The following is a 243,888-nucleotide window of genomic DNA, read 5'->3' as shown; positions in this document are numbered from 1 at the left end:
AAAATTCAGTTCAAGAGTCCGAGTCTGATGTCAGAAGATGTAACCAAAGAAAATAAACAAAATGACAATAATACATAAATAACAACAGACTACTAGCAGTTTACTGACATGCCAGCTCCAGACTTCAATTAAACTGATTGAAAGATTATGATTTTAGCATATATCAGGCACAATCCTTCCCGTTAGGTGTTTTGTATCATACCATCATAACATCTATAATACTAAAATTACGAGGTCCAATTTGTCAGCCGTCATCACGTAAAAACGACGAATCACAGAATTCAACTTTATATATAACGAATATAGTACAAAGGTGTAGATTAAAAATTACACCACTCCAGGCCCTTTTGTTTTCCACGTAATTAATATTGCCAATAATTAAGAAGTTCCGGGTCGAGTCCGCTACCGATACCAATAGTATATTCACCTGTTACCTATTACCTTATCTGTACGTTCCGCATCTGACAGGCGCACCACCAAATGTGTATTCAGGATTAATATGCTATATACACGGGTCATAACCACAGGGTTGACACTACTAAATTGTCAAATTGTTACCGATTGTAGTATTTTAATCAGTAAGACTTTCTAAGATAACAATACGAATACTAAAAATCTGGACTAAAAATAAGGCGTATAGGTACAGTTTTCAATTTGTTAGTGGGCATGACGTAAAACAGCGAAGCAAAGAATTCAACTTTATTTATAACTTATATAGGACAATGCTGTTGATTAAAAAATACTTCATTCCAGGACCTTTTGTTTTCCAAATAATTAATATTAGTGTTTCAGTTCGACGGGTTCAAACAGAAAGACTTGAAAGTAGAGAAAAACTGTGTATCTTATAATCGGCATGACTTTATCAGATGACAATACGAATACTAAAATAAGGCTTGCACATAGTTATATACTTTAATTCATTCACGGACCCGTGATATCAGGGGTGTCTTCTAGTATATGAGAAGAACATAACCCGTGTCATGCCAACAACTGGTTTTTGAGTAAATGTGTTTAGTTCCGATGCAAAAACCCTATAAGTGAATCAATATTAACGCCAAAATATGTAATCTTTAATGACCTGACAACAGTATCGTAACTATATCCCTTCTTAATTAGTCTATTTAAAGGTTTTGTTAGTTTCTGAGGTGAATACTGACATTTTTGTGCTTTATAAAGAATATTTCCATAAAAAATTGGATGTGAAATATCTGAAGGTATAAGAAGTCTGCATGTTGAGCTATATTTACGAATGATGTCCTTATACCGATGATAAAATTTAGTAAATGTTTTGACTAGTTTGTGATATCGAAAACCCTGGTGTAATAATTTTTCAGTAATACATAAATATCTCTCGTTAAAATCTAAAACATTGTTACATACACGAGCGAATCGTACAAGTTGAGATATATAAACACCGTAAGATGGTGACAAGGTAACGTCACCATCTAAAAATGGATAATTAACGATAGGAAATGAAAAATCATCTCTTTTATCATAAATTTTAGTATTAAGCTTTCCCTTAGTGATATAGATATCAAGTTAAGTCGGCCTCATATCTTGACTTACATCTAGAAATTGACAATGAGGGTCGATTGAAAACGAAACTTTACGTCAATAGAGATGAATTCAGCTTTCCAATTGTGAACTTTCCATTTCTAAGTAGCAACATTCCAGCAGCATCTGCATACGGTGTATATATCTCCCAATTGATACGATATTCCCGTGCTTGCAATTCCTATCGTGATTTTCTTGATAGAGGGTTGTTGCTCACAAGGAAGCTAATAAATCAAGAGTTCCTAATGGTGAAGTTGAAATCATCTCTTCGTAAATTTTACGGACGCCATCACGAGTTGGTTGACTGTTATGGAATAACCGTTTCACAAATGATATCGGATATGTTCCTTACGTCGTAACTACAACCCCCTTCCCTTTCATAAATGTGACCTACCGAATTAGACTATTTACCGGATATGTTATCTTATAAGCAACACGACATGTGGAACAGGATCTGCTTACCCTGCCGGAGCACCTGAGATCCACCTTATTTTTTGATGGGGTTCGTGTTGTTTATTCTTTAGTTTTCTATGTTGTGTCATGTGTATTATTATTTGTCTGTTTGTCTTTTCATTTTTAGCCATGGCGTTGTCAGTTTATTTTCGATTTATGAGTTTGACTGTCCCTCTTTTAATAACAATTGAACAAATATCACGTATGTCAGACTAAATATCAATCAGTACACATTCGACAGGTTGTATTACCTTCAAGGCAATACGACACATACTAGACAGACATAAATTCTTTACAACAAATGAAATGCTACCTGAACACTTCCAAGACCTTACAACATATGTATTTACCGGAGGAAATTATTCAGTACATAATCCTGACAACTTCATATAAACACTGACCATAAAAATGTGGTCACTGTTATACACTATTCACTATTGTCAGACGAACTTAAAACTTCTTTTAACCAATCCACATGCCAACTATTGTTGACCGATCTACGAGTAGTTCCAGGAACATACTGCACAAGAGGGACGAAAGATATCAGAGGGCGAGTCAAACTCATAGATTGAGACACAACATAAAAAACTAAATACTAAGCAACACGAACCCCACCAAAAACTTGGGGTGATCTCAGGTGCTCCGGCACATGTGGTACCCCTCGTGTTGCTTATGTTATTACAAATCCGGTAAATAGTCTAATTCGGTATGTCACATTCGTGAAAAGGGAAGGGTATTGTAGTTACGACATAAGGAACATATCCGAAATCATCTGAGAAACGGTTAATCCATAACGGTCAACCAACTCGTGGTGGCGTCGTAAAATTTACAAAGGGATGATTTCAACTTCACCATGTGGAACTCTTTGTTTAATCGCTTCCTTGTGAAAAGCAATCATCTATCAAGGAAATCATGATAGGAAATACAAGTCCGAAAATATCGTATCAATTGGAAGATAGATGCTCCGTATGCAGGCGCTGTTGGAATGTTGCTACATAGAAATGAAAAGTTCACAATTGGGAAGCTGAAATCCTTATTTTACTTACATTCAATAACAACACACTGCATATTTCTAACAAAACAGTTTCGGCCATGTTCACTGAACATTTTTTGCTACTTTAACAATTTCTTGCTATCTCGACATTTTCTACAAATACAAAGAAGATTCAACATTTTAATTCAATGGCAATCCTATAAAAGCCAATTGACTAAATTGGGCATGTTTTCTTATTGATAGACCTGTTGATATAAAAACTGGCTGCTCTACACCGAAACATCAGGTTGCACTTCAGAGTATGTTCTAAAAACAATTTAATAAAAAAAAATCGAGGACAAATACTCCTATAATGAATCAATTGACAAACTTCGTTCTTACTCTAATTGGTAGAACTTGTTTAGCTGAACATGTTTGCTGTTTAAAATTTATCTTATCTATAATAGTTTTCAAAATAACAACCAAAACTGAACAATTTAATAAAAAAAATATTTCAAGGGCAATTACTTTAAGTTGTAATGTCTTATTCGTGTGAAAATTCCTCAGTTATAATTCTTGACCTGCTGATCATTTTGGTGGTTTTCATATTTTATGTTAATAAATGCATCTAATAATTTCTAAATTTACAGTTTTCAATGTAAAACCGCGTTACCAAGTTAAACCAGTCAATTGTTGAAATACTCTCAGGTACACATTTTGTCTCTTATATCTTTCTTTTGAACATTTTTTTGGTCACAAATTAAATTATTTAGGAAAAATTAAGTTAAATGATTGCTTCCTTTTGAACGTGCATACCATGAACACGCTGTGATAATAAAGTTGTGGTTTTGTATACATTCTCAGTCAGAGCTTGGAAATAAATGCTGGTTAATTGAGCAAATTCATGTCCCCTTTTTTGTATATTTTTTTGTATAATTATTTGAGCACAATTAATCAATATAATACATTAGTGATATGCGTAAGTCCAATTGATTCTAATCATGCAACTACAGATCATAACACAGAGCATTGTGTGCTTCATTCTAGTAGTATCTTTTTAAAGGAATTCAAATATTGAATTGCACAAGAGCAACCCCCCCACCCCCGAAAAAAACCAAACAAAGATCAAGCAAAAAACTATCATATGCAACCATTACAAAAGTTGAAATGCCATGCCATGTCATTGAGATTGATAAGATATACACTACGACTAAATTTTCCAATTACCCGTGGCAATATAGCTTTTCTTGTACCTCAAACCTAAAATCTAATATTTTTTATACAATATACACCATACTCGTTGGTGTTATTCCACACACATTTGGTAATATTTTTTATACAATATACACCATATTCGTTGGTCGTTATTCCAGTGGAGTAGGTAATAATTTTGATACAAAGCTCCTGATAGTGTATGTTAGATTCATAAAACCACTTATTCAGTTGCATTTGAATCTGTGAAAATGCATCGAGAAAGCTAACCTTTTCTACTTCCTCATATTGTTTGATTATTGAGTGGTTGTATACTTCTATTCTTTGTATTCTGACAGTTGAGTTATTTTGCTCTTTTACCAGTATCCAAACAAGGGAAAATCTGACCATATTTGTCCAAATGAGGAGCATGAACCTGAGGTGAATTCTGGTGTTTTGTTTGTGTTAGTAGTATTCAAAATTCATTCATTGACAATAGCAACGACCAGGGTATTTTTGATTTGAGGTTCTCTGTTGAATATACATTACATGTACTAAAATCAGACCAAGGTAAAAGTGACATTTGTGAACATACCCTTGCTATAACGTAAGCCTCTATGGCTTCTGAATTTGGTTGGATGACAATGTTCAAGTAAAAGTGATATTGGGTAAACCTGGAAGTAGCTCTTTAGTGTTAAAGTATACCTAGGAACCAATATTTTAAATATGTGTGCTGTAATTTATCTTAAACTGAAAGTGACATTTTGAAAACCAGTAGTAGCGAATTACGGCTTTAATTGAAAGTAAAATACCAGGCATATATTAATCTAGTTTATATGTCTCTGAAAATACATAGAAACCATGTTTTTTGATGAGTGTAAAATAAGCCATTGAGTTTCCCTGAATTCATTGAAAATGTACTACAACTTAAGTATTTTTGAAATCAGTATTAGAGCAGATGTCTTCTGACTTTGAAAGTGATTTTAAGACACCCTTATAACTATTTACCAACCACACTTACTCATCAAAAGATCTTAATTTGAGGTGGAAAGACCTTAAATTGGTTTTTATTTGTTTTACCTATGTTCTTGATATTTATTCATGCTCCAGTAGTTTGCGTGGAGACATGTAATCACATAACAATAAATCATAAAATTTCAATCCTGGTATCTATGATGTGATTATTTAATGCAAAAAAAAAAGACTTTGTTTTCAAAATTCCAATAGGGAACATACTTAATATAATTGTATCAATAAACCAAATTTTTGAGACGTTTCGGTCATTGGCCTTCTTCAGTTCTTTATTTTTATTCACAACTACATGGCTGACATTACATTTGTATTTCCTTTTTCAATCATTTTTTCAATAAAAAAAAAGAGGCAACAAAAATACCGAACTCCAAGAAAAATTCAATTTAGAATTTCCCTTATCAAACAGTAAAATCAAAATAATGAAAAACAACTGTCATATTTCTGGCTTGGTACAGGCATTTCATTATGTAGAAAATGTTGGATTAAACCTAGTTTTCTACCTATTAAACTAAACCTCTCACTTGTAATAGTATCATGGCTGTCATAGAATATTCCATTATGTTGACAACAATGTGTAAAAAAACAAACATGTTGTATAGTGTTCACAAATTATTAATTAGTTGTAAAAAGAGCTTTCCATTCTCAATTTTATTCAGTAAAAGTTCAGAGCAGCACCAATCGGAAAAGGTTAAAAAATCACTAGGAAAAAAGGCACAGGGCAACAAATAAGAAGGGCATGTGATGTACCCATTGATAATTGTCTAGAGAACATATATCCAAATTTGTTTAAATCTGCCAGGAGGGAGTTTATTAAAATTTCAAATATTTCAGGACTGAAAATTTATAAAATATACAACCCATTCCATAAAATAATTTTTACATGATGGAGACCTGTCTCATTGACAATTGTACCACATCTTCTTAATTTTTATATAAACCGTAATATTTGTGACCACTATGAATAATAAAATACTCCTAGGGTGAAGAAAAGTCGAGATAAAAAAAGACAGCTTTTATTTGCCTTATCATTCTAAAAATAGTAAAAACTGTTTCAACGTCAATCAATCTCTTTCAGATCTCTTATCCGTCATCATGCAACATTCTTGGAACTGTTACTAACAGAGTTCTTCTTCCTTTATTTGGAAATTCCATCACATATCTGTGTTTATGTCAATTTATTCTTACATTTGTCATACAAAACACTGTCATGACTCAAAAATCCATAAAACATTTACACCTGACATTCCAAGGTTAACTCTCCTGTAAGTAAAAATAAGAAATAAATAAAACATATTATTTTGAATTCCTATCAATAACAAGATCGTGTTTTTTTTTCTGACTGAATGAAGTCTGTACACTAAATCCATTTGATGTTGGGTGTGTTCTGATTAAGAAGTAATTCATGCAAGCCATAGATTTGATGGAAGTTTTCACATGGCCTGGGCTGTCATAATCAAATTCAATCCCATGCTTTTGGCGTATATCAGGCCATTAGTTTTCTCATTTGAATTGTTATACATTTGTCATTTTGGGGCCTTCTACAGCTTGCTATTCACTGTGAGTATTACTCATTGTTGAAAGCCATACTGTGACCTATAGTTGCTAACTTCTTTGTCATTTGGTTTCTGGTGGAAAGTTGTATCATTGGCAAATCATGTGACATCTTTTTTTCTTATTATTTAGATGTCATTAAATGATAGTGATATCAATAACTTTTTACTGGACCTGGATAAATATTGCTTGTTTACTTCTATTTCATGTTACACATTTATAAATAATTACCCTAACATTCCATGTTCCTTTGTCTTAATGTGATGTAAAAATAACAATACTGCCTGGAACATGTTATTTCTTCCCTGAAATAAAATGATATTGTAAAGCAAAGTATTTAAGGCAATAGAGATAGCTATAAATAATTAACATACTGTTTAATTCTCATCCGTCAGTTAAAATTTTATCATTCAAAAATTATTTTTTTACTGAAAATACTGACACCATGGAACAAGAAGACTGATAAGCCCATGCTTCAAGTTACAGGACAGCACATCCATGGTGCATTAATGGCCTTGAAAGAACACTGGGTATGCTGTGTCAACACTTGTCTACCATCACTTGAAGAAATCTAGTAGACTTATTCATTGTGGAATGACATATACATGTACTTACTTTAGGTAAATTGTGCATTGTTTTTCCTATAACCACTTGGAAATGTGGTGGGTTTATAGCTGACTGATATATACATAATGTGTCTTCTTTATCTAAATCTGAAAGATATAAAATACATATAAATAAACTGTTTTTTCAGTTCTATTATTTTTCAAGTAAAGGATCTTTTCTGAATTTACAAGATCCATATCTTGTATCTAAATTGGTATGATATAGTCTAACAATCTTTATTTATTCAATATTATAATGCTTTGGTGTAACTAATAACATCTATTTAAGTATGGTGCAGCCAAACAAATATTATTCTGAAATAATACTATCAGGAAATTTAAATAGTATGATTATAAACATATCAGACTTATTTATTTGAAATGTATTCATGTAAGAGTTTACAACATATTGAAACATGAAGTTGTACAATTTGTCATACCCCCAACTCATAGATTAAAGTATATGAAAGCAGGAAGTATGCAACGGACAGACCAGAAAACAGGAAAAGTTATCACAATTAAGCTGCAGACCAAATATGGAGATTTTTTGTTCAGAAAATTAAAATTCACTTAAATAGTCATTATACCAAAATCTGTTGATGCAAAAATGAGATAAATTATAAATGTTTTCAGTTTTCAAACCATATTTTAAGACATTGCCTACTTAAAGACCTCTTATGTTAGTATACCATTACTCTTTTCTCATTGGATCATTGCCTTCTTACTTGGTTTATCTGGAGTTTTAATGAAATACTGTGAGGTAAATGTCTTTCCATCAGGATATTTTGGCTGAGCTGGTAATCTTGTATCAAAATAAGTACACAACATATGCATTATAAGCTAAAAAATAAGAAAGACAATCATTAATAATATTTGCTATTACTACAAATAAAAATCAGAATATCCAAATATATACTTTTAAAAAGAGAAATAATCAAAGAGCTGAAAGCTCTGAAGAAAAATGACGCCACTGTCTCTAATATTGGGATAGTTTTTATGCAAGTCTTGATTTTCACATACCGTAATTAGTTTAACAATGCAACATGTTTCGTAAGCATATAATTGATATTCGTATATGTGTGTGTGTGAAGTGAAGGTGCCAACTGGCTGGTTTTTTTTTTAAGACAAATGAATAGGTCAAGACTACCTGAATTGTACAAATAAATACCGTAGAAAGGCTTCTATATTTCTCACTGGTACATAGGCTGAATCCGGGTCCGTTCGCGCCCATTCACGTTTGCGCCAACTCATGTTCACCCCCTTTCACTTTCACACCCTACATGTTCGTAACTAATCTTAATTGGTTTTGTGTTTAATAACTCTGTAAGCAAGTGTTTTCTTATAAGTATAATTGTTGTCATTGTCTCAAAATAAAGTGAGACAGCATTTTTTTTTTGTGTTGAATAAATCTTAATCATGTTTTGGATAGCGTATTGTTAAAGATAATAATAATCCTTTCTAAATAAAGTGGTATTTTGTCAACGTTTTATTTAGCGTTGAATAACTCTTAATCATGTTTTGGTCAGTGTATTGCTATACTTTGTTTCATTGACCTCTTTCATAATGAAGTGAGATTCTGACTAATTTTTTTTCTGTGTGTTTAATTTTATCATGTTTTGGTTATAATAGTGGATTGCTATATTTTGGTTCCTATATTTTATTGTTTCAGATCAAAGGGCTTAAAAACAATTATCTTTTGTGTTTTCCTTTAAAATCTTCAATGTTTTACTCATACCAAGCTATAAATACATTCAGTATTTACACCAAAGCAATTTAAAACAACAATCATGATTTTCCAATTATTCAACTTGAATTTGAATTAAAATTGGGCGCGAATGAGTAGAGTGCGAACGGACCTTGGGTGTGAACGTGCGAGGTGCGAAAGTGTATTGGGCGCAAACAGACCTGATACCACATAGTCTGAACCCCCTTCTCCCACAAAATATGAAGTAAATTAAAAACAAATTGTTCAGAGAACAATTGAAGTCTTTCCACTAGAAAAGATCTATTTTTATATTGAAATATGAAAAATCAGTTTAAAATGTTAGTTTCTTATGGCTTTATGACGTGCTATTAACCTATGACCTTGACCTCAATTTCAAGGTCACAAACCATGGACCTTGAATCAAAATATCCTAGGTCTTTAATATGTTTGGTTAATGAGTACTACCACTTGACGCGTAATTTTAAATGTAAGATGGACAAAAACTCCCTTTTATTGTATGCGCAGCCTTTCAACCAAAATATACAAGTAAGGACATGTAAAATTATTTGTCAAAATGTCATACGGTATTTGAAAAGAAGTGAAAATAAGCCAAAATCAAAATTTATAATATGACCTTGACCTTTGACATTGACCTCATTTTCATTTTAAGTACCAATGACCTCATGAAGACCCTAGGTCTCTATCAGTTATGGTTTACCAGTTGAAAATGCATATCGCTTGAATCAAATGAAAAAGGGGGAATAACTCTCATATGGAGTCCCCATAGAGCTATGGTTCAAACGAATATTCTTATCCTTAATATGTAACGAGCAATTTGGTAAAATAAAATCTTTTACGGTTACGAAGGAGAGGTGGCCACAAGAAAAACAGTGTTTGGGGAGATAACTCTTACAACGTAATGTATTTTGTTATAATTACATTTGATATATGTTTCATTATAATACTAACTGCACATCACATGTTATTCCTCAAGCAATTGCATCACTCAATAAAACTTTTCATTCATGATAACACGTGGTCCCACAATAAAGTGCACAGATGAATTGAATAAAAAAGTTATAAAATTCGTGTTTTCATGATCCTAGCTAAAAAAAGTAATTATAAGTATTGAATGTTTCTTTTTGTAACCTCATAGGGTTGCAAAAGCATTGACCGTTTGCACATTTTTAGAATGTAGCGCTTACGCTTACGCGCTTCATACAAAAAGTACTTCGGTCAACGCTTTTACACCTCAATGAATTTACAAAAAAAAAGCATTCAATACTTAAATGCAGTTGTAAATTTTTAAAGCAAAAAGAGTTAATACTAATTATATATAACTTTCACTTTTTTGGATGTTCATGTACATTTTGTATGTATTTATTTTTCTCAACTACATGAATTTTTTGGTGTATTTTTAATGATATATATGAGTAGTCAAAATAATTATTACGTCTGGCAAGGCTTTTTAAATTTTATTCTGGGACACCTTCCTATGACCACAAGGCTATGTTAATTTTTTTCTGGGACGCCTTCTTAGGAAGCCTTCCTACGAACGTCTTAGGAAGGCGTCCCAGAAAAAAATAAAATAGCCTTGTCAGACGTCATTATTATTTGGACTAATACATGAGATATTGGATATTTTTATGCATTATTTAACCAGTTGAGTCTTTTACAGGATTGTTTGTTTAATGCTGTTTAAACATTACTGAAAAAAAAACACCTTAAATTTGCTAATTATTTGGCATGAAAGTTTGATTTATTGAAAGGGACTCATAGTTTTCCATTTAATTTTAATAATTGTCTAATGGTTAAAACAATAGCTTCGTTGTTTACTTTTATACACAACAACATATTCACTTTGGTTTCGTTGTTTACTTTTATACACAACATATTCACTTTGGTTTCGTTGTTTACCTAATATTCACTATGTACTTGGTAACAGTTATTAATTAATTGAATAGAAAATATTATAATAAATATTATTGGAAGCCAAATTGACGTCAAATAGGTGCCGATTTGACTTGAAGCCAATTTAACCAGGTGCCGACTTGACTTGTACGTTTCAATTCCTCTGCGATCGTTTGCGGTATTTTCTTGAGAAAACCTATTTTCCATCATCAAAGAGAAGAAGAAACTGCTTGAAATGATTCCCGAACGCTTCGTGATTGTTAAAATAAGTTTAATTCACTCAAAAAACAATTTTAAAACTTGCGATGTTTAATTCTGTATTCTGTTTAAACAGGAAGTTTCAAAAGCACGTGTAAAAGAAGAAATTAACCGGTGAGAGTGGAAATCCGTACATAACATATATCACTATAGTACGACTTTTAAAGCAAAACAGTTTCATCCTTTTGTAAAACAGTCTTTAATATACCTATCACATTAATGTTCGAAGGGTCTTAAGCTTATTCAAACCATATAAGTCGGTATGAAACACCAAAACGGAATGATAATAACCGATTACGTTTTGTAGTTTACAAAATTCTGGACTGGTTCCTGTCAAACTACAACACTTTGTTCGACTGTAGTGGAATACAAACAGAAACCAGTTAGTTTGTAAACTGGTTCCTGGCTGATTACTACACAATGCTCATGCATAATGATAAGGAACACAAGCACATTCCAGTTTGTATTGAAATTAGTAAATACGAAACCAAGCGCGGTAGGCAGAGAAATCAGGTCGGCAGTTATGGAACAATGACTGCGTCATTTTCCAAAAACTGTAGTTTAAACAAGTAACTAAATATTTAAAATAAGAATAGCCGTTTGAAAAAAAATCTCTTATAAACTATTCCATGAATTTTCAGCTTACAATTTTTAATATACTTTTAAATGTTTATTCATTTATTCTTTAACATCAATCCAATAAAATTATTTGTCTTTGAAAAGCAATAATGACATAATTTTTCTTCAAAAATAACTTCAGAGAAAATGTCAAGTTGGATTAGAGAATTTTTCTTCTTACAATAGTAGTTACATTTTGTTTACTTTGACTTAAAATAACATGAAGGAAACTATCAGTGAGTATATTTTATTACATGCAATTTTGTTTAGCATATGATTCCTTAAAAAATAGTACTTCAAAAGAAACCAATAGATATAGTTTCCAATGACTTACACTAGCATCATTTGGCAGATGTTCTCCCCAAGTTTTTCCATAATTTCCTCCATTATTCCACACAAAGTCACTCATACAACCATCTCTCCCTAGATCTGTAAAACATAAAATATTAAATCAGCCATTGTAACTGATTGCCTGTCTTTTTCTTTTTAAAGCAGAAAGTACCTATTAAGACTGAGGTATAGAATGTAGTAGGACTATACTTCAGGTCCTAATTTTTCATTTGGCTTACCTCCCTTTGAATTGTCTTTCATTCTCTTAGTACAATAATTTCTTTGACTAATGCCTTTTGATTGCCACCTTGGTATTGTCTCTCTTTCTTATAGTACAATATTTTCTTTGACCCCCCTTTTTTTTTTAATGTCTCCCTTTTTCATAATACATTAAAACTATTTTTAACACAGAACATTTGATCATCATATGTTTCATTATTTATCATTAATTCAATTAAACTGTTTTTGTTATAAAGCAATGCTAATAAAAAAAAATGTTTTTGGGCAATTTTTTTTTATTAATTTAGAACAATGAACAATAACATAGATGGTTTTAAATTAACAGTCCAATACACCTAGATCACATGGTATTTATGTTATCAAGGCAGTATTTCCCTTCCTTCTCCTAGGATATGCCCAAAGCAAGCATTTTTTTTCTCAGTGTTGAAAGCCTCATTGTGACTTTGAGATAAAGAACAGCAATAAAAGAACTGTTCCTTTGCTTGTTGTGTGTGTATTTTTTTGGCGGCATTAACTGATTTTGTGTCATGTATGGATACTCAATATCCTTTGTTTTTCTATTTTTAAATATAAAGCTTACCTTTTATTCTTTTAACCAGGTATTCTTGATTAGAAGAGAAATCTAGGTATGTCACCACAGTATTCAGTGATGGAACCAGTGCTCCTTTGGTGAAGGCTAAATGTTTTAGTGTTGACACACTCACCTCTGAAAACAACAATTTTCAATGTTATGAGACAAAACATCATGTTCAATTTAAAGTCATGAAATTTCTATCAGCTAAAAATATTTAAAATGTTAATGTTTTAATAATTAAAGATGCATAAAACAAATTTATAGAAAATAGTTGATTTTAACAGATTTAAGAAACTGAGAATTTTAGATGATAAAAAGACAAGTTATTCATAAGAACATCAATACTGTACACAAACTTATTTTTGCAGGTGCTCTTGTTTCGTGATTGGTCCTTTCTAGCCCAATACATTGTGATTAAATTCCTCTATTTTCAAATTTGCTTGATATACTTAAATAATAAGGAAAGATCATAGTTTTACATATTCATGACAATATAAATTCGCTTATTATTCTACTCACGAAAATTTTCACTCATGAAAACAAGTTGGTTTACAGTTTATGGTATAAAAATTTTGATGCTTGAAAAAATATCTGGACAGAGCTATATTCTAACTTATACTCTTTTAATATCATTATATACATGTATCATAGTAATTCAACTGAAATAAAATATCTTTAGCTTCCATTATCACAGAAACATGCATAAAAAATTAAAAAATAACTCTTATAAAAATTTGTAAGGGTTCCGCGGAACCCAGTGTCTCGCCTATTTTTGCTGTAAATCACAGGCTCAACAACAATGAGGAAAAAAATCAATAAAAATATTCCTCTTGTTACTATTTTATGATTGTAAGAAAATCTAAGTCCATTTGAAAGTAAATTACTCTTTACACAAGTATTCCACATTCCAAACTAAAAGACAAATTGAAAGAGTTGGTATTACTTTGCTTCATAAAAAAGAATGGCCAACGTAGATACAAGTATCTTGTCTTAGGGAGGGATAAATCATACTTTGTAAAGAATCACTCTGATTCAAACAAAAAATTCTCTGAAACCGATATTATCAAGATGCTTGATTTCTTGATTGACAACATATTTGTAACGTTCGGAGGACGTGTTTTTCAACAGACTGTCGGCATCCCAATGGGAACAAACTGTGCCCCTCTACTTGCCGACTTGTTTCTTTATTATTATGAGGCTGACTTCATGCAGGAACTTCTTAGGAAGAAAGATAAGAAGTTAGCAATATCCTTTAACTCTACTTTCCGCTATATAGATAACGTTCTCTCACTAAACAATTCAAAATTTGGTGACTATGTGGAACGCATCTATCCCATCGAATTGGAGATAAAGGATACTACAGATACAGTTAAGTCGGCTTCATATCTTGACTTACATCTAGAAATTGACAATGAAGGTCGGTTGAAAACAAAACTTTACGACAAAAGAGATGATTTCAGCTTTCCAATTGTGAACTTTCCATTTCTAAGTAGCAACATTCCAGCAGCACCTGCATACGGGGTATATATATCCCAATTGATACGATATTCCCGTGCTTGCATTTCCTATCATGATTTTCATGATAGAGGGTTACTGCTCACAAGGAAGCTATTAAACCAAGAGTTCCAAATGGTGAAGTTGAAATCATCCCTTCGTAAATTTTACGGACGCCATCACGAGTTGGTCGACCGTTATGGAATAACCGTTTCACAAATGATATCGGATATGTTCCTTACGTCGTAACTACAATCCCCTTCCCTTTCATGAATGTGACCTACCGAATTAGACTATTTACCGGATTTGTAATCACATAAGCAACACGACGGGTGCCACATGTGGAGCAGGATCTGCTTACCCTTCCGGAGCACCTGAGATCACCCCTAGTTTTTGGTGGGGTTCGTGTTGTTTATTCTTTAGTTTTCTATGTTGTGTCATGTGTACTATTGTTTTTCTGTTTGTCTTTTTCATTTTTAGCCATGGCGTTGTCAGTTTGTTTTAGATTTATGAGTTTGACTGTCCCTTTGGTATCTTTCGTCCCTCTTTTAGGTGTTATGGTAAAATTTTACCTATAGCTCAACCTGTTTTTAAAATTGTCAACACAATAGGGACATTTAAATTGACCAGTTGGTATTGTTAGATTTAAATATACCTTGATTCTACCTGTACAGATTTTTATTCACCTAACCCAAAGTTTCAGCATGCTTTTTTCCTGAAGATTTTCTTACCTAGGATTATTCTATTAAAAATTGATAGGGAAGAAAATAATTTGGTTTTCATTGTTTTAAATCCCTGATATATTTGATTTATCTATTTTTTTACCTAAAATTCTAAATCAGTAAAAGATTAAAATAAATATGTATTACTATGTTTGAAAATTTAAACTGTTTTTACACCAAAATGCTTCTTTAAAATTCGAACCCTTATACATAGTATTGTCCAGCTGCCAGTGAAACAAGAAATAGCTGTTCAGGGTGTTTACAGTTTAAATTTTCAGAGGGATATGTTGTTTTTTTCTTCACATGACCCTTCAAGATTCTCATTTTGGATTATTATTTGCAATGTTTTAAATCTTTTGGTGTCATTGTGCATACAATATTGGATTTATTTTATTTGAATTCACTACTCAGACTTTTTATAGCAATTTTGCTTCTTAAAATGTGATGTGTTTCTTTCAAGATTTTATTGTCATGAAGGACATCAAGGAGGAAATAATTCATTCAAACCGTTTTGTGGGGCTTACATATGATGTTGTACATGTAAAATTCGAAATAATTTTGGAGTATACCTTGCTGTGTTTTTTCTTTGAAATCTATTATAATCTATATTAGTGGGAGTTTTGTGCATAAAATGCTGTGTTCACTAAAGGAATTAAATTTTTCATACGATGGGATTTAGTTATGTCAAAGATTTAAAGATTTCAAAACTGGAATTCAAGTAGGAGATATAGTATGAGTTCATCCAACATGTTTCTGTGGCTTTAAATGTGATTTTTGAAATATTCATTATTAATTTTGGGATCTATTACAAATTTAAGATGATTCCCTATTTAAATGGGATCTTGGAAATGAAATAAAATGTTAAAGTAATGCAGTGGATATAGTCTAATCTAGTGATAAAGTGAAAAATAAAAGTAAAATATTCTAAAATATTCCTAACGTGAGGAAATGTTTTTTAAAAGTGAATGTGAAATTGGAAATAGTCATTATAAAATTCTGAATCAAATATTGTTTGATTTGGAAATTATTATAGGAAATGAAATAAAATGTTGAAGTAATGCAGTGGATATAGTCTAATCTAGTGATAAAGTGAAAAATGAAAGTAAAATATTCTAAAATATTCCTAACATGAGGAAATGTTTTTTAAAAGTGAATGTGAAATTGGAAATAGTCATTATAAAATTCTGAATCAAATATTGTTTGATTTGGAAATTATTATAGGAAATGAAATAAAATGTTGAAGGTATGCAGTGGATATAGTCAAATCTAGTGATAAAGTGAAAAATGAAAGTAAAATATTCTAAAATATTCCTAACGTGAGGAAATGTTTTAAGTGAATGTGAAATTGTTAATAGTCATTATAAAATTCTGAATCAAATATTGTTTGATTTGGAAATTTATTATAGGAAATGAAATAAAATGTTTACTGTGGATATATTAAAATCAGGTGATATATAGTAAAAATATAAATAAAATATTACAAAATATAAGTGAGGATAACTTTTTGGAATATAGTAATGGAAATGATTCTGAATTATGTATAGATTCTGCACCTGTTAAATTAGGATGTATATAATTGGAAGTTAATCAGAATTTATAATATGGATTTAGAAAAAAATCTAGTGAAGTAGTGAAAAATGAATAAAATTGGGAATTATTTAAAATCATTGGAATTCTGGATGAGATGTCAAATATTAGTGTAAATAAATTAATGAAATTGTTTATTCAAATATGATTTTGAGGTTTCATTAAAGTGAGTGAAATATTACGACTGGATTATTTAGGGTATTAAACACTGCTAGTAGTGGCTATGCAAACATTTAGATGAAATGTAGTGCATTTTAGGTCATGCAATTTTAAATTACATGTAACTGCAAGAAAATAAAATATATGATATAGTCATTCTTGTTTGGCTTGATCACTCATAAGATTTTGAATGACAGTAAAATAAAAATTTCTCAATAGAATAATCCTAGGTAAAAAAAAGTTCAGGAAAAAAGCATGCTGAAACTTTGGGTTAGGTGAATAAATTTTTTTACAGGTAGCATCAAGGTAGATTTAAATCTAACAATACCAACTGGTCAATTTAAATGTCCCTATTGTGTTGACAATTTTAAAAACAGGTTGAGCTATAGGTAAAATTTTACCATAACACCTACAAGCAACTCACTGTAAGACACCCTTATAACTATTTACCAACCACATTTACTCATCAAAAGATCTTAATTTGAGATGGAAAGACCTTAAATTGGTTTTTATTTGTTTTATCTCTGTTCTTGATATTAAGTCATGCTCCAGTAGTTTGTGTTGAGACATGTAATCACATAACAATAAATCATAAAAGTTCAATCCTGGTATCTATGATGAGTTTATTTAATGCAAAAAAAAAAGACTTTGTTGTCAAAATTCCAATAGGGAACATACTTAATATGACCTTCTGCTGGTTTTTTTTTTCTATGGTTGGGTTGTTGTCTCTTTGGCACATTCCCCATTTCCATTCTCAATTTTATTAATATAATTGTATCAATAAACCAATTTTTTTAGACGTTTCAGTCATTGGCCTTCTTCAGTTCTTTATTTTTATTCACAACTACATGGCTGACATTACATTTGTATTTCCTTTTTCAATCATTTTTTCAATAAAAAAAAGAGGCAACAAAAATACCGAACTCCAAAAAAAATTCAATTTAGAATTTCCCTTATCAAACAGTAAAATCAAAATAATGAAAAACAACTGTCATATTTCTGGCTTGGTACAGGCATTTCATTATGTAGAAAATGTTGGATTAAACCTAGTTTTCTACCTATTAAACTAAACCTCTCACTTGTAATAGTATCATGGCTGTCATAGAATATTCCATTATGTTGACAACAATGTGTAAAAAAACAAACATGTTGTATAGTGTTCACAAATTATTAATTAGTTGTAAAAAGAGTTCAGTAAAAGTTCAGAGCCGCACAAAACAGAAAAGGTTCAAAAATCACTAGGAAAAAAGACACAGGGCAACAAATAAGAAGGGCATGTGATGTACCCATTGATAATTGTCTGGAGAACATATATCCAAATTTGTTTAAACCTGCCAGGAGGGAGTTTATTAAATTTCAAATATTTCAGGACTGAAAATTTATAAAATATACAACCCATTCCATAAAATAATTTTTACATGATGGAGACCTGTCTCATTGACAATTGTACCACATCTTCTTAATATTTATATAAACCGTAATATTTGTGACCACTATGAATAATAAAATACTCCTAGGGTGAAGAAAAGTTGAGATAAAAAAAAGACAGCTTTTATTTGACTTATCTTTCTAAAAATAGTAAAAACTGTTTCAACGTCAATCAATCTCTTTCACATCTCTTATCTGTTATCATGCAACATTCTTGGAACTGTTACTAACAGAGTTTTTCTTCCTTCATTTGGAAATTCCATCACATCTCTGTGTTTATGTCAATTTATTCTTACATTTGTCATACAAAACACTGTCATGACTCAAAAATCCATAAAACATTTACACCTGACATTCCAAGGTTAACTCTCCTGTAAGTAAAAATAAGAAATAAATAAAACATATTATTTTGCATACCTATGAATAACTAGATCAAGTTTTTTTTTACGGACTGAATGAAGTCTGTACACTAAATCCATTTGATGTTGGGTGTGTTCTGATTAAGAAGTAATTCATGCAAGCCATAGATTTGATGGAAGTTTTCACATGGCCTAGGCTGTCATAATCAAATTCAATTCCATGCTTTTGGCGTATATCAGGCCATTTGTTTTCTCATTTGAATTGTTATACATTTGTCATTTTGGGGCCTTCTACAGCTTGCTATTCACTGTGAGTATTACTCATTGTTGAAAGCCATACTGTGACCTATAGTTGCTAACTTCTTTGTCATTTGGTTTCTGGTGGAAAGTTGTATCATTGGCAAATCATGTGACATCTTTTTTTCTTATTATTTAGATGTCATTAAATGATAGTGATATCAATAACTTTTTACTGGACCTGGATAAATATTGCTTGTTTACTTCTATTTCATGTTACACATTTATAAATATTTACCCTAACATTCCATGTTCCTTTGTCTTAATGTGATGTAAAAATAACAATACTGCCTGGAACATGTTATTTCTTCCCTGAAATAAAATGATATTGTAAAGCAAAGTATTTAAGGCAATAGAGATAGCTATAAATAATTAACATACTGTTTAATTCTCATCCGTCAGTTAAAATTTTATCATTCAAAAATTATTTTTTTACTGAAAATACTGACACCATGGAACAAGAAGACTGATAAGCCCATGCTTCAAGTTACAGGACAGCACATCCATGGTGCATTAATGGCCTTGAAAGAACACTGGGTATGCTGTGTCAACACTTGTCTACCATCACTTGAAGAAATCTAGTAGACTTATTCATTGTGGAATGACATATACAGTACATTCCGGTTATTTGCATAGCCTATTTGTCAGATGAAATTATGCAATAAAGCGGAGTATGCTTATATCCGAAATGCCAAAATACGGAGACAAATAACATTGATAGTGCAAATCAGTAAAGGAAATCCTGAAGAAAGATGAACGTCCATAATCCACTTACAACATGAATGATTATTTATTCTAATAAAAGTTATTTGTCTAGTGTCATGCATTTTATTTTATTGTTCATTCTTTCAATAAAGTTTATGAACACATTTAGTTTTAGTTTATTTATGTACCGACTTTTCCTTTACCTGAGATACGAAAATAAAATTGTTCTAAAAATAGATTTGTTTCTATGACCCGGATGTACAAATTATATTGTTACGCTTTGATTAAAACAAACTGTTGAACAATGCTACACAGTTTATAATCATTTGATACAATAAATGTGTAATGAACTGCCTTTAATATGCAGTATTTACTGATTGCAGCAGTCATGTAACACTGTTACTTTAACCTCGTTAGTTTCGTAAATATGCAAAGCAGCAGGTAATGGGGCCCTACACAGGTTATTTGCTGGACACGAGTGTTGAAAGTGAGAAAATATAATAATTTTAAGTTAATGTTTTTTTTTTTAAATATTAAAAGTGAAAGATTGATGTATGAAATTCTTCAACCATATATAAATGCCCTGTAATATTTAACATAAATGTAGATCACCCCTAGCCAAATACGAGATTGCACATTGGATAATGATCGATAATTAGCAGGCGTTAATGTTTTAAAAATACACCCAAAATGTAATCTATGAACAATGTTTGAAATGCAATCAATAATTAACACCTTTTGAGATAGAAGATCATAGAATGATTGTGTTTTTACAACAATCAGCTGATTGACATTTTTATGACCTGGAGGCTTAAAATAGAATATGGGAAACTTTACCTGTGTACATATCGAGGCTTTTTTATAATCATATAAACACGAAAGAAACTGTTTTAAAACTTTATTCAAATAACACATAAGTAAATTTGAAATAATATAAAAAATTATGATGCATTCAAGAAAAATATACTTACAAATTGCTGTTTCCGATCAAAAATTTCGTTAGATTTAACTAAGCATATCTAGCTGGCAATTCTTTTCTATGCAATTAACCGAAATGCCACTTGTGGGGCTATGCATATAACCGTACAATTTAACATTAGATGAATGGGAAATGGTTTTGTGCAGGAGAAAAGTATGCAATTAACCGAATTATGCTATTAAGCGGTATGCAATTAAGTGGAATCGACTGTACTTACTTTAGGTAAATTGTGCATTGTTTTTCCTATAACCACTTGGAAATGTGGTGGATTTATAGCTGACTGATATATACATAATGTGTCTTCTTTATCTAAATCTGAAAGATATAAAATACATATAAATAAACTTTTTTCAGTTCTATTATTTTTCAAGTAAAGGATCTTTTCTGAATTTACAAGATCCATATCTTGTATCTAAATTGGTATGATATAGTCTAACAATCTTTATTTATTCAATATTATAATGCTTTGGTGTAACTAATAACATCTATTTAAGTATGGTGCAGCCAAACAAATATTATTCTGAAATAATACTATCAGGAAATTTAAATAGTATGATTATAAACATATCAGACTTATTTATTTGAAATGTATTCATGTAAGAGTTTACAACATATTGAAACATGAAGTTGTACAATTTGTCATACCCCCAACTCATAGATTAAAGTATATGAAAGCAGGAAGTATGCAACGGACAGACCAGAAAACAGGAAAAGTTATCACAATTAAGCTGCAGACCAAATATGGAGATTTTTTGTTCAGAAAATTAAAATTCACTTAAATAGTCAATATACCAAAATCTGTTGATGCAAAAATGAGATAAATTATAAATGTTTTCAGTTTTCAAACCATATTTTAAGACATTGCCGACTTAAAGACCTCTTATGTTAGTATACCATTACTCTTTTCTCATTGGATCATTGCCTTCTTACTTGGTTTATCTGGAGTTTTAATGAAATACTGTGAGGTAAATGTCTTTCCATCAGGATATTTTGGCTGAGCTGGTAATCTTGTATCAAAATAGGTACACAACATATGCATTATAAGCTAAAAAATAAGAAAGACAATCATTAATAATATTTGCTATTACTACAAATAAAAATCAGAATATCCAAATATATACTTTTAAAAAGAGAAACAAAAACTGTAGTTTAAACAAGTAATTAAATATTCAAAAATAAAAATAGTTGTTTGAAAAAAATCTCTTATAAACTATTCCATGAACTTTCAGCTTACAATTTTTAATATACTTTTAAATGTTTATTCATTTATTCTTTAACATCAATCCAATAAAATTATTTGTCTTTGAAAAGCAATAATGACATAATTTTTCTTCCATAAATAACTTCAGAGAAAATGTAAAGTTGGATCTGACAGAGAATTTTTCTTCTTACAATAGTAGTTACATCTTGTTTACTTTAACTTTAAATAACATAAAAATGAAGTAAACTATCAGTGAGTATATTTTATTACATACAATTTTGTTTTGCATATGATTCCTTAAAAAATAGTAATTCAAAAGAAACCAATAAATATAGTTTCATATGACTTACACTAGCATCATTTGGCAGATGTTCTCCCCAAGTTTTTCCATAATTTCCACCATTATTCCACACAAGGTCACTCATACAACCATCTCTCCCTAGATCTGTAAAATATAAAATATTAAATCAGCCATTGTAACTGATTGCCTCTGTCTTTTTCTATTTAAAGCAGAAAGTACCTATTAAGACTGAGGTATAGAATGTAGTTGGACTATACTTCAGGTTCCTAATTTTTCATTTGGCTTACCCCCCTTGATATTGTCTTTCCTTCTCTTAGTACAATATTTTCTTTGACTAATGGCTTTTGATTGTCACCTTGGTATTGTCTCTCTTTCTTATAGTACAATATTTTTTTTTACTTATCTCGAATAAGCTCTCGCCCCGATATAACTTTTTGTGCTAATGCGGTGTAAAGCAACCAACAATCAATCAATCAATCTTTGACTTATGTTTTTTTTTATTGTCTCCCTTTTTCATAATACATAAAAACTATTTTTAACACAGAACATTTGTTTCATTATTTGTTTCCTTATTTATCATTAATTCAATTAAACTGTTTTTGTTATAAAGCTATGCTAATCAAGAAAAATGTTGTAGGGCAAATTTTTTATTAATTTTGAACAATGAACAATAGCATAGATGGTTTTAAATTAACAATCCAATACACCTAGATCACATGGTATTTATGTTATCAAGGCAGTATTTCCCTTCCTTCTCCTAGGATATGCCCAAAGCAAGCATTTTTTTTCTCAGTGTTGAAAGCCTCATTGTGACTTTGAGATAAAGAACAGCAATAAAAGAACTGTTCCTTTGCTTGTTGTGTGTGTATTTTTTTGGCGGCATTAACTGATTTTGTGTCATGTATGGATACTCAATATCCTTTGTTTTTCTATTTTTAAATATAAAGCTTACCTTTTATTCTTTTAACCAGGTATTCTTGATTAGAAGAGAAATCTAGGTATGTCACCACAGTATTCAGTGATGGAACCAGTGCTCCTTTGGTGAAGGCTAAATGTTTTAGTGTTGACACACTCACCTCTGAAAACAACAATTTTCAATGTTATGAGACAAAACATCATGTTCAATTTAAAGTCATGAAATTTCTATCAGCTAAAAATATTTAAAATGTTAATGTTTAAATAATTAAAGATGCATAAAACAAATTTATAGAAAATAGTTGATTTTAACAGATCTAAGAAACTGAACACTTAAGATGATAAAAAGACAAGTTATTGATAAGAACATCAATACTGTACATAAACTTATTTTTGCAGGTGCTCTTGTTTCATGATTGGTCCTTTCTAGCCTAATATGTTGCTGTTTAAATTCCTCTATTTTCAAATTTGCTTGATGAACTTAAATAATAAGGAAAGATCATAGTTTTACATATTCATGACAATATAAATTCGCTTATTATTCTACTCACGAAAATTTTCACTCATGAAAACAAGTTGGTTTACAGTTTATGGTATAAAAATTTTGTAGCTTGAAAAAGTATCTGGACAGAGCTATATTCTAACTTATACTCTTTTAATATCATTATATACATGTATCATAGTAATTCAACTGAAATAAAATATCTTTAGCTTCCATTATCACAGAAACATGCATTTTGGGGCCCTTTATAGCTTGTTGTTCGGTGTGAGCCAAGGCTCCGTGTTGAAGGCCGTACTTTAACCTATAATGGTTTACTTTTTAAATTGTTATTTGTATGGAGAGTTGTCTCATTGGCACTCACACCACATCTTCCTATATCTAATTACAAATCTTATTAAAATAGTGTAAACATAAAAAATGTCAATTATCATTAACAGAGTTATCTCCCATGTTAAGTCCTTGAAATGTCACATGCAAGTATGTGTATTGTTTACCTCCTATTTCAGTTTCTTCTGACCCTATTCTTCTTAAAGTGGCATTAATTTGTTCTATTTCTTTTGCAACTCTTGATACAACTGACAAACATATCCACTGTACAAATACAAAGAAGATTTGTATTGCATTATTTCTTGATCTTATTTCAAGGAAAATAAAATATTTTCCACAAATACATAGAAAAAAGGTATTTATTAGTTAGTAGTTTTATATATATAAAAAAAAAGTAATCAAATGAATCCTCTGAACTGAGACAACCTTAGTTTATGGACAGAAATGTAATTTCTCAAGAAAACTTGCAAACAACACTTGAAAACATTAAGTGCAGCTATTACCAGTAGTTTCAAGACTTACGGGGACCTTAAGTTGTAAAACTTTTATGTCATTCCGTCTTTGGTGGAGATTTGTCTTATTGGCAATCATACCACATCTTGTTTTTAATATTATTATCTGTTTATGGCCAAGAACAGTCTACTCACCTTTCTTACTCTCTCTGTCCATAAATATAATTCATCTTCTGATACACGCCTCTTACCCCATATCTAAATAGAGAAGATAAATATGGCTGCTATATATCATTCATGATTTTGTATATTTTTTGGTAAATAAATCAGGCTGTTATTTTTCTCATTAGAATTGTTTTACATTTGTCATTTCAGTATCTTTTTTTAATTTGCTATGTTGTATTGGTTTAGCTCTTTGTTTGAAGGCTGTGCAGTGACCTATAGTTGTAAAATTACACATCTTTTGGTCTCTGGAAAAGAGTTTTCTTATTGGAAAGCAAATCACATTTACTTATTTTTGTATTACATATTCAAATAAAAAGATCAAAGTTCAATAAGTCATAGTTTGATGTTTTGAAATGCAGCATTTGTTTGAATTAATAGTCATGTATCCAGTGGATTTCTTAAATAATACATGAAACAAGATAGTTAATATATAAACCTGCATTTTACCTCAATTTTCTTACTAGGTCAAAATGAAACATACTTTTCTATTATGAAACAAATTAGTAATATATATCAAATGAGGGTCTGGAAGTGTTCCTTCGTTTCTTTTAAGAAATCTATTCTTCATTTATCTTGATCTTATTCTCTATTCTTAATATTGCAAAACCCCATTATTCTCTATTTTTTGGCATATTTTTCTACATTTTTTTATATTTTTTGCCCTTAATTCTGCACTTTCTGACCATTATCTCTTATTCTTTACACCCCATCCAGACCCTCTTAAATAGCATTGCTTACATCTTCCCCATTGTACAATGATGATTGGTCACTATCATAATGTCTAGACATGGGTGATTGTGGTGACCTGCTAGCCAACTGGTACATATACTTCTTTAATAGGTGTGTACAATCCATTGCTGATCTTCCATAACTCCAGAATGAGGCTCCAGCTGAGGTATTGTCAGGTGAACCTTCAATGTTTTGAAATAGTAAATCTGTAGTTTATTCATCATTATATAAAAATTTCACTAGTCTATTCATTTTTTCTAGTAAAGTTATAATTACGCATCAACAGTTCTCTAAATATAACATAAATTGTCTAATTAATATTCTCTATACACTTATTCATGTACAAATGCAGCAGTCTTCCATTGCATGATTGCAATAGAATTAAACTTGAATTTACCATAATTTCTTATCTGTGATCTGACAATATATTCATTAGTTATGAGTTAACTGGCATTAGAATATACTATTGTTTTATAGGCAACAAAAGAAGAATCAGCTATCAAGTTATGGCAGAAATCAGAAAACTACTACTGTTAAAGTCAACAAAAACTTTCTTACTCAAAGCTGATTTATATTCTCTTTCATCTTGTTCTTTCAAATACTGGCTGAGAGAATGCAGGTCTGTGATCCTATCAAAGGATGTTGATGCTAAAAGTAGAACAGTAAATAGTTATTGAAATGGTGTTGTTTTTAAATAATACCTCCTGGCATTTGTGATTTCAATGTCAGTATCATATCCACCCGACTACATGGGTAGTTTTTTTTTGTACATAATAAAACAAAAGTAATTTTCAAAAATGGTGAATGCTTTTAAACAAGAGTGCACACGCTGAAATGTCTCGCCTTCTATACTAATCATTGATATTATGTTGATAGTCCTAAGTATAAAGCTAAGCTTTATTACAACTGTCACATAAACTTAACATTAACCAAGATAACTAATCAAAGACCAATGAACCTTGAAAATGAGGTCAAGGTTAGATGAACCATGCCAGGCCGACATGTACAGCTAACAATACTTCTATACAACATATATAGTTGACCTATTACTCATAGTTTAAGAAAAATAAACCAAAACACAAAAACTTAACACTGTGCAATGAACTGTGATGAGGTCACGGTCAAATAAAACCTGTGCGACTGACATAAAGATAATAAAATATTTCCATACACCAAATACAGTTGACCTATGGCATATAGTATTAGATAAAAAGACCAAAACACAAAATCTTAACTTTGACCACTGAAACATGAAAATGAGGTCAAGGTCACATGACATCTGCCCGCTAGACATGTACACCTTACAATCATTCCATACAACAAATATAGTAGACCTATTGCATATAGTATGAGAGAAACAGACCAAAACACAAAAATTTAACTATAATCACTGAACCATGAAAATGAGGTCAAGGTCATATGACACCTGCCAGTTGGACATGTACATATTACAGTCCTTCCATACACCGAATATACTAGCCCTATTGCTTATAGTATCTGAGATATGGACTTGACCACCAAAACTTAACCTTGTTCACTGATCCATGAAATGAGGTTGAGGTCAAGTGAAAACTGTCTGACAGACATGAGGACCTTGCAAGGTATGCACATATCAAATATAGTTATTCTATTACTTATAATAAGAGAGAATTTTCGTAACATGAAGCATCTATATACAAAGTATGAAGCATCCACCTTCTAAAATATAAAGCTTTTAAGAAGTGAGCTAACACCGCCGCCGCCGTAGCCGCCGCCAAATCACTATCCCTATGTCGAGCTTTCTGCAACAAAAGTTGCAGGCTGGACAAAAACTACTTCTAAAAATATCTTTCTTTTGTATTTTAGGTAATATCATCTCATGTATCCCTTTTTTCTTCCTTTAGACATTCTATTTTTCGTCTTTCTTCCTTTCTTTCGTCCTTTAGCCATTATATTTTTGTCTTTCTGTTAAAATTAACTTTATAAAAACCAAGTGTTTAGTATATTGAATATAAACCTTTTTGGCGATATCAATATAAAGTATTGAGAGTTATATATACATCTTCATTTTACCTGGAGAAGCCTTGAATGAATTAGACATGGACCTCCTTCCTCGCAGTCCACTGGAATCAAAACTGTTCTGCATTCCAGGTGAAAAGGAACTTCCTGGTGAGAACGATGGATGATGGGTAAATCCTGATACATTAGGAGACATGGAGGAATTGTGAGCAAATGATGTACCAGGACTAATACTGCTGAGATTCTGAACCTTAAATTAACAGATTTGGAGAATCATTAGCCCATTATATTGAGAACAACTTAATAATTAAATGTAAGAGCTTTTCAGTATTTAAATAACATAGATATTTAAAATATCTTAATATTTTCAGCTTTTATCTGTCATGTTTATATTAAAACTATGTTTGTAATTACATGTAGTGGATAATGAATAATTCAACAAGAAAATATTTCCTCTCCCCAAACAGGTAAACATACCCCACTAATATTTGCTGCTGGTGAACTGTAAGTTGAATATACAATGGAGTGATTACTGAAGCTAATGGGCCCAGACATATTTGTAGGTGTCGTCTGTCGCTGACTTGCTGTACTAGAGAAACTAGAATGAGCTGAAGGTGTACTAGACAGCATTAAACTTTCTTCTGATGATAAATTCAATTTCCTTGGTGAAACACTGAATCCAGCATCTGAAAAATAGAATCCAAGCTGTAAGTCTTGTAATAAATAAAGTATAGTGTAAAACTGTAAATCCACTTGTTTTGAATCAATCTTTCCGTATTCCTTTTTAGGGTTTTTGCTTGTTTTGCATGCTTTTAGCCTTGATTGTTAGTTTTTAATTTTTTGTTTTAATATTTATTTTAGTATTGACCTTTTATCTTAAGGTAGGCATTTTTGTTTTATTTTTTATTTCAGTATTTGAATTTGACACAGAATGTACAGTGCCTTAAGAGTAATTCTTTTTTTTAAATAGGGCCCTTGATAAATTTTCATTATCATTATTTTTATTATTATTATAAATCTACAAAGCAGTGTTCTTAGAAACATATCTAGATGCATTGGTGACCCACAATGTTTAACAACACAAGGTTTTGTTTAGTTTTATTATGCATCCTTGAATGAATAAATTTATAACATATAAGTTTAGTTAAAATACAGTTTAATGATTGAGTCATTCTTAATTTCAAAATTTTAAAACAGATTCAGTACTATTCCATACAGGTCCAAGGTTTGTTTAATTTTTCAGTAATATATTTTACTTTTCATTTTTTTTTTCATAATAAATTTCATCTGCTACTTCACATCAATATCAAACAACTTAACCATTCATTTACCTATATCTCTGACAGCTAGGAGTTTTTTCTGCCCTGGAGTCATCATTACAGACTTGGTAGATACGTATGGTTTAAGGTAAACAAAAAAGTTGGTCACACTGTTTAATAAAAATATCACAGCCAGAATACATTCTGAAAAAAATACAATATAAAGTATGATTTTATTCATTACTTTTTTTATTAGTATCCTTTATGTCATCATGCATATGTCATGGTGCAATTGTCAATGTTAAATTTGCATTGTACGGTCTTCGTCTCAGGTACTACAATTTATAAGCAATAGTCAACTTACTTTATTGGGAATCTACATCTTAATAAATTTATCTTATATCCATCAATCTGAACTATATATCTTAGCACGCTTATTTGTGAGCAATGCCTTCAATAAACATTTTTTTTTCTAAAATATATATTTAGTGTTGTTTCTCAATCACTACATGTGCTTTTTTGTCTATAATTCTATAATACCTGCATTTTTTCAACACATATTTTTTGCATGTTAACTCTTTGTATGTATTTGTATGCATTTCTTCTCAAGAATGGTATTTTTCACAAATACACCTGAAAATGATATTTTTGTTCATTTCTAAAAAAAACATGAATAAGTGTCTGCCAATTCATTCTTTTAGTGTAACTTACCAAAGTACCATAGTACAGGATGTGTGATGTTTAAACTAGATCCTATACTGTTCAGCTGCCTGTAAAGAAAAAAGTTCAAAAAATTAATAAACAAATCATAAAGGCCTTCAAATAAGTGTTCATTGTAAATTTAAATTATTTATTTACATTCTCCCTTATATAAGTCAAACTATTTGATATTTTAACATAAAGTTTTGACCTACAATTTTTTTTACTTACAATGGTTTACTTTTACAAATTGTGACTTGGATGGAGAGTTGTCTCATTGGCACTCATACCAAATCTTCTTACATCTTTATCTCATTGTCATTTCCAGTTGCTATCACAAAGCTAACATTATTGGTTCATGACCTTTCTCATATTACATGTTAATTTCTCTATAATGCTGCAAACTAAGACACTGTCATTGACTGGACATTAAATACTTCACCGCATTTAATCTAAAACTGATATCATAAAGTCTTATTAGAGATTCAAATATTTAATTTAAAACATGTAAAATTGGTTCTTACATTTCCATGTACATCACTATAGCCAAAATGATATTTACACAGCACCAGAAGGAACTCTTTCTTGCCTGTTTCCATGACTGCCTTTTATTCCAAGTCTCATTGACAACTGGATCTGTAACTGTACCAATCTTTGTCATCCTGCTACCTACAATTAACATTATATCAATTTAGTTTGCTCTATTGATCTTTATGTCATCACTAACAAGATATTAAAATTTGAACCATATTAGTTTAACAGTTAAATGTAAATGGTAATTATGACACAACAATGCATTCTTTAAATAGAACAAAAACCTGTGAGACAAGGATAAGTAAACTTCATGAAAGTCTGTCTGTCTATCTAGATCTATCTAAACTATATAGGGGGTCTCATTGGGGGGTTCCAATCCCGGATCCCGCTTACTGTTTTGTCAGATTCCTGTATCCCGCTTACACTATGTACGTAAGCAATTCTCATTTTTTTGTCATTTCCCGGGTCCCGCTAGACCTCATTTCCCGTTTTCACGAAACAATTACTTGACTTTCACATGTCACGCTTACAAAAAAATCGGCAATCCCATGTCACGCTTAGACCCCAATGAGACCCACTGTATACACAGTAACCTTATCGCTATTTGGAAATCGGTCCCCCTTGACCTGAGAATCTGTTCTGCTTGAACTTTTGACGTCATACAAAAATCACTTAACCATAGTAGCGGCATATTTTTACAAGAATTTTGTGATGTCCAGTAATGTCAGACAAATATAAAGCAATAGCAGATTTAAGGTGTATTGATCTGACTGTCAGACATAACTAGTATGTCAAATTGATCTTAATTTGTCAGACCAGGAACATATCAATAGATTACTGTTCCTAGGTCAGACTTTAATCTCCTTATCAGGCTTTATATGACAGAATAAGATGATGCTTTTTCACACAAATTTATACCTGGTCACAGTGTTCGACTGTTGGTCGCTGTCAAAAGTGTCATTTAGTTACAGAATAAAAACTATAAAAATAAAAAGGGTGTATTTGTTTTCAATAGGTTTTATGAAGGACGTATTCTAACAACAATCAATACCAGACGATTTATGTCAATCGTTGTTATTGTTAATCAAAACATGCCGCCTCGGCTTCTTCAAAGTAAACTTCCGGTATAAATCGAGTCGTATAAAGGCCAACTCGTCCCTACAGATTTCGCTTGATAACTATTTTATATACAATCAATGTATTTTAATGACACAAATGGGAATAATGCAAATTAAAAAAAAACAACTGTTTTTGAAGGGATCAATCTATTAAAATAGTTTAATATGCAAAGGCGAAATTGGAAAGTCCCGTTCAGAACAAAGCTGTGGTACGATTAAGTACCGAAAACTCATGTATGTTAAATTTCGAAAGATTTTGATGCAAAAAGTTATATCAGCATAATAAATTTATGATTTCATTATTAAGTGGTTTTATTCTAGCACAACATACACCCTTTATACGCAATTACATTATTAATGAATAAACACAAAATGAACTTAGATTTTGGGTTATAAGATCAGACCAATAACTCGAAGATGGCTGATGAACAAGAGCAGGTGCGTTTGGACGACCAGAAAATTTGTGAATTATGTGTTTTCGAAATTTTACTAAAGCTGTTACACATAAAAATGTTCAAATTAATCAATCAATTATTTCGAATTTCATTTAATTCTCAGTATTTCTTTATTCTAAATGTCTTTTCATAAGAGTTTAGATTGTTGACTACTGAAATTGATAGAATTTGTGACAACTCGCCCCATATCTAACATGTATAATCGGCCCAACAAATACCTGCTAACTCACCAACTAGTATTCACAAAACATCTGTCAGATGGTGTTGTAATTTCTGCTTCTTGGTACAAAAAATGTATGTTTTTGTATAGTTTTAAAGCCAGCAAATACGAATTAACTCATAAAACTCTCTCTCTCTCTCTCTCTCAGCATTGGTAGCGTGAATAAATAATCAATAGTAAAAATGATGCCTGTATTAAACTTCTAGTACAGCAGATATATTTCCATACATCCATTCGAAAAACAATATATAATTAACATATGGGGCGGAGGTACTAAAATAACATTCTTTCTCTTGTATTTTTGTACGGACCAAATGGGATTATCTTAAATTCTACACTGACAATGTAAATAAATGCAAGGCATACAGCTATCTGCGCTGCTTCTTACCTCTAAACTACGACCCATATTCATAAGATAAACGGCAAACATACACCTAAATACGCTGCTTCTTACCTTTAGGAACCCCCGGGTGCCTTGCTGTAAGTGAAATGAAAATACATCAAGGAATGACGAACGTGACATTACACTGTTACTTATTTGAAATTACCGGAAGTAAATATTCTAAGCAGGAAGAAAAACATTACGTCCAACATTGACATAAAATATAGGAGTCTTCGACTCAAAATTCTTGTAATAATTAACTCTTATGAATAAACAAATCTAGACATATTTATTCTTCCAGTTAAGAACTCATACAATGTAAATGTACCATTTCTGGTTCACGCTTTAATAATATGGACTCAACCGTTAGGTTCTGAACAATACATGACAAAGTTGCGCCATACATTTTTGTACATGTATATGACGTTATCGATACAGCTAATAACATAAAGTAAAATGTACATTATTTACTCCTTCAATATATATACTAAACACTAGAAATAACTTATGATAACTTTATTAACTCTCTTAATACAATAGTCACAACATTCCTTTACTTGGGAATACCCAGTGCACACATTAACAACAGATGGGAAACACAGGTTTTGTTTGCTGTAAGCACACATACTTCTCATAGACAGTAGTCCAAATAATTGTGGAGTACCACTTATATAAGTGATTTCATTATTACCTATTTCAGTGGTTTGATAATATCTGTTATCACCTGTTGGTGTTTCCTTTAATCTTGGAATGTATATATGTAACTTTCATCCATTTTCTATATTTTGAGAAATTTTTCTTCAATTTCTCTACATACATCAATTATCCCTTTCTCTTGTACCGGTATATATAATTTCAGTTGGTGCACTTGGTCAGTAATTAAGTGCTCTAAAGCTTTTAAAATTACCCTTGGGAATTTGTCTGTACGGGTAATCAATTATTCATTACTACTCTTACAAACAGACAAAGGTAAGCATTTTAAGTAACCTGATTGGTCTTTTTTCAAGTTGGGCAGCAATCATTTACCTTCAAAAAGAAGGGGGATATATACAGTTTGTTGTTTGAGCCAGAAAATTTCAGTTGAAAGTCCTGAACATACATAAGATTCAGATATTTGCCACTGGATATTGAGCAACGTACAGTGAGTCAATCAGGCCAAAATATATAGATAACATCTATAAATTTGACACCATTAAACTGGAAGTGGCTCCTTTACAGGCCTTCCAAAAAATATTTGAGCCAGCCGGACATTTGATATCTGATTCCGATTTTAATCCCTTAAGACTTAAAAGGCAATTGTGGTAATCAGATGGCCATTCCAATGATTGACATTTGATTAGAAAAAAAAAGCATTTTCAACTTTACTTTGATATGAATTTGATATGAAACTGTTAATTTGGCAGTGCATCATTCAAAGTGTGCACATCAGCGTGCTCATATCTGCCTTACACTCTTTATTTGTGCAAAATGACATTCAGTGACATTATTAAAGGGAAATCACACTATTGTTTATACGCATCGCTATCGGGGCCGCTATAGTGTCGTAAAGTTCTGTATTATGACGTCGCCGTTTTCGTGTCCGTCGTAAAGCTAGTTCTTATTTTAAAAAAAATAGCGAGCCGCTCGAAGGGACGTTCCACTAAAGCAGGAGAAATGATAATGAACATATGATATTTTTTACAACTGTTATAATTAAAATAAAAATACGTGTCCATAAAAAAGGGTCTGATTGTATTGGGGTAAATTTACGGAATACAGAATAATGGGCAAATACTGCAGAATAAAAGACAAAAAACAGAAGATTAGAGAATGAAGCTTAAATATAAAGAATAAAAAATATTGGAAACACTAAATAAATATTAATAAATGAATGACCCTCTATCCAGACCCTTATGATTAAAAGAACATATCAATACAAAACACATAATCATCATGCATAATCACCACTAAGAACGATGGAAATTCATAGCATATTCAATATGATTTAGTACCCTCTCGGACCATTTTCTCGAAAACGAAGTCGGTGACAAATACTTTTTTTTGGCAGCGTATCGTCGCGATGCGGTATGTAGAGTTCATGGTATATTTTCGGGGGGGGGTGGGGAGAGGGGTACAAATAGACCAAGAGTAGCAGCATGTAAGCGTACACTTCCGGAATCTGTAGTTTTCAGTCCAACAGAGGAATGTAAATAGGAACAATGAGTTTCGACCGTTTTCTCATATAACATGCATGAAACGTCATAACTATAGTTTTCTATACTACATGTATAAATAATTCATCAAAAATCTCATTTCACATTTATATTTATCCGGTGCAGCCTGTCGGGTTAATACAAAGCAGGGTCAAAATTAATATGTTCTAGTTCTGAATACTAGTATGCATTAAACTTGCCACTGGACGTAAATTATGTGTGACGTGCTATTTGAAATCGTAATTTATTTCACATGTGACGGCAGAAATTATCCAAGTGTCGTCCATCTTTCCCGAATGTTCCTTTGACATCTAATGCCTCTCACTTTTTTTTTGGGGGGGGAGGGGGGGGGGGGGGTATGAAAACAAGTGATTTGTAGAGTAATCATATTTATTGAAATATTCAATTAAAAACGTTAATAAAATAACGAAAATCATCCAAAATTTTACATCAGTTGCTGGCTGTCGAAATCAAAGAAAATTTAGCACCGTATTGTATTGTACATAATTCTCAATCTCTCTTTAATGCTTTGTTCAGGCTAACATAATTTGGGCACAAAAAAAATCATATTTTGTAGTATTTCTTCAAACTGTTGTTAGCGAACTGTAGGACCAACAAGTTAAAAATAAGGCCGCTAGACTTCAAATAATCTGGGAATATCAAACACTATGCATAGTTATATATTTTGGTACTATTGATGACCTACACCAACAACAATAAAATGCTTCGCTGAGCGCAGCCTGATACGCCCGCAGAGGTTGAACAGTTTTGGCACGTTTGGACACAATACCCAAGCTTGATATATATACTGAATTTGGACTGTGATCAAATTTTTGACACAATATAGGTTTCTGACACAAAATAAATATGGTCGAAGGTCTTAAAAATTTATTGTGCAATTGGAGATTTCTTCTTGATATATTTCAAAAAATTTGAAATTTCAAAAATTTGCAGAAAAAATTATGACCCCCGCCCACCCCCTTCCTCTTGTAGCAATTACCCCCACACTCAATCCAAGCCTTCTTTTTGTGGTGTGGAACCTTGTAGTACAATTTTAGATAGATCCATACACTCAAACACAAGTTATTGTAAAATAGTATAACTAGTAAAATGCTTGTTTTTGAACCCTAATTCCTGAACGTTTGGAGCAATTACATGTACCCCCAACCTCAATTTGTGATATGAAACCGTGTGGTACAATTTCAGAGAAATTCATTACTTCTCAATGTCATATAAGAAATTAATATATATCAAAACGGAATTTACATCAACAGATATAAACAATTCATCAAAGTTGTATGAAAATTGGTGAAAGCATCTTAAAGTTATCGTACGAAAACTGAAAAATCGCCCCTTTTTAATGAATAAAACCCCATATCTCGGAATCGTAAAATCAAAAATCTATAAAATTATAAAGGGAGCTTACATCAATCGATATGAACAATGCACTAAAGTTTCATGAAAACTGCTGAAAGCACTTATTGAGTTATTGTCCGAAAACTAAAAAAAACTTTTTTTAATAGTAAAACCCTTTAACTCGGAAACATAAAATCTAAAATTCATAAAAGTCGAAAGGAAGCTCACGCCAATAGATACAAAAAACTCACCAAAGTTTTATGCCAATTGGTTGAAGCGTCCGACATGTTGACGAACAGTCGATGGACGGACAGACGGACAACGGTATACCATAATACATGTACGTCCCGTAAACGGGCGTATGAAAATTTAACACGTACTAAACAAATATTAGCTTTAAAAGTCTCCATCAAGAGAAAAATATTCAACACACACACACATGTATTTATGTAGAGTTACATGTCTCACAGAGTACTGCTTAACTGTAACCAACACATTAATGGTCCGTCTGGTGAAGGAATATTCCACTCATATAGACAAAAGTTTTGTGCTGATGATCATGTAATATTCGCCACTGAAAATTTTGCAAAATTCATGAAAACAATGAAAAAAACTAGTAATGCTAGTTCAGATCACATAATGTGATCACTTGCCTGTCGACAGTGATACAGTCAGATTGTCGGATTCCGACCATGACTGAAAAGGACAACTAGTTTTTTAATACAACGGTAGCTGATTAACCTCTTATTCTTTGGTTCTTAAAAAAAAAAGCCAATATGATATAGCAGAGAGTGCTTAAATTGACACACCGATTCAATCAGTTATTTTCAAATCAACTATCATTAATCAGTATTGGCAAAAAAAAGTACATATACTATAATGAAAGATAAATGTGATAAAACAATATAATTTCAAAGAAAGAGAGTTGCACCAACAGAAAATAGAAACTGCAATATGTCTTACTCTTAATTTCATCGGATCTCAAAATGTGTATGTACTCTTTTCAGAATTTTTACTCTATCTAACAGTATAACTCGGAAGTTTCTAAGTGTAACTCTAGCTTTGACTAGAAATCTTATTGGAATAAATGTTCGAAATCAATATAAAACTCGAATTAAAAATTTACCTAGCTGGAAGTCGAACTTAATTTGGTTCAATTATAAATATATATATATGTATATTGAGCGTTGTGTAATTACGGAAATGTTAACCAATTTCAAATTTCTTCCGAAAATGGTGTCATTAAGGGCTTTTTTTTTTTAAAGGAGCACTAGCTACGATATATATAGAAAAATAAAGTATGATTTTTTTTAGATCAATCATTAATCAAATTGGAATAATCAAATAATAATTTGCTTTTAGCAATCAATTTCCTTTAATTTTGTTGAAATAAGCGATTAAACATAATTTTTGACTGATTCACTTGCAAGTGAAAACGTCATCATCATTCTAACCGGTATTCATGTGAACTTCAAGTTAACCCCTAGCTAGAGATTGACAACGCATGCATTGTACGTGTACTGGTTATTTAAAGAAAAAGAATGTCAACAATGAAAGTGAAACTACGGTAAATCATTTGATTACTAATTCGATGCACATAAAATCATTCGTATATGGTTAAAAACAATGAGAAACATCTATTTTTAATCTATAAAATAAAATCAAACAGACCTATAAAAATCCAATAGCACGTGTTGGTTTAATCTATTCGTATCTTTATTTTTGTTTACATCTTTATTTTTGTTTACATCGCTTATATCGTCATCTGAGGTCAAATCGATAGTTAATTAGATGGCGTCTGGACTAAAATACACACGAAACAAACCTATAAATTATCTACCCCATGCTCTGTAAACTGTTTATTTTAGACTTTTGATAGTTTGGATAAATATTTTACCTTGTTATAAACCAAATATGAGAATTTGAGTCAAATCGGTAACAATGAATTTGACAGCTAGTGCCCCTTTAAAGTGCTGAGTCTGTGGATTTTTAAACACGGCATATCAGGTTTTATCTTCCCGGTGCGAATATACAAGTTAGTGAATTCATTATGTTTGTAGTCTAAATGGAACGTGTTACTTGCAGTCTTCCGAAGTAGAAGATTCTTTATCTGCAAGCCGTAAATTTTTTCTTAAATACGGCACGAGGCAGACAATCGTTTTCCCTATACAACGAATGCAATTAAAAAATGTAGATGACTTCAACTTTGACAATTACTTTATAATAAACTGTTCCTGTATTTAATGTTAAACGTTTCGATATATTGATAAAAATATCAATGAATAATCGAAATACCCTGAAAATTTTTTATTATATTTTGTAGTGAAAAGGTTTAGTTCAACCCAATAGTTCCAAGCATTGCAAGAAATGCTCCTATGTTAGCAACGTCGTTCTATAACGTTAGTATATAGTTCCCCCCAAAAATCGATAATAAGATTGTTTCCGTTTTAGCGGATTTAAAACATCGGTGACCCCCCATTTTTATTTATGGTTTTAAAATTTCCCCTAAAGCTGCAACTTATGCAGAAGTTTGAAGGAAAAAACATTAGTAGATTTTTTTTATTTCAAGAAAAATCTATAATAAATCGAAATTAAAAACGGCGGGAAATGTTCAAAGGCCCTGAAAAATAAGAAAACTGAGAAAAATAAATGTGTATAAGGTAAAAGTTACAATTGACTGTTTTAGTTTTATCAGTAAAACATCGTTGTTCAATAATTTTGCCTTCAATTAGCAACTTAGAGTGCTTTTTCTTTATTTCGGTATAACGCGATTCTTTACTTTTTGATGACGTCATACATGTATCTCGAAAATAACATCGGTGACCCCAATTTTTTTTCTCGACTAAAATATTGTAATAAGTATGATATGTCTACATGCAAAATTTCAATGATTTATTATTAGTAGTATAAATAGTGTGATTTCCCTTTAAACACTTTACTTTCATTTTTAAAATGACATTTTCCTACAACTGGATGTTGATTTGGCAATGGTAAAACATGGACCATAAAAATCTGTGTACGTTTAATTACAAAGCACAAGTCTACTGAGTGAAGAAGCTCTTTCCACGTTATTTCTTCAACAAAAAACTTGAAATGAAAGTTAGATATAGGTATCAATGATAATTTGAGCATTTTTGAAGAAATGTAGGATGCATAATTAAATTTCCCACCTGTGTACATGTACATGGCACACATGTTCTATTTCATACAAAGTAGTATTGAAGATTTTTCATTTAAAACCTTTTTAATTTTTTCATCAAATCATGTTAATAAACTAAGTTCTTATAATTTTAATCTTTTGGATTAAATCAATCAGATACAAACCGCTGAAATGTAAGAAAATAATTGTGAATAGACCGATCAATTTATACGATGTCTGGTACTGAAAATAGTTTACCTGTCACCTGAACAGGTAAATTTCAGCTGTCCAACAACTAATTAGCCTTGATTAAAATTAGAAAGTATTGAAGTAGGGGTTGTTTTGATAGTAATTAATCATCATGTCACTTTTATGACTAGGAATTTGTGGATGTTAAAGACAAAAGGTTGGGTCAACATGGTCAAGAAGATCATGAATTATGTTAAAATTACGGAAAAAGCCTTGAAAACTAAAAAGTAGATGACCGTTTCATGCTTTGCCCAGCTGGACTTTTACTGGACATTATACAAATGTCCGGAATATATGACCGTTTTTGGAAGCCCTGCTCCTTTCTATCAATTATTTTAGAACTTTAAAAGGCTTTCAATTGTTCTCTAAATAGTTGTTTGGTAATTATTAACTGGATTTACAAAGATAAAATCAGTTATTCATTTTGTGATTTATGGAGGGCAGGGGCTGCCATACAGTGTATGTCATTAACATAAAAAAGCTGTGACAAAATATTTAAATCTGTTGTTTTCTCCAACTAAATAATGGTCAAGTTCAATTTTCACGACTTTAACTTTCTCGTTGTTGAGATTTAACTCTTTCAGTATCCAAAAGTGATACTTATTATGTGATTGAGTTATTTATAATTTATATTTACATCTCTTGTTCATCATCTATACATAATATGTCTCATAATTCTTGTTGTTTTCCTGTTTTAGGTAAAGATGGCATAAAATGCAATCAAAACCTTATAGGACTGACTTGATATCTAAACGTCCAAGGCTGATCACTACCTTTTTGATAAACAAAATATATAGCATTGATCATAACATTCTATACAATTACATCCTATCCATGAACATTTTCAGAAATTTTTCAGGTAATTGAATGTACCGTTATTGTATATGTCATGTATGTGTTTTTTATTTTAGCAAGTACCAGTGCAAAATGTGGAAGAGCCACTTGATCTTATTAGACTGAGTTTAGATGAAAGAATTTATGTCAAGATGAGAAATGAGAGAGAACTTCGAGGAAGGCTTCATGTAAATATCTTTATAAGTATTATTATACTCACACTATGTTGAGAAAAATATTTATAACCTATCTAGTAGTTTTGCAACTCCAAATTAATGCCTTGTCTGAATCTCCACTCCTAATTTTCTAATTTTGTTTGTTATTGTTTTTGGGTAAAGATTGCACCACATTGACATGACTTGATATCTACTTATTCAAAGGTTTATCACTAACTTTGACAGATCAAACTATAATAGTACAGTGAAGTGATCATTATATAGATCCTATCCAATGTCTTGCAATTAATTGATGATAAGTTATACTTTGATATTTAAGTTACAATGTACAATATAGTGTGTTTTTGAATTACCATTCCTATCAAAAGAAATATTTTTTTTCATAAAAGATTACATAAGTAATTCATGGTGTATTCACTTGTTGTAAGAATAGGTTCAACTACAAATGAACAATCATAATCAATCATGAACAAACAATTTGAATTAGAGATTTACCTTCTTCAGAAACACTAAAACTAGAATATTTTAAAGCAAGGATTTATAAGAATCCAGAGACAGTTGATACATGTATTACCCAAAAAAGGTAACACATTTAAAAGCCTAATCAAGATTATCATTTATACATGTATTCCCTAATGCCAAATGGAAACTTATTTACAGTGGGTATACAGTCAATTTTACATGTATAATAGTAAAAAGAATAAACATATGGTTTTCTTTGTTATGAAGAAATTTCTTTATATATTTATAGGCATATGATCAACATTTGAACATGATAATGGGTGATGTTGAAGAAACTGTTACAACAGTGGAAATTGATGAAGAAACTTATGAAGAAATATATAAAGTAAGTTTTTTGTTGAATATAAATTCAATGTATTAATAGTTTTATCATTTACAACTTGTTCATCAACTTCCAACCTCTAAAACTTGTTAGTCGAAGAGAATTGTAAACAAACAATGAAAAGGTACACACCAGTCTACAAAACACTATATAATAATATAGAAAACTAAAGCTTGAGAAACACAAATCCCACTTAAAATGTGACCATGGTCTCAGGTGCCTCAGAAGGGTAGCAGATCCTGCATCCATACATAAATTACATTTAGAATATGCATTACATTTCATTAAGATTACATTTAGTTTTTGCATGATACTTTTAGATAGTAGTCAAACAACTTTTAGTCAATCGACTTGACCCTGCTGTCAACCGACACCCTACTGATTTAAGTGTTCAAATTATTCTCATATCATCCTATCTACAAATTGTACCTATTGTTTAATTTTTTTTTGTATTTGCAAGAAATTTGATTTGTTATTCTATTTTTTTGATTTCAAATCTTTATTTTTTTTGCAGTCCACAAAGAGAAATATTCCAATGTTGTTTGTTCGTGGTGATGGTGTCATCCTGGTGTCTCCACCTATGAGAACAGGAACATAATGTTTTTAATTATGATAAGAAGACCAACAGAACTGTCAACTTTTTTACTTAGTACATTGTCTCAAGATGAGATGCTAAATGTATGTGTTCAAGGATAATGTAGATATCTAAAGTCATTGTATTGCCTTTCTGTACTGAAACAGTAAGATGTCCACATTCAAATATTTACTCATTGGTGCAGCTGTAATGTTGAAATAAATTGCAATCTTTCTTCACTGTATTTAGTTGTTAATATGACAAAACTGCCAAAAGAAGTTCTGTATTGGAGCTAGATTAAAATATAAAGTGCAAAATTCATCAGCACACCCAGACATATGCACCCTAAAAATTAAATATGAATCGTACTGTATGCTTTGGAGTTATTGGCCCTGAGATACTGATTTTTTTTCTCTCAAAACTTTAGCAGTTGTTTTCTATTATCACAAAAACTGCAGGAGCTAGGTTAGAAGCATACACACAAAAAGGATCAGCAGACTTTGATGTATTTACTCTGAAAATTGAAAATAATTTGCCAATCTGCTCTGGAGAATTTCCCCTTAAAAATGTACAATTTTTGCAGTTTTTCACTGTTTTTAGCTCACCTGGCCAGAAGGGCCAAGTGAGCTTTTCTCATCACTTTGTGTCCGGAGTCCATCATCGTCCGTTGTGGTTAAAATTTACAAAAATCGGCTCCACTGAAACTACTGGGCCACAATCATCAAGGTGTTAAATCTGACATGGGGTAAAATTGTTTATCAAGTGAAAATCTATCTGCCCTGAAATTTTTATAAGAATCAGACAACCAATTGTTGGGTTGCTGCCCCTGAATTGGTAATTTTAAGGAAATTTTGCTGTTTTTGGTTATTACTTTGAATATTATTATAGATAGAGATAAACTGTAAACAGCAATTATGTTCAGCAAAGTAAGATCAACAAATAAATCAACATGACCAAAATGGGCAGTTGATCCCTGAAGGAGTTCTTGCCCTTTATAGTCATTTTTTAACAATTTTTTGTAAATTTTTGTAATCTTTTACAAAAATCTTCTCCTCTGAAACTACTGGGCCAAACTTAACCAAACTTAACCACAATCATTGTTAGGGTATCTAGTTTAAAAAATGTGTCCGGTGACCCGGCCAACTAACCAAGATGGCCACCATGGCTATAAATAGAACAATAGGGTAAAATGTAGATTTTGGCTTATAACTTTGAAACCAAAGCATTTAGAACCAATCTGACAAGGTGTTAAATTGTTTATCAAGTCAATATCTATCTGCCCTGAAATTCGCAGATGAAATTGACAACTGGTTGCAATTGTTGTGTTGCTGCCCCTCAATTGGTAATTTTTAAGGAAATTTTGCTGTTTTTGGGTATTATCTTGAATACTATTATAGATAGAGATAAACTGTAAACTGCAATAATGTTCAGCAAAGTAAGATCTACAGTTAAGTGAACATGACCAAAATGGTCAGTTGACCTCTTAAGGAGTTATTGCCCTTTATATGTTCAGCAAAGTAAGATCTACAGTTAAGTGAACATGACCAAAATGGTCAGTTGACCTCTTAAGGAGTTATTGCCCTTTATAGTAAATTTTTATGCCCCACCTACGATAGTAGAGGGGCATTATGTTTTCTGGTCTGTGCCTCCGTTCGTCCGTCCGCTTCAGGTTAAAGTTTTTGGTCAAGGTAGTTTTTGAAGAAGTTGAAGTCCAATCAACTTGAAACTTAGTACACTTGTTCCCCATGATATGATCTTTCTAATTTAAATGCAAATTATAGTTTTGACCCCAATTTCATGGTCCACTGAACATAGAAAATGATAGTGCGAAGTTCAAGTTAAAGTTTTTGGTTAAGGTAGTTTTTGATGAAGTTAAAGTTACATCAACTTGAAACTTAGTACACATGTTCCCTATGATATGATCTTTTTAATTTTAATTCCAAATTAAAGTTTTGACCCCAATTTCACGGTCCACTGAACATAGAAAATGATAGTGCGAGTGGGGCATTCGTGTACTATGGACACATTCTTGTTAACAATTTTCATTAGTTTTTACAAAAAATTTTCCTCTGGAACTAAAGGGCCAAGTTCATTATAGAAAGACGAAATTGTAAGTAGCAAGAATGTTTGGTAAAGCAAGATCTCGAAACACTTCAACATCACCAAAACACAATTTTGTCATGAATCTATCTGATGATCTGTTTTCTTTGTTTGATATGCATATATATACCAAGGTGAGCGACACAGGCTCTTAAGAGCCTCTAGTTTTTATACGACCGCAAAAATTTTAATTTTTTGGTCGTATATTGCTATCACGTTGGCGTCGTCGTCGGCGTCCGAATACTTTTAGTTTTCGCACTCTAACTTTAGTAAAAATGAATAGAAATCAATGAAATTTTAACACAAGGTTTATGACCACAAAAGGAAGGTTGGGATTGATTTTGGGAATTTTGGTCCCAACATTTTAGGAATTAGGGGCCAAAAAGGGCCCAAATAAGCATTTTCTTGGTTTTCGCACTATAACTTTAGTTTAAGTGAATAGAAATCTATGAAATTTTGACACAAGGTTTATGAAGACAAAAGGACGGTTGGGATTGATTTTGGGAGTTTTGGTTCCAACAGTCTAGGAATTAAGGCCCAAATAAGCATTATTCTTGGTTTTTGCACCATAACTTTAGTATAAGTAAATAAAAATCTATGAAATTTAAACACAAGGTTTATGACCATAAAAGGAAGGTTGGATTTGATTTTGGGAGTTTAGGTCCCAACAGTTTAGGAATAAGGGGCCCAAAGGGTCCAAAATTAAACTTTGTGTGATTTCATCAAAAATTGAATAATTGGGGTTCTTTGATATGCCGAATCTAACTATGTATGTAGATTCTTAATTTTTGGTCCCGTTTTCAAATTGGTCTACATTAAGGTCCAAAGGGTCCAAAATTAATCTTAGTTGGATTTTAACAAAAATCGAATCCTTGGGGTTCTTTGATATGCTGAATTTAAAAATGTACTTAGATTTTTAATTATTGGCCTAGTTTTCAAGTTGGTCCAAATGGGGGTCCAAAATTAAACTTTGTTTGATTTCATCAAAAATTGAATAAATGGGTTCTTTGATATGCCAAATCTAACTGTGTATGTAGATTCTTAATTTTTGGTCCAGTTTTCAAATTGGTCTACATTAAGGTCTAAAGGGTCCAAAATTAAACTAAGTTTGATTTTAACAAAAATTAAATTCTTGGGCTTATTTGATATGCTTTATCTAAACATGTACTTTGATTTTTGATAATGGGCCCAGTTTTCAAGTTGGTCCAAATCAGGATCCATATCAAGTATTGTGCAATAGCAAGAAATTTTCAATTGTACAGTATTGCACAATAGCAAGAAATATCTAATTGCACAATATTGTGCAATAGCAATTAATTTTCAATTGGAGTTATCTTTCTTTGTATAGAATAGTAGTTGATAATATATGTTGGAAATTTGCCAGACATGACTATGATGTCATTTTCTATTTTTATTTGCCAATAACTTTATGTAATAACTTCATTGGAAATTTGCCAATATAAAATGTTGCTGATGAAGCTTTTTTTCTTTATCTTATCTAAAATGTTTTTAGATAATGTATGTTGGACATTTGCCAGACATGACTATGATGTCATTTTCTATTTTTATTTGCCGATAACTTTATGTAAATAACTTCATTGGAAATTTGCCAATATCAAATGTTGCTGATGAAGTTTTTTTATTGTTTTATACAATAAACAATGTATATTCACTTTTACTACCAACCAATCTTTACCATTCAGTGATAACAAGCACTTTATTTTACATTTTAATATTTTATGATGTATTTAAAAGAGTAGTTATTGTTGCAAACTCCATTAGAAATTTGAATTGATATCAGTTTTGGAAAAAGGGAAAGGGGGATGTGAAAAAGAATGGGGGGGGGGGGGGTGGGGGTTAAATTTTTCTCATTTCAGATTTCATAAATAAAAAGAAAATTTCTTAAAACATTTTTTTGAGAGGATTAATATTCAACAGCATAGTGAATTGCTCAAAGGCCAAAAAATTTTTTTAAGTTCATTAGACCACATTCATTCTGTGTCAGAAACCTATGCTGTGTCAACTATTTAATTTTAGATTTAAATAAGTTTGAAGAAGAAATCTTTAATTGATTTGTAAAATCTTGACATTTGTTTTGTGTAAAAAAAACCATGTAATGTCAAAAATTTGATCACAATCCAAATTCAGAGCTGTATCACGCTTGAATGTTTTGTCCATACTTGCCCCAACTGTTCAGGGTTTGACCTCTGCGGTCGTATAAAGCTGCGCCCTGCGGAGCACCTGGTTAAAAAATATAGGAGCTTCATTGAAATTTGTCCTGCAGTTGTATTTGCCTTGGCACATTTCATTTAAATTGATGTCTTTTGCCCCTACCCATAAATCACTGTCTATTGACTTTAAAGCTTTTGCTTAGTTTACAGGTTAAAGTTGTGACTTGGTCAGTTTAAGAGGAACCATAAATGGTAAACAATGAGATTTTGTATTCAATTGTATAAGCATTAGAGCATCTTATATTCATGGAGATTATATGGCCTCACCTTCTCTTTCAGGGTCTATTAACTTTGGAATTTGCATAGTTAATATGACAAAGCTGTGATAAGATCAGTTACAAAAGGAACCACTTATGATTAGTCAATGATATGTATCAGCATTTGCATTACCATGCAGATTATTTGGTTGGTACCATCAGTTATGGTTAAATGCCTTACCATGTTTTGAAAAGTTTTCATATTAAAGTTAAGCTATTTAATTTTCAACATTAAAAATATCAAAATTACCAACAGGCTGGACACATCTCTTTCTTTATCAGCTGTTTATTCTATAAGATATGATTAAAACAGAAAGCACTTTGAATAAACTGCTTATGTATGAGTTGTGTGATTATGTACAGTATTTGAATCTTGAAACATAGGAGTGTTATAAATCCCAATGAGAGCAATAGGGTCAAAACCATTGAAAGAGACAGCATTGGAATATCTCATTAAACTGAACAAAACATTTATAGACCAACATAGAGGATTTGTCTACCATAGACTTGTGTCCATACCATATGTCTAAATAGATCAAACAGGTGTATATGATTCAATATACAACTTAAATCTGGCATCGACATTTTTTTCCAACTAAAAAAAGACAATAATATAACTACTTATTGGATATCTGACTTTGAAAGCATGATCACAAAACCTACCAAAAACTGAGATTGAACCTAGATGCTCTGGAAGGTAAGCAGTTCATATTTCTCTAGAAGCACCCATTGTGTTGTTCATGGTAATTACAAATTAGATAATAAGTCACATTTGTTTTTTTCACAATCAAAGGAAAGGATCAGGATTTTTGTTTTGAAACATATTCTTGGTCATCTGTGACACAAATATTCCGTTATATGCAATCAAATCATGATTGCATTTGTAAAACGTTCTAAGGTACTGTTTCGACTTCAGCATTTTGAACCACATAGCTTCCATACAAGCAGTAAACCTCTCCCACGGAAGTTAGGAAATGTCGTATGAACTGAGAGATGTATACTCGATATGGAGTCACTGGTAGAATGTTGCTTTACAGAAAAGAAGAGTACACAATGAAAATATTCCAATCATATCTTTTGTCAAGAAGTCAGTTATATCTCAACCAACTCACAAAAATTATTTCTAAATGAAACTAGAACAATATTATTCTCTTTTTCAAGTTCGTTTGTGTGTAAAGATGTGTTCAACAGTCACCAAACTTTGATTTATCCAGGTTTGAATCATTCATATAGACGTATGTTATTTATATTGAATATACCGAAAAGTTTTAAGAGAAGTCAACCTCGTGAGATTAAAGGAACGAATCACCAAGCACAGTTGAATCCCATAGGAATTCCGATTGCATTGAAAAACTCGTTCAAACAGCTTAAAGCAGTACCACCAAAATATTGCCAAGAGACATCATTGAAAAAAACGTTAACATTTTTACTAAAGCTCTGAATTCTAAACTGGCTTTGGCTTCATTTCGGCGTCCTTTTCGGTTTTATCATTTGTTGGTTTTTCAAACCAGTTTCGGTTTTTCAAATATTTTGTCAGTGAGCATCACTAAAGATATATTTATTGTCGAAATGCGCCTCTATGGGAAGATACATCGGTACTGTTGATGTTATCACTATAAACAAGGTCAACGTGCTATGTCAGCTGATATAGAAAAAAGTAAAATAACAAATACACTCAAAGACGAGAAAAATTCTTAACATAAAGTCCATAAGCAAATGGCATAATCAAAAGCTCAAACACATCAAACGAAATGATAACAACTATCATATTTCTGAAATGGTATATATATTACACCTTCCTGTGGCTTTTGATTGCCACTTTTCATATCTTCTATTTCATACACATTTCTGAAGTGTAGTCTCCTGATTTTACAGCTTCAGCGGCATTGCAGAGGACTGAAAAACAGTTTCCCTTCTCCCTGTTCCTATGCCAATAAGTTTTATTTAGCTAAATAAGCTAGGTTTAGCAAGCTTTATAAACAGGGTTAATCCACCATTTTCTACATAAGAATAAGTCTGTACCAAGTCGGGAATATGACAGTTATTATCCATTCGTTTGAATTTGCCATTTGATAAGAGACTTTCCTTTTTGGAATTTTCCTCTGAGTTCAGTATTTCTGTGATTTTACCTTTTAGCTATCGCTTCTACCAAATACCTGTCTTCACATTTATAATACAAACTGACAGAGGATCGAAAACGATAGACACCCAATACACAACAGTGGAAATATAGCACCTATGTTCCATTTGTAGTACTGACTGCCATGTTGTTAATTGTACGATATATACTGAGATTACTATAACACAATGTAATCAGTGCAGTAGTACCTACTATAATTACGATAAGTTTATTTACAACCACTGGGTCGATGCCACTGCTGGTGGAGATTTATTTCCCCGAGGGTATCACAAGCCCAGTAGTCAGCACTTTTTGTGCTGACATGAATTGTCATTGATATGGTTATATTTATAAATTTACTGTTTACAAATTTTTGAATTTTTTGAAATACTAAGGCTTTTCTACCTCAGGCATAGATTACCTTAGCTGTATTTGGCAAAACTTTTAGGAATTTTGTTCCTCAATGCTCTTCAACTTCGTACTTTATTTGACCTTTGTAACTTTTTTGGATTCGAGCGTCACTGATGAGTCTTTTATAGACGAAACGCGCGTCTGGCGTATACTAAATTTAGTCCTGGTATCTATGATAAGTTTATTTACTAGTTACTGTAAACATATTTTATTTTATCAAGTTTGATTTACATTAAAAAAAAGTCAAAGGTGAGGATATGGCGAATAATCGCGATAACTTATAATTAACTATCTGGAAAGGCAGTAAAACTTAGAACCCTTAACCTGTGAAATGTGTTTTAAATAGGAGAATACGATATCAAAAGCGACAATCGAAAGCCTTAGTCGTAAAAAACAGACCACCATGCACACAATGATAATAAGAAAATCAACAACAAACCACAAAACACAAGACAGATATCTATAGATTGAGCAGCCTTAGCTAAACCAAAACTCGGGTTTAACTCTGATGTAGAGTAGACATGCAGTCTCTTGTTCACCTTTTGGCTAGTTGTGTTGCATACGTATGCCTATATCATCATACAAACCAATAAAATAAGAACAAAAATCACATACGTCGGAAGGAATCGATACCAATCACTCGATTGGATAATATCCGGTTAAAGCATTAAATTACATGCGAACAAATGAGATAACAGAAAGGTACGCAATCGATTTCCCTCGATGGAGCGACAGAAAAAAAAATAGAAATTTTTTTTCACACATTCACAGCCTTAATTTCTTGTCCGGTTTTAGCTACATTTTCTGTTATTCATAAAAAAACGGACTGATATCAGGTGTTTCGGAAGAGTAATTGAAAAAAAACTGGCATAAAATAAAAAACGAGATCACAAAATAAAGAGAATTAAAAAAAACCACACTTTTGTGTATTTCTCAGTCCTGAATGTTCTAACATTTATTTGTACTACAGTCCTGTCACATAATGTTGTCGTATTAGTGTTATATTTAACATTGCCATAAAAGTGTGAGGTTTCACTAGCCCCAAAACTAGGTTCAACTAACCATTTTGTCTTAAAAATGTCCTGTACCAAGTCAGGAAAATGGCAGTCGTTATCTTATAGTTCGTTTTTGAGTGTGTTACAATTTTTGTTGCACTTTAGTGTTTCTGTTGTTTCGTTGTTTTCCTCTTGTAGTTGATGTATTTTCCTCGGTTTTAGTTTGCAACCCGGATTTGTTTTCTCTCAATCAATTTATGACTTTCGAACAGTCGTATACTACTGTTGCCTTAATTACCAAGGGCTAGCATTGGAACAATTCAAACATCTAATGTGCATTGGTTGATGCTGAGACTACTATAACAAATAAGATTTAGTAGTCTCAGGTTGTTATTTGATTAAATCAATGGAAGATTAAACATCTTTGTACCCGAGGATTATGTTTTTGTTTGTATCTACTTTATTTTGATGTCATTAAATGATTTGGATACACTCACCACAAGAGGTTAAACAATCCATTCTTTACCTGCCATGTAGTAACATTAAATTGTTAGTTAAGTTCTTTAAAATATAATTTACCTTTCGTGTAAAACATATTCCTGTAATCATGTTAGTCATTAAAGAAAAACATTAACAGGTTGGTAACACGAAACGACAATTTATAAAGATAAGCATAAATGAAACTTTTTTGATTTCCTTTTTGTAGCAATTTGCCTGCTGAAATAAATTGAATATATAGAATTAACTACCTTAATGGTTCATAATGATTCATTGACATGTATGATATCTCCTTCAATACATACACCAATCAACTGAAATTTACCTGAAAACTTGTATTTATCAGTTGCCAACAGACTTGTGGCTCCATTTGTTTTGGATTTTTTCAAATTTTCGATGAATGTTTTATTTTTACTATAGCAGATATTTTGAAAAGCATTAATGTAGTGTTTGTTTGCAATTCATAATTTAGTTATTGATTCGGAGAATATAAATTGAAGTATTCAAGATTTTCAAAAAAAGAAAGAAAAAAGAGAAATGGAATATAGAATTAAAAGGAGTCCAACAATGGAATTAAGGTTCGTTATTATTTTGTATGCAACCCTAAAGATATTAGAAACATAATGATAAAAGGGATCACCATTGTTGAATTTTGTAAAATGCACAATAACCAACAGTAATGTCCAACTGTCATGTACATTGGGACATGTTTTTTTCTTGGAAATTCACATCTTTTAACTGAATAGACATACAGTCATGTATATCCATAACCTTAAAAGTTATTTTTTAAAGTAAGGCAAAATAAATAAAATACTTTACAAACATAAGACTTAGCTTTCAATTTTCCCTATCTCATTTTAATTAAGGAATTTTCAAGCATGGGAAGATGATACTGATTGAGAGCTTCAGTTGACCCTTGTTATATTTTAAATGACGAAATTTAAGATCGCGTTTGTTTATCGATTTTAGAAAACACTTGCTCAGTAATTCTAATTTTCAAATAAATATACAAGATGTTCACTGTCGGTATTAAAAATGTGGACACAAATAAATTGATATCTCCATTAATAAAATAAAAGAATTAACTTCCTGTATTTACATATTGTATGAAGAAAAGAATAAACGTCATTCACATTTTGACAGCTTTTTTTGTTTAACTTTTGACACATTGACTTTTAGATTTCAGATAAATAAAGACAACAGTAGTAAACCACTGTTCTAAAATTTTAGAATATTGTTTCATAGAACATGTACACTTTTTAAAACAAATAATAAAATCAAACCAGTAACAATATAAGAATGAAAAAAAGACTGATATGTGGGAATTGGTCTTACAATAAATGCTGATAGGGAAAGAAGGACATTTCAGGTACATACTGTAAGTTAAATGACTTATGTATACATCAACTATATAAAAACAGTTCCTTTTGTACGATAGTGTTTCCAAATCTTACACATTTACAGAAACAAGTATATTTGAAGTATAAAAGACAACACACACACACACACACTCCTTGATTTAATTAAATATCTTTTTTTTCTATATAATTTTCTTGGTCTCTAAAGATATTTTGCAAATTATTATTGTTTATTTAAGAAATGTATGTAAATACTTAACCTGTCAGTTACCGGGGTAGAAAGTTCCATGAACTAAGCTTGATTGATTAATTCAGAAATGTCTTGTATGATCAAAGATCTGTTTGATTAGCGCTTTAAAATACAAGTACCTTTAATAATGTAAATATTGTGTTATTAAGCTTGACATGGAATAACAACATTATGATGAATGCTATCCAACCGGTCGTTAACGTATTTGATTTTCAAATATATATATCTGATCGGTACAGGGGTGGATCCAGCCATTTTCAAAGGAGGGGGAGTCCAAACACAGAATAAAAATGATCCAACTATATGTCCCCATTCAAATGCATTAATCGTCATAAAGGAGGTTCCAACCCCCAGAACCTCACGTCAGTACTGTTGTTAGATTACACGAAATTTAGAAAATAAAAGGTTTTTTTTTACTTGCATTAGTTAACAAATATATATCTATTACTCAGACAAGCTTATTGTCATATTGCAGTTGTCTAACACTTCTATCAAACTGTCCCTGGTTCTTCTTGGTGTTTCACATTACTTGTGGTAGAAAGATTGATATTCAATATTTCAAAGAAATCCACAATATAATCAGCACACCATCCCTTTCACAAATTTTATTGAAGGCGTTAACTATGTAGATTATGTTTAAAGTTTCGTACGAACTGCACCTGCTTCTGGAATGACCTTCATCAGGTACTCTCAAGGACATAACTTTGGAAAATCTAAAATACTAAACGTATGAAAGCATATGTTAATGAACCAGAAAAGTATAACCAAATTCTTTAGAGTTCAAAGGTACCGAAGTATTATGATAATTTGAATGAAATTATTACGAAAAACGGACTTGCAAAAGATACTTAAGTTATAATTATGTAAGTCTGACCCGAGTTGCGACTTCATAATTTATCTGCGAATCTTGTATTAAAACAGTTAGGAAACCGAATCGGAGGCGAAGTTGGAGATAATCTAAAATCTAAATTCTAAGCATTGTTGTGTCATCAGAGGCTGAAGCAATAACATGGGTAGGAAAAACAGTAAAACTCATAAAAAATATCAGGTTTATAATTTGTGTACGCTAAACGTACGCTTCGTCTACAAAAGACTCACCAATGACGCTCGTAACAAAAAAGGCCAAATAGTATACTAGTATAGATATTGAATTGTAATGAAATAGCATATATTAGAATATTCGACATTGCAGTTCTTATTTAGAAAAAAACCCATCTATTTCCTTTAAGACGAAAAATGTCTGTTATCCAACACATTTCATGCAATTTTCATTAGCTTATTTCCTAACTATAATATTGTTTGAAATATTTTATTTACATTTTATATCATTTAAACAACGGATTGCATCTCCCTCATCATGGAAAACTCTGATTCTTTTTATTCGGATTAAATTATGCTTTATGTACTTTTTGTTTTGTTTAATCAGCTCTTCGACGCTTAAATCAGGCTTTTGATTTTCAAGTATTTTGGCTTCGACCACCACTGAAAAGAAATAAAGTTCGTTTCTGTTTGTGTTGCACTGTCTTTTGTTTTTTGTTGCACTTCAGTGTTTCAGTTGTTTCGTTGTTTTCGTCTTATAGTTGTTGTGTTACCCTCGGTTTTAGTTTGTAACTAGGATTTATTTCTCTCAATCGATCTGTGACTTTCGAACTACTGTTGCCTTTATTTATGTTTTAAATTACATTCTCAAAAGTCGGACCCAAAACGACCATGCAAATTAATATGATTTGATTTCGGTAAAAATAAAAAAAAATTTTTTTAGACAGTACATTATAGCAACTAATTGCAGCCATTTTCAAATCAAATATAACTCAAATTATTACTTGCTTAAGATTTACTGATGATTTGAAATTAGGAAAACTAATATTTCACTTTTTAAAAGTGGTATTATTAAATTAAATTGTTTCTGACAGTGGCAATGTAATACCTGAAATTATATCAAAGGTATGGATAATAACATTATCGTGCAGTTACTATAATGTGAACAAGATTATAACTTCCTCTTGTTGATTAAGTTGAATGTTACATTTCGTTTTAAGGCATACATCACCGGGGAAAATGCATCAAAGAACCAAGTCACCTATTTTAATGTCCATTTTATAGCAAAATAATGGTTTAAGATTATAGATTTTCTGACTGAACTTTTTACACATGTTTAACAATACTCAGCAAATTCTTAATGTACTTGGATGCAATAGGCAACAGTAGTTTATTGATGTTCAAATATCGTAAATAAATCCCTTTTGAATACCGTATACCAATAAAGAAAAAAGAAAAAAAACCAAGATGGAATCGAACGATATTATACGTAATGCGCATGCAGTATTTAGATAACAAAACATTGGGAAAAGGGGGGGGGATATAAGAGTGTGTTTCATTAAATCAAACAACTCTCCTTGCCAATAAAGATTATGATAGTTTTACTCCTTGAATATTATACTGTATGCTATAATTTTTTCAGTATTTTTTTAAGCCATACTAAAAAGCATGATATTATAAATAAACTCATCATAAAAACCAGGATTAAATTTTGTACTTACGCCAGACGCGCGTTTCGTCTATAAAAGAGTCATCAGTGACGGTCGAATCCAAAAAAATTTAAAAGCCAAATAAAGTACGTAGAGCATTGAGGACCAAAATTCATAAAAAATTTCCTGAAAGCTAAGGTAAACCATTCTTAACTGTTCGTAACAAAAATAAATCCCGTTCGGTTAACTGTTGATAGCATATGACATTTAATGTTTATCTACAAAAAACATATAAAAATAAGATTTATTGTCTTTTGTATGCGTATTAAATCTTGTCATTGTTCGCTTCCATTATAAAGTAGAATTACAATTAAGTTACTCAAAAAAATGAAAAACAAAAACTTACTATTAATGACAGAAAACAAGTTTGCACTCAATGCACATTTAAGAAATACATCTAAGGAGCTTATTTAATAGGTTGTACTACATGGTTAATAAAATAATTAAGAAAAAGAACTGATTAAAAAAACACTGAAGCGACATTCGTGCGAACTTTATGATTCTGATTTCCATAGCTGAATGGTACTGTTATTATTCGATTATCAAATAGTTCAGTTTTCTTGCTTAACAATCATATTGCTAACCGCGAAAACTTGATAATGACAATGGCATTTGATTGTTGACAGCAAACCACAAGTTGACATCACATTACATAACCAATTGCATCAAACGTCACTCTGTAAGGGCCTTGTTCAATTCACGAGTGACACATTTTGAAAAAAAATCTTCTTTTATCTTTTGATGTTTTTTTAAATTTTGTTTGAAAGTTATATTACTATAACTAGTTTACAGCAATGAATGAATACACTTATCGTGCAGTTGCTATGATATGTTCCACATCGCAATTTCCTCTATATAGTTTGATGTTCTGTACTGATTTGAGGCATAATGCACAACAATTCTGATCAAAGGACCAAGCCACACATTTCCTTCTTCGTTATATAGCAACATAATAGTTAAATCCTTAAAATTCTCTTACTAGAATTTTCACACATACGATCTACTGCTTAGACTGCTTTTGCTCTTTTATTGATTATTTATATTTCCAAATAACAGATCATGCAAAGTATCTAATGTCGAGATGTACATGTATTAAAAAGTAAATCAAATGATATGCTTTAATATATTCATGGCAACACTCAGATTATGCAAATAACGTTTGACGATTTGCATTTTAATATAAAAGAATATGTTAACAGCATATCTACTGGTGATAGTATGAGTATGTTGTAAAACAGTTATACGATTCCAAACTAACTATCTAAAAAGTCTGAAATCAAAAGCAAGAATGAAACTTTAAACCAATAAATAGCACAGACGTACGTGTATGGACCAAAAAATACATTTCTGAAAAAAGAGTACACAAAACTAATGTAAGGGAATATTAAACTATTAAAAGGGCATTTCATATCAAATAATTTTCTGAAGATTTAATTCAGCTGAAATAGAAATAGTTTATGAACAAGTTAGAAGAAAGTCATTTAAAAGAGATCATGTCAAGTCCACAGTATTTAATCGCACACGATACCCGGTAGCTGAAATAGTATCTTTTTATTGTATCGAATGGTTTTAGCAGACCTCCATATTTCCTTGTTTATTGTTCCTTTTTTTCCCTCTTAGTGTTGATGTGTTTCCCTCGATTTAGTTTGTAGCCCGAATTTGTTTCTTTTAATCAATTTATGGCTTTTGAACACCGGACATACTTCTGTTGCCTTTATCTGTAAACAGTGATATTGAAAGTATAAAGTAACTGAATACTTAAACGTAACGCAGGCTTTTTAAAAAAATAAAAACAAAACTATTTTAATTAGGATTTTTAATATAAGCATGTAAGCCAAAATAAACCTCCGTACACTTATCAATAGTTTCAGCCAATAGATATGTTCATATCTGAGAAAGCCAATGTTTCTGTGGAAATAATTGAATGATACAAATGTAAATAATGATGAAACCCAATCAATTATATCCTAAATATCCGGACTTGTATTTAGTTTCCTAACAATAAAATGCAATCAACAAACAAAGGAACACCCCCATTGCTCTATTATCCTCGCCCTTTGAAGTACATGATATTGATAAGAATATGTCGTAAAGGATACACGAGTTAAGTGAAACATATACTTAATAACTGTAATTAATTTGTTATACTTCACTGCCAATGTGTTAAAGAATTACAAAATTACTCTAGAAAATGTGAAAAGAGCAGATATCAGGACATTCCAGGTTTTTTTTATGGATATGTTAGTTACTCATGCATGATTGAATAGACAGGCTTGTCAATAAAAAAAAGAAGGGAAAACAGCAACACAATAAAGGTAAGCAATTTCTATTAAAGAAAGGGACAATCTTTCTGGCAACCAATTTCATATTTTCCGTCGATAAATTTGGGAATTATTGAAAAAAGCTTTCCAACTCTCTAAGACTTTGGTAAAGCAAATAACACATACAAAATAAAAAAATCAAATGGTTGTGTCATACAGCATTGATGATTTTTGCAATTTGTGGTAAAAATTCTATTCCTGTTTAAAATCAAAATATGTATACTTTTTGTTTTGCTTTCATATATAGAACAACACATGTTTTAACAAGATGTAAATCGTCTTCAGGTCAACATTTTACGGCACATTTGTATTAGTTACAATGATGTGGCTATTGTTTTCCAGCAACAAACGTCTGTTACAGGTCTCACAAAATATATTTCGACACGGAATTTATTTTTAAGCAACAAAGTTAATAAAACAATTCTTGGTGAATTCAATTATATAACAAATCTTCATCTTTTACTTTCGATAAAGCACTCCCAAAAAAAATATAACTTGGAGAGTGCACTAGTAAGATTTCATCAGAGCACAAATATTTTGATTTAAAATTAACAGAATACTTTCGGCATTCATGTTGCACTATATTACAAGATGGTATTGATTTGTCTTTGCCCTCTGCTTTTTTATGTTATAAGATCCATTTAGTAAATGTAAAATGGTTCAACTAATTGAACCGTTTGTGTGATCAAAGCAACTTTGTGGCAGTTAATTAAGCATCGAATAACAACACCCTTGCTTAAAGGGGTATTACCTGTCAAAATTATTGTTCAACGATTTGACACTCAAATTCTCATATTTGATTTATAACATACTAGACCGTATATCCTAATTCTATAAAAGTATAAAATAAACAATGCTTGGACTCGATACTATGTATCCGCATTTCGTGTGTGTTTAAGTCGAGACGTCATCTAATTAACCACCCAGGTGTCCTCCGAATACTGCCAACGGTCGTAAAACCCGATACAAACATAATGTACATACAAGTAGATAGCTAACTCCTACAATTGATTTTTTTCTAAGTCAGTTTGTTTTTATATTATTGGATAAAAAATATATGTTCATCATCGTTTTAAAAGAGGGACGAAAGATACCAAAGGGACAGTCAAACTCATAAATCCAAAACAAACTGACAACGCCATGGCTAAAAATGAAAAAGACAAACAAACAACAGCACACACGACACAACATAGAAAACTAAAGAATAAACAACACGAACCCCACAAAAATACTAACCTGTATAAGAATGAGTTTTTGTGGATCGAATCAGACAATCAAATATGGTTTACTCCTGTTTTAATTTCAATGTTGACAGTCTTTTCCTTCTATTTACTGAACACAAATTAAGCATGCTTACCCCATATCGAGCTAAGGGGTAATATTGAAGGTCACATTATTATGGATTCATGAGGATGAATTATTCACTCAAAATTGAATAATTTATTAGCGATGTTTATTGTCTTATTTTGACAAAATCGAACCAAACGGATTGCCAAAAGCGAATTTTTAATTCATTGTTTTACTTTCATTAATGATTCGTATTATTTATATCGTAGCTAGTGCGCTTTTTAACTAAGCAGTAAAAAGTTGAGTTGTGGTCTTGAATTTAAGGAAAGAAGTAGTTTTTTGCTTTGTTTTGGTAAAATTACAGATTTGCATATATCATTGATATTGAATCTGAAAAATATTGTGCTGTAGAAAAGACATTTAAAATTATCTCCATCATATTTAACTGGTTTTTTTTTATTTGTTGTTATACTCTCTTTTTTATTTTTATTTCGGTAATAAAATGAATTTGCTGGTCTACTGGAACATTCAGTTTGACCTCAGAATACGATCGATTGTTGGTACTTATGATTTGAACCTGTTTGAATAGTAAATGACTACAGCCGATGGTTTTAACAAAATCTCAAATCCTCATTTGAAAAAAAATGTCTTTACCTTTACGGAATCAATATAATGATATTTAGAAGAATAATAATCTCTGGAAAGCGCTCCAGGTTTCATGCCTACTGTAGTGATTTTCCAAGAAATATAGAATTCAGAGTTACATATTGTTCAACTTGTTTACCTGCCAGGGAATCCACACAGCATTTTCCAAACCTTGTAATGTTACGAAGTAGTGATCTTAACTCAAATTCACATCGATTATGACAAAACCCATTTATAAAAGTAATTTTGGACAATTGTACACAATGTTCGTTTTGTATTGGAATTTTCTTTCGTACATATACTGTTGTAACTGTAGAAATTGCTTGTATTCAACTATAAAGTTTAAATTAAGTTCAAGAAAAAGTTATATTTTTATATGAATACGTGGAAGTATGAATGGCTGTCATAAATTTTCTAATTTCTGTATCTTTAAATCTGGTTTAGCCTGGCAAATTAACTTAACAAGTATCTATTCCATCAAATAAGGTTTCCATATTTACCTTTCTGTGTAATGTTTTTTTTACTGTTGTTAATCGGCTTTATCTGTTTGTCGTTTTTGCTTTCCATTTGTTCTTGATGTGATCTGTTTGTCTTCAACTGTTATTATATATTGTTCAATTCCTAAGCTTCTCGATTGCAAGGTCGACGTTTGAATATTTTAAATAATTTAATGAAAGTCTACCTGCTAAGTTTAAATAAGGCGGACACTTTCCAAAAAAATAAAATTCATTATTACAATGTTAGAGATAGGATTATCAATTTTTGTCAAGATGCATATAGCAACTAAAACATTTATTTTCTTTTGATTGTATCTTCAATTTTACTATTTAATCGCAATCTGTCTTAAAACAAACTAAACCTTCGAAGCCTACTTCGCTTACCCGAATTCACTAGAATAAATCAAGATATATCTTTTCTTGTTTAAGTAATTTAGAACATATATCTACCTGCAATGCAGTTATTTTATATTTATATAGATATCATTTTGACATACACAGTTTAAATCTTTTATAATTATTAATTCTGTTTTATGAATTTTATTGAAAGCCTCAAATCTATTTAAACTTTACTGTTCTTTTGATAAAAATGCATTGTTTTACAAAAATCAAGTGTTCTTTATACTACTTAATGTAACTTCAAATTTTCTTGAAGGTGACTTGATACCTATTACAATTTGCAGGGGTCCAAGTGAAATGCTTGAACAAGCATTGTAAAACCAGTCAGAGAGGTACTCAAAATATATTCTTAATTTGATAATATAAATTCAAGTATAATTCTTGATCGCTTCGTGTTTTTAGAACAGCAATAAGACTATATATATAAATCTCTTTTTTCAACTCACATGGACTACAGACCAGATGAGCTTTTCTCATCACTTGACGTCCGTCGTTATGTCTGTTATGTTAATAACAGACGACATTTTACAGGTGTTTCTGCTCTTTAATAATGAACATTGCTATTTTTAAAACTATGAAGCCTATTATCTTGAATAATATAATAGATAGACAGATACTTTAAATAGCAAAATGTGTCAGCTAGACAAGATCTACAAATAATGCAATCATGACTGAAATCTTCAGTCTACTCTTTATTAGAGTTATCGCCCTGTGTTGACAGTGTTTATCAGTTTCCTGCGTTTTTGCAATGTATTTAAAAACAATATTAAAATGACAGGAACTTTGAACAGCACCAGATTACAAATGAGTCAACATGTCTGAAATTGGTAGTGATTCCTTATTGGAGGTATTTCCCTTGAATGACGATTTCTCTTGTTTTTATGCCCCACCTACGATAGTAGAGGGATATAATGTTTTCTGGTCTGTGCGTCCGTTCGTCCTTCCGTTCGTCCGTCTGTTCCGCTTCAGATTAAAGGGTTTGGTCAAGGTAGTTTTTGATGAAGTTGAAGTCCAATCAACATGAACCTTAGTAAATATGTTCTCTATAATATGATTTTTCAAATTTTGATGCCAAACTGAAGTATTGACCACAATTTCACGGTCCACTGAACATGTAAAATGATATTGCGAGTGGGGCATCCGTGTGCTATGGACACATTCTTGTTGTCTATTATCTTTAAAACTGTAATAGATAAATAAAAGATTTAAATAGCACAAATGATCAGCAAGACAAGATTAAAGCAAGAATGGCCAAAATCTTCCATTGATTTGTTATTGAAGTTATAGACCTTTAATGGTAATTTCAACATTTTTTAGCATGTGTTTCCATTGATCATGGAAACTATAAGAGGTCAAATTCAAAACTGAAAAAGGGAATTATTATCAGCAAGATAAGCTCCACAAATATGTCAACGTGACTGAAATTGTCCGTTAACTCTTAATAGAATAATTTCCCTTCAATGATGATTTTTACTAAACAGAAATGCCATTGTTGAATTTGCAGATGAGTGAAACAGACTCTTTTATGTGGCATCTATTTTTTTACTTATTATACACGATTAGAATGAATCTTTGCTTTAAATTATGTTTTCCTTAATTCAAGGGTCTATCAATTGGTTGTTTCATATCACCAATCACCAATAGTTCTACTGGGAAGGGAGGTATATAACAACATTAAAATCTTTGTATTTATGTTTATATGTAGTTTTAGATTGCATATATATAAACATAAGTCCGTTTTAGGTTGGACATGGTGTAGAATTTCTCCTATTGAAGTATCTATCAAAGTACTCGTCATGCCGTGAACACGCACAAAACAAAATATACCATGTTATTGTTTTTATTTCTACAATGATACGGGAACATTGATATACTGGGTAATTTGGGTTATACCTATTTGCTGTTTCGAAGCACCCAAGGAGATATCATCCATAAGTACCGAACGGAAAGTTTACTTAACACCTCGCTTCAAACATGTCTTACATAAAGTAAACACTCAAGCTACCAATAGTACAAAAAATTCAATATTAGTTCTTGAAGGTTGATCAATACGACAGTAGGTATATATAAAGGTGCTAATGACTTTGTACACAGATTACAGTGTCACCGGACATATTTTACATGTTGATAGTAAAGATATTTTATACCTTACCATGAAGCTCTTTATGTATATCAGAAAGGCTTATATTAAACCAAACAGAGTTTGAAAATCGATGAACTATTTCATAATTCTTTTATTTTAATTTTTCTGTCATCTCATGATAGATTATTGCAATATCCTTATTAGACAAACATGTGCATGTAACATGGAATTAATAATGTAAGAGTCTGTATTTTATGTTCTATACGTACATACACTTGCATTTTACATAAATCTATGCCAGTCCCCAGGATTCTGCGATAAGGCATGAAAAGGTTAAATCTTTACTTTCTTTATTCTATAACACCTTTGATTATTCATGTAAAATGCATGAATATCCTAACACAATTTGACATTATAATAGAAGTGGCAGATTTGGGGAGACGGATTTTGCAATTTTAATGGATTTATATACAATTTTATTATCATATTCAATTTTTGAAAGACTTTATATATTATTTTCCATTAGCTATCTTAAAAATTATTGATTTGTTTATAATCAATTTATATATCAGTGTTTACAGCTTCAAATGAGGGTTTATAAATTTTAATCTCTTGGAGATATGGATTTATTCAAAATCTTAGTTCATGTCTTTTGATGATCCGAGTTGTTTGATTGATTTTTGGTGTTGACTTTACGCGCCCTTTTTTGTCGTATAAATGTAAGTGGTATTGTGGTATTGTTATATAGGTATATAAACTAATAGAACCGGAACTCACTAAAAATATGATCTTTGTTTGTCTTGAAGAAAGGTTAAACTTCAATTAATATGAACTTAATAACACTGTTTGTGTCTTTTGTGAAATGTAAAAATCAGTTGTTTTAATAAGGTTTAAAATGAGAGGAGGGGTAAAATCGCCTACAGAGGACTTAAGGTTAGATTTCGTTGTAAAATCGGAAATAAATGAGGATACACTTAATTTACCGGATATTCAAAAGAGGCACCCGAGGTTGTACAAAACAAAGCGGTGAGTATAGATTTTAATTAAAATTATTTATTTTAACTCTGTAATATATTTCAAAGTTGCAATACGTTATAGAGAAAAACAAAGAATGAGTGTGCGAGGGTAGTCACTTTAAAACGATGATAAAACTAACATAATGTCTTAGGTGTTGTGTGTATGTGTAATGTTTTATATTATAGTAGTTTGACGTCAAAAAAGAACCTCGACATAGTGTAACAATAATAGATTTTTTAGAATCAAGCGATCAAATATCCTCTTACATAAAAAAGGGGGGAGGGGTTGAATTTAACATCAAACACACTTTGCCATGCTACTTGGATGAACAGCAATATTGTTATTGGTCATATTATTAACCCGGCTTTAATGTCATTCTCAATATATTTCAAATAGGAGGTCCTTCAATAAAATATATATCGAACTCTAAACCGCCCCTAGCCTAGAAAATATAATTAGGAATAAAGATCTCGAAGAATATCAGAAATCTACAATAACTTTCAAATTCTCTAAAGGGCAATACATCTTATTTGAATAAACTTAGACAATTAACAATTCCTGAGGTTACAGACTTGGAACAAGCACGTGAGAATGTTAATCTACATTTGTTTGTATAAATCTGGATCGTCCTTCTTTAGAAAGAGATCAGTCGGATATGTGAGGGAAAAAAGAGCGCACAATACAAATAAGTACAAAATGCAATTGTTTTAAATACAGGCATAAAAAAAGAAAATAGATAAAACAAAAACACACAATAAACAACAACACAAACAACCGAAAACAAAACAAAAACTTAACAACAACAAACACATGCACCATTAAACTAATCCAATACGAAAGAATACTCACAGAATCTGAAAATACTTAACCTGCTGATTTGTGCATAGTACGATGTTTTTATAAATATTGATACTGTAAAATATCAATCCCGATAGTGACGTTATGAACCTTTTTGGCCTCGAGCAAAAAAAAATCCCATTTAATCCTTTAATTTTTTTGTCTAACTTGTCTATATTTAGTGTATGTATGCAAGTTTTATCAGTTAAAAGGTTATCGAAACGACTACAAAAGATAAAATGCATATAAATAAGGAGGTAATATTAGAAAATAATATAACCTCTTTGATATAAAAAAATCGGGAAAGCAGGAATTTTCAATCCACTGGTTTAATAATGTTTTACTTTGGATTTATTTTATTGATTCTGTTATACGGATGGGTTAAGATAACACGAGAACTATGAACATGCTATGAAGTGACTAAATAAAATCAGTTTTGATTTTATATAAATTCTTTAAATATAAGAAAACAACAAGAAAACTTCAATTGATTGTGTTTTGGTTTATGTATTGAATAAAATATATTAAACAATCCGTATATGTCTTTTGAAAGCAGAGCAACAACATATATGTCACAAACTATGCAAACAAAATACTTTAATCAAATTTTTCACAAAAATAAGGTAAAATAAATTGCCTAGTTGTTAAAATTGATTTTTGAATGAAGAGCAAATGACCAGCAGGGGCATTGTAACCGTTTGATTATTTGAATTTGAAAATAAAAGTGAAGTAATGGAAAGAAGGATAAATTTAAAATAAACGTGAGATATTTTATTTATTTTGTGTTGCATACTTTTTTATGACACGAATTTAAAACAAACATCGTCTAAATGGGTAGTTTAAATAAAATAATATCTTGAACATACACATGATGAGTGTCATGGCATACACGTTAGTGATCATACATAATAAATGTCAAACCTTTTCAATAAATCTAATACCAATCATTTTTAAATAGTTTCTATTGTTTTAACGCATTCTAAATCTTCAAAGCGTAATAAAGAGACATAAATAGAAGTAGAAGTAGAAAACGCCCAGTATGTGAAAACAAGGGGAAATCATTGTCCAAAGAAGAACAGTTCAGTGGTTGTCGTTGGTTCATGCTAGTCCGCATGGTTTTCCTGTTTGAATGGTTTTACATAAGTTATTTTTGAGGCTCTTAAAAGCTCGCTGTTCAAGTGAGTCAAGGCTAAATGTGTTGAATACCGTACTTTGACCTATACTGGTTTGAACTATTATCACATCTTCTTATATCTATATATTTATTTCCCGTAATCTGTTTTGTTATAAATAAGGTCTTTGGTTTTCTAAATTGCATTTTTCATATTTTGCGTATCGGGTCCTTTTATCGGTATCGGATTTCCTCATTGTTGAAGGTCGTATAACTGCCTACAATTGCTGACGTCCACTTCTGCCGGCATTGGAACATTAAAAAACCACAGGTGAAACAAAATATACAGAGTAAATATACAGTAAACAAATAGTACAGTTTACAAGTGGGCATACAGGAACACGAAAAAAATTCAAAATAAACTGGGGGATGAATGAAAACACTTTAAATGAGAACTGCATAAACAGGGAAGATTACGAAACTGGTCATATTGCTTCGCCAGACGGCATAAGCCGTGCAGTGAGTTAAATTCAGTAATGATAAAAATCAACAAGAAGCATCGCTTACGAAATATTTCTTTGGTTATTTACGTGCTTGCAATTTATTTACATTTTAATGTTGTGTAGTTGTTCTCCTCTTATATTTAATGCGTTTCCCTCAGTTTTGGTTTATTACCCCTTTTTTGTTTTATGTCCATGGATTTATGAGTTTTGAACAGCGGTATACTACTGTTGCCTTTATTTGCATCCTTTAAATATTGTCCCTAAGGTGAACACTGACTCTTAAACAGCGACTATTTGTATACATACAAAATTCCATTCTAGTTAAAATACAGATCCTGTCAAAGCACTTTAACGTTTGTGTGTAAGTCTCTCCTGGTCACATAAACCTTTTAGTCAAATTAACAAACTCGAAAAACGTGTGTATATAATTTCTCAGAAAAGAAATTCTCTTTTTGAAAGCTAAAATCATCACGTTTTTGAATAGTTTGTCCTAAGTAAATACCTGGCATATATAAATGTGATCAAATCTAAGTGTGGCTGAGCTGATCTATTTTGATTGTAGTCGTAATTCTAAGATAGTGAAAGAAAGATAATATACAAAGATAAAACTGTTTGGCACACGTCAATGAAATAAGACATTTAGTGATCGAAATAAGCTAGACTGTGTTCGGACATTACCTTGTGGCTGGGTTAAACTTGTGCTCAACACTCCCCTTTTATCTCGAGTAATAAAATATCATAACATACAGAAAAAACTCACAATCGAATTCTTAAATCTATTATATATGTATTGCTTAAAGTTACGAAAGCAGTCTATAGATATACGACATTTGTGTAATAATCATAGTAAAGTCTACAATATTTCAAAATGCTTATTCTATTGACATTGTCTGAAAAAATGTAAACCAGAAATACTTATCGTGAGAACTGAACATTTCTGTGAACACACCGAAGGTGAACTTTACACGAGTGATTATTTTTATATACTTTACTACATATTTAACTTTTTTCAGTTTCCATCATTATGATAGTGTATTTTTATTTTTAAAGCAAGGCGTTACATTTTATATTTCTAATTTCCTGTCTATAAGGTAGATCCATAACCGGTACAAACTCTACAACATTTTCATTGCTTTCATACAAATACATGTTCGTCCCCAAATCATATTATTCCATACATTTAAACGCCTATTTCCCATGCACTAATACAAATCAGTAATACAACAGAAAAATCAAAAAGTCAGAAAGATCAAAAAGTATAATGTGAGTTTATTAATATGAAAATATATTGAAAGCCAAACAATATGAAGTATATTTTCCCTATTCATATAAAAAAGTGGATTATAACTATAGTAGCCCTCGAGTATTTTTGGAATCGTATTAAACATCAATTATTCCTTGAATACAAGTTTTGTTGCATTCTATTGATATAACATGTGCCAGTGTCAAGATTGTTTTAATAATTATTTTTGCTGGTGTTTTTTTTGTGTATAGATATGTAGTGTTGATGACAAATATTTGATTAAGACTGATAATTATTTAAAAATTCAGTAAGATAGCGATCGAATTAAATCCAGGGTTAACACCCATTTATAGCTGAAACATTGCATGTTTAGTTCTTTTTTCCTGATTCTTGGCAACCATGTCTTCCATTTGGAAAATCCTGGATCCGCCACTCTGGTAAATTCCCTAACTCAACTCATGTCATATAAATTGGTGAAACATGTTTTAAATAGATATATTTTATGGACTATATTTCTCATTTCTATGGATTAATTGGTGTATTATTTGATAGACTAAACACTCCATTTTAGTTGAATGAATTAACGTTACATTGGAACCATTATGTCTGATAATACGATGCAAAATTATTCAATACATAGGCTACTTCAAAATTGTACAAGACAAACACTATTTATATTTTTGATAGCACATTTTAAAGTACAAGTCAAAGTAAAAGTAATTGAATTTTTACAAGGTATACTTAAATGTATACTTTAATTGGAATAGTTCATTAAATCTATAAAAGAATAACGAACTCACGGCCGACACTCGGCTAACCGAGAGATTGGTCGGTTAATCTAATTTGAGTATGCGGCTATATCGGCGGTTGGTCTGTTAATCGGGTTGGCTAAAGTCTGTTAATCAGGTGTTATCGATAAAATCATTGAAAGTTCAGCATGTTTCAGCGGCTAAAATATACGAAAACAACACATGAGCAATGAAACATGACATATACGGAAACAACACATGAAATTGAAAATTGATAAAAATGGTTTCAAAAAGTGTAATATTAAAGTAATATTAATTTCTTCCAAGAATGATCGCATATATCATGTTGATTCTGTTTAATTGTCATGAATGACACAAATTTGTCATCGTTAACCAGTATATAAATCAGAAATAAACGTGGTAATGTAACTAAACATCAGTAAGTAAAATATATTGGGATGACAAAATATGAAAAATTAAAGAACCTTAGTGAGCACGCTCACATACCCCACGTCCCCACATTGTCATTGGAGAAATTAAATAAGTATAAGAAAAAAAAAATTGTATAAGAAAAATATTGAATAATAATTTCCTGTCAATATACACATCTACATAGTATGTCCTTATTATCTACAAAATTTCATGAAATTCTGTTGTGTGTTTTCAGAGGAGTTGAGATGACAAACTGTTGCAGAAGTACATTGAAGCAAATAAGTTCAAAGGGGCATAACTCCTAGAAATAAAATTGAATCGTAATTTCCCGTCGATATGCACAACTACATAGTATGTCCTTATTATCTAAAAAGGTTTCATGAAATTCTGTTGTGTAGTTTCAGAGGAGTTGCGATGACAAACTGTTGCAGTAGTACATTGAAGCAAATAAGTTCAAAGGGGCGTAACTCCTAGAAATAAAATTGAATCGTAATTTCCCGTCGATATGCACAACTACATAATATGTCCTTTTCATATAAAAAGATTTCGTGAAATTCTGTTGTGTGGTTTGAGAGGAGTTGCGATGACAAACTGTTGCAGTAGTACATTAAGTAAATAAGTTCAAAGGGGCGTAACTCCTAGAAAAAAAAATTGAATCGCAATTTCCCGTCGATATCCACAACTACATAGTATGTCCTTATTATCTGAAAAGGTTTCGTGAAATTCTGTTGTGTGGTTTGAGAGGAGTTGCGATGACAAACTGTTGCAGTAGTACATTAAAGTAAATAAGTTCAAAGGGGCGTAACTCCTAGAAAAAAAATTGAAACGCAATTTCCCGTCGATATGCACAACTACATAGTATGTCCTTATTATCTGAAAAGGTTTCGTGAAATTCTGTTGTGTGGTTTGAGAGGAGTTGCGATGACAAGAAACAGGAATGACGGACGGACGGGTCAAAAACATTTTAACCTCCGCAACTTCGTTGCGTGGGGTATAATAAAGAAAGAATAATGAGTAAGATAAATAAAATGTAGACTTAAAAAAATGACATAACCATTTAAAGAATACAGAAATAAACAATACCCCCAATCCGGACCCTCATGGTATACACGAGAATCTGGATGGAAACGCAAAATATAGAATAATATATAAGGACAGTAGAGAGTGATACATTGCTAAAAAACAAATTCTAGAAGTTTACATGCAGAAAACTATGGTGGCAGGTTAATGCCATTTTGCGTTTTAGCGCTTTAGCGTTTTCGCCTTACATATTCTATATGGCGAAAACTCGAAATTGCGAAGTCGAAAACGCGAAAACGCGAAACCGATTTCTCGTTTTCGACTTTGCGTTTTCGAGTTTTCGACTTCGCGATTTCGCGTTTTCGCCCTATAGAATATAAAAGGCGAAATCGCGAAAACGAGAAATGGACTTCACCGGCCACCATAGACAACTGTAGTTCTCCTCTGCATTTATGTAGAAAGGAACTAAACTGAATAAAATTAATTGAAACTTAAAATAACCAAATGTAGCTGCATTCGCTTCTTTCCGTTTACTTTTTTAGAGTGATTTGTAAACAACATATGATTAAGTAATAGAAGAAAAGAACCAATTGGATGATGCTGACGAATTAGGGTTTAACGCCCAGTGACAAAAATCATGTTCATATGTCAACGAGAACACGTTATATGTACCCTGTGTTGTATTAGAAAGACACTTTCAGTCGGAATTGAGAACGTGCTACTTCGAACAGACACAAAAATTAAGGCTGATTGAAAACGTCATTAAAAAATTCATGCATATTCCAGAGGCCAATCCGTATCACGCTATATTGAAGTGACACACCCTTCAATAAAATGCAAAGAAAGTCAAAATAAAAATGCTCTTTCTAGGATACTGTGGCACCGTATTGTCATGTTTGTTTACTCAGGAACATCTCATTCTTCAATTTTTCAAGGGGAAAATATAAAGGTAGTAAAATTATTGTAATGGCTAAATAACTCTTAACTGACACAATTTCAATTGTCCAACCCATTAACAGACTTTATTCCCATACTTTTCAATAAAACGTGGTATTATTCACGTTATTTTACAATTATGAAATATTTACTAATGTCAATTTATTTTTTAGAACCACAGTACCATTTTTTTCCCTTTAAATGATATCTAAATTTGTTTGTTTCGTCTTTTATTAAAAAATTGCTATGCGTATAAGCATAAATACTACATACTTGCGCGACGCCTTTTAGTTTTACTGAAAAATGCGCAGACTAAGAAATGTTTTTACAAGTGCAAAATGTTCTATGATAGCTATCATTTTGTCAGACACTTTTCTTTTTTTGATTTGGTTCTTATAACATGCCAAAAATCTGTATATTTAATAGAGTTTAACATTAAATTAAGCGTTTTACTCTTAACAGACGTATAACCAACCCGATTAACAGACCAATCGCCCATATAGCCGCATACTCAATATAGATTAACCGACCAATCTCTCGGTTAGCCGAGTGTCGGCCGTGGAACTATATTTTTAAAGCTTAAACATAATGCATTGTTGCGTATTGACCGTTTGTGTTGAGATCTAGAAATCGTTTCTCGTTGTCCAACTACTTCCCTGACTTATATTCGTTACCTCCTTTTATTGAAAATAAATTAATACAATTCAAAACAAAAAAATCTAGAATGCAGGCTTAAGTCTATAAGCCGTCGAAATATAAACACGATTTTATGAAATATATGAATACATTGAACAGAAAGCACCAATGCTCTGCTTTATTGAGTAAATAACAAAACAACAACTAAAAGCGAAAAAAAAACCCAAAACAAAGATATAACATCAGATGCACTGTGCCAGTGGTGAAGTTCCTGACCTGACCAGCTACAGTTAAAAGTTGGGCGGTACTTGTTTTATAAGATCTCAATCATCTCCCTTTTAATACTAATCAGTGGACTAACTTGGCAAACCGCCCAGAAAAGAACAAAAATATAACAGGAAAAACTCCCATCTCTTAAATAACGGTATAAAAGATCTATAAAAATACAAAATGGTAAACAATCGTATACCTTATCAACAATGACTACTGAAACCTTACTCAAAGTACCTTACTTTCTGGAAAAAAATATATGCCATCTTCTGTCTAATATTCGTTGCTGTACTGCTGTACTTGCATACAACAACTTCAAAAATGGTACAGGAGGACAAAACCTTGTGAAAACTGTGTGGTAGTTAGTATTAATTACTATGTTGTTTTATGCAAGTCATACAAATAAACCATGTGGTACTTTCAAATTCGTGTGTCACTTGGCACCCTTTAAATTGTTATCAAATATTTATAATCATAATTTAGAAATTTGAAAAGATGCATTAAGCTAATATTAACAAACCATATATATTAAAACAACGCAGATATATACAAAGCCATGTGTGAATCTCGCTGTCAAACTAAATGCATCATGTGGTAATAGATTACTTTTTAAAAGTTTTCTTTAGACGAAATTATTTATTCTAAAACGAACAAGTGTGGACACAGATTAGTGTGGATAGTATGTTTGGATGTTTGACAGTGTTTTGTATGACATAAGAAGTTCTATGTTTTTCCCATATTATTAACTGTGTTGCACAATATGACAACCAACCTGAGAATTAGTAGAGTTGTTTATTTAATATTTAGTTTTTTTATGTTCAAAACCGGCATGGAAGAGACCCTAATTGCATTAATTGCCAAATGATTATGATAGAATATTTTCCACATCTTTGATTTTGGATACATTTTGAAACTAGGAGAGGAACCATAATGGGTTCATTTTTTCATGATGTGATTTTTTTTATATGGGAGATGGTATCCGAGAACATGTATTTGCTTACTATTTGTATGGTTCTATTTATATTACTTTGAGGAGGATCATCATGATCATAAGTAAAAGATTTCGTTTTAATGTCGAAATTGTTTCTCAGATTAGAAGACATTTTCTTGTTTTAGGAATTAATATACTCAGTTTAGAAGACATTAGTAATGACAATGCCTGACATGATGCTTGGGGCTAGATGAGCTAGGGAGTAAACTTCTGTTTTATTTTATATTAATTATATGAAAGTATTTCCTCCAAAGCAGGTCAAATAAAAAAAAAAGATTGGCCAGCATGAAAATGATATCATCAAAAGAACCTTTGTGAGCATGCAGTTGTTAATGTCTGTGTCATTTTGGTCTGTTGTGGATAGCTGTCTCATTGGCAATCATACCACATCTATTTTTTTTATATTCAAAGAATCATAAAAAATATAACTGCTACAGAAGTCATCTCATAAAATTTCAAGTGGATATGAACATCTACTTAATATGTCTAAAGATCTAAAAAGTTATAGTATTCAATTTGAAAAAAGTATTGCAAAAATATTTTCTTTTCAATTCATTTTGTGATATGGATACAAATATAGGTAATACCAATACAGTAAGGCAGTTTTGTTGTGGTATGAAAGTGTATTTTAGTAATTGATAATTGCTGTTAATTCAGAAAAATTGAGAAATAAACAAATGAATGATAAATGTTGAACATGTACAATGAAATATAGTTTTAGAATTCAATTAGGCCAAATAGGCCTTATATTTTTTTTATTTTTTTTAACATACTGGATGACCATTTACACTCATGACTAAGGTGTCATGTAGGCAGTATAGATGTATAAAATAATTCTAAAACGAACAAGGGTGATGTGCTTCTTCTGAGGATTTTTGATAACTGGAAGCGAGGAACAGTTCGGTATTCAATAAAATCTCTTTGAATATTATACACAAGGGGTGGACCATGGATACATGCCAATTTCGACTAGATGATGAAAATGAAGAAAACAAAGAGTAACAATATTATAACAATGTGGGTAGGCTTATACTATTTTCAATTCACATCTCAAATGTTTTATGAATTTGTTTTAGGAAGCATTATGCACAAGTATATTTAATGAAAAAGGTGAAACAAACCCAGGTTGAATTATTTAGAATATTTTAATATTTGGTTTGATTAGTATATCATATTACAAACTCATCTTCAAACTGATGAAAGATACGACCATCGGCTTCCACCTCCCCCCTAAAAACACCCAAGTAATGTTCATGCAAGCACCACAATCTAATAGTTTATTATTACAACAATATAAAATTATGAAAATGTGGTATGATTTCCAGTAACCGCTGTTTATCCGTATGCGGGTACTGATTTCAGAAAGGACTATCTTCTAGAATCACTTTCATTAAGTGAACTTTAGTTCAAGTTACACAATGAATGAAAGAAAATAATAGCAATGTTTATTTTAACTACTGCCTCGTTATTTTTATCTATTAAAAAACAAGCTACATGTACATTAACCATGCACAAACATGTTATGAGTGCGTCTACTCAAAGTTGTTTTCAAGTAGTTTCAACAGGCGGAGCGTTACTTTCAATAAGACCAACGCTAGCGTAGTAACGTATAATGCATTTCAGTTCAAACAAAGAGAAGTGATTCAAAGCGGTCTATGGGTTCATAATCTGATACTCTCAGCAAAGAATAAAGAAATTTTACTATCTCAGGAATTCAATAGCAAACACAACCACTTACTACCACTTTCAACTAATGTATACTCAACTTTACGGACAACTAAAGATACCGTTATTAACCCCCATTTGAAATAACATGACACTATTAAAGATAACATGTTGTCCATTCAAACTCACAAAAATATAGAAAACTTTTGATCTACTATCAGCGTTAATCGTTTTATTATCGATTCACCAAGGCTTTCGTTTTATTTTATTTTCAAAGTAATATTTTCTTTTCAATTGTTTGAAATTGTATTTTAAATTCACTTGCACAAAGAAGGATTAATAAAAGTTTTGTTTGCAACTTGAAATATTTGGACTCGATTGCGACCTACTACTAACAAAGTTTATAAAGGGATTACAACACAAAGTGCTTTAACATGTATTGAACTTATTTACATTACCGCGATAAGTATATATTAAATAGTGTTGAAGTTAATACACTACCTTGAATTGGTATCTTCTATTATTTAATATAAATATTTTTAATTGGAGTAATTAATTATAATTGGGATTTCGAACTTGCAGATAATAAATGTCACAAAGAACCATTGTTATGACTCTATCTTAGGTTATATCTTTTACGTGTGGATGTTAAACAGACATTCGAGCCAAATAAAGTACGAACATATTTTTTATTGTATTTTTTTAATTAGATTTGAATAATAAAGTTAAAATGAAATTGAAATAGTGACCTTTTTGACCGACTATACACTTACAGACTGGTATTGCATGGTATCTCCACCACATGCGATACACAATTAAATTATATGAAGAAACTGTCAATAGGTTTTATTATCGTGGGATTATTTATAATCAAATATGGATTATAATAGTAGAATACTTCGCCAAAAAGAATTACAAGACATCGTGGTAAAATCAAAAAACTATTGTTCAAATTTAAAGTAACTGTGGAATTTACATGTGGAATTATATGAGTTCATATGTAAGATATGCGAATATTTCAAGTTATATATAATAAAGTGAAAGGAATATTTTAAAAGAGGAAACTATATATATAATCTGTTAGAACTCAGTCTCAGAACCATCATGAGCAATCCAAAATACTTCCATGTAATGATTAAACCACGAATGGATAGAGTTCATCTGGAACTTCTGTTAGAATTTATCAGGTATGTATAGAAGATTTTAAGTGATCAGGGTACCTAATAGAGCCAGCCTTGTGGCATTTCTGACTGGCGTATTTGAGTTTAAGACATTCACCGACAACTCAAGTTTAAAAAAAAATGTTTTGATGTAAGAATTTCAAGCCATATGACTGGGAATCATATGTATATTTTGTTTTGATTGTTTAAATGTGTTTCTTTATTTCACAAATCATAAAACCAACGTGTTTTTATTCATCTTTCTAAAGTTGCAATATCGACTTCGTACTTATCCTTCTTATTCTCGTCACTTTTCTGAATGTTATTACTTTTTTCTTATCTTGACCTTTATGAACTATTAGGAAAGAATATCGTTTATTCATAACTGTAAATGAAGAAATGAACAGAACGAAGAGATGTATGATTCTGCTTCAAAAACATGTATTTTAAGGTACACAAATTGAAAAAATAATTTGCCTTTTGTAATTTGACACAGACCATGCATTCATCTTTTGTGCATAATGTTAAGAGGGATATGTATTTTTTTTCTTTGTCAACCGAAATTTAAAAAAAAAATCGCAACTTGGCAAGATTTCATTTTTTTTAATATATCAAAGGTTTCCGTCTTCTTAAACGTTCGTTTTCCTCTAAAAAAAAATGAAGAATAAAACATTTGAAAAAAATATATCAATACTTTCCCATTTCAAAAAAAGAAACAGTGAAAGAAAAGTGTTGTACAATAAGAAAAGACACCGTTACTTCTTTAACTGGATTACAGTCGTCCTTCGAACATTTGTTTTCTTTGCCTAGCCGAAACTGACTTAATCGCTTTACTTTTAAAAAGGTCATGGACATTTCAAGGTTGTTTAATTCAATGGAAGTCATCGAGAACAAACTTCAAAAAGTAAATAATCGCTTTAAAGAACCGAGAACTATTTTCCAAGATCTATGGAATCTACAGAAATCCGTAAAAAAAACCATTTGAATTGCACTCATTTGTAATGTTTAAAAGAACCAACTGTTTGTTATATGATTAGAGTTTATATGATTTTATTTTTATCCTTTTAAGTATTCAATTTTGAAATATAACAGAAAACCAAATTTTTGATCACATAACAAAATATTCTTATTACGCCACGAAATTAAGAAATGGTTTATATTAGCAACTAAGAATGTGTAAAAGTTATTAATTCTACAAAAAAAAAATGTTTTTTATTATATAATGATTGTCTATTAAATAAAAACTAAAGGTTTCTTATCTCCTTATTTTCAGTAGAAGTATTAAACTTAAGCTTATATGCAGACTTAACCATTTCCAGAATATACTAGTTACATGTATTATGATATGAAAAAGACTTGAGAATAATAAACTATAAGCCTTTACGTCGACATGGCTAAACTGGTGGTATAATGTTGTTTTCTATACTGGTGTACGTATTCTGTTATTGATTAAATGAATCAGTGAAATACAATTCGATAGAAAATACTTTAAATCTGTTTTTCTTTTTACAGAAAATTAAGTAGGTTTAGGCGCTCTGCAAAGATTGTTCTTTTTTAATCTTCCACTTGTTTCTTGGGCTCTTGTGCCACCAACTATTATGCGTTTACACATTTTTATAAATGTGCGGTTGTTGTATAATAAATAACTTCAGTAAAAGTAAAATAGAAATATATGAAATTTAGACACAAGATAACTTAAGTATTAGTAAACAGAAATCTACGATATTTTAACATAAGGTCTATGGCCACATAAGGAGGGTTGGGATAGATTTTGGTAATTTTAGTTCCAACAGTGTAGGATTTAGGGGTCAAAAAACAGGCCCCAAATAAGCATTTTTCTTGGTTTTTGAACAATAATTTTAGTATAAGTTAATAGAAATCTATAAAGGTTTATGAGCACAAAAGGAAGGTTTGGATTAATTTTGGAGTTTTGGTCCCAAGGAATAAGGGGCCAAAATTAAACTTTGTTTGATTTCATCAAAAAAATGAATTACGGTATTGTGCTTCTTTGATGTGCCATATCTAACCATGTCCAAATTCTTAATTTTAGGTCCTGTTTTCTAATTGGTCTACATTAAAGTCCAAAGGGTCCAAAATTAAAATAAGCTTGATTTTAATAAAAATTGAATTCTTGGGGTTCTTTGATATGGTGAGTCTGAACATGTACTAAGATTTTTGATTATGGGCCCAGTTTTCAAGTTGGTCCAAATCGGGGTCAAAAATTATTATACTAAGTATTGTGCAATAGCAAGAAATTTTCAATTGCGCAGTATTCTGCAATGCGCAGTATTGTTCAATAGCAAGAAATGTTCAATTGCACAGTATTGCACACTAGCAAGAAATCTCCAATTGCACAGTATTGTGCAATAGCAAGATATTTAATTGCACAGTATTGCACAATAGCAAGAAATATCTAATTGCACAATATTGCGCAATAGCAAGAAATTTTCAATTGCACAGTATTGCCAATAGCCAGAAATATTCAATTGCACAGGATTGTCCCGTTTTCAAATTGGTCTACATTAAGATCCAAAGGGTCAAAAATTGAACTTTGTTTCATTTCAACAAAAATTGAATTCTTAGGATTCAAACGCATTGATCTCAGCAATTTCTTCACTGTCGTTCCCTCAATAACTGCATTAAACAGTTTCTAATCATTATTCATTCAAAACCATTTTAGTATACCAATGTCTCACACACAACATATTATAGTATACTGTTGTCTATCAGTCCATCATCCACACTTCAGACAATAACTAGAAAACACTTCCCCCTACTTTCAAGAAACTTTGTTGAAATGTTTATATCTATTGACATTAGCTCCACATCGATTTTATAAATTTTAGAATTTTCATTTCCATGTTATGAAGAGAGATTTTATCCTTAAAAAAGAGAGAATTTTCCAATTTTGAACAATAACACAAAAATGCATCCATCACCTTTAATTAAACTTTGGTGAATTGTTTACACTATTGACCTAAGGTCCCTTTTGATTGTAATAAATTTCAGATTATACATTTCTGTGTTATGAATTTTTATATATGCTAAAAAAAAGAAGGGATTTTATAGTTTTTGGACACCTATAATTGCAGGAGTTTCTGGCTACATTGAAAACCCATTGTTGTCTACTCTATGGTTGGGTTGTTGTCACTTTGACACTTTCCTCATTTCCCATCTCAATTATTCACATAAACACTTCCACATCATTTTATAAAACTTGGGTGAATTGTCTATGTCTGTTTGTTGACTTCAGCTGCATTCCAAAATTTAAAACAAGATTAACAACTACAGGTCCCCAAATAGCCTTCAACAATGACAAAAGCTCATACAGCACAGTCAGCTATAAAAGACCTTAAAATGACAAATATAAAACAAATGAAATGAGAAAACAAATAGAGTAATAATTGTACAAAACAAAATAGTTCAACCTTTAAGCAAGCTTAAAAGGAATCAAGACATATCATGCGCTTACAGTGCAGCTATTTATTAACAAACTCCATATTCAAACACTCAAACAACTAATTCATAGAGAGGGGTGGAAGTTGAAGCCCCCTTTTTTTATCAGTCAATGCATTTGAATGAAGACATGTACACATCAACTCAATTTGTTAATACACATTTCCAGTCTAGCTTTCAATACATATGTAACGACCTTTAACCCCACTGACAATTTGCGTCTGTGTCCATACTTGTTGTATAATAAAAAAAAAATAGAAAACACTATTTTTGATTGTTTTCAGGACATGCAAGCATTTTGTGTTACGATACCATCTAGTATCTTGTATTCTCTTTAAAGTGTTTTGCTTTTGACCAATTTTCTGTGAACTTATTTTCATAACCAAAGATAATTTATTTGGTTTAAAAATATTTTGTTACTCTTTTTATCGTGCTGCATGTGGTTTGAAAAAAATATAAGTACAGTTGATATTATAATGTTAAAAGGTATGGCTATCGGATATATTGCTTTTTATTAAAAAGAGATTTATAAGTTACTCTACGCTAATAACCAAGTAATTAGTTTATAGGTTAAAGAACTTAAATATGTTAAACTGTAACATTGACCCATTTTTAGTTTTAAAGGTAATATCGAATGGTCTTTTGTAGTTCTTTTAGAAGATTGCAAACAAAAATGCGAAAAAGACTGAGCATGAAGTGCTTACATTTTTATGTATCTGCCTGTCCCAAGTCAGGAGCCTGTAATTCATTGGTTGTCGTTTGTTTATGTGTTACATATTTGTTTTTCGTTGATTTTTTTTATATATAAATAAGGCCGTTTCTTTTCTCGTTTGAATTGTTTTACATTGTCTTATCGGAGCCTTGTATAGCTGACTATGCGGTATGGGCTCTGCTCATTGTTGAAGGCCGTACGGTGACCTATATTTGTTAATGTCTGTGTCATTTTGGTCTCTTGTGGACAGTTGTCTCATTGGCAATCATACCACATCTTCTGTTTTATATTACATTATTTTGTGATCAATTTATGCGATGTTACCACAATTTGACATTTTTCCACACTATGCAAAACATTAACTCCAAGAAAACATTGCTTTGCATGCAAATTTTAAATAAAAATACATTTCAAATGTTTTAAAAGGTTATTCTACAATTACATAAGCATTTAATATTTTAAATGCAAGCTAAATTGGCAAGATTCACTCCCATTGTATAAAAATTATGTATTGTTAATCATTTGTGATAACAACGTTAATATACCAGCATATTAAAGGTATGAATAATATATCTCTTTAAAACCCAATTGTCACCCGTACCTGACAATATTGATGTTTTAGCATTTGTTTTTTCTACATACTAATAATTACATCTACTTCTACGATTTAAGTGAGCAACACACGGGATTTACACCTGCTCGGTCGTTTAGGGAATACATATAAAATATGTTTGTGTCGTGTCATGGCGGAATTATTTTACATTTATTTCATCAATTGGTTAGTATATATAACATATACAGTATTCTATTAAGACTTTTTATTGCAAGCAAACTTATTTTTTTAAATGAACTAGTAAAAATAAATAAAATAAATGAAGCGTTTTTTTCTATTCACCTTTTTGGTTTGATTGTGTTTATAAAAATGTTATTTCCAATGTTCGTGGATAGAAAAAAAAGCTTGCATTTTGTGGATATTTCATATCGTTGTTTTACCAAAGTCGTAAATAATTCAGAAGATATGTAATTTGATGGACAATTAAAATTGTGGTTCCCCCTTAAAATTCCATAATTATGGGTCTATACAATATAACAACTTCACCTGCATATGAGATATACATTTACCAATTTACTGGTATTCGGTATTCAAGAGCTTAGAACTCCTTCTCAGACTTTGTAAAACGTCACCAGTGTCTGAGCAAAAGGGTGATGAACCAGGTGTATGTCAAAAAACGTATCTTCCTTCTAAAAAAAATGCATCAGAAGGTACCAAGACCTTGTTGGTAAATATTCCGTATGAACTTCTTAAATAATACACGATGGTCTTGAAGTATAGATTCTGGCTACTGCCGTTATTTATTATCTTAATAACGGGTTATTATTTTCTTTTATTTGTCTTTATGAATATTACTTCAAGTGTTTAGTCTGTTTTTAGTGATATAAATTTGACGTGTTTTTGTACCTATACATCCCGTCATTGTGTTGTTGTTCTATGGTAAAGTTTTGTTTTCTTGTCTTTCATTTCACTAATGTGCTTTGCCTATATGCCTTAATGTGATTCTTTGATACATATGACGTGGCTCTGTACTTATACATCTCGTCATTGTGTTGTTGTTCTATGGTAAAGTTTTGTTTTCTTGTTTTTCATTTCACTAATGTGCTTTGCCTATATGCCTTAATGTGATTCTTTGATACATATGACGTGGCTCTGTACTTATAACATCCGTCAGTGTGTTGTTGTTCTGTGGTAAAGTTTTGTTTTCTTGTCTTTCATTTCACTATTGTGCTTTGTCTGTGCACCTTTTAGTATTTTTTTTTTAAACATATGACGTGGCTCTATACTTTTGCGTCCCGTCGTTGCCTTGTTGTGCTTTGGTATCTTTTGTATTCTTGCCTTTCATTTTTGCTGTTGTGCTCTTAATGTATGCCTTTTTTTGTACTCCTTTTTACATGTTTGTTTGTATTTTGTAGTGATTGAGATCTTAACACAATGTTGACTGCTGTACCCTTGTTTTTCACATTTTTGCCTGTTGTGGCTTGTTGTTTTGTTCACACATCGTTATCAATGTAATGGATGTTTTTTTGCGGCTGTCATACAGGTGGGAGGTTTAGCTAGCAATAAAGGCGAGGTATAATATATTTTATACTTTGGAAAATGCTTGTAAATAGTAAGGAATCGGAAAGATGTTTGCCATTCGTTTGATCGAGCTTTTGATTTTGCCATTTGAGTAGAGACTTTCCGTTTTGAATCTTCCACAAATTTCAGTAATTTGGTGATTTTACAATATTTAGTAGTCCTAATTTAGTAATCAGTAAACTAAAGAACTCTTAGTTCGGTACTTTTTGTCGGTTTTATAGTTGTGTCTTTGTGCATAATATCGACCTTCAGTTTATCCCTTTGCAACTGATGTTGACAGCTTGATCTCTGGATGAACTGACACACCACTTTCCATGTAGTGTGTCGATAATCATCTAATTTAAAAGAAATATGTCAACCCTTTCATATTCTGTATGCGTCTTTGTCAAGCAAGGGTCCCGTAATCCCTAGATTGTTTTTTGTTGCTGTCTGTTATTATTCTTTTTCATTTGCTTTTATCATAAACCAGGTACATATTGGCCACCTGATCAACTGCCTAATTATTCGCAGGCTCTTTTGTTGATAGAACGTCGTCTCATCGGTAATTATACCATCTCTCTTTTTCTTTGTATATAGTCTTAAAGACTTGTTGTGCTTACGAACTTCTATTATATACATACTCATTGATTGATTGACTAAGATGAAATGTACATAGGATCCTTCGCCTGTAACTGATACAGGGAAAGACACAACACACTGAAGATTTGATCATCTGAAGCTTTTCTGTCCTTCAGTTAAAAATCATGACATGCATCAAATGTCAATAATTGAAAAAAGTTCAAAATAGATCATTTAATCATTAAATCTTATATAAAATGATAATGATTCCATAATTTAGGAAATTATTTATAGGTTCTCTTTTTAACAAGGTTGATAAAAAGCATATCAGTCATTAACCACCTTGTAAACAGATTTTTAAATTTACATCTACTCGTGTCCCTGCACTATTAGAACAGAGCTATTCTACTAATTGAATCTTTAAAATTTGAATGAAGCCCATTAAATCTCGATATAGTATAAAATTACTTTCTTTAAAATTTCTATGCAAGAGAGATGAATCAAATTATCTATCTCTGTATGATTAAAGATAGTGACATGATAAATTGGTTCTTATTAATATTCCATATTCTGTTATCACCTTTTAACGATGACCCCTATCCATTTTACCTATACAAAATATTTCAAAAGTCACTATAGAAGGTTTATTTACTTCTAATATGCGTTTAAAACCAATTTAAAATAAATTAATTGAATGTTAACTGTGTAATGATAGCCTGGGAATTTCGTATGCAATGGGTCTTCGCTGTAATTCACTACCAGATATAACGTAAGTAAGAATTTCATTAAAAGTTGGCTTGAAAAGATAATTAAACGTTGATCGATATATTATTTACAACCACTTGGTTGATGCCACTGCTGGTGGAGTTTTATTTCCTCGAGGGTATCACCAACCAAGCAGTTCGCACTTCTGTGTTGACTTGAGTTATCATTGAAATGTACATAGTTATAAAATAACTGTTAACAAAACTTTGAATTTTTGAAATACTAATGCTTTAAATTTCTACCTCAGGAATAGATTACCTAAGTTGTATTTTGCAAAACTTTTAAGAATTTTTGGTCCTCAATGCTCTTCAACTTCGTACTTTATTTGGCTTTTTTAACATTTTTTTTATTTTGAATCTTTTGTAAACGAAACACGCGTATGGCGTTTACATAAAATTTCAATTCTGGAATATGTGATGAGTTTATTTAGAAGTACATATATCGAAATAAGTTGACCTAACTATAGCTACCACCACCAACAACAAAATGGGAATTCAAATTCGTTGCATGAATATTGCGTGTAATAATATTTTATATCTAAAAGAAAAAAGTATAATACTGCTAAAAATAAATGCTTCTCTAAACAAGAAAACATTTGGAAACGACAATTTCTTCTCAAATTTGGCTAAATATATCCTGCAGTCAGCTAACTACTGTATAAACATCAGGTACAAACATACATGTTTGCTTTATTTTTGTACTTCCACAAATAAGTCTCCTGTCATAATCCGCTTCCATAGTAGCAAACGGTTATGTGGATATGTCTTTTTGTGTAACAGGTCTTTTTAGGATCCCCTTCGCCGTCCACGTTTAAACTATGCCGATCTCTTTGGCAAATTAGAGACATTATTTGGATATACTGACGTGCAGGATGCAAATAACAGGATAAAAACAATATTCATATATTGCCGGAAATTAAAAAAAATGTATTTCTATCCGCTACGAAACCGCAAACGGCTCCACGAGTCTCACTTTTCATCCTGTTTCTAAAGCTCATATAAATATTTTATTTTCATTTTCCCACAGTGTACATATATTACATATATTACCGGGCGTGTATTTCCTATCATGATTTCCTCGATAGAGAGTTGCTGCCCACAGGGAAGCTATTAAACGAAGAGTTCCAAATGGTGAACTTGAAATCATCCCTTCGTAAATATTTCGGACACCATCACGAGTTGGTTGACCGTTATGGAATAACCCTTTCACAGCTGATATCGGATATGTTCCTTATGTCGTAACTACAAACCCCTTTCATTTTCACAAATGTGACATACCGAATTAGAATATTTACCGGATTTGTAATAACATAAACAACAAGACGGGTGCCACATGTACAGCAGGACCTGCTTACCCTTCTGGAGCACCTGAGATCAACCCCAGTTTTTGGTGGGGTTCGGGTTGCTAAGTCTTTAGTTTTCTATGTTGTGTCTTGTGTACTATTATGTCTGTTTGTCTTTTTCTCTTTTAGCCATGGCGTTGTAAGTTTTTTTTTTAATCTATGAGTTTTGACTGTCCTTTTGGTATCATTGGCCTCTCCTTTATAATTTATTAGATACTATCAGTTTTCTTTCCAGTTTTTGCTTATTTTGTTAGTGTTCAAGTTTCTATTATTGTTACGTTCGTTTTACCAGCATATTGAATGTAGCACTACTGCAGTACCTTACACTGATTAGAAAGTATTGCAAGGTTTAGCAGAATTAAAAGGATCTCGAATTGTATGTGTTGGGCTTAAACTATGATAGCGAATTCATTTTTTTCTGAACATTGACTGTATTGAGAACGTTGTTTCAATATGTTTGGATACTTTTGAGTTCACAGTTGCATTTTAAGATAATGAATAGTTTTTATTATTTCGAATTGCAATTTCGTTATCAAGTAACTATCAGTGACAGCGCCTTTGGAATATGTGCCTTTTCAACACTTTTTCATCGTCACTGATGAGTCCTATGTAGACGAAACGCGCGTCTGGCGCAAAAATAAAATATCAATCCTGGTATCTATGATGAGTTTATCTATATCTTTAAAAATCATATTTAAATAGTAAAAGACTTCTATCTTGATGTCAACGATTATGAGATGTTTTGCCTTTTTTTTATTACATTTATTGAAATAAAAATGTAGAAGGATTTAAGATCAGAGCTGAAAGTACCTCTTAAGTTTTTAATTTACTCTACATAAAAAATTGACAGCTATATGTTCAGTTGAAATTCAATTATGTTTTCACTTTCGCTTTTAAGCAAATGTAAAGAAATGTATATCTAAACACTTATCGCAGGTTTTATTGAAGGTTGATAAAGTCACTTGGCTCAAGTACTTTTAAAAATCAAAATATTTTTTGTCAAATATTTGTACATTAAAGTATAATGCTTTATAAAATATACTTTTGTAATGAAAGTATCTCAATGATCAATGATTCTCACTCCAGCGGTCCTTGATACAGATGAGGTTTAAGAAGCTAACCTTTAACAAACAATGATTCTTGTGAACAAAATAGGAAGAAATAAATAACGTATTTGTCATTGATATCAAAGCACAATAGATGCTACTTATGACGTAACTAAATATTAAATATTTTTGAGTGACAATTGAAAGCATACAATGGTTATTAAGAATTTTATGTATACACATTGTAACACATTATCACATCCTCTAAAGACCATGATTTTGATTTAAAACCGTCTGAAAGAAAGAAATATTTGGTACATCGAACACGTGTTTGTGTTGCAATGGTTTGTGGTATTTTTCGGACTTCCTCATTTATGTTCAATGACGGTGGGTACATTGTAATATTAAAACGTAATACATTTCATTTTCAAAACATAGTAGACCATTCAATAGACATTTGATTCTATTTCATGAATCAATTTAAATGTTACTGCATAATAAAGTGCGTTAAAAATGGTGTAATAAGATTTTTATTAATTCTCAAATAACTTTTTCACCAAAATTAAGTAACAGTATACTATGGTTTGACAATCATATGCCCGAGTTATAAATTGTTTCATTAATAATTTGATTTTTAAATTTCAATAGTTGTAAACAAAACCAATATATGCAAACATGACAACCAGTTTTCTCTTACTTTATATTGTTCTACAGACAAAGACATTTTAATAAATAAGTAACTTTAACCGTTTATCTGGTTCTATACCATTTCACAAATAAACTTGTGTTTTTTCATTGTTTTTATTGTCATTTTAACAATGCACTGAATAAGAGAACATATATATTTAGTTGAATGGTATGAGATTTTTTGAAGATAGATTCAAATTAATGAGGCAAATATTACAGATTTTAAAAGATATTTTATTGACATGAGCAGTAAATTTCAACATATAGTAAATAGTGTGTGCTTGTGTTGCAATATGTAAGTAGTTTTAGATTTTTTGTTTTATTTGGAAGTCACCATCGTTTCATTACGCACATATTATTTTGCTTCACACTCTACTTAATTAGTTTCTTATCAGCTGAAATTGTAACTACAAAAGCAATGTTTTTGTATATCAATAACGCTGTAAAACATTTACCCGGTGTTGTTTATATGTAATGGTTGCATATTAATATCATAAATATGGAATAACTTATATTGTGTTTTAACGGCTTTGAATTTTGATAATGTATCTGGCATTATTTAGAATCAAGAAGAATGCAGTAAAGTGATCCTAGATTTTTATAAGGCATTTAACCATTTTACGTGAAAATGAGATGAGATAGTGTGACGTGTGGATTTATTGTGTATTGGGTGACTTTTCTACATGAGGTACAAGTGCATCCTGTTCATTTCATTTACATATGGCGTTTCAATGCATTCGGAACCAAATAAATTGCTAAATCACGCCGACATAGTTAACCGTTCGATATGAAATTATTGTTATTTATGAATACAGCAAATCGTTGTGGTTATTACGCAAAAAAAAATAAAATTTGAAGAGTACCTTAAAACCCACCATCAAAATCGAAAATACATATTTATCTGGTATATATTTTTTTTATTTTTCAGTCGTGACCATGACATGGCGGATTTAGATGATCCTCATATAGTGGAACTAATGCGGAAAGGAACAATCCCGCCATCTTTGTCACTAAGAGCGCCACCTACACACATTGGCACAACACATCACCGGAATGATACTTTGGGTATATCAAAAGAGGAAATCTCCAAAAGATACATCATAAAGCTTCATCGAGATAGACTTCGAAACAATGAAGCTGTTTACAAGTCTTTGGACAACCTGCCAATTAAGATAAAGTAATTGACCTTTTTATTGATAGACATATTTACACACCTATCGAATGTTTATAAAGAAATGTGAGGTTAGTCCAAAATTGATCTGATGATCTTTCTTTTTATGAATTGGTGGGACTGTGAGACGTCCATGAGTGCAGCCCATAAAGAAAACATTGAAATTACCCATTCATACTGGAGGTGACAAGTATCAGTCTTAAAATCGCCATAGACCCATTTGAGGAATACAAATCGAACATCATTTGATCCTTTATGATAATTTTTTTTGCACACATGGATACCTTCAAATCACGTACTCCCTTCTAATGGGTCAATAACAAAAAAATGTTATCAGCCAATTCTACATTTTCAGCGATGTAACCTCATTTTCTAAAATATATAACGGTCTAAGAGTTGTTTTCTCACAGTTCTTGTAATAATTGGAGCTAATTGAATTTGATGCAACAGATTAGTATACGCAATATCTTGTGGCCGATAGATTGGATATCGTTTGTGTATGCTTGGGTCCAATGCAAAAATTTATTCCCAAATTCTTTACACACGGAATGAAAAAAAAACTGCAGTTACAATTAAAAAAAGGAAAAAAAACAAAAATATGGAAGTTTGATTAAAAATAAAGCCTTTGCTTGTGCTACAGGGGATATTTCGTGAAAAGGAGGTAACCATTCCTGGAAACATTTGAATACGGTATCCCATGATGTATGATTTATCTTCTTGAAATGAATCTAAAACGATTTAGGGTCGGTAATTTCATGTTTTCTGTATGGCTGGCGCCTGCGGTCCAAGCAAATTCTTAACAAAATAACGTCAGATGTAATTGCCATCTCTGACTAATGTCAGAAGAACAATATTACGGCACAACACATTTGTAATAATGATAAATCCAATACCTTTTTATCTTGGTTGGTATACTTGATATGCTAAATAAACTGAATAGTCATACTAGCCTCTTCGAAATTTAAAAAAAAGAGTTTACATTGCAAAGAATAATATTTTTATGCCCCACCTACGATAGTAGAGGGGCATTATGTTTTCTGATCTGTGCCTCCGTTCGTCCGTCCGTCCGTCCGTCTGTGCCTTCGTTCGTCCGTCCGGTTAAAGTTTTTGGTCGAGGTAGTTTTTGATGAAGCTGAAGTCTAATCAACTTGAAACTTAATACACATGTTCCCCATGATATGATCTTTCTAATTTTAATGCCAAATTATAGTTTTGACCCCAATTTCATGGTCCACTAAACATAGAAAATGATAGTGCAAAGTTCAGGTTAAAGTTTTTGGTCAAGGTAGTTTTTGATGAAGTTAAAGTTACATCAACTTGAAACTTAGTACATATGTTCCCTTTGATATGATCTTTCTAATTTTAATTCCAAATTAAAGTTTTGACCCCAATTTTACGGTCCACTGAACATAGAAAATGATAGTGGGAGTGGGGAATCCGTGTACTATGGACACATTCTTGTTGAATATGCCCATATGTTCAAATCTATGCTACAAGTGATTAACCATATTCCAAAGACTAAATTAACTCTTGTAGATACCAGGCTAAAAGGCAACGAAGCGTCTTTGTTATGTATGCGAGAAATAGAAAATCAAAATTTTATAGTGATCCAAAAAAAAAAATAACGGAGTCAGAAATCCAAACAGAGCATCTATTAACCAAACAGAAAAGATTAAATACCCTTCTACGACAAAATTACAATAACAAGAAACACTTCGTACGATTTTGTTTCCTGACTTTTTATATGTCATTAATATTATTGTTTTGTTATAGAACACAATTTTATCTTAATTTCACATTTCATAAACATCCTTATTATTACTTTATTTTAGACAAGTTGCACAAGATTCCTTTGAAAAAAGTTCCAGTGCAAGAAAGTCTTCTCCTTCAAGCTTTCGGAGTAGAAAAAGTTCACGATCTGTGCATCTTCGGGATGTACGAAATCATAAAAATCAAACAATCACAAAATCACTCGATTCTCCATGGAACAAGAGCAATGCCATAAATCCACGAAAACAACGTTCAAAGACTAAGTTGTTACCCAGGGTTACTGGAAGTTCGGAATCTGAGAAATCCAAAAATGATGACGAGGCTAAGCACGTTAGTTTTGAACCAAATGCTTTTAATATGCTCGAGTCCGAAATGCCCTATATCTTTTCAGCTGGTTTCCAAGGCTATCAAAATCGTGTTAAATTATCAAGAAAAAAACCTATAGCATTTGGACAAACAATAAACACTACTGGGTCCAATATCAACAATGGTATTAACATTAACAGCAATCAAGAGTTTCAAAGACGATATCAGCGGATTTTAGACGCTGATAAGCAGCCTCATTTTGTAAAAACGTCCCTCATAAAGGGACAGCGTGTAAACAATACTTACAATAACAAATACAGAAATATGTTTAATGAAGCTGAAACTGAAACTCAACGAAGTGAGGAACTATTTGCAATAAAATCAGTGCAACGCATCAATGAGCCATTTATTTTTACATCTCCAGCGTCCCCTACTCGTGTTCCAAATCCTAGTCTTTATTCTGAATGTCAAAACTCTGAAGTGGGTATCAATATTCGTACATCCCCTCCTTCCAGAGCAGCTTCCAGTATTCTCGCAGATGTGGACTCTCGCGAGAATTCGTCTTGCGGTGACCCAGATAATGACTTCCAGCAAAATGATCAAAATTACAATTTCGAACCTGTTGCATACGAAGAAAATGATGAAAAATCATATGACATAGAACAAAAGATTCCTACTTTGTCATTAGAGTTATTACGAGTCCACGAAAGTACTACTTCAGCACAAACGAAGAAGAGCATCGCATGTAATCTAACGGACATCACAGAACGTGATGAGAGCAATCTAACGAAGACAACAAGAAGTGAAATTGTTCCAGACATGAAAATTTCTGTAAAAATCAACTTTAAATCAACAGAAGATGTAATTGAAGAAAGCAACAGTGTCATATCAGATTCATCGAAAAGAAGTAAAGACAGCCTTACTCCTAGACAACCACGACATAATGCAAGCTCAGAATCTAAACGGACTGCTAGTTCTTTATCAGAAACCACATTAGATACAATTAGAGTGGAAGGACACCTATTTGGTGAGCATTCAGACATGGAGAAACGTAAAAGTAACCGCGAACCAGTTCAAAATACAGTTAACACAGAAAGAAGTGATCACAGCTCTGTGGATAAGGAGGAGGAAATTCCTCAGATAATAGTAGATTTGAATACGTTAAAAACAGTTAAGACACCAATAAAGAAAAACAGGAGTCAGATTAGAAGTTCAAAAGAGGAGAGCAAAGATCATAAACATAATAAAACAATTTCAGAAAAAAGTAATGAAAGACACACAGACGTTTCTCCTTCAGAGGATAATAATGGTTTCTTCCTAACTTATGAAAATGAACACGATTCAGCTTTATCCCATTATGAAGAATCTTCGAAGATTGAAGAACTTCGTGACTTTAATTGCAATAAGGAAAATACTCCACGGACGGAGGTTGATGACAGTGGAATCTCGATTTCTACTTTCGAAAACGAGACAATCAAATGTTAAATGATTAGACAGAGGAGGATGGTATTTAAAGTTAAATCGTGCATAGTAAAAAACAGATTTTACATTTTATTATATAGTCATAGTATGTACAAAAACCTCTTTACCTCGCACAAATTAAATTCAGAAATAATGTTAAGGCATATCATTTCCCCTAGTACTATTTAGGGTAAGACACAAGACTAAAATGAAAGAGTATACTAGTGAACCTGAGGAGGATTAGGGTAAATGTTTTGTCGGTAGTTGAATGCAGACTGATCTCTCTCTTTATTCAAATAAGATCTTGTCATATTTTATACATGCATTTATTTATTCAAACAATATTGCTACACCAAGGTATGCTACGTTGATTTAAAATAATCATTTTGGCAGTACTAAATAATATGTCCAATTGGTATCGAAAAAAAAATGAAATGAAAGTTTATGATAGACAGACTAACGTAACATGAATATTCATAAAATGGTTTGTAAAAAACAAGTAAACTTTTAACATAGATGAAATGACTAAATATGGTTATAGTCATTCATATATTTCTGTATGTTTTCTGAGTTCTGTGCTAACATAAGCATGAAACACAGATATCATTTTCAGAAGCATAAAACAAAGATGAGCATTTTAATAGCCAAGTTTACACAAGATAATGCCCATTCAAGTTGGTTATATTTTTGTCTGAATGACAATAAATTCATATTTTGATTTTTTTTGTATATTTAGGTAAGAATTATTTTATTACACAAATCTTTTGCCTGTTTAAATTAAACGTTACTTCGTTCTTGAAGTCACGTGATGACTGAAGTCTGAGATTCATTTCAAATATTTTATGACCGATAATTCTGAATCATTTGTTATATATTGCATGTATTTTGATTTTATTATTATTTTCAGCATAATTTTATTTATATGTCATCAAGAAAATTATGAAAAAGACGTGTTATTTTATTGAAATCCATTGATTTTTGTTATGTTCATTACAAGCATGTTATTAAATACATCACTGTTAATTGTTTTTCCTTGCCTCTCAAATTTTTTGTTCCCTTAGTCGTAGCCACAATTTATCCTTCATTTACTCGTTTAACATCATCACTGATAATGACCAGAAGTTATCTTTACTATTCTTGAATTCTGGTACCTTTATACTGACTACCAAGTCGATGATACCGTCGGGAATAAACAGTCTCATCGAGCCAACAGTAGAAGCCTTCATTAGAAACACACAAATGTTAAAATGAAATTAAAAAAAAATATACAGAATTTATTTTAAAAGAAGAATAACAAAAATACAGAACTCCGTGGAAAATTCCAGACGGCAAGTCTCTTATCAAATGGCAAAAACTCAAACACATCAGACGAATGGATAAAATCTGTCATATTCCTGACTTGGTACAGGCATTTTCTGATGTAGAAAATGGTTGATTAAACCTTGTTTTATATATGACTTTTGAACAGTGGTATATTACTGTTGCCTTTATTGATAGCTAGCTAATCCTCTAAATGGTGTGACATCCGTATAAAATTCCATGATGTTGACATCCAATTGTGAACAAAAAAAACCCAGACAAAATAGGTACATATGTCAAACTTAGAGGTACATCTGTCAACATTGTTATAATCTATAACCCTATAAAAAAGGGGCATGCCAACTAAGAAAAACAAAAAGGCTTATAATCGGATAAGCATAAACAAAAAAAGAATACTTAAATTATACATAGTACAATACCACAATGACGGGATGTTAAAGTACCGATCAACGTCAAATGGATATTACAAGAAATAGACTAAACAGTAAAAGTAATAATGTATAAAGACAAATAAAAAAAACCCACTATGACACATAATTAAGATGACAAAGAATGTCAGTATCTAGAATCTATACTTCAAGACCATCGTGTATTATTTGTGATGTTGTCTGAGATGGAATATATATCAACAAAGTTTTGTTAGCTTTCGATGAACTTTGTTTTTTAAAAATAAGACGAGAAGTTCTTGAACAAGACCCTGGTTCATCAATTTTTGCTCAGTCACTGGTGACGTTTTATAAATTATGAATAGCAACTGCAAGCTCTTGAATACCGGATGAGTTGAGAAATGTACATCACATATCCAGATGATGTTGATATTTTGCTACCTAGGTGGGGGAAATTGACAGTTTCAAAATTAAAATCGTCTCGTTTATCATAGATTCTGGTACTTGTATGACTGCATATGTCAAATTCGATGTATAAGTCTTAAAATGAGACAGAAGAAGCCGTGATTGTATCTTTAGTCTCGGTGATATACTAATGGAACCCAGTGAGGAAATATTGGATTGTTAAAGGAAAAAACATCATCAATATATCTGAAAATGAAACTAAATGATCTGGCCTATTTGATCTTCGTGATGTTTTATGGGTATCTGACTGACTCAGACGCAAATAAAAAGGTCGGTAAGAAGAGGAGCACAGTTTGTTCCCACAGGAATACCGAAAATTTGTTGAAAAGTATACCTCCAAATTCAACAAATGTGCCACCAATAAGAAACTCCAGCATATTGATCACCTGTTCCTCTGTGTAGATTTTTTTTACCTTTTATACATAAGTAAAACCGACTCGAAACAAAATAAAAACAGAAGTTTTGCAGCGCATAAAAGATTGAAACCACTTATGTATTTAAAATCATTCTATCCCATTATTCTTTCTGAACTTTCAGATGCTTACTTTGTGTTTGGTATTATCCTTCTGGGCTTTGGCCTGTTGAAATATATATGTGCGAAATCCGACAAAAACCAATAACCACTGAAAGTGCTATATCATCTCTCAATTTGTTGACTATCGACAAAAAAATGTAATGATTTAGGACTTCGATCAACTGAAATAAAAATAAATCATAGTTATCTTTCTTTGAACTATACATGGAATCCAAATTATAATGCTCGATACAAGGGAGATTTTATAGTCGATAAAGTAAAACTCACCTGTAACGATGAGATTGATACAGTAAATATACTAATCAGGTACCACAATTGAAATTGTGTACGCCAGACGCACGTTTCGCTTACAAAAGACTCATCAGTGACTCTCTCATCAAAAAGTCTCTTAAAGTCCAAGCAAAGTACAAAGTTAAAGAGTATGTTTCCAAACTTTTTGCCAAATACAGCAAAATAAAGTTTATTTCTGGGGTAGAATATCCTTATTATTTTGAACAAATTCAAAGTTTTATAAACAGTTAATCTATAAATATCACTATAATCAATAATAACTTAATGTCAACACAGAAGTGCTGACTACTGGGCTGGTGTAACTCTCAGGGAAAATAACTCCATTCACAGTGACATCGACCCAGTGGCTGTAAACTTACTATTCATTGATACCAGGACTGCAATTGTGTACGCCAGGCGCACATAATGTCTATAAAAGACTGACCAGTGACGGTCTCATAAAAAAGGCCAACAAAAGTACAAAATTCAAGAGTATTAATCCCTCTCTTTTTTGAGGACACACCTAAAAGTTTTGCAAATACAGATAAGGTTATTGATTCCTCGTGTAGAATTTCCTTAGATTCGAAAATTTCAAAGCTGTTTAAACTCGTACTTGATTGGCCTTTCAACAATTTTGACAAGAAACTGATCTAATGAGTCTTTGTAGTCGAAACTGGTGTCTAGTCTTCCTAATTATTAGCCTGGTATCTTAGAAGAATTAATACAGATCTATATAAAAGAGGTGCAAAAGATATCATAAAAGCATTCAAACTTAGAGATCGAAAATAAACTGACAACGCCATGCCTAAGAAAGAAAAAGCATTCGTGGATAAAGTACGGGATTGTAGTAACGACATAAGGAACATACCAATATCATATGTCAAGTCAGTTCTTGTCCATTCGTTTTTGATTCGTTTAGTTATTTGATTTTGCCATGTGATTATGGACTTTCCCAATTGATCTTCCTCTAAGTTCAGTATTTTTGTGATTTTACTTTTTATATGTACACGTGAAACGGATATTCCAAAACGGTCAACCAGCGTCCGTTAAATTTGCAAAGAAATTATCTCAACTTCACCATTTGGTTTAATAGTTTCTTTGTGAGCAGCAAGGAAATCATGATAGGAAATACAAGCCCGGTAAAATCGTATCAATTGGGAGATATATACTTCGTATTCAGGCGCTGCTGGAATGTTGCTACATAAGAGTGGAAATATAAAAAAGAAGATGTGGTATGATTGCCAATGAGACAACTCTCCACAAAAGACCAAAATGACACTACTATAGGCCACGTACGGCTTTCAAAAATGAGCACAGCCCATACCCCATAGAAAGCTATTAAAAACCCGAAATGACAATGTCAAACAATTCACAGGAGAAAACTAACGGTCTTATTTATGTACAAAAAAAAAACCGAAAAACAAACATGTAACACATAAACGTACGACAACCACTGAATTTCAGGCTCCTGATTTTACAACTAGGAAGCTGAAATCATATCTTTTGTCGTAAAATTTTGTTTTCAACCGACCCTCATTGTCCTTTTTTTAGATATAAGTCAAGATATTATACATGTAACTTAATCTATCTGTTGGATCCTTTATATCTAGTTCGATGGGATAAATGCGTTCAACATAGTCACTAAATTTTGAATTATATAGCAAGAGAACATCGTCTTTAAAGCGGAAAGTAAAATTAAAGTATATTGCTAACTTCTTTTCTAACTTCCTTAGAAGTTTCTATATCTAGTCAGCCTCATAAGAATGAAGGAACAAATCGACAAGAAGAGGGGCACAATTGGGCCAATTGATATGCTGATAGTTTTTTGAAAAACACGTCCTCCAAACGTAACAAATATGTTGTTAATCCAGAAATCAAGCATCTTGATAATGTCAGTTTTAGAGATTTTTTACTTTGAACAAGGACGTATAACTAACATACGTCCTTGCTTTGAATCGGAGAGATTTTTTTATAAAAGTATTTATCTCTCACTAAGACAATATATTTGATTATACGTTGGTCATTCATTTTAATGAAACAACGCAATACCAACTCTTAGACGAGTAAATACAGATCTATATACATATACTAAAATATGCCCTAAATTTCGAGAAGTTTTCGTATAAAGAGATGTCTGGAAACAATATGTTTGTTAACTGGTTAATGAGTTTAAGAACTAAAATTTATCAACATACGTACATTGAATGCTTTTTAGGTTGCCATCTTGGATTGTTAAATAGCAGTACACCATATGGCTAGTTTTTTTGCTTCAACCTGCAAATATTCATAGACAGATTTGCGATTGATGTGTAAGACAGTTGGTTTGAATAAAGAAAACGGTGATTTATAACATTATCCAAACTATTAAGACAAATACCAAATATAGGTGTTTTTTAAATCAATTTTTCAACTTAGCCATTTAAGGAGAGATAATTCTAATGGAAAAATTCATACTTGAATAATGGCATTTTTGTTTTTACTTGCAGCAACAAAACAAGATCGGTGATTTTTTATCACATTTTTGGAATGAAAGAACAATAAAATCTTCATTTTAGCAAAGTCTAAGAAACATTCTTTTTGCGGAAATATATACCAATGCCCAATCTTAAGCATTTATATATATAATAATAGATAAAGAAAATACAGAATAGCATGCAAAAGATTTTTTGTCCTTCATGTGTAACTAAAGATTGATCAATGATTAGTCCTAAACTATCAATTTGACATTTGAATGAAATGATGGCATTAATCTCTTACAAGACATAGAAGACTGGATGTGTCAAAGCGACACGAATGGCCCCGTCCAAAAAGTTGAAAAATTTGCAATTTGAATAACACATGTGGAAACAAACATAATGGTAGTCTCACATATCAAAAATCAGCTAAAAATATGGAGGTGTATAGAAAAAAAAGTCCATATAACTGTGATTTTCAACAATTTATCAAAATCCAAACCCCGCAATTTCGGTAAAAATTAGCGGAGCGGAACAAAACTTAACCTTGATCTTCCACTCATCAAAATTAACTCACATACCAAAATCAGCCCAATATCTGAAGGCATTTAGAAAAAAGTCTGTATAACTGTGATTTTCAACAATTTATCAAAGTCCAAAGCCCGTAATTTCGGTAAAAATTAGCAGAGCGGAACAAAACTTAAACTTGATCTTAAACTAATCATCGTTAACTCACATACCAAAAATCAGCCCAATATTTGAAGGCATTTAGAAAAAAAGTCCGTACAACTGTGATTTTTAACAATTTATCGAAGTCCAAAGCCCGTAATTTCGACAAAAATTAGCGAAGCGGATCGAAACTTAAACTTTATCTGCAACATATCATGGTTAACTCACATACCAAAAATCAGCCCAATATCTGAAGGAGTTAGAAAAAAACCCGTATAATGGTTTGTTGCGGAATGACGGAATGGCGGAATGACGGAATTTCGGAATTACGGAAATAAGGAATTTCGGAATTTCGGACAAGGGTAAAACTATATGGCACCGACAACTTCGTTGCGGGGCCATAAAAATACCAAAGGGGCAGCCAAACACCACAAGTTAAAAAAGAACAGGCAGAAAACTGGAGGTTTGGCGACACGAAACTTGAACAAAAACAGGTGTAAGGTCCAGTGCTCCGAAAAGGAGGTTATTAGAAGGGTTTTTTCTTTTTTCTTTATTATAGGTATCCCTTTATCTTACATATAATGTTAACATCGAACACTTAATTCGTGAATACTCTTAAATCTTTCATAAAACTGAACTACGAATTTCATTTTGGGGTTGCATTCAATAAAGAGAGACAGAATGTATCAATTAGACAAAAGATATAACAAAAGACTTTATAAATAATGCATTCGACGCGCTTTTCTTGATTTTACCTTCAGCAGGAACACCTAAAGCCAATGATCTCTAATTAAGAATCAAACAGTTGAAGAGCTATATAACCAAATAGACATAAAAAAAAATAATAGCAAAAATCAATCTAAGTATAATAAAAGAAGATGTGGTTTGATTACCAATGAGACAACTCTCCACAAAAGACCAAAATGACACAAAAATTAATATCTATAGATCACCGTACGACCTGAGGGTGTTGAAACCTAAGTTCCTTTTTAATTTCAAAATTCGTACACGGACAATTTTAGAAACGTTCCGTTTATAAATCATATAAGTATTGAAGTACGGACTACTGAGCTGATGACACCGTCGATAACTGATAGTCAACCAGCAGAGGTATCGGCCCAGTGCTGTTAAAAATGAAAGCAGTAAGTTATACCGTATAGCGGGTTATTTTCGCTGGGTGTACATTTTCGGGTATTTTTGTTTATAGAACAAAATCGCCAAAAAAAATCCGCAAATTTTAAAGTGTACATGCAAAGGTACTGATAAAAGTTTGGAATTCGCTAAAATTATAGCCGCCATAATATTTCGTACATCTTATTCAATGAAAATCGCGAAATCTGCAATAAGTTATCTATCACCATCACAGAACAACATTGCAGCAATATTTAAAAAATATCTTAACTTTATACAACTATATCTCCTTTACAATGAAGTCAAATGGACAACGACATGACAAACACCATCTTCTTGTTAAAAGAAAAATGTATCTTATAAAACGTCATCAGTGTCTTAGTAGAAAATCATTAAACCCGGGTTATGCCAAAGATCGTCTCATCTTTCAAAAAAGTTCATCGGAAGATACTGCGACCTTCTTGATAAGTATTCTGTATCATCTTCAAAAATGAGACATGGTCTTGAAGTAATATCATAGTGATTTTCATCTATGGTAATTTGTTATATTCTTATTTTTCATTTTTGCTGATGTGCTTTTGTATGAGTTGTCTTCTTGCCATTTTGTTTATACTTGTTAACATAGTTTTTTGTTTACAGTAATTGAAAACATAACAGTTACACAATGCGGACTCACACATTGTAGTCAATATAATGAAACTCTATGCGACTGCCATACTAGTAATAGATGTAGCTAGCTATATAACAAGTTTTAATCCACTATTTTCTATGTAAGGAAACGTCTGTACCTAGTCATTTTCCATTATTTTGATGTGTTAACTAAGGATTTTCTATCCCAGGAATAGCTAACCTTGGCCGTATTTGGCACAACCTTTTTGGAATTTTGGGTCATCAATGCTCTTCAACTTTGTACTTGTTTGGCTTTATAACTATTTTGATCTAAGCGTCACTGATGAGTCTTATGTAGACGTCTGGCGTATTTAATTATAATCATGGTACCTTTGATAACTATTAGCTTTTGATTTTTCCATTCTGATAAGGGACTTGCTGTTTGTCTTTTCCTTGCAGTTCGGTCTTTTGTTACTTTGTTTTTTTCAGTTTCTAGAATAGTAAGATAAGACGACTACAGGTCCAAATTTCTCTTATTGCAGAATATCGTGTCTTCTGTGATTGTTTTCTTATAATTATACAGTGTCCACTTTATCAACCGTATTCTAAACGAGAAAAAGTTAAACAATAACTGAATGAAACATATTGTATAGGGTCAAGGGTTTAAAATTGGGATTACCAACCTGTAAAGATGGTATGTTTGATAGTAGCGGAAATTGTACCGTAATATAAGTTTTCTACAAAAGCTTAAAGAAGAATCATTACAAATGACGTTTGATAAGACGTTTTACGAACTAAGAGAGAGCTGATCTAGAATGTCGACCTTATAATAATTAGAAACTATTGAATTGAGTATCCACGTGTGCATCTGGGTCTCCGCTTGGTTGGTTGGTTGTTTTGTTAGTTGATGTCATATGTTTGATGAAAAACGGGATAGAGCTAAGAGCTTGTTTTATTGTAATACGTTTTTTTATAAATGCACTTGATAAGGGCACCCTTTCGCATTCTTTAAATAATAAATAGTTAGAGCGAACGAGTTCTATTTGTTTTTATATAGAATGATATAGATATTGCATCCCCTACATACACAAATACAAACAGGTTATCAACTTCCAAAAAATCTTTGTGCTTTCAAACAGACAATTAAATTTTTTCTATAATTGTAGGGTCTTCCCCATTCCAAGCAGTGCTGAATGTCTAGTTTGTACGCCAACGCAGCAAAAAGGACACCCATCATGACAGATCTTCCTGTATGACTGGGAACTCCGCTTTTCATATTTTTATACTTCAGTCATACAAACCCTTGGGTATCATGTAGTGGACATGGAAAAATTTGTTCCTGCAACTAAATAAAAAGTTAAAAATATAATAACTTTTTAGAAGATGTCAATTTCAAATAATATTTTATTATTTTAGTTTTAAAGTAAAAAAAAGTATTAATTGTAAATACTCTGTGAAACAAAGGTATTCGATCATTTGATTGATAAAATTATGACACTTTCAAAATGCAAATCCTCCTAACCAAAGGAAGATACCATCAAAAGTCCCGACTGACGTATTATTATATAAATGGTTTAAAAATGCTATCATCGAACGGCAGAAATCTGAAACTGGTCTGCGACAAACGGACGTAATCCGAAACTTGTCTGAAAATTAATTATCAATGGTAAGGTGCATCCTTATCTTACAGTTATCAGACATAATGTTTTAACCTGTCAAAACCTCATAATTTGTAAATAGATATTTAGTCAATCATGCAATAAAACGTCTTGATTAAGATAAGGGCAACATGAACTTATACATACAATGACAACTAGTCTTTGTTTTGTTTTAATGAATTTGTATCTGCTTTTTCATCAAACATTTCTAAAAGTTTAAAAACAATGCCTTCAAAACGTTGCATGGAAGGTTTCTTAAATTACTTTTCAAGGGCGTTAAAGTGTATATGATTTAATGATATATTTAAAATTGAAAAGTTTAATATATTTTATGTTCAGTATATTTTAAATGCGACCAGGGTTTATTTTAAAATGTCAGAGAAAGTGTGGAAATGGCAACCAAGGTTTGTTTCGCCAACTTTGTTACTAAAAATGAAATATGCTGAAAAAGAAAATAACAACACTGGATACGAAGATTTAATTCGACAAAAACCAACTATTCCTGAAGATTACAGAACACCACCACGCAATTTAGGACCTGAATTTATTTATCAAAAGAAATTTCAAACAAGTGAACTGACAAGTCAGATTTCTTCTTTGAAAAATGAACGACAAGAAGATGAAAGGAACATGAGCCAGAATGTACACTCTCTCCCGGTGAAAATTAGGTAAGTGATATAAAGAATATAGATTCACATTTTGTCGGGATATTTATATATTTTAGTTGACTATGTGGTATGGGTTTTGCTCAATATTAAAGCCGTATAATGACCCGAAGTTGTTTAAATCCGCTTCATTCGGACTGTGATGGAAAATGGTTCCAATTACAAAAATACCACATTTCCTTATTCTATATTATATTAACTTACTACCTCTTAATTTAGAAAAAAAAAAGAAATAAATATCCTAAAATTCAACAGAAAAATCATTTTTTAAAGATGAACCCTTTGAAAAAAAAACATCTCCTCAATGTGTTAGCTTGTCGATGTGTTTTATTTATATCCATATTTTGGTTTGAATCTCCTAAACAGATTTGGTACAAATGTACCTGATATGGTCATTCCAGAAACAAGGATCAGTCGCATTGAAATCTAAAGCATTCATTTATTTTTAAAAAGTTATTTATTTTTAGTGATTTTTTTTTACAATAATGATTAAAACAAAACTTTTATAGTAACGAGTGTTACTTTACTGTATAATGCGAATCCCAGAACTTACATTCTACGTATCACAATGAACTTCATATCATAAAATGATATTTATGAACGACTGAAAACTTTAATCTAAGACTCAAATCTCGAAATTTTGACTTCAACTTGAAATTTTGACTTTTCAAATCTCGAAATTTTGACTTAAACTTGAAATTTTGACTTTCTAATAACTTAAAATTTCGACATTAAACTCAAAATTTCGACTTTTTAAAATCTCGAAATTTCGACTTTTCTACTAAAAACTGTTAATCTACTGGTTTTTCTAGAAGATAGATACTTAAAATCAAAGTCTTCCTACATTGAAAGCTATTGGATAACCACTTAATCTTACATTTTTATATAAAATTTCATTAATCATTATTTTTCATGATTAAGAAAATTCGCGTACTTTTTCCAACAATTCCGTTATAACCTCAGGAAAGTTTTAAAACTGCTATTTCTTTCAATCAGGTTTCAAAAGAGTATAATTTTTCCATCGGTCAGATGTTTTGGAATTGGTATGATTTGTTTAAGTTTTCAGAGCACACAATATTAACATGTCCACAGACATTATACGAACAAAGTTTCTTTTATATATATATAACAGCAATAATTAATCGTATATACTGTAACTATGCTCAAACTTAAAATGCCGAATATGTATTAAAAACCAACAAATTAACGAAATAAAAGAAAATACTTTTAACTTTGGTATGAAGCGACATTCAAATTATGACAAATGATTTATTGGAACTGTAATTGAACCATAGACTGACATTTAAAACTTATATAAGCTGTGGTTTCATAAAACTAGATTTTTTATGGCATTATTGTACAATAGAAACAATCAATTATATGTAAAAAGGACACGAATCCAAAAGTATAACCTTTTCGGTCATTTTTTTCTTTCTATCAAAATGCTACAACAACATAACAACAAACAAACACAAATAAATCAGACACATTTAACGTTTCCACATTTAACAGCATTTTAAGAACCGAGTACTGTTTCGAAAAGCTCTGGAGATTTTTTTTTATATCTATGCGCTGTCCATTCAATGCAAACTTATGATATGAAAAAGAATATGTGGTATGATTGCCAATGAGACAAATTTCCACAAGAGACACAGAAAGAACTATATGTCACCGTACGGACTTCAACAATGAGCAAAGCCCATACAGCATAGACAGCTATAAAAGGCCCCGAAATGACAAATGTAAAATAATTCAAAACTAACGGCCTAATTTATTTTAAAAAAAGAACGAATATGTTACACATCAACAAACGACAACTATACTTAAATACAGGCTCCTGACTTTGGAAAGGCACATACATATATACAGAGTGTGGCGGGGTTAAAATTGTTAGCGGAATCCCAATCCTCCCCTAATCTGGTACTTAACTCATCAGATGGATACAAATAGAAATACATCTAACACAAAAACAGAGTGGACGTGGTCGGGTACTGTTAAATCCCAACATCAAAAAGCCACTAAGAATTGATCCGAGAATACTAAGAGTTACTGAACGCTAATAAAAAAGCATGCATCTAAGACTAAATGAGTTTGTCCGTTAGTACGAAATTCATAAATCAACCAGTAATAACACATTTTTAATAGTTCTAACCTTGTTGCAAGTAATTTGTCACTTGCATTGGGGATTAACACATGAACGTGAAATCTAGCTGTAAAACCTTGTACAGAATCAGCTTAAAATGCAGAACATCAGTTTAATTAGAAATCGTCCTAAACATCTCTGAAATATTTGACAATGGACATTAAGTAAAACAAAAATCATAAATACTATCAAGAATCGTCCTAACATGCATGAAATACTTGCTTTTGGACGTTAGGCAAACAAATTTAACAACACTATTAAAAATCAGTCTAACTTGCACGAAAAACTTGCTACTGGGCGTTAAAAATATCAACCCTATCAAAAGATCGCCCTAATATGCATGACATACTTGCTACTGGACGTTAAGCAAACAACAATCATCAGCCTATCAAAAATTGTTCTAACTTGTATGAAATACTTGCCACCGGACGTTAAGCAACAACAATCATCAATCTTATATTTTTGAAATAATGTTGTTTTTCTTGTAAAGAAAATTTAGCAGTTTCAAAACCACTGTCGCTAATGCAAATTAAGAGGAGCAAATACAAGCTCTTGTTTAAACATGCTAAGATTACACAATGTATAAGACAATTTACCTTGTCCAAAGTTACATTGTCTTATTTCATATTCCCGAAGATTGAAAAACCTAGTTTACCAAGGTGGGTTTGATTCAAGGTTTGTTTATTTAAAATGAGACGGAAAAGTGTATCTGCAGATGTGATAAACTATTGTTTATTTCCGGTATATTTTATGAACAAAGTTTTAATATTGAATTGCGTCGTGAATTTTCGTTTTATGAATGGATATAATTAAATGCGTGTATTTTTTTAAAACCTTTTCTTCTTTTAATAATAAAAAGAAGGAATGTGCATATTCCTTTGGTTAAATTTATATCACTTGATCCATATTTGTTAGCCTTTTTGATTATAAAACAATGAACCATTAAAATTTAGTACCCACTATTGTAAAACAAAACATTAAAGATGTCAACATTTTTTGTTGAATCATTGTTTTCATACTATGATAAAAGGATACAACAATATATTATTGAACTAAACCATACAAGCTTCTCAGTGCTTGTTAACCATTAGTTCTCATATTTTACTGATATAGAGTCAGTCAATTTTAAGCATGTGCTATACCTGCATGTATCACTTTGAACTGCCTTCTGGTGAGTGGAATACAATTAACCTTAATGTTTTCAGATTTCAGTGAAAATTCAGACAGTAAATAGATTTTCTTTCCTAGTAGAATATACATAAATATTAGGCTTCTGTAATAAATCAAAATGTAAATAAAATACGTTCTGTCGATTATACAATATAACATGATTATTTAGTCTCTCAATACATGTATTTACATTTTTTTAAGATGACTTGCATAGTGTGTCAAATGTTTGACATGCCATTCATCGTATATTCTAACACCTAAAAGTTTCTTTTCAAATGCATGTATGACGAGTTTTATATTACAAACGTTCTCCTTGTAATTGGTTTGAGTTTAATAGAGTGTTAAATTATAAGGATTATAATAATTGAGACCTCAATTTATCGTTGGTCGTTGATTTGTCAAAATTTCATTGTCATTAGTTAAATATCACAATTTTAATCGTCGTAAGATAAATACTGTCTTGATATAAAAGATTTATCTGGCAAACGGTCCATACTTTAATTCGTACGACGTATTCATTGTTACAAGAATATAGACCACGAGTACGAAACTTGCATTGAAACAGATTCTTTATGTGAATATTACAATGGTGAAATGGCATCCTTTTCAGGGATTATAATTGTAGATGTTCATTCTGTGAGCAATTTTTTTAACACTTGACAATTGATAATACAAATATTTTATATTTTATATTTTTGGTCAGATAGGCCAGAGAGGATTATATTTTCTTAAGATGAGAATTAAATATATATATATACGTTAAAACTTTAAGAAGATTAATTTGAGTTTCTACATACAACTTAACGAATCAGTTTTTAACTGTGACATTGATTAAATAGACTAGAAATTTGGATATGAATAGGTCTACAATGAAATAAATGTAAGTATATTTTCATGGATTTTTCATTCACAGAGTTACATATTTAAAATATTTACCTTTTAAATTTAAATTATTTGGTTCAAAATCGTCGAAAAGTGTAAAATTAATTTTTGATCATGAACTTGCTTGTTAAACTTCCATAAAAGATTTAAAAACATCGTTAATTCACCCAACAGAGCGAGAAATGATACTTTGGATTTTGATATATTAACTTTTCACCGTTCATGGTGTTTAATATAAATAATACGTACAGGAATAATCCAATGCTAGCTGGATAGAAAACTAGGATTGGAAAATGTGTTTCCACGAAGGTAAAACCTCAATTTAAAATGATTGAAGCATGCATGTTACATTGTATCATAGTTTTTAATTTCCGTTTTTTGATTTTGTATGTAGTAAAATTGTTGACAAGAAAACCTGACACTATGTTAATACCACTATCACCTCAAACAGACTTGTACCATTGAAAGGTAACGGTTACAATGTAAATCAATCTTCAATCGTGAAGCTCAGTTCTTCTGTGATGTACATTTCTTAACTCACCAAACTCACAATAATTTGCCATAAGCTGTCAATTTTTAACGTCTTCCTGTCATCAAATCCACCACTCGGTATCTTTATGTTTGTTGTTGGGTTTTTTTTCGAGGAAAGGGGGAAGGTGTTGTTATTATGTTTATCATGTTTGGTAAGTTGTCGATCTCTTGAGTCAATACTTTTTCAACTGACTTTTACAGTATACCTTAAGTTGTGCTGTTAACCCAAACTATTATTGGGCCTAGCTGTCCGAAATAACGATATTGAGGCCCCTGATGGGGCTTCCAAGTAATCACATAATCACAATCTTTTTGCCAATATAATCACATAATCATTGAAACCTATGGATATATGAATACGTAAAAAAGCTGTACTACCGACTGTTTCTTTACTTTCTGAACAAAATAAATAAAAGGAGATGTAAGCTTCATGTACTACATATTATAAATGGTAACACATCTTGTCTGCCTGCACATTACCATCGTGAATAAAAAAACGGATGTAGTTAGTTGGTTCTCTACTGACCTCGCTTGTAGACCGTATATAGTAGAAAGCATATTCAACTATACCATGAGGTTTCTATGAACTAATCGCTTCCTTCATTGGTAAAATAAATGTCATTCCTGGTTCTACATCAATTTTGATACGATGAACCCTACAAAATCTTTCATCACGACATTGCAGCTTGTCTTAACCAAAATATTAGATGCATTGTACTAACGCATCCAATATGCTCTTCTTGGATTATTATTGGTTGAGTTGTGTTAGCTTCCTAAGATTTATTTAGACTCAGACATTTGACCATAACACTAGTTCTGTAGAATCATTGTTTTTTGCTTATAAAAGTGTACTGTTTTTTTGTAAATGAACTTTCAAAAGTCATATATTCTCCAAGCCATTCAATATTTTTTTTCTGCAAGCAATTAATGTAGATAAATGTGTTTTTTTCCTGCAAGCAATAGATATAGGTTAAGCGATTTTTTTTCTGTGAAATAAACAATTATCAGAAACGAGACAGACTGTAAAGAAATAGATTACGTCAGGTATGACTGGCATAAATAGTACGACAATAATTCGATTTAAAGTTATTGTTGTTTATTTTGATAGTTCTACATTTCTCTTTTTTTATTACCATTTCGAGTCGTTATCGGTCTAAATCATGCTAAAGTTACCATAATCTTTTATTTACGTTAATTTTTAAAGATTTATATCCGTCTTTATGTTCAAACATTGCGCAATAAAGAATATGTTGATAATTTGACACATAGTGAAAGCGACTCAAAAGGAAAGAATTTTTGATTCGTAATCCCCGCTTTCTGGAAGCGCGAAATAAGATTAATTGGTAACATTATATTTTGAACTGGTAATCTTACTTATCATTACTTTTATCTTTTTATATTGTTATTCGATTATATTGAGATATTCGAAATTTTCGGATATGAATAAAATATGTAAACTTACCCACGAAAGTCAAATATAACCGAACCAACAAACAACCTAGTCATATCTATGTCAGGAAATAAATAAAAAAAATGTCTTATGATATACCTGAGAATTCAACGTCCTGTTCTACTTTCACGTCTTTTAATACCAATTATTACTTCTTGTTCGATTGGAAAAAAGACTTTGCTAATGTTTTGGTGCGTTCTCTTTTGTTATTGTTCTAAAAAAAAAAAAAAATTGGCAACTAATGATTCCTTGAAATTTTGGTAAATAGGCAAAATTATTGTCACTAGTTTGACCAGGAAGTCTTCAAACAGTATTATCTGTTATATCCCGATCATTACCTTTCGAGAATTTACCAAGAAACCATGAAAAGTAATACAATTAGAGGTTCCCAATTAAAAAATTTTATCTCGAATTTAGCAAATAAAAAAAGATTTGTCTTCCATTATGACAAAACATTGTAAAGAACGAAAGTATGAAATAAATGAACCCTCAAGGCAAATACTCATAGTAATTACACTTGAGTCAATGCGTCCTCCTTTTGATCCGTCCGTGTACTAGCATCATGAAAATGTACAGCAAATGTACATGTTTTCATACGTTCATTACTTTCGCCAGGCAATGTTATTTAAATGAACTGCCATTACGATAAAATTGTATAGATCGAAAGCTGGACATAAATGGGCATATAATTGCAAGTGTTTACTGTGTTGCAAATTTTTATTGAATTTGAAAAAATAATAGTTGACATTGTAAATATTAATAATTAATAGAAATATGAAACAACAAGTTATTATCCTTTGATATTTAAAAAAATGAAATTAAATGAATATTGTATAAACTATCTACATTACTCTGAAATCTGCGTCTCCATTATGCAAATTTCACCTATACAATTAATTGATTTTACGTGAAATGATACTGCTTACATATTTTTTGCGGAAGTTTGTGTTAAAAGTTTTACTTTCAAATTCTAAATGTTAATAATTATTATATCTAATTTCAATATTCTATAAAAATTAAATAAAATGCTATGTATTTTTTTCGAAATGTAATCAAGCGATAATCACATTTTATCATGGCGTTTCCGCGTTTTCGCGCTTCATGCAAAATTTGAAAGTCGCTTGATTTAATTCGGATTTTTTTCACACTAGGAAGTGACCTTTTTAATGTTGTTTGTTCAATTAAAAAGTGGTATTTAGATGACTTAATTGAGACTCTTTGCATTCTGCATAAATCAAGGGAAAAAAATCTTGCAATTTTCATGGAAACGTTGTGACGAACATCTTAAATAAGGTCATTGGTGTTGTTCTCTTTTGGTATGTTTCACATTTTCAAATTTGTCCTGTATTATAAAGTTTTTATACAGTTTAACTGTAAATGCAGCGATGCCATGCAGTTGTAGCATCGACAGTGTTCCTACTATGCTTGCATTACCCGTCATGCAAACATAATTTGAAAATAAAAATATCGGGAGAGTGAATAGAGCACAATCGGTAAATACATCTAGCAGTTGAACTACACCACGAAATGTTGAGAATAAGAGAACTTCCATGACATAGTTCATCAATAGTCATCAATATAGTATATTTCTTACTAAGTTCCTGCTACTAGGGTTGTACCAATTATTAAGCTTTCCTGCTTAACATGAAAAATCAGGTGTCAGAGGCAGTTTCTGGAGCCTTTATGTAAACTAACTTTACGGTTGCTTAGGTTGCTTATACTTGCTTTCGTCCACTGTATTTAAACTTTGGTGGATAGTTGTCTCATTTGCATTCATGCCACATCTCCTTATTGTTATATTGTTATATTTGGGTCTCATCTCTTTTAAAATATATGTTACCATAATTGAAATATGGATTCCTGGTTTTGTCATGCTCAATGACAAATGCTTCGACATAGCACGCGAATTACGACAAATCTGAATTTTAATCAGATGTGTCCGTTACTGACTTGATCCGTCGTCTGCCTTTGCATATCTACCAGAAGTTATATAATCACCACATAAGCAATTAATCGTTTTACCTAGTCTTGCATTGCCCCTTCTGATTTTCAATTTCCGTGTTAGCTGTAATTATTCTCTGAAAACTAATATCATGCATGCATATGGTACACATGTACTTTTCGAACGATTTCGTAATTATATAAGTTTGTTTTTTATTCCTTGATTAGAAGGTATTATCTCAATATTCTACTGTTTACTGTTTGAAATAGTATTTTAAATTTTATAAATCTATGTTGTCACGTACCGGGTGTTTAGTGCACCCTTTATTTAATTGTTCTCTGGAACGAAGCCAAACAAACTTATAAACATAATCTAATTGATCATATACAAATAAGCTAATAAAGGAAAGTGAATGGTTCAAAATAGAATTATCTGTTATTTTCGGCAAAAACAAATAAATGCCGAAGATCGGTTTTCTCCGTAGTTAAACAAGTAGTAAGATGACTCTCTCTTGTGACCTCTTTTTTTGTAATTGCTTTTTTATTTGATGATTCGGAGTACCACTACCAGATTGTGTTAACCCCACTTTCACTTTGTATAGTTTTTTTATCTGCGCATGTGTTTTTAGTTAAAATGAGAGTTCATTGTAACTAGATTAAAATGTCTAAAAAAGAAATGACATAAAAATTATCTGAAGATAATATATAAAAGTAATGTTTTACCAACGTCTTTGACAGTATAAAGTTTATTGGTTACGTTTAGTCAATTACTAATTTTTTATTATCTGCACCATCTTAACCAGTTTTTGTGTATTTTACTGTTTCTTAATAATTCAATCCGCTCTGAATTCACTGGTGCTGTTGACAACACAAAATTTAAATTTAATTTTTTTTAACCATTTGATTTAAATGTATGAAGATGCATCGTTTGATGAATGTGTCATTTATAAATTGACTAAATGAAGGATTGTGTCGTTTATAAGTGAACTAAATGACTTACAAACGATTTATTCAGTACACCAAACAATTTATTTAGTTCACCAATACCTCTCAAAAACAATCTAATCAATATCCGTTATATAACCGCAATCCTCTCTTTTCTCAATTACTTTTTTCCGTCACTGGTATCAGGCTTGTTCATTTTTCACATGATACACACATTTGAATAATTATATTAACAACAAAGTTTAAGTTTACTTTTGGTTAGTTAAATCTCAATTGAAGTTTATTGAAATTTTATTAAATGCTAGGTACATATCGTAATTATAAGGTCCAAGACGTTTGAGATTATTAATATTATTTACCTAGTTTATTTATCAGTTCCAAGCCTTTGACATAGTACGGATACAGTCATAAAAGCAAGGCACGTTGACAATTGTACATTTAAACTATAAAAGCATTGTTTTCTTTCATTCTATAGTTTCAATATATATTTACCACGGGACATGTATTTACGGAAGGTCTCTCCTAGTTTCACACGTTCTCTATCTTTAAGGAATGCTTATATAAATGTTGATAGTTTAAAATTTCTCAGGCCTAAGCTTCTGTGGATATGTGAAAGTTTATTGAGAAAATTTATCAAAATATTACTGCATCATCAATGAGATAGGACGACAAGTAAAAACCCATTTATGATGTTCAGGATTATGATAGTTCATAAATTTGATAAACATTTTCAATAGATAACTGGACTAGAAGAAAATAACTTTGAATAGTATATAACTTTTCAAATTGGATAAACATGGCACTTCCTCTTATAACGAAACGACAAACGTAAGTACAACAATAATTACAAAGTCCTTGGGACAAGCATTTATTACTGTTTGAATTACTTTTAAAAAAGAAGGATTTCTGTCATGAAATTAATTTAGCGCTATTCATACTTTAAATACATGATGATTAAGCAATAAGTTTTTTAAACATGTAATTTCAATTATATCATTTTATTTTCGTTTTGATAACGTGACGAAATGGGGAGGAGATGCAATTTATTTCCTGAACAAAAACCATCTCCTAGAACTGCAATTGATTCTTCTGGTTATTGAGTCTCCTTCTCTCAATATCATATGAAAGAAAACAATATAATGCATTTTGACATTTGTGGGAATAAAATGCGTCCTGCTCTGTTCTATTCTAGTGCTATCTTACTGCAAGTCAGTTTACTTAAGACATCGAAACTATAAGAAAGTTTGTTTTTGTATAGTAAAAGCCGTTAGAGTTAAAGTGAAACCTTGTTCCCATTTTACTGGTCCTGTGTCGCCTTTGAACTTCGACAGGTACTGATTTTAAACACTATGATCAGTGTATAGCACTCCAGTGATATATTACGTGTTACATGGTAATAAAAGAAATCAGTAAAATTATTTGAATCTATATGTAGCTATTAGGGTTTTTCCACGTCTTAGTTTTTTTTGTTTCCCAATACTTAAAATAAACTTGATTCGGCCTTTTATAGCTGACTATCCGATATGGACTTTGTTCATTGTTGAAGGCCGTACGTTGACTGATAGTGAACTTGTTTCTGTGTCATTTGGTCTCCTCTGGAGAGTTGTCTCATTCGCAATCATATCACATCTTCTTTTTTATATTGAAACTTTTAGACAATGTGAAAATAATGAGATGTGGTATGATTGCCAATGCAACAACTATCCACCAATACTGAACTAAGGGTGAAACTTATTTTTGTCTTTGATTCAACAATGATGTATTTTTATTCGTATGCAAGATAAAACAATATCAATTCCATATTTTTCAATCAATACTATATTAATAAATTACAAATATACATTTAAAGATCAGCCCGGGTCATTACCGACCAAGCATTTTATTATGATCGTACGGATACCTTCAACACGTCATAACAAATCACTTATATAATTACATTTTATCAGATGTATCTTTATTTTGTAAATAAAGGTAATTGATTTAATTTGAGGATAATATTTCCATATTTAATGTTTTTAGTCATTATAGAATATTTCTTTACAAAATGAATTAAATAAATCGTAACATTGAATATTATATTTCATAAAATGATAATTTACAAATGTATGTTTATGTAGTCCCGTGGTTTTTTGAAATCTTAGAGCCATCCCTACATACTGTGCGTTATTATATTCATCATGATCAACCTGTGCTTGTTAATTCTTATTTTGAGCTTTAAAAGTGCACTAGCTACGAGATATATTAAAAAACCTAAGTATGATTATTTTTTGAATCATTAATGAAAGCGAAATAGTGAAATAATAATTAGCTTTTATCAGCCAGTATGGTTCAATTCTGTCAAATTAAACTAAAAAAAAACATTAATGATGAATTGTTCACTTGCAAGTGAATAATTCGACCTCATTGAATCCGTATTCATGTGAACTTCAATTTTATCCCTTAGCTTGAGATTGATATCGCATGAAATGTGCGTGTTCGGTTATCTAAAGGTAAAGAATGTCAACATTGAAAGTGAAACAAAGACAAATCATTTGATTGACTGTTACGATCCACAACAAACAATCATTCTTATACAGGTTGAAACTTTGATAAGCATACATTTTTATTCTATAAAAAATTACACAGACCTAGACAAATCCATTTGCACGAGTTCGCTTTCTATTTATGTCTCTATCTATGTTTATATCGCTTTTAAGACTTAAAAACACACGAAACGAAGCTACATATTATCGAGCCCTTGTCCTGTAAATTGTTTAATTTTGACTTTTATAATAAATATAAATGTTTAACATGGTTATAATTCAAATATGAGAATTTGAGTCAAATCGGGGAATATGAATTGACAGCTAGTACCTATTTGAAGAAAAGAAACCAGTACAATCCGTTTTACGATAAATAATGAACTGTTTGAATGATGTGTACTCTTTATATTAGATGTTTTGACTTTCATTAGAATATTTCTGTCGCTTTATCAAACTACAAATCTTTTAAGGAGAAAATACAGAAATCCCAACCATACTTATACAAATTCAGTGAATTTCCAGTTTTTATATACATTATATACTCGTGGAGCAGTCATCCTCACTTTATGGTTTGATTCATATAGCTCAATCTTTACTGAGCAGTGTTTACGTCAGTTGATTGTCTATAGATATAGGAAGATGTGATATGAGTGCCAATAGTCTTTTGTCTTGTCAATGGTTATGTTTGCCTTTCTTAAATTTCTAGTTTCAATGTACCTTTTGGTATCGTTTCCCTTTCATATACTTGTACGTTCTTCAGTATCACATTGGGGAAGAGAAATATGGTTGCATTTGGACGTGTTTCGATGCTTGGTATATATATTTAGTGTAGATTCTTTTTGGGTGCTTACGGACGTGTCAAAATTATCTAAAATGATATTCATCCCCAATAAGGTTGTATAAAACAGATTTATATGTAAATCGACCTGTGTTTATGAAATAATCTTCATCGTATTCGCTCGTCACCAAAATGTTTATGCTTTACGAGTATATAATGTATATACAATTCGAAATTAACGGTATTTGTATCAGTGTGTTTTATGATTTCTTTATTTTTCTCTCCCTGAATGATTTGCAGCGTGGGATAATAGCGAATGAAATATTATTATGAAAGTCAAATTTCACCTAAAGGGTGACATTTAAGAGATCATTGGTTTTGGAACCTAAACTTTAAATGTTATTTGTTGAAATATGTTTTACGTTACTTTTAGTTTAGCTCATATTTTTATATTGTATATAATGTTTATTTCTATTATGTAAGATGATGTCTTACTTTACAATGTACCAATTTTAAGTCTGAAAAAGTTATATGAATATTTTTACTTGTCTGTATTTATTCATTGCATATGCTGTTAGACGCATTTGTGGATACCCCATCCGCAAGTCTCCCCGATGTAAAGGGGTAGTTTCTTAATAAATATATATATATTAACCTTAGTGTATACACATATATACAATTTTATAACTCATAAAAATAAAACTTTCAATTAAATTAAAAATCATTAAAATCCTTTGAGGGAGGCACTGTTTACTACATATATGTTTTGTTCTTGGACTGAGGGTTTCATTGGCATACCCACCATCTCCGTTTATCTATATTATCATCAGAATATACCAATTAATCTGTCAACGAAGGCCAAATATAGTTCAGATAATCATGTATAGCGTTAACCAATTTCAATATTTTGTTTTTGCTTTCAGTTAATCTTATTTATCAAGATTAAATTCTCATTTAACCCTGTCAGATTTTTTTTATCAGATTTGATTTACTGTTTCTCATATAATTGGTTATATATCGATAATCGATGGTCTTTCAATTAATAAAATGGTGAAGACATTCTAATATGTTATTGTAAGATATCACATTTAATGTTTTCATTTTTTATTGTTGTTAAGAGTTTTATTACAGATGGAAAATGAAATTCTAGAAACCACGAAACCTACTTTGTGCACTGATATAATCTTTTTAATAATAACCATTGAAAACAATTAATAGAAGTGGAAAATTAAATGAGATCTCTAATTCAGAAAGGAAACTGCCTTTCACTTGCAATCATTTTGATTGTTTCATTGTTGTTGTTTTTCTCTGCTTTCTATGATTGTCGTCTTTTGGATCCTTGACCTTCTTTCTGGTCTTTGTCTATACTTACATTAAAGGATTATACTGATGTACGTGTTATGAAAGTACTAAGTTGTGCATAAAGGTCACTTAAAATCTAGAACTAATTCCTTCATATTGCTTTTTACCGTTGATATCATTCTGTAATAAGTAGTTTATTATCGTCAATGGAAAAAAGTTCGTGCACTCGATAACTTTTCCTTATGGGTGATGCATCAAATACGATAAAAGCCAATATCTAATAACAAATCTCCCAACTCGGACTATGAATAGACAACTAATAGCTTAATCATGCTCCACAATTGTGCTATAGGTTTTACCTGTATGAGCCTCTTCCGACACTTATTTTCTTCTTTGGAACATTTTCCGGACCAGAGAGAAAGTGCTATTGATTTAACGAACTCCGGCAATCTCCTATTAATTATATCTTAATCAAGTTAGAAGTAAATAATTGTTGCAAAGTTGTCCGTGAAAGTCAATAAAGACAATTTTTCACAAAATGGTGTCGACAAAGGCGATAAAATTAAATTGATGATACTTCATATACACTTGATTTAATATGAGAGCATTTAATCAGTTTGTGCAAACATTTAATTTAGTGATACAAAAGTAAATTTAATCAGTTCTAAAACTAAAACTTGTGCTTTAAAAGGCAATTTAAAATATCAAGATATAATATGGAGTTAACACATAGTCGACTAAGGTAAGTGTTATCTTCTCAATAAAAAGAACAAAAGCTTTTAATATAAAGGAAGAATATCATATTATGGATTCCTCGTGTCATTCTTTCTCGCTTAATAGTACAGATTTGCAAATTTGCATTCGGCAATCGTCTATTCTTAAATGTCAGTGGATTTTGTAATGTTTGTGACAGTCCTCTCTATTCCCAAGAAGACTTAACTTTTTACGGATTTTTTCTTCCTTGTGACAATCACCGATTCTTATATTTCTCAACGTTTAACCCCATATATTTTTTTCCGAAGAAGTATAATTGATTGGTTATCATTTTTCTTAACACAGTGGCAAATATTTCATGTATATCCAGTACGATGAATAGTTGTAAATAAGCGCTGCAGTACAAATTGAATACGATTAGATGATTGCGATATACATTCTATTCGTAGACTAACGCCAGATCGAATTTACCTCTTTTCCAAACCTAAAGAATAAGAAAAAATGTATTTAGATAAAGTACCCATAACTTGTTTCCTGAAAGTGTATTTACATTTCTTGTTTTGTAGATGTAGTTTTTCATGTACTGAAAGCATTAAACTCAAATCACACTAGATTTCTGATCATGTCTTCCAATGGTTTACTGTGATCAACTTATGGAGACATCCATTTTGTTTTCAATTCTAACTAGAACGTATTGGGAGGGATTTCGTTGATTTTTTTAAAACGAGTCTATATTTTTCTTTCAGACAAATGACCTATAATGCAGCTGAAGATAAAGGGAGTATGAATAATGGTTCAACGCCAAGAAATAAAGAGCGTCCCATCCTCGAAGAAAAATACTGGAGTACGGATATTGTCAAACAAGTGGAAACGTGGATGAAGAACCAACGATTTTCTGAACAATATGCTCCAAGTTCACAAAGGTCACAACAATATACACCACCAATCCAATCTGAACGAAGTCTAAAACGTAGACGAAAGAGACAGAGTCAGAAAGACGGTGAATCCGGCGGTGCATATACGGAAAGTATTAACTACACTGATTCTGAAATAGTGAGCACTGCGGAAAGTAAAGCAATTCAAAGAAAATTTATTGAAAAGGAAGACAAAAAAATCATGAGAAACAACGGAGTTAAAGTTTATCCTTCAAGAGTCGAGAGTGGACATACAAATCGTGAAAATATGTACAATAAAAGCATTGAAAGACCAAGTAAAAACTCAAGATTTGGTAGCATTCACGACGAAATAGAATTCCAAAAACGCTATAAACGAATATCCGATCTTCAAAATCATTTACAGTTTGTGAATGGAAGTTATCTATCAGGAAAAAATATATTAGTAGAAAAGAAACTTGCTCCTGTTACAGATAGTACTAGAAGATTTAAACAACTTAACCCATCAGAAATGTTTGCAATATCACCTCTTGAACATTTAAACATTAAAACAAAATCAAAACAGAAACATTTTCTTCAAGCAACACAAGTGTCACATAACAATAGATATAAATCAAAGAAAAAGCCATTTCCATGGCAGAAGTTTAAAAAGCTTCCTGATATTTCGCCTGACTCTAAGCCGCCGAATAAAGCATTAAGTGAAAGTGATGTACAATTGGGTGATGAAATAGGCAGAGATACGGCACGGTCTGGATATGTTAGTAGCTTATTGAGTCAGGATGATACCAAAGACGAACGTGCTAAATCTGTTGTCACAAACAGTTCGTACGGACCTTATCAGGAAATGAAAGTTACTATTCATATTCGATACAAAAAACCGCTATCCTCTCCGATAGACAAAAGCGAGGATGAATCTGTCAGTGAAACAAGTTCCGTTCAATCTTCTGAAGACAATACATCTCCTGCATATGATGGTCGAGTGCATTCAGTAAATCAAGAAAAAACTACGAGTCTTGAAACCAAAATTACAACTCTATCACAGAATGATCAAAATTTGGTGCATAGCACAAATTTTCGTGGCTTATCAAGAACAAGCAATATGTCAAAATCAAGTAAAGAAAATTATAAAAACTATGAAGGTGGGACTCTTTCGTCATTAGTTATATCCGATCCCGTTTCTAAAATACCGAGACATTATGCTGGCAAAATAAGGGAATGATATGCAATCACATTGTTATTTATATATATAAAATGTTACATGTTAATGTGTTTTTATTTTTTTAAATAATTGAAAACTCTAATTTTTTTAACATTTATCTGTACCAAGGATTTGTAAAGTATACACATCCTGTCTGTAAATATAGAAATGTAGTTCTATAAATACTTGAACTACGGTCTTCGCGGCAGTATCTTTGTATTAAGCATTTCTGAATTTGATTGTCCTTTTTAACATAATAGAGGCATGCAGCAAGCCTGTCTAATAATGATATTAAAAGTTAGTAAACAACACATGGATAATATTTTAAGACTGTATTTGCGCTAGACGCACGTTCCGTCTACAAAAGACTCATCAGTGACGCTCGAATAAAAAAAGTTTAAATAGCCAAATTAAGTGCGAAATGAAGAGCATTGAGGACAAAAAAATTCTAAACGTTTTGCCAACTAAAGCTAAATTAAATTATATCTGAGACAGAAAGCCCTTAGTACATAAAAAATAGGTTAGTACATAAAAAATAGAAAGGTTTGTAAATAGTTTATGTATAATTATGACAATTCCTGTCAACACAGAAGTGCTGACAACTGGATTGGTGATACCTTCGTGGAATAAAAAAATCACCACCAATGGTATTGCCCAAAGTGGTTGTAAATAAACTCATCATAGAAACCAGTATTGAAATTTTGTATTCGCGCCAAACGCGAGTTTCGTCTTCAAAAGATTAATTAGTGACGTTCGAATAAATATATAGTCCAAAGTTGAAGAGCTTTGATGACCAAAAATTCCTAACCGTTTTGCCAAATACAGCTAAGGCAATCTATTCCTGAGGTAGAAAAGCCTTAGCATTTCATAAATTCAAAGTTTGTAAGCAAGATGACCTATAACATTGATAACGATACAATAAACTCATCATAGATACCAGAATTTAAATTTTGTATTTGCACCATACGCTAGTTTTGTCTACAAAAGACTCATCATTGGCATCGACCCAGCGGTTGTAAATAAACAGATAATTGATTTCAAGATTGAAGTTGTGTATTTGCGTCAGACACGCGTTTCGTCTACAAGAGACTCATCAGTGACGATCGAGGGGTAACACATGGTTTGGACAGCTGGATCAAAAATAATTGTTTCTAGTATGAAGTTACACAATATATTAAACAAACAACTATAGCTATAAAAGCGGAATTAAAAAAAATCATACTTTTGTAAACAGGAAATCTATAAAAAAAAAATATAATAACAGGCTAAACTCACAATAAGTTGTTAAGGTAGAGATATCGCAGGCATTCAAAATCATGTTGGAGTCAAATAGTGGTAGGTCCAGCTTTAGGAAATAAGGTCAATGTTATACGTAAATATATATTTTTAGGTCTTTCCACCAGTTTTCGGCGTTTTTATTATTCACAACAACTACTGTATGGTGTAACAGCCCTCTGCATATGTGTAATTTTGTTGTCACTAAATACTATTGTCGGTACACTTTGTGTTTAGTTGAGATATAAGCATCTGTCGCATAGAAGTAACTGTATGTTACACAGCTTTTGATGAAGGATGTGTTTCAACATGTGTCTGGCGTACAAAACTATAATCTTGATATCGTTGATATTTTTTTTAAACAACCACTTGGACGATAACACTACTGGTGGACGTTTAGGTGTCTGCAATTTTGTGTTGACGAAAAATCAATGCAATGTTCATTTTTCTTTAATTTGCTGGATATGAAATGTCGAGTTATTCGTAACACTAAGCTTATTCATTCTGAACCTACAAATCGTCTTCAATGAATTATCTGTATTTGAAGCCCCACAACTTCGTATTTTGGTTTTGCCAATCAACGTTAACTATCTTAATAAGAGTGCCACCAACGAGTCTTATGAAGACGAATCCAGAGTATGACATATAAAATTATATGTGTGGTATCATTGGTGAGTTTTTACAACCACTGGGTTGATTCCGCCACTGGTGGATGTTAAGTCCCCGAGTTACTATTAGCCCTAGTGTCAGCAATTTGTGTTGACATGAAATACAATTGCTATGTTCAATTTTCTATAATTTTCTGTGTATGGAATGTAAAATTAATCGCTACACTAAAGTTTTTCTTTCCCAAGTAATAGATTGCCTTCGTTGTATTTTGAATTTTTTGACAGTTTGAAGCACGTCTACTTTGTATTTTGGATTTATCTACTAACTGTCTTAATTAGAGCGCCCCTTATAAGTCTTATGTAGACGAAACGCATACAGAATTATAAATGTGGTATTTTTGTGAGCTGTTTTATTTTTATTTGGTGTATCCCTTTTAAAACATCTAGTTTTTATATAGACTAATACCGTTATTTGTCTGAATACTTATTGTGGTGGTTAACAAAATTCTTTTAAAACGCCTTAGCCACGATGAATATGGTACAATCGTAACAGGTCTTTTTCTCTCTACAATGTAAATGCAATAGAAGCCTTTTTGCATAGAAAGTATGTACACATCTTTAAGTCTTACTTATACTGGGTTAGCAGGTATAACAAAACCAATGAAATAAAATGCATTTACCGATACTTTGTTACAAATATATAGAAGATTTACGGACTACACAATGGCTTAAAAGTAATCGATCAACAAACAACAGCAGTTCACAATCATAGAAACCAAAAACTGAGCAACACAAACACCATAAAATCGGAGATGGTGTCCCGAAAAGGTAAGCAAATCCTGCACCACATGTGGAACCCGTCGTTTTGCACATGTTAGTACAGCATGTGGGACATATCTGGTGTCATCTGTGAAACGGATATTCTATAACGGCCAACCAACTGATGGCGTCCGTTACATGTATGAAGGGATGACCTATTGTATCAATTGGTTTAGTAGATTCCTGTGATCAGCAACGTTCTATCAAGAAATCATGAGAGGAAATACAAGCTCTGAAATATCGTATAAACTTTGAGATTTATACTCCGTTTGTATACGCTGCTAAAATGTTGCTACATAGAAATGGAAACTGAGGATACGTTATTGAAATGTTTATAGGCATTAATTAAGCACTGTTCAACTATGTTCTTGACTGACACGCTGCGTCAGAGTTTTACTGGGATATCACAAAGGAAACAAACATTACACAGGAAGATCTTTTCCGACCAAGACGCATATCATTCTGACTCTCAGGCGACCAGTCTTCGTCCCATTTTAAAAACGAAATGTGCTAGGCGAAAAAGCAACAGATATCAATTTTAAAGTCATTAGTTGACCAGTTAAATTCACGACCTCCCCACATTGAAGGCATTTGATGCATGCGCGCAAACACCATGCCATCGTGTAAACAAACATGAGAAAAGACAAAAAACTATTTGCGTAAATCCAGTAGACTATTTTTTGAAAACTAATTTTGTAAAAATCATCATTTAAGAATTTTTCATAAACTGATTTTTTGGCATTAATTACTGTTATTTCAAGAATTATGCACAGTAAATATTAATCTGTTCTGTCAACATTGTATTTTAATAGCGTCATCTACTTTTCTGCATAATTATTCTTTGCAAAATATATATGGGAAATTCCAATTTCTGGAACAATCAAGAATATCAATATCTTGTAATACTCGCCAAAACTGTATTGAAAGAGAATATGCAACGTGTCTATTTTGTATGATTTACTAGTGACTATGACAGGATTGTTATTTGGGTCGTCCCGGAACGTATCTGTGTAAAATTGATATGAAATATAAATTAATTAAATATAAGATTCTAATGTTATGATTACTTTAAAATTCTAACATTGATCACTCACATTGATTTCGCAAATAAAATACATATCATGTTCTTACTACGTATTAATGCCAACTCTAATATATCTTTGTACAAATGAAAAACAAATACTTCACGATGAAAGAACGAACATTATTAAATTAAAAACAAAATAAATATCATTGTAATATACAAATGCACATTCATGGCTCTACAATCTGTTGATACCTGTATATTGGTATTGCACAGGTCATGTCTTTTCTGACTGTCTATTACGTCTTTTACTAAATCCACGGGATGTTGGATGTGCACTGATGATAATTTAGTCTTATATGCATGATTTTTTTCATTAGTTGTTATTGGCTTTGCACTAGATGTCAGTAGCTGAAAGTACTCTCAGATCTGTACTAAGTACACAGCCACGTCAACTCTGTGTTTCTGTTTAGATTTATTTCTATTTGTATTCATCTGATGAGTTAAGCCCTTTTCAACTTTTTATAGTTTGTTCTTATGTTGCATTGTTACATCACTTTCCCAAGTTCCTAAGTCAGGAACCCTGTTATTCAGTGGTTGTCGTTTGCTGCTGTGTTACATATTTGTTTTTCGTTCATTATTTTTTACATAGACTAAGCCGTTAGTTTTCTCGTTTGTTTAAAGCTGTAGATGTTAACTTCTGCGTCATTTGGTCTCTTGTGGAGAGTTGTCTCACTGGAAATCATACCATATCTTTTTTTTTAATATTTATTCGGTGTTAATTTCAATGCAGAAGTTTAAAGTCTGTCCATAATAATATAAAAGTTTAAAGATGTTCATAATATGGTCTCCAATAAACAATCATCTCACCAATATATAAAGCTGCAATATGCCACTGACATTTGCTACCTGCTGCTTTATAATTGATTGATGAATCGTTGATGTCGCATTACGTTATAGTCCGGACGACAACGATATATCCTGATCAAGTCCATCCTTTTAGGTAAAAAAAGTCTTTTCTTTCTCACTAGGCATCATTGGTATATTTACTTGATGATAAGCACAGTGATGAAAACAACTGAAATTCATACTGAGTCATCCTCAATCCTGAGTAACGGATGCACGTCTGTTACCAGTTTTTAGTTTTATTTCCGGTAATCCAAACATAGTCGTCTTTGTTAGTCTTTTACAGAACATGGACTACATAATTTTCAATGATATCTTTTCCTTTACATTCCATTTTTCATTTTTTCAAAATTTGTCTCTTGAACAATGGTTTCTCTTTGCGATAGTTCTTTGGTAAGCATTTCAGTGTAATTTTATAGTAGATGCCTTAAAAAAAAGAAATCCTGATTGTATTGCATTAACATCTTACGAAAACCCATCTGCCTCTGTTATGGATTAATAATAAACTCATTATAAATACCAGAATTTAAATTTTTAATGACAAACTCGCGTTTCCTTTCCAAAACAACATGTATCTAAACACACCTTGGCCATATACTGAACTTACTGTGCACCACTTTTGTGTTTTTCTAGACAATGTGACTAAAAATCAAAACAATCAATCTCTACCTCAACATTGTCACAGATATTCAATGTGACAAACCCTTAAATCTGTATTGGTTGCATTAAATAACGAGGCATAATTTTTTCCATTAGATCCATTCACGAGAACTGTAACTTGTTATGTTGTTATCCATTAGTTTGATGTGTTTGGACTTTTGATTTTGCCATTTGATTAGTCTCCTTTAAGTTTCACATTGTATTGTTATTTTTGTGGCTTCGATAGTACATTGTAGGGCAAACAGATATTCCTTAAATAACACAAATAACTCGCAGGCTTCCAGACTAGTTTTTTAAACAATTGAGACACAAGTTTTGGAATTTATTTTGTTAAAAATTATAAGTTACTTTGAAATGAACATGTTTAGAAGGTATTCTTAACTCAAAGCAATAGCAATAAAAACTTTTGATAATTATTTGTTTTAAAGTATCTTGAAAAGTCTCAATTTCCAAATTCACATAATAATAACCAAACAGTCATTTCTGTTTAAAAATAGAAAAATGGGACACATATTTGCCATCAATAATACTCTTCACTTGTTTGGGAAAGTAAATAAACAATTATTTGCTACCATTTATATTTATTAATCAATGAAATTTATATACATATGATTAAATACTAAAAATATTAATAGATGGTTGTTAAATAGTATATACATGGTCAACATGCTGAAAAATCTTATTTACACATTCAATGATAAAATTGTGTAAAGGTGAAACTTTGCATGATTTATGGAACAAACAGGAATCTTCTTACAAATTTAATCATTTCTGTAAATACTTCATTTCCATTATTAAAATGACTAACTCTTTACAACATTTTAAAATATCCATTATATTGGATCACTCATTCTCTAAATATTTCAAATATTTGTTTAAAAAAAGCATAGAAATAATAAAAGGTATGATGCCGAGGGAGACAACCAGTGGACAGGGATATTCAAAAAATAAGTTGATGTACAACCTTCAATAATGAGCATAAAAACATATCCTATATCAAGCTATTACATGTCCTGTCAATTTTTCTGCAATTATTCTATCTTTTTTATTACTTTCTAAACATGTATTTGAAGTTCAATGTTTACAATTATTTCAGATAGATGTTTTCAACTACTCATGAACACAAAATAAATCAAAATTCAAGATAAATGTAAAGTAACAAAATTATATTGCACCTGTGTGTAAAATATTTAGCAAATAGGAGAATATATATATATATCCATTGTTTGTTTTTTCTGATGCAACATATCACTTTGTCCTCTATCCTATTCAAGTTAACCAGTCTGTAGAAAACACAAATGCATGGTTGATATATCTTTTTAAAGAAAACTATAAGATGAGATTGCAACTTAATATAGTGGCTTACTATGTTGCCTACAATTGCTTACATCAACTTCATTTCAACTTCAGTAGATAGTTGTCACATTGGCAATCATAACACCTCTCCTAATCTTAAGCTTATATTATTGAAAAAGCAAAAAAAGGGCACAATTGTCAAATACATTTTTTTAAATTCATCTGCATACATAAACAAAAAATATTAAGATGAAGATATAGGAAGATGTGGTGTGAGTGCCAATGAGACAACTCTCCATCCAAATAACAATTTATAAAAGTAAATCATTATAGGTCAATGTACACATTCAAAAGCACTTTTTATCATTCTATACCAAAGGTTACAAGGAACATATTAAAAATTAACAACATAGAATTTTGGGATTCTCAAATGCATGTTGATGGTGTTAGGTTAATCAAAGGGGTGTAATTCAGTCTGGCAATGACAAAGCAATTATAATAGGCCTCCCTGAGCCTTAAAGATAAAAGTAATAATGGGCTGTACCTTTTTTTTCTTGTGTGGTAGTGATTTCATGCCATGAGCTGAATCACTATATCCTTTCTTTTCCATAAATATTTCAAGCACTATATAACAGTTATATAACATATTCAATTTGAAAATATCAACAAAGTTACAAATCATTACAAGTGTTAATCGATAGCAACATATTACATATAGAAACAATTCTATTAACTAAAACTACATGTATCAATCCATTTGTTGCTCACATAGAGATGTGAATATCTTGATAAACCAAAACTCTTCAGGATACAAAACAAATGGAACTCTGATGTAAGTAATAATTTGTCGAAGGAGTAGGTCTGGTAAGGACTCATTTTGGCCTCAAATTTCAGTTTCATCTGACGAAAGATTTTGACCACTTTTTAAACACTTAAGTGTCCATTTCACTTGATTCAATTAGTTTATGTGAGAGATTTTAACTGATAAAGTCATTAAAAACGATCGGATTGAAGCTCAAATATGAAAAATCTCTCAAATATGCCAAAAAAAGTAACTTTTCAGATTGTTTTTGTCAAAAATGAAAGTGGCCGCATCCGTGTTCATCCACAACCTTTATATATGTTATGTATTATCATAAAATACAACTTACATTGCAATATTAAGGATGAACACGAATGCGGCCACTTTCGTTTTACACGGAAACCATCTAAAATTTAACTAAAATGATAGAATTTTGAAGATTTCAGTAATTTAGCATGACTTAATGGTGCTACAACCCGATATATGTGCATTGCATTGTCAAAAACAGCCCATATTTATGTAGCAGAAGCATTCAACTGTCCAATAAATAAGTAAAAGTTTACATTTTAACAATTTTGTAAAACTGTTATATTTTTGGGCCAAAAAGGGGCCTTACCGGACCTACTCCTTTAAATTACTTTATTCTCTACTCTTAAGCATGCATGTTTAACTGTTGGAAAAAAACAGGCCTAACAAATTTGACAGAGTGTAGAAAATTCCATTCCCTTATCACAAAAGAACTCATCTAGTCATTATCATATATATGTGTGCATGTGTGTGATAAAATTCTCTTTTTTATATGATCCAAATTTTAACAAAGCTCCATAATACAATGTTATTAAACCAAAGCATTTACTGGAATTCTTATACCTTAACACTTGATTTTCATCCCTTCTGACTATGACAGGCTGAATAAGAATGCATAATCATTCCCATTTCTCTATCTAAGTTAAACCAAATTATCAAACAACAAAATTTCCTCAGTAATCCAACAGGCATTGTGTTCAAAATCTAGAAAGACATTAAAATTTGTCACTACAGTTAAACCTCTATCATCAATTCATCATGTATATGTATTTACAGTATAAAACTATTTACAAAATTACTGTGGAGATATACTATTAACAAAATCAATATCACTATAAAATTCTGACTAAATTGACAAAAGTTTCTTATATGGACTTTGTACAAATGAATAGTATTTTTTTCAATGAATTTAATACATAAATGAAGGTGATGATTTGTGTTTGAAAAGAATTAAATGAACTTTAGTTGTGAAGTTTATGAATTTTCTACTAAAGAGTTGATCAAATGATGAAGTACAAGCCATTTAGTTTTTTTTTCTAAAAAAAAGGAAGTCATAACATAAAATGATCACTGTTCTTTTGGTAGTTGGTTTTTTGGACAAACGTTTGCATAAATATGACAAAAAATTAAAATGCACCACTTTGCCTTTCAGCAAGGGAATAAAATTCAATTGCTAAAATAAATTAATTAACAAAAATAAAAAAAAAAGTAATAAAATCATGGATTTTAAATCAAGTATAAAAAAAACATACAGAATAAATATGACTAAAAATTTCTTCAAAGTACAAAATGTACAGTAGTAAAATTCTATTTCATTGTCATAAAATATAAAAATGAAATTATTTAATCTAAGCTCAAAGTTTTGTAATTTTTCCACAACCAGTTATGGTAGTCATTCAGTTTATGGTCTCTAGGTTGTACCTGAAAAATAACAAAAAAAGGAAAGTTAAATGAAAGTTAAATGACTATGGTAGACTATGAAATATTTTTCAGTGTGTCCCAAGATCTCAAATTTTTTTCTGTTATGAAAGAAATAATTTTACTTTACCTTAATTTTCATCATATTTTTGATATGACTGCTAAAACATTTTAAAATCATTCTTAACATGATTTTTTTATTATTCTAAACGACTAAATTTGGTGTTAATTCAAATGTATGATGAAAAAAATCAAATAAGCACAATAACCAGACAAGATTTTTTTATTTTATTTCAGAATAGCAAAATTTTTTGAAGAAACAGAAAAACAGGAGGTTGGGGTTTGGCTGATTTCTGATAACACTTTTTTTTAATATGCCATGGAATTAAAGAAACATGCATTAAATCAATCAAACAACATCCCTAAACAGAACAAAGATGAACTTCCAAAATCAAATTTTTCATTTGCAATAAAGTATGAATATTTTAGCATCCATTATTCCCTCTTCTTCATTTGTTTGCCAATTTAAGGTAGCACTACAGTCTAACAATGATTTTTTTATCATATTTTTTTTATCACATTATTTTGAAGTAAGTATTATTCTGCACAGTTTGTAAAAATCCCAAGGTCATTATCACATCACAACAGGGAGTAAATTGATAATGAATTTATGTAAATAAAAGCACATGGTAATTAATCTAAATATATAAGCATTTGGGAGGGGCTAATATGCCAATCATCTGTTGATACCAGTGTCCAGCTGTTAATCCCTGAGCACAAGATAAATATCGTAGTCTTATCTCATTGTTTTGCAACAAAATATATTTATATAACATGGAAGTGAACAAAGAAAAATAAAAAAAAAATAAAGGGAAAAATCTACCAAAAAGGAAAAAAGTACTATGGAAAACAGTGGGGAAGTATTTTTGAAAGCCTCTGACTGCCTGTATAAATTTCTTCTCTTTTGTCTTCTTCATTTAAATACAGTTTTATGATTTTAACTTATTTTCAGTTTATGTGTATTTTTTTTCAGTCCCATTAAATTAAATGTATTTTCATTTCATCAAGAAAAGGGTGGTCTTATTCTTTTATGAACATGTTTTTTTATGCACAATTTTAATGTTCTAGCTAATTTCAGACATAGTTTATTTCTTATTTAAAATTCAAATGAAAATTATTCTTTATATATAGAGAATAATGATGTTAAACATTTATTAAATGCAGCTGGTCAATCATGTTTTCTCTTATCTGAGACTGTCTGGAAAGAGGCGGAGCTTTGTCTATATTTTTAAAATTACATCATCACAGATGTTGGTCATATCTGTGACGTCAAACTCCCGCCATATGCCAAGTTAGTGTTGGACAGTTCACATATAATGCAAAATTTACTGCATTAGAGCATCAAAGACACAAAGTGTGTGGTTCTATTGATATAGTAATGGTACCAGAACACTCCTGGGGTGTTCCCAGTGGAACGTTTGTATTTACATTGACATTATAGGGGTTCTAAGGGGGGAAATTCAGTTTTTAGGTCATTTCTCAGAACAATTTTTCATGATAATTGTAAGGAAAAAATGAAAATAGAAACTTTATGGGTACCCCCTTTGGTTTGACTTTGATATATATGATTGAAAGGTGTATTTTCTACAATACCGTGTCCCAGTTTTTGGATAATTTGTTTCTAAATGAATTTATAGTCTCCAAAGATGAAAGGTGAAATGAGGTTTGGCACCCAGCAGTTAAATCAATATATCTTCTTACTGGAGGCATATATCAAAAATCTGAGACACGGTTTGGGAGATTGTATATGCTTGATTAAAGGGATAAAAACAAATTTTTAATACCATTTGACATGAATGTGCCATTTTCATCCAAGTTGGAAGACCACTTTTTTGGCAATTAATGAGCTATATTTTGAGATTAATCAAACCAAAAATAAATTTATATATAAATTAAGAAAGAGTTATATTTCAGCTTTAAAATGAGTTAAAGATTTTCAAAATCCATTGAGTAGTTTTGGAGAAATTAATCTTTAAAGACTGTTGATTGGAGTCAGAAAATTCTGACTGTAGTGCTACCTTAACTGTTTCATTTATGATGATCTAGATATCTTAATTGATGTCATCAGACTATTGATTTTTTATAAGGCCAACTAAAATTAATTAGTAGATCTTCATCCAAACTTTTGAAAAAAATGGGGCGGGTGGGAGGATTTTATTTTTTAATTCTTATTTTATATGAAACCCTCTTGTGACAAGTTCTGGGGAGGGGTCCTGATCCCGAAATCCCGGGCTTAAAAACATGAAATCCTGAGATCCAGACATCCCGAAATTCGAAAAAAGAAATTCCCGATCCTGAAATCCTGAGCTTAAAAACACCTGATCCTGACATCCCGAAAAAGGGTCTGCCCCCCACTATCATGTATACACGGGTATGAGGAATCTTACATTAGTTTTCAAATTCTAAAATAAATGTCGCTAATTGCGACTTTAGAAACTAAACAACAAAAACATCTAGAAATGCTCTCTACAGTTGGACTACGTACACCAAATGTATTTGGGTTTCTAAACAATGGTTTGTAGTCCCTATAAAATGAAGCAAATGCATTGGGTTGCAATACAAACGTACTAGTTAATATTATCAATTATTATGAGTATAGAATAAGATGAAAATATAATTACCATGTAAAACGTGAACTTAATAAAAAAAAAAAAAAAAAAAAAAGAAGTTGTTGTTTAATGACTCTTTTGAGGGTATTGGGACATTTGCTGTTTGTCAACAAGAAAAGACAGCCATGGGTAAAATCCTAGAGCTTGCATACATAAAAAGCGTATGTTAGTCAACTTTTTAAACTCAATATACAGTCATAAATCTAACAAGTTTGTGCTTGTGTTTCAATATCTTTAATCCAGTCATGTTTTCTGTACCAATGGGTTCCACAAATCTTGCGCTTTTGATATCATTCACAGTTTAAATTTCCTGACACAAAGTCATCGCATAAATAAAAACAATCCACAGTTTTCTAATCACAAAGAAATTTGTGACATACCCCGATTTGTGGTCTTGGACACAGAGTTTTTCTCATAAAACAAATATATTTTATGTCATTCTCGTAATCAATCTTTATTCTCTGAAGATGATGTTGCCATCATAGAGCAGCAGAATATGTTGACTTTATCATTTTGGTTAGATTTACTCAAAGTACAAAACCGAAATTTGAAACAGGAAGTTTAGAATGAAATGAAATTCTAACAGTTACCGGTAACGGAAATGAACAAAATCCGGAAATGGTAAATTTTATAAAAAAAAAAAAATTGGGGCGGGACGATTTCAAAGGGGCGGGCGGGGATGAAAATCTATCAATCAATTTTAATTGGCTTAAAGAAATACCAGTTTAAAGTGATTTACCTGTTTCCATTCTCTCACACAAAATATTCTATATGAATCATTCCCATACTTCCCAATACCATGTAACTCTTCTGGATACTTCCATTCTTTACATAAAAATTCATCTACAAATGCATTTAAGAATGTGTTACATGTGTTTCTAGTTTTTACATTAAAATTCATATACAAATATTTATGAGAATGAATTTCCAGTCTGTACATAAAAGCTAATCTAGAAATGTGTTAGAAGTGTTATAATTAGACAGTTCATAGTTAACCCCAGTTTGACATGCTTTATCTAGTAATCTAATAAGTATAAGGATATTTCATAAAGTACTACTTGAGTCATCAATTTTGATTTTATACATTTTACTGTAAATATACTTATTTTTTTTTCTTTAAATAGATTAGACTGTTGGTTTTCCCGTTTAAATGGTTTTATACTAGTAATTTTGGGACCCTTTATAGCTTGTTGTTTGGTGTGAGCCAAGGCTCCGTGGTGAAGGCCGTACATTGACCTATAATGGTTTACTTTTTTTAAATTGTTTTCTGGACATCTTCCTATATCTAATTTAATATTTTTGTGGCACTCAATTTTCATTGTTTTGTTTTTGACAGCATGTATGCAATTATTTTTCAGTACTATTACATGTACTGTCATTGTAATTACAGATTTTCATTACTGCAAAAAAGATGATATTAGTAATCGCCTCAAAACTGCAATACTAAAAAATAATAGAACTGATTATCAAAAGATAGCTCAGTGATGACAATGATTATCATTGCATTTCAAATTCAAATAAGATAACTGTGATTTCTATGGCACATATAGTCTATATATTATAGACCAGACATCTTCTTTCAGAAAATCAGTTTTAGTTCATTGATAAATCTGAGAATTTCATTTTTAAAATTTCAAATATTATAAAATTTCTATGTATCAATTTGAAAAATTGAGTTGATACAAATTAATTCAGAAGCTTAATTTAACAATACGTTTTCACTTTCATTAAGTATATAAAAAAATAGGGATAAAATTTAATTTCATTCTTCTGTTCAGAAATCAAAATATGGTACACATGGTACAACAATGTCTTAGTACCTGAAAACCTGATTATAATTTGAGCCCTTTTGGTATGGAGACCAAGTGGTGTCAGAAGCTTAGATACTGCTGCAGGGTCAGCTCTCCTTGCTTCATCTGGGTTTGACCATTTGTTGAAAAATTTCCATAATAAAGGAATAGCTGCCGTCCCTGAAACATTCAATTATATACAAATTACCCATAGTGTCATATCAATTATATGCAATAACAAATTCAGATTTTTAAACTTTTAAAGAATAAAGTGTCTATAAAACTTTTTTTTGTGTTTAAATCTCATGAAAGGTTTTATTTTGACTATACACTGTATCATTATATATTCTGAATGGCAACAGATATATTATCTGTTGGAAACAAAGTTATGTAATCTAAATACATCTACAGGATTCTGATTTATGATAAGCCAATGTTATTTACAGTTACATTAGCAATGTATATTATTACATCTCATTTTCATAATGTTTTTTATCAGTATGGTTAATGTATTGTTTGAATGTTTAAGTTTGCCAAAAGGCAATAAAGCTTAAAAATCAACTGATTTGATTATGACTTTAAAAATTTGATAACACTCAAGAGTTGCTTATTCCTGTTGAGTTTAGAAGGCAAATCTATGATGACAATTTTGTGCCAGTTATTATTTTTTGGCCACAGTTATATCCAGTTGTATCATATATTTTCCTGGGTACCAATTTTCATGAATTGAGGAAATCTTGCATTTTCATGGATATTTGTTTCGTGGTTTTGTCAAAGTCTGCATAAAACAAAATAGAAAAAATTTAATTTGTTGAAGTTTGAACTTTTAAATTTGTGTTTCACATGTCCCGATATACAAATAAATAAAATACCTGTTGTTCTATTAAGAAATATGGTCCCTATCAGGAGTTTCCATGGATCATGATAAAGGCTCTCCTGAACCAAGTTAAATGGAGATTTTGGTGGTGTCCACTTAACATCTCGATGTAATTCTGGTCGTGGCATGAACCTGCCACTAGAAAAGTATTTGCTCATGACTTCCTCGTTTTCAGTTGGCTTAAATTCTGCTTCCTGCTCTATAATGAAGAAAGTGATTTTCTTTAAGTTCAAACAAAAAGTCAAAATAATTAAATATTGATCTCATAACATGATTGAAAGCATAGATAGTTTTCAATGATTTGCAAGCATTTCACCACATTGAAAATTCACTGAATTGTTTTCAATTGCAGACTCAAATCTTTGTGGTTTATAACTTAGTAAATGGTTTATTATATGTTAGGGACTATAACTCTTGAGAGAGAAAGACCTATCTGAAAATCATTAAATTAGAAAATAGAAAGTTTGCTATGTTCTGTGAAACACGTATTCAAATATGGATCTTGACATGGATTCTGTATATCATCATAACGTAAATGTGTAAGATTTTAAACAGTCAACATAATCAATGCCTTTAACTAATGTCTCGTGAACACACAAAGCCTATTTTTTTTTAATAAATAATCAATCATTTACATGTATGACATGAATTATTTTCAAATCAGAGTGGTTAAAATAGCTTCTTTTCAGTGTCAGTAATACATGTATCTCATGTATGTCAGTCAGTGTATGTAAATATCTTGCAAGATATAAAGTCAATAATGTAAACTTTGATTAATTTTCATCCTTTATCGTTTGATCTATAACCGATGTATGGTTGCCAGATTACTACATCATGTACATATACATGATATACTTATGTAACACTCAGAAACGTGTCCTTCCCCCCAAACGTGTCCGATTCCCCCAAACGTGTCCACATAACGTCACTGAACTGTAAAACATGTATAGTTGCAAAAGGGCGCCAAAGGGTGGCATTTATATAGACGCCCAAACGTGTCCATTTTTCAACTAACCCACAAACGTGTCCGATCCTCAAAACGTGTCTATGTCAAGCGTTATTTGGTTATTGCAATTTCATTAACGAATACTAATTTTACTATGTCATTAAAAATATAGATAAGGTACGTAAGTACTTTTATAAGCAAGCAGTATAAACTGTGTAAAAGTGGGGGCGTCATTCCGGCTATGTCGTATGTAAATTGTAAGCACACATGTTCAGTTAAACTGTATAGTTACCGGGTAATAATGTCCCTTTCTCTACGCATTAAAACTTTTACGTTCTGTCATAATATGCATGAAACACTTGCATCTGGACAATACACAATCAACAGTCTAAAGTTAATTTATATAGTACAAATGTAAAAACTTAAAAAAACTTGTAGCCTATGTTCTCTCTAAATATGCATGAAACACTTGCAACTGGACATTATATGCAATCAACAGTCTAAAGTTAATTTAAACAGTAGAAATGTTAAAACATTTAAACGTGTATGTTCTCTCTAAATATGAATGAAATACTTGCAAATGGAAATACGCCATAAACAGTGTAAAGTTAATATATACAGCAAATGTAAAAACATTAAAACTTGAAAAACTATGTTCGCTCTAAATATTTTATCTTTAGTGGAAACCTAAAATTTATTAAAATTTATTAAAAATCTGACTATCCGTATATGATTTGATGAGCTTTGAAAATACATATAATTCAAATTGAGAACTGTTGACAAAAGTGAAAAAAAATCCTGCTGAAAGCCTGTCGTGCAATATTCGGATAAATATATAAAGCATCATCGGAGTTTATTAGTACAAAATAATTTACAAAGTTAACAATTAATTCAACTCTAGAATTATTTGTATATTCGCTCTAAATGAGTAAGAAATACTTGCAACTGGACAATAAGCAATTTCAGTCAAAAGTTTATTCACAATTACAGATTAAATTTGGAATTATGATAATCATTATAAACCGGAATTGCACTAACTAATGATAATAAATGACAACTTTATCACCAATAGAATTGCCGTAAACGTTGTCAGCGGTTTCATTTAGGAGATACATGTATTAGCGCTAAAAGACGTGAGACGTTCTGGCGTTAAATAGTGGACACGTTTTGGCGAATAACAATATTATTGGACACGTTTGGGGTTATGAAATCGGACACGTTTGGGGAACATTGAATATTATAGACACGTTTGGGGAGAATAGACACGAATGGGGGAATAGGACACGTTTGGGGGGAAGGACACGTTTGGGAGTGTTACATATCAAATATTATAATTTTTTAGTTCAAACTACAATTTCAGAAGATGTCCTCCCTTTTTTCCATACTAAGAAAACCAAAACTTATTTTCTACAATCCTTTAATATTTTTTTTACTTTAAATGACATTTTGTGATATGAAAATATACTAAGAATATTAATAAGATTTATTACCTGTACTATTATCTTCTTCAACATTTGTTTCCTCTTCTGGTTTAGATGCTGAATCAGTTGCTGCTGGTTGTGGGCTTTTTATTGGTGATTTATGTAATGAAAATGATGATGATGATGTTGATGATGAACTGGCAATACCATTATCTTTAGGACTAGTAACATTGCTCAATTTACTGGACAACAAAGATTTTTTAAATGGAGAAATTTTCACTAGTTTCTCTTTTTCTTTTTCTACATGTTGAATTGAAAGTTTATTATTCCTAGGTGAATATTCATTAGCACTTATTTTGTCTGAACTTTTCCGCCTTTGAGACGGTGAAAAGTTTGCTGAAAGTTCTGAATTAACAGTTTCTGAATAAGTAGTTTCTGACTTAACAGTTTCAGAAATAGAAGTTTCTGAATTAACAGTTTCTGAATTTACAGTTTCATTTCTTTCTTTTATCACTGTCATTTTGTTTGAAACAATTGAACTTGAAGAGTCATTTTCTTCTTTTGTCCTACTTTTCCGCCTACTTCTTGGTGCAGGCTGTGTTATAAAATCGTCACCAAAGATATTGTCTCTAGAAGTTGTTCTCCTTCTTGCCCTCCCAGACGCTGAATGAATAACTGGTTCAGGTTCTACATTAACATCTGGCTCTTTTGATTTACTTCTTTGTATTTTTTTCTTTGTCTCTGTAATATTTATAGCACTTGAACCAGAATGTTTCCTTTTTGACGTTCTGTCATCACATGTATCACTATTGTCAACAATACCTGAATCAGAAGATAGTCCATTAAATAAATCAAATACATTAGAACGATGAGATCCTTCCTCCACATTTGATACAGGTTTTTCATCCTCAGTGTCATTTAATCTATCTTCACTATCAGATGTTTCATTTTCTTCTTCCATCACGTCTTCACTTTCATTGTCAGTTTTTTTTGTTGAACTTGATTTTTTCTTTACAGACTGCTTTGGAGACTTGAGCTTTGATCCTTTTTTCATAGCTTTTGAATTCTTAGATTTATTTGATGCTCGCTCCTTAGATCCAGAAAAAGCCATTTTTATGACAAGTTTTTGTGATAAAGATTTACCTGCATTTATTGGTTTCTTTTGAGGGGAAGTAGAGGCTTTTTTGTCCTCATCGCTTTCTGTCTTTTTCTTAGGAGTTTGTTTCTTATCCTTTTCTTTAACTTTCTTTTTCTTTTCTTGAGATTTTGGAGCTGCTTTAGTTTTTTGAACCTTTGGAGTTTTTGCAGGTTTTTCATGCTCTGCGGCTGTTGATTTCCGTTTACGGTTCACACCACCTTGATTTGCACTATGGTGTTTGCCACGCACTGTGAAATCAAAATCTTCAGCATTTAAATCTTTTATATTATTATCTCTGAAGTAAACAGCCAACTCTGTTTTTGAACGGAATTTTTTTCCATTTGGACTGTAAATAAAATATTGAGATTTGATAATTAGGATTATAGATGAGAGCTCACATGATGTTTCTTTAATAAAGAGCCGACAACATTTCTTTTCTTTGGAGCTGACAATGATTAAACTTTTCAGAGAGAATTAATAATTGTTAATGGTGTTACAAGGAGATAACTCTTGATCAAAGGAGCCTGTTTCCCCTTTTGACTAATATATGACATAGTTCCTCTCAGTTTTTGTAATTGAAAGAGCCTTTTAATTTTAAGAAGTGTTTCCCATACCCAACCTTACTTGGATTGTTTAAATGTATTTACAGATTTAACAGTTTAAAAACAAATAATTTACACATGAAATATTGTATAGTGGGTTATTTTTCGGTGGGTGTAAATTTTTGCGGATAGAACAAAATCACCAAAATAAATTCAGCCAATTTAGCAGTGTTCATGCAGAGGTAATGATAAAAGTTTTGAATCCACCAGAATAATAACAGCCAAAATAATAACCCGCTATACGATGTCATCTCCAAACATTTGGGCCTGGGATTGCCTTTCACAGAACTTTTTTTTTAAGGATTTTTTAATCTAAAATTGAGAAAGGAAATGGTGAATATGTCAAAGCGACAACCACCCGACCATAGAGCAAACAACAGCCGAAGGCAACCAATGGGTCTTCAATGTAGCGAGAATTCCCGCACCCGTAGGTGTCCTTCAGCTGGCCCCTAAAATATGCATAATAGTACAGTGATAATGGACGTCATACTAAACTCCGAATTATACACAAGAAACTAAAATTTAAAATCATACAAGACTAACAAAGGCCAGAGGCTCCTGACTTGGGACAGGCGCAAAATTGCGGCGGGGTAAAACATGTTTATGAGATCTCAACCCTCCCCCTATACCTCAAGCCAATGTAGAAAAGTAAAAGAATAACAATACGCACATTAAAATTCAGTTCAAGAGAAGTCCGAGTCTGATGTCAAAAGATGTAACAAAAGAAAATAAATAAAATGACAATAATACATAAATAACAACAGACTACTAGCAGTTAACTGACATGCCAGCTCCAGACCTCAATTAAACTGATTGAAAGATTATGTCTTCATCATATGAATATCAGGTACAATCCCTCCCGTTAGGGGTTTAGTATCATACTATCATAAAATATATGAGAAGAACATAACCCGTGTCATGCCAACAACTGTTTTTTAGAAATAAATGTGTTTAGTTCCGATGCAAAGACCCTATCAGTGAATCAATGTTAAAGCCAAAATATGCAATCTTTAGAGACCTGACAACAGTATCGTAACTATATCCCCTTTTAATAAGTCTATTTAAAGGTTTTGTTAGTTTCTGAGGAGAATACTGACATTTTTGTGCTTTATAAAGAATATTTCCATAACATTTTGGATGTGAAATACCTGAACGTATAAGATGTCTGCATGTTGAGTTATATTTACGAATTATTTCCTTATACCGGTGATAAAATTTAGTAAATGTTTTGACCAGTTTGTGATATCGAAAACCCTATTGTAATAATTTTTCAGTAATACATAAATTTCTCTCGCTAAAATCTAATACATTGTTACATACACGAGCGAATCGTACAAGTTGAGATATATAAACACCATAAGATGGTGACAAGGGAACGTCACCATCTAAAAATGGATAATTAACAATAGGAAATGAAAAATCATCTCTTTTATCATAAATTTTTGTATTAAGCTTCCCGTTTATGATATAGATATCAAGATCGAGGAAAGGGCAGTGGTCATTGTTATCATTAGCTTTATTTAAAGTAAGTTCTACAGGATAAATTCCTTTAGTATACATACTGAAGTCGTCATTATTTAGAGCCAATATATCATCCAAATATCTAAAAGTATTGTTAAATTTTTGTATCAAATGTTGTTTTGATGGGTCTTTGCTAATTTTAGTCATAAATTGTAACTCATAACAATACAAAAACAGGTCCGCAATAAGTGGTGCACAGTTAGTCCCCATTGGAATTCCAGTCTTATTTCTAACTCCAATCTATTCAAAATGAACATGGAACAACATATTATATCAACCCAACCCTTTCATTCATAAAATTACCTGTACAGATATACATCATATTTTCCTGCTGATTTACCAGCCAATCGTTGAACCACACTTCTAGTCCAGCCATCTGGTAAATTCTTGTCATGTAACATGGGAGATATGTCATATGTGTGATCAGATCTACAAAATTCACATGATACATAGCTTACATTTCTATGGCTATAATTTATTTACAGAAAGAAATGTGTCTTGTTCATGATTACAGCTATATATATATGAGTGCTAAATAAAAATTTAAATACTGTATAAATTTATATTTGAATAATCTTTCATACATGTAACCTACAACATACATGTAGTACTAATACATCAATTTTTCAAATCTTGACATATAAGTAATTGGTATTGTTATTTACAAAATGCAGATAACCATAATTTTAATTCTGTTTCATTTATCATTTTGCAATAATTTAGATTGTATATAGAATCATTAAAAACCTTTTTCTTTATATTCAATCCTTATTTTGTTTAACAACACTTTGAAAATAATTGATAAGCTGACCTGTACCTTACCCAATAATTATATAAGTAGTGTGTGTGTAAGTGTCTAAATTTTTTCACGTTTCATAGATCTACAAAAAACATTAGTTGATTGCCAATACTTTGAGGCAGTGAGCTTGTAACCTCCTTGGTTTTGATCAAAACTCAGGTTTAACAAATAAGCTTTTAGGCCATTAAATTTCCTTAAACATGTCAAACTAGTAGTAGCTAGTCTATGAAATATCTCATCTGTTGAGGGTGAATTAGATTTATCTAATTTTAAGTCTATGCAATACCTTATTTGTTCAGGTGGTGCTTGTATTTCAACAACGTCTCCAGGATCTGCATATGCATGATCATTAACATGTGATTCTGCCGTGTCTCCTGGAGAATTGTCTGCCTCCTCACCATCCTCCTCCTCCTCATCTGGTTCCCTCTCCTGTGTAGTAAAACCAACAGCTTCTTCTCCAGGAATAGCTGTCCATCTTGTACTGAAATCAATCGACAAACTATCTGGTGCCGGACTATCGTCGTCTGACCTTCTTTCCTGGTTATCGTCAGGATCGTCATCAATCTGATACTCCATATCTTCCTCAAATGTCACATGACCACTTGATATGTTTGTATCCTCGTCTGATGCAGTATCATCATCATCCTCGTCATCTTCTTCTTTATCTTCCAACTCTGGGTCAGCAATTAATGGCATAAACCCACTATAAATAAAAATAAATTAAAAACTATTAACTAAAATCATCAATAAACATGATTAAACTGAACTTTAAACTGAACGTTAAGGATAGTTGATTCAAAGAAAAATAAGACAAGGTAAACCAAATTTCCGAAAGGAAGGTGTGGCAAACAGATATAAAACATTACTATTTAGGGGCCAGCTGAAGTCCAACTTGGGGTGATTTTTCTAACAGTATTAGTGACCTTAGCTGTTTTCTGCTCTTTGGTCAGGTTGTTGACTCTTTGACACGTACCCTATTTCCATCTCAATTTTATATTGACAAATAATCATAATTTCTTGTTTGGTGCTGTGATTTCTGTTTGTCTCAATCTTTTTTTTTTAAAAACATAATTCTTGAATACTAATATGAGGCAGGCATTACCTGTATTAAAATGGGGACGAAGTTTGTATGATTTATTTTTTTGTAACTTAAATATTTGTTAAAAAAAAAAACTTTTCCGATTTTGGTTCTGTTGTTGGGGATTTTAGTTGTGACGTTATTTAAGTAATGACGTCATATGCAATGTAAACAAAGCTACGCTATCATCAGGTAACGTTTTTTCATATCAAGGAATTACATGTATTAACAAATGATTAAAAATGAAATTGGTATTGCGTTTCTTCCTGTTTTATACTAGACTGATAAATATATATATTTTACTCAAAGTTTCATACAAACGAGACAGGGAAAAGTAAGTACATTGTAGATTTCTGCGCAGATGTGGGAATTCAAAACATGACATCAAAAAAATTGAACGATTTTGAGTTCATTAGTACAATGAAAATTTCGGGAATTTTCCCGATATTTTTTTTTTATTTTATTGCTTTAAATAACCACTGAAAGATAATTATAAGGTCATGAATTGGACCATCTAAAAAATTCATTATTTTCAGCAATTTTCAAGAGAACATTTGACAATTCATGTCAAGGTAAATAAATACATGTACATGTAGACAGTAGTCCTACAATTTAACAGTGTGAAGGAGTAGTTCAAGTTTTTTGTTCTGGCAAATTATTTTAAATATAAATAAACGACCAACTGTAAACTACCATCTTAGAAAAAAATCGTGTGTTTACAGTGAAAGATTCCAGTATAAATATACACATCACTACCGGAAAATCACCATTTTCCATGTGATTGGTAAACTGGACTCAGGTGTTGCTTTGCTCTCAATCTAATGTGGCAAATTACCAATCAATGGGTGGCCAGTTAATGTGTTTGGTTGTTAAAAAAAACAGATATTTTACAATTATAGTTATTTTTTGTTGGCATACTGTTAAGATTTTGTTGCATTTTAGCCATATTGAATACTTCTGATGGAAATTCATCTGACTGCCTGGTCTGTGGGTTTAATTATGTATAATGTATTCCTCAAAATTTTTCTTTTGGAAATTTCTTTTTAAGAAATGAAAAAGTTTTAGGATCAGGGGGTTTAAACTAGGGTTCGTCGAGTAACTTGAACCACACATATACTAATTACTTTTATTTGGTTATGTCATAATATATGAAGGTATGGCTTAAAAATATTTAATTTGTTGTTTATACCCTCAAGTCCAGTTTCCCCTTGGCTGGTAAGTTTGTTCATTTAAGTAAAGAACTTAATATGGGGACGAAGACCCAATTATGGTAGAAAAATTAATAAAATTAAAAATTAAAAAAAATCAGGAAAATTTTTCATTCTACTAATGAACTCAAAATCGTTAACTTTTTTTCAGACTTTTTTAAATCTCCGCATCTGCACAGAAATCTACTTCCTTTTCCGGTCTTGTTTGCATGAGACTTTGAATAAAATATGTACTTATCAGTCTAGTAAAATATAGGAAGGAACTCAATAAACCATCTCATTTTTAATAATTGTTTGATATGAAAAAAAAACGTTCCCTGAACAGCGTTTCTTTGTTTACATTGAATATGACGTCATAATAAAAATAATGTCACAACTAAAATCCCTAACAACAGAACCAAAATCGGAAACGTTACGGTATTTCCATTTTGAAATTAAAATATGGTTGAATGAAAAAAAAAAAATCATACATTCTTCGTCCCCATTCACAGGTAATGCCTGATTCCTATTATTAAATGAACAAAATTACGATCTTGAGCCATGTATCTATGACTATGAAGACATGGTCTGATAATACGTCTGTTGTAAGTCATATGGATTCGTACTACATGTATGGATGCTTTTTCGGTGGAAAAAGTGACATCACAATGCATCAAAGTTGTATCAAAGTTTTTAGAGAGAGCCATCTTCAAGCAGCTAGTTGATTTTTTTCAAATTAAAAATATATTTCACCCATATTTGTTTGCCTTTAGAGCAGGATACTGCTGCCAGACAGCACTTTTGAAAATCATTGAGGATTGGAAGAAGGCTATTGATGATAATCAATATATTGCTGCTGTTTAGTCTTTGATTGCTTTCCTCATAATTTATTAATTTTAAACTAAAGTCATATGGACTATCTGAAACAGCTTTAAGCTTGATAGACAGTTATTTACATGTAAGTAAAAGAAAACAATGTGTAAAAGTTTAGATATAAGTATCTAGAAAGATATATATAAAGGTGTGCTGCAAGGCTCTATTTTAGGACCTGTAGGCTGTACTTTTTAATATTTTGTTGAATGACATTATTCATTTTGTATCAAGCAGTTCATTGTATAATTATGCAGATGACAATACTTTGTCATATTCACACACTGATTTACACTGTGGTAAATATTTTAGAAAAAGAAAGCTTAGAGCTAATAAATTGGTTCAGTCTAAATCATATGAAGGCCAACCCGACAAGTTTCAGGCAATAGCAATAGGCAAGAAAACTGAAAATAAAAACATTTCATTTAATTTAGATGGTAATATTATACATAGTGAAAAAGAAGTGTAATTACTTGATGTTACAATTGAATATCAACTTAAGTTTGATGCCATATTTCTAACATTTGTAAAAAGGCATCAAGACAATTACATGTACTTAAACGTATTCATTGGTAAACATTTAACAAAATTAGGTAGACTTACAATATATTATTCATTTATCATTGTTTTGTAATATGGCACTTCTGTGGTGATTGTAATACCAGAAAAATAGAGAAAATACAGGAGCGTGCCCTAAGATTTATATTATATATGAAGAGTATTGTAGTACTTATCAACAACTGTTAATTAAATCAAAATTACCAAGTTTAGAAATCAGAAGAATTAGAATAATAGCAATAGAGGTATATAAATTTTTTAATAAACTATGTCCATTATATCTACATGAACTTATTGAAATTAAAAAAATGTTATTACTCTTTTAGAAATAACAACATAGCAGATATGTTTCCAGGGTAAGGACAACTACCCATGGGCTACACTTATTCAGATATGCAGGAGCCAAACTCTGGAACGAACTGCAAAATAAAATGAGGGAAGAAATGCCATTGGGTCAGTTTAAAAGTTTGGTTGGTAATTGGAAGGGCAGTTCGTGTCAGTGTTCCTCCTGCAGATCTCAGTGAGCTGTAGATCAGTTTATTTATTTACATGTATCTTGTATACTCTGGCTTTTAAATTTTTAGGCATAATTTTTTATTTGTGTTCTAAATACGTGAACTACTTTTAGTGATTTATAATAGCTATTGCATGAATGTTAGTTATCTGCATTTTATGTTTGCTGTATATGCTTTAATTGTGCTTATTAATTGCTGTGCTTGATAACATTATTTATTTTGCATGATGTGCTTTATGTTTTATTTGTTTTATGTATTGTGCTTGTCATATATCCTTCTTTATTATATAGGTACCAGTGTTCTCCTTTTTTCACTAAGGTAAGGTGGGTGTTTTGAAAAAAAACACTTGCAACCGGTTGATTTTTTTAACATTTTCAACCGGGTTTATTTTTTTCAGTTTTACTGTGGGTTCGGGTCACAAATAGAATGATAAGTATTGTGTTTACATTTAATGGAATTGAACCATTCTTCTGCTATCACTGCCAGCCTTTCATTAAATGATTTGACAAAATAGTTTCGTGCATATCGGATAGCAGTTCATAATTGCTTTTGCAGGACTCCCTCCTCCTACGAAGTCTGCTAATGCATGGCCTATCAAACCAAGTTTCTGTCCTGTTCCTTGCTTTGGTGCTGTTTTGGCACACAGAACAGTAATATCTTTCTGTGACGATATCCATTGAAAGTCCTGTTCATATTTATCACCACCCCTCAAATGAGGGGTAATCTCTCAATTTAATGACTATCCCTTTTATGAGGGGTACATTTAAAAGGAAACAGATGAGGGGAAACCTCTTAATGTAATGACTATTCCTTTTATGAGCATTGAGGGGTACATTTAAAGAGAAACAAATGAGCACATATTTGTTTTGGGCCTTTTTAACTCATTATGGACACTCTTGTAGAAAAGTTGTACCAAATAAAACGATTTCCCCCCTTTTAAGGTAATAAATCTAAGTTTTTCTTTTTCTTTTCTTCCGAGTTTCTTCCACAGTAATATGACCCCTTTCCTGATGGACAGTCCCTCATTTGAGGGATATCCCTCATTTTGGGATTGTTCCCAACCTGTTTATCTTCGCGATCACCTGTGTGCCGATTCTGTTGTTTTGATACTTTTTTTTCAATTTCAACAATTTCAATTCAACTATCCGTTTTAGTTGACTTATATGGCTTAGAATTTTTCTGGTCATCTGCCTTTCTATTCCCCCGATTAATAAAAGAAAACATTGAAATTTGACGATCCGCCATTTTTGTCAATGAAAACAAACTGCGAGGCGCGATTAGTATTTAAATTTTTACGGTGCGGAACCGAAAAAAATCCGGAATTTGAAAAAAAAAACCGACCACCTCCTAAAATGGAAAGGTGGTCGGCTTTGAAAAGAAGGTGGTCGGCACACCCAGCTTAAATGCCGAATGTAAAACACTGATAGGTACACCAATTTGATTTTTAATTCATATGGAATCATAGAAAAATTGGTCTGAACTAACCTCCAAACCATCAATGATTCTGTAATGAGGGGTACCCAAATTGCATCCATGCTTAAGTTCTCATCGTCAAAAGTTGAATAACAGAGCTATTGTTTAATTTTTTCAAATATTTTGAACAATTGGATATTTTTCCATGCTTACTCTTCATCTTTTTTAGATATGGATACTTGAAAGATATTGTATTTGCAAATTTTAAAAAGATGACGTTTCGGTACATTTTGCTTTTTTCAGTAAACACTTCATCTGTTGATAAATACTGTGAATTTTTTGTGTATTTCTAAATATTTTTGCCTATGTTGAAAGACGTGCATAGTATCAAATCATAAAAATACAAATTGTTTAGTCTCTAGGAAATCTTTCAAGATTTCCGCTACTGTTTTTGCTAAATAGGTGCCATTTGAGTACCGTTACGTTATACAATAGCATTTTAAAAATACTATAATTGTTTAGTCTCTAGGAAATTTGCACTGCTGTTTTTGCTAAATAGGTGCAATTTGGGTACTCTGTTCAATTTGGGTACCGTTACGTTATATACGATAGCATTTAGTAATATAGATATATATATATACAACACCTTGAGATGTGCATTTAAATCGTCTCAACCTCTAAAGAGTAATTATTCATCTAAATTGTCAACTTATTAATTTGAATCCTTCGTCAATGATGTAGAGCTTAGTTTTAATTTAAGGTTCATCATAACAAATGGACAAATATGGCCGTATTTTCAGCTCAAAAACTACTCTGTGTACAGACTTACCTGTGCTGTTTGGAAAGTTTTTATGCCTAGCATCCACTAGATATATAAAAGTTATATGCATTTTAGGTTTAAGAAAGATAAAATCTTTCTTGGTTTTTGATGGGCATTTTTTTTCCTTTCTGCAGAAGGTGTAAAAATAAACAAACACCTGAATTACTTTGATACTGTCCACTCACTGACTCAGATAAACTCTTTAACTCACCTAAAGTTGTGATGATACCTGTTGTCCATGTCAATTAAGGACAATCAAAACAATACAAACCGGTTTTTTACCTGAGGGAGCATCTCATAGTTGTACCACAACTTATTTAATTTTTACACCTTTTGCATGAAGGAAAAAAAATGCCCATCAAAATCAAAAAGACATTTTATCTTTCTGAAACACAAAATGCATTTAACTTTATTATATCTAGTGGATGCCAGGCATTAAAAATTTTCCAACTCCGCATGTAAGTCTGTACTCAGAGTAATTTTTGGCATGTAAATACAGTCATATTTGTCCGTTTGTTATGATGAACCTTAAATTATCATGTTAGTTTTTGGTTTGTCATGTAAACCATGTAAACAGGACTTTGTTATAATATTTGGTAAATTATGGGAAATTGCTTTTTAAATCCCTTGAGGAAGATATAAACGAGTAATGATACAGCTAAAAATACTGAAAGTTCCTTATTGTTGTCCATAATCTTTACTTCTAGTTTAATAATATTTTTGGTTTTAAGTCAGACTTTTGTAACATGTAACATAATGTATTCCATTCATCTGACTCATAGTGCAATTTTTTTGTGAAGTGCTCAAAATTTCCTGACGTTTACTACAGTAATTAAGTAAAATACTCATTAGCATTAAAAAACTAACGATGGTTGCATTGCAACAAACAGTTGTTCATGAGGTTCGTCGTTCTCCATGTTTGTTGTCCATATATTGGGTTAACTGAATTTACATATTTTAGTAAACAAAACGAAACAAGTGCGCCTTCATAAGTTCGTATTCCGATAAATAAATAATTGAAATGAGTAAACCGGAAGTCAAGATCATGGCGGGATTTTGCAGATCAACAAATCAAAACAAAACACAAAATAATGATTATTATGATTCAGACTCTTTTCTTTGTAAATGAAAATGGTATTTTGATATAACAATGCATTTATGTATTTGTGAGCTCAAATGGGATATATTTAACTGGGAAATAAACACTGTAAAACGAATTATTTTGCATCTTGGTTCAAAGTGATTGACAGAAAAATTGTAATGTAAACAAAATGAGTGCTTTAAAACTTGCTTCATGTGGAGATGATATAAAAGTTTGGGACACCAATAACTTCTCTATTGTGAGACAGTTTAATCCGCATGAACAGAACATCAGTTCCATTGCATGGAATGGCAAGAAGTCTACATGGAACAGTGATAGTATCCTTTAATAATTTAATTAAAACCAGTTCACTTTTAAGTTACTTTAAAAAACAAAACGTTTTTAATTTTCAAATACAGCACCTCATCTGTTAGTGTTAGTGACATGCTGGAACATCTTGGATAGTCTAACCTTCAACATTGTACAAGAACAAAGGAAACACAGCTGTATTATATAAGCTATAGAACAACTTATATAAAAATTGATACATCCATCAAGCTTATACATGTACTAAATGAATGCCCTTCCAGAATTAAAAACAAAATGGCACTTGGAATTCATTCATGTAAAACAACTGTATGGAAGGAGTCGTTCTATTTTCGAACAATCAGAGAGTGTTAACACCTTGTCCAACTATATACTGTCTCTACCACGAGTCCTGAATCTTTCAAGTCTCAGCTTCGTCATTAAATTAATGACATGTTATTAATTACACCCATTTTATTGTATCATATGATTATTGTTTGAAGTAATTTAGCTTTGTCACAGAGTCTTTAAAAACCTTGGTCCAAGATAATTCTTGGCTTCCAATGGATGCTTTCCTATATCTAAAGTAGGTATTTTTCTGTCCAAAATGATTTGCTGCTTTGTTGCTTCTTGAGACGACTGATGGCTTTTAATCCATATAAATCAGGCCTCAATCAGTTCATTTTATATCTCTTCATTTATGAAAATTTCAGCTTTACATGTATGTAGCTGACTTCCTTTACTTTATTTTTTTTTCATATTTAGACATATTTCACAGTGACCAATATTCAGCAAATCCATCATTTTTACTTTCATTTTCAAATACATTTACAATAATCTATACATGTATATATGACATGTATGAAACCTTGTTTAAATTAGGTGTATATTTAAACCCCCATATTTATTGCAATACATCTACATGTACATGTAGATTCATATTTCCACAATTTGACCAAAAATTAAATTTTGTGTATGTGTAAAATGTCAATATTTATATGATACTCCTTAATTCTCATGCCAGATTTGTTATTATGCAGTGCATCTTCTAAGAGTGATAAAATCTGTTTTACTGCTGTGAAAGATACAGCCGTAACAGTAACAGAATTTGATAGTCCTGTAAGTATATATAACAATGTGCCATTTCTTCAATTATGCTTGGTGTTACTTATGGAATTAATTACTTGCTGTTTATATGAAAACTTAACAAAACAACAGATTAAAGTAGGTGTACATGTGCAATTTGTGTCTGGTTTTATTAGCATCTTCATTATTGTTATACCTGAAAGTAAATCTGTACATGTATTTACTAACCAACACAACATTTTTATAAATAGAATAAAGAGGACCAAAATAATGCACTCCACTGCTTTTTAACAGCAAAAAGTCCGATGTTTAGAGAATTTGGCATTAATTAGCTAGTTTCCCTATATGATACATTTATTTTGCATCTCAATTCTGATTATTTATACATCCTCCACAGCTTGACAAGAGAAGTCCATGTGATATTGAATTTAAATAAATAATATGTTCTGAAGACTATTTTTTTACAGGCAGGAAGTTTATGTGTAGATTTTAACTCCACTTCATCATACCTGTTAGTTGGTGGAACAGACAGCTGTATCAATGTATGGGATCTGAAGTCACGGAAAATAAAAAAACAGTACAAGGTATGAGTGTATGGGATCTGAAATCACAAAAAGTACATAAACAGTTTGGGGTATCAGTGAATGGGGTCTGAAATCACAAAAAAATACATAAACAGTATAAGGTATATGAGTGAATGGGATCTGAAATCACAGACAAATTTAAAAAAAAAAAAGTATAAGTTATGAGTGTACATGGTGTATGGAATATGTCATCATGGAAAACAAACATTATAATGTATGACTATATGCATGTGATTTCTTGTCACAGACATACACTTGAGTTCTAAAACAGATTGAAATGAATAATTTGGATGAAGCTATGCACTTAGAAATGTAAATTACTTGGAAAATCTGCTCAAATCCTATATTATTTTTACAGTTATGCCCCCTTAGATTGATATAATATATTGGTTGTATTACAAATGGAAAATTTCAGAACCAGTCTTGTCTTACAGAATTATTGATAAATTTCATTTCTTTTTTAATGGACTAAATAATTTACTAAACTTTTTGTCAATACTTGATTGACTGTTAGAAAATTTACCTGTGCTAGTTGTTTCTAAAGATTTATTTTTGTCTAATTTACAGGACCATAAAGGACCTGTGACTTGTGCCCAGTTTAACTGCAATGACACATACATTGCATCTGGTTCTGAAACAGGAGAGATTATCTTGTTTAATGTGGTTACAGGTCAAGGTTGCAGTCCAATGGTTGCACCAAAGTGCCAGGTATTCCTATTTTTAAGTTATGTTGTATAATATTAATTATGTCTCTAAATCTATATACATACATAATTTGAATGCTGTTGATTCATTTAAAAAAAAGTTATTTTTGTGGGATTTTTAATTTATGTGGATATTGTAAGGAGGGGAAAACATAGAAATTAAATGCTTAAAGATAAGAACTATATTTTTAGTTTATTTGATAGATGCAAATAATAAAACCCTGAAATAAGGTACCGTTTAAAACTTAAAAAGTATGTTTATTGAGCAAAAATTATTAGAATATTAAAAATATTTACATTTTTGTGTACAAAATTAATCTGATAAAGTAACTCAATGTTTTTTTCTTTTTCAGACAGTACGTCAGATACAGTACAGTAAATTTAGAAAGTCATTACTGGGGTCTGTGTCTGATGATGGTGCTGTTAACCTGTGGGATATCAATACACGTAGACTGCTTCATAGCTTCTCAAGTTCTCACATTGCACCAGCCACGGGTTTGAACTTTTCTCCCATCAATGATATATTGCTGATGTCTGTAGGACTTGATAAAAGAATTGTATGCTATGATACTCAAGGGAAAAAGTAAGGATTACATTCTCCTTAGGTTTTGCATGTATAAAAATGTAGTATAACTTCTAAAGATATTTTAGATGTAAAATAGTTTGTTATTCATATCTAATAAATTATGGGATTTGTTAAACATTAACGTTTAATTTCTTCTATTGCTTAGTAAAATATGTTAATTTGTGAACAGCCATGTAATGAAAATGAAATTATCTCAGAAAAGTTTAACAGTATTTAAATGGTGGCTAATAGAAGAAAAAGCATAGTAATATCACATAATGTAAAGTTGAAGAACCTTAGATTCATGTTTCTTATGATAACTATTTGTATCACATCTATAAAACATTTACCCTGTTAAACAAACAAAAAGCCATCAGTGTTCTCCCCAGGATTTTTTTAAGGCGCAAAATTCAAGGGCGCGTAACTCTTTTTTTAGAGTGAACTTTTGTGATCTGAAGCAATCAGTCATTAATCCATGACATGCAATATGAATTATAATGCTTTGTGTTATGTGTTTGATAATGCAGAGTATTCAATAATGAATTACAAGAATATATATATATGAAATAAATTGATTTTAAACACAAAAGTTATTTATAAGTCAAAATATAAATATTCATCTCTGTATTCTCTGCTCCTTCTAGGGATAATTTTTCAAGATACTGTTATTTTGTTGGACAGTCTGTTCCTCAATTTTGTCTTTATCCTCTTTAGGGTTGAAAACCCCCTCTCACAATAACTTTTGCTTATACCCCCTTTAACATTTGTAAGCCATGAAAACTCAGTCAGCCACTTGTCATTGAAACCAGAAACATGGTGCTTGCTGTTATCACTTGCTAAAACTTAAGCTAGGTTGGGATTAGGAGAAGCAATGACATCTGCTTATACTGACAGTGAAGAGGAAGGTGTATTCCCCTTTTCATGAGAAGTCATTAGCGGCTGAAAAAAAACTTCTACTTCCATCATCTGCCTTTTGCTTAGAAGTCACCCTTTTGTTATTTGCAGAGAACATGTTCATTCAGAATTAGTAAAATCGAATATGGTTAAGATATTTGATCATATTTGGTATACAACTTTTTAAAACAAAAATATGTTAATGAACAGCTGACAAGTTTCCGTAGTTTTACATTACGCTTCCGTGTGTATTATTGTTAACACATATCTCTGGCTGGCGAACGGAATTTGACGATCGACGTTCAATGATCATTTTATTTCTAAAAACACGACAGTTTGAAACAATTTACCTTGCAAGTAACATTTTTTCACTTTATATTAAAATGAATCACTTCTCTTTATCTTTAATCAAAGTTTATTTTATTTTTTTCAATTACAAATACTCTCATTCATAATTTTTATCGTAATTATGTAAATATCTTTAGCAATGTGTATTCAAATTTATCATGTGTATTCATCACGTTCATTGGTCGTGTTAAAATAGATTCTTCTTCTCGACCAATGAAAAAATTCGTTATTTAAATGGTCAAGTGATCACACACACAATGCGTAAATACAATGTATTTGCGATCTATTTCTTCAATTTCTGCACTGAAGTTTTTATTTTTTTAAAATTTCTTCTACAAATATCTATCTTCTTGATGATCATGTAAGCTATTACATGATAACATAGTCCGATAAGGCCAGTGTTCTCCCCAGGCCGTTTTAGCGTCGCGGTACCGCGACGCTATATTTTTTCACCGTGATGCTATAATAATTCCCGCGACGCTATAATTATTTTGAAGATGCTATTTTACTTGTCCTCAATTTTGAACTTTCATCTATTATCGATTATGATCATAAAAATTATATCACCTTTAATTGTAATCCCTTTAAGTCGGACACTAAAGGCAATTAAGAGATTAAATAGCTAGGTGTTAATTGCCCTCAGGGTGATAACTGTTTGGATGCGAATATCCCAAGCTGACACTTGAGACACGACTAATACCACGTGTCTGCAATAACCAATTTCGACATGGAAAAATGCAATCACAAAACAATTCGAAATCTACGTTTTATATTACGAAATTTCAAAGATTGAATCAATTTTTAAATAAAAAGGTCGTTTATTTGTGCAACTCTCCAAAAATTACTTTCTTTCTCTTCCGGTAATAGGAGAGCGAGAATTTTGGTTTAGAGCTAAAATAAGTTTAATACTTCTTTAAAAAGTTATCATAATTGGCTTAAGTTTATATGTTTAATCCATTTAATGCATTAAAAGCGTCTTATTCATTCACAATCTCTTCTCAAACAATGTTTATTCTCGGACTCATTTTCGTAAATTTTTCTACAGCCGCCATTGCACATTTTTGTGTAAACTACGGATCGGAACCGGACCAGATACGACAAAAATCCGCATTTTCACGATAATGACAACAGATGGACAGTAGACAGAAAAAATATACCAAGAGAGAATACTATGCTTTAACAGACTATTTGTTAAATAACTTTGTTAAAAATACATATCATTTTAATGTAAAAATAAGAAACAACTGGAACTAATTCATTAAGTGCCATGAAACAATGAATGTCATAAACATGATAAAAAAAAGTTTTTAAATTGATTTTTTCTGCTACTTTTGCTACTTTATCTTTACTTGATATACTATAAAAAATATTTAATTTTGTGTACTAGATATTTAGTTTTGTATATATACAGGTTGATCTATAATGAACCATTCATTCATTTGACTAATACTTATTGTTGGGTAACTGAAACCACATATTTATTTTTATTTGGCACAAGAGGAAAAAAATAATTCTGTAACTGTAAATGAATAAAGAAAACATAAACTGAAACAACTGTTTTTGTGGTTATAGTTTAATTGTATTCTCAGTTATGAATTGAACAATATAAACTAAAACATATTAAGAAATAGAGCATCAACGCGATGCGACAAACGAAATTAAAAAAAATACAGTTATTTTTATTTACGCAAAATGTGATGCTATCCAAAATTTCTTGGGAGAACACTGAAGGCTGAGATAAGCGTGGCTCAGGTAAAACTAATTATCAGTTATTGCGTAACACTGACCGGCCTCTCAGCAGTGATCAGCAACTTGACAATTTTAACCGACATTTATAATGAAAATGTGAAAATTAACACGCTGCGGGATCAAGTATTAAGGGACAGCGGACAATTAAGACGCTGCGGGATCTTCGAAAATATTATGAAGGCGCTGCGAGCGTCATATCGGCCTGGGGAGAACACTGGCCATGCAAAATTGTAAAAATATTATTTTTATGAAATTCTTATAATTTGCATCACTTTTTAGGGTACAGAAAAACTGACTTTTTTTCTGTCTGATCAAATAATTCAACAAGATAGTCATCATTGACACATATAGTTTGTCTACAATCTCAGATATTGGACTAATAAAAGAATTGTCTACAATCTCAGCTATTGGACTAATAAAAGAATTGTCTACAATCTCAGCTATTGGACTAATAAAAGAATTGTCTACAATCTCAGCTATTGGACTAATAAAAGAATTGTCTACAATCTCAGCTATTGGACTAATAAAAGAATTGTCTACAATCTCAGCTATTGGACTAATAAAAGAATTGTCTACAATCTCAGCTATTGGACTAATAAAAGAATTGTCTACAATCTCAGCTATTGGACTAATAAAAGAATAATTGGATAATGTATGAATATTAAGTTAATAATAATTATTTATCTTTTTAATTTAGGCCAGTTAAAACAATGACAGCAGAGAATCCTTTGACTTCTATAGATGTAATGTCAGATGGAGCCACTGTGGCTGTTGGATCAACAAGAGGGATAATATATCTATACGATCTGAGACATGGGAATGCACCAATGAAAACCATCAATGCACATAAATCATCTGTACAGAATGTTAAATTTCAACATGGTTTAGTTGTAAGTTTTAAAAACACAGGAAATTGGTTGTGCTATTATAGAGTATATCATGTCATGAAGCTAACAGATTAACTTATTTTTCATAGTTTGGTAAAATTATTGTAGTCAAAGTATTCCATTATGGAATGCATTGGTTATCATATATACTGCATTGAAAATATATATTTTGATACATTAACACACATATTGGAATAACTATCTTGTATGTCTGTATCTTTATCATGCTTGACATTTCATTAAAGCATACACATAGATGTGAGATAATAGAAAAAGTATTGTTACAACCATAAAAATGCAAGATGTATCATAGTCTTCTTTTGTTTTTAATATTTATTCACCATAACATTATGAATGTCTCAAGACAACAACTTTATAAACTTTGACCAGAAGATAAAAAAAAAAACTAACCTTTATTAATTTAAGTTTACTTGAAACCTTTTCTTGATTCTGTAAAGTCTGATGACTGAACATTACTTGCAGCTGCCAAGATATACAATATAGTGATAAAAGCACTTTTATTGTTTTGCCCAATATTTCATAAACGTTAACATCAGCTCCATGTCTGTTATTTTCAAAAGTGCACAACACAATAATACATTTGTTAAACAGCTCCACCATATTAAAATACTGTATGTTTTTAGTAAATTTTGGTTTCAACTTCTGTCAAAATAGCTGAAAATCTTATTCAATGGCTTTTTTTCCAGCATGAACCTTCAGGTGCAAAGTCAGCATCTTCTGCAGCAATTTCACCTAACAGAAGACAACTGCCATCAGCTCCCTCAGGGAAATCAGGACATAATAAAGGTAATACTGAACTTAAAACAATAGAACGATCTTCAACTTTGAGAAATCTTGAAACATTTTTCAGCTAATACAGTCGTGATAACAACAAAACACCCAGCTTTAAAAACAATAGAACAAAGTCATGGAAATTTTGAGATAAAAAAATGTAATACTGAGCCTTAAAACAAAAGACTAACTTTATACTTCGGGGAATCTTAAAGATACTGAGCCTCAAAAACAACAGAAAAAAATTCAGTGTACAGTGATTTACTTCCAGTGTAGAAAGTCTTCTATGATGAAAGATTCATGTAGCAGCTCTCCTGTAAACAAATAGAATGGTTACTTAGAATTTTTTAATAATAATGAGAATGTAATCATTGTACATTATCATGATTATAGCTACCACAACAACACAAGGTTTAAATGGATGTGATTTACCAGGAGTAAAATTACATATACTATATTAATATATAATGATTATTTGCTTAATCTTCGAAGGCATATTTCATGCATTTTCAAGACTAAAGTATGTATGTTTGATGTGTTTGAGATTTTGATTTAGCCATTTTATAAAGGTCTTTCAGTTTTGAATTTTCCTTGGAGTTCCATATTTTTGTTTATTTACTTTTTGGGGAAAGACGGCTTCAAGCCGTCAATCCCCTATGGGGTTGATCAGAGTGACATTCCCTCACATCATTCATTTTGTTTTTATAGTGTGGAAAACCCCCCAACAAATCTTACTTAGATTGAATAGAAGGAGACCCAGAAATGAATAGTTTGACTTTAAACACTTTTTTACACATTTCCCTTCTGTTTCTGACAAAAATATCGTATCTTGAGCTCTCCTTTACACTATTTACGTTTCTTTTACAATCTGGAAAAATCAGTATGACGAGATATTCTAAATATATCCAACCTACATTGTATTTAATTGTGACGTCATTCTTGGAATGCCACACTATGCAGAAGCAGGGATATCCTTCACTGGTTAAATTGACAACTAATAGTGTTTGGCGAAAAGTGCTTTATTATAATAATGCAATAATATACAATTATACCAAACATGGTATCAATAAGCAACAATGAACAAGTGTGAATATGAAGCACCTTAACCCAATCTGGGTAAGATTAAATATAAATTATAAGGAAGGGAAAAAAAAAAAAAAATTAATCAAATACATAATAAAATGTGGCTGGAACATGCTCTTGCTAAAACCACATGCTAACTAAGCATCGGATGACGCAACAAGGGGAGGCAAATCTAGTACACGGCGTTATCAAATAGGTACAATGAGAGTTGCCTCCCATTGTACGCAATTGACAACTAATAGTGTTTGGCGAAAGGTGCTTTATTATAATAATGCAATAATATACAATTATACCAAACATGGTATCAATAAGCAACAATAAACAAGTGTGAATATGAAGCACCTTAACCCAAACGAAGTCGCCAAACAGGAAAGAAAAAAAAACAAGAAAAAAAAACAAAAAAAAAACATGTGTGTAATCATGATCCTGTTTAGTCTGACAATTCAATAGAAGAAGGATACCCTTCATACAGCTTGACATTGTACATGATAATAATCTCGTTAATCAAGCAAATGACAAATATGTAAAACTAATTTTCATCAACAACATTGTAATTCATGTGTAATTCATGTAATTATTATCTTTGACAACAGTGTCAAAATCAGTGCTACATCATGCATAATAAAGGCATTAAAAAAAATATAGATAATTTCAGTCATAAATAGACACCCTTGTAAATACAGCGGAGGGAAAGGGGGGACTTCTACACTACACAATCATGGTACTAGTGATCACACTATTAAACACTACTTAGTCTAGGTGAACTTATAACTCGCTTATAATGCAAGGAACAAAAAAAAAAAAATAATAATATTACTAAACATATCTGCCTCAAAGATATTCTAAACGAACTTGGGGATAATCATACACAGTAACACGCCCGCATCTGCAGGGGAATATGATCTCTCTCTTAAAATATAGAACACACCTGAATATTCTGGGGAAGTAATCACACCTGACACTGCAGGGGGTTAAAAATAATATCATAATATTTCGAGTTGTTACTCATAAATATAGTACACACCTGAAAAAAAACAGGGGAAGCAATCACACCTGGCATAGCAGGGGGTTTAAAAATAATATCATAATATTTGAGTTGTTACTCATAAGTATAGTACACACCTGAAAAAAAAAACAGGGGAAGCAATCACACCTGACACTGCAGGGGGTTTAAAAATAATATCAAAATATTTGAGTTGTTACTCATAAATATAGTACACAACTGAAACAAAAAAAAAAAAAAAAAAACAACAACAGGGGAAGCAATCACACCTGACAAAGCAGGAGGTTTCACAATATCATCATTAATATGTATTATAAAAATTTTTAAAAATTATAATATTAGCGATATATGCAATAATTTGTCATCTCAATAGTCTCCAAATTGATCCACAGAATGACTAGTTGCTGCTTGGAAGGAGCAGCAAATTGGATTGCGATTATTATCGTTCAGTTCTTCCTCTAAGGTCCATTTTAAGGGCGGAGACGAGAGTGCGGCCTTGTTCTTCTGAAAACGTATGAGACCAATGTTTGTGACCCCTTTCCACCGAACGCAAAACTTCGGCATGAAAATCCTTAATCTCAGTAAAAGGATATTTTTCGGCAAGAAATAACAGATTAATTAAATGCTTTTGTCTTAGCATTGAAATGGCTTGTTCTTCTATGTTGTGCATAATAAATAGTTCACCTCTAACTAACTGTACGAATCCGAAGTCTTCATCAGAATAACTCAATGATTTGGTTTGGGCATGTTCATGTGGCCATGGCACATCGTATTTTACCCGATCCTTAGCGGCCCTTGCTTCACCCGAAACTGCTTTACGTTTTTGTTTGTCTTTGAACAATAGATATGGAAAATCTTTACCTTTAATTTTCGCTTGGCAATTATTCCTATCATTATCTGATTTATCACATGAAGTCTTTTTATCGACACCAAAAGTTTTCATAGCCACAAGGTGCGCGTTTTGTTCAGCCAACAACAGATCCCGTTCCAATATTTTGTTCTGAATTGTTAATTCTTCAATTGTTTTATCCAGTTCATTCAGCGTGTTTGTAGACGTAAGAATTTTTGGATGAACGCTAACATTTGCTTTATCTGATTTTGGTGCAAAAGTCTCATGTTGAACCACGTGTTCAGAGGTTAAATCTCCAACTTCGTAAACTGATGCAAACTCGTTCTGCATATCAAAAGAAGGTAAAGTGAAATCCTTTAGATAAACTGGAGGTTTCCTAGTTCTCTTATTTTCCATCGCATTGTCATCAAATACAAAAAATTAATCAAATACATAATAAAATGTGGCTGGAACATGCTCTTGCTAAAACCACATGCTAACTAAGCATTGGATGACGCAACAAGGGGAGGCAAATCTAGTACACGGTGTTATCAATTAGGTACAATGAGAGTTGCCTCCCATTGTACGCTTTAAATCATTCTCAGAGATCGTGCACTAATTACAAATTGATATTTGTTAAATCTAAACACAACCATGTTTGCTGTAGATGATTCAAACATCAACATGCAATACTTTAATTTGTATGTCACCAACTTTCAAAGTAAACAAAGATCGTGGGGTTACATGAGATAGGGGAGAGAAACGATTTTATTGATTTTTTCTGTAAAAATTCTGTTTTGAGAATCTTCCTCCAATTCAGGAGCACCTCAACTGATGAGTAATTATCCACTAAAATAAAAGTTAATGTATTTAAACACTTAAAATGTGACATTTCATTGGATTTGTAGTCTTCCATTAAAACTAAAGTGTACCAACATAATCATTGTAATGGAAAAAAAAAAAAAAATTAAAAATGTTGCATTTTGTAGTTTAAACCTATTTATTCATGAAATTTACAAATATTTCAAATTAAGGATTTGGAAACAAGCTTCACACAGTTTACATCAATCATATTGTTTTTTTATTAGTACCTGTTTGCCGGTGATGAGAGTTGTAACTGGGAACTTTATCAATGGAAATTTAAAACTGAATAGATTTTTCAGTCCACACTTTCTTAAGAAAAAAATCAAAAATCCAAGAGTACTGTCACAAAAAATGAAAAATGGCCATAGCCTGCAGTTCAGTGGTACACTATCAAGATTTCAAAAAAAATTGTAGTTGTTGTGAAATGACAGAGTTCAGTTGAATTTTAGATAATTAACTATTGACTTTAATCAAATGTTTAGATTTAGAAGATGCAGATCTCTTCCATTGGTCCAAATTGAATCCTAAACTAAGGAAATGAAATTACATAAACAACAATTGATTTCAATATTGTCAACCTTTCTACATGTTCTAGCTGTTCTCTTTTTTCATTCTTTATATGAAGACTATCAAAAGATAACCCCCCCCCCCCTTTTCCAAAAAAATTAATTAAATAGAAACAAGGGCCGTCTTTCCCCTCAGAGCTATTCAGCTCTTTGATTACAAAGAAAACTGTCAATTCTGAAATTATTGTTATAAATGTGACATTATCAGGATTGCAATAATAAAGACTATGCATTCATAGTTTCAACAGCAATTTTCCTTCCTGATATTATTGCAATCGCATTAATAGGATTTCATATATTTGCCAATGGTCAAGAAATTGACTCATTAAAATCTGACTTACCATGTATTTCTATTTTTTTATGACAAAATAAGGACAGCTGAGAAAATCAGTTCCCTTGAAAACAATTGTTGACATTAATATTTTATAACCTCTCCAGATATTTTTTTATTCAAAACATCAAAATTTCAGAATATATTTTTTTTTTTTTTCAGATTTCTCAGAGCATAATAACATAAATAACCACTCTGATGGAGCTGCAGAAGAAGATGTTTTCTCTCCAGTTAGAAATGGTATATTCATCTATAGCTATAACTATGCACTTTTTTTTTTCTTCATTTGCAAGATTAGTCATAAATATTGGGATTTGGCTTATAAGAGAACAAAATTGATTCAAATCTTATATAAACAAGAATTTGAGCTCATCATGGTTAAAGGAGTTGGTATAAGGGTTTGTTAAAGGTTTTATTAAATAATTTACTGTAAAAGAAATATCTCTTTATGAGAATAATTAATGTGAAAAGCTTTCACAAAACTTTATATTAGAATGATAATCTGAATTAACCGATATGTAATATACATCACAGTAAAATTTGCAAATAGACACAAAGAAAAATACTTTATTACAAAATTAGTTCGTAAAATGTAAAAAAAAAAACCAAAAAAAAACATGAATGCGATGGAGTATCGATTTTTCAAATTTTAGACATTGTAAAGAGATTTGTTTTATAACAGATACAGTTTGTTATGAATTCATGTTAAATGTTGAATTTTCTGTAATTCTTGAATTTTTTTTATTTCAGACTTTTGAAATAATTCTTCTGATTTAAGAACAGATACAGTTAGATGTAACTTCACGTTTTATGTTGGATTCTCTTTTAATCTTTAATTTTACATATTTCAGACTTTGGAAATAATTCAGCTGACTTTAGAACAGATACAGTGAGAAGTGATTCCATGTTTAACACTAATTCCTATCACAGTAATGATAGCTCAGGTATTTCATATTATAAAATCTAATTGGATACATGTTGGACATAATGGAAGTTGGACGTCCTGTTAACACAGACTTTCTTTGGTATTCTCTGGAATAAGTACAATGACGTTCCCTTGTCACCATCTTACGGTGTTTATATATCTCAACTTGTACGATTCGCTCGTGTATGTAACACTGTTTTAGATTTTAACGAGAGAAATTTATGTATTACTGAAAAATTATTACACCAGGGTTTTCGATATCACAAACTAGTCAAAACATTTACTAAATTTTATCATCGGTATAAAGACATCATTCGTAAATATAGCTCAACATGCAGACTTCTAATACGTTCAGGTATTTCACATCCAATTTTTTATGGTAATATTCTTTATAAAGCACAAAGGTGTCAGTATTCACCTCAGAAACTTACAAAACCTTTGAATAGACTTATTAAGAAGGGATATAATTACGATACTGTTGTCAAGTCATTAAAGATTGCATATTTTGGCGTTAATATTGAGTCACTGATAAGGTCTTTGCATCGGAACTAAACACATTTATTCTAAAAACAGTTGTTGGCATGACACGGGTTATGTTCTTTTCATATATGTTATGATGGTATGATACTAAACCCCTAACGGGAAGGATTGTGCCTGATGTTCATATGATGAAATCATAATCTTTCAGTCAGTTTAATTGAAGTCTGGAGCTGGCATGTCAGTTAACTGCTAGTAGTCTGTTGTTATTTATGTATTATTGTCATTTTGTTTATTTTCTTTGGTTACATCTTCTGACATCAGACTCGGATTTCTCTTGAACTGAATTTTAATGTGTGTTTTGTTATGCGTTTACTTTACTACATTGGTTAGAGGTATAGGGGGAGGGTTGAGATCTCACAAACATGTTTAACCCCGCCGCATTTATGCGCCTGTCCCAAGTCAGGAGCCTCTGGCCTTTGTTAGTCTTGTATTATTTTAATTTTAGTTTCTTGTGTACAATTTGGAAATTAGTATGGCGTTCATTATCACTGGACTAGTATATATTTGTTTATGGGCCAGCTGAGGGACGCCTCCGGGTGCGGGAATTTCTCGCTACATTGAAGACCTGTTGGTGACCCTCTGCTGTTGTTTTTTATTTGGTCGGGTTGTTGTCTCTTTGACACATTCCCCATTTCCATTCTCAATTTTACAATGAATTTGGAAGATATAACATTGTAACAGAAGTTAAATTATTTGGACTTCTCATAATCATATTTTAAATCAATATTAGATTATGGCAATTTCCTAACTAGGACATTGCAGGAAGGGACTTCAAAATGATGGTAGTAAATTGATAACAGAAAATTTATTTTTGGAAACTAGTTTTACCAATTGAGCTAGATGATACATATCGAAAAATATATGTTTGTTTATTTTATGATTGAAAATGATTTATGATGATTTAGTTAAGATGTTATTTAAAGGGACCCCTTCACTAGAATGCTGGATCAGTATATAAAGTAAATGGAAAGAAGTTTAAATTTGAAATATTTTTCTAAACTGTATTAAATATGAAACAAAACAGACTATTCAAACTTATATTAATTGCTGTTATTTATTTAACAAAATTCATTCTTATACTAATTTGAGCATCCATTTTAGGTGGTGTGTTTTCACCATTAGCTGATGGAGATTGTATAAGTAGAAGATATGGTGACAAGATAAAAATCTCTCCACTTGTTACAAATTCCTCTCCTTCAGTGACCAGAGGTGGAGAGAACATGTCTTCTAATGTTCATCACCAATTCAATGGTGTAAGTAAAATTTTCTATCTTTTAAAAAAATTGTTTATAATATTTAGTTATTACATGTAATGAATTTTTATTCGCTACAGAATCTGTGCATTGCTTATTTCATTGACAAAATCTTTCTTTTAATTGAAATTCATTATAGAAAATAGATTTTTCTTTGTGACAGCAGAAAATCTTTGCTCCAGCATTATTAACACTTTGGTATTAATTCTTTTTAATCTGTCGAGTGGTAAATAATTGCATACACCAATTATGTATCCTATATTATGATAGCTGCTCATCAACTAGTGGTTGTTTCAAAATTCGTTTTGTATAAGAATATGACCACAGATCATGGAAAGATTGACAGTGTTATAGATACTATTGTATGTTCTGAACTTTTTCAATAAAATGTGCAACAGAAAAAGAATGGTTTTAAACAATTATCTGACATGCATCCTGTTATAAAAATCATAATAAGAAAAAGATTTAAATATTTTTCAGGACAGCCATAATGACGTAGCAGTGAGACAGAATTTAGAATATAATGATTCCTATCATAGAGGAGAAAGTGATGGACATCCATTTTCAAAAACTAGAGATACGTCTGATAGACCAGAATTTGATAGAGCACAGCGTTCAACTGACTCAAGGAATTCTAATTTCTCTAATAATTTGTCAAATCACAAAGTTCATCCAGCTGGCACTTCTTATAACGGTGAGAAAGAATTTCACTTTCAGTTTTATATAAGATGTCATTAACAAATTTTGTGCTAACTTTGGTGTTGTTTGTTTTATTTTAAATATTGAGACAAGCTGTTCTGAAATATGATATACACATCACATCCTTCTGAACTTTACTTATAAAACTACAATTACATAGTACAATTATAACATGCAATTGTAACTTTCAATGCATAAAGTAAAGAAATATTAAGGCAACAAATTTTAGAAAGGTTAAAATGAATGAAACTTGCTGAAGGAGATTCTGAGAACTAAATGAATAACATTATTTATCCAGATCTTAAAAAACATACCAATCTTTTTATGTATTATCTCCCTTTGATTATAAATATTGTTTGTAATTTCTGGGTTTGTTTTCAGATATTACTCAGCGATCACCTCAGCCTACAGGAAATAGTCCTAAACAGTCACCTAGTACAAGACCGCAATCAATTCATAATTCTAGAACTGAATCCACCTATTCACAAGGTTTCACAGCAGATTCCTCCGCAAGTGTGTCTCAGAGTTTTTCAGCATCTAAAAAATTAGATGACTCTCCGAGTGGAAGTGCAGGAGGTCAAGGCCATTCTCCAATAAGAACTTCTGGAACACCAGAAGGTGCTCATGCTGTTTCTTTAACATCAAACGGTGCTATAAGACGTTCTCAGGAAATCAGTGCTTCTGATGGATCTGTGCCACAAAATTTTCAAACTCAATTTATACGCAATATGATAGAAGATTCCATGGAGGAATTTAAAGAACAAATTCATAATCAATACTTAAATCTGCATCTTGAAATGATCAGACAGTTTCAGATACAACAGGTATGCATTAGAATATTTAGTCAACTTACCCATGTTTATTTGTTGCCCATGTTAAACTTTGGACAATCTAAAACATAATAGATGATTGATAATTGTGCAAGTTACATACAAAAATCTCCATTCTGATGTAACATTCAAAATACACAAATTTTTTTTTGTATACAGAAAATTAAGTTGTTACCAATTTACCTTTTAAGATTTACAATCTAATGTAGAATAATCACTGACTGTAAAATCTGTTTTTGGAAGAGCTGCCATGCAAAAATGAATTACTGGCCTTATTTTCCTTGCATCAAATACATTGATTGGTGTATTTAGAGACAAACAATCAAAACTATCATATCACTTGTTGGATTATGCAATATGGGAAAAAATTTGTCTGAAACACACTAACCACTGGCTTATTGTCTACAGTGACATTATAAAAGTCTACTAGAAGTCTATCAATTTAGCAAGGCAAATACATATTTTCTGTTTCTGTATAGGAAGAGTGATGTTTGTTATTGGAAGTATAAGATTGAAATAACCACTCTTTTAAAAATTTAACATCTTGTAAACATATCCCCTGGAATTTGATTATTTAAAATTTTATTTAATTTCTTCTGTCTTCCAAAGACTTGAATTTTACCAGTACCCAGGATGGTGGGCCTGATCTCTGTACCACACTAAGTCTTTATCTTTAAAACTTCCAAGTGACTTTTTCTTTGTTTATTAAATGCCAAATTATTAGTTAAATGTACTGACTGTTTTGTAGCTTCTAATTATGTTGTGTAGTTCATGCCCTCAAAATTTTTATGTAAGTACTTGTGTATATTATTCTATATATCATGGGAAGATTTTTGTTATTTCATATCAACTGCCTGTAATATGCAATAATGCCAACTCTTCAATTAAAAAAAAAATGTCATTTAAAATTCTGTATACATTTCTTAAAAGTACATTGTATGATTAGCATTAGAATCTCTTTTTCAGAATGAAATGACACATTTAATGCAACAGTATTCAGTGAATCATGACCTGATAACAGAAATAGAACGATTAAAAGAAGAAAACCAAAGATTGAAAAAGAACTTTTGAGCAATGGAGATGTTGCTGTGTGAACATTCTAATGGGAGGGAATTGTGAAAGTTACAAAACCTGCTTATGAGTTGATTTATATTGTAGGAATATCCCAAGCTGCCAATTGTTTTGTTGACATGTTAAAAAACAAGTTGTAGATACAAGATGGCTTAGCATGCATTTTATAAAATAAACACTGCCTAGAAAGTGAGTTGGAAAGGCTTTTTAGGGGGATATACATTATATGCTCAGTTATAAAAATTAATTTTCGTGAGTACTATTACAGTAAATACTGGGAAATGTGAATGTTATCTCTCTATATAGTCTAAATATATAGTATATTAGGGGCTATTTATGAGAGGGTTATGATCTTCAACCAATTTTAAGCAATTAAACACTGTTACACAGTGAATCACTCAACACCAACAGGAAAGATTTTTAAATGATTTAGCTTGTACATGTGCACTGTTAAACTGTAAATTTTATACCATCCACCCTCTAGTGTTATTGGTATTGTGTAAAAATTGTACAAATACTGAGATTTTATTTTAAGAATGTATTTTTGTATTATTTGAAGAAAAAAAATGTATGAGGTCTCCATTAAATGGATTAATAGATCTTATAAACTAGGAAACAATTTTTGTTTGTCCTTTTATATCAAATACATGTAGCCCAGGTATCTCAAAAATGAGTTTGAATCTTAGTGACTTTGAACTGATTATACACTATATATTCAGTCGTTTTATTCAAGTAATAGACTTTTCACTACATTTGATATTAAATGATTCATACCCACTGGTAGCAATCAAAATATTTTTTTTTACATTTCAGCATTGAGTGTTTTGCATTTAAGTTTGATGTACATCATCAATGTGCATGTATTGAATTATTTTTTAACTCTTTAAGTCCATTTTGGCAGATATATATATTCCATTAAACATTTATTAAAAAGATGGGGATCCTTTCAAACCTCTTTCAATATGTGTAACTTTCCCTATCACAATGAAAAAAGAAATGTTGGTGGTTATTTCCCTTCCTTGTCAGATTCAAAAGAATCAGTAATGTTGGAAACATTCATTTTCTTACTCATTTTCTTTCACATTTTATTTGTGGATTTGTTATATTGCTGAAAACATTGTACTTTAAGGTTGTTGATTTATACGTGTAAATATGGGGTCTGCAAAAAAGTATGGTGGATACTATTCCTTGGATACCAATTTCCTTGGTTGTGAATGAATTACAAATTGATACCCACGAAAAATAAATGAATCTACAGTACCTAATTAACACTGTTATTAATTTAAATCTTTAACATAGTCATGTTTGATTCTTGTATCTTCATCTGAAAAGGTGAAAATTTCAAAGAATTTTTCTGAATATGTATTTTGTACCTCTATTGGTTTCTTCTGTTCTTAAAAGGATTATCTAGATTCCCAAAGCAAAATAACTTACTTTGCTGTATCAATTGGTATCTCATCAACTTACTTTGCTGTATCAATTTGTATCTCATCAAGATAGAGCAAGTGGGTGTAATTCACTATTTTTTCCAACACTTAACAATAAAAACAAAAGGTAAATTATGCTTGGAATATTTCATAGGTAATACATTAGCAAAGTGTCTTTTAATTATTATTTTTTTATAACTTTTTCTTCTTTTATTTTATAAATATACAACAGATTCAAGATAAGTAGCTTTGTTTATATCAACATTTTAGACTTTAACATTAAAAAAAACCCACATGGGACCATGTTGAAGGCACCTCTAAATCTGAACTAACACAGTTCAGATTTAGACTTTTGTACAATGAAAATATAAGAAAAATTTTCAAATTGCATGTATAGTTGAATTGTGCTTGTAAGGTACAGTGCATGGCCAAGTATTTTTTACGTCAATATTTAAGCTAAACACTAAAATAATAAATAGGTTAAGAAACAGTTTCTTATTACCTATTGTTTAGTTTGTTTGTTTGTTTTATAATTGTGATTTGATCACAAGACATGTATTGCTAAACCACCAATTTCTTATTGTTAACTAGATCAATAAACTGTTACATTATAATGTATTTGTTATATATCAAACATAATCAATAATTATTAATCTAATTTGAAAGGTTTGTATGAGTTGATTTAAAATTCCAGTTTGTTTATATTCCTGATGGGTTCTTACCAGTGGACATTTTTTTTTAAAGCTTTTTGAAATTTTGAAAACTTTCTACAGATATAGACATTTTAAAAATTTGAAATAACCAAAGCAACAAATAAGTTAAATATGACAGAAATATGCAATTGGCCCATTACAGGAGTTATAAAGCAGATTGAGAGAATTTAGCATAGTTGAAATATTCAGAAAAATAAGGTCTACAAATAAGTCAACATGGCTGAAATTGTTGATTGACTCCTTCTAGGAATTATCTCCACTGAATGACTATTTGTATTACCCATTTATGGGGTTTAGAACAGAAACTAGGATGAATATAAAGCAACAGTATTATATATAGCAAGAATAATCAGTAAAATAAAATAAACAAATAAGTCAATATGGTTGTAATCATCAATTGATCTGTAAAAAAGTTATTGCCCTTAGAGATGAATTTGAACACAATGCATGTTTACATAAATTAAAATAAATACAGAGGAACAGAAATAGCAAAATTGGCCAGCTGCACAAAAGATCTTAAACAAGTCAACATGTCTGAACAAGAGTTGTCAACCAATTGCAACTTAAATTTTCAATTACAAACACGTTTTGCAGGATCTCAATATTGATGACTTCAAGTCTAACCCTCCCGATTGCACTTGTGCTAGTTCCCAATTCACATATAATCCGACTGGCCACTTTATTACCGTTGACCTCAACATTGTCAAAAACTTTTCCTTTCGAAATGTGTTATCCAAAGGTCCGAAATACCGTGAGCCCAAATCCTTCAATTGGAAATACAACTTCAAAATCAGGGCCGTAACTACCTATGAGGCAGGGGAGGCAGTTGCCTCCCCTGAATTTTCAATACCAAATTTTGTTTTTGAAGTAATAAAATGAAATATTGACAATATGTACTACACGAAGAACTTGAATTTATATTATAAACAACACAAGTTTACAGTTTTAACAGTGTTATCATGATACATGATATATCTGTCATTTTCCGGATTTTTTTTACTGAAAGTGAACCGTTTCAGTAATTTTTTTTTCGTGTGGCCGTCCGTCTCTTATTCAGTATTCGTACGAGAACACATATGAAACTTTACTTTCGACAATTTTGAATAAAACTTAACTATTCACATTTATTTAGGGGCTTCATTAAGCAGAGGAAGTTCCCTTTCATCTTTTATGATATCGGAAATTCGTTACCGGCTGAATCAGCTGTTGGGTCATTTTTTTAACGTCTCCCGGCGGATCGTACGAGAACATTATGGTCAATGCCTTAGTAGTTAAACACTCCCATTCGTTGAAGTAGAGACTTTCTAATATAAGTATATACTAGTTTAGAAAGTCCCTGGTTGTAGTTATATACATGTCTGTTCAGCTTTCAACAATATTGGAATTCAAAGTCCTCGACAAAAAAAAATATCTTGCTTTCTATGATCTTGCTTTATTTGTTTTTTTAACTTAACAGTTTGATTTCTAACAAAAATATCTTTAAATACAGATAATAATTGTTTGTATAAAAATTGCTTCAATGATCCAGCAATACTGATATTTCTCAAAGTAAGGAAATCGAAGGAAAGCGGGTGATTTTTAGCCATATTGAAAACTAAATCCGCGGTCACAATGTATTAATGTTGATAATTATAGATCAAAGTACGGCCTTCAAGATGAAGCCTTGGGTCACCCCGAACAGCATCTCAGTTTGTTTTTGCATAAAAATTACTTCCAGGTTCAAGCAATACTGATGTTTATTAAAGCAAGTAAATCGAAGGAAAACGGGTCATTTTTAGCCATTTTACTGCGAGAAAAAAAACGGCGGGGGGCTGTGCCCACCAATCCCCCTCTCTTGGGGGCCTCAATCTGCGGCCACCAAACCCCTGCCTCCCCTGAATTCGAACCCTAGTTACGGCCCTGAAAATACTGATGGATTATGCCAGGCAATGGGCTAAGCGCGAGATATACTTTTTCCGAAATAACTAAGGCTGTGAGGTCGTTTGATACAAAATCAGAATTAAGAAACTGAATGGGTCTACAAATACCCATGCTATGTCAATCTTTAAAGACCCAAATGTTGCAAAACAAAATATGTTGTCCCCGCAGATAAAGCCACAAACAACATCGTTTTTGTGTGTAGAACTCTTTACATTAACTGCTTGTTAAGTGAATAAGGTATTGACAATTCACTTGGAAACTCAACATATACCCTCACGACACTTACCAAAGAGGAAATCCCGGATAATCATAGGTCTTTTGGAATTTCAACCAAAGATGAAGAACTGGATCTTCCATCACTGTATTGGATAACTAAACTACATAAATAAACTCATCATAGATACCAGGACTAAATTTAGTAAATACGAAGTGTGCTTACAAACAACGGTATATTGCTGGGTCTCTAAGTGCTACACGAAACCGCTTTCTAAATTGTTAACATTTTATCAGCAATCAAAGCCGGGCTTCAAAGTTGTTGTAAAACTGCCTATTAAGGAGGTGGCGTGAATCAGATGAGGATACTAAAAATAATCCAAAGATCTTTTTTTTCATAGAATCTAAGACTCTTTCATTTTGCAATAGTAATAACTGTTGACTTTTCTACACTTTACACAAGTATTCCAAATTCCAAACTAAAAGACAAATAGAAAGAGTTGGTATTGCTTTATTTTATAAAAAAGAATGGACAACGTAGAAACTAGTACAAGTATCTTGTCTTAAAGAAAATAAACCCTACTTTGTAGAGGATCACTCTGGTTTAAACAAAATATTCTTTGAAACTGACATTCTCAAGATGTTTGATTTCTTGATTGACAACATATTTGTTACGTTTGGAGGGCGTGTTTTTCAACAGACTCTCGACATTCCAATGGGAACCAATTGTGCCCCTCTTCTTGCTGACTCGTTTCTGTATTATTATGAGCTGACTTTATACAGGAACTTCTTACGAAGAAAGTAAGAAGTTAGCAATATCCTTGGTGTTACTTTACGCTGTATAGATGATGTTCTCTCACTATATAATTCAAGATTTGGTGACTTTGTTAAACACATATATCACATCGAACTACAGATAAAGGATACAACAGATACATTTAAGTCGGCCTCATACATTGACTTACATCTAGAAATTGTAAATGTGGGTCAGTTGAAATTAAATTTTACAACAAAAGAGATGATTTCAGCTTCCCAATTATGAACTTTCTATTTCTTTATAGCAACATTCCAGCAGCGCCTGCATACTGAGTATATTTCCCCCAATTGATACGATATTCCCGTGCTTTTATTTCCTATCATGATTTCCTTGATATAGGATTGCTGCTCACAAGGAAGCTATTAAAATAAGAGTTCCAAATGGTGAAGTTGAAATCATCCCTTCGTAAATTTACAGACGCCATCACGAGTTGGTTGACCGTTATGGAATAACCGTTTCACAGATGATATCGGATATGTTCTTTACGTCGTAACTACAACCCCCTTCCCTTTTTAATGAATTTGACCTACCGAATGAGACTATTTACCGGGTGTGTAATAACATGAGCAATACGACGTGTGCCACATGTGGAGCAGGATGTGCTTACACTTCCGTAGCACCCAGTTTTTGATGGGTTCGTGTTGCTTAGTCTTTAGTTTTCTATGTTTTGTACTTTTATTTGTCTGTTTGTCTTTTTCAATTTTATCCATGACGTTGTCAGTTTATTTTCGATCAATGAGTTTGACTGTCCCTCTGGTATCTTTCGCCCCTCTTTTATAGAAGTTATAACACCTGAGCGATGCATTTTACCCGTTTTTGTCAAAAACTATATTGGGTAGCGAACCATTTAAAAATCGAAATAAATTGATACAAAATAATGTCAACCAGTTAGTCAACATAGCCAAACTGATATAGATACTACGGTATAAACTATAAACAGAGAAAATGATAGAGAACATTACAAGATCTTCAAAAATGCCACATAAAAAGAATAACAAATGATTAAACATGACTGATGGCAATAAAAATAAAATAAATACTAAAATGAGATATTTTCACCATGCGAATGATTAAGGCTGATGTGAAACCCCTATAAAAGATATCAAGACTTGGATGGATGAAAAGGAAACTGTCTGGTCTGTTGGGTCCACAAATTTAAAAGTTTCAGATGTGAGACCTGCTGATACAACATTCTGTCATCAGTGGTAAAAATGTTAAGGTTTTGTCTGGCCTGCAACAAGTCTCAGCATATGAAGGATTACAATTCGTGGGTGGTTTTGGTGTAAGATTTGTTTAAAGCTTTTTTTTTGTTATGTAATTTTTTCACTTTTTGGTTATAGGACAACTATATTTGGTATATGATATCCTTGAAAGATCTTCATGAATCCGTGATCAAGGTAAAATTTACATGATAAGATCCTTTTCTCATACCGTAAGCAACACGATCAACTATGTTCGGTGTAGGTGGCGATTATAAGATGACATGGGTGGCTGGCTTGGTTTATCTGACCTATATTCATTTTGATAGATCAATGACAATGTTTAGTTTATGTAATACTTATAGTGAAACACTTATAACATAAATTCAATCATACACTCATGTTCTTAATTTCTCAAAAGTATTTTTTTGTAGTTTACATTTAGTTTAAAATAACAGGGATAAAATTTAAGACATCACTTCATGGAATGTTATGTAACATGGGCAGACGCTTGTGCCAAGTCAGAAATATGACAGTCATAGGCGGATCCAGGGGGGGCCCTGGGGGGCCCGGGCCCCCCTTTCGTGGGAAAAATTTGGTTGATTATATAGGGAATCATTGAAGCATGACTGGAGCGGGCCCCCTCTTAGGTCAGTCAGCGGGGCCCCCCCTTAGGAAAAGTTCTGGATCCGCCACTGACAGTTGTTATTAATTCGTTTGATGTGTTTGAGCTTTTGATTTTGCCTTTTGATTAGGGACTTTACTTTTTGAATTTTTCCTCGGAGTTCAGTTTATTTGTGATTTTACTTTTTTATGTTCCATTTATGGGCATTATGGTCTGTGCGTTAGTTCGTCCGTCCGTCTGTTCATTCGTCCGTCCGTCCGTCTGTCCCGCTCCAGGTTAAAGTTTTGGTCCAGGTAGTTTTTGATGAAGTTGAAGTCCAATCAACTTGAAACTTAGTACACATGTTTCCTATGATATTATCTTCTAATTTTAATGCAAAATTAGTGATTTTACCCCATTTTCACGGTCTACTTAACATAGAAAGTGATAGTGCAGATGGTTCATCCGTGTACTATCGACACATTCTTGTTCTTCATGACTAAGAAATATAATATGGTTTTTTTTCATTTTACTTTTTTTTTCTATTGATAAATGGACCTAATTTTTGGTAGTCATCATTGTTCTTTTACACTGACTGCATGCGAGTTACAGGTTCATTGCAACCTATTGCACATTTTCTTAAAGAAGTTTCTGCCGTTTAGCTCATGTGTGACGACACATTATTGCCGACTGCAGGTGAATTAGTTTAAGGTTTTATTCCTTACGATCGCCGCGATATAGCCTTTTTGTGCTAATGCGGCGTAAAGCAACCAACAATCAATCAATCAATATTCCTTACGATTACGTTCTTTTATAAAAGTTATTTATATTTTAAATTCGAATTATGTATTTGATTGATTTTACAATTAAAAGACTTTTAATTTGTTATGTTAAAAAAGTAAGTGCATAACTCTATAATTGTAGTAATTAAATGAATTGAAATTTAAAACCAAATTGTTCATTTCTATATAAAATTCCAGACTAGTATTCATTTTTTGGAACAGTGATACATAATTGTTTGTATCATAAAAAGAGCATCGTCTTCATGAAATTACAAACTTGCTTTGGCAAAAAAAAAAAAAATAGATTTGTAAATTGTACATGTAGCATATTAACATTTAATAATTTTAATGCCATAAACTTAAAATATCAGGAACCAAATCTGCTACTCCCGTCTAGACAACAAACTAGATTGGAAAATTTGAACTTGCATATTGATTACAAATGAGTATAGATTCCATAAGTTTTTTTTCTCGATTATCCGAATTGAAAATAAATGTTTTTTATGACATACTTGTAAAAGTGTTTTAATATGAATAATACTCATTTTACCTGTGTAATTTGTTGTGAAATTATTCACAATCTAGTGATTAAGGGCTTTAATCTTGTATTTGATGGAAAAGATGGGACATTTGCACATATGCTTCTTGTGTAGTAAATTTAGGCAGACATTCGACTTGTTGGCAACAAATCTGTGTCTTTGAGTTGCAAGTTTTAACTTGTCTTGCCAGAGTTGAACGATGCCGAACGGTTCGACAGTCTTTGGCCTAATTTTAATTGTTAATTGGTCAACGTTAACTTTGTATGACTTTAAGTATTAGGTCAACTATATGTGATGTACTGAATGGACGTAAGATGAATATGATCAACTGACAATGGTTATCTGGCATTTGTCTAATTTGATTTATAAAAAGAAGATGTGATATAATTGTCAATGAGACAGCTTTCCACAAGAGACAAAATGACACCGAAATTAACGACTATAGGTCACCGTAGGGCCTTCAAAAATAAACAAAATCCATACAGCATAGTCATTTAAAAATAAATGGCCCGAAATGACAAATGCCAAACAATTCAAACGGCCTAGTTTACGCCAAAATGATGAACAACAAGAATATGTCCATAGTACACAGATGCCCCACTCGCACTATCATTTTCTATGTTTAGTGGACCGTAAAATTAGGGTAAAAACTGTAATTTGGCAAATTAGAAAGATCATATCACAGGGAACATGTATACTAAGTTTCAAGTTGATTGGACTTCAACTTCATCAAAAACTAACTTGACCAAAAACTTTAATCAAACACTTTAAACCTGAAACTTGCACCATCATTTTTCTGTGTTCAATTGACCGTGAAATTGGGGTCAAAACTATAATTTAGCATTATTTGGCATTAAATTTAGAAAGATCATATCAGAGAGAACATGTGTACTAAGTTTCAAGTTGATTGGACAAAAACTACCTTGACAAAAAACTTTATCTGAAGCGGGACAGACGGACGAACGGATGGACGAACGAACAGACGGACGAACGAATAGACAAACGAACGGACGCACAGACCAGAATATAATGCCCCTCTACTATCGTAGGTGGGGCGTAAAACCCAAATACGTAACACAGCAACACACGACAACCACTGAACTACACTCCTGACTTTGGACAGGCTCGTACTGTGGTGGGATTAAACTAGTTTTAAGGCGTCAGCCATCCCCATACTCATTGTTTATTTGTCAACGTTAATTTTTCTTTTTAATTCAGTCATTTCCATATTTATTTTCAAATTTGTATGCATCTTTGGCTTGAAAATTTGTATCTAATCGATTCAACTTTTTATATTCATATCATAAATCCAATACAAAGTACTATATACTAGACTACTAGGCAGCTGTTAATATTGTATGCTGGTTTAGAAAATATTTTGTGAAATTTTAAACTTGTCTACGTTACCTTTCAAATGAGCTCTCAGTTCTAGAAAGAATGCAATCATGTTGTTTTGGTCAAATGCATCAGAACATTTATCAGCCTACTTATTTACACAATTTGATAACGTGTTTTAATAAGTACTGGTGTTTTTGGCAAACGCATCAGAGATATTGTGATTTATCCGTCTACATATATATACAATTTGGTGACTTGTTTTAATCTTGAACTGTTGTTTTGGGCAAAAGCATCAGAGTAATTGTGATTTATCAGTCTGCAAATGTTCACAATTGTAAACGTGTTTTAATTATGTTCTGTTGTTGTACGCAAAATCATTATATGAATTGTGATTTATCAGTCTACATAATTATGTTTACAGTTTGATAACATGTTTTTCGTCATGTTCTGTGGTTTTGAGCAAATAAGTCACAGCAATTGTGATTTATCAGTATTTATCATATACTTAGCATTAATATGATAGCTTTTGCATATGTGTAATGGGCGGAAGTGCACAAGCCATATCTTCCCACCCGGGCTGATAACCCATACCAAGTGCCTCTCGTGCAAAAAACCCATATCAGTGCCTCTCGTGCAAGTTACTTCCGGTGTTTCCGGTATCGGTTGTTTACTTTTCCATTATGACGTCAGATGTTTTTTTATGACGACGTCAAAATTTACGGGAACTTTTGTGGGGATAGTTTAATACTTGCTAACAAATGCCATTGACAATTATGAATCATTTTATAGTACAACAAAAATGGAGTAGTAATGATCGTAAAACTCTTCCAAATTTTCAATGTTTCAAAATGCCTCTATAGGAAATGTTACCATAAGTATATAAGGAGTATAATGCTGTTGTTGGACAACTCAGTATAGTATATTTGATTCATGATTTTAATTTTCTTTATAAAATGTTTGACTGTTTTAGTTATTGCATTAGTTTATTTGCCTTACATAAAACTATTGTCGGAAGTATATGATAAAGCGATTAATACATGGCCTTTTCCATATCAGCCTGGGTATCATCCCTCGACCCATATCAGCACCTCGACTCCGTCTCGGGCTGATATGGGGGTCTCGGGATGATACCCAGGCTGATATGGAAAAGGCCATGTATTAATCTCTATACATATGTTCACGTTTTGATAACGTGTTTTAATCATGTTCTGTGGTTTTGGGCAAAATCATCAGAGCAATTGTGATACGTCAGTCTACTAATGTATACATTTTTATAAAGTGCTTCAACCATGTACTGTTGTTTTTGACAAATCAGAGCAATTGTGATTAATTAGTCAACATATGATACACATTTTAATACTGACCTATAAAACTTGCAAATGTGTTTTCTAAAGAAAAGAATAATTCAATTTCTCTTGCTTAAGATCCATAATGATCTTAAAAATCATTTATTAAAGACTAGACATTTATACATGTATAGATATTAGATATAAGAACACATATAAACTCAAACAAAATGCACAGTTTTCAGTAACGAATCTTTGAAAAATTCTGCGACCAGTTTTGCTTTTGGTCGGAACTTCGGATTTGCAGCCCAGCATTTTCCTATAAATGTTATCCACTCATCCGGTGGTTTAGTATGCTTTTGGTCCTCTGTAAACATGGGACGAGTCCCTCCTCTTATTTCAACAGAGAGCCTCCCTCTGACTTTCCCGTCCAGTTCATCATTAATGGATTTGCCATACCACATTTCCCACAACACCATTGCAAGACTGTAAATATCAGCTTTCCGGTTGTAAATTGATTTTTGCTCGTGTACTTCTGGAGCCATATAAACTGGTGAACCGACGAATGTTCCAGAAATATCTTCTTCTGGCTTTGTTAGGCCAACATCTGTAAGTTTTATTTCTTTGTTTTTGGTTACCTAAAATAACAGCATGAACAATATTTTAGTGAATACCATTTGTGCTTTTCTAAAAAATTTGGAATAGTTACTTCTTGCATCTGAATTAAGTCTCCTGGATTTTTATTGGTTCATAGTATGTTTATTTTCTTTTATCCGATTAATTAGGTTTGTTGACAATACTACTAATATAAGTTAACATTCAATATAAATCATGTGAACTTGATTGTCATACTTCTAAAAGTAAAGTACATTTCCAGAAGAATTTATGGAGATATTGTTTTTAAAGCCACTGTAGGGACATAAAGATTTTGCATATTAAAGGGTCTAGATGGGGTTGACAGAATAAAGAAAAAGGGAGAATAATGATACAGAAACTGGGCCCAAAAAAATACAGAATAAAGAAAACTAGTCCAAACATTTAAAAATATAGAGCTTATGGGGAATAAAATATGAAGAATAGAGAATGACGGGCAAAAATTGAGAAAAAAAATGACAAAAATGACAAAAACAAACATTACCAAAATATTTTCTAATTTTAGGTCTCTGTGTACTAGTTTCTTGCCATGAAGAAAGGATACACCTTCACATAGTTGGACCACATAATGAACCATTGCAGTCTTGGCCTTTTCATATTCCATTGTTCCTTTAGTCTGCTTGCAGGGGATGTCTTCTTTCAGGGGAGATTTCTTGTCAAGGTAAATTTCTTTCAGGTTTGTGATGCAACTAGCCATAATCATAATCCAATATGTCTTCTGTGGCGATCCCTTTTGTAGAATTGTAGCTCCGTAATATTTGATAATGTTGTCATGCTCCAACTCCCTACAATTACAATATTCATGTATATCATTGGTGAGTATTTGATTTTAAACATATTTTATTCATAAAGATATGAAATGGATTGAACAACAGGCACATCATATAAAAGCTTTCTCCATACTGGTAATTCATGGCATATTAAAAAAAAATTAGCTCTAAAGATAACATGAAGATGAAAGATGCACCAGATATGAAAATATTCTAGATATTTCAGTACCCACACACAAACTAACTTAAGTCGGATTGGCGGTTTTTATTTAGTTTGATTTGTTTAGATGCTTTTAAATAATAACTGTTTTGACTTTCCTTTATTGGCATAGCTGATGAAAGTAATCCTAAACTTTAGTTGCAAACAAGGATTTCATACTAGTATTTGAAATTTCTTTGATAACTATGCAATATGCTTCAATAAAATCATACCTTAGAGTTTCATCTTCAAGTAACAACTCTGAAATGTTATTTGTCTGGAGGGGGTCTTTAAACATTTTAATGGCTACTTCAACTTTCTCTCCATTTGTATTCAGGTGACCAGGATAAACATTTGCAAAACTTCCAGTCCCTAATTTCCGCTTTTCATTCCATTCTAAATCCCGAAGTCGGTAATCCAATTGCCACATTTCGTAGACATAGAATAAATCAAGTTCCCCTTGTAAGACTAGGCATCTGCGTAGATTTTCAGGAATAACATGAATAGTTTCTTTTGTTTCCATGACTTCAGATTCTAATGAAGACATCAATCGTTTATCCATTGCTATCAAATCCGGTATCATCTTGGCAATTTTGTTTATATCTTTCGAAAATCGTTTTATATATTTCCCTACAGTTTCTTTAAGTTGTGGATTCTTTATTAAACATCTTAGGTAAATATCTGTTGCTTTGAACATAAGATGTGTACGTGTTTCTTTTTTATATTTGTTGAAAATAGGTTTGATCTCTTTCTTGACAGTTTTGTCAAATCCTCCAATACCACAAACAAAATCACTGAGTTTATTCTTGTCTTTCTGAGGTTTGCTTGTAGATGACTGAGGGGAACTTCTCAGATTCACCGGACTGTCATGTTTGAAAGATCGATGCAGGTTCACCACAGCCGTTGAATCACCACATGCTAGCATTGCTGCAATGTAAATCGACTATATAAAAACAATCGGACAAAGATACTTAGTACACAATTTCATCGTCATTGAAATAGGGAAAGGGAAAGCTCGGTTCCTACATAAGGATATGGATGTATCAAGTCAGGAAAATGACAGTTGTTATTCATTGGTTTAATTTTGCCATTTGATAAGGAACTTTCTGTTTTAAAAGTTTCTTCGATTTCTGTATTTTTGTTGTGTTAAGTTTTACCTTTTAATGTGCTGTTTATCCAATTATACCAATACGACAACTTAGTTTACAGTTTACCTTGAAAAAGTTTGGAAACAAATGCATTGCTAATAGTAATCAACTTAAAATGTTTTTATCTAAAAGTATTGAATTCATATACAATTTTATATCATAAAGATTGAAAGCTTGAACTTCTTCCAAGGAACTTTTTTTTTTAATCTTTGATCATAACAAAATACCTCCAATTTTCTTCATATGGGTTTCCATAAGTTCCACTTCTTCACTAAATTTGTTGATTATTTGTTTCTGAATTTTCAGTTTGATTGCACTTGATTTTTCCCATTCATTTAGTTTTTCTCGGAGTTTTTCAACAATGCTATTTTCGGCAGCACATTTTAAATGCTTCCATTTTCTATCAGGTTTTGGACACTGGTCATCCAACCAGACTGTCATACTAGATTTTAAATCAGTAGAATTCAGATAATCTACTACTTTATTATAAAGCCTGTCGATTTCCATATCCACTTCCTCGTGGAGTCTGCCAATTATCAACCTAGATTCTTTTTCAAGTTTTTCAATGCGTACTTCAACTTGCGCCATCATTTCTCTTCTCTCTTCAAGTGTTTTATTACTGTTAAGCTTACTCACTTTTAAAATGTACAAGGCTCGTTTTTGTACTTGTGATAACCATCTGTAAAATATTAACCAACATTAGTAATGCAACTATTTGTTAAATCGGTATATTTTTGTATTCGTATATGAACAATTTTGAATATCAAGTATCAAAACCTGCTAGACGAAAATATACAGTCTTCAGAAACAGGCGAACATTCACAATAAGTAAATAATGAGATGTGGTAAAATGACTGTTAGTAAGACAACTATCCCATAAAGGATAAAAGAGAAAGATCTTAATGTAATCAATTTCATCCTCTACTTGTTCTTTAGATAGATCTTCTTATTTGACATTTCTTCAAAAATTTATTATACATGTATTCGTATTTGTTTTTGAATTGATATAATAAATACATAAATGAGTGTGCTATATCATTCTTCACTCTATTCAGTTTAGTTTGTTGTAGTATTTATCCGAAGTTGACATATATTCTATGTACAAGTGCAACGACATAAGAAGGAAATTTTAAGGGGAAAAATAACAAGCAAGAAATAAACTCGTGAAATATATGTGAATATCCAACCTGTACTCCTTTTTTAAATATTGTTCCATCTTTTTTAAGAATGAATTGTGAATAGCTTTGCAAACTGCTTGGAAATCCTCACTATGTATACCACTTGGTTCCAAGCGCTGTTCCTGGATACAAAGAGAAAAAACAACAATTCAATTTTGAATATACATTGTATACCGAACTACCACTGGACGTTTCGTTCCCGATGTTATCACCAGCAGAACAGTCAGCACTTGCTGCCGACATTAAATAACATTTTCTGAAAATTAACTGTTCATAATGTTAAAATTTCGACTCACTTAGTAGTGATGGTCTTTACTTTGAAACGTCTTTTTCTTTCTTCAACGGGTTTGTTATTGATTTAATTTTCTATCTGCTGTAATTGCTTAGAACGTATTGATCATCCTGATTATTTCAAATTTCAAGGGCTTAACTATACTTCTCCAAATGGTCGATCCATTTTATAAACTAAACCCTATAAAACTGAAATACAGCATACAAATATCAAACTTCTTTCCGCCATATGAATAAGTTTGTCATAAACATAACAATTAAAATTTCGGTCGTCCGTAAAATATATAATTATCTTCTGGGAAGAAGAGAAATGACAGCGATTATGCTTTTAAAAAAACAATTAAAAATGCTAAATATAATTGTTACTTCTTCACTAATCTTATTACAATATGTAAATATAATGCCTGTATTGATATTTCTGTGCTGACTTACATATATTGTTATGTTATTATTGTTTTACATCTATTAAACAGTTAACAATATATAATTATATAATATATCAGGGTCATTTAAACGATTCGAAAATCATGAAGTGTAAAGTGTTAGAAAGGTTTATTACTAATTATATACCCCTTTTCCCGGTTGAAATGTTGATATTATGACAGATATTTCTTAGCTCAAATAACTATATTGAAATTTTATCTTTTATTATATATATGCTTCATTACTTTGAACTATATAGGTGGACATTTAAAAAATTTTATAATTGTGTTATCATACTACTTAAAAAAGGGTATATCATGTCATTGACTTGTTTCTGTTACAAATCTACTACAATGCAAACTCATTACCTCTTTCACTGACAGAAATGCAATCTGGTCGTCTTTCAGTTCCGGACAAGTTTTTAATAACTGATCTCTCGCATTTATCTTAGCGTCATCTAGCTGTTCTTCAGGGATGACGTCACATTTATTGCAGACGACCATCACGTCTTCATAAGAGAAACCATGTTGAGACGTTCTGCAGACATGCGCAATAAAATCTTCCACCTTTAACACAAGACATAAATGACAAATATTAGTGAAGAAAATGGTAATACGAGTAGTATATTGTTTGATGATTGCAACACAAAGGGGCATTTAAAAAAAGTTTTCTCAAGAAAAAGAAAAGAAATCTTTTGTATTTCACGACATTGGAAGTTCTTTTAAAAAAGACTGACACTATACGAGTTGTCTACTACAATTGCATCAGCACAAATCCTAGCTGCGGGCATTTATCGATAAGAAAACAATATCCACACCATACGTAAGTCTATTGCAAAATGTCGAATTTTAAGAAACCTTGTTTCCCATACGATTGTCTTGTACATTTTTTTTCTACTGTCATGTTCTTAAACTGCACTGAGCACATTTGATTCTATAAAATTCATACTCTCTCTCTCTCTTTTTTTTTCTCTGATACATTGAGCTACAGATTGACAAAACCATTACCTACCTTTCCTGTCTCAATATGTTCACGTTTAGAAAAATCTAAAACATAGATGAACACTACATTTGGTGGCAGGACTGATATAATATCTTCTAATGGTATAGAAGTGTCAATATGATCAGGAATGTCTAGTACATGTATACCACTCTAAAAAGTATAGTATAGTACATATTATGTACACTTAATAGATTTGTATGTATTGCGGAACTTTTTTTTGTAGCAAATAAAGATTTTAATATTCATCAAAATAAATAAAATCATAATACGCGTCAGGATGCGAGCCACAGAATTAACTCATATAACATTTTGTTGTAATAATTAATCAACTACTAATGTATATCAAAGGCATTGTTTTTGGTTATTCCGAATAACCATTAGTAGTTCTCTTATCCTGAGTATTTTTTGTTGTTCTGTGTTATCGGATTTCTGCTTTATCAATGTATAACACGCATATTATTTTATCATTTCATTATTGAAATTATTATACACATAACATTTTCGAATGTAAGAAAATATGTTCTTTTTTGGATTTTTTTTTTTTTTTTTTTTGGTGAGTCACTCTGGTTCTGTATTATGATATAAATTGATGATTGATATCAGTTTAATGAATACGTAGTGTTTCGCTTTCTTAAAAAGTATCCTTGCATTGTGTTGGCGTTTAAAGATCCGCCCTTCGAGGTGAAATAAATGGAGTCATATCAAACTACAAAACTATTTTGAAAACAGGTTTAAGTAGGTAGCGTAGGTAACGAACGGAAAAAAATTGTAATACATTGTAATACAATTTTTTAATATCAAGCCATGTAGTTATTTCCATTATTTATTTGATACAAACATTTTGATATGAATAACTTGCTTTATAGTTTAATTTATTTTATAGTTTCTTTCTTTTAAAAAAATCTTTAGATTCCAACCTACCTCTAAAAACTCGAAAGGATACTCTATTGTTACTTTTTCATGATAGATCATCTCGTTTGCAGAAGTTATAAAATCATTCAGTGTTTTTTTGCTTGTTTGGTCTTTCATATCAAGTACTGTGACCTTTGATTCCATAGTACTTGGGTCTTTGCTGTACAAGGTTGCCTTGGGTTCACCCCCTTGTTTCAGTTCACAGTAAGTTCTTGTACAGCCTTCTTCTTCGACTGGTAGAATATCTGATTGTAGCAAGAGATTTATAAAACTTGTCTGACCTGAACCGAGCTCACCTAAATAAACAGAAAAAAATTAATGAAAAATTGCATTAAAGCGAAAAAAATCACTATTTTCATGACATAAACATGCATCCTTAAACAAAAAAACACTCATATGAACAGCACTTATTTTTTTCTTTACTATGTCCCGATTTGTCGACAAATGTATTTTTGCTAGAACCATCAGAGCAAGTCAATACTAGCACAACATTTTGTAAAATTTTCGATTTTAATGCTCTAAAAATTCGTTATATGATGACATAAAAGTGTAAAACTGTTTTGATACAAGCGCTACTTATGTAAATAGCCTGGTATCTGGGATGATTGGTAACCTGTTTTGTTCCGAGCACCTCTGATAAGTTGAGTCAGGCATCGTTGATTTTTGTTTTGGATTGCTTTGCTCCGAGTGCCACTGGTGTATATAGCATTGCGTAGTTGATGACTATGTTTACGTGAGCGCTATAAGTATTTGCCTGTAATCGTTTATGATTGTTTTGACCTGTTGTGAATTGAACGCCACTAATCTGTTAGCCTGGAATCGTTGATTATTGTTTAGACCTGATTTGATCTGACCGCCAGTAATCTGTATAATCGGAATTGTTGATGATTGTTTTGAACTGTACATTTTTTAATCTGAGCCCCACTGATCTGTGCAGCCCGGCATCGGTGATAATTTATTTGTAACTCTACACTCATTTAATGCCTACATAAATACAGTTATGTTATAAAACCCTCAATGTTAATTAACTTACCAGAAATAACAAGTGCACTTTGGCTATTTTTCAGATTATGTATTTTACTTCGAGCTATTTCCTCGATATTCTTGTATGATTCACAAATGCTTTTCTGGTGAGTGAGCGACAACTGTTTATAAAACTTTATCATGCTTTCAAATTTTGATACCAGTTTTTCAATATTTGATTTCAACTTCTCTGACGAGTCCTTGACATATCTGTTGATCTGAAAATATTGATTATAATGAAAGTATATAAAAATATTGTATATACCTATCCAAGTTTGTATCAATAATAAAAATAATTCTATTATGCATTCACAGACAAACACATTGTAATAAACGCATACCTTTTCATCTGATTGTTTTTGTTGTTCATCGGAGATTGTTCTCCAATGATCCAATATTCGCTGCAAAGCTTGGTCTTTCGTCCGAAGTCCTTTTGTTTCCAGTCCCCATGACTTCAATAACATCATTGCAGTTTTCACATCTGGAATTTTAAATATATCCTCTTCGCTGGTTATATGATAGCTTGCCCGTTTGACAAAGCTACTTGCCATTTTGTGTTGTACACTCGATTGTCCTGATTTCACGCTTCTGATTCTGAGCTACATTGTTACTAATATCACTCTATAGTTCGTGGTAAAAACTTGATAGCAAACTTATTTTGTACTTCCGGGTTATAAACTCATTTTATAATTACATTTAAAAGACGGCGTTATTTGAAACCTTGTACACACCTAGCTTTTGAAAAGTATTTCTGTTTTAAATCCTTAAATTACGCAGTACAAATAGTGACATATCATTTAAACTATAGGAAATGCATGTTCAGCGTAACAAACGTCTGGAAAAAAACAAAGCTTAAATGAAAATATGCAAATTCATCGGTCTATTGCTGATAACATGTTAAAAGACAATTATCAAAATAATTAGACCGATATATTGCCAGACATTTGGTTTCGAATTATATACTCAGCACACTTTGAAATTATGATATTTTTTTAATTTTCATTGTTTATTTTTTACGTGATCATCGTTTATTATGTGTTTTTTGTTTGTTTTGCAAGCTTTTATTTCTTCTCGGTTATACCTAGTGAATGGAATAAGTGTACGTAATAATGTGCGGAAAAATCAAGTCTATCAAATGTTCTGAACATTCGAATCGATTGCGTATTGTCATTTTTTATACATATGTTCATCCATGATATCACAATAACAAAAGCACGCATATTTGGCATGTGTTAGAGTTTCAAATTAAAGTTTAAAGGTCTCTGCTTTCATAAGACAAACAAAAGCCTTTGCATTTAACAGTCTATAATTTTGTTAACAAACTTCCTTAATCCACACTAGTTATATCTAATCATTTTCCTTTAGTAGATCGGATTGAACATATATTTGAAAAACACAGAATATCACCCCTTGAGACTTATCCGCCGGGCAGTAAAACCCATGTTGAAGATGAAATCAATTTTACTGTACAGGATATATAAATACACGACCATATCTAGTCTGATGGCAACGTTTAATCATATGCATTGTTAATAGCGAGTCACACATTTGACATGCTATAGAGCAATAGCGACAAATCCCGGGTATATTTTTCACTTATCGTTTAGTAACTGCAAATGAGAAAAATTGAAAATGAAGCCAGGCCAATTGCGTTGGTAGGTTATTTTATCTAATTGAAAATTTAACAATCATTCCCACCCGTCAAAAGTCATCCTACTAACCAATGATCGATACATTAATAATTCATCTCGGAGTTTGCTATTGTTATACTTTTTATTTTTTTTTTATTTTTAAATTTTACAATTTCGTGGTCGTAGTCATGTCTTGATCTCTTCCTTTATATTGACAGAGATGGGCAGTTTTAACTCAAATTTATGAAAAACGTGATGATTTCAGGTTTTCAATTGTAATCTTTTTATTTCACAATGTATCATCTTCCTAATCGTATGGCCTTTACATATCTTAATGGATAAACACCACGAGCACATTTTTAATTATACGAATTTCATGTCTTTTTGTTTTGTTCACACATCGTTGCCAATATTATGAATGTTATGCGAATGTCATACAAGAGAGAGAGAGGTTTAGCTAGCTGTAAAACCAAGTTTTAACCATCATTTTCTACATTAGAAAATGCCTGTAGAATATCTGAATGATATTGCGGACTAATATACCTATTTAGAGATTTGGGTCTGTCTGTCGTTTGGCTTTCATCTCACTCCAACTGCGATGTTGTGGCTGGTACGAAGTATCGGGCCGTTCTGCTAAGATGGCTGCTTGCATTGCTTCTTTGGATTTCATGCTGACGGGCGAAGAATGTGGTGGTTTGCGCAGTAGATCTGGGTCGTTGATGTCAAATTTTCATCGAAGTCGATCCTACTGCGCTTGCACTGTCTGTTGTGGATGTGTAGTAGATCAGACGTTGACAGGCCTTGTTGGGGTTGTAAGAACTGGTGACAATATCCCTGTTTATTACAACTCCAACTGGTTCCCCTTTGTACTTTGTTGGTGTTAGTACTTGGCCGACTATTGTGTCTATAGCTTCGGTCTGAGTGTTGTGGTCTACGCTGGTGGTTTGTTGTTGTTCTGCAGCGGGCTCAATGGTTGTTTTTGTGGCAATCAAATGGGCGTAACGGTTAGTGTTGCGTCTCCTGTTAGATGGTGGCTTGTTTTAACTTTTCAAAGTCAGCTCAGGTTTCTGAATTACTGGTTCCTTGACCTTGATGCAAGTAAGCTGAAATGAGACTTGGTCAGAACTGGCGGTGAATTTCCAATCCGGCTCTTTTCCATCCAACTTCATTGTTACCAATAAGGTTTTCAGTTCATTAGGTAATTCCATAATGTCTGTCAACGATGTTTACGATTCTAAGTTTACCCACGAAACTTTAACTGAAATAGACACTACATTAGCTTCAAAGTCACCATCTCGAATTGGTTGACCAATACAATATGTCAGTGTCTCAACTGACAAGAGTTTTGTTTTTTTCTGTCTTGGAGCTGTAGAAACCATAATAGTCGTCTGATAAATTTATCGAGTGTTCCATCTTCTCGATTGTGAAAATTTTAATGAGTTTAAATGGGCATGGCGGAGGATAAATATATGACAAGAGACAACATGTCGAAACACTTGGTCACGTCTGGCATAATAAATTATAATCCTAGTACATTTGACAACTATATTCACGCTCCTTTTGGAGTTCATGTGATTCCTTCGCTGGTTTTTCTTTCACATATATTTGTATATTCCTAAGAGATTTGTGAGATAAGAACATCGATTACTCATTTTGGCTTCACTGTTTAAACATTGTATTAGAAAGGTGTTTTGGTGTTGTTAGTGTTTTAACGCCACTTTTAAGCGCCACTGTTTGGCTATTTTGTAGCGGTCAGTTTTCATAGGTGGAGCAAGTGCCCGAAACAAACCACAGACCTCTGATAGGAAAACTGACAATCCTAGACAGTTAAGATAAAAGTCGAGTGCTAGCGCACAAGCGAGGTTCAACCCCAGTATTGACTGGCTAGTGATTACAGTAGTAGAACTTCTTAGACTAATTGGTCACTGAGGCTCCTATGTATTATAAAGAATAATAATCTCTAAAATTCATGTTAGAACGTGTCAATTGTTTATTTCAGTAGTTCTTCTTTTTATCCAAGTAGAACTTATGCATTCTATACATATAAATAAAACTTTTAGAAGGTTTTGTAAGAACTCTGATTAATATGATTTACGGAATAAGTCTGAATGTAGGACCACTAAATTTGTATACATTGTAATATCGATGATACTACGAAAATATTCCTGCCCTAATAACCCTTTATGCAAACTGTTACTTCTAAACTGAAGGTAAATATCCAGAAAATCGCTTAGAACGCACAAAATTGATACACATCTTTATTTACTAGGACTGGGACAATAACATTGCTTGTGGACTGTTAGATGACAAAAATACTATGTCAAAGAAATGTAAAAGACAAAAAGATAAACAAAAAAACCTCGATCGCCTCGGGGACTCCGGAAGGATAATTCCGTCTCTATATTCAACATCAAATTGTTTTTTTTAAGATTATGCTGGAAAGCAGTGTATCAATACATGTCAAGAAAGACAGCATAATCTTAATAAAAACACTTTCGATGTTGAATATAGAAACCGAATTCATATGTTTATATATAGATATAACTTTTCGTAACCAAGAAAACATGTTCCTACTAACACTAGAGATTGAAAATCACTAAACGTTTAGCATCTAAAAATTACAGATAAATGCTATACTAAAACCATTATACTGTTGTATTCAATTTCACAAATCTTATGTTCCCTCCTCTTAGCCAAAAGACAAAGTGTCACTTGGGCCAAAGATAAATCAAATACACCAAAAATGACAAACTCCAAGGTAAATTCACGAATAACTGACAGAATCAAATGTCATTAAGACGGAATATGAATATACGCAACTGTCGTATTTGAAGTTTGGAACAGACATTTTTTCCGCAGAAAATGGTGTGTTAAACTTGGTTTTATGTAAATGTGATCTATTGTCATGACCACTCGACATTCGAAGTTATCCAGTTGTAATTTTGACATTTGTTTTTAAAAATGAACCCCCCAAAAAATGCTCTTTAGATGTTTCACAACAAAATCTATCTTAAATAGCCCGAACCAATATTCAAGCTGGCCATCCCAGTCTTTGAGTTGTAGATTTCTCATAAAAAAACCAGTTACTTCAGGTTTGAAATAGTAGGAAGAAACTGCGACTGATTGTTTAGAAATTTTAAAAAAACCGGCCACCTTGACCTGTGATTAGTTGACAGACTTTCACCAATTATTGACCCATAGCCTTCACCGCATTGTTTTGGTTGGCAAACAATCTAGTAATCTTGGTCATCAATGATGATCTGTTCCTGCTTCTCCCAACTCCTTGTTAACTACAGTTATTTTTGTATCTGTGGAACTGGAAAATATTGCTTTTAGAAACGTGATCTTTTTTTCATGTACTACACAATATCATTATGTAGGAAAAAAATTGTTCAAATGAATTTATCTGGAATTATATATAAAGTGTATTTTAAAATATATTTAAGAACTTAACAATGCATCTAAATTCATATTTTACAGCTTTGCCGGTGATGCGATAGTACGCTTCGTCCATGGAAGCAGGTTCCATTTTTACAAAAGTACTTTATGAATCAAATGCGGCGTAAAATTCACATTTGAAATTTGTATTAGCTGTTGGGTCTCCAGTAGTAATTGGTGAACCAATACAACGTGTCGATGTCTCAAATCACCAGGAAAATATGTTCGCAGTTTTTGAGTTTTACATACCAGTATAGTCATAAAAGAGGGACGAAAGATACCAAAGGGACAGTCAAACTCATAAATCTAAAACAAACTGACAACGCCATGGTTGATAACATGATCTTTAATGTTACCGAGTATGTTCTATTTTCTATTGTTGTCATTAACTGAGTATCTATTAGCATGGTGGGTGGTGCATGCATAGTTGGGGATACTAACTATGTCGAACCACCCCGGTCTCGCTTTCATTTGAGTTCGTACGATTCCCTCAATATTTGTGTTGTTGTCTTGATTTGTCTCTTCCAAATGAAATTTCGAGATTTGAACATTTTAAAATAAACTACTGTCGATTTATATAAACATCGGTTACTATAAGGGAAGACATCAAAAGATTGATGTAGGATAAAAAACTTAAATCGAATAGTTTGGGGGTGGGGGGTCAACATTGCTGCAAGTTTTGTTAATCTAAAATCGATTTTACATATATCCATATAGGTAAATCAATTTTTCCCAAATTAAGTTAAGAAGGGGGGTAGGGGGGTTAGCGAAAAAACTATGTGAATTAAGTTTTTTATCCTACATTGAACTTTTGATGTCGTCCCTAAATGTTGGTGTTTTAATGTATGTTGTTGTTTTAATGTATGCTGGTGTTTGTTTTTGTTGCACTTCAGTGTTCCTTTTGTTTCTTTGTTTTCTTCGTATAATTGATGTGTTTGCCTTGGTTTGAGTTTGCAAACCGGATTTAATTTCCCTCAGTCGATGTATGACTTTTATACACCGGTATCCTACTGTTGCCTTTTTCTTTACTAAAGTCACGTTAATTTGGACATCGGGAAACCACTACTGTCCTTTACTTGTTGAATTCCACTTTATCCTCACCATACACATTTTTCGACTTGATACTTTAATGAAAGTCTACAGTACATTAGCTAGTGCTCATATAAAACGTAAAAAATATGAAGAAAAAAACGTACCAGATAAACTTAAAGCCAACACCATATAGTGCTTTAAAACATGTTAAGAGCACCAACAGTGGTTAAGCCATAATAGATATACGTCACCAAAAAGGACAAATCAAAATGAGAAAGGACATTCGCAAAAAAAAACCTGGCTGAAACATTTGATTTCTAGAAGCATCAAGCTGTTTTGTTGGTAATTTAAAACTACAATCACAAATGGAAAATACACTTGAACTTAATATCCGTTGAAAACAAATATCCTTCATCCGTATCAGTTGATCGAAGTAAACTAGCTATAAAAGAATTAAGAAATCCTTAACTTCATACAAATTGAACGTTTCGAGGTACGTTATTTTGCCATGTGTAATCCCGAGGCTGACATTCATATACACTATGATGACAAACGTTTGTAAAATGGCTTACTGACTGACAATTTAAGCATGTCGCATTTACATTGTAGAAGTTACACATTGTCTATTGTTTGACAAGTTACATAATTGGCTTTCAAATGTTAGGTCTAAACTTCCCTAAAGAGGATAACCACCAAATGCGTTTTGAATCCACCGTATTGATAAGCTGTCACTATATTTACATTGCAGAATACAGTATAAGGCATGTCAATGAAGAAAAGAAGAAAACATAGATAAATAAATATTTTTAAAATAATATCTTTGATTTTCAAAATCATAGTTTTCTGGCAATATTAAGTCTCATGTTAAATAAAATTAGTAATAAAAACAATTTATTGCATTTGCGTTTTAAATGCCCGAGGGAAATACCTCTGTGTGAGTTCTACAAAAACAAGGTGCATTTTGATAGAATGTTTATTCTTAAACATTTTTGAAAAATTTCAACACCTCTGCAGCCGACGGTCGTTTACTTGAATCGGGACTCCAACAACGTTCAATTAACTTGATCCATTCCCCATCAGGTTTCTGATGAATATTCATCAATGGACGTAATGGGTCGTCTGCTCTCGTGACATCTGCTTCGATTGTTTTCATAATCCTTGGTCCGATGTGATCCGCTGCATCAATTCCATACCACATTTCCCAAATCATTATACCCAAACTGTATACATCGGCTGATTTGTTGTAAACACCTTTAGGAATAAGCACTTCCGGTGCCATGTAGACAGGAGATCCAGTCATCGTACCAGATATGTCTATCTCTGGTTTTGTCAAACCAACATCTGTGAGCTTTACTATCTTCTTTTGAGTAAACTAAGGCAAAAAAAAAAAAAAATAGCACATCAATTTTATGTAATAGTTTTTGACAAGTTAAATCCGGATTATTGTAATCTGCTGTTTGTTTGCTGTTATATTTACATATATATTTTGTATTTTGCATAGTACGTAGAAGAATACGACATTGATCTTTTTGTCACGTCAAACACAAACTTAAAATACAGCACGAATATTACATTTTTTTTCTCTGAAATTATTTTTTACATTTTTTTTTTTATAAAGTTGACGACGGAATATTTAAAATAAACTAGAAAATGTCACCACTCAATCAATCAATCGATTAATCAATTTATTGAATCGACAATGAAATCAAGGTTGTAATCGTGCACGAAAAAGTAAACAAAATCACACAAACAGATTGGCATCATTAGAATAGATAATTCCTTACAGTAAAGAGTATTTATTATTTCCCTTACCAATACATTTTCTAGCTTAAGGTCTCGATGAACCAGTTTCTTGCTGTGTAAGTAGTCTAGCCCTTGACACAGTTGTACACCAAATACTGACATTTCCTTAAACGCAGATTCTTTCTCTGAAATGGTTCTGCAATTGGCCGGATTTTCTATTTTGTATTGGGAGTGATTGTCCACAAAAACATCTTTTAAACTACCAGCACAATATTCCATTATCATCACCCAGTATGTCTTCCCTCCTTTCATTCTTTGCAGTGCATTCCCATGATATGCTATAAAGTTTTCATGCTTAGCATCTCTAGAACAGATTTAAATATATATTTGAATATTCTATCATTATTTTCGATATTTAATATTCTACAGTTTTGTTGTTATTCTTTTTTTATTCATTTATTTTGATATTTTTTTCCAATGACCATATTGAAAAAAAAATCTTTACCTGGCAATAGAATAAAGTCATGGCAAAGAGTATTATTCATTGTAATCACATAAATGTTTTTGCTTCAAGTTTTTCACATGGAACATCAATCTTACAACAATCTTTCAAGAGCACTTTTCTTGTAAAGAGGTTCTCATGCAATGTGTTATGATTGTCAAGGAGACAACTTTCGACTAGATACTAAATGTTTAATTGGAAAAAGTGAAAAAGTGATCATGTATCTTCTCTAATGTAATTGGCATCTTTGTAATGTTCCTTGCTTCAATTTTCTAATATATCCAGATCCAGCCGCTCTCATATATGTGACGTATAAAATTTTCTGCCGTCAGACACGCGAATCAATGAATGTGTTTGTAGATAGATGTTTTTGTGTTCTGTTAAATTGTTACACAATGATGACTGCTGCACCCATATTTTTTACTATTTTATTTATTATGTCTGTTTAGTTCACGCATCATTGTAAATATAACGGAATTTGATGGGACTGTCATCAAAGTGAAAGGGTTGGTGCTATCAAAACCAGGTTTAATCCACCATTTTCTCCATGCTTGTACCATGTCAGGAATATGAAAGTTTTTGATGTGTATTGTTGATTTTGCCATGTGATTACGGACTTTCCGATTGGATTTTTCTCTGAGTTCAGTATTTTTGTGATTTTCCTTTTCATGATAAAGAAAAAGCAAGAAAAGTGTAGTTTCTTAGATAAGTGATAATTTTCGAATTTATTTTCCCTACAAATAGTTATTCTTCTATATATGTTCACCCAAAAACTCAAATCTCAGATCTTATTTCACCTACTTTTTATTCCCTTCTTTAGTTACACAAATTGACTTAACATGTAATAACAGAAAGATAACTCGGGTGGTAAATTTGTGCCACATATTTTCAATGGAAAGTGCCCCATACTGCCTCTCGAACCCGATTTCATAATATTCAAGCATTTCAATGAAGTATTCTTATTATATGTTATTCACTATGATCAAGTTCGGAGCTCAAGCTTTTGAAAATTGTATAATTCAATGTACTCGATAAGTTGATAAGACTATCGTCAATTTGTTTTTAGAAATTACATTGGTCATCATCTAGCCTGTCTTTATTAGTAGTAAACTATATTGTTTGATATATTTCAATTAAGATTGTCATCTTTATTTTGTATTTTCTCGAAAAAATTAAATATTCTTGAAAAAAACCAGTACAGAAGTTAATTAATTTAAAGTAATTCAAAACTTTTGTCTTCTTCAATTTCAAGTTTAAATTATTCAATAAAGATAAAACCTTTTGGAGCAGGGTAAAACTCATACCTCATTGTTCTATCTTCTAAGAGAATATCTGTGACTGATTTTTTGTCAATAATGTCTCTGCTTCTTTTAAGGGCAACATCATGTTTGCTTCCATCGTTCGAGTTAAGTACTCCAAAGAATACCTCAGCAAATGATCCTTGACCTAGTTTATCGTCCCAATTACAATCTATATCGGATAATTGGTAATCCACATGCATCATAGAGTCAACGTAAAATAAATCTAAACCGCTCTGCAAACTAATACATGACTGTAAGCAAGCCGGACTGCTATCTGCTTTTGTTTGCTCGGCTTCAACTTTTAAAGAAGCAAGCATCTGTCTGTCTGCCTCCAGAAAATCTGGAATAAGTTCTGCAATTTTGTCTATTCCTTTTGCGTATCGCTGTACAAATCTAGATAAGTTCTCTTTTAGTTCTTTACTTTTCAAAATATTTTGAATATACAAATTGGTAACTTCTGTCATTTTTAAATGACAATTGTCTCTTTTGTATTTCTTTAAAACGTCTTTCGATTCTTTGCCTAGTGTTCCAAGAACTGCAACTGCTCCTCCAATTCCAACCATGTTTTGTTTATCACATTTACCTTTCATTTTATCTTTCTTATTCCTCGGTCCTCTTATTGTTTTCTGTAAGTCTGCAAGGATTCGTGTTTCGTCTCCAAGAAACATACCTAGGAAAATTGTAAATCATTTGTGTAATACCTACATTACATGATTTATATATTATACATTTATGTTGATACAAAAACAAAACGTTAAAAAGTTGATAAAACCAAAAGGACTAAAAGAAAATCTAGACCTGGGCAATAAATCAGAGATAGGACAAGGGATGTACATTTATCAACTCAAAATGATTTGATATTGAAATTTTAAAACAACAAATTTAATTTAAATAACATCTACTTAGTATTTAATCATCTATATTTTTTGAATGTATATGTACTAATCAACATTATTATACTGATTGTTGTCTCATCTTATTTAAACTATATGAATTAGGTAACTATACATCTTATATCAAAGGCACTTGTACAACATTCATCAAAGATACCAGACTAATAACTTGTTACGAAACATAAGCGTTTCTTCTACTTAAGACTCATCGGTCGCGCTAGAATCAAAGTTGGGATGTAAATTCGAACGCGATGTTAAAGAGCATCCCGCCAAAAACCAATAGAAGGTTGTGCCAAATACGACATAGGCACTACATGAGTTGCATTCCTGGAATAAGAGGATAAAACAAGTGTCTGTTAGAAAAATATCTGTGTCATATTAATTACTTGAGAAAATAGAAAAGAACATAGACCAACACTATCTATGATAAACTTCATATTTGCCAAAAAACAAATTCAAACAAAAAAAAAATTTTTGTATTTAACAAGATAAAGGATATGAATTCAACCAAACTCTGCTTTAGTGAACATATACCTTCTATATCATTTATTTGGTCTTCCATTAATTCAAAATCTCTTTTGAATCGACCGATTATTTTATCTTTGATGCTTGCTTTGATACCATTACGTCTTTCCCAGTTGTTAATTTCCTGTGTAAGTCTCTGAGCAATCACTTCACTGGCAGAACCCGACACTTTCTTCCATTTTTTATCCGCCTGTGGACATTGGGATGGTTCCCACTGTGTAATCTTTGGCAGGAAGTCTTGTGATGAAAGGAGATTTATAACTTTATAATGTAGCCCGTCAGCCTCGTTTTGGACTTCTTCCTGCAGTTTTCGTATGCTTGCTTTGGCATTCTGTTGTAGATTGTACATTTGCTTTTCGATATTTTGAATTTGGATTTTCAAATTCTCAATATTTTCTCTCCGTGTATATTTTGAAACTTTAAGTATGAACTGTGTTCTTTTCAAAACTGTCGAAAGCCATCTGTAAAGACAAATATTTGTTCAATGCTTTTGCAAACTTTCCTAACTCGCTCTCTTCTTGTTATTTTAATTCTTACTTATTCTTGTATTTTGCAAGAACATCAACAAGATATAGAAGGTAAGGTGGACAGTAAAGTCAACAGTAGTATACCGCTGTTCAAAAGTCATAAATCGGTTAATAGAAAAAAAATATCTGTGTTACAAACTAAAACTGAAGGAAAAACACCAACAATCTAGTAGAGGAAATCAAAGGAACAAAAGAAACACTGCAGTGCAACAAAAATAAGACAGTATGGATATCACCTGATACGTGTAGTATTTGTTGTTCGACCAGAACGATTTCACATTCGATTCTAAACCGATCATTTGGATTAATGTGAGATCAATTCCATGTAAAACTCATCAGAGATACAAGGCTTACAAATGATACTATGCGCTGCATAATCAAGACGAGAAACTATCAACAATAACTACAAAAGGTAGGTCCTGCAAGGATATGAAGAATTTAAATTCCCGCTACATACAGTAGTAAAGTAGATAGGGTCAGATATTTTCTGCTAAAAAATGACACATACAGACACTTCAAAATGTTGTTGCAACGTTTAGTTCAGTGAGCCTGCCTCTCTATCTAGACCAGACATCTGATAACGTCCCTATTCAAATAAGGCATGTTTTAAAATTTTATATATTTCACACACACACACCGAAACAGAGGGTAATTTAGGAAAATGAAAAACATTGGTAACAAAAAAATCCCAAACGTGTATGCTAAATGTGGCGAAGGCTACATTTGTATCTTCGCTTGAAAGATTAATAATCTTATTGTTTTGAATGTAAATTTTTTCAAAATACTAAGATTTTCTACACCCTATCAATTTCCTTGTGTGCTAACTACTAGACCGGCGATACTTTAGGAAAGAAACGCCGACTAGAAATTGCATCGAACCTGTGGGTGTAAAATCTTCGAATATAACAGACTTATTATTTAGTACGCTAAAAACTAGTAATTAAACCGAATTTATAATGCAATGAACACGTTTGGCATCAGTCGTAAAGCACTTAACTCTCCTCAAGTTTGATTTTTTTTTTTATCTTTGGCAGCGGCATAAAAATTAGTGCGCAAAAGAGCATAGATAAAAAAAAAACGGTTAAGAAAACAAATTGTCATAAAAAAGAAACCCAGAGTATTTTTTTATATAATAAAGATCAACTACGTGAAATCAGACTGCATTTTACCAACTTACCGGTAATATGCTTCATGTTTATTTTCCAAACTAGCTGGGAGTAATTTATTAATTCCCCTCAAGATGGCTTTGTGGTCTTGGAGAATTAGTCCATGAGGTAGAGCTTGTTTTGCCTAAAGGGGGGGAAACAAAAATAATCAATTTAATAGTTTTAAATCACTGACATACAATATATTGGTATTTTACAACAAAGCATATAATAATAAATGTAGATTATTTTTTCATCTTTTTAAATTCACCAATACTGTAATAAATAAACTAGTATTTTGTTGGACGGACTCCTGGAAACATTAAAATTTCACTTACACAAAACGAAAAACTATACTACAATAAAAAAAAAGCTGAGTTACTAATATACAATTGTAAAGATTGGTTTGAATCATTGAGCAGTTTGGCTATTTGTTTTCAGATAGATGAGAGATAATAATTATGTAATTATGATTGTACTCACTCTATCAGTAGACAGGTAATATACTTGATCTGTTCTGAAATCTGGATAACATTGCCGTAATTTGTAATTGTTACTTTTCATCACCTCATCTTTGTCATGGGTAGGAACTTGTTCCCATTTATTACATACAAACATAGTTGTCTGAGGATTAAATTTTTCCTCTGATAAATTCATCACTGTTCTGAGGAAATCCATTATCTGTAACATAAAAAGGTTGTTGGTATTGATTTCTGTAAAGGAACTCGTACAACAAAATTTAAAAGACAATAAGGGAAAATATGGAAGCAAAGGCTAATTTTGTTATTCTTTATTTTTACGCCAATTCACATTACGTTAACAAGGTAAATTACCTTGATTATAGAGGTCAGTCATGGCCAAGAAATTGGGGATTCATTTCTTGTTTTAAGCGTTCAAATTGAAACTTAAAGATCATCCATGGTATCGTATGTTATCTTCATCAAATAGGAAAGTAGATAATTACCACCATAGCAATGGATGCCATTCCATGTTACAATTTTTACCGTTCTGATAGTTGAAACATAAACTGTGCAAATATTTCTACGTAAACTCCAAATAGTTATTGACGATTAATAAACAACATACCCTTCCTTTTTGTACGCCCCCTGCAGATGCGCTGTTGATAACATAGATACAACCAAATGCATTTTCTAAGTACTGTTGTATTCTCTCTGTCATTTCTTTGCTGGTTCCAATACCAGGAGTGTCAACAATCACAATTCCATCCTGAATAAAAAATAAATTAAGTCAGCTTGTCAGTAATTGTTATTACTCAACCAAATATTTTTATTAACAGTGTAAAAGATTTATATTAATAGAGAAAAAATGAGGCAAAATATATCAATGTCATAATCAAACATTTACGTTTCAAATTGACAAAAAGACTGCACCGTTCTACAAAACAATTAATAGAAAACTAAAGACTGAGCAATATGAGCCTTAGCAAGCACCTCCGGCTCGACATGTTGCACCCGTCGTGTTTCTTGGCACGATTACAAATTCGAATCGCACTATCTTTTATTATAGATACATAACTGGTGTGTGTACCTCAGATTTAGTGAAAATTTTTTCTTCGTTTAAGGTTAATATAGTGAGAGTAAAAGTACAGTTTATAAACTTAATACAGTTTTAATCAATATTTCCTTATATGAGCAAAATCGGCAAATGGCAAGCACACTAACTTAGTCATAATCATATCAGATGATGACCCCAAGTTGGAAAAAATTCTTAATAATAGTATGTGACGTTAATTAATAGAAAAGTAAAAAGAAAATATGCTTACATTACTTGAGACCGAGTATATATAAAAGTCAGCACTTAGAGTTTTGCGCAAATACAGTCAAAAGCATCAATGCCAAATCAAACGCTCAGACTCTATATACTCTTACTTACTTCCAAAATATCAAATGGCCAATAAATTTCGACTTTCTCATTTTCATTGTCATCTACGTCATCAGTGATGTAGGATATCTGTTGTTTTAATTCCTCCATTCCCTCAGGGGTACTTATGTCTATTTTTGTCTTCTTTCCCTCTTTTGTACAACACACAGCATATTTTTTACTGCTGTAGCGTAGCTCACAAAATGTTGCAGAACAAGACAGCTGACTTGTAGGCAATAAATCAACACCAACCAGCAAGTTTATAAAACTACTTTTGCCTGCAACTGATTCTCCTTAAAATAGACAAATATGTATTTACTGTAAACGTTAAATATCAAAAAAAATATTAAAATTCAAAAGTATCAGTTCAAATTATTGTTTTGGGTCTCCCGTCCTCAGTTCTAATGACTGTCTTATAAAGGAAACTGTATTTTTAATTTGACTGTGAGATGTGGGGTTTAGTATTATTTTAAGTTTAAGCATGTCATCTTTAGCAGCATCTTTCCACTCCGAATTGATTTTCATGAAGTCAAAATATTTGTTTCTATAAAAGTTATATTTAGGGCATTTGAGAAAGAAGTGTTTTTCGTCCTCTATCTCATTACAGAATTTGCAATATCTTTGATCTCTATGGATCTTAAGATGTCTACCCTTTTCTATTATCAGTGAACATTCACGAAAACTCTTTTTACAAAAAGTTCAGAGAATGGAGATGGGCTTATATCAAATGATTATTGTAGATTTTCGAAGAGAGGGGACAATTTATACAACGTACGGAATGTCTAGCTGGAAGGGTCAATTCATAAAGTATGTCATGGAATAGCTATGATTTCAAATCCTAGTAGTGTGACTACTAGAACAGGGCTGAAACGCCAATTTATGTTTAATTATCTGTATATTTGTGGATACTATTGGATCAGTACTAGTTATAATGGATGATTTGTTAGTCAACGGTGATTAACAGTTACAAAGAAATATTATGCTAAAGTTTGTTGATGTCGTTTTAGTAAATTTTAAACAGATAGAAGTTTCGAGCTATGTTTACTTCTTTTTTGTCCTTTCTTAATTGTTTCCTTGCTCGCAATGGACTTTGTAAGTATGTGGTATTCATGGAATTTGCATCTCTCAACTAGTATTTAGAAAAAATAAATTCATTGTGAATGACAGTTAATTTTTAATCATAGCTAGAAAGGAAATTGTGTATGTAAATAACACAAAGCATTATAAATTACCGTTGTATTGCATATGCGTCAATCAACATTTCATTTGCACCAAAACTATGTTTCTCGTCAGTGCCAATGAAAAATATTCATTTGCGCCAATTTATATTCATGTGAAACATACGTTTCGCATTATTTCTCGAGATATTTCATGCTACAAATTTCTCATCAGTATGACATCTAGCCAATTCAAGACCACTGAGGCGGTTAGAGTACATTTGTATGCAGCAAGTATGATCGTGTGAAATCAATGAGCTCTTCAGTCATGTCAATACTGAGTACAAGTACTAAGTAAATGAAACGTGCATATATACTAGTAGTCTCAACTTACACCACTTATATCTTCTGAATTCTTGCTAACAGTTTATTTTTCATTTCTTATAATGGAATGTTATCTTAACATGTCATTTTCAAAAGGCACACATTAAATATTTATCTTTTGGGCAAAGTAAAAATTTGTTTTGTCAAATACAAATTTGTGTATTTTTTTTTAAATTGTCGTAAATGCAATACGCAAGAAAAAATCAGCAATTATGCCAGTGTCCACTTGTTTCCCCTACTGTTTTTCAAGAAGAAAAACGTAAGACAAACCTGCTACGAGAACTGCACATTCATTTGATCTAAGTTCCTTTATCTTCTGATTTGTTGTGTTTTCTAATGAAGGAAATACTTTGTTAAGACTAGCTTGATGGTTGGTGGGTAGCTGTCTGTATATACTGAGCATCTCCTCAAAACTCCTGATAAGTCCATCCCTGTTCCTCTTACTCTCGACTATAGCTTCTTTAAGTCCACTGGTGACCTATAAAGACAATGGTATAATGAAAGATCTAGCTTATTCAGTTGATGTCTTATTTAAATCGCCACAAACTGCATCAGTATCACTACAACTCACTAGACCGTTCTAGTTTTATAAAGTTTAAAAGATATTTATGTGTAATACAGTATATCTTATTCCCAGCTATTCTTTTGGTTGTTTTTATTTTGGTGTGTTTCGTTGTGTTGCTCAGTCTTTTTGTTTTCTATGTTGTATTTTGTTTACTGTTGTTTGACTGTTTGTTTTCCCCTTTCTAGCCATTGCATTGTCTGTTTGTTTTCGACTTTTGATCTTGAATGTCCCTTTGATATCTTTCTCCTCTCTTTTATAAGCATCCCATTTTATTGGGAATTGCATATTACAACCATGACTAAAGTAATTAAAAAAATAAGCTAACACGTTTTTGGTCCTTTTTTAAAATTTCCCGTAAAATTCATGTATGAGTTGATTATGTGAAATACTTCCATATTTACAAATTTAGATAACAAAGAAAAATAAAAGAACAACGTCTCAATGTCGACAACCGCTGCACATTCTTTATCTGCCCAAATGCAATATTTCCTAGAATATTTTATTGTTCTTTAAAATATTTTATTAAACGCTGATAGAAATGTTTTTGTTGTTGTGATATACCGGTAACCGTCCAAGTCCACTCTGTGTAGTATTTTCATTTGTATATAAAAAAAAAAGAAGATGTTGCATGATTGCCAATGAGACAACTCTCCACAAGAGACAAACATGACACAGAAATTAACAACTATATGTAACCGTACGGCCTGATGTATCCATCTGATGAGTGAAGCCTTTTTAAACTGATTTTTATAGTTTGTTTTTAACTTGTAATGTTACACCACTGACCCAGGTTATGTGGTGGGGTTGGGATCCCGCTTACATGTTTAAACCAGCCACAGTCTGTATGTATGTGTCTTTCCTCTTTCAGGAGCCTGTACTTCAGTGGTTGTCGTTTTTTTTTTGGTGTGTTATATATTTGTTTTCGTTCATTGTTTTACATAAATAAGGCTGTTAGTTTTCTCGTTTGAATTGTTTTACATTTTTCATTTTGGTGCTTTTTATAGCTGAATATATGTGGTATGGGCTTTGCTCATTGTTGAAGGCCGTACGGTGTCCTATAGTTGTTAATTTTTTTTGGTCATTTGGTCCCTGTGGAGAGTTGTCTCATTGGCAATCATACAGCATCTTCTTTTTTCTATTTTTTTTTATATATTAGAAGTGTATCAATGCAATGGTCCATATATTTTTTTATTCAAAATGAAGCATAACTTCCGTCAATGTGGTTGAATGGTACAGAAAAAAACTCTTTTGATAAAATGTTAGATAAAAATTGACCAACAATTCGACAAAAAATTTGGCGGGAAAATGTTGACAATTTTCCAAGGGAAATTAACTACTTATAGGTTAGACAATACTTGGTCATGTTTTATGAAGATTTAAGCCCAAGGCGAAGCCGAGGGCTTAAATCTTCATAAAACATGACCAAGTATTGTCTGACCAATTTAGAACATATTCACACTTTCGAGTGACCTTACAAAACTATCCTTTCCCATTGTAATAGTCAAACCTAAATAAGAGTTCACTTTTTATAATGAACTAAATATAAAACATAGGTACATGTAATGATCATTTCAATGGATGAAATGAAATAGTACTGACATAGTTTGTGAAGGATAAATTGTTTTTCTTCTGCTTCAGGTAAAATTTAATACTTATATATCTTTAGATTTTTATTTTTATTTTAAAAAGCAACACAATGCTATGAAAATCCCCTTTTTGAAATTTGATTTTTTTTTATAAATATAAATCGACGTACTCTCTGTATGAATATTTGAATTCAGACCATTCAACATTAAATGCTTACTTTTATTTGATAAATTTAAATGTATTGTGTTTCTCCGAAAACAATCTTTTGCTTTATATATCAGCAGTCTGGCATTGTGTATTTTTGAAAGAAAAAGACAATAATTCCCTCAAATGTAAGGTATATAAATTAAATAAATATCATTTTATTTATCCTTACCAATTTTTTTTGTGTATTCTATATATGTGTTCCATTAACAAATGCATAAAATTTTGCAAAATTCATTTTTTTTTAATTTAAATCTTTGCTCTTTCATCTTTAATCAGTAGGCTATTTTCCCAAGGAAAATGCCTTAGGGGATTGAACACTTCGTTAGTGCAACTAGTAAGAGTTCACTTTCATAATTAACCGACAATGAAAAGTCATTCATGTATAGCATTTCATAGTGCATGGAAAACCATGTACTATGAAAATTAGAGGGCAAAAAACTGACTTCTCATTGGACGAGAAGGGGTGAGTATGTTCTAAATAGATAATACTAATAATTGATTGGCATTGGTCCATTTTAAAGACTTTTTACATATTAACAAGGGACACGTTCCAAAGTCCATAGACCATATCTTATGGAGCGGGATCTCAATGATGATAAGTTGTGCAAATGCTTATACAACTGCATACCATATTATAGTATTGACCCAGTGTTTTTTTACCTTGTCACAAACAAATACATTGTTGGCGCTGCCGTCAACGACACCATTATCATAGCTTAGTCTTGTCGAGGCGACACGAATAGTCGATAGGTGGTGATTATCAGAATTTTCAGAATCTTTGCTGATATGCCCCGGAAACTTTGATACACATTTCAAAACAATCGGACACTATAAATGAGGACATGAGAACTCTTACAAGACGCGCTTACGGACGCGCAGACGTTGTCCGGTATTTCTATGCTCCGCTGTGACGTGGAGCTTTTAAACGATTTAAAGTATCTTGAAGCAAAAAAATGGTAGGACATATATTTCTTAATTGTTGATCTAAGTTTAAAGTCTTGCTATAGGTAAACACTGTTTGGGTTTATTGATTGAATTCGGTTCAAGCAGTATAGTATTTGTATATACCAATGATTAAACTTGCCCTTTGTTAAACCAAACTTCCTCTTTCAAAGTTCTAATATTACGTCCTAATGATCAACTTCCTTATTACAACGTACATGGACAATATATATATATATATAATATATACTAGTATATTGTCGATTATTGTCCATTCAAATAATATATATGTATTTATTGTCTATACAACATATATTGTCCATATTTTCAAAACATATACCGTATGTATGTGTGTTTGGAAAATGTTACCAAACCGTGTTATTTGTCCTCCTGTGTCCTTATTTGGTAAATAAAATGTAGTTATCAAAAGTGCATGTTGTGCACCTTCTTCAATGAAAACAACAACTTGCAATGTCACTTATTTTTAATTCTTAATGGGTTTAATATAGCACATATAGCATCTGATGTTATTTTTTTCAACTGAATATCCCACAAATATATAGTTTTATGAATAAAAACAGTTTCATAATTTTACTTATTTTCATCAGTTAAGACGTTTACTATAGTAACGTATATAAGTATAAATCCTACTTGAATTTCTGTTTCTTCATAAACAAAGATCTGTTCTTAAAGATCAGTGGAAATTCACTTATCATTCATTTTAATTTCCACTTATCATTCATTTTCTGAAAGAATTAGGTTTTTTGGCAACAGTAATGGACGATTTCAATATTAAATCCTGAATGCATCATTTACGACTTCTTAAAATATAAAGCGAGCTATAAATTTGATCATTTGACTAAAACATTACATTATTAAGTTGAATAGATTGGTAAACGATATACATGTACATGATTTAAAACGCTTCATGAACACAATTTTAAAAGAAATACCATGAAGAAATTTGAAAATGATAATGAAATATTATAGAGTTGAAACCTCATCTGTCGCTTCCCGTTGTGTTTCCTCTCTCGATAACCAATGCTGCATCAGAGCATCTTGAACAGAGTTTTTATCCTTTAGTCCTTTAATCGATGCACCCCATGTCTTCAGAATTTTCATCCCTGTATTCACGTCAGGGAGCCTGAATATATCATCCGCAGTCACTATTTTAAATTCACCCGACATCGTTAATTTCAAACTTCACAATTAAAATAAGAATGTTAGCTTCCCGGTCTTATTAGGTCAAATTACTAAACCGTGACAGATATTGTTCTGTATGTATTTTAAACATAAAATAATATGTACAATGTATATTAAACGTGAACATAAGCTATATAACTTTTCATTATACTCGTTTCATTCATTTTGAGATGCGATGCAAGTTATAAATATTAGAAACCAAAACGAGACAGAAAAGTAAATGTATTTATGAAAAGGGGTATATTGGGAAAATCTCACAAAAAAAAAACAACAAAAAAAACCAGATTAAAATTAAAATGAAATGACACTTTGAGATCAATATAAGGGTGCATGTGTGTCCATACGATATGTCAAGTTTGAACTATAAATGACATCGGGCTAATATCAGATACATTATTTAACAAGGTCTACAAACAATTTACCCAAATTCTTGAAAGGGACGAAGATATAACCAATAACAAACACTGATGAGGATTATGTCCTTGAAGACAACACTTCACCAAATAGTATCAATAAAACACAGCAAAGTCCATCATTTCTTGTCATAGAGAAACATGCACTAAAGAGACATGATCAAACCTACTAAAGAAGCGACTATAATTCTTATAAGATGTAACTTATATGGACGGGAATGAAAATTGTCTTCTACAGAAAACAGGGTAACACAAACTGAGTCATTAGTCAGAATTAAAGTTTCATATTACGTATGTAAAATATCAAAATTATCTAATAGAATACTTTTGGCATTCGTTATAAATAAAAGAAAATGATTAGAAGTTTTATAAGAAGAAAGACAACTCTTATTTTTCTTACGTTTATGCAATACCATATATAATTTGTTGTCTTAGTATCAAATTATCATTATAATATCTATATTTTTGATATCGCTTGTGTGTTTTCCTCTATCGTCACCCAACAACTCGGGGGTATCGTTGAAGCGTGCTCGCCTCGAGTCCAGAATGTCGACGTTCGCAACGTCTCGCTTCCAGACATGATCAAACCTAAGACAATTCCGCAAAACATGCATTTAGGAATACTGAAAAGCAAAGACTAATGAGAATAATAATGTTTGCTAGTAGCGTAACATGTGATCGTGTGGACTATAACCTTGTGACTACTATGTTAATATTTTGACTCGGCATGTCGGTCTACTTAACATCATGGTTTCTATCCATATAGCATTTACATTTTCTATCCATAGTATGCACAATGCATATGGTTTCAAGTTGTTGTCAAACAACCTTCTGTCTACCCATCTATGTTTGTCAATAATCTTCGCGTTTCTAAATATTAATTAAAACCTTCTAAAACTAAACTTAATGTCAAAGAAAACAAGCTTGATATGTTAGAACACTCTACACACATTGCAGTCTTAATTGATATTGCGTAATGATAATCGTACGAACTGGACAATATATAGTCTCTGTATAATACTATTATTCATAACGTTTTGAAAAGTCTGAATGTTTAAGGCTTGAAAATATCATTTGTTCTAGTTATGGCTTGATGATATAGTTTGAACGTGATGTCATTGCAAAGAATTTATAAGGGAAGGTTTCTATATTTGAGTAAAATAACCTTATTCTATTAACCTTTTGGCTACATTTGCTCGGAACATATTGGTCGTTTTTTTTCTGGGTGTTTTTAGCATATGTAAGTCAAGAATCAGGAATTGGTATAATATCTCCTCTTTAGACTCAATTAATAAGATAATAATCCACCAACACACCATTCTGGAGATATCAAAAGGTCAACTTAAGGGTTTCAAAACCTAATAGATTATATATATATATATATACACCGTTTAACTCGAAACCTCAAAAATGTAAACATTACAGAACAGAACAGAGAGAGAGAAGTCTGACAGAAACCTTTTAAATTATGTCCATACTAATATTTTTGAGAACAGACTATCATGATACTTTCCATAGAGCGAGGCCACAAGTTTATAAAAGAAGGGGGGAAAAAAGATACGGGGTTTCTATTTATATAAAAAAATATCGGTAAATGCACAAAGAAAAACTCAAAAAGCAAAGAAACAGCGCTATTATTGGTGTTTTGCATCTCATTTCAGATGTATCTTTTAAGTATCAAACTATATTACACTTACCATTTCTATCGTCTCTCGTACAACATCTTCTCTAAATTTGCAATTTTCAAGAAGGAGTTCTATTGCTCCTTTCGTATTTTTCACACCTTTTGTTGATATTCCCCATTGTTTTAAGAATTTCATCCCGGTCATCATGTCGGGGAGGTCGAATATATCATCAGCTTTTTCGATGCTAAAACTGCCAGACATTTTGGCCATTATGTTTTTAACTTCCTAGTTCCAGTTTTACGTGTAGTCAATAGTTCTGCTTGATTACACAGTAGTTAACCTTACTATTTGGAATTTGGTTCAATAGAAAAATATTATTAAATATCAAAGCTCTTTTTTATATGTAATAGCTAAAGCAAAGTCTGTCCTTTTCATAAATGCATCTTTAAAATAGATTACTTGAATCATTAGGTGAAGAAATTGTGCAAAATTGTTGACCCTTGAAGTGTTAACTCTTTAAAGAGAATTGGATTACTAAAATATATTTTTACATTTTGTGTTCCCAGCGTAATTTAATTCGTTTATGAATCCATACCAGTTTTAGAATACAATCGATACGTTAGCATAGTATGGAATTCCAGAGTTAGTAAATATAGAAATCCCTCGTTCCTGATTGGTTACATGAAAGTATGTTCACGTAATTTATATTTGCATTGTCTAGTATTTCGAAATTACAAATCCTTGTCAATGAAATATATGAAGTAGTAATTGTTTTAAATTCCGATTACAAAATAGGGAATAAAAATATGGCATAAATCCAATCTATAAATACTCATTTTTAACAAAGACTGCCAACATGTTGTAAAACGATCCGAATGATCCTTGTCTATCGGTCATTTATGATGCAGTTGTAGTTGAAACCCCACCAAACGCAAACGTAAAAGAGAAGGAAGAGAGAGTGCAATATTTTCAAATTCAAATAAAATATGAATTATTTCATGTTCGTCTCATGTTTTATTTTTGAGAGGTTTTATGTCTTGTACTGAAAAAAAACCAGTTAATAATATCATGTCTCTCTTCATGTAAAGAAGCAAACCGCAAGAAAGTTCTCTAAAAAGTGTCTATGTAAAATAGGAAATATCTAGTAAGTAACTAAGAACCAAAAATCGAAATAAAGAGGACAAAATTAACAAATATCACAAAAAAATGCTTCATTAAGTAGCACTTAGACCACTTAACAACCAGGATGGTCTTAGATTATACATATACGGAAGGGTTAGCAGTTCCTACTCCACTCTAAGTACCCTTCGTGTTACACATTGCAAGTAAAAATACGATTGTGCTTAATATTCATATGATGAAGACATAATCTTTTAATCAGTTTGATTGAGGTCTGGAGCTTGCATGTAAGTAACTGCTAGTAGTCCTTTGTTAATTCATCATGTATTATTGTTATTTTGTTTAGTTTCTGGTGTTACCTATTCTGACATCGGACTCGGACTTCTTTTAAACTGAGTTTTACTGTGCGTATTGTTGTGTGCTTGTTTTTTCTACATTGGCTAGAGGTACTGGGGGAGGGTTGATATATAAAAAAACATGTTTAACCCCGCATTTTGCGCCTGTCCCAAGTCAGGAGCCTCTGGCCTTTGTTAGTCTTCTATGATTTTTAATTTTAGTTTCTTGTGTACAATTCGGAGTTAAGTATGATTTCTATTATCACTGAACTAGTATACATATTTGTTTAGCGGCCAGCTAAAGAACTCCTCCGCGTGCGGGAGTTTCTCGATGCATTGAAGATTCATTGGTGGCCCTCGGCTGTTTGTCTGCTCTATGGTCGGGTTGTTGTCTCTTTGACACATTCTCAATTTTATAATATAAAAAAACCAGATGTGGTACGATTGCCAATGAGACAACTCTTCATAAGACACCAAAATGACACAGAAATTAACAAACTGTAGTTCACCGTACGACCTTCAACAATCAGCAAAACCCATACCGCAAAAGGCTAATTTGTATTTTCTTGTCACAATCGAGGAAATTAGGACCGGGTCATGGTTACGAAATAAAAGAAAAATATCGTTGTCATCTGTGACACAAGTATTAAAAAAATCAACCAAATCACGATGATACCTTTGATTTGAATTTGGGTTTATGAAGCATCGATAACATGGAATCATGAATGACTGCGAAATATAACCATGATTTAACCCTCTGTTTTAATCAAAAGTGTCTGTGACAAGCCATGGGTGTAGCGATAGTTGTTTAAGTGATCCTATGTTTAAAGAAGTTTTCAATCAATAGCACAGCTACGGGGCGCCGAATGGGACTCTTGTGGTTTTGTACTCGAAATTCAATTTTGCACGGACAAAAGTGAGTTGTGTTCAACAAAAATGAATTCAGTTTAACAAAATTTGTAGCATACTACAAATTTGAATTTTGTCATAAAAAATTATCTTTCAGTGGACAAAAGTTACTTTGTCATGACAAAATTCATTATGTAACACATACTTTACTTTTGTTACCTAATTTGAAAATTGGGCGACAAAAGTCAATTTTGTATGCAAATTAGTTTAGTTTGGATTCTAATTTGCATACAAAACTGAGATTTTGTCACAAAATTCAATATTGTGTTTATTTTTGTGTAGACAAAATTGAGTTTTGTTAAACAGAAGTGAAAATTTAACACAAAAGTCAATTTTGTGCCACAAAAAGTCCATTTTGTTTTACAAAAGTCATTTTTGTCACAAAAGTCAATTTTGTCTACACAAAAATACTAGTAAACACAAAATTCATTTAACCACGCCACATTCTGTATGTGTCGTCCCAAGTCAGGAGCCTGTATTAAGTGATAGCCGTTTGTGTCTGTGTTATATATTTGTTTTTCGTTCTTATTTTGTTCATAAGATAGGCCGTTAGTTTTCTCGATTGAATTGTTTTACATTTGTCATTTCGGAGTCTTTTACAGCTGACTATGCAGCATGACTTTGTTCATTTTTTAAAGGCCGTACGGTGACCTATAGTTGTTGAATTTCGTGTCATTTGGTCTCTTGTGAATAACAAGTATTTGTCTCCTTGGCCATTGTACTGAATTATCTTTTTTATAATGATTAAATTGATTTTCTAAGTTTTTAATAATACATGTTATTAAATCTCATAATCACGGCGTTTGCAAAGGAAAGGTGTTTGCTTCCACTTACACATATATGGACAATTTTCTCAACGAGGATTTGAACTAAAGCAACGTATTTTTTGTTGTTGAAGGGCTTGATATTCCTTAGGCTTTTTTATTTGAGCCAATACTGTCAATAGCACATGTCTACAACAACAAAAAATATAACAAAAAGTTTTTTTTTGAAGAAGTTGGATCTCCAACAGGAGAGTGTTATGTTTTTTCCTTACGATAAAATTGAGAAAGGGAATGGGGAATGTGTCATAAAATTGAGAAAGGAAATGGGATAGTTTATTTCTATATAGCATCGATAAAAATTGAAAAACGTGATGATTGCATCAAGGATCTTGAAAAAAAAGACATCTTCACTTGACAGCGGCTTAGGAGAATATTTTGAAAATTTGTTTCAATGTACCTGTCTTCGTGTACAAGTTTTCAAGAGATGAAAATATTAATAATAATTATCAAAATGCATCATATTTATATTATTCAACCAGAAATACATTGAAAATACTTGAGTTTTATCGTAAGCACCAAAAGAGTTATACATATACGTGAATATAGAGTTTGGATGGAATAAAATATTTTTGGCAGGAAAAACAAAATGATAAAATATTTTCAGCGTTGCCTTTGTTAAAAACTTGTTGTTTCATCACTGTATAAAATGTGATGGTTTAAACTGTCCAAATTAAACATTTGTTCCGAACAATATTACCTATATTCATTTGATCCGATAACAGCCAATATAGCAATAAAATTATACTTTTATTGCCATTCATAACTCTTAACAGACCAATTAACAGACCGGGTTTTATACATCCGACCCATTAACAGACCAGGTTTTAAATAAAGATTGATTTATGTCGCCAAAAAATAGATTTTCGTGTAGATTTTTCACACAATGATATCAATACGGTTAAAAAACATAATGCCTTTCTTTTTTCGATGTTCAAAATATTGAATGCCAGTAAATTTAACCAATGTGTCATTTTGTGTACATTTTATGTGTGTAAAATGTGTATAAATTCATTGATGAGTAACCCGCCTTTTCATGTTATAGATCGTACATCGAAGCTAGAAAAATAATAATTACACCACTGAATTCAGTACATTGAATTGTTTTGTTAGACATGGATACTTTTTATGATGAAAATATATTTAGAAAGTTATACAATGAAACATGCTGAACTTTCAATGATTTTCTCGATAACACCTGATTAACAGACTTTAGCCAACCCGATTAACAGACCAACCGCCGATATAGCCGCATACTCAATACAGATTAACCGACCAATCTCTCGGTTAGCCGAGTGTCGGCCGTGATATTTTCACTAGATCTTTTAATACAAACTTATCGACTTGGTTGTATAGTATTGTTTCATTGTTTAGACAAACAATTAAGCATTTGGTCCATCGAAAGAAATGTAAGAGTCCTCAAAAATATTTAAATTATTTTTCCTCAAAATATAATATGTCATAACAGAAACTGAAAACTCTTATACTTGTAAAAAGTTTTATGATTGAATTGTATTCATTTCCATTTATTTTTTTAGTTGAGTGCAAATTCTTTACAATGAAAATATCGGCTGACTTGATATTTTTGATAAGTGATTAATCAGTTGTACCGCTTTGTGTAAAATTTTCATCGTTCTTGGGTGAGCTGTAACATAAGGAGGTCTATATGTAAGATGGCCACGATTCGCCAATACCAAGGAGTATAGAGTAAAATAATGAAAAAAACGACTCCAAGGAAAATTCAAAACGGAAAGCCTCTTAACAAATGCCAAAATCGTAAGCTCAACATACTAAACCATTGAAAAACAACTGTCATATTCCTGACTTGGAACAGGCATTTCCGTATGTAGATAATGATGGGTTAAACCTGGTTTTATAGCTAGCTAAACCTCTGACTTCTATAAAAATCGAATTATCAGATTTATTGATACCAATACGCACAAGACTGTACTATTTACTTCATAATCAATAAAAACATTTTCTAGAAAAACTCTTTTGACATGAAATATTCAAACTGACTCAAATGACTCTGTAGTGAGTCCAGTGGCAAAGAAAATCCCTCTTTTTACTGGATTTAGGGGACTTTTCATATCATACTTTCATATAATCGAATGTCAAGAATAATCTCAAGTTACCAAATTTCTGGAGAAACACTAAATAGAAAACAAAATACGGAGCAACATGAACCCAGCCAAATTACAAGAAAAAGATCAGTAGCCCTTTTCACAAAAAATCTTAAGTGTTAAATTTATCGTAAGTCTAAAATATTCCTTAAATATTCAACTAAATATTTTTATCGTAAAATTGATTTTACACTAAAGATTTTTTGTGAAAAGTCGTTCAGGTGTTCCTGGAAAGATAAGAAAGTAGAAAATCATTAGTATAACACTCATGGTAAAAAAAACATCAATAAAAACAGTGTTCACTTGATGTATGAATATTTTCTCTATTATCTTTGGAATTGTATCCCAATACATCAACCAACATTCCTTATCGTCTCAATTCATTTAATAAATATTACAGGTTTTTAATGGGCAATGCTTTGATACAATGAAATCGCGAATGCAATAGACTTTTACAAAAATGTTCGGAAAAAATGTTCGACATCTCTAGCATCAAGTCGCTTTTTCGGTTCTTCACTCCAGCATGTTACAATAACGTCTTCTATTTCTAGAGTTGGATGGCTTTCCAATTCTAATGATGGTCTCAGATTGTCACTTTTGATACCTTCTTCAAGAGTCATGTTTTTATCACGTAAAATTTGTCCTAAGTGCTCTGTAACATCCTGGCCGTACCAGATTTCCCACAGTATAATCGCTAGGCTATAGATATCCGCTTTTCTATCATAAACCCCAGTTCGTAGTATTATCTCTGGTGCCATATATGCAGGAGTTCCTGCTAATGTCCCTGATATGAAATTTTCACTTTTTGTCAGTCCTACATCAGTTAATTTGACAATTTCTTCTTCGTTCTTTCTTGTAAGCTATAAAAAGAAACATAAAACCTTTATTTCTGGTTAATATATAATTATTTCTTTTTTAATATTACAACACATTTTGTTTAATTTATTTTCAGACTAAGTATAACAGCATATTATAAAAATTGATGCAGGAACTGTTGAAAAAGGCAATATGTAATACATTTATCTGGGGTCAAGAAATTAAAAAAAAATCCTCATCTTATCGATGTCCATTTTTACTATCTCAAATAGATATCCGCTTATCAAATTTGTTTTGTTTGCCTATTTGCTCATTAACTTTCAAGGTTGTAATAATAGTCGATGTAAAAAAACAAACTAGGCTACATAACTTCTTATCACATACCAGTGACACATTTCGGAAAGACAAAACTATAAAATATATGAGAGAATAAAAGCAAAATGGACCTTTTTAATTTTTTGTACATAACTTAGGCCGTTAGTTTTCTCGTTTGAATTGTTTTACATTGTCATTTCGGGGCCTTTTATAGCTGACAATGCGGAAGAAAACTGCAAATGTAGGTTACAGAAATGTCACAATTATTATTATTAAACTGATGAGTGCAATTTCTCACCCAACATTTCTTTTTGTTTTATTTACGCATTGACTTGTTCAGACAATCTTTATGTTCGTATGAGCAAAGCGAAGGAGAACATAAGTATTATGTTGCTACTATTACAAAGCACATTAAAAGAAATTCAAGATAAATTTATTTGATAAAGTGTGGGTTTTAACTATTTCAAATCAAATAAAAGAAATTTAAACATGCAATACTCATTTTAGTAAACGGATCATAAGAAAGCATACAGGGACAGATATAATTATCTAATATAGTATCACACTAGTCTGCAGTTGAGAATTTTCACAAAACACGAGACATTAAAAAAAATTGTTTAAAATTTGTAGGTAACGAATACGGAAGAATTATCATTTCTTTTATATTTGAAATGCAAAAAAAAAGTCACATAATGTCCTACAATGAAATTTGAGTCCCGTAACTTGAGTGATATAGCATTGTTATCTTGATTCGATTGTTAACATCACATTGATTTCATGCAAGGTGCATTTTATTTGATACTGTTTGTCGTATGGTATAACATAAATATATAACAAATATTTCAACAATTTACAAACTTATTCAAATGGGGAGTGTCTGTAAAAGAAAGATAGATAGATAGATAGATAGATAGATAGATAGATAGATAGATAGATAGATAGATAGATAGATAGATAGATAGATAGATAGATAGATAGATAGATAGATAGATAGATAGATAGATAGATAGATAGATAGATAGATAGATAGATAGATAGATAGATAGATAGATAGATAGATAGATAGATAGATAGATAGATAGATAGATAGATAGATAGATAGATAGATAGATAGATAGATAGATAGATAGATAGATAGATAGATAGATAGATAGATAGATAGATAGATAGATAGATAGATAGATAGATAGATAGATAGATAGATAGATAGATAGATAGATAGATAGATAGATAGATAGATAGATAGATAGATAGATAGATAGATAGATAGATAGATAGATAGATAGATAGATAGATAGATAGATAACTATATCGATACCTCAATAATCGGGCATTCATTTTGTTCTTGAAACAATAATTTGATAATTTTAAACTAACATATATTGATTAAGTGTACTGTAGAAACTGAGATTTCATATGTCGTCGATTTGAGGGCCTGCATCAAAAAAGATTGAATTAAAAACATATCTTTTCAAAATGAACAAAACCTACTACTACTTTTTTGTGACGTTTTTTGTTCGTTAGAGTTTAAGAATATTAGTTACGAGACCCATAGATGTATAAACACATACACATATAATTGACTTTAAAAGCACCCACATCGACTTTGCCATACATTGCCTTATAGGCGGGAGGTTTGGCTAGCCATAAAACCGGGTTTAAGATTTTTTCTTGAAATGTCCTGTACGTAGTCAGGAATATGTTAGTTGATACCGAATAGTTCGTTTCTATGCATGCTGCATTTGTGTTGGTTTTTGTTGCACTTCAATGTTTCCGGTGTTCTTTCATTTTGTAACCCGCTTTTCTCTCAAACGATTTATGACTTTTGAACAGCAGTATACGACTGTTGCCTTTATTTTAAACAACAATTGATGTTTACTATAAAGCATTGTTTACTTTCCATGCGCCGGAAAAAAAGTCAATGTCAGTCTTAAACCATAAGTGCAATAGTTCAGATACATTGTTACCACAAAAAAGGGAAGACAAAAGTGTATTATTCTATTACCAGCACATTTTCAAGCTTTAAGTCTCTATGCACTAAGTTTTTGTCGTGCAGGTATTGTAGTCCTGAACACAGTTGTACTACATAGGCAGCCATCGTCTTAATCTGGGGTTTTCGCTTGTCCGCTGGCACACACCCTGGATTTTTGTATAGACCACCGACAAGCTTGCTCTTTAGTGTATCAAAACAAAACTCCAGAATCATCATCCACTTCATTTTTTTCATACCATTTGCCTCTGTTTCCAGCAATAAAGAGCCATAATACTGAATGATATTGTCATGCTTCAGACCTCTGAAATGTAAAAAAGGAATTGCAGTAAAGACTGTTGCAAATTTACGTCAAAAGGTTCAATATATCATATCAAATAATATTTTTCTCGACCAAATGCTAATTACTCATTTTCTCCTTCATTCGTTTAGTTGCATGTCTCACTGTTAAAAGGTTGTGATGCAACAACATTCTCATTTTGGAGCTGTTAACATACTTTAATTTCTCTCAGATGCTTTATATGTATGAGTGTTCATGATCAAGGTTATTCTAGTGAACGGAAATCCTATCATTTCAACTGCATTATTGCAAAAGTAAATATTACAGACAAAAAATTTGTTTTGCAGTCCTACCAAGACATTGAATGCCCTTTTGTTGGAGGGGTTCGTGTTGCTCAGTCTTTATCTTTTTTTTTATTTTGTAGACTGCTGTTGGACATTTTTCATCTTTTTAATCGTTTTTTTGTTTTTTTTTCAATATGCCAGCTTCTCATCCCTTTGAATTTTAATTGTCCCTTTTGTACATTTCTCTTTTATATATATTACATCAGGATGCCCGTTAATTTTACTTAAGTTATGAAAGACTGGAAAAATGTAAGGAATGATTTGTGCAAATGATTCATAACTTGTACATATTTCTTTGAAATTTTTAAACATGAAACCTGCCAGTAACCGTCACAATTAAACAAAGCAATGATGGGGTAAAATATAACATGGCCACTGAATTCATTCTATTAAGATTTGCTGTTTTTTTTTCAGATTACATTATAGGTTAAAAAAAACCCAGACCCCTTCCCCTGAAAATCTATTTCAACAAATATTTGAGGAACTATATGACAGGCATAACAAAAGTAAACATTAGACAATAAATAACTGCACTACAGCTATGAACAAAAACACATGTAATAAAAGAACTAACTTACTTCATGCACAAAAGGCGTTCATGTTTAACTAGTTTCAATAAAAATGGCATTTAAACAGCAGTGAGTCATGAAACAGCATTTAAACATCAACAATTAATTCTGTGTTTGTTTTATTCAAAATAAGTAGGCGTTCATAAGTTTTCTTAGAAAATTTCAGTATTTTTAGAGACATGTATCCTTTTAAAAGTTCAACTTAACTAAAGTAATATACTACATTGAAATTAATTTATACCTGAGAGTATTATCTTCTCTTAGAATATCCGTGACAGTTGAATCTTTAACACTGTTATGATCGTTAGTTATCTTCAGCGCTACATTAACACTGTCCTGTCCAACTTTAAGGCATGCTTTATAGACATTAGCAAAACTGCCTACTCCCAAAATATCGTTTTTGTTCCATGTTATTGCTTCAAGGGAATAATCTTGTTTCATACATTTCGTAACGTAGAATAAATCAAGCTGACCTAGGAGGTCATTGGCACGTTTACATAAAGCTGGATACACTTTGTTTATGTCACTTTTTGTGTCATTTAAATTTAATTCCATTTCCCACAGAAGCTCATGGTCTGCTTTAATAAAATTTGGAATTTTATCTGCCACAGAATCTATTCCTTTGGTAAAACGTTTAAGAAACTTTGACAAACTTTCACGAAGTCTTTGTCCATTGAATATACTCTCCATGAAATAAACAGAAGCCTCCATCATCTTTACTTCTGGTGTGTTGTCTATTCTATATTTCTTAAAAAGTTGTTTGGATTTCTTATCTGTGGAACTAAGTAATCCTGCACAACTCACTGCCGATCCTAACCCTCCAAGAGAATTCGAAATGCTTCCATCTTTGGATTTAGATAACATCTTAGCACTGATGCTGTTTCGAATATCGTTAGACTGGACATCCCCACTAATTCGTAAAGTTACTGTTTGTAATATAAATATTATGTTTATATTCGTAATCATTATTGTTACCAAAATATTTCAAATCCTTTTAATATAAAATTACTTGCAAATAAACACAAATAAAATATAAATAAAGGCAACAGTAGTATACCGCTGTTCAAAAGTCATAAATCGATTGAGAAAAAACTAATCCGGATTATATACCAAACACGAGGGACACAATTCAACTATAAGAAGAAACACAGAAGTGGAATAAAAACAAACGCCAATAATACATATACAGAAACGAACTATTTGATATATTCTGCCAAATTCCTGACTTAGTACGGGAGATTTAAGAAAAAATAGTGGGTTGAACCTGGTTTTATGGTTAGCCAAACAAGTAAAAACCAATCTCATTGAATGTGTGGAATCAAACATATAAATGCTTTCATACAAACGTAGATAACCATGGATGAATGGAACACTCAGAAGACTCGTTTACAAGAAAAAATAAACAATGCGTACAAGAAGAGAAAGGACAAAAAGTTACATAGATAGATACAAAAAGTTATAATCTCAAGTTCAAAAAGAAGTAAGATTGGCTTTCTGAAAAGCCATCCAAAAATTGATGGGTGAGTTGCCCATTAAAGAACCAGTCACTCAATCAATCAAGAATAAAACAACTCTTCAAGTATATTAAATCAATCAGGGAGACAAATCAGGAATAGCTGCTTATCTACAAAATCTCATATTATGGCATAACAAAACTCCTTAAAACAACATCAACTTGCATAAAACTACAGGCAAAGATAATAACAGTTGTCATACCTTCAAAGAAATGCAGGAACATATAACACCAATTCTTATAACCATATTCAAAAACTCAATCACGACTTGACAGACACCACATGATTAGAAGCCATACTAACGTTGCACCAGTCTTCTTATAGAGAAATCACACGAAGCTGTAAACTACACGTATTTTAATTGACTGGTATCTGCTGCATGTTAAAGAATCATATTGTTACCAAACACATCATTTTCATCTGCAGAATAATGGCGTTCTGTACGATCTCCTGCATGACTTTAAATATTTATGATAGTTTATACATTATCAACATCTTTTATTCAAGAAGCATCAGTAGCAAACAACAACAATACTCAAACTGAGTTCAAGTTGCAGCTGAATACTCATTGTAAGAGTTCAAACCGTATTTGAAAGTTATAATTGATGTAAAATGTTGATAAATTGTTTAGAGGAAAAAATGGTTATTTACGATAATAAAGATTATTGATTTCGTCATTAAGTGAAATAATAATAAAGAATAGAGAATGAAATATTTACCGGCAACTTCTTGCATTTGATTATCCATCAGCTGACATTCGTCTTCAAATTTCTGAATGATTCTCTCCTGAAGTCCTTGTACAAACTGATGTTCATTTTCCCAAGCGTCAATCACTTGTATAATTCTATCTGCAATCATTTCTGATGCATCTTGTGATACTCTTTTATAATCCGCTTGTTTAGGGCAGTCTTTTGCTACCCATGTACAGATTTTGTCCCGTGCTGCCTTGGATCTCAATAGATCAGCCATTTCTTTAAGCAATAAATCAATTTGTTCTTCAGCGATATGTTTTGCAGATTCCAAGACTTCGTCAGCATCGTTCTTTAATGTTTTTAATTGGTCTCTGAGTTTACTTATAGTGTCTTTGTTTACCTTAACGTGTTGGGCTTCCATTGATTCCGTCACTTTTAGCGAAAAACAAATTCGTTGTAAAACCATTTTTAACCATCTGAAATATTAATCATGAAAAAACACAGTGTGTGTGTATAGTGCATGACGATAAAAGATCAAAAACTTAAAATTAGTAAGTCAGGAACACGATGTTCAGGGATAAAAATTCAATAGTTGTTGTTTGTTAATGTGGTTCATTAATTTTTCTCGTTTTTCCTTTTTTTATAGAGATTATACCGTTTGAATGGTTTTACTCATTTGTAGGGGCATTTATAACTTGCGGTTCGGTGTTAGCCAAGGCTCAGTGTCGAAGACCGTACTTTGACCTATAATGGTTTACTTTTACAAACTGAGATTTGGAATGAAAGGTGCCTCATTGGGACTCAAACCACATCTTCTTATATCTATTTATATTTTTTTTTAAATATATTTTGTACAAGGATTATCCCGAACTTTTGTTGCCAAACATAAATAAGAAATAACCACTACAGTGGAACGAAATAGAACTATACGAGATATTAAAAGAAAAGCATTTCAGATACCATGGCTTTAAAGGTGCCTTCTAAAAGCAAAGATGGCCACCACTTTGAAACATAAAAGAACACAAAACCACGAAGAACAACGCAAATGATGAATAGCTTTGCCACAGATACATTCATGAACAGTTTACTCAAGTATTGGATATTTAACACTATGAGGATTCTGTTTGTTTTGCTAAAAATCTTAAACAGAGATGGTCCCCATGGAACACATTTTAGTTTTGGACCCACGAAAAAGACATACAAAATCTCAGAAAAGGCTTGTTAGGGCAACACCATACATATATTCTCCGAAAAAACCCCACTATAAAACATGATTATCACGATTCACATTGATCTGTGTCCACACTTGTTTATAATTTATGTCATCTCAATACAAACTATACAATATCTAAATGCTAAAAAGACCAAGGAACCAACCGTACAAGACCCTCGCGGATAGTCAATGCCGTTAAAATCCACCCTCACCGTTATCAATCATAACGTTTTTTTCGCCGCGATATGTGAGTTCTTAGGTGGCGAAAAGCACTTATCAATATAAAATCTTGTATTGAAATAAATATGAACACTGGTTTCGTTGATAACTATTAAATAATTATCTGCAAATATATTTCTTTTTGTTTTATTGCGGATCTTCTAACTATCTCATTTTGGGTATATATTACATCTCCTTTTTATTTATATACTTATATCCATTCAAGTTTTACTTATGCTAATTACCATACCTAAATCTCTGTATAATTGTTCTGTGTAAATACAGAAAAAGGGAAAGTATATTTGACATGATACACCAATACAAGTGTTGATTTTGTTGTGATGTGTGTACTTAGTTTGTGGAATTGATTTCCATTTGAACTACTTTTATATGTACTGATATTACTATTATAATCACTATTATCATTTTGTCTCTGCTCAACAAACATGCAGACGCCAATGTTTCCTTATGGTTACTCCGATTAGGGTTGAGGATACGTGAATTGGCCTATAGAATTGAACATGTTGATTTACCTTTGTAACTATTCAAAGGTTAATGCTTACCTATAATGTGATAGTAATCTATTTTTCATACTTGCTGGAATGAGACTTTTAATTCCGTTTTCAAACAAGAACTGAAAGTCCTGAGCTATTGATCCGAAAGAAACGCTTTTCGCTGCCTGCAGAAAAAAAAATTGAATATATATTAAATCCCAAAGAATACAACCCTTAAATAAGATAACGAGAGGAGAGATAAAAGAATAAAACCATTGTCTATACACAGCTTGACTTTATATAGGTAAATTTATACAATTAAATGGGTTTTTTGATAAGAAATTAATTTAAAAAATGTATTGCTTTAACAGACACCATTGATCAAACTACACCCCTTATGTACACAAAAGCAACTTATTTATTTTCTTTCACTTTTATATACAATAAAAAAAAACAGCGTATAACCGTTTTATAAGAATTATAAAGATAAAAAAAGTGTTGTCTTGTACATAAAAAAAATATTAAAAGCGCTAGAAAATAAATTGATTTGATTATCCAGGGAATGCACTTGCTGTTAGTAACTTCGAGTACTCAATGTTTCGTTCTTTTGTCTTTTCGCATATTCTGTTAGTTACGATTTTATGAGTCAATCATTTAAATGCGTTTGGACGTTGTGCTGTTTCAATACTTTTCTATGTGAGGGAAGCATTTTGCGCTTTCAGTCATTTTCTGAACCATATTATGTATGAGCCTGTCCAACGCTAGTGGCCTATAGTCCAGAAGTTGCCGTCTGCCATAACTGGTATTCGTTTGAATTTATTTATCTAATAGTTATCAAAGGTACCAGGATTTTAATTTAGTTCGCCAGACGCGCGTTTCGTCTACATATAAACTCATCAGTGACGCTCATTTCAAAATATTTAAAAAGCCAAACAATTACAAAGTTGAAGAGCATTGAGGATCCAAAATTCCAAAAAGTTGTACCAAAAACGGCTAAGGTAATCTATGCCTGGGATGGAAAACAATCCTTAGTTTTTCGAAAAATTCAAAGTTTTGTAAACAGAAAATTCATAAAAAATGACCACATTATTGATATTCATGTCAACACCAAAGTATTGACAGCTGGGCTGGTGATACCCTCGTGGACGAAACGACCACCAGCAGTGACATCGACCCAGTGGTGTAAATAGTTATCAAAGGTACCAGGATTATAATTTAGTACGCCAGACGCGCGTTTCGTCTACATTAGACTCATCAGTGACGCTCATATCACGATATTTGAAAAGCCAAACAATTACAAAGTTGAAGAGCATTGAGAATCAAAAATTCCAAAACGTTGTACCAAAAACGGCTCAGGTAATCTATGCCTGGGATACGAAAATCCTTAGCTTTTCGAAAAATTCAAAGTTTTGTAAACAGAAAATTCATAGAAAAGACCACATTATTGATATTCATGTCAACACAGAAGTGTTGACTAATGGGCTGGTGATACCCTCGGGGACGAAACGTCCACCAACAGTGGCATCGACCATTAGTTGTACCTCTTGATCTATTTCACTTTTGGCTTTTTCATTGACCTCGTTTAAATTATTCCATACAGAATGGATTTGCCAATCATTGATGACAGCATACGGCTGACCTATAGTTATCTAAATGTTTGAACTGTGTTCATTGGTAAGTTGCAGATAGTTTTTTTTTGTATGATGACTGCATGCTTAATTTTACATAACATTTGTATTTATTATTATGTTTCATAAAACTTAACCTAAACATTGATACAACCTGAACAGTAGAGACTGTAAACACTTGTTCATCTTTGACATCTGGAAAAATCTTTTTCAATTTGATCAAGGTCAATGCTTTAATCTCTCGTTGCTCTTGTGTAGGTACCACGTCCCATTTATTGCAGACGAATAAAGTTGCATGTGAATCAAAAATTTCATCTGATGAGTTTACAACTGTTCGTAAAAAATCTGAAAGCTGAAATAAGTATTAGTTCGTTAAGAGGGTATGCATGTGTAATATGATCATATCATTGCATGCGAATCTGATGCGACTGTCATACAAACTAGGTTTAATCCACAATGATTTTGCATAAGAAAATGCCTGTACCACTTCAGGAATATGCCAGTTGTTATCTATTCGTTTGATGTGTTTTAACTTTTGTTTTTGAATGTTTTGAATGTTCCTCGGAGTTCGGGATTTTTGTTATTTTACATCATATGAAGTTAAAATTTCGAGTTTATGTTGATTCTTCTAATGAGAAAAAAAAATAGTTTTCAAATTGAATATATATTGAATGACATATTGATTCGGATAAGAGTCTCCTTTTTAACATTTTTAAAATCGAAACTGTAAACTTTTATTTATAATTCGTGATCGTGCTAATTTTACATACTCTTCCTTTCTGTAATCCAGCAGCTTGAGCCGAATCTATTATGTAAATAAATCCAAACGAATGTTTCATGTATTCCTGAAGCCTTTGTATGAACAATCTGTTTTCTCCGATTCCTGGGGTGTCAACTAATACTATTCCATTCTACAAAAATGTTAAGCGAAGCAAAAAGTTAAGTTTAACAGTAGGATAATGATATTCTCCAATACTTTTTTCTTTAATATCATTTCTGTGCAAAATATTTTGGGTTTTGAATCCCAGTTCTGTATGCAGTTTAAAAGATAACAATATTGTGTTACCCATTCCCTTGATTACTATGCACGTTAATTTCTTTTTACGTCTAGCCTTTGTATAATTTATCGATATCAAAGACAATATCCTTCAACATGAAATTGTAAAAATTTATACATCATTGTCTTTACTTTCGATATTTCAAAAGATAACAGGAAATACTATACAGGCAAATTAGGAATCCGCCATATACATTACAATATGATAACCATAAAACGTATAATTCGGTTGGTTTAGCACAGGCGTTTACATTGTATGTTAATTATGTGATGAGAAAATGTTCATGTTACATTAGCCTTATCAAATATAAAAATATTTATATTTTCACCAATAATTACGTTATCCCATACGATTTGTTTCATTTTTTTTTATATTTTATCTTGTTATATCAAATAAAAGTACCTTTAAAATTTCGGAAGGCCAAAATATTTCTATTTTCTCAAACGGGCTGTCATCCTCCTCATCTAGTTCTTGAATGTGATACTTAAGTTTCTTAAAGTCATCTTTTTCATCTTCTACTAGGTCTAGACGACATATTCCTTGGTCATCTTTTTTGTATAAAACAGCCTCTTTTTCGTCATTTCGACTATGTCGTATCTCACAAATTGTAGCAGTGCAAGCCAGTTGTTGAGTTGGTAGTATATCTTTTCTCAAAAGAAGATTAATGAAACTACTTTTCCCTGATACTCGATCGCCTATTTTAAGCAAACAATTCAGAAACTGTATAAAATATTGATTATTTAAAACCTCCCCCTTTTATAGATTTTATGACAAGATCAGTATTTTTGTTTAAAAAGAAACATACGTTTCACATGTTTTTGTTTTGTATGAGGTTAGCAACTTGACCCTTATGGGGTCTAGCCTCATGGAGTCAAGCCTGCTCATTATATAACATTTATTGTAAAGTATATCAATCGCCATTGTTATATTATAGTTCGTTTCTGTGTGTGTTACATTTGAATGCTGTGCATCTGTTGTGTCGTACTTCTCCTCTTATATTTGATGTGTTTCCCTCAGTTTTAGTTTGTAACCCAGAATTGTTTTTTTCTCAATCGATTTATGAATTTCGCACAGCGGTATTCTACTGTTGCCTTTCTATATCAATCAAAGATACATTTTGTTATCAAATACAAATAATCAGAACCAAATTAAAATAACTGTATTGCACTTCATTAATGAAACATTTTTCTTATTTCAAAATCAGTACACATTGTGTAATATGACATGTATATGTATTTTTAAACTTATCAAAACATTGAAATCAAGAACTAGATGTTCTTTAAAAAGAAGATTGCACTAAAAGTGTTACAATTGAGAGATTTAGTTGAAACAACAGTACCCGTTGAAACATTGACTAATATCTTTTAACATGAAATTAAAAAAAAATTGTTAGCAGTTACAACTCGGTTACCGGCAATCAGTATAAAGCAATCTTGGGATAGTATGTCTTTCTTTCTGTATTCAAGTTCTTCTGTGAAATTTGGAAACACGCTATTTATATCTTTCTGTATTAATTCGGTCAGCTTGTTATAAAACGATTTCACCTCTTCGTACTTCTGAAGTAGCAATTCTCGTGTTGCTTTGTTGTTTACTACAACTTCTTCAAGGGTTGGAGGTTTCTGAATTATATCAATTATTTCAGTATTACATTTTGTACCAGATTGTCAATGTTTTACCATGACAACATTTTCATATAATAAGACCACATACTTTGATCTATTCATTACGCATGAATAAGACCTTTTTATTGTATATGAAGTTTCATTTTAAATACATATAGACGAAACAAAATGTTAATTTGTATACGTTCTGAATGTGAATGAAACCTTTGACTTTGGATGTAAAACACATATTAATCAATCATAATTTGAAAAAAAACTGCAGTGCAACACTGATAATCAAATCATTATATTGCACTTAGAACCCATAATCATATATACACTTAAAGATGAGCACATGGGCATGCAATATGACCTCGATACAAAGAGGTTTAGAACACAAAACTCATCAAATGTACCAGTCTTATGGTTTTGCAGGCTAGACGAGTGTTTACTCTAATCATTAGATTTCGAATCTTTACATTTATAAAGACAAAATTATGCCAAGTTGAAATTCAGATATTGTAAAATGTAGTGTCAAATAAAAAGTATCTATAACTGAAATCAAAGGAAATGAAACATGTATCATTAATGGACACAGATAACCATTGCAATCAAAGCCTTTGATAGTATTTCTACTCATATGAACCTTTCCAAGTTTAGCTTTTCTACCACTACTTGTTTATAATCAGATAATGAGAATTGTAAAATATATTTTAGTAGAAAGAGTGAAAACATAAATATGCTGACTTACCTGGCCTTCACCGGAAGTTCTTTTATTTTTCTTATCCCATTCACTTAACAAAACTTTGATAATCTGGTCTTTTGTTTTAAGACCTTTGGAGATAAGTCCCCACGATTTGACTAATCTGAAACCTGTAGGTACATCTGGTATACCGATTATATCGTCTCGACATTTAATTTCAAATCCTTTGGAAGACATTCCCTTTTCACATATCAAATGATTGTTTCCTGGAAGGCCTTTATTTTGATTATTTGGTAATCGTAACCTGCATATTTGATCAGTAGTTTAACATCCTTGTCTATAATTTTAGATCGATTATATGTCTCAGTCGGTACTTTATTTCAGAAATAAAAATATGTGTATAAGGGTCTTTTGTTCTTCGCAGTTTCTAGATGATTTTGATATGACAAAGATATGTTTGTGTAATGTTATTAAAAGAATGAAAAGTTATTTAAACAACTGACAACGAGCTTTAAAACATGTAATACTATTTATGTATTAAGGTTTTTGCTTGGATGAATTATAAGAATGAACTAATATATTCCTCTTGTATAACTAAATGAGGACCAGTGAGGGGAGCGTAATGATCATTTTTTTCAAAAAGCAATTATACCTTAAATGGACAAGACAATATCATAAAAGGAACATGATGATTTTGCGCACCTTTTAAACTATACTATGCTATTCATGAGTATATGCTATTGTTTACTAATGTGCTATATTTCGACCGTTCGATAAGACTGCTATCTTAATTTGACCAAATTTTAGTCTATACTTTCTTCCCTCCAATTTTTTCTAATAAAACAATTTTAACGTACAAATGTGACGATGTGTGTCTTATTGTTTGATGTGCATATTCTAGCAAATTAACAAGAAAAGCTGTTATGCACTTTAAAACAAAACTTTTGACTCCTGTGTATTTTCATCTTATTGCTACCCATTTCTTCAAATTGGTAGTTTAAGGAGACACATATACGAGACACATTCCGCTTAAATCCGTCTTCTTCTCAATTTCGATGATTCGATTTAACCAGCCAACATAGGAGCTAGATCACTTTGTGTTCCTACATCACTTATTGGATTTAACGTCTCGAATCCAATCAAACATGGCTGCGTATTTATGAACCCTGCAGAGCCAAATATCATAGATCTTTTACTGCTGAATTTGAAAATTCTAATTATGACAATATTTCCATACATGTGTCCCTCCTATGAGTCAGTAAAATAAAAGCATGTGTTAAGAAAGAAAAGATATTTATTGGAGAGATTGTATTTTTTTCATTCTGTTTCTCAAAAAGTCATTTCAACCAATGTTAAAAGTCATTACAACCAATGTTAAAAGTCAAAGTATTTATTTGTTTCTTTATTTTCCATTTCCTTAGAAATGCATTGATTTGTGACTTTTGAAATTGATATGTTCTTTTAATTTTACAGCATAAGTATTGTTTATTCCAAATATGATTGGTTCCAGCAAGTTTCGATCGGATATTTTACAGGTAATTTCCTTCTGCTGTGTAAGATAATCATTTATTTTTTATTTCAACTTATAAACGTTATATGGTGAGTGACTATGGTATCTTTAATGTTTTCTTGTTACTTCCATTAAATATTTGTTTGCAGACAAAGGTATTCAAGTATCACACACCTTTTATGCTACCATAACATTACAGTGGTCACTTGATTTTCGAAGAAAATTAAGTTGACAAGTCTTCTATAAATGAAATGCACGTCTATAGTACTGAAAAAGAGGGACAAAAGATACCAGAGGGAGAGTCAAACTCATAGATAGAAAATATACTGACAACGCCATGGCTAAAAATAAAAAGACAAACAGACAAATAATAGTACAGAAGACACAACGTAGGAAACTAAAGACTAAGCAACACGAACCCCACCAAAAACTGGGGGTGATCGCAGGTGCTCCGGAAGGGTAAGCAGATCCTGCTCGACATGTACTGAGCTATAGGCCTGATATCTTTGATGATACTTTAAAACGTTCAGAAATAAATAAAGGCAACAGTAGTATACCGCTGTTCGAAATTCATAAATCGATTGAGAAAGAAAACCAATCCGGGTTACAAACTAAAACTGAGGAGAAACACATCAAATATAAGAAGAGAACTGCCCTTAACTTGTAGTCTGCTCTTTGGTTGGATTGTTGTCTCTTTTTTCATATTCCCCATTTCCATTCTCAATTTTATGGTATCGTTTTTTATGTACAAATACTTATGAATAAAATTAACACATTCATAAATGATATTAACCTTTATATTAAGGAATGTACATAAATGAAAACTGGCAACCACGGAGAACACAATTGATGTTTAATAACCAAAAAGATTAAAATGATAACAATTAGATAGAGAGTGAACTACTTATACATGTATTATCGTACCATGCATTCTTTTGTGTGTCATTTCTAACACATCTTCATTACTAATTCTTTTTATAATATGTTGTTTGATTTCAATGTACAAACGATAACATATTATTTGTTTCCATTGTCTTCTTGAGGTACACTAGTATATTAATACCTAGAATAATTATCCTTTCGAAGAAAAGATTATCAATCGTTGGAATTTTCGATTTATTGATGGTCTCTGAATACTTTGTTGAAACTTTTGATGTAATTAAATGTTGCTATGGATATATATTTGATACTGTACTATTATCTCATATTGCCCTATTGAACACCACAAAGTTTAAAACTACATTATGAGGCTTTCCTCTTGAAATACCGACGATTCATTTTTTTTTTTTTAGTTGATTGATGCAAACTAGATCGAAAATATGTTTCTGTAAAGGCATATTTTTTTTACTGTACTAAACATGTTTAATTATTAAAATTCAGAATTTAAACGGGGAATGTGCTCAAGAGACAACCCAAACAACAAAAGAGCAGAAAACATATCAAGGCCACACATGGGTCTTCAATACAGTTCCAACGCCAGTTTCTAAGTGACTTCTAATTAATGTCTTGTGCAATAAAATAAAAAATATCACAATTGCACAATTAATTTGTTGCTTTCGAGACCATTTAATCAGATTCATCATGGAAAAAGAGTTACCGCTTGTTTCTATACTGTAGTTTCTGTAGCTAATAAATGATATGGGATCCACTATATGAGCAAACGGATCTAAGAATTTATATAAGAACTGCTCAAATGAATGAGTTTGTCAGTATCAAATCATTTTCACTTGGCAGATTGTGACTTTGAAAACCTTTGGCTGACATTAAATCCGAAGCTGTACAACTTCAGTCGTAAGATACAGATTAGCAAAATTTAGAGTCAAAAGAAACGATAAATGTTATTGTTTACTGAGTTTTAGTATATGCTTCTTCGGCGAATGACAGGAAAATCTTGAATTAATCTGAATGTATATGGTGGATAGCGAGGGAGACAAATTTACTTTTAACGAGTATTATTTTTAATTTATTTATTAAACAGGCCAAATCGGTTAAATGCAAACATTATATAGGGGAAATATACATATGATCTTATTATACTACTGTTTAGAAAATGTTCTTTTTATTTTATGAACTGTATTTACTCTTTCAGCTGTATACACTGTTTCCAGGATGTCAAACAAATTTATTTTTTGAATTACTTGATAATTGTAACACATGTAAATTCTTCATCCGACCTACATGTTATTAATGACACTAATGATGCAAAAATTGCTCAAAAAATGTTTTGACATCTGTAGCTTCTGGTCTTTGATCCTTATCCTTTGACCAGCATGCTTTTAACAGATTTTGCCAGTTTTCTTCTGGTTTGTGTTTCAGTGACAATGAAGGCCGGAGTCCTTTATTTATCACTGCGTCATCAAGAGAAGTATAAAGCTGTTGCTGTATATGGTCTGCTACATCAATTCCATACCACATCTCCCAAAGCAATATTCCCAGTGCATAGATATCTGCCTTTCTGTCATAAATTCCTGTCGGAACAAGTACTTCCGGTGCCATATAAACAGGTGAGCCAGTATTTGTTCCACTGATGTCCCTTTCCTTCTTTGTCAGGCCTACATCGCTGAGTTTTACTATATCCTTTCCGTTTTTATTCTTCACAGTCTGAAATAAAACAGAATTTCACATGATTGTAAAATGTTTGTAAAATGCCAGTTGATTACATGAGAAAATCTACAAGTTCATGTTGAACAACAAGGGGAGGAGATACACAGGTTTCAATAGAAAACCATGAATATAGAATAAAATAAAGCATATAACAATTTTAAAAAGATAATAAGAGATACGCAGACAAGCAATAGATACCCTACATGGCAAATTTAAGATTGAGCAAAACAAACGCTACCAAAAGATATAGGGTTTAACCCAACGATTGAAAGGAATTCTTATTCTTGATGCAAAAATGACGTCCGTCGTGTTTCTGCTGTTAAAGTGTGTTGATAATACATATGCGATTGATAACTGTGCCCCTCTACTTGCCGACTTGTTTCTTTATTATTATGAGCCTGACTTCATGCAGGAACTTCTTAGGAAGAAAGATAAGAAGTTAGCACTATCCTTTAACTCTACGTTTCGCTATATAGATGATGTTCTTTCACTAAATAATTCAAAATTTGGTGACTATGTGGAACGCATCTATCCAATCGAGCTAGAGATAAAGGATACTACAGATACAGTTAAGTCGGCCTCATATCTTGACTTACATCTAGAAATTGACAATGAGGGTCGGTTGAAAACAAAACTTTACGACAAAAGAGATGATTTCAGCTTTCCAATTGTGAACTTTTCATTTCTAAGTAGCAACATTCCAGCAGCATCTGCATACGGGGTATATATCTCCCAATTGATACGATATTCCCGTGCTTGCATTTCCTATCATGATTTTCTTGATAGAGGGTTGCTGCTCACAAGGAAGCTATTAAACCAAGAGTTCCAAATGGTGAAGTTGAAATCATCCCTTCGTAAATTTTACGGACGCCATCACGAGTTGGTTGACCGTTATGGAATAACCGTATCACAAATGATATCGGATATGTTCCTTACGTCGTAACTACAATCCCCTTCCCTTTCCTGAATGTGACCTACCGAATTATACTATTTACCGGATTTGTTATCACATAAGCAACACCACGGGTGCCGCATGTGGAGCAGGATCTGCTTACCCTTCCGGAGCACCTGAGATCACCTCTAGTTTTTGGTGGGGTTCGTGTTGTTTATTCTTTAGTTTTCTATGTTGTGTCATGTGTACTATTGTTTTTCTGCTTGTCTTTTTCATTTTTAGCCATGGCGTTGTCAGTTTGTTTTCGATTTATGAGTTTGACTGTCCCTTTGGTATCTTTCGTCCCTCTTTTGATAGGCGTGACGATATAACTATGATGTAATCATGAAAGATTACACATATAAAATAATGATATAAACTATTAAAAAGGAAATAACATTATTTGACTAATTATTTTAGATTTAATTCAGGATTAAGAGTTGAAAGGACAAATTTTATAGATTTTTATCATCTTACCAAAATATTTTCTAATTTCATATCTCGATGAACCATTTTATTTTTGTGGAGATATTCCAAGCCTTCGCATATCTGTTTGGCATATCTTGCTAGCTCCTCCATTTGTTCTACTTGTACAGAATATATTTGTACTTTCCCAGGGTTATCGTACTCTGGGCAGATGAACTTACTTTTCAGAGTATCATCACAGTATTCCATTATCATGATAAAGTGTACCTTTCTTTTAGTATCACCGCTCTGTTGCAATATGCAACCATAGTATTGTGTGATATTTGGATGATTTATTTCCCTAAAATGAAACTTGACAATCTAAATCTTTTTTACAAACCACGACTCTTTTGGGGAGACATAACACATTCAAACATATTTGTTTTGGTTAGCGTACTGGTTCCCATATATGAACACTATGTTTCATCTCATAAAGACGTAACGTAGGAATGTAGCCAGTATACATACTGTTAACCAACTTTTTTTTTCGCGACATACGCGAGTAGAAAAATAACGCGAATATAAATCGTCGTGAATATGTATAACTTGGATCACACTACATCAAGAAGATAAGAAAAATCTCGAAATTAAATAGACTTGAAATCGTAAATTGCGAAATAAAGTATCCGCCAAAATTAAGCTGGTTTACAGTACACATGAATAGCGGCGGAATTAAATTTTGGTGGAAGACCCAAAGTGAAGGATAGGGTTAGTATAGAAGTTTAGTAGAAGCTTATACTCTTTGGGGCATATAAATGTTGAAAATATGTCGCACAGCCATGTTTTGACCTCTGAATAAAAACGAATTGCATATTAACTGTCCATTCTAGGTTATGATTTTTACGAAATGTCATAGTGAAAGTGGCACAATTTTAGCTGTTAAGGGAGTTCCTTTGTGAAGTTTAAAATTTCTTCTTACGTGTAAGCGAACTGCATAGAAATATGAAAGAATATACAAGATCTAAGATATTAACGTTGTATAATTTATATGAGATAGTAAAGCGATGCTGGAACACTGCTACACAAAAACAACTATTTCCCAATACGAAAAGTGAAGCCTGCTGTTTTAGTGTAAATATAACTCCTAAATCAATTCTCGCTTGAGAATACCATCCACGCATGTCCAACACAGTAAACAATAAAAAATGCAAGTCAATGAAGATCGATTTGTTTAAACGAAAACCATGAATACATTAAAAAAAAACTTCAATCATACAAACTAAAATTATCGAGTAAGAATACCTTAACGTTCTATCTTCCAATAAGATATCCGATACGACCCTTTCTGATAGTGGATCCTTACAATATTTCAGTGCAACGATTTCAGTATGGCTGGATAGTTTAAGATGACCTTTGTAAACGTCTGCGAAACTTCCACTTCCTAAAAGATCGTTTCTGTCCCATTCAACATCACTCAATCTGTAGTCCATATCCATAATATGATATACGAAAAACAAGTCCAATTCACCCTGCATAGTCTGACCTGAGGAAATAAACTGTGGATACATCGTATGTAAATTATCGTCTGCTTGTCTTACACTGTGTGTCAGTTTTTCTAATAGCTGGCTATCTGCTTTTAGAAATTCAGGTATTTTCTTGGCAATCTCATCCACGCCTTTCACCAGTTTCTTAAGATAGTGGGAGATTTTGTCTTGTAGTTCGTTTCCGTGTACAATTGACTCAATAAACAGGTCTGTTGCTTCAACCATTTTCTTTGTACTATTCTCTTTTTTGTAGCTTTTAAATTTTTCTCTGAATTGTTTCTTGCTTGCTATGGCTGAACACACAACTGCCACAGCTCCGCCTAAGCCTTTGATCTCATCTATGTCATCTCTCTTTGCTTTTTTCCATATGCTTTTGACAGGTGCTTGCTTCTTTATTGATTTGTAGAGGTCCCTAACAATCTTTTTATCGTGTTCTCCAAGAAAAGTACCTTCAAACGAAAAGTAATATTTCGTTATTCAACGACATTTGAGTATTTTTAGCCCCTCTTTTATTTATTAACCTATCATAACTATTGGCATATTTGTTCGTGAAAATCTAACACCAAAATGAAAAAAACATCATTTTCCTTAAATAAGAAGTGATTTACATAGTTATGATATGTATATTCGTTACACGGACTTTTATATATTTTCAATAACTTTACCAAGTCGACCATGTTGTTCACATCCTGGTTCTTTAGTGGTCTCATTGGCAATCAAATCAAATTGTGATAAAGTTTCATAACGACCTCTATGAAATCATCAGAATTAAAAGAATGTGAAGTTAACCCACAAGAATTTCCAGTGTTTATTCACACTAACTAACACATGTGGATGTAGGTCAATGGCATGCCTATAAATGTATGTAATAATATTATCATGGTGTTTGAGAACTGAAAATCTTTGCATTTATTTTAGATGCGTTGATAATGTGTCGTTATCATTTAATTCCATTTCACAAATACTGATTTATGACTCCGTATAATACAGACTGATTGACAAAGTCAACAATAGTTAACCGTTGTTCAAAAGTCATAAATCGATTGAGAAAAATAAATCCGGGTTAAATATCAAAACCGAGGTAATCGCATCAACTATAAGAGGAATACAAAGGATAAACAGGAACACCGAAGTGCAACAAAAACAAATGTCAGCAAAACTATTTTATACCAACTGCCATATACCTGACTTACAGGACATTTTGAAAAATAGTGGGTTGAACTTGGTATATTTGTATGCCGAACTCCCCGCGTTATGACAATGCTAAAAAGAATATCGCTTAAACACTAAGTGACAGAAATACAGCGATAAAACACAAGACATTCATAACAGAGAAACACACAAACAAGCAAATAATATAATATTAGACCCAACATGCAAACCGCAAAACAACGAACATATTTCATCAACAATAAACACCATATGATATCAAAATAAGGGACGCGCTTACGTAACTAACATGCAATCCCGAACCCAGATCATGAATCGTTTGAAATTGTAATGATTTCAATGTTCTACTTTTCTAACTTTTCAATTCCTAGCTGTCCCAAACTCTAACGTCAAGCATATGAATAAGTAAGTAGTACCAACAAACTTCTCTATTTGGAATAACATTATGGTATCAATTTGTGCTGCTCCAGATACGCATTTCGACAATGTATCCCGAATGATGATCGAAGCCATAATATATGAAAATCAATAACTATTGAAATGAATTAGAAAATGCCTTGTTTTTTTTTAGAGAAATGTCTAACAAAGAGAAATCATGGTTTGTCAGAGACTGTACCTTCTATAGCTTCGATTTGGTCCTCTAGAAGGTCGCAATCTCGTTTGAATTTCTTTATCATTTTCTCTTTGAGTGAGTGGACAACTCGTTGCTCCTTTTCCCATTTATTAAGCTCTGCTGAAACTCTACTGGAAATTTTGTCAGCTGCCTCCTTGGCTAATTTCTTATAATTACCAGGGCGTGGACATTCATCCTGTTTCCAGTCATTCAATATGCTTCGCATGTTCGGAGAACTTAGAACTTCACTTGTTGTTTTGTGTAACTGAATTATCTCATACTGCAGTTCCCTTCTGAGATCGTCAATGGTTTGTTTTGATTTCTCCCCCAAAGCGTGCATATTTCGTTTGATTTCTTCCATCTGTTTCGTCATTTCTTGTTTGTCCACAGCGTCTATAGTCTTTGAAACTTTAAGGGTATAATTGGCTCTTTTAACTATTTGAGACAACCAGCTAAAATCGGAAATTAAACGAATGCGTTAATACTCATCACAACCATGTTTATCCTGTCAACTTTCAATATGTTTTCGTCTTAAGTCTTTAGTATTTAAACTAGTGGTTGCGGTTGTCGTTTGTTCTCTATCCTTTTATTATTTTTCATTACTATATTTATGAAAATCGTTATTTTTTTACGAAAGTGCATTACCTCATAAAGCAATATCGCAATACGATCTACCAAAAACACGATTTATTTTAAAGGTAATATCTTGGGTTAGCTTGCTTGTTAGCTGAACCGTGAAGGCATTATTATATTAGGTATACTACCCTCCTTTCTGAGTATTCTTGTCCTACCGACAGAGGTTGGTTACATTTCTCCAGTACTAATCTACTCTTAAAGGAGAGTAGTTTACCTAACACAATAATGACTTCACGGTTCAGCTAGCAAGTAAACTAACCAAAGATATTACCTTTACCTACACACTCAAAGCATTCTGCTGTAAAGGATGAGCCATTCTGGCAAGTACCTTAGAAAAAGTCGTTCAGTCATTTCGTTGACAGTTATGATGTCTCTAATCCATAACTACTTCGCCACATAATCCGTTCGGAAATAAATTTAGTAAACTAAAGCTGAGGCTATATATTCACAAAACGAGTAGAAGCTAGATGATAAAAAGGGACCTAAAGGAAATCCAAATTTATCTCCATCCTTTTTGCCAGCGTGAGTTCTTAACAAATGGATAATTTGGCACGTTTGCGAATATGCAACTTTGCTTTTGATTATCCTGTTGACTAACGTAAAACACTCTGTAACTTTCAGAGCAGTTGCATGTTTTTGATAATGCTTTTAATTTGTCCTATGCAAAATGTACTTACACTATTTAGAAATGTGTGTCTTTAAATAAGATGATAGAAATAAGTATGCATTACCAGTAATGTGAATTGAGTTGTTGACGTAAACTTGCAGGAAACAAATTCTGTAATCCTTTTGAAATAAAATTTTTATGAGCAGGATCCATGGCTCCGTATTCCATCGCCCGTTTTGCCTATTTATAGAAAAAGCAACTGTAATATATTCAAGAAAAAAACATTTATATAATTTTCAACGCACTTGATATGGACGGAACACAACACCTTATTTACTTTTAAAAGTATATATACATTAATAAAAAAAATAATACTATATGATTATACTAAGCATACTGCTTCTAAATCAATGTTTTAATCTCTTTCATAAAATCATTCAAAGAGAAGAAAGACGGTATATTTTAGACCATCGTCAAGAACGATTTTAAAAATCACTTTCAATAATAATAGTCAAAACTTTTTTTGAAGAATTTCAGAGGTAAAATATAGTACATTGAAGACCAATTGGTGGCCTACGACTGTTGTCTGATCTTTGGTCGGGTTGTTGTCTCTTTGACACGATCCTCATTTTCATTCTCAATTTTATAGTAATATAAAACATCAATAAGCAAAAATTGACGCCGTTGAGACATACACAAAATTACTAATTAATTAGCAACAAACACGTGGTATAAATGATTTGTCAAGTGAATAATAATGTCAAAAAATATTGACCATGACACAATCTTGACAATAACCAAAGTACAGAACCCTTCTCGTTTTTAAAATCATAAATCATTTCACAGTTGTAAATTCAGAGACAACATACGAAAATTGTTCGTTAAAATCAAAAACATGCCTGTAAGACATGCCTAAAAATATATTGATAACCAAAATAAATAGACAATCATGTCCTTAGTGTTTCTCCTCTCCATACATTTATAAATTTATATCGTTAGATTGTGTTTCATTAATCAATCAAATGTAAAACATATGAATATTTTGATATATACCTCTGTAGTTGAAAAGTAGAATATTTGTTCCTCTCGAAGTCCCTGAAAAATTGGCTCTAGTTTGTGCACAATATTTCGTTTTATTTCTTCTCGGTCCTGAATTGGCACGACATCCCATTTATTGCATACAAACAATGTTGAAGATGGGCTGAATTCTTCGTCTAAAGTATTTACCACATTTCGCAGAAAATCTTTCAGCTAAAATACAAACAATGTATGTTTGTTATATGACAGTTTCAGTAAGTGTATCAAGCACATTTTCCTTTTTCATTAAAGAAGAAGGCTTTGTATGATTAGAGATAACATATTTTAATGATCATTTTATCAAATAGGAAAACAGCCGAAGGCCACCAATGGGTATTCAATGTAGCGAGAATTCCCGCACCCGTAGGTGTCCTTCAGCTGGCCCCTAAAAATATGTATAATAGTACAGTGATAATGGACGTCATACTAAACTCCGAATTATATGTAAGATTGTGAGGAAGTGAAGTGTAGTTTAAAGCATAAAAAATGCATAACTTTCATACTGAATTCAAAGGACAATCAAACACACGTATTTTATTCAAGACAACAACTAGTTTGTTTTTACATTTACAAGAGTAAAACATGATGGTTGGTCTTCTACCCGATGATATCAACAGCTAATGGAACTTAAATGCTCTCCTACTGCTTTCGGTTTTCATTTTTTTTTAATCGAGCGTCACTGACAAGTCGTTTGTAGACGACACGATCCAGGCGTGCAAAACTATTGGCCTGGATTTTTTTATTAGTTATCTTACCCTTCCTCTTTGAACGCCACCTGCATTTGATGTATTCACAACATAAATGAAACCACATGACTTTGAAAGGTACTTTTGAAAAGACTGATGCATCTGGATTTCACCAAAACCAGGAGTGTCTATTATAACTAGACCTTCCTGAAATTAAAATAAAATGAAACCAATTTTTACAAAAACTATTTAAGCCTGCAGTCCTGTTGTATTAATATAATGTTTTATGGTTAAATGTTTTGTTCTTTCGTTAAAATTCTTTTCTTTATTATTAATTGCCGAAATGATTTTTTGAATGGTCTATGATTACAGAGGCCTTTGATATAACAACTGGGGTAAGACAAGGCTGTATCCTTTCACCTATGCTATTCCTCCTGGCAGTTGATTGGATCATGAAGCAAACCACAGATGGCAGACGAAATGGCATCCAATGGACCATGTTCACTCAGCTGGATGACCTAGACTTTGCCGATGACATTGCATTGCTATCCCACAACCACCAACAAATGCAGGACAAACTAGAGCAGGTTGAAAAGAGAGCAGCAGAAACGGGCCTTTCCATCAATCAAAACAAGACCAAAGTGTTAAAGTCAAACACAAAGTCCCAAGCCAGTCTGATGGTTAACACCCAAGCATTGGAAGAAGTGGAATCCTTTACATACCTTGGAAGCGTAGTGGATAATCTTGGCGGCTCAGATAAAGATGTAAAGATCAGAATTGGCAAAGCCAGAACTGCATTTAACATGATGGGGTCAATCTGGAAAGCACGAAATATCATACTTAAGACCAAAATACGCTTGTTCAATTCAAACGTAAAAACCATTCTCTTATATGGAGCTGAGACTTGGAAAACAACAAAAAACCTGCTTCATAAACTTCAAGTCTTCATTAACAACTGCCTCAGGCGCATCCTTAACATCAGATGGCCTGAGAAGATATCAAACAAAGATCTTTGGGAAAAGACCAACCAATCCCCAGTTGATGAAGAGTTAAAAAAGAGAAAATGGCGATGGATAGGACACACACTGAGGAAGCCAAAAACTAACATTACAAGGCAAGCCTTACAGTGGAACCCACAAGGAAAGCGTAGCAGGGGCAGACCAAGATACACCTGGAGAAGGAATGTTGCAGCCGAGATGGAGAAAGAAGGGTACAAGTGGCACGATCTGGAGAGGCTAGCAAAGAACAGAACAAGGTGGAGAAATATCGTTAGTGGCCTATGCTCCACCAAGGGGCAACAGGATTAAGCAAGAATGATTACAGTTTAAATATAAGAAGATGTGGTATGAGTTTTAAAGAGACACAGATCAACTAGAGACAAAAAAAAGAGAACGTAAATAACTTCAGGACGCTTTATAGTCTTCAACACTTAGCCAAACACCGAGGGTATTGTAAGCGTTAAAGAGCTCGTGATGTGGAATTTGAAAACAAATGTTGCTTAGTTTTTTCCTTAAATTCTTAGGCTACTTTTTGCTGTCTTTTTCTTGATACAAAGCATTCACCATTTTTGCGCGTTTATTGTGATTTCTGTTTTCTTGAACAGTTTCTCCATTTCCATTAAACATGAAATTCAATTACCCCATCGTACGATAACTCAAAATTTTACTGTTCCTCTACCTCGTTATAACATACCTCAATAACATTAGTTGGCCAATATATTTCAATCTTATCGAATGGATTGTCACCATTTTTGTCTTCATAAGTAATGTTACTCTTTAACTTTTCTTGCCCTTCCATTGTACTCAAATCTATTTTCACTTCCTTTCCGCCATTAGCCCCAAAGCAGATTGCCTTCTTTCGACCATCTTTGCTCTTTCGAATTTCACAGACAGTCTGTGTACACTTAATACTACTTGTAGGAAGAATGTCTGCTTCAAGTAATAAGTTTATGAGACTACTTTTTCCAGATGTTGCTTCACCTAAAATGATGTCTCATAATTAATGGAATTCATTAGTCAAACAAATAAGAACGCCACATGCATACAGGGTGTTCAGTATGTTTGACACGGTGGAAACTTCGAGGCGCAGAACAAACGATCAAAGTAAGTACAAGTTTAGAATGAAGTTGTACGAACCAATTACTAGGTTTCTGTGTACTATTACACGAATTCATCTTTTCGCTTTAAAACTTATCAACAGACCCAAGATATTCAGAAAATATAAATGTGGCATAATTGCAAAAAGACACAATGTAAGGATGTTACAAGCTACAAGTTACCATATGACCTGAAATCTACTGATTAAAGCTTAATAGGCGAGTGACTTATTTCAAAAAGACGCTTAGTTAACGACTTTAATGCACCTATCTAACACACGGCTGAATAATATATCATTCGAAAGTTAATAATCTATACTTTCTGTTTTGCCCGGTCGAAAAAAAATCGTACGGTGCATTTTCTGTTAAATCAAGGTCAAAGGTCATGAATAAACATTCTAATTTTTGAGATTACTAAACAAAAAGCCATTTTCTAATTCTTGTACCATAAAATTTTCCAAAAGATCATATGAACTTTATTTGATATGATACATTATTTTCAAATCAAACAAAAAATAAGAGGTTGGATGCGCAATATTTCCAGAAAATTGAAAATTATCACAAATCCTAAAAAAATGAAAAATTGTTCCAAAAGCAAAATATATCTTGGGGAATCGATATTTGTTTGCTAAAAAAATATATAAATGTATATGTTTAAGGTCAAGGAATATTTGTTGTGTAATTCTAAGATGCAATTATTGATTATTGTTCATAGAACAGCCTTCTATTGAAGTGTTTGCATTTGCCAAAAAAATCTGCCATCTGCAAATAGCGATCATTTTGTTATTCTATATCCCTTATTGTCAATATCAGGGAGGAGAACGATTTTCCATAATAAAAGAAGGGGTATTTAAAGTTCAAAAAGAATATCTACCAGCTAATTGAGGTAAAAATATGTTTTTACGAAGTCAAACTTATTTACTTTTTGTAATCATGTTTAAATGCAAACATGACTTTGCGACTGAATCGTAGGCAACATTGAAATAAGAAACCTTGTTTAAAAACACTTGGTTGCCTAAAGCGGGATGTAAACATACTAAATATAATGCTGCTGCTTCTTATTTAGTTTAAAATCGTGTTAGACATATTAAATGTGTTTAGAAGTTTAATCTCTTTAACTATTTGAATAAAAGATGCTTTGAGTATTTTCAACATAAGCTTTTAAATAAAAATGCAGGTCATTGTGTATGTAAAACACTATAAGCAGTTGTGAAATAAAACAAATAAAAAGTTGAATACCCTTCCTGAACTCATAAAATCATTTGCTGTTTTAGGTAGTGATCCTTTTCATGCTGTCATGTGTTTTGTGGACTGTTGTTCGTCTCTTGGACTTTAATTTTATTTTTTTTCATAGTTTTAATTAAGTTTATTTGATTCATGGTTTGAGATGTGGATTGTCCATTTGGTATTATTTTACTTTAAGTTGCAGTAATGAAAACCGCAACAATATCACCTCAAAGTAAAGTGAAGAAGACTAACGCAATAAGACAAATATCCGCGAAAATAACTTAATTTGCTAATGGTGATATATATATGTATAGAATCAAAACGTTATCATGATACATTAAACTACAATGATCTACAATTTTTAAACCTTTTACTACTTAAATAGTGACGAAATATACAAAGGGACATCAAACTCATAATTGAAAACGAACTGACAAAGCCGGGCAAAAAACGAACAAGACAAGCATCAGTATACAAAACACAACCTATAAAACTACAGATTGAGTAACACAAAACCCTCAAAAATATTTGGGGTGAACTCAGTGGCTCCCAAAGGGTAGGCAAATCATGTTCCACATGTGACATCCGTCTTGTGGCTCATGTAATTTCTTACTCGGTGTCAAGCCTTCTTCGGTAGGTAACATTCAAGGCAGAGATGACGGTATATTGGCTACGTCGATTGGGACTTATCAGTCGTCATCTGGCGAAACAGATTTTTCATAAATGTCAACCAACTCGTAGTGGCGTCCATAAAATTTTCAAAGGGATGATTTCAACTTTGGTTTAAAACCATGTTCAAACCACCATTTTCTTCAAATGTCCTATACCAAGTCAGGCATATAGCAGTTGGTTTCGAATAATCAGTTTCTTTGTATGTTGGCGTTTGTTTTTGTAGCAGTTCAGTGTTTCTGTTCTATCGATGTGTTCCTCTTATAGTTGATGCGATTTCCTCGGTTTAAGTTTGTGACCCGGATTTGTTTTAGTTACTAGTAAATCGATTGATGACTATTTAATAGCGTTATACTATAGTTGCCTTTATTTAATATCTTCATTGTGAGCAGTTACGCACTATCACGAAAATCGTGATAGCAAATGTTAGCTCTGGAATATTGTATCAACTTGGAGATATATACTCCACAAGAAGATGCCGCGAAATCGAGTTACAATTGGGCAAGTGTTTAGATAAAGAGTTTTATTTAATTTCGCGGGCAGTACGTCGACTGAGCATGCAAAGACAAATTAAGAAAATACAAAACCCTACATTTATACGTCTTATCATAAATATTTCAGACTTGTCATTGTTTCAGAGGAATTGAAGCTCAATGAAATCGGTCTCCTCCTTTAGTAGTATAGATATGCAGGCGTTACTACAATGTTGCTACATATAAACGAAAAGTTTATAATTTGGTAGTAAGGAGTGTTTTTATGGTTTGAATTATACTTATCTCTTTTGTCGTTAAACTTGTTGTTTTTCTTCAAAATTATTCTTATTTGATGAATTAGTGCACTTAAATAATGAATAACGCAAATAAGCATTCAAGAAGTCAAGTTTTATAATGTGTTTACCGGTTTTTTAATTCTTTGAAATTTCAATTTTTATCAATTTATTTTTTTATCTATTTTTGTCTAAACTTTCAATTTCTTTTTTATGGTTCACATTAAAAAAAGGGTCTTTTCACTACATCAATATTTATAATAAAGCTACAAATCAAACAATTAGAAAGTCAAAAGATGTTTATTTCAGTCTGGTAGTTACAATGCAGGTTGCAATCTCTTAGTTTATTTCAAGGAATAGTATGATTCGCGCACATATTTTTTTACTTTAAATTTTTCAGATTCGTAAGAATTTGTTAATTAAATATTATATTGACCACATACAATGTTTAAATAGAAAAAAATGCTTAAAAGCTATTTTTTTTCGCAGATGGCGGTATTTTGGGCAACTGTATGCGTTGTTATGATTTGCTCTTTGATTAGAAGTAAGCATAATTTTAGGAAATTTATGATGTTAAAAAATTCTTTGATAGTCATTACAGGGTTTTACTTAAAATTAAGTTATTAGAAGCTGCATCGGAAAGAGAAATTTGAGTTTTCACACATTTTGTTAACTTTTACTCGAATTTCAGAAAACATGTGCTGTCTATCAAAACGCGCTTTAAATATTTAAAAATGCATTTGATTAACGACTGTTAATCTCTCTGCTAAAAGTTTAAAATGTTGGTATATGTGAATTTAGTATATAAAAGTCTTATTATGCTATCTTAGAAAATATGCACTTATTCGTCCTTGGCCTTTGATCTTGATTTGACAGACTTCGCACCGTACGATTATTTTACGACCGGGCAAAACAGATAGTACAGATGTGTAGCTTTAAAATAATATATAATTTAGCCATGTGTTAGGTAGGTGCATTAAAAATTTAATTGTATGGTTAAAGTCACTCGCCTATAAGTAATAATTATTCAGAAAAACAATTATTACAATCGGCAGCTAAAGGCAGTCAATCACTGTACAAGCACATAAAAGATATGACGATTTTAAGTTAAATCCACAATATAAACCAACCATCATAAAATAACTGTAAAAATAAATCAGACTGCGACTCATTTCACATAAAACATGAACATTTCAGGGTAATTACGATCAATTTTAGTAGTAAGATATTTTTTGAAAAAAGCCTTTGGTACTTAGCAAAAGTATGAGCTAAACCATTGAAGTAGAAGAACCGATTTTTTTTATTAGACAACCCAAAAAATCAGCACATCTTCAGCGGATTTAGTTTGAAAACGTCATGGTCAGCTCTAGATACAAGACCTCGTGAAAATGACAAAAGTATCGACAGAATGTTAGCTTGTGAAAGGAATACATATTTAGAAAAAGCATTCAATTATTGAAAATTGTATCACGGTTCAAACCGATAAAGACATTACTGCATAGTTTAACTGAAAACATTCAAGTTATTATTCTGCAAAACTATGGTATTGTGTTTTCTGTCTCTACGCATCACTGTAAATATAACGAAATTTAATGAGACTTTTATGCAAAGTGAGAGGTTTAGCGCTATGAAACCAGGTTTAATCCACCATTTTCTACATTTGAAAATGCCTGTACCAAGTCAGGAATATGACAGTTGTTGTCCATTCGTTTTTGATGTGTTTTGTTATTTGAATTTTGCCATGATTAGGGACTTTCCGATTTGATTTTCCTCTGAGTTCAGTATTTTTGTGATTTACTTTTTTCCTTCAAAAGACGATTATGTTTTCATGGTGCTACTGAGTTGTACTTGTTGTAACGAAACAACAAAAATCTCCTTTTATTTACAATAAATTAATAGTTTTTATAATTTCTATTGTGCTGTAGTAATTTCATGTTATATATAATTAAGTTTTAATACATTTAAAATGTCAAATTGGGCATTAGTACTTTATAAGAATTATGTGTATGGGTTCATGATTTTGTTAAGTATATTATATCTCGTTTGAATTTTGATTTGTTGTAAAGCATGTCTATATTAATTCTTACTAGGTGTACATATTGTGCAATGTGGCGTACATATTAAAAAACATATTTTACGATCAATTTCATTTCGATACAATTTGAAATTACATTGTCGAAGGGCATGAAGACTAAGGAGTTGTAATCGTTTGAAGATTGGAAGGATTTTGAGAATTTCAGAATGCGAATACATATATAATTACATATTTGGTATATAACGATGATCCAGGTTTCGAACAATAATATTAAGATGTGAAACAAAATATTGCAAATTGTAATACTTCATTTCATTACAATTAAGCATTACCGTGCCAAATGGCATATGGACTAATAAGTATACGGGGAAGACTGCTGCAGATTATTAATAAAGAGAGTTTTAGGAAATGTAAATACATCTTTAATCATAAAAAAACACTTTAAATATATGATATACAGCACTGATTCGGTTCATAGATGATTGAAAAACAATATTTACCTGCAACAAGAATGTAACATTCAGGTGATAACAACTCTGAACGCTTGAACTTTGATGTTTTTTCAACATCTGGAAATACGCTATTCAAGTTTTGTTGGAAGTTGACAGGCAGGTCTTTATAAAAGTTTAAAACTTTGTCGTATAGTTTCATTAATTTCTCTGTGTTTCCTCTGTGGTAAAGCAAATCTTGATGCAAAACTATTCCATCCTGAAAAGTTAATGAAATGAATATGTTAAACAATAAATCTTAGCTAAAGTACGTTATTCAAATTACAATATAGGTTCTAAGCATATGGATGTAAATATTCAGTAAATGCTGCTACATGTATAACATAGCGGCTGGAAGTAATTTGGAATAATCTATATGATCTACAAATAATTGGTGTTAATCCAATTTTGCAACACAGTTTGAACAGCGGTATACTACTGTTGCCTTTATATATCCATAATTATCCCTTTATAACCTACATAAAAAATATATCATTCATATAAAATCTTGAATGATGCGTATGTATTGTAGGTCGTGTTCATTAGTTTCAAAATTTAGTGCATTTGTCAAGACGTAGTAATCTTGTATCAGGACAGATATAATAAAAAGTAACTCCGAGGAAAATTCAAAACGGAAAGTCCCTATTCAAAAGTTATAGTGCTATCGACATACAAGACATTAAATTTCAATCAGCACAAACGACTGAATTGAGTTTGGCCAAACGTTATGTGCTGTAGTATGTATAGATAGATATCTGGATTTAAAATCTGTAATCAGATATTAATCAATTTAGGTAGTGCAAAAATACATTAGCGGATGTAATCAACATTCTACAGTTTAAGAACTCACCTCGTCAGGCCTTTGATGTGTCTTCTCCCATTCAATTAACAAAACTTTAATAATCTCATCCTTTGCTTTTATACCTTTAGTATTTAGTCCCCATGATCTTGCAAATCTTAGTCCTGTAGATACATCAGGAATTCTGATTATATCGTCTCGACATTCAATATTATACTCCTTAGAAGACATTTTTATATCATGTCGCTTTACGTAGTCGATAAATTTTCCATCTTGTATTTTTTGGTTACTCTAAATTTTCAGATTTAGCAAGAGAATGCTTGTGATAGTAGCATATTGTATTTCACATACTTGTATATGCTTCTAGGTAGTTCGGTCAGAACGACAATTGTCCGATCGTTCATTACAGCTTTGGCATTTAAATTGATGTGGTATAGATATGTATTTAGCATGATAATCATTTGTTAGAATAACAAATAACCACACAATGAGAATTCCAAACATTATTTTTAAACAATCAATTTAGTGACTTGTTCTGTTGGGTTGATAGAATAGAATATTCAATAAAAGAGGATCTGTGAGGGCTCAACGTAGATATACGATTTTTTTTAAGCAAACAAGAAAAAATTATAAACTGCATTATGATAAAACAATGGATGCGTTTTGACTTTTCTTTCTGTGCTTTTCAATTTTATAAACTCCTCAACGTTATTTTATATTTACGATTTTAAAACATTTTGTTTTCTAGAATAACTTAAGATACATCAAGGGCCAATTTATTGCAATCAAACTGTGTTTTGTTTCAAACAAGTTTGCAAAACTATTCGTTTGTTTTCAAAAACCGGTTTAAACTGGTTTGAAACTGCAACTGTTTTTTGTTTGTTTATCTCGTGTAATCTTAAATTAGTTCTAGAATTTAAGCAAACTGCTCATGGTGCAGTTTGATATTTTGGTTTCAACAACAAATATGGTGATGTCGCAAAGAAAATTGAGACTTGAACTAGAAGATACGGAAAAAGTACAGTGGATATGCGACCAACACGATAAAGGTGGGTGGATTACGTATTTTCATGATGATATAAACATAATATAGAATAATATAAGGAGATGTGGGATAATCACCAATGAGATCTATAACTAACCAACAGAGTTTGAATGAAGTGGCTGTAAACAAAAATGTGCTATGTTGATCGAGCACAAGTATTGAAGTAATTAGAACTTGGGTAAATAAACACAAACCCAAACTTATTGATTTTCAACTTCCGAGCCCATGTGCTGAATTGTGCGTACAGATGATTTTCATGAAAAAAACGGTAAAAATATCCTTGTATGCATCTTTCAAAGTCAAATCTTTCTTATCTGTTGTTGGGAGATATCGACACATAAACGCATACACTATAAACTAATTCAAATTGCTTAAACATTAGGGAAATGCATTGCATAATCATTTTCCAAAACCGAAAAATAACCACACAAAATACAACTAATTCAAATGGCTAACTGAACCTTTTTTAACATACAATTTACTATTGATCCAGATTTAAACAATAAAACCTGGATCTAGTTTCACATAGCTTTCCCAGAAAGAAGTAGTGCTTTAGAAAATAATGTATTTAAACATATTGATTTTTCCTACGCTGTTTTGTAAGAGAAGACACAGCGATTGGTGTTTTTAGTCAACGGTATTCGACATTTAATATAAAAAAGATTTGGTATGAATGCCAAATGAGACAACTCCCAATCCAAATCACACTGCAGTAAGCAATTACAGGTGACACGGATTACATTTCTTATAGTTCTGTTCATTAATTTTATTTATATTCATATATTCAAAGTGGGAAA

The 243,888-nt window shown here is 31.6% G+C and overlaps 11 protein-coding genes across 21 annotated transcripts; 4 read left to right on the top strand and 7 right to left on the bottom strand.

Annotated features, from left to right (window-relative positions):
• Positions 1-6,200: 6,200 nt before the first annotated feature.
• On the bottom strand, positions 6,201-13,153 carry LOC139510720 (transmembrane protein 209-like). Its single transcript, XM_071297250.1, has 6 exons — positions 13,002-13,153; positions 12,186-12,280; positions 8,085-8,199; positions 7,370-7,467; positions 6,986-7,059; positions 6,201-6,463 (listed from the first exon to the last, which is right to left on the bottom strand). Exons 2-6 carry the CDS (start codon positions 12,258-12,260, stop codon positions 6,409-6,411), a joined length of 417 nt encoding a protein of 138 aa, XP_071153351.1. The 5' UTR covers positions 12,261-12,280; positions 13,002-13,153; the 3' UTR covers positions 6,201-6,408.
• Positions 13,154-18,494: 5,341 nt separating this feature from the next.
• LOC139510689 (transmembrane protein 209-like) lies at positions 18,495-31,046 on the bottom strand. Of its 2 annotated transcripts, none has more exons than XM_071297232.1 (16): positions 30,919-31,046; positions 29,858-30,002; positions 29,346-29,404; positions 28,707-28,838; positions 27,853-28,061; positions 27,430-27,625; positions 25,936-26,025; positions 25,387-25,559; positions 24,619-24,681; positions 24,139-24,235; positions 23,180-23,305; positions 22,277-22,371; positions 21,656-21,770; positions 20,943-21,040; positions 19,280-19,353; positions 18,495-18,756 (listed from the first exon to the last, which is right to left on the bottom strand). In XM_071297232.1, the coding sequence occupies exons 2-16, from the start codon at positions 29,992-29,994 to the stop codon at positions 18,702-18,704; spliced, it is 1,719 nt and encodes a 572-aa protein (XP_071153333.1). In that variant the 5' UTR covers positions 29,995-30,002; positions 30,919-31,046; the 3' UTR covers positions 18,495-18,701. The 2 variants fall into 2 exon arrangements, with proteins under 2 accessions (XP_071153333.1, XP_071153338.1); XM_071297237.1 differs by having other exon boundaries at positions 30,786-30,995.
• Positions 31,047-31,317: 271 nt separating this feature from the next.
• LOC139510706 (U6 snRNA-associated Sm-like protein LSm3) lies at positions 31,318-41,646 on the top strand. Its single transcript, XM_071297243.1, has 4 exons — positions 31,318-31,423; positions 39,890-40,000; positions 40,740-40,835; positions 41,347-41,646. Exons 1-4 carry the CDS (start codon positions 31,403-31,405, stop codon positions 41,428-41,430), a joined length of 312 nt encoding a protein of 103 aa, XP_071153344.1. The 5' UTR covers positions 31,318-31,402; the 3' UTR covers positions 41,431-41,646.
• A 20,476-nt stretch (positions 41,647-62,122) lies between these two features.
• LOC139510640 (uncharacterized) lies at positions 62,123-90,376 on the top strand. Of its 6 annotated transcripts, none has more exons than XM_071297194.1 (3): positions 62,123-62,411; positions 85,584-85,832; positions 87,659-90,376. In XM_071297194.1, the coding sequence occupies exons 1-3, from the start codon at positions 62,281-62,283 to the stop codon at positions 89,385-89,387; spliced, it is 2,109 nt and encodes a 702-aa protein (XP_071153295.1). In that variant the 5' UTR covers positions 62,123-62,280; the 3' UTR covers positions 89,388-90,376. The 6 variants fall into 6 exon arrangements, with proteins under 6 accessions (XP_071153295.1, XP_071153303.1, XP_071153318.1 ...); XM_071297202.1 differs by lacking the exon at positions 62,123-62,411 and adding an exon at positions 73,492-73,982; XM_071297217.1 differs by lacking the exon at positions 62,123-62,411 and adding an exon at positions 78,775-78,901.
• An 8,778-nt stretch (positions 90,377-99,154) lies between these two features.
• LOC139510610 (uro-adherence factor A-like) lies at positions 99,155-116,060 on the top strand. Of its 4 annotated transcripts, none has more exons than XM_071297162.1 (2): positions 99,155-99,527; positions 114,649-116,060. In XM_071297162.1, the coding sequence occupies exons 1-2, from the start codon at positions 99,232-99,234 to the stop codon at positions 116,012-116,014; spliced, it is 1,662 nt and encodes a 553-aa protein (XP_071153263.1). In that variant the 5' UTR covers positions 99,155-99,231; the 3' UTR covers positions 116,015-116,060. The 4 variants fall into 4 exon arrangements, with proteins under 4 accessions (XP_071153263.1, XP_071153284.1, XP_071153277.1 ...); XM_071297183.1 differs by lacking the exon at positions 99,155-99,527 and adding an exon at positions 103,300-103,717; XM_071297176.1 differs by lacking the exon at positions 99,155-99,527 and adding an exon at positions 103,885-104,028.
• Positions 116,061-124,174: 8,114 nt separating this feature from the next.
• LOC139510584 (methyl-CpG-binding domain protein 4-like) lies at positions 124,175-144,307 on the bottom strand. Its single transcript, XM_071297149.1, has 8 exons — positions 144,180-144,307; positions 137,158-137,574; positions 136,376-136,501; positions 132,881-134,295; positions 130,440-130,643; positions 129,598-129,747; positions 128,517-128,620; positions 124,175-125,111 (listed from the first exon to the last, which is right to left on the bottom strand). Exons 1-8 carry the CDS (start codon positions 144,227-144,229, stop codon positions 125,034-125,036), a joined length of 2,544 nt encoding a protein of 847 aa, XP_071153250.1. The 5' UTR covers positions 144,230-144,307; the 3' UTR covers positions 124,175-125,033.
• An 11-nt stretch (positions 144,308-144,318) lies between these two features.
• On the top strand, positions 144,319-164,343 carry LOC139510596 (protein NEDD1-like). Its single transcript, XM_071297156.1, has 13 exons — positions 144,319-144,731; positions 145,724-145,818; positions 146,253-146,369; positions 146,937-147,077; positions 147,427-147,656; positions 151,327-151,519; positions 152,224-152,323; positions 157,147-157,224; positions 157,836-157,928; positions 159,551-159,702; positions 160,183-160,396; positions 160,783-161,225; positions 162,198-164,343. Exons 1-13 carry the CDS (start codon positions 144,584-144,586, stop codon positions 162,300-162,302), a joined length of 2,109 nt encoding a protein of 702 aa, XP_071153257.1. The 5' UTR covers positions 144,319-144,583; the 3' UTR covers positions 162,303-164,343.
• An 8,958-nt stretch (positions 164,344-173,301) lies between these two features.
• Positions 173,302-181,675, bottom strand: LOC139524786 (uncharacterized). The gene is made up of 10 exons (XM_071319869.1): positions 181,082-181,675; positions 180,751-180,958; positions 179,727-180,013; positions 178,815-178,955; positions 178,172-178,369; positions 177,099-177,211; positions 176,139-176,590; positions 174,997-175,690; positions 174,279-174,579; positions 173,302-173,778 (listed from the first exon to the last, which is right to left on the bottom strand). The coding sequence occupies exons 1-10, from the start codon at positions 181,289-181,291 to the stop codon at positions 173,362-173,364; spliced, it is 3,021 nt and encodes a 1,006-aa protein (XP_071175970.1). The 5' UTR covers positions 181,292-181,675; the 3' UTR covers positions 173,302-173,361.
• A 5,955-nt stretch (positions 181,676-187,630) lies between these two features.
• LOC139524813 (dual serine/threonine and tyrosine protein kinase-like) lies at positions 187,631-204,089 on the bottom strand. Of its 2 annotated transcripts, none has more exons than XM_071319903.1 (10): positions 203,514-204,089; positions 197,170-197,377; positions 195,371-195,651; positions 194,564-194,704; positions 193,961-194,158; positions 193,510-193,622; positions 191,815-192,266; positions 190,391-191,057; positions 188,654-188,948; positions 187,631-188,213 (listed from the first exon to the last, which is right to left on the bottom strand). In XM_071319903.1, the coding sequence occupies exons 1-10, from the start codon at positions 203,709-203,711 to the stop codon at positions 187,821-187,823; spliced, it is 2,946 nt and encodes a 981-aa protein (XP_071176004.1). In that variant the 5' UTR covers positions 203,712-204,089; the 3' UTR covers positions 187,631-187,820. The 2 variants fall into 2 exon arrangements, with proteins under 2 accessions (XP_071176004.1, XP_071176015.1); XM_071319914.1 differs by lacking the exon at positions 203,514-204,089 and adding an exon at positions 201,200-201,428.
• A 5,026-nt stretch (positions 204,090-209,115) lies between these two features.
• On the bottom strand, positions 209,116-222,747 carry LOC139524796 (dual serine/threonine and tyrosine protein kinase-like). The gene is made up of 10 exons (XM_071319881.1): positions 222,233-222,747; positions 221,292-221,499; positions 220,283-220,575; positions 219,593-219,733; positions 218,977-219,174; positions 217,264-217,379; positions 215,296-215,744; positions 213,304-213,988; positions 211,885-212,173; positions 209,116-209,608 (listed from the first exon to the last, which is right to left on the bottom strand). Exons 1-10 carry the CDS (start codon positions 222,419-222,421, stop codon positions 209,201-209,203), a joined length of 2,976 nt encoding a protein of 991 aa, XP_071175982.1. The 5' UTR covers positions 222,422-222,747; the 3' UTR covers positions 209,116-209,200.
• Positions 222,748-225,646: 2,899 nt separating this feature from the next.
• LOC139524805 (uncharacterized) lies at positions 225,647-242,476 on the bottom strand. The gene is made up of 10 exons (XM_071319892.1): positions 242,098-242,476; positions 241,260-241,467; positions 235,660-235,946; positions 234,037-234,174; positions 233,258-233,455; positions 232,329-232,444; positions 230,965-231,413; positions 228,937-229,627; positions 227,707-227,995; positions 225,647-226,295 (listed from the first exon to the last, which is right to left on the bottom strand). The coding sequence occupies exons 1-10, from the start codon at positions 242,275-242,277 to the stop codon at positions 225,888-225,890; spliced, it is 2,964 nt and encodes a 987-aa protein (XP_071175993.1). The 5' UTR covers positions 242,278-242,476; the 3' UTR covers positions 225,647-225,887.
• Positions 242,477-243,888: the final 1,412 nt, after the last annotated feature.

This window comes from Mytilus edulis, chromosome 1 (assembly GCF_963676685.1).
Source record: "Mytilus edulis chromosome 1, xbMytEdul2.2, whole genome shotgun sequence".
In the NCBI taxonomy this organism is placed as follows: domain Eukaryota; kingdom Metazoa; phylum Mollusca; class Bivalvia; order Mytilida; family Mytilidae; genus Mytilus; species Mytilus edulis.
The sequence above is the reverse complement of the archived record's forward strand: the minus strand, read 5'-3'. Positions and strand labels throughout refer to the sequence as shown.

Bases quoted from the DNA above. Each gene is read 5' to 3' on its own strand.
- LOC139524796 (XM_071319881.1), bottom strand. From the start codon at position 222,421: ATGTCTTCCAAAGGATTTGAAATTAAATGTCGAGACGATATAATCGGT. The intron at 221,500-222,232 runs GTAAGTCAGCAT...GATATAATTCAG, and splicing joins GAACTTCCGGTGAAGGCCAG to AAACCTCCAACCCTTGAAGA. The intron at 215,745-217,263 runs GTAAGCATTAAC...TTAATATTTCAG, and splicing joins AGATTACTATCACATTATAG to ATGGTTAAAAATGGTTTTAC.
- LOC139524805 (XM_071319892.1), bottom strand. From the start codon at position 242,277: ATGTCTTCTAAGGAGTATAATATTGAATGTCGAGACGATATAATCAGA. The intron at 233,456-234,036 runs GTAAGATAACTA...TTTGTATTTTAG, and splicing joins GTGGCGTTCAAAGAGGAAGG to CTGAAAGATTTTCTGCGAAA. The intron at 232,445-233,257 runs GTATATATCAAA...TTCTATAAATAG, and splicing joins TCTACTTTTCAACTACAGAG to GCAAAACGGGCGATGGAATA.
- LOC139510584 (XM_071297149.1), bottom strand. From the start codon at position 144,229: ATGGAGAACGACGAACCTCATGAACAACTGTTTGTTGCAATGCAACCA. The intron at 137,575-144,179 runs GTTAGTTTTTTA...TTTTATTTATAG, and splicing joins TTTGTTGCAATGCAACCATC to TGGGTTTATGCCATTAATTG. The intron at 130,644-132,880 runs GTAATAAATCTT...TCTTCATTATAG, and splicing joins TGAAGAAGATAATAGTACAG to AGCAGGAAGCAGAATTTAAG.
- LOC139510706 (XM_071297243.1), top strand. From the start codon at position 31,403: ATGGCTGATGAACAAGAGCAG. The intron at 31,424-39,889 runs GTGCGTTTGGAC...TTTTTATTTTAG, and splicing joins TGGCTGATGAACAAGAGCAG to CAAGTACCAGTGCAAAATGT. The intron at 40,001-40,739 runs GTAAATATCTTT...ATATATTTATAG, and splicing joins AACTTCGAGGAAGGCTTCAT to GCATATGATCAACATTTGAA.
- LOC139524786 (XM_071319869.1), bottom strand. From the start codon at position 181,291: ATGGCAAGTAGCTTTGTCAAACGGGCAAGCTATCATATAACCAGCGAA. The intron at 175,691-176,138 runs GTATTTTGTTAT...TTTACATTGCAG, and splicing joins CCATATGAAGAAAATTGGAG to CAATGCTAGCATGTGGTGAT. The intron at 174,580-174,996 runs GTATGATTTTAT...TTGTAATTGTAG, and splicing joins CTTGAAGATGAAACTCTAAG to GGAGTTGGAGCATGACAACA.
- LOC139510596 (XM_071297156.1), top strand. From the start codon at position 144,584: ATGAGTGCTTTAAAACTTGCTTCATGTGGAGATGATATAAAAGTTTGG. The intron at 146,370-146,936 runs GTATGAGTGTAT...TCTAATTTACAG, and splicing joins AAATAAAAAAACAGTACAAG to GACCATAAAGGACCTGTGAC. The intron at 147,078-147,426 runs GTATTCCTATTT...TTTCTTTTTCAG, and splicing joins TGGTTGCACCAAAGTGCCAG to ACAGTACGTCAGATACAGTA.
- LOC139510689 (XM_071297232.1), bottom strand. From the start codon at position 29,994: ATGACAAAGATTGGTACAGTTACAGATCCAGTTGTCAATGAGACTTGG. The intron at 28,839-29,345 runs GTAAGTTACACT...TATTTTTTTCAG, and splicing joins TCCTGTACTATGGTACTTTG to AATGTATTCTGGCTGTGATA. The intron at 18,757-19,279 runs GTAAATATTTAT...TTTTACTTACAG, and splicing joins AAGGAACATGGAATGTTAGG to GAGAGTTAACCTTGGAATGT.
- LOC139510640 (XM_071297194.1), top strand. From the start codon at position 62,281: ATGAGAGGAGGGGTAAAATCGCCTACAGAGGACTTAAGGTTAGATTTC. The intron at 62,412-85,583 runs GTGAGTATAGAT...TTTATTTTTCAG, and splicing joins AGGTTGTACAAAACAAAGCG to TCGTGACCATGACATGGCGG. The intron at 85,833-87,658 runs GTAATTGACCTT...ACTTTATTTTAG, and splicing joins AACCTGCCAATTAAGATAAA to ACAAGTTGCACAAGATTCCT.
- LOC139524813 (XM_071319903.1), bottom strand. From the start codon at position 203,711: ATGGCCAAAATGTCTGGCAGTTTTAGCATCGAAAAAGCTGATGATATA. The intron at 193,623-193,960 runs GTGAGTACAATC...CCCCCCCTTTAG, and splicing joins ATTACCTGTCTACTGATAGA to GCAAAACAAGCTCTACCTCA. The intron at 188,214-188,653 runs GTAAGGGAAATA...TTTTTGCCTTAG, and splicing joins TTAAGCTAGAAAATGTATTG to TTTACTCAAAAGAAGATAGT.
- LOC139510720 (XM_071297250.1), bottom strand. From the start codon at position 12,260: ATGAGTGACTTTGTGTGGAATAATGGAGGAAATTATGGAAAAACTTGG. The intron at 8,200-12,185 runs GTAAGTCATTGG...CTTATTTTTTAG, and splicing joins ATCTGCCAAATGATGCTAGT to CTTATAATGCATATGTTGTG. The intron at 7,060-7,369 runs GTAAGTACATGT...ATTTTATTTCAG, and splicing joins CAATGCACAATTTACCTAAA to GGAAGAAATAACATGTTCCA.
- LOC139510610 (XM_071297162.1), top strand. From the start codon at position 99,232: ATGTCAGAGAAAGTGTGGAAATGGCAACCAAGGTTTGTTTCGCCAACT. The intron at 99,528-114,648 runs GTAAGTGATATA...TTTTTCTTTCAG, and splicing joins TCTCTCCCGGTGAAAATTAG to ACAAATGACCTATAATGCAG.